General features: G+C 39.7%; 4 protein-coding genes and 1 pseudogene across 20 annotated transcripts; 3 read left to right on the top strand and 2 right to left on the bottom strand.

The window, feature by feature from the left end:
• The first annotated feature begins 3,756 nt into the window (after window positions 1–3,756).
• Window positions 3,757–4,196, top strand: LOC110540702 (large ribosomal subunit protein uL24-like; annotated as a pseudogene).
• Window positions 4,197–24,222: 20,026 nt separating this feature from the next.
• On the top strand, window positions 24,223–24,894 carry LOC110540700 (olfactory receptor 2T1-like). Its single transcript, XM_021627452.2, has one exon. It carries the CDS (start codon window positions 24,223–24,225, stop codon window positions 24,892–24,894), a length of 672 nt encoding a protein of 223 aa, XP_021483127.1.
• Window positions 24,895–49,453: 24,559 nt separating this feature from the next.
• Window positions 49,454–73,993, bottom strand: C2H4orf33 (chromosome 2 C4orf33 homolog). 8 transcript variants are annotated; one of them, XR_009590094.1, is made up of 9 exons: window positions 73,877–73,993; window positions 71,805–71,935; window positions 69,433–69,601; window positions 63,230–63,410; window positions 60,732–60,792; window positions 55,884–55,935; window positions 55,591–55,790; window positions 53,640–53,736; window positions 49,454–53,448 (listed from the first exon to the last, which is right to left on the bottom strand). XR_009590094.1 is itself a non-coding variant. In XM_060378273.1 (8 exons), exons 3-8 carry the CDS (start codon window positions 69,583–69,585, stop codon window positions 53,343–53,345), a joined length of 753 nt encoding a protein of 250 aa, XP_060234256.1. In that variant the 5' UTR covers window positions 69,586–69,601; window positions 71,805–71,935; window positions 73,877–73,993; the 3' UTR covers window positions 49,454–53,342. The 8 variants fall into 8 exon arrangements, 6 of the variants coding, with proteins under 6 accessions (XP_060234256.1, XP_060234258.1, XP_060234259.1 ...); XR_009590093.1 differs by lacking the exon at window positions 53,640–53,736 and having other exon boundaries at window positions 49,454–52,402; window positions 53,290–53,448; XM_060378273.1 differs by lacking the exon at window positions 53,640–53,736.
• Window positions 73,994–74,502: 509 nt separating this feature from the next.
• Sclt1 (sodium channel and clathrin linker 1) lies at window positions 74,503–199,898 on the top strand. 4 transcript variants are annotated; one of them, XM_060378269.1, is made up of 21 exons: window positions 74,503–74,622; window positions 90,616–90,683; window positions 97,273–97,331; window positions 97,796–97,865; window positions 105,471–105,526; window positions 111,140–111,275; window positions 119,130–119,252; window positions 120,212–120,277; window positions 125,650–125,720; window positions 138,671–138,761; window positions 145,798–145,889; window positions 151,935–152,112; window positions 157,027–157,125; window positions 159,683–159,754; window positions 164,937–165,011; window positions 169,581–169,726; window positions 174,375–174,567; window positions 181,049–181,245; window positions 193,738–193,816; window positions 197,403–197,498; window positions 199,500–199,898. In XM_060378269.1, the coding sequence occupies exons 1-21, from the start codon at window positions 74,589–74,591 to the stop codon at window positions 199,560–199,562; spliced, it is 2,064 nt and encodes a 687-aa protein (XP_060234252.1). In that variant the 5' UTR covers window positions 74,503–74,588; the 3' UTR covers window positions 199,563–199,898. The 4 variants fall into 4 exon arrangements, with proteins under 4 accessions (XP_060234252.1, XP_060234254.1, XP_060234255.1 ...); XM_060378272.1 differs by lacking the exon at window positions 74,503–74,622 and having other exon boundaries at window positions 90,628–90,683; window positions 97,278–97,331; XM_060378271.1 differs by lacking the exons at window positions 181,049–181,245; window positions 193,738–193,816; window positions 197,403–197,498; window positions 199,500–199,898 and adding an exon at window positions 171,746–171,801 and having other exon boundaries at window positions 174,375–174,541.
• Window positions 199,899–210,155: 10,257 nt separating this feature from the next.
• Window positions 210,156–265,862, bottom strand: Jade1 (jade family PHD finger 1). Of its 7 annotated transcripts, XM_060378268.1 has the most exons (13): window positions 265,678–265,853; window positions 265,227–265,289; window positions 248,037–248,114; window positions 238,285–238,370; window positions 237,926–237,988; window positions 235,478–235,635; window positions 233,457–233,644; window positions 230,360–230,571; window positions 226,894–227,061; window positions 225,745–225,861; window positions 222,286–222,807; window positions 217,156–217,273; window positions 210,156–213,866 (listed from the first exon to the last, which is right to left on the bottom strand). In XM_060378268.1, exons 3-13 carry the CDS (start codon window positions 248,086–248,088, stop codon window positions 212,986–212,988), a joined length of 2,565 nt encoding a protein of 854 aa, XP_060234251.1. In that variant the 5' UTR covers window positions 248,089–248,114; window positions 265,227–265,289; window positions 265,678–265,853; the 3' UTR covers window positions 210,156–212,985. The 7 variants fall into 7 exon arrangements, with proteins under 7 accessions (XP_060234251.1, XP_060234250.1, XP_060234249.1 ...); XM_060378267.1 differs by lacking the exon at window positions 265,227–265,289 and having other exon boundaries at window positions 265,678–265,852; XM_060378266.1 differs by lacking the exons at window positions 265,227–265,289; window positions 265,678–265,853 and adding an exon at window positions 265,328–265,651.
• Between the last annotated feature and the right edge of the window lie 22,496 nt (window positions 265,863–288,358).

Here is a 288,358-nt window from a genome sequence, read left to right as displayed (position 1 = left end):
ATCTTATGAAAGAAGGAGGAGACAGAAAGATCTGGAGGGGACAGGAACTCTACAAGAAGACCAACAGAACCAAAAAAATCTGGGCACAGGGGTCTTTTGTGAGACTGATACTCCAACCAAGGACCATGCATGGAGATAACCTGGACCCTTTGCTCAGATATAGCCTTTGGCAGCACAGTCTCCAAGTGGGTTCCCTAGTAAGGGGAACAGGGACTGACTCTGACATGTACTCAGTGGTTGCCTCTTTGATCACCTCCCCGTGGGCAGAGTGCAGCCTTACCAGAACACAGAGGAAGGCAATGCAGCCAGTCCTGATAAGACCTGACAGTATAGGGTCAGATGTAAGGGAAGGAGGACCTCCCCTATCATCCATGGACTGAGAGAGAAGCATGGGAGAAGAGGGAGGGAGTGTGGGATTGGGAGGAGATGAGAGAGGGGGCTACAATTGGGATACAAAGTGAATAAATTGTAATAATTTAAAAAATAAATTTAAAAAAGAAAAAATTGTAAAAACAAAACAGCACATCTCCCATCAAACTACTAGTCCTGTAGAAGTGTTCTTTCAACCCCAAAACACAGAATTTAAAAGAACAATCCTAAGCTTTATCAAAAAATTCAAGGAATTTAAAGAAGACATAAAAAAGCACGTATTTAACACCATAAGGATAATGATCAGTACTTGAATGATGTCCAAGAAAATACAAATATACAAAACAATAAACATAAATCAGGATTTGTAAAATGACTTGTAAAGAGTTAGAAAGGTTCAGAGGACTCAAGCTGAAAGGAAGATGGAATTGAAAAATCCAATAACCCAACTAGAAAACAAAAGTCTTACAAGTGGAATGAATCAAACAGAAGACAGACTGTCAGAAATCAAAGACATTAGAGAATCTAGAAAAAATAAGAAAAAGGAAAAGATCAAGGCTCTTTCCTACTTCTTCTAACAGATTTTAGTGTGTCTGGTTTCATGATGAGATCTTTAATCTGCTTGAACTTTACTTTTGTGCAGGGTGATGAATATGGACCTATTTGTATTTTCTACATGTAGATACCCATTTACTTGTTAAAGATGCTATCTTTTTTCCATTGAATGGTTGTGGCTTCTTTGTCAAAAATCAGGTGTCCAGTGGTGGGTGGGTTTATTTCTTGAACTCACTGGCACAGGATAAAACTTCTGGAACAGAATACCATCAGCTCAGGCTCAAAGACTAACAATGAATAAATGGGATCTCATGAAACAAAAAGCTTCTGAAAAGCAAAGGACACTGTCAACAGAACAAAAGAACAGCCTACAGACTGGGAAAATATCTTCACCATCCCTGCATCTGACAGAGAAATAATATCCAGAATATACAAAGAACTCAAGAAATTTAACACCAACAAACCAAATAATCTAATTTAAAAAACGGAGTACAGAACTAAATAGAGAATTCTCAACAGAGAAATATTGAATGGCAGAGAAATTCTTTAAAAAAAATGCTCAATATCCTTAGTCATCAGAGAAATACAAATTAAAATTATCTGAGATTCCGTCTTACACTCATCAGAATGGCTAATGGCTAAGATCAAAAACTCAAGTGACAACACATGCTGGAGAGGATGTAAAGAAAGGGGAACCCTCCCCCACTGCTGGTGGCAATGTAAACTTGTACAATCACTTTGGAAATAAATCTGGAGCTTTCTCAAAAATTGGGAATAGGTCTACCTCAAGACTGTACTATACCACTCCTGGCCTATATCTAGAAGATGTTCAACCACACAACAAGGACATTTGCTCAACTATGTTCATAGCAGCTTTATTTGTAATAGCCAGAATCTGGAAACAACCTAGATGTCTCTCAACTGAAAAATGGATACAGAAACTGTGGTACATTTACACAACAGAATACTACTCAGCTATTAAAAACAAAGAAACCATGAAAATTTCAGGCAAATGGATGAGATTATAAAAGATCATCCTGAAGAAGAAAGACACACATGGTATAAACTCACTTATAAGTGGATATTAGCCATATAATGTAGGATAAACATACTAAAATCTACAGACCTAAAGAAGCTAAACAACAAGGAAGACTCTAGGGAAGATGCTTAATTCTCATTCAGAAGAATAAACAAGGTAGATACCAGACGTGGTAAAAGAGAGGGAACAGGAGGACAGCCTACCACAGATGTACTCTGAAAGACTCCACCCAGCAGGATGTCAAAGCAGATGTTGAGACTCACACCCAAACTTTGGGCAGAGCACTTGGAGTTTTATGGGAAAAGTGGAGATAGAAACACCTGGAGGGGACAGGAGCTATACAAGGAAACCAACAAATCCAAAAAATCTGGGCCCAGGGGGACTGCAGAGACTGATGCATCAAGCAAGGACCATGCATGGAAAGGACCTAAACCCCCTTGGAAAATGTAGCCCATGGGCATCTCAGTCTCCATCTGGGTTCCCTAGTAAGGTAAATAGGAGCTATCTCTGTCATGAACTCAGTTGCCTGCTCTTTTATTACTTCCTCCAGGCCAGGCAACATGCCAGCCTACAGAGTAAGAGGATCTAGACAGTCCTGATGAGACCTGATAGGCTATAGTCAGATAGTAGGGGAAGAGGAATTCCCCTATCAGTGGACTATGGGAGGGGAAGAGGGGGAGAAAGAGAGATAGTGGGTGGGACCTGGAGGCTACAACTAGATACAAAGTGAATAAATTATATAATAATAATAATAATAATAATAATAGAAAAGAAAAAACTTAAATCATAGAAAAGGAACATACAGAAAATGTAAGACATCATCAGAAGACCAAATCTTTGAATTATGAGCATAAAAGAGAAGACTCCCATATCAATGGCATAGTACAAATTCTTAGCAAAATTATAGAGGAAAAATTTGCTAAATTATGGAAAGACATAGCCATACAAATATTGGAAGCACTTGGAACCCCAAATAGATAAGACCACAGAGACAAATACCCTATAACTTTTCATGGTCAAAATACTAAATATACAAAGCAAGGTCCTCAAAATCAACTGAATAAAACTCACATGAACTCATAGAGAATGGAGCAGCAAGCACAGGAGCTGAGCAGATCTGTATAGGCCCAACCCCTGTGCTTGCTGTTCCTCTGTGTATATATTACAGCTTCCAGTTTAGTGTTTTCAAGGGACTCCTGAGTGTGTGAACCAGTGAGTCTCTGATTCTGGCACCTGATATTGGGTCTCCTTCTGTTGGTTTGTCTTGTCAAACTTCAATGTGATGGGGTTTTGTTGTTGTTTTATCTTATCATTCTTTATTTTGTTTCTAAAAGGATTTTTAAAGGCTCCTACGAGGTGAGCGACACAGTATATTTTGTCAAGAAATTCCCAAATGAGTGCAGCACATTCAAGCTGGCTTAAGCTGTTACTCAAACATGGCCCTGGTCCAGCCTCTCATGAACTGGATTTGGAACTTTCTTCATTATATATTTATGGTAGCATAGCAAAGTAAGAAGAAAAAAATTATCATCATCCCTTCTCACTCAGGATATGGCAAAATCGCCTACCTCAGGGCAGCAAGATGGCTCAGTAGAAAAAGGCATCTACAACCAAACCTGATGACTTGAGTTTGATCTCCAGAATCCACATGATGGAAGAAGAGTTATCCTGTCACTTATACATACCCACAATGGCACACATGTGCACATGTAAATACTGTAAAATAAAAAAATATTGGAGTGTTTGGCCGCCTGTCGTGGATAATCTGCAGCCATCCATGCCTAGGCGCCAAGATGAGGTTCAATCCCTTCGTGACCTCTGACCGAAGCAAGAACCACAAGCGGCACTTCAGTCCACCTTCTCACATCCGGAGGAAGATCATGTCTTCCCTCTCTCCAAAGAGCTGAGACAAAAGTGTCATGTTCGCTCCATGCCCATTCGAAAGGATGATGAAGTTCAGGTCATCCGAGGACACTACAAAAGCCATCAGATTGGCAAAGTGGTCCAGTTGGACAGGAAAAAGTACGTCATCTACATTGAGCGAGTACAGCGGGAAAAGGCCAACGGCACAACAGTCCACGTGGGTATCCACCCCAGCAAGGTAGTTATCATCAGGCTAAAGCTGGACAAAGACCGCAAGAAGATCCTGGAGAGGAAAGCCATGTCTTGACACGTAAGAAAGGAAAAGGGCAAATATTATAGGGAAGAAGCCATGGAGAAGATGCAGGAGTAGAGGCCTCTCACACAACAGTCATTAAAGACTGTTCCAAAAAAAGCACTTTCCTGGGTACAAGAGAAAAATGTAAGGGACTATGGCCTAACTCACAACATTAAAATCTTTTATACCCATTTGGAAAGAAACGTATTGAAAACACAAAAGCATGTGTTGACACTTGTGTTATTCATCTTAGTCATTCTGATGGGTGTAAGGTGGAATCTCAGGGTTGTTTTGATTGCATTTCCCTGATGACTAAGGACGTTCAACATTTCTTTAAGTGTTTCTCTGCCATTCGATAGTCCTCTATTGAAAATTCTGTATTGGATTACTTGACTTGTTGCTGTTTAACCTCTTGGGTTCTTTATGTATCCCGGATATTAGCCCTCCATCAGATATAGAGTTGGTGAAGATTCTTTCCCAATCTGTAGGCAGTCGTTTTGTTTTGATGACAGTGTCTTTTGCTTTACAGAAGCTTTTCAGTTTCATGAGGTCCCATTTATTGATTGTTGCTCTTAGAGCCTGTGCTGTTGGTGTTCTGTTCAGGAAGTTTTCTCCTGTGCCAATGAGTTCAAGGCTCTTCCCCACTTTTTCTTCTAGCCAATTTAATGTGTCTGGTTTTATGTTGAGGTCTTTGATCCACTTGGACTTCAGTTTTGTGCAGGGTGATAAGTATGGATCTATTTTCATTTTTCTACATGTAGACATCCAGTTGGACCAGCACCATTTGTTGAAGATGCTATCTTTTTTCCATTGTATGGTTTTGGCGTCTTTGTCAAAAATCAGGTGTCCATAAGTGTGTGGGTTTATTTCTGGGTCTTGGGGAACCCTCCTCCACTGCTGGAGGGAATGTAAACTTGTACAACCACTTTGGAAATCAATCTGGAACTATCTCAGACAATTAGGAATAGTGCTACCTCAACATCCAGCTATACCACTGCTAGGCATATATCCAAAAGACACTCAAGTATACAACAAGGACATCTGCTCAACCATGTTTGTAGCAGCTTTATTTGTAATAGCCAGAAGCTGGAAACAGCCCAGATGCCCATCAACTGAAGAATGGATGCAGAAATTGTGGTACCTCTACACAATGGAATATTATTCAGTGATAAAAAAAAAAAGGAAATCGTGAAATTTGCAGGTAAATGGTGAATGGTGGGAACTGGAAAGGATCATCCTGAGTGAGGTAACCCAGAAGCAGAAGACACACAGGGTATATATTCACTCATAAGTGGATACTAGACATATAATATAAGACAAACATACTAAAATCTGTACACCTAAGGAAGCTAATCAGGAAGGAGGATTCTGGCTGAGATGCTCAATCCCCATTCAGAAAGGCAAAGAAGATGGACATCGGAGGAGGGAGAAAACAGGGAACAGAACAGGAGCCTACCACAGAGGGCCTCTGAAAGGCTCTACCCTGCAGGATATTGAGGCAGATGTTGAGACTCATAGCCAAACTTTGGGCTGAATACAGGGAATCTTATGAAAGAAATGGGAGATAGTAAGACCTGGAGAGGACAGGAGCTCCACAAGGACAGCAACAGATCCTAAAAGTCTGGGCACAAGGGTCTTTTCTGAAACTGATACTCCAGCCAAGGACCACTCATGGAGATGGCCTGGAACCCCTGCACAGAGGCAGCCTATGGCAGTTCAGTATCCAAGTGGCCTCCATAGGAATGGGGACAAGGATTGTCTCTGACATGAACTGATTGGTTTATTTGTTGATCACCTCCCCGCAAGGGGGAAGCAGCCTTACCAGGCCACAGAAGAAGTCAATGCAGCCACTCCTGATGAGACCTGATAGACTAGGTTCAGAGGGAAGGGGAGGAGAAGCTCCATTTTCAGTGGACTGGGAGAGGGACACGGGTGGGGAAGAGGGAGAGTGGGATTGGGAGGGGAGGAAAGAGGGAGGTACGGGGGGGATACAAAGTGAATAAACTGTAATTAATAGAAACATAAAAAAGAAAACACAAAAGCATTGCTTGTCACAGTTTACAAATGTATATAGTGTTATGTTTAGTCGAAATTCATAATTACTGTATATAGAGCACAGTAGGACCATCAGGCAGGTATTTTTTTTGAAACACAAGTCTCGGCTGTGTATTAAAAAATAACAACTATATAGAACATTCAGCTAGATGTCCCTAGGTTCTAAGTGAAACATATGCCTGAGCCATTCAGAATTTACAAATAAATAAAAATGAAAAGGTCAGCGTTGACCTTTCTTCCTCACTGTTTCTAAGTCTTTGAAATAAGCTCAGGAAATATATGCAGGTGGCTTTTTGATTAATTTGATGGGGGTGCATTCATGGAACCAATTTACAAGTGATTTGCAGGCAAGCTGGCATTACTGAAATAAACGGTGCTATTACTATGATTTATGCTAGTATTCCAAACACAAATGATAAAGTGAAATTTACAGTCCTTAATTACCCCTGTGAAGAATTGGGAGGGAAAAGAGGAGCAAAGATTGGCAATACGGAAACTTGTCAGTGAGGCAGGATACAAAAATCTATTTTTTTCTTTTAGAAAAAAGGTATTGTGTAAAATTAGCCTTACTATATTGTTATCAATTCATTGGTGGACAGAAGGGAGTTCAAAAACTAAAACAAATGATCATAACTTAACCTTGAAATGTCAGAAGCACAGCTTAAGAAAACACCTAACAAAGTGTATCCTGAACTTACAGAACAGCAAGGAGGTGATGAAATACAACACTGCTCATTATTTTGTGTCAGAAACTAAGACATACTTTGCTCTTTAAAGCCTTTCTAGAGTATTTCTTAAACGCACTATAACAGAGTGTGGGAAAGCAAAATTTTTTTTCTCTTGTCCCATCCGTATGTGATTAGCACCTACAGTCTGTTCTGCTCTTCAGTGACATTACAGAGATACTATTATCTATGTGATGCTAACAAAGCTGTACAGTGGGTAACTTATTCTGAGAGTAGCATCTCAATCATTGCTGTTTTCAAGAGGCTGAGGATAATGTGAATGACTCTGTTGGCTGGGCCCATGGACCTCTCTCTTCATCTTCCCTCAATGCCTGCTTCCCTCAATGCCTGCTTGCATGGTCTACTTTCGGTCACTACTGAAATACCTAAGATAATCCCCTCCCCTCCCCTCTCCTTCCCTCCTCTCTCCCAAGAAGAATAGGTTTATTCCAACTCTTTGTTCCATGTGTTCCAACCTTTGGGCAGTTCTCTGTGTTCTGGCACTTGTCCAATAGTAAGAGAGAATCCAATGGCAGAGAGTGAGTAGGGGAACAAAGCTGTTCATCTCATTGTGGCTGTAGGCAGGGACAGAGTACAAGCTTAGATTCCAAAATCTCCTTAAAATCATGCTCTCCAAAGGCCTAGATTCCTTCCAGTAGGGCCTCATCTCCTAAAAGTTCCACAGTATCCCAATATGGGAATGAAGTCTTTATCACATGGCTTTTTAGAAGATCTATCCAAACTACACAGCACAACCTTGACAATGCTGGTGGTTTATTCCTGACACACAGTCTCTTGGTTGACTGGCTACTATAAGGAAATGCCTAGGGTTCCAATGGATCTGGTACTCACTCTTGCAGGAAGTCAATCCCTCTGTTTCACAAGAGTAGTCATTCATATTATTTACTGACTGATTTATAGTAGAACTCCAAAAGGTGGTATAACACAACAACTGGTTTGGATATGGCAGTCAAGAGAGATGGAAGACTCAAATATAGCAGATGTTTCTTGTTTGTCCAATTTAGAAAATTATACTTCAACTTTAGGAATCAAGAAGTTACCACCAATGATAAATTTGAAGTCTTAGGTAGTCATCATATCCATCATGTCCTTTGGAAACAGGTTTGGAATATTAAAGCTTCTAATAACAATTATTTCTTCATGGAAATCTTTAGACTTTCTGATTTTATGAGCTCCATTCTACAACTTCAAGTTAGTTTTTAAATCCCTGAAGTCTTGAATGAGTTCATGATAACCTGATTGTGTATAACCACACAAAAAGTTTTAAATTAAAGTGCACTACACCAATCTTTAGTTTCCATAAACAAGAAACTAATATTGAAAATATCCTGTTTCCCTTTAGCCCTAAGTAAAAGAACATGACCTAAGAAGCATTTTTCACTTGTATAATTTATTTTAATAAGTGTAATGTCATTTCAGAATGATCATTGTAGTACAGGAGGCATACAATAAGATACCAGATAACAAGCAATTTTCCTGGAATAAGTCTGGAGAATGTGCCAGGAATGGATTTGTGTAACAGATAAAAGAAGTAGTGCATGTCTATAAGTCAATATTTTCTAAAAACAAAATAAACATTATTTCTCTGTGGTGGCACTGCTTTGATATGGTTTTCATACACGCTAAACATTAGGTCCTATATTCAGAGATATCTTGTACAAAGGTTTTTATGCTGCATAAAGATAAAGGAGATACAGAGAAATTTTCTAATAGTCTCCCACAAAGGAAGGTAAATATCTGACTTTTCTTTGAAGGAGTTTTAAAATGTGTTACCTCTTACAAAAACAATTCCACATGAAATGACAGATGATAGTACCACTAACAATTCTGTCAATTTTTTAACTGTTACACCAATTGATTAAAAGGCATGGTATGTGGACACATGATACTTATACACTAAAGACAATGGTTTGTCTAAAGAAATCAAATGTGGAAGTTCAGTGATCTACTTTGGCATAATTTTACACAATGGAATGTAGTCATCAAAACAGGACTATTCTATGGTGGCTATTTCTCCTGTAACTTATGTTTCATGTCAAGGTATAAGTAGTATTTGTGTTACAATAAAACCTCTTTTTGGATTAAAAAAAAAAAAGAAGTTACCACCAAAATCTAAAAACTGAATCATCTCAGAAATATTACGTTTTAAAGACTGATAAGAGACCTGCTCACAGGTCACCTAGACAATATCACTACATGTGTGGGATTGAATTTCTAGATATCTTGGATCCAGACAGATAAATTTAGGAAAAAAATAAATGTTGCATACATGGGTTAGAATAAGACAGGCATAGTTAAAATTCCAAGAACAATGATCAAAGTACAAAAACTCTTTAAATGTTGTATTTAATTGACAAAGAAAATGAAACCAAGTAGTAGATTAAATTATAATATTAAAAAAATTATAATCCCACAAGTGTATAAACTATCTTAGTAATCCATGATTCCTTTCCACTTAAAAATGTGTCTCCTAACCAGGTGTGGGGATCCAGCTTGATTTGGGTGTTTTTGCTTGGATTCACAACTACCACACCTGCCCTGGAGCACTCTGGATTTCTTTTCCACAGTTTCCCAGAGTACTATGAGTAGACAAAAGCATTATTACCCTATACGTGGAGCTTTATCAGTGGACCCTGATGCCATCAGCAGCCAGTATCTGTCGTGTCTTTAATAATATTATAGGTTGAGATTAGCAAGGAACATTCCGACTAGGATGTCATTGCTCAGCCTTCTTCTGGCCCAGCTTGTAGAGACTCCCTGGCTTGATGTTATTCATGACCATGCTTCCCCCATGCACTCCTAGATCTGTCTGGTTTTGTTTGTCTTGCAGAATCTCATGACCAGTCCCCATATGCTCTGGGATTGTGTTTTCCACACACTGGAATATTATAAGGTGAGAAAAAAGACATAAAGATAAGCCCCTTATCTTTATATACAAAGGAGTTTACACCTTTGTATATAAAACTTCCATAAACCCAGATAGATTTTTATTTTATCTTTGATTTGTTCTCAAAAAGTCTTAAGAGCATGTGGACATTCACAGCCAAGCAGGTTCTCTAAGCCTACTTCACATCAACTCAGACTGTTCCATACTCAAACTGTTCCATAAAAGATATTTTTAATAAACTTTTCTACATTTAAATAATTTCCTTCTAAGATTATATATGATCATTTAATTTCACATCTTCTTTAGTGATCTCCTTGTTTCTACTCTGGAAGTTTTACACTTTTACATTGAGCTTTTCCAAGCCTGAATGTTACCTGTATTGTGACAGCATCCCCTAAATACTTTTCCATTTTCCTCATTATATTTTCATCATCATTCTTACAACATACCACAAGAGGTTTGAAATTTTCTGTTTCTTGTCACTTATAAGTGTTTTCATCAATATTTAATATTAGCTACTTGAAGGCTAACTTGATGTATTAAAGATTATACTAAGTGCCTGACATTCATTATATCATTTCATAATCTTTGAAAAACTTTCAATTCAGTGGTTTTATTTTCTCTAATTCAGTTAAAGACACTAAATAAGGGAAGGTTAAGTCCTTATTTCAAAATCACACAGAAAGTAAGCAATAGAGTTTGCATTAAGTGGTGACTTTAATGTTCATCGTAATGCTTGTGGAAAATCTATTGAATTATAATAGATGTACTTTAAAAGTATATCTATTGTTAACTAATATATTTCCATTATTTAACCACTATACAAAATGAATTCTCATTAGAGACAGCAGGTGTCAATTTGTCAATGCCAGTTCTAATTTAAAAAGATAAAATTCAGACATATTTTGTTCCTTCTTCCGTCATTACTTCATACTTTTATCAATCACTATCCCATTCCCAAAAGGCCCAAGCATTGTTTTAATGAGTCTTTCTCTCTACCATCCCCTGTGTTATTTTTTTCTACCATAATTACTCTGAATTTACCTTTATTGACAGACAATGATAAATGTGCATAAGAGCACACATTTTGAAAATACTCATTAATTTTCATTAGTCACATATTGTAGAGTTGACTTTTGTACAAGTATTTTTTTAGCAAATGTAATGTATTATGACTTCAAAATACTAATATATAAATTCTAGCTATATTATATTCAGACTGTATTATTGTACATGTACATATATTAATCTATGCACTGGTAGTATTAAAGTCAGCATATATATGTATATATGTATACATATGTATATATGTATAAGCATATATACATATCAGATATTTTTATATATACATGAAAAATATGTTTACACTTATACATTATAATAATACAAAACAAGTAGTATATACGGAGCTCTAAGGTAATGCAATGTATATATTGATTCTCTACTACATTCCTTTCATCACTTTTCATAACTGAAACATTAGTTGCATTTATATCTTCTTGAACACTCTAGCAAATGAGCTCACAATTACATTTAAAAGAAAACTGAAGTTGTTACCACACCATGCATATGATGCCTTCTCTGGAAATTTCTGTCTAATGTGATAGCCACTAGCCTTAGTTGGCTATTTAAAATAAATTAATTATAAATAAAAAAGTTAGACCTTCAAAGAAGAGCTAGCTCCAATACTCTTCAAACTATTCCACAAAATAGAAACAGAAGGAACATTACCAAACTCATTTCATGAAGCCACAGTCACCTTGGTACCTAACCCACACAAAGACCCAACCAAAAAAGACAACTTCAGACCTATCTCTCTTATGAACATCGATGCAAAAATACTCAATAAAATACTTGCAAACCAAATCCAAGAACACATAAAAGATATCCACCATGACCAAGCAGGATTCATCCGAGGCATGCCAGGTGGTTCAACATATAGAAATCCATCAATGTAATCCACCATATAAACAAACTGAAAAAGGAAAGCCACATGATCATCTCCTTAGATGCCAAAAAAGCATTTGACAAAATCCAACACCCATTCATGTTTAAAGTCTTGGAGAGATCGGAAATATAAGGCACTTAGCTAAACATAGTAAAGACAATATACAGCAAGCCTATAGCCAACATCAAACTAAACGGACAGAGACTGAAATCAATTTCACTAAAATGAGGGACAAGGCAAGGCTGCCCACTCTCTCTGTATCTCTTCAACATAGTACTTGAAGTCCTAGCTAGAGCAATAAGACAATTAAAGGAGATCAAGGGCATACAAAAAGAAGTCAAAAGTATCACGATTTGCTGATTATATGATAGTATACATGAATGATCCCAAAAAATTCAACTAGAGAACTCCTTCAGCTGATAAACACCTTCAGCAAACTGGCTGGATACAAAATTAACTCAATAACAACAACAACAACAACAAGTCAGTACCATCCTTTATATGAAAGACATAAGGGCTGAGAAAAAAAATTAGAGAAACTATACTCTTCACAATAGCCACAAATAATATAAAGTACCTTGTTGTGACTCTAACAAAGCAAGTGAAAGACCTGTTTGAAAAAACTTCAAGTCTCTGAAGAAAGAAATCGAAGAGATATCAGAAGATAGAAAGATCTCCTATGCTCATGGATTAGTAGGATTAACATAGTGAAAATGGCCATCCTACCAAAAGCAATCTACATATTCAATGCAATTCCCATCAAAATACCAACACAATTCTCTACAGAACTTGAAAGAACAATTCTCAACTTCATATGGAAAACAAAAACAAAAACAAAACAAAACAAAAAACAGAATTGCCAAAACGATCCTGTACAACAACAGATCATCTGGAGGTATCTCCATCCCTGATCTCAAGCTCCACTACAGAGCAATAGTAGTAAAAACTTCATGGTACTGGCATAGAAACAGAATGGTGAATCAATGGAATCAAATAAAAGATCCAGAATTAAACCCACACACCTATAGATACTTGATTTTTTACAAAGAAGCCAAAACCATACAATGGAAAAAAGACAGCATCTTTAACAAATGGTGCTAGTCTAATTGGATATCTACATGTAGAAAAATGCAAATAAACCCATACTTATCACTTGCACAAAACTAAAGTCCAAGTGGATCAAAGACCTCAACATAAAACCAGACACATTAAATTGGCTAGAAGAAAAAGTGGGGAAGAGCCTTGAACTCATTGGCACAGGAGACAACTTCCTGAACAGAACACCAACAGCACAGGCTCTAAGAGCAACAATCAATAAATGAGACCTCATGAAACTGAAAAGCTTCTATAAAGCAAAAGACACTGTTATCAAAACAAAACGACTGCCTACAGATTGGGAAAGAATCTTTACCAACCCTATATCTGAGAGAGGGCTGATATCCAGGATATATAAAGAACTCAAAAAGTTAAACACCAACAAGTCAAGTAATCCAATTAAAAAATGGGGTACAGAGCTAAATAGAGAATTTTCATTGGAGGAATATTGAATGGCAGAGAAACACTTTAAAGCTATGTTCAATGTCCTTAGTCATCAGGAAAATGCAAAACAAAATGACCCTGAGATTTCACCTTACACCTACATCAGAATGGGTAAGATCAAAAACTCAAGTGACAACACATGCTGGAGAGGATGTGGAGAAAGGGGACACTGCTCCATTGCTGGTGGGAATGTAACCTTGTACAACCACTCTGGAAATCAATCTGGTGCTTTCTCAGACAACTAGGAATAGTGATTCCTCAAGACCCAGCCATACCACTCCTAGGCATATATCCAAAATATGGTCAAGTACACAACAAAGACCATGTTTGTAGCAGCTTTATTTGTAATAGCCAAAACCTGGAAACAACCCAGATGCCCCTCAACTGAGGAATAGATACATTAATTGTGGTATATTTACACAATGGAATACTACTCCACATAAAAACACAGAAATTATGAAATTTGTGAGCAAATGACCAGATCTAGAAAAGATAATCTTGAGTAAGGTATCCCGGAAGCAGAAAGACACACATGATATATATACTCACTTATAAGTGGATATTAGACATATAATATAGTATAAACATACTGAAATCTGTATACCTAAAGAAGCTAAGCAAGAAGGAGGACCCTGGATTAGATGATCAATTCTCACTCAGAAAGGCAAATGGGATGGACATTGGAAGAGGGAGAAATGAGGGAGCAGGACAAGAGATAACCAAAGATAGAGTCAAAGGCCTCTGACTCTATCCAGCAGGGTATTGAAGCAGATGCTGAGACTAATAGCCAAACTTTGGGCAGAGTGCAGGGAATCTTATGAAAGAAGGGGGAGACCAAAAGACTTGGAGGGGACAGGAGCTCCACAAAGAAAGCAACTGAACCAAGAAATCTGGGCCCAGGGGTCTTTTCTGAGACTGATACTCCAACCAAGGACCATGCATGAAGATAAACAAGAACCCCTGCACAGATGTAGCCCATAGCAGCTCAGTATCCAGGTGGGTATCCTAGTAAGGGGAACAGGGACTGTCTGTGACATGAACTCAGTGGCTGGCTTTTTTTTATCACCTCCCCCTGAGGAGGGAGAAGCCTTACCAGGCCACAGAGGAAGACAATGCAGCCAGTCCTGATGAAACCTGATAGACTAGGGTCAGATGGAAGGGGAGGAGGAATTCTGCTATCAGTGGATTTGGAGAGGGGAATGGGAGGAGATGAGGGAGGGATGGTAGGATTGGGAGGGAAAAGGGAGGGGACTTCAGCTGGGATACAAAGTGAATAAAATGTAATTAATGTAAAAAATAATAATTTAATTTAAAAAATAAAATAAAATAAAAATTAAATTTAAAAAATAAATTAAAAAGTTAAAATTCAGTTTGCCAGTTTTACTACTACATTTCAACTGTTAAAATTTATTTAGGACTAGTTATTACCATCTTATAGAAAGCATACAGAGAACATTTTTCATTGTTGTGGAAATTTCTACTGGGCAATACTGATTCAGGAAATCCAATATCCTAAAGACAATTCCTACGTCCATCTTTTGGATGTCTCTGAAGATTATTTTTTTCTTCTGACCCTTTTTCTTCTGTTATGCTAAATTTAGGTTTTATTAACTTTCTACAATCTACCTCTCTGCCATAATAGTACTGGGAATACTGTGTACTGTGGGATTTAAATATCAGTGCTCACAGATTGAAAGTTGCCTGTTACTTTCTGAAAACAATAAATGTTGAGTACCCTCCCTGTCATTTCTCCATCCTCCTAAAAATCTTAATGTAAAGACATCTCTTCAAAGAAGCTTTTCTAAGAGAGAGTACAACTACTATAAATTTCAGTGATAAAACTATTTGTTCCTTGTTGAGGATTTTGCTTCTGGAGTTGGAAAGGAACTTAGTAGTTTGGGTTTTCTTGTTGTTTTTGTTTGTTTGTTTGTTGTTTATTCGGATTTTTTTTTTGGTCCTTTTTTTGGACAAATTATTTTAGCTAAAAAAAAAATTGTTTTTCTGCCACTGTCAGCATTTTGTATCTGAGTTTGTTTCTTTTCTTGGATTTCTTATTTTTTAGCTATTCTGGAGCCATTGGGACACATGTGCAAAGAGCAAGCCAAGGGACCTATAATAAATAGTAGTACACAGATGAAAATTGGCCAAGTTGGATGAAGGCTCTATGTTGGGTGAATGTTTTCTCTGGACTGAAATGTCTCCACCTGGAGGGAGTGAGGAGGCTCTTGAAGTTCACATATAAGTCATCACCTTACTGAATTTCATGAGGTTTATGAAAATCACAAAAACTAAGAAGGCTCTCAATATCTATGAGTCCTCTCCTCAAGCTTAAATAGGCATTATATAGTACCTTGGGTGGAAGAGAGCTTCAGTGGTATAGCCAGGTTGTACAGGCAACAGCAGTGATATAGTTCTCATTGATTAGTCATTATCCAGATTGATGTGGGATCCTGGGTGATGCAGCTGAATGAGTCTGTAATTACCCATGTTTCTGTAAATAATCCCTCTAGCCCAACCTGAGAAGAACCATATGGGAGAGAGCCAATCCCTGACACTATTAATGATACTCAGCTATTTGAAGACAAGAGCCTAGCATAAGTGTCCTCTGAGATGCTCCACCCAGCAGCAGATCAAAACAGACACAGAGTCCCATAGCCAAACATTAGAAGGATTTGGGGAATCTTGGGGAAAAGTTGAGGGAAAGATAGAGGGATCCAAAGGGGACAAGAACTCCAAAAGAAGACCAACAGAGTCAACTAACCAAGGCTCATGGGGGCTCACAGGGACTGAACCACCAACTGAAGAGCGAGCATGAACTGAACCTAGGCCCTTTACACATATGTAGCAGATAGGCAGCTTAGTCTTCATGTGGGCTCACTAAGGCAGGGGCTGTCTCTGACATGGACTCCATTGCCTGCTTTCCAGTCTTGATCTCCTAGTGGGAATGCCTTGCCTGGCCTCAGTGGAAGAGGATGCAGTCAGTCCTGATGCGATCTGATGTGCTGAAGTCGGTTGGTGATGGGGGGACTCCTTTTTTTTTTTTTTTTTTGAGGAGTAGGAATCAAGGAGGAGAAAAAAGGAGGGAAAGAGTTTTGTAACAAAGGAGGGAGGTGGATATGATCAGGATGTAAAATTAATAAGTAATAATAATAATAAAATAAATGCTAATAAATGTACTGTTTTCCAACCCTGGTTTGGATGAAATTGTTTCTTTGATCTGTCTGGCTTTTTCAATTTGAGTTCAATAGAAACCAGTTCTCTGGGCTAGAGAGATGGCTCATAGGTTAAGCGCACTGGCTGCTCTTCCAGAGGTCATGAGTTCAATTCCCAGCAACCACATAGTGGCTCAAAAACATCTATAATGAGATCTAGTGCCTCTTCTAGCATGCAAGTCCTACATGCAGACAGGACATTGTCTATGTCATAAATAAATCATTTTTAAAAGAGAGAAAAAAAATTCCCCAGGAAAAGTCACATAACATAACACACTAATCTTGGCTTTATAGGCACAGACTCTAGAAAGAGATATCCATACTTAAAGACACTAAAACACAAAATTTCAGTCATATACATTTGTTCAAAATTCTATTCATTCAATTGTGTTGTGCTATTGAAAATGAATACCAACACACCAGCCTCATCCTTTTCATAAAACTAATTGACCTCCAGAGCAACCCTTCAAAAACAAATCAAATTTATCTAACAATATACATGTGGTAACTTATTGTGAGTACTATAATGTTATGAAGCTGTATGATGTTTTAGAAGTTTTAACATTAATTTTCATATGCCGAGGAAATGTTCAATCTGTCTCTGTGAGGAAAAAAAAAACATACGCATTTAAAACTATTTGAAAAACAAATTGTTCTAAACCCTTAATAAAATTATCCTAAGAAAATCTGATCGCCTCAGTTTTAGTTGAGGAATATACATGGTGAAATAAATTACAGCAACTAAAATGAGCAAATCATTTCAGAACATGACTTTGAAAAATACTTAACTGTTTCATATATAATACAAGTATTATAATATATAATTATATATTAGTATATAATAATTATATTGTTATGTTATATTATATTATGTGCTGTATATTATATTATGTACTATATATTATATATCATATAATACATGTAATAATATATATATATATATAATGTTTGTGGTCCACCTCATTTGCATTTTTCACTTTCTGATTCAGTTACCTGTAGCACCCAGGGTTACATATCATCCAAAATATTAAACAGAAAATCTCAGAAGTAAGCAATCCAGAAGCCTGAAATTTCATGGCAATCTGAGTAGTGAGAATAGCACAAGGCATTCTAATACTGTGTCTTTGTTTGGTGCAAGACTTGAGCTGTCCCTTTCTCTGGCATACCTGTGCTGTTTCAGTCACTTACTAACCATCCAGAATGTCAAATGACCTGCTTAGAATCACAAAGGTGTGCTCAGCTTTCCACTTCATCTCAAGCATCCCAAGAAGCGGGCAGGATAGTAAGGTATTTTCAGAGAGAGAAAGCCAATCTCACTTAATATTTAAGTGTATTAGAACTGTTCCATTTTATCATTAAACACTGTTAGTTACTTACTAATTTAGATATAAATTGTTATTTGACAAATATACTTTGTAACATGAATTATAAGCAAATTTGCTCATTTACAGACTTATTAATTTATAAATGCATTTACTAATTTATAAATTTATACCTTATAAATCAGTGGTTCATTCACTTACATTTTTATCCAGTAAACTATTTGAGACACTATGAAAGACCAAACCTAAGAATAATAGGAATAGAAGAAGAATCCCAGGTCAAAAACACAGAAAATATTTTTAACAGAATTATAGAAGAAAGTAACCTAAAGGCCATGCCTATAAAGGTATAAGATTTTTACAGCACACTAAATAGATAGGACCAGAAAAAAAAGTTCTAAACCATATAATAATCAAAACACTAATAACACAAAAAAGAAAAAATATTAAAAGAATTACACCCAACTTCTCAATGAAAAGTCTAAAAACCAGAAAGGCCTGGGCACATATCCACCTTCCCGATGGTGAGTGCTCTCTGTCACGAACAACTCCACATTTGGCTAAGGCCGAGGATCTGGCTTGCTTCCATGTATGTGGACCTATCTGCATTGCCCCCGTGGCACGCCTGGGTTGGCTACCCAGAGGCTATTTAAGCTGTGGGCTGGCTTTCCCCGGGGTCCGAGGATTGTTCAATGTTCCTGAATAAACTGCATTGAAAAAAAAAAAAAGAAACCACAGATGCCAGCCATACCCAGGAAATTTTTCAGTCACCATAGATATTTTTCAATCACAAGATATTTCATGACAAAGTTAAATTTAACAACATCTGTCTACAAATCCATGCATACCAAAGACAATATAAGAAAAACTCAAACCCAAAGAGTTTAACTACACCCAGGAAAATACAGGCAAGAACTAATTTCACATGAGCAAAAACTAAAAAAGGGAAACACACACAGAGAGTATCCAAAACAACAAACTAATGGAATTAACAATTATAGGTTATTGAAATCTCTCAAGATCTCTGGACTCAGTTCCTCAATAAAAAGACAATGACTGATAAATAAATGTGAAAACAAGATCCATCCTTCTGCTGCATACGGAGAACACACCTCAACATCAAAGATAGATATTACCTCAGAGTAAATGTTTGGAAAAAGATTTTCCAAGCAAATGGACACAAGATGCATTTGTGTAGCTATTCTAATATCTAACAAAATAGACTTCAATCCAAAATTAATGAAAAGAGAACAGGAAGAACACTTCATCCTCATCAAAGTAAAACTCCACTCATATGAGGACATTTCCATTCTTAACATCTATGCCCGAAATGCAAGGGCAGCCACATTTGTATAAAAAACATCAATGAAGCTTAAATCACACATCAAACCTCATACATTAATAGCAGGAAACTTCAATACCCACTCTCACCAATGTACAGATCATACAAACAGAAAATAAACAGAGAAATAGCAACATAAATAACAGACATTATGAACCAAATGAACCCAGCAGATATCTACGGAACCACAAACCATCCAACCACAAAATAACACACCTTCTTCTCAGCACCTCACAGAACTTTCTCCAAAACTGACTACATACTCAGTCACAAATCAAGTCTCAATAGACACAAGAAAATTGAAATAACTCCCTGTATCCTATCATACCACCACAGATTAAAGCTGGATATCAACAACAAAAGAAACAACAAAACCCTACACTCATGGAATCTAAACAACTCTGAATAGTACCAAGGCACATATAAAGAAATTAAAGACTTCCTAGAATTCAATGAAAATGAATGCACAACATACCCAAGCTTATGGGCCACAATGAAAGTAGTATTAAGAGGAAAGTCCATAGCACTAACTGCCTATATAAAGAAATTGGAAAAAGCATATGCTACCAACTTAAAATAATACTTGAGAGCTCCAGAACAAAAAGAAGCAAACACACCTAAAAAAAGGAAATGGCAGGAAATAATCAAATTGAGAGCTGAAATAAATAAAAAAACAAAGAGAACAATAAAAAGAATCAATGAAACAAAGAGTTAGTTCTTTGAGAAAATCAACACAATAAACAGATTCTTAGCCAATCTAACTAAAAGTTAAAGAGAGAATATCCAAATTAATATAAACGGAAAAAAAGTGAACGTAACAATGGACAACAAAGAAATGCAAAAACAAAAACAAAACCAAAAACTGTACTCTACCAATTTGGAAAATCTAAAAGAAATGGATAATTTTCTCAATACATACCTTTTACCAAAGTTAAATTGAGATCAGATAAACAGTATATACACATCTATAATGCTAAGGAAATAGAAGTAGTCATTAAAAGTCTCCCAGCCTCTTCCCCCCCCCCAAAAAAAAAAAGCCCAAGGCCAGATGGTTTTATTACAGAATTCTACAATGAGTTAATGATAGTACACTTCAAATTATTCCACAAAATAAAAACAGAAAGAACATTGACAAATTCATTCTATGAGGCCATACTCACCTTAATAATCAAACCACACAAAGATTCTACAAAGAAAAATAATTACAGACCAATTTCCCCCATGAACATTGATGCAAAATACTCAGTAAAACACTCACAAACAAAAGCTAAGAACAAGTCAAAAAGATCATCCACATGATCAAATAGACTTCATCCAAGAGATGCCATCTTCAACCATCGTTGGATGGTTCAACATATGAAAATCTGTCAACGTAATCCATCATATGTACAAACTGAAAGAAAAAAAATACATCTCACTAAAAAGCTTTTAATGAAATCCAACACTCTTCATTATAAAAGTCTTGGAGAAATCAGGGATACAAGTGATACACCTAAATATAATAAAGGCAATTTATAGCAAGCCAACATCAAATTAGATGAAGAGAAACTTAAGGCAATTCCACTAAAATCAGGAACAAGACAAGGCTATCCACTCTCTCCATAGCTATTTAATACAGTACTTAAGGTCCTAACTAGAACAATAAGACAACTAAAGGAGATGAATGGAATACATATTGAAAAGGAAGAAGTCAAATATCACTGTTTGCAGATTACATGATAGTATACATAAGTGACCCCAAAAATTCTACCAGAGAACTCCTACAGCTGACAAATACCTTCAGCAAAGTGGTTAGATCCAAGATTAACTAAAAAAAAAAAAAAAAAAAAAAAATTAGTAGCCCTCCTACATACAAAGAGAAAGAAACCAGGGAAACAGCACCTTCACAATCACCACAAATAATATAAAGTATCTTGGTATAACTCTGACCAACCAAGTGAAAGACTTGCATGACAAAAACTTCAAGTCTTTGAAGAAAGAAATTGAAAAAGATACCAGAAGATGGAACGATCTCCCACACTCATAGATTGGTAGGATTAATATAGAAAAAAAAATCCATCCTACCAAAAGCAATCTACAGATTTGACACAATCCCCATCAAAATTCCAACACAATTCTTTATAGACCTTTAAAGGACAATACTAAACTCCATATTGGGGAGGAAAAAAAACCTTTGGCTAGAAAAAAACTACCATGGAAAGACTAGATGGAAAAAAAATGTTCTGATAATATAAAAAGCAAAACTTGGTCAAATATACAGTAAGTGTACAGAAATAATCTTCAAGAACATGTAGGAAGTTGCTTTCTAGAAATGCACTTGTAAATGGTATTGGACTTGCACCATTAAACCTCCAAATGAAATATGAGTAATGTGCTTCTCCAATGAGACAGGAAGAGGAGTTTCTAACTGAATCAAAGTTTAAAATAGAGCCCTGAAAGTCTCTTCTATGTCTGATGTTTTTAATTGCATGTTGAATGTGTAAAAGAAAGTTGGGAGAGATAGTTGGAAGGCACACAAGAAATAAATTAATAAATAGAGAATTAAACACAAACGGGAAAAGGAAGGGAAACAGAAATGAAAGATAGATAACTTTTAGAACTAAGCCATTTATAATCAAGGAATAGAATACTAGAAAATAAGAATGTGTAGAAAATGCTATAAATTTTATAAAATTAAAAAAAAAATCTCTCTATGTTCTCTGCTCCTAGGAGTCTCTGCTTGAATTCCCCTCATATCCTCAGAGGAGCTGATCCTGACTTAGGTCTCCAGCTTGTCACAGACATGTCCCTACCCTCAGCTTCTCTTTTCCCTACAGGCCTCTTTCCTCTTGTCCTTGCTCTCCTCAGGTCTGATTGCCACTCTGTTAACTCTCTGTGGCCCCTCTCCTACCTTGTTCCCTCTCTTCAGCCCTTACCTTTGTCTGTTCTATCTTCTCTTCCAAGTGAGATTTATGCATCCGCACTTGGGTCCTCCTTATTACTTATCTTTTAGTCTGTTCCTCGTTCTGTGCTTATCTTGTACTGTATGGCTAAAATCCACTTATAAATGAGTACATACCATGTGTGTCTTTCTGGGTCTGGGATACCTCATTCAGATGTGCAAGGATAAAGATAGAGCAGATAGAACAGAGATTGAGGGAATATCCAACCAATGCCTGACCCAACCAAAGACCCACCCTATTGGAGAGTGCCAATCCCTGACACTGTGAATGATGCTCTGCTAGGATTGCAAACAGGAGCCTGTCAGAGTTGTCCTCAAAGGTTCTATCCAGCAGAGCCTCAAAACAGATGTTGAGACTCACAGCCAAACGCTGGGTGATGAGTAGGGAGTCTCATCCCTACTCATGAGAGAGCAATGGGAGAAAAGAGAAAAGAACCCGGAAGTGACAGGAGCTCCATAAGAAAAACAACAGAGGCAACTAACCAGGGCCCCGAGGGTTTTGCTGAGACTGAATCATCAATCAAGAGCCATGCCTGATCTGGACCTAGGCACCCTACAACGCTATAGCAGATGGGCATCTTAGGCTTCAAACACAGGACACAGACTCACTTCCTAGCTTTTATATCATGTTCCCCTGGTGGGACTGCCTTGACAGCCCACAGGGGAAGAAACATTCAGTCCTGACACAACTTGATGAGCTGGGATGGATGGGAAATAGAGCTCCCCTTTTTTGAGGAAAAGGGGAGGAGAAAGGGAGGAGAGAGAGAGAGAGGATGAGATTTGGAGGGGAGGAGGGAAGGGGCTACAAGAATGTAAAGTGAATAAAATAAATAAATGAAAAAATGTCAAATGGCTTGCTTCATCCTTTAAAAATAACAAACAAAATGTTTAAGGATGTAGAGATTAAGATTGATATTCAGAATACAGAGATTAAAATTATGTCTCATAACTTCAAGATTAATTTAATTAGAGTTGAAAATCCCTTTCATTCATCATTTACAACAGCAGTTTTAGACTTCTTGATTGATTCTTGTTATACTAATGAAGTAATTTTACTCTCCTAATTTAAAACAGGCTGTCTGTTGATTTTTGCCATGCTCATATTTATGGCCTCGATCCTGTCACTTTGCAAGCAAATTAGTTAATGGCTCTCTTCAGTTTATTAGTAAGTTTAATTAAAGCAAATAAGGTAAAGAACTATAACTCACCCATCTTTGTGGTATTTCTACTACCTAACACAAAGCCATTATTACAAAGTGAGTAGAGATACTTTTATTCAGTAATGATTTACTGAGCCTTTTTTCTGATGTCCCAATGTTCTGGGCATAGGAAGAACACAGTGATATGGTTTAAAATGTGGGCTTCTCAGTGAGAGAAAGAGTCTGTGTTCAAATCCCTGACCTGTTATTTACTATGCTCAGTTTTCTCAGCTATAAAAGAAGCAGAATAATCACACCTCCTTTCCAGTTGAAGATGAAGATAATGCATACAGATTCCTTAGATACCTTGCTACATGCTCAACAGTAATAAGCCAGTTGCATAGTCTCTATAACATATTCTAAACTGCTTTAGTGGCACATCAACTCTGTGATCCCAGGATTTGAAGCACTAAAAACCTCAAGGCTATGCATCAAGACCCTGCTTCAAAAGAGAAAAAAAGAAAAATTATTTTTAATACAACCATAACCCCCACAACATAAACACATTAAATAAAAGCTCTATGAGGGAAGAAGTCTTGCTATTTTATTTCATTATTGTATACCTGTTATCTAAAATAATGCCTGTAGCAGCTATTTTCAATTCCATTTCATTAATTTCTTCTTGATCTTAGTTTCTTTACGTCTACTGATTTGGGAGTTTGCTGGTCCCTGTTTTTACAAGGAAGGTACCTTGGTAAGCTATTTGAGATCTCTGATTTTTTACAAGAGACAAGTAGCTATAAACTTCCCTTTTGGAATACTCTCATTGTAGCCCAGAGATTTTATTTATTTTTTTTTTAATTTTGACTATTTTCTTTTATTGAGCCCATAGGTTGTAGTTTTAACTTTCTGGAAGCAACACCATTTTGTTTGGAAAGTTTTACATTATATCGGCAACATCATAGGATCAATGGAAGGGTACAACACATCATCCACTGACTTTACTTTTATGGGGCTCTTCAATACAGAGGAAACCTCAAGCCTTGTATTTGCCACCATCTCTGTCATCTTTCTTACTGCCCTGGTGACCAATGGAATCATGATCTTTCTGATCCATACGGACACTCACCTCCACACCACAATGTACTTCCTCCTCAGTCACCTGTCCTTCATCGACATGATGTACATCTCAACCATTGTGGCCAAGATGCTGATTGACTATCTGCTAGGCCAAAGGACCATTTCCTTTGTGGGATGCACAGCTCAACACTTTCTCTACCTCACCCTTGTGGGAGCTGAGTTCTTTCTTCTGGGCCTCATGGCTTATGATCACTATGTGGCCATCTGCAATCCACTGAGGTACCCTGTCCTCATGAGCCGCCGAATCTGTTGGATTATCATAGCAGGCTCCTGGTTTGGGGGATCTTTGGATGGCTTCCTCCTCACCCCAATCACCATGAGTTTTCTCTTCTGTGGTTCACAAGAGATTAATCATTTCTTCTGTGAGGCACCTGCTGTGCTCAAGTTGGCATGTGCAGACACAGCCCTCTATGAGACAGTGATGTACGTGTGCTGCGTGCTCATGCTGCTGATCCCCTTCTCTGTAGTTATCTCGTCCTATGCCTGGATTTTATTATGGTGAGTTTTTTTTAATGGTCATTTGATTTTTCTCAATGACACATTTATCATTCAGTAGCACATTGTCCAATTTTCATGCATTTGTGTATATTCTGTGGCTTCTCTAGCTGTTAAAATCTAGTTTTACCACATGGTGATCAGGTAAAATGCATGGACTTATTTTAATTTACATTAAATATTTGAACTAATTGAATTGTATATATAAGACTTCATTGTCTAAAAATAGAATGAAAAGAAAAAAATGCAAACAAATAACCTAAAAGACTCTCAAGACTCAGGAGGCAAAAACATGAAGATCCTGTAAATCAGATGAGCCTGTACTCTTTGAAGAGTCTATTAAATGGAAACTGACAAGGGGAAATAGAGAAAAACGAATAAAGGAAGAGGGAGAGAAGAAAAAAGAGAAGGAGGAGGGTGGAACAGAGCTGCTCTCCTAAATTGACATCGAGTGCTAAGTAAAATCTTGTTCTCATTTGGCATGCACCAAATGCTTAGGGAGTGCTAACCAATTGTTAAAGAAAGACTTTATTGTATACCCATATCTTTTCTATAGTAGATATTAGAACTACAAAAATATCTCCCTTGCCTTCCAGTGGCTCATAGTCTAATGGGAAATACAGCGCTGCGGAAAAAGAGTTTGATAACGCCTTCATAGAAGTCCTTAATAGATGTATCAGCATGTATCATGGGGAGAGTGCTTAGTGCCAGCAAAGACTTCACAGGACATTTAGGAACAGAACCAGAAATGTGTATGTTAGAATAAGAAGAAATTGCATAAGAAAAAGCCCAGAGCCATGTGAGAGCCAAGGGAGGTGGGATGTGAATGGAGCATAAGGAACAACAGGAGTTGAGGAATGCTGGGAAAAGAAATGCTCACAGGAGGCATGCTGATCAGGAGGGTGACACTCAAATGCATGCTGGGAACCATGAGCAACACTGGGAGCAATTAAGTAAGAAAGTTGCTGGTGAGATTGTTGTTGTAGAAAAACTGCTTTGAGGCATATAAGGAAGAACAAAATCCTAAGAAATTGAAATCTTATTTAAAGTGTCTTTTTCTATCCCAATTTTCCCTAACAACACTGGAAAGCTTTTATTTCCAAAGCTATAGTCTTCATTTCAAGTAGTTCTTATCTAATGTTGTAAAAGAAAGGGATCTGAAAGAACTAAATTGAAGTCAATTCAATAAAACTCTTTATTCCCTTTCTGTAACACAATACTCCTTGAATCTCCTAGTGCTAGATGTGTTCATGATGTCTAGATTATTCATTTCTTATTATGTAAAGAAAATTAACCAAAGTGATTCTGACAGAGGGAGAAGCAAAATTTAGAACCAAGAACAAGTTACTGTAAGCATTGAATGATATAGGTTTAAGCAGCCACTTAGAAAATGATCCCATCACAAAAATAAGAGAAATTTGCCTCCATAAAGGTTTGAAACGCCATCCATTCAGTAGGAAGACTGTTCTTTTGCTCCTAAACATTCTCAATTTGTGTCTCTCATTGAGCTAGCTTTCCTCAGAAAAGCCTTGCAATAATTTTAGTGTATTATGCTGATTTTCCCCTTCTTCATAAACAGATTATGCTCTTTTTAATATCCTAACATGATCAAAGGCATTCCTGTGGTAACTTGAAAATTTTCAGAAAACTGTCGCACCTTTAAAAATTCAAACCACCAAAGTAATAATAATTTAAAAGGTGAAAAATTCAAGATGCTTTTTCATATAGTTTAGAAATATCAAATGTCAACAAAATATATAGGCTAAAATAAACAAATGAGAACAGACACCTTTTCCTAAATTCTAGTATTCAAAATATGAAAATTCTTCAGAGCTTCATATCTTACAAAATACTTCTTACATGTAAAGTTTATGTTCAAAAAAAAAAAACCTAAAAATATCACACAACATACAGGTATTAAGCATACAGGTGTTAAATGACTGATGTCATGATGATGTCAACACTTTCTAAAATGGTTCAATGATTTATGATACCCTCAACTGCTTAAATCTTAATGAAACTTCCATGTGACGCCGGCAGTATGAAGTGCAGAGTTTGACCTGATGAGCTGATTTTTGTGAGGTATGTATTTAGCTGTCCCGTTTTTAAAGGGAGAAGAGTTTAGTGCTCTGGGTAGTAATGGGTTTTCCCATAGCTAGCCCTGCCACGGACATTCTAACATTCCACATCGCAATTTTAGAGGGAATATGTTGCTAGATTGCAGCCTTTTCAAACACATATTTTGTTGAAAAAACTTGTCTGTCTGTAGGACAATCCCCTATAATGTTCAAGTGAAAATAGGAACCCAAGCGATATTAGAGTCAGGGCTGGGCTGTACCAGAGAAGGAAAATTTATTTCTAGGTTGCACTACCTACATCTGCGAGAGTTAGAATGAGTTGGACAGTTACATTGCGTCAATAGAATCAAAGTAAATACGCAGTCTTCACACTTGACTGATCCTCCTTGCTATGTTATTTCTTTTAAGCACAGAATTTTGCTTTTTTTTTTCTCAGCCTTTTTTTCAAATGATCAACCCTATCTATTCCTTACTTTGGCTATATACAGAATCTGAAAAAGATTCATTAACTCACATAGATTTTTGTAGTCAACTCTTTGTCCTTGTAATGAACACATTTAAAGTTATGCTGGACATACACTATTACTATGGATTATGATTTTTAAAGTATTTTAATTATAGGTAGACAGAAAAACCTTAAAGTCAGACTACTAGTGTCATTGTCCTTGTAGAGAATACAATCATGTTTATCAATATGGAAGGAGGAAGTCGTGTCAAGAAAGGTGGAGTTGGCAGCAGGGGCAGGGTCTGACATGACCAACATATATTGCACACATGTGACATTTTCAAAGAATATAGAAATCATAAAAAGTATAAAAAGGGAAGCAAAATACAGTTACCAGCTCTATCTAATGAGATCCAAACATGACTAATACCACTTATAGATTTATTTTTAAAAATCACTAGAATTATTATTTGGAGTTCATGAAAATAGGCATCTATACTAATTTAAAAAAAAAAGTTGCTTTTTAAATTTTAAGTTTTACTTGTGTGTGAGTTTTGTTTGTATGCATGTGTCTGTCAAGATACACATGCAGAGGTCAGAGGACTTCTTGTGGGAGTCAGTTCTCTCCTACCACTATTGGAAGTAGATAACAAACTCAGGTCACCAGGCTTATGCAGCAAATGCTTTATCTGCTGACCTATCTCATAGGCCTTGAACACAAATTTGCTTTGAAAGAATATAAGGGAAATTTGAAGAACATATGGAATATAATAAAAAATATATTAAATAAAAATTGTGTATTGGGGTAGCCTAGTAATCCTTTATGATATCACACATATATGCAATTTAAATACAATTGAATGCATTATACTTTTACATAATAGGATGTAAAATAAATTTAACTTTAGTTTCATCATATTTATATGTATAGTAGTACACAGCAGGAAAATGAGACCTACAGTTACATAGCTTCAGAATCATATATTTCTAGCAATTAAAACAGAGATTAAATTATATATAATATCATAGAGATAACATAAATCTGAACTAAGAAAAGAAAAAAATACAAGATCTTCACTGAGTTATACAAAATTATAATTCTATAAAGCTTGTCCCACAGTAGAACAAGATGATCTCTGAAGTTACAAGGCAGTGAATTCAGAACTATAAAAAGGAAGTATTACTTCACAATCTTTAGTTAACCTGTAGCTACAGTTCCATGGGAGGCCATAAAATCAAATCTGTGGTTGGATTTAAAAGCTGGATAATTTTATAGCCACTCATAACATCAGAGTTCAGGACCATCACCTTCAGCATCTGGAACAGAATGATTATATGAATAGACTATAAGGTAAGAAGGTAGGTGGTGTGAGGTGTGGCCTTCAAAGTTAAATATCGTTTTCTTGTAGTTAAAGGATAGCTGCCACTTATGTCTCCTTGCATAAGACATACATAAAAGTAATAATGGAGAATAGATGCCCAGGAAGCATCTTTGCAAATATGAAGTTAATACTTTTCTATGAAATCTGCCCATCAGTTTCAAGACCCACATGCACAGAAAGCCTGCACCCTGACAGAACACTCTAATCATCAAGTGGATGCTAGAATTTGCATTTCCCAGTAGTTCATCCTCAGTAAGCTTCCATTTCCAAGTGGGAGTTTTATGGTCCCTTGTACCTTCCATTCTCTTCTGCTGGGTGCTTCAGCTTATTACATTTTTTTATATGCATTGCCTATTTAAAAAATGCCTTCTCTATGAAAATATCTAAATTACTTAAAAAATATTGCCCTTCCAGCTTTCAATATTTTTTAGTTGTCATTGTTTATATCTGTGAAGTTCTTTCTGCCTCTCCTACTAGAGTGTCGTTCCCTGATCCTCTTGCTTAGAGGATCAGCTTTAATTCAAGTTTCTTCGTTAAGAGATCTGTGTTGGTCTCAGATAAAAATAACAAGCCACACCACCATCCCCACCCAGCATGGAAATCCAAAAATTATTTCTTTTTCTAGTATTTATCCATTTCTGATTTTTTAAAATGTATTAATGTATTTGGCTTTTCTTTTGCTCAGCTCTCTTTTAGCATAAAATATCTCATAATGAAGAGCTATTCCCAAGTGATCCCTGGTGCGCTTTACATTATCTCTTTTGATATCCATGATGTGCAAATTGCTTAGTAAACACCTGAGACATAAAGGAATAATTGAGTGAGTGTGGATTAATATTTGTATGGGGGCATATTTCCTTGTGCTATTGCTAAAAATTTCCTTCTGGCTTCTATGTTACCAACATTTTAAATATACTTTTATATTTTAGACCTCTTCTATCTGACAATTGTTTTTTTTTTTTTCTAATCTTTGAGCTTTGTAATTCTTAAAAATTATAAAAGAAAGTTTACCTCTAAAATATACTGTTCGTAGGTCCAGTGTTCATATGAAAAATAAATACTGCAATAAACATAGATGCATGAAAGACTGCTCTTGTTTCAAATGTAATCTTATGCTTGATTCTGGGCAGGGTGGACTTAAGCACCAAAAATATTTTGTTAACCTGCTTCTTCCATCTAGTGGCAAAAGGCAGTAAGAAACAATGTCTTTCAAAATTACAATGAGCAAGTAGTTCTAGATATGATTTCAAGAAATACTGATAGTGAGTATTTAGCATCTAATGTTTAAAATTATAAATACACAACAATTTTCGCATATTGACAATATTCAGTTAGCAGCAACTGTGAAAGTTGCTGAAAATCATGTAACTACTTGCTGTTTAAACAAAGACTTAAGGTCAAGATGTAAAGTTTTATATAAATCCTTATTAAATTAGGATAGATTTGTTTATACATAAAATAAACATTTTGGAACAAGTTGTTGGCTAACTTTAGAATTCTATTATTTCCTTTGCTAAGTTCCTTGTTAAGATTTCCATGCTATTTAAAGGTTTCAAGAATGACAGCATGAACCCCCTAAAACTGAATAATCTCATTGTCTTTGCCTCTTAAGAAATTTTTGCATTAATAGGCAGCAAAATACTTCCTAGCCTAAGGCAAGGAGTCAATGGAAGAGGGGGCCAAAGGTGAAAGAAGAAAAAAAAAATCAGCTGCTATGCCCTCTTAGAAATAAAACCTTAATGAAACATAATTTACAATGTGACTAGCATAATTTTACACTCTCCTTGCCATCAGCTCATCCCTAACACAGGAGATTTGATTGCCCCTTCTAGTACATTCCATTTGCCCCAGTGCAAGAGTGATTAATGTGGTACAAGTTTAATGTAGAAACAGTAAGAACATTCTCCAAGATGGCAAACTTAGTCCTTTCCCTCATTTCAGTAAACCAGTGAAAAATGTGTAATGATATTATAAGTAAAGAGCTTTCATCATTTTAAGATATGCTAAATGATACAACAAAATATAAGTACTTGAGGATATAGTAATTAGTTCCAATTCAGTATTTTGTTGTTGTTTTTCAGGACAGGATTTCTCTGTGAAGCCATGGCTGTCCTGGAATTCACTCTGTAGACCTGGGTGGCCTCTAACTCACAGAGCTCCATCAGCCTGCCTCTGCTTCTGAGTACTGGGATTAAAGGTGTGCTCTACCACAGAACAGCTCCAACTCAGTTTTGTTAATTAAAAGAATAACAGTTTTTTTGTTTGTTTCTTAATTTTCAAGAAGAGAGTGATAAAGAATAGTTAACCCCAAAAGCAAATAAGAGTTTAATAGAATTGTGTTGGCTCCTCCAAATTCAAAAGGAAGAAAGCTAACATTTTCTGCCCTGTATATGGCAATGGAAGGCAAAGGGAAATGGAGTGGTGATTTAATGCAGAGGGTGAGGCAAGGAAAATGTGATCGTTGTCAACTTATCCTAGAATAGAGAGGCATCAATGGTTCCATTGTCCTGGTTTTCTTGTGGCCCGTTTCTCCAGATAGGACCAAGGAAAAATGAACAATGAACTAGAAGACAGTTGAAACCATCACCATTGCTCAGATGACCTAACACAAGGGTCACAAGGCTCAACATCTCACATATATAGTTATAAATTTTTCTGCTATTAACTAGAAAAATGCCTAAGGAAAGCAGATTTCTTTATTTTTACACACACACACACACACACACACACACACACACACACTACAACGATTAGTCTTATAATGGCATTTTCTTTCAAGTATATTATGTATGCTGATTATATAAATGTCCATATTATCCTCATCTCATACTGATACTCGTTCTTCCCCAAGATTTTGCTTTGCTTTTCATATCATGTATCTATATATACATATATCTGTATCTATGCATATATATGCTTCTGTATAAAAACTAGGATCCACAAATGAGAGAAAACATAAGACACTCATTTTTATGAGCATGGCTGTTCTAGTTAGGGTTAGTATTGCTGTGATAAAACATCATGGTCAAAGAAACTTGGGGAGAGAAGGGTTTGTTTCCTTACACTTTTTTTTAATTTTTAATTTTTATTATTAGTTACATTTTATTAACTCTGTATCCCAGCTATATCCTGCTCCCTCATTCCCTCCCAATGCCACCCTCCCTCCTTCATCTCCTCCCTGCCCTTTTCCAAGTCCACAGCTTGGGGAGGACCTTCTCCCCTTTCATCTGACCCTGTTTTATCAGGTCTCTTCAGGACTGGCTGCAATGTCCCCCTCTGTGGCCTAGCAGGACTGCTCCTCCCTTGGGGGGGGGGGGGAGTCAAAGAGCTTGCCATTGAGTTCCTGTCAGAAATAGTCCCTGTTCCCCTTACTATGGAAAACCAATTGGTTACTGAGCTACCATGGGCTACATCTGAGCAGAAGTTCTAGGTTATATCCATACATGGTCCTTGGTGGAGTGTCAGTCTCAGAAAAGACCCCTGTGCCCAGAAATATTTGGTCCTTGTGGAGCTCCTATCCTTTCCATGTCATACTACCTCCCCCTTCTTTCATATGATTCCCTGCACTCTGCCGAAGGTTTGGTTATGAATCTTAGTATCTGCTTTGATATACTGCTAGGTATAGTCTTTCTGGGGCTCTGCAGTAGGCTCTTATCCTATTACTTGTTTTCTCCTACGACCAATGCACATCCCATTTGTCTTTCTAAGTGAGGGTTGATCCTGTGTCCTCTTTCTTGTTTATCTTCTTTAGGTGTATAGATTTCATTGTTTATCATGTCTTATAGGTGTAGATAAGTGAGTATATACCATGTGTGTCTTTCTCCTTCTGGGATACTTCACTGAGAATGATCTTTTCTAGATCCCACCATTTGCCTGAAAATTTCATAATTTCCTCATTTTTGATTGCTGAGTAGTATTCCATTGTGTAAAAATACACTGTTGTCAGAACAAAATGACAGCCTACAGACGGGGAAAGGATCTTCACCAACCCTATATCTGACAGAGGGCTAATATCCAGTATATATAAAGAACTAAAAAAGTTGAAAAGCAACAAATCAAGGAATCCAATTAAAAAATGGGGAACAGAGGTAAACAGAGAATTCTCTCTAGAGAAATATTGAATGGCAGAAAAACACTTAAAGAAATGCTCAACATCATTAGTCATCAGGGAAATGCAAATCAAAATGACCCTGAGTTTTCACCTTACATCCATCAGAATGGCCAAGATCAAAAACTCAAGTGACAACACATGCTGGAGAGGTTGTGGAGAAAGGGGAACCCTCCTCCACTGCTGGGGGGAATGTAAACTTGTACAACCACTCCGGAAAGCAATCTGGCACTTTCTCAGACAACAAGAAATAGCGCTTCCTCAAGATCCAGCCATACTGCTCCTAGGCATATATCCAAAAGAGGCTCAAGCACACAATAAGGACATTTGCTCAACCATGTTTGTAGCAGCCTTATTTGTAATAGCCAGAAGCCGGAAACAGCCCAGATGCCCCTCAGTGGAGGAATGGATGCACAAATTGTGGTATATCTACACAATGGAATATTACTCAGCAATAAAAAACAAGGAAATCATGAAATTTGCAGGTAAATGGTGGGATCTGGAAAAGATCATCCTGAGTGAGCTATCCCAGAAGCAGAAAGATACACACGGTATATACTCACTCATATAGACATATAATACAGGCTAAACCTACTAAAATCTGTATACCTAAAGAAACTAATCAAGAGGGAGGACTCTTGCTAAAATACTCAATTCCTACCCAGAAAGGCAAAGAGGATGGACATCAGAAGAAGAAGAAAACAGGAAACAAGTTAGGAGCTTCCTACAGAGGGCCTCTGAAAGGCTCTGCCCTTCAGAGCCTATCAAAGCAGATGTTGAGACTTATGGCCAAACTTTAGGCAGAATGCAGGGAATCTTATGAAAGAAGTGGGAAATAGTAAGATTTGGAGAGGACAGGAGGTCCACAAGGAGAGCAACAGAACCAGAAAAGTTGAACACAGGGGTCTTTCCTGAGACTCATAGTCCAACCAAGTACCATGCATGGAGATAACCTAGAACCCTTGCACAGATGTAGCCCATGGCAGTTCAGTGTCCAAGTAGGTTACATAGTAATGGGAAGAGGGACTGCCTCTGACATAATCTGATTGGCCTGCTCTTTCATCACCTCCCCCTGAGGGAGGAGCAGCCTTACCAGGCCACAGAAGATGACAATGCAGCTACTCCTGATGAGATCTGATAGACTAAGACCAGAAGGAAGGAGAGGGGGACCTCCCCTATCAGTGGACTCGGGGAGGGGCATGCATGAAGAAGGGGGAGGGAAGGTGGGATTAGGAGCGGAGGAGAGAGGGGCTTATGGGGGGATACAAAGTGAATAAAGTGTAATTAATTAAAAAAAAGAAAATATTTTCTGGGCCTTGGAGACAGGGATCTTCTTTTTCCTCCATTCCTATTAGTCATAGGTTTGCTCTAGTCATGGTGTCCTTGATTTCTTGGATGTTTTGTGTCAGGAATTTTTTAGATTTAACATTTTCTTTGACTGATGCTTGAATTTGTTCCATTATATCGTCAACAACTGAGATTCTTTTTTCCATCTCTTGTATTCTGTTGGAGATGCTTACCTCTGTAGTTACTGTTTTCTTCCCTAAATTTTCCCTCTCCAGGATTTTTTCAGTTTGTGTTTTCTCTAATGTTTCCATTTCCATCTTCAGATCTTGAACCATTTTGTTGCTTTCCTTCACCTGTTTGTATTTTCCTGCCCTTCATTCAATTTATTCACCCGTTTGTTTGAACTTACCTCTATTTCTTTCATTTCTTTCAATGATTTAATTATTTCCTCTCTCAAGGCCACAATCTGTTTGACTGTATCTTCCTATATTTCTTTATGGATTTTATTCCTCTGTTATCATCTTCATAAGTATAAATTTAGGGTCAGTTTCTTATGTTACACTTATGTTAGGGTATCCAGAGCTGCTTGCCCTTTGGTTAAGTGTGTTCTGGTGATGCCAAATTGCTTTGGCTTTTGTTGAGTGTTTTCACTCTGGCCTTTTCCCATCTGGTTTTCTTATGTGTTAGCTGGTAGTTTTTGGTGCGTTCTGGAGTCTGGGAGATGGGGCAGGAGTGGTGAAGGAAATCCCTGGACCAGAAGCTGGATGTCCCCCATAGGAGCCCTCCTCAGATTGGTAGGTATGGTCTCTGACTGTCAGGTGGTTCTCAGAGAATTGCCAAAGCTCTCTTCTGGTGTATGATCTTATGGGCTAACAGGACTCCTCAGGAGCCCAGGAACTCTCCTCTCATCATGTGAAGTCACAGAGATAGGTGCCCTGTCTGTGGCTTTCTTGCTCTGAAGTCAATGAGCTGTGGCTGCCCAGAAACTTTGCTCAGACAATGTGTTTGCTGGACACAGCCATCTTGAAGAACCAGGTTGCCCAGAGGTTTGATCCATCTCCTTAGAGAGACAGGTTGAACTTTGGAGCAGCATCTGGGGCTGTTCCTATAGCTCTCATGTGTTTGGAGGCCTAAGATTGGAGCTCTGTTCCCAAGTACCCAAAAGGTATTCACTTGCCTGTGAGCACAGCACACTGGCATGTGGCTAAAGATAGAGACCCTGTCTCTGTGGGAACCCAGGAATTTTTCTGGGAATTAACTGGGTGCCCTGAGGTCAGACCCAATTGTTTCCATTACTGTGGGGTTTCCTCTTGACTGGGAGACCCAGTCTCTGGTGTTTTGAAGCCCACAGTTCAGTCTGGGATGGTGAGCACAGCATGCAGGTGTGTGGCTATGCACAGGAGACTGGGAGCCTGAAGGAACCCAGGAAGTTTTACAGGGATTAGCTGGGTGACCTGAGGTTGAACCCAATTTTTTCCTTCACTGTGGGGTTTCCTCTCACCTGGGGAACACAGTTGCCTGTATTTTGGGGTCCACAGTTTATTTTGTTCATCGCTGTACAGTCACTCTTGCACTGTGGTTCAGACAGAATGTTCTATCAGCACCGCCATCTTGGATCTCCTTTTGTAATGACTTGCTGCTTTTCTCTTCCAGCTTTCACATTTTAATTATATGTCCTGGGGAACTTATTTTTCAATCTTGACTACATCCCTATAATTCCTGAATCTTGTCATTTCTTTCTCTGGGTTTGGAGATTATTCTGGTATGATTTTATTAAGTGTATGTTCTGTGGGTTTACTTAATGTTTTTTCCTCTTCAGTATCCATGATTCATACATTTGGTCTTCTGATGATGTCTGGTGAATCTTTTATGTTCTGGACATGCTTTCTTATTATTTTGTCTGTTATTTTTTAAATATTCTAATTCATCTATACTGTCTTCAAGCTCTGACATTTTATGTACCAACTGATCCATTTTATTCCTAAAGTTTCCACTAAGGATTTTATTTATTTAAGGAGCTTTTCATTCCCAAACTTTCTATTTAAATTTTCTCCGGCATTTTCATCTCTGTTGAATTTATCTACCATATTCTAGATTGTTTATTTTATTCAAAATGTTTGTATTTTATTTGAAATCATTCTGGCATTTGTGTTTTCACTGAAGAATTCCATGTAATTTACTTTCACTACAATCTATTACTCCAGAATTCATAGTTGAAATATATGTTGCTTTGCTATTTCATCTATTTCATATTTCTGCCTTGGGACTTAGGCATTTAGAATGGGGTGTTGGGCTTTTTAACCAATAGCATTCTTTCAGTTTGTGGTCTTTGAAATATTAGTGTCAGGTAAGGTTGTAGCATGTTTGAAGGATTATTCCTTTCTCCTAATGTAGCTCTGTAAATAAGTCCTCAATATACAAGTTCAAGACATCTGGCTCTATTTCTAGCACTACTCCAAAAGCAGAATACTAACTGAAAAATAAATCACAACTGATGGATTCACCCATTATGAAAAGATAGTTGTAGTCAATTAAAAATTTCTCCTTCAACTCTAATAATTTTGAGTAATAAAGAGGGATAGTATAGGGTATAATAAACTATTAGTTACTTTGGTTATTAATGAAATAAAAATAGAAGGATAAGACTAGTGGTTAGTATTAAAAGCAATAGATAAAAATAGAAAAGAAAAATTAAATAGAAGGAAAGAACAATAAAGATAAAGGGTTATGTCACATGTAGGTAAAAATAGACTGAAAAAAGAGAGGTAGGGGCTAAAAAACTGCCTGTAGTCCTACTGCAGCTGGGGGCTGTGTAGATATCCATGGCCCCATTACCACTAATGGCCATGTGGATGTCTGTGCTCTATGCTGTTGCCTAAGTTTATGCTGATGTTCTGCCACCACTGAGGGCCACATTGGGTTCTGTGATCCTGCTGCGGCCAGGGATATGTTGATGTTTGCAGCCGTGTTACCACTGAAAGCCAAGGAGATATTGGTGGTCTGTGATGCTACCTGAATCCATGTTGATGTCCATGGACCATGAACTAACTGTGTATCAGTGGTCTCCTCTGCAGCAGAGGGCCATGCTGATTTCTGTGATCTGTACTGCCATCAGATATCATACTGAGGTCCATGACATGTGATGACACTTGGGGTCATGTGGATATCTTGGTCCATGCTTTCACCAGAAATCATGTGGAAGTCCATGATCTGTGCTTTCAGTGACTACAAAGAACAAGGAAGCTACTTTTTCAGTGGTGTGTATGACTACAGATGCATAGTTGAGAAAGAGTCATTGAAAGGATCTGTGACAACCTCCCTTCCATTGCCTCACCCAATAATAATAATAGTAATAATAATAATAATAACAGCCTACACAGAAAGCCATCGAAGAGAACACTTAAAAATTGTGATAAGAAAACTGAAGTGTAGCTTTCCACAAATGATGGTTTCTGGCTGGGATGCAAGTAGAGATGAACTCAATTTTCTTTTTTTTTTTTTATTAATTACAGTTTATGCACTTTGTATCCCAGCTATAGCCCCCTTCCCATCTCCTCCCAATCGCACCCTCTCTCCCTCTTCTTTTCCTATGCCCCTCCCCCAGTCCAATGATAGGGAGGTCCTCCTCCCCTTCCATCTGAACCTAGTCTATCAGGTCTCATCAGGACTGGCTTGATTGTCTTCCTCTGTGGACTCATAAGGCTGCTCCCACCTCAGGTGGAGGTGATCAAAGAGCCAGCCCATGGAACTCAAATTTCTTTAAGGAGCTGGACACTGGGAGTTTGACCATGCCCCAATGAGCATATGGGCAACACAAATTAGACATGTGTTCTTTTAATTTTTGTTTTTTCTTTTGTTTGTTTTGTTTGGTTTCCTTCCGTTCTTTCTTCTTTTTGGGAGGTGGGGGAGTGGGGAGGTCAACAAGGTTGGGGAGAGCAGACCTAGGAGGACTGAGAAGTGAGTGTGATCAGGGTGCGTTATGTGAAATTTCCAAATAATCAGTGAAAATATTGGCTTGGTGGGCATGGGGAGAATGCAGCCAGACAACCTAAAACAACTTCAGCATTCTAGAGGCTGAGGTAGTCAGAACCTTGCCCTCACCACCACCCCAGCCCAAGGCTAATCCGTGTTCTTTGGTAAAAGTCTTTAAAAGAAAAAGAGCAGGATGAGGAAGAGAAGAAGAAAGAAGAAAGAAGAGAGGATAATAATATCTCAGAACATAGCTGCTCTTGAACTACCCAGATTTATCCTCAGAAATTCTAGTAGTCAGTGCTTAAGAGCCATGTGCCACTTTCTTGCTACTCTTTTCTTGCCTTCTAAAGTGAAAATATTTTAGAGGTTTCCACAGGTAATCCTGGAAATTTTACCTCAATATAGCAATCATTTAAAAATAACTTCTAATACACCTATATTTATATAGAACTCCAACAATTAGAAATTCACTCTGATAGCTAGCATAGTCCATTTCTCTGTCTAATAGACATTTATTGCACCACTAAACATGGTATGAAAAAATTAAAAAGATCAGCAGAATCTTTATAAAAACAGAATTATAATTGTTTTTAATGAATAGTTGCTTCCATGCAGGATTAAAAAAGGACAAAAATGGGTCAGATACCTTTTGGAAAAAGTATAGCCTTCAGGGTATCTGCAGTATACTGTAATTAGAACTAGGGTCATGATTACTTTCATTTGAAAAGATCTTTGGTTTTATATCTCTTATTGATGTTATAGTACTGAGTACTATTTACTCAAAGTACTATTTACTTTATAGTACTATTAGTACTATAAAGTATAAAGTATATACTATAAAGTATATACTATAAAGTATATAAAGTATAAAGTATAAAGTATAAAGTATATAAAGTATAAAGTATAAAGTATATACTATAAAGTATAGTACTTATAGTACTATTTACTCAAAGTTTATGATTAGTAATATTTACTGCCCTTAGACGCAATCATTTATTGATAACATGGGAGGCACGTGTAGTAAATATATAGTTAGAACCACATAGTAAGGGCAATATCAGAAAGTCTAACTCAGAAGGCAATTTATAGTGAATATAAACAATTTTCTAAGATTCATTATGCTCTAAAAACAATGAAAGCATTATTAGAAAAGAGGAAAATACTTATCTGTATATTTGCATAAGTTAAAAAATATTTTCGGTAGTTTCTGGTCTTTACTATTTAATAGTTATGTAGTAAACATTAAAATTGTAGAAATATATTAATTAGATTACTTATCTTTATTCAAAATTATTTGCAAGACCTGATTACATAACATTCATCTTATACTCTATGGAAAAATTTAATTTGGGAATAATTCCTGTCTCTTGGGAGCTTATCATTAATTGGTATTAAGTCCTGTGGTTGAAAATAAGTTAAATTATTGTCTTTATAACGGATAATGGTTTATCTGACTCTTAACTCTATTTTAATTGGTTATAATGAGAAATTTTAGAATTTTATGTCATTGAGTAATATCAAACTCTAAGAGGGCAACAATAGATCATTGTTCTAGTTAAGGAAATGACACAGAGAGGTTTGTTTCCCACTAATTCTCCACGTAATCTAGGTAGCTACTGAAAATACACAACAAACTGCTAAGGACCAAATAAAGTGGTGTTCTCTGATTGCTTCAAGTATATGTAATATAATGAAGACTATAGAAAGTTAAAAGGGGAAAAAGGGCTTGATGCCTCCCTGCATAATGCCTTCTTTTCAACCTCCTTCTCGGAGTCCCAGTTCATGTATTTATGGTATAAAATCAGTGTAAACTCACTGTTACCACAATGATATGAACATTTTCTGGCATATTGCCATGGTCTAGTTAGTGAGTCGCTTGGCCTGAATAGCCCTCAAGAGCAATTTAATGCACAGTATTGACACTATCAAGCTAACTGCATTCTTAGGAGTCAAGAAGAGTTAAGGACTCAAATCATCTCAATATGAGAAATTCCTGAAACAACCTAAGCTATTCTTCAAACTTTGAGAAATGAGTCATTCCCTCCCTGAGACCTTCAGGCAAGCATGAAGCTCAGAGATAACAGGGCTATATGAGGTCTGGAAAAATCTTATTACTTCTAAAAGAACAGTGTTGTGCTTTATCATGAGGTCATTTTTAAATGTTATTTTAAGTCCTTGGCAGATAAAAGCACTGAAATATTTACAAGGATGTTGGTACAGAAACCTCCAACAGTAGAATACCTGTCCCTAGATGGTATGCAGATTGGAAGGCTGAGGGAGCAATCAAGTTAGACTTACCCTGGGAAAGCTCTCCTTGGTTTGGGGATTTGAAAACTAACTAAATACTAAAATATTGTTCTTCGCCGTCCATTGAAAGATAGCTGATAGCATGGTACAGAGAGTTGGTAAAAAAACAAAAACAATCCATGTTGATAATCCTGTGGCTAGTCCTTCTGCAGCCATGAATCATCTGAAGGAATGGGCGGGCATGGGAGTGTTAGCAGGCCTTCTGGTGTTGGTCTCCTTGGTTTGCCTGTGGTATATATGCAAGATTAGAGTCTCACAACAGTGTGATGCAGCCATGATCATTCAGGCCTTTACAGCCATTGAAGCAGGACATTCTCCCCAAGCATGGTTGGATACCATAAAAAGCTAAAATGATACGCTCAGGATGCGAGGCTAAGCACTGCACTCAGGGTCAGCCTCTTTGGACCCAGAGAAGAGCATGTCTGATTGCATGCGGGTTGATGCCCCAGGTCCCGCCTCTGAGAAAAAGGTATTGGACGGGTCTGATGCTCTTTGGGTGGATGACACCTAAATGAACATCTGTACAAAGTCCCAATTTATTTCTAATATCAGAGATCAGACCTCTACTCTTGCCTGATGCGTCTAAAACAAAAAGGGGGAACTGTAGAGAGCTGCGGAATGCTATGCCTTAAAGATGGAGCTGGTTTCCGCCTTCCACCTTCCCGATGGTGAGTGCTCTCTGTCATGAACAACTCCACATTTGGCTAAGGCCGAGGATCTGGCTTGCTTCCATGTATGTGGACCTATCTGCATTGCCCCCGTGGCACGCCTGGGTTGGCTACCCAGAGGCTATTTAAGCTGTGGGCTGGCTTTCCCCAGGGTCCGAGGATTGTTCAATGTTCCTGAATAAACTGCATTGGAAAAAAAAAAAAAAAAACTGTTCCTACCATCACATCAAATGATACTGAGAAATATATCAGTATTACCTTGAATAATGGCAGAGACATAGAGACATTAAGTACAGACAGGGCAGCTTAGAAAAGCCTCCTGACAAAGAGGAATGCTACATAAATCAGTGCAGAAATGTGCAGTATTGGGAAGAGAATATTGACTAAAAAAGTTGGTTATATCACAGCTCCTCCATCTAATGTCTCAGGGAGCATTTTGGAAGAAGGGGCAGAAAAATTGTAAAAGTCAAAATACTAGGAACACTGCTATGAAACAGTCTCACCTAGAAACAGCTTCATAAAAAAGACTAGAACAGTGTAATATCAATAGACATGCTAATGTGGAACAGGGAAAAATTCTCTAGGTACCACTCTAGATAAAAACTATGGCAACTCTTATATTTATGGTTGTGAGCCTAGACTTTAATGGCTGAGCCATGACATCCCAACCAAGGACAATGCATGGAGAGGACCTAAAACCCTGGCTCAGGTGTAGCCCATAGACTCAGTCTTCAAGCGGGGTTCCTAGTAAGGGGAGCAGGGCCTTTCTCTGGCATGAACTCAGTGGCAGGCACTCTGATCACCTCCCTCTGAGGGTGTAGCCTTGCCAGTCTATAGAAGAAGACAAAGAACCAGTCCTGATGAGGCCTGATAGGCTAGGATCAAATAGAAGGGGAGGAAGACCTCCCCTATCAGTGGACTAGGGGAGGAACATAGGGGGAGAAGAGGGAGGGAGAGTGGGTTTGGGAGGAAATGAGGGAGGGAGCCACAGCTGGTATACAAATTGAATAAATTGTAATAAATGATAAGAATAAAAAGAAAAAAAACCAACCATGGCAACTAATGACTGCTGGGAGGATGAGAATTAGCCTCTCCCAGGGATGACCCCTTTATTAATTATCCAATACTAAGTTAACTCTGAAGCCATATACATACAAACAACAAAATGGACCAGAACTCCAAGAGAGAAGGCATGACTGTTTCTCCTGATGATTCCTGATTCTGCTGCTCGGTCAAATGGTCAAGAGAAAAGAGACAAGAAGTTGGAGATATCTGGATGAGATGAAAATTGGACTTGTCTCAAGGACCTCAATGCCCCTAATCAGCAGGAAGTAATCTATAGAGGTCTTAATGCCCCCTCTCTCCACTAACCTTCTGATTCCCCTACCTGGTGTTGGGGTGTTGGAAGGGATTGGGGTGGAAAAGGGTGTTAGATATAAGAACCCAAATAAAACAGCTTAAAAATATGGCAAAAAAAAAAAGCTGTCCTTACTATGAGTGATCATCTGTCCTTACTATGTGGAATTACCTGTGCTTACTATGAGAGATCACCTGCAAAACACATTTAAAGACTTCATTTGTTACTCTGGACCAAAGGGGTGTCCAATATAAAAATTAAAGCAAATCAGCTCTCAAAAAAACATAAAAATAAAACTGGTTCATAATTCTAATAAGTTTATCTTTGTGACATCATAGTAAAAAAACAGTTAAAAACAGTAAAACAAACAAATAGCTAAAAAGTAATGAGAAATACCTAACAAGTCCAAGAGCAGGAGATAATAGCTGTGATCAGAAAGTGGACCAGAAAAAGTAACTACAGTTGCTGTCTTATGATATTTCTTCTGACTGGGAGACACAGGTAGCATGTAAGCATTCTAAATAACCTCTTTTGAGTGAAAATATTTGTTGTCAGGAGTGTCGTTATCTATGGAGTTCTTATTTTAGTAAGACTGTCCCTAGACTCCATTTACAAGATGTGTGTTACAGAAAAATGTCATAAAAATTCTAATCAATATGTAAAATTTTCAGAATTTAAAAAGCATTACTATGTGTGATCATCTGTGCTTACTATGTGGACTGATATGTGCTTACTAAGTGGGATATCTGTCTGTACTATATGGGATGACCTATTCTTACTATGTCAAATCACCTAAAAAACACATTTAAAGATTTCACTTATTACTCTGGACCAAAGGAAATGTCAAATATAAAAATAAAAGCAAATCAACTCTCAAAAGACATAAACCCATTTGGTTCAAAAACCAAGCTTTAGATTTTTATTGGTCATTTTTTTCAGAACATTAGAAAACAAATGACTTTTAAACCTGCTTAATAAAAAACAGGAAGCAGTGGTTTATCCTATGAAACATCATTTTGGTAAAAGCTAGCATGCATTTGTTTAAAGAAGTATTAATTGTTATTGTCGGTCTTTTAAAAACATCTGAATTTATCTAAGATACTTAACATTGCCACAGTGGTGTACAGTCATGAAGATACTCAAAGTTCTTTTGATAAATGCCAGGTTCACATTACTGCAGCAGTTTTGTTCAGATAGACAATATATTGAATAAATGAAGAGTCAAGACACCTTTCACTAACATTAGTGATTGTTCAATGGATAAAAGCCAACTAAATGCAACCTTAATATATGCAATTCTGGTTGTCTCTGGTTTATTTTGCTCAAAGTAAGTTTTTGAGCTTCATCTAGAATGTTACATATATCCTTTAATTTTTTAGCTTATTTTGCTAAGGCAAAAATTAATATATGCCTGTGGAATATTGACAAATACTTCAATTCATATAGTTTATCATCTGATCAAATTATAAAACACTGGGGCTAGAGAGATGGCTCTATGATTAGGAGTACTTGGTGTTCTTCCAGAGGTCAAAAATTTGGCTCCCAGCACCCATGGGTGACTTACAATCACCTGAAACTCCAAGCCCAGAAGCTCTCAGGCCTTCTTGTGACCTCAGAGGCACCTGCACACACACACACACACACACACACACACACACACACACACTTGAAAATAAAAAGAGAAACCTCAAAACACAACATTTTAACCATCCCAAATAAATCTTTCCTGACAAATGGACCCCCCTGCCTTCACTCAAAAGACCTATTAGTCTTTATCTCTGCCACTTCATCTCACATGTACACATATGTGGTATGCATATGTGGTATGTGCATGTAAATACAAGTGTGCATGCAAATATATGTACATGAGGTACATATGGTACATGTACATGAGGAAGTGTAGACAGGTACAAAGGCCAGAGGATGAGCCAGGGGTCCTGATTTATCACTCCCTTCTTTATTCTCCTGTGAACAGCTTGCTTGCTGAACTTGAGCTAGGCTTGTGACCAACAAGCCCCAGGGTTCCTCTTATGAGCCCACCAGTCTCAGAGCTGGAGTTAAAGGCATGGCCACAACTGGGCTTTTACATGTGTGTGGATACTGAATTTAGGTTCTCATTCTTGCCCAGAAAAAGCTTTTACCAGTGAGCCATCTCACCAGCCCCAATAACTGATTCTAATATGTTGGTATAATGTTCTTTTGAAATGTACGCACCTTACCTTTGTTCATTCAAATGCTGATTCCCTCCCCCAAACCCCACTCTCTGATTTTAATCTGGATATTGCATTGTGATACTTACTCTGAGCATCCTGTCTCAACTGTGTGTAAACAGGACAAAATAAAACAACTAGCCACAATGTTGTCCAAAGGGAGGAGCCAGAGGACAGGAAAGAGGGGAGCAGCCAGAGGGCAGGAAATGAGTGGGAGGAGAAGGGGTGAGAGAGAGATCTTGGAACGATGTGGAGAGATGGACTGGACCTAATATATTACTAAAAGCAAGTATAATGGGTGAAATCTAAATGTTAGGAAACTATGAGGGCTTGGAGCTTTAGGAGGGAGTAACTATTAATTAAATAAACCCATTCTCTGTGTAGTGATTTGGTTAAACAGCTGTTTAGGACTAACAGCAGCTTTACTAAAAGATAATCATTAGTAAATATTTTCACCTACAACAATAATATACAAACAGTCTTTGGACATGATAGTTTATACTTACAATCCTAACTATTGGAAGGATGAAGCACAAGGATTTGTTATGTGATTGAAGCCACCCTTTCCTATTGTCCTGGCTAGTTTTATGTCAACTTGACACAAGCTAGAGTTATCTGAAAGAAGAGCAACTGAGAAAATGCCTCAATAAGATCCAGCTGTAAGGCATTTTCTTAATTAGCGATTCATGGCTTAATTATCGATTGATGGGGGAGGGCTCAGCCCATTGTGGGTGGTGCCATCCCTGATCTGGTGGTCCTGGGTTCCATAATAAAGCAGGCTGAGCAAGCCATGAGGAACAAGCCAGTAAGCAGCACCCCTTCATGTCCTTTGCATCAGCTCCGGTTTTCAGGTTCCTTCCCTGTTTGAGTTCCTGTCCTTTCTTCAATGATGGACTACAGTGTGGAAATGTAAGCCAAATAAACTCTTTCCTCCCCAACCTGCTCTTGGTTATAGTGTTTTATCATAATAATCGTTACCCTGACTAGAACAGCTATGTAGTGAATTCTTGGCCAGGCTTGGCCACAAAGTAAGCCTGGATATTTCTGGCTTATTTTTTAAAGTAAGTTTTTTTTAGTTTCATGTAAGATGCTACATCTATTAGTAGTCTCTTATTTTTTTTTATTTTCCTTTTTAAAAAGAATTATGACACTAACACTTGGATCTTAATTTTTCCCCAAAGGCCTATGTGTTGAATGAAGGATTGTTACCAAATCTTTAGGAGGTGGGAACCAGTGAAAGAGAAGAAAGTCACTGGGAACACCCCCTTAAACTTTAAGGCCTTAAGGAATACTGAGAACCTGACTGCTCCTCTCTCTGCTTTCTGTGCTAAGAAACCTCCTTAATTACATACTCTGCCCATGATATTCTGACTCTTCACAAGCTCAAAGGCAATAGCATCAAATGATCTTGGACTGCATCCTCTGAAACTGAGCCAAAATAAATCTTTCCATTCTTAGGGTATCTTTCATTTTGCTACAGTAATGGAAAGTTGACACATCCATTACCCCAATCATATCACAGCTTTTGCATTCTCTTGTGGATGGAAAATTTTTTGTTTACAACTCTGTGATGTTATAAATAAAATTTCTACAAACATTAATTTCTCTTGGATATACAGCAAATAATGGCTCAACAAATTGCAAGATATGTATTTGTTGACAGCCTTACTAAACTTAATAACGTCTTTCCTTTCTTCACATATATTTCTCAAGCATAACTAGATTGTTCCTGAAATGCAACATATTGATAGGAAAGAATGGACAAAACAGCTCAGTCTCTAGTCAAGTCTCTGCCTATCCTAAAGCCAGAAACATTTCACTCCGGTGATTCACATGTCTCTGGAATATAATCCCAGAGCTGAAAGCACTAAAAGAGAAAGGCACGTGCCACATCTTCTTCAGGCAGCATTCCTGAACCTTGATCAGCACCCTGGGACTAACCTGCAATAAATCCTAGACTCCTGTTGCACCTTGTGACCTAAGTAATGAAACTGTTCCTGGTAAAATATGTTGTAAGCAGGTGTTTTGCCTCTCCAGACTTAAACTAATAACCAGTATTACACAGTGATTCTGCTTTGATTTTATCAGTAAGCAATGCTTTAAAAACTTTAACCACTGTTTTTACTTTTGTTTCATGGTATCTTGTGCTTTTAGGTCACATTCTTTGATAATGACTGTGGTGGTTTGAATAAGAATGCCTCATCCTCATGCAGCCATATATTTAAATGCTTAGGGAGTGGCACTGTTTGAAATGTTTAAAAGGTATAGCTGGCCCACATGGTTGTAGCCACTCCTTCTGTCTGTGCCTCCTACCTTACAGACAGAAATGTTAGGATTACAGATGTGTGCCACTGCATCCAGTTTTTATTGTTAAAATGTGTGTTTGTGTTTGTGTGGTGTGTATGCACAAGTGCTTGCAGAGGCAATTCTCAGATCCCCCAGAGCTAGAATCAAAAGCGCTTACTGTGTGTTCTGGTAATTACATTCAGGTCAGCAGGCTTGTGCAGCAAACACTTACCTGCTGAGAAACTTCCCTCATCCATCCATTTTTAATTTTGATTTAGTCCATTTTATATTGTTGTGATTTTTTTTTGTACTGTTTTGGAAAAAAAAAGTCAATTCTTGTCTATAAAGATTTTTATAAATTTTTATCTTAATAGTCACACTTCCATTAATTCTTGAATGTTTCAGCAAGAGTCAAAGTTTGTTTTCCCCATGTATTCACAATATGTTGTTTGTTGAAATAATATCCTTTCCCTCAGCTAGCTATCTCAGTGAATATGTATTTGTATAACCTTAAAACTAATGTCATTCTGTGTTCATGACTGAAGTTCAATGAAAGTGTTGAAATCAGGTAGTATAAATCCTCCCATTGTTTTTTTTTTTTTTTTCAGAATTATCTAAGTCAGTTTTAATCCTTTTGTGTTGCTATTACATTTTAAAATCCATTTGTCTGTTCCCCTTTCTTCCTCTGACATACGACACAAAAGTTTTAGAGATTTGAGATTCACAGAATCTATGAATCAATTAAAAGTATTTTAATAATGATTCTAATCAATATAGAGGTACTATACATTTTTATTCAACTTAGTCTGCATTTTTCATGTTTTTATTCTATAAGTAGTTTTAAACTTTGAACTGTTTATAATAGACAGAAATAGGCTATCTACACATTGACCATGTGTTACTACAACTTACCTAAATTTATTTTCATTTCTAAAAATCTGTTGTAAATACTTCTCAATTTTCTATAAACCATAATGACCTTTTTTCTTAATATTTTGTTTATGAATGCTTTGTCTACACATATATATATGCACTGTATGTGTACCTGGTACCCTCAGAGGCCAGAAAAAGCTATCGGATCTTCTGGAATTGAAGTTACTGATGGCTTGAGCCACTATGTGGGTGCTGGGAACTGAACCTGGGTCCCATGCAAGTGTCCTTAATTATAAGCCACCCCTCCAGCCACTCATTTTATTATCATTTATATGTTACTGTAGTGCTGGAGTTAAACTCAGAGCTTCTGAAATGATACATAAGTACTCCACCACTAAGCCACATCCCTAGCTCTTATATTAATTTTAAATGTATTAATACATTTGAAAATATTTTAACTCCAGGGGTCTTTCCTGAGACTGCTATTCCAACCAAGGACTATGCATGGAGATAACCTAAGACCCCTGCACAGATGTAGCCCATGGCAGTTCAGTATCCAAGTGGGTTCCATTGTAATAGGAACAGGGACTGTCTCTGACATGAACTGATTGGCCTGATCTTTAATTACCTCCCCCTGAGGGGGAAGCAGCATTACTAGGCCACAGAAGAGGACAAGGCAACCACTCCTGATGGGACCTAATTGACTAGGATCAGAAGCAAGGAAAAGAAGTCCTCCCCTCTCAGTGGACTTGGGAAGGAGCATGCATGCAGAGGGTGGAGGAAGGGAGGGATTGGGATGAGAGGAGGGAGGGAACCACGGGGGGATACAAAGTAAGTAAAGTGTAATTAATAAAGAAAAATAAAATAAAAAATATTTTAACTCATTTTATAACACTTGTCTTTTATTCCTATTTCAGCTCCTCATTGAATTGACTAAAACTTTTCTTATGTTAAATGAGATAGATATTAAGTGAGACTGTAATGTGACCTTAGGAAGAGAACCCAAATTATATGTTCTATCTAACTGGAAATTAGGAATTTCATTTGACTAAATAATTGGAAATATTTACTCATTTTAGTTTTGTGAACAAATCGGGCTGTTTGTCTCTCATAGCAAGTCTGATGGTAGACAGTCTAGCTATGATATATAACACTTCCTCTGTCTTCTGACTAAACTCTCCCTGGGTTGTCTCCATAATGTCACACATGCTGTGTAAATTCATAGGCAAGCAGTCAAAGTGCAAAGGATGAAAAGTACAGAGCTAGCTTTTATAGAAGCTTTTGTCTTTCAACATTTTTCTTTTCATTATGCTGATTGAAATGTGGGTCTTGCACATTATAGTATACACTCTACCACTGATATATATACCCTCAGACTGAAGTAACTTGCTTGAAGACTAACCTGGGATCAAATGCAGCCTCATGTCACTTAATAGCATGTGCATTTCCTCATAGACATGCCCATATTTGATTTTTGTCTCCGTGCAAGTTCATAGTTATACACTAATGGAAACCTAGATAATATCACTTGATGTGACCTACTGAAGCTATCACGAAATACCCTAAAAATGAGCTGCTTAAGACAAAGCACACTTTTTCACCTAAAAAATTTTTAATAAGGAATATATTCCAAAATGATAAATACACAAAAAAGTCAGTCATTTATCATCGTCAAGCATTTTGCTCTATACACAACCATACTGTTACACTTTCATACAACTGGCAGTACAGTATGTTTCTTTATAAAAACATCACAACAGATGTATAGCACACTGTCCCATAATAGTATAATGGCTATCCTATCACTAGAAAACATCACATTTCAGCTCATTAAAACTTTATGGTAGCAGCACAAGCAGTCTGCTACTGATCAAAATGTTGTTTTGACTATTTACATCTCATTGACACAAACCATTCCATGGTCATTTTTATTTCCAAAAGAAACTGAAGAAATACTGGGTTGTGTGTGTGTGTGTGTGTATAGAAATATAATTCCTAAGAGGACCCTCTAAAAATTCTTATGTTATTATTAAAGAAGAGGGGAAGGACTGGACAGATGGAAAAGTGATTAAGAGCACTTGATGTTCTTGAAGAAGTCCCAAGTTCAGTTCTCAAAACTCACATCATCAGGTAGCTCAAAACTTCCTATATCTCCAGCTCTGGGAAGTTATATAAGCCTCTTCTGGCTTTCTGGTCTTCTGTATGCATGTAAAGAATAACAACACACACACACCTTTTTTTTTTTTTTTTTAAGAGCAGAATAGACAGGGAAACTATAATGTTGAGAAAGCAGGAAAAAACTACCTTCTGAGAGTCTATTGGCTTCTGTGCTAATGATGTTGAGGATTAAGTATAATGCAGAAGTTCACAGATCTACTAGAAGGAAAGCATTGAAGCACAACACAAAATTTGAGAACTCTAGACCACAAACTTCTAATTTGTATATATTAATTATACAGAATAGTGCATTTTACTTTGGCAGATTCATACATGTACACATCTGTAAACATTTTTATTCTTCACTTTATCTCCCCCCCAAAAAAAACCCTCCTCAAATCTTCCACTTCTCTAATAGTCTCCTGATCTATACTCAAGTGTTTTATTTTCTTTAACCTTCATAAATGAAATAAAAAAACATGAGCTACTTATGTTTCAGAAACTGGCTTACTAATACAATCTCTAGTCCCATCCATTTTCATTATAATGACATAAGTTTGTTCTTCTTACGGCTGTATATACGGTGTGTTTTCTGTATCCACTTCTCAGTAGACAGACACCTAGACTGACTGATGTTATCACTTGAATATTGTGATGAACACAGCTATGCAGGTGTCTCTGTATTATGCTGATTCAGATTCTCTTGGGGATGTACTCAGAAGTGGTAGAGCTGGATCATATGGTAGCTCTAATTTCAGTATATCTCCATACTGATTTCCACAGTTGACAATAATATAAATCCCCATGAAAAGCAGATACAAACTTTTCTCCTCTTTTTCTCTTACCAACATTTGTTGCTTTCTTGAGGATAGCCATTTTTACTGAGTTAAAATGAAATCTCAATGAAGTTTTAACCTGCATTCTAATACCTAAAGACACTGAGGGTTTTTTTTTGTTTTGTTTTGTTTTTTTTTAATAATGACTATCTGTTTGTACAAGTCCTTTTGAGAACTATATAGATGATCTGCTCACTTATTCATTACATTTTCCCATCTTGCTTTGGTGTTAAGTTATTGTGAGTTCTTTGTATATGCTGGATATTAAGCCTCTGATGCAAAGATCTTTCTCCCCTACTACAGGCTGTCTCTTTACTTCATTAATTATCACCTTTCCTGTGAGGTTTGGTTCTTTTTTTTTTCCAAGACAAGGTTTCTCTGTGTAGCCCTGGCTGTCCTGGACTAACTTTATAGACCAGGCTGGCCTTGAACTCAGAGATCTGCCTGCCTCTGCTTCCTTTAGCGCTCCTCTGCTTCCTTTAGCGCTGGGATTACAGGTATGTGACACCACGCCTGGCTCTTGTGCCGCTTTTTAATCTGATGACATCCAATTTGTTGAGTCTTTTATTTTCAGAGGCAATGGAGTTAAATTACTGGAGTCACTGCCTGTACTGATATCTTCAAGTACTTTCTTTATGTTTTCTTCTACTGGCTTCAGTGTTTCAGTTCTTACATTAAGTATTAGGGCTCATGTATTCATAGGATGGGAAATGGGGATCTAGCTCTAGTCTTCCATGTGAATACACTATTTTCCCAGCATCACTTGTTGAGGAAACTTTTTCTCATGTTTTTTTTGTTTGTTTGTTTGTTTGTTTTTTGTTGTTGTTTTTGTTTTTGTTTCCTTGTCAAAACTTAGGTATCTATGGCTGTGTGGGTTAATTTTTTGATCTTCTGTCCTAGTGCATTCATTGGTCTACTGCTTGCTTTTGTGCTGGTCCCATTTATTACTACAGCGCTGTAGTATAACTTGAAATAAGATATTGGGATACTTCCAGTAATGTTTTTTTTTTTTTTGTAGTCAGGACATCTTTACCTATTATAGGTCTTTTGTGCTTCCATACGTATTTTAGGATATTGTTCTAGCTATTTGAAGAATGTCATTCAAATTTTGAAGGTGATCATATAAACTTCTAGATAGTTCATTTTCATATGGCTATTTTCCCAATACTAAATCTACTGACCCAAGAACATGGAATGTCTTATCATCTTCTATTGTCCTCTTCAATTTCTTTCTCCAATGTTCTATAACTTTCATTGTAAAAGCCTTTCATCACCTCAGCAAGATATGATGACTAATCTTCAATGTCAGCTTAACTGCAGTTAGAATCACCTAGGAGCTGCACTCCAGGTGTTTCCAAAAAGATTTGAGAATGGAAAACATACTCAGAATGAGGTCTGCATCATTTCATGGGACAGGGTCCAGGGCTGACTGAAAATAAGAAAGTGAGCTCAACACCACCGCTCATCTCTGTTTTTTGACTGTAGACACACTGTGACCAGCCACCTCAAATTCCTGTTGCCATGCTTTCCCCATTATGATGGACTCACACTGTGAACAAATATAAAACCTTCATTTACCAAGTTGCTTTTGCCAATTATTTTTTAACTACAGTGAAAAAAGTAACTAACACACAACGCTTATTCCTAAATGTTTTTTGATGTGAGTGAAACTGCTTTCCTGATTTCTCAACAGGTTGGTTATTGATGTGTAGAAAATCTATTATTTTTGTATGTATTCTGAATGTATTGTGTGTCACTTGGCTGAATTTGTTTATCAGATCTAAAAGTCTTCCGGTATAAATAAATCCAAGCAGCTAAAGCTATCTGCATTGCAACAAATGTGTTACTGGTCTTATTCTGGAACATGTTTGATGAGCCTGTGAGAATCAAGTTCATTCTGCAGCTGTTGGTGGAATACTCTGCAGCTGTGTCTATTTGATCTGTGGTGCAGTTTCACTCTGCAGCTCCTCTTTTTGAAATTTTTGCCTGCATGACTCACTAATGTAAGAGAGAGGTACTGACTTACTATATTGGGGTCTACCTTCAACCAGGAATGTTTGACACTTCAAAGATCAAATGAAGGTTTCTGACATCTTGCTTAACAGCATTATATCACTTATCTATAAGTAAAAGTAGCAACCTCATTTCCTTAATTCAAACCTATTTCATTTCTTCCTACACAGTAGAAGTATCTAGTTAAATAACTCTTCTACATTGATGCCTTAGCAGATTAGATAGTCTCATCAACTAGAATAGATCATTGTTTTATACTAATTTCAAGGACAGAGAGGATATTTGAATTAAAATTATTTCATGTTACACAGTGTTTCTATTTCTTTGTTCACCAAATATAATTTGCCAGAGATACTACATTTCAGTGACCTTTATTAAAATGTGTTTTTGTTGAAATGCATTTAATGTAACTTATTAGATTACCTTAAAAGGTACAAAGGAGGAATGATTGACATGGTTGGCTATCTACAATACTCCTATATATCAGGTCTCGCTAGCAGCCACAGGTCTGAGTCTGGCTGCTTCCATTCTTCTCCAAGAATTGTGTTGAAACTGAAAGGCTTGAAATATTCTAGACGATGGCTAAAAGAATAAAAAGGAAGAAACTGAAATGAACTATGCATCCATGAAACAGTAATCCTATAGAGCTCTCTGTTTTGTCACATTTGCGATAGTACAACATTCTATTTTAAGAAATAACAAATGTTAAATATATTCTCTATGTACACTTCTCTCATTGAACCTATCAAATATTCAGTTCTGAAAACATTTACCCATATTTCAGTGTGGTCTTCTTCAGTTCTGCACAGTTCCCTCACAGCTCAAGGGAAATATAAATATCAGCTCTCAAGGAGCTCAGCAAAGTGTCTGCTAAGGAAACAAAAGAAACCAAACTCAACCTTCACAACACACATAAAAATGAGAGGTTGTAGTGGTGTGCAATTTAATCTCAGTTCAGGGAAGGCAGAGCTAACTGGCCAGTCAGCGTACTCTTGTTTGTAAGCTCCAAGCCAATGAGAGACCCTGTTTCCAATGAGGTAGACAGTATTTCAGAAGAATGACACATGACTCTACCTGCCTGTGTCACACATACACACTTGAGATACATGCAAAAAAAAAAATCTATCTAACTTGTTCTAGCTGTTAATCAATCATAAGCTCTTGCATATGCTCTTATATTCAAACTTTGACAAGTTCCGGTTCAAATTAAAGGGCAACTTGTGTTATTTCTTCGCCAAAGTAAAGGAAATTAACACAAAAGAGTGATCTTGTTTTCTTTCCATAAAAACAAACACTACTATTCACTACTATTATAAAGTGTTCTCTTGTAATTTAGTGAGCAAAAAAAGAAAAAAGCTTTCATCTGTGATTCAGTAAAGCTCTGAGCTATAAGAAATTTCTCTGCCATGCTACCTTGGCCAATGTGTATTCACACTTCCCTGGAAAGATACTAGCAAGTGAGAAGCCAGAATGGCACATCATATGGTATGATGACTCTCAGTCAGTGGCACCTAGATTTCTAGTCCTTTCTGCCCACCTGTCCAGGATTAATCAGTCAGTTTAGAGTTATATAAACAAACCCCAGAGTAAGATGCTAAGAAGCAACAGTGATAAAAGATGCATGAAAAAAGAGAAGAAACTAGACAGAAAGAGTCAGGGCTGGGAAGAAAAACAAATGTAGATGTTTAAGTGTGTCAAGAATACAAGTATCTGCTAGAAGAGATGAAGGGGAAAGTGAGTCAAGTAAAAGCATGGAAAGTTAATCATGGAGAAGAGAGACAGTGTCACTTCCTAAGGGTGAAAATGCGGACTGTCTAGCAACCATTGTGTTGCCCACTAGGATTTCTCTACTAGGATCTGCTAAACATCCAGATTCACCAGTGCTGACCATTCAGATTCCCCACACAGTCCACTCAGAGACAGAGAGCAGGAACCAAAGTTTGTCCCAAGAGAGGACTGTGCTTTCCTTCTTAAGGGACTAGCCCTTGCAGCAATGCATGAAGCATTCAGAAGGCTCACCAAGAGCTATCTATATTTCTCCTAGATGACAGCTTAAGATGCCAGGAGATAGAGCTAAGATGGGACAAGTGTTTGGCTTAAATGTCTGCTGCTTCACAGAAGCCATGACCTCTGACAACTACTCATAGGGCATAAAGTCAAGAGTCCCACAGGTAACACAACTGTTAAAGAGAAATCCCTAAGTCATACTGTCTCCATCATATATTTATAGTTCATTCAGAATTATTTAATCCAGATGTCATTTACCAATTAAGTCATTTTATCACAAGCAAGGTTGCAGAGAAACATAGTTGATACTCTTATTTTAATGAAGCAAGAAGGGAACAGAGATGTAACTAAGTATAAGTTCTTTAGCTACAAAGAAAAGGGATTATAAGCCCTCTATCCACACCACAGAACACCGATTCTTCTGGCTATTTTATCTAGGAAAAGGGTAATAAATTAATTTCAAGCCACACAGTATTAGCTGATGTAGCACTTACAAATTAATATTTTCATATAACTATAAAAGATTAAGTGTTTTGCTGACAGTTATGTGATGGTCTATCCTGGGCAAAAGTTGGGGGTCATTGAGGAAATATAGGGGCCTTATTATGTGCTTACATGTATGTTATCATCAACTACCAAGTGTTACCACTGCTCTGCCAAGAACTAATTTCCCAAAACTCTGTAGTTAGAACATAACTCCACTTATTTTCTACTTACAAATCAGGTTTTTGTCCTTGCTGTAGTTCATGCTGCGGCACAGGGTAAAGGGATTCATACTCTCTTCTATCATTTGATCCATGAATTGCAAAGGAGTTAAATTGTGTCACATTTGGTGGGAAGTAACTCCAAGGAAGATAAGCTGTGCCTTCCCAGTTAGTCTCTCCTCTGGCCACTTTGAATGATAACGCAAGCTCTTTCTATTAGAAATACAAAAGAAAGTTCAAACTTATATTGTAGATGCACATGTTGCTTATTAAAAGATTTTCCATATGTTTGTTTATTTTACTCACTTTCCAAACATTTCTTCTTCCAGAGAGTAAAAGAACTAAATGCTGTCCATGGCTGTCAAAATTAAGATTCCTTATGAGTATTAGCAGAAAACATTATCTTCTTTCCTTTCTTTTCTATCTGGAATGTGTGTGCTTGTAGCTAAATTTTCAAATAACTAAAAAGTGCAATACAATATTGGATAACCATAGGGAAAGCTAGTAAGTTACATTACTTAGAAACAGCAACATTGAATTACCATTTCCGAAACAACTGCTACCAAATCACAACGTTTCACAGGCTAGCACTACTTTTCACATTCTTTACCCACTAGCAATCTCACTGGCCCCTGCTTTTCATACTCTTTAGATAGGAAATTATGTAAAATACTTCATTTGGTTAGAAAACACAATGCATGAAAGAAAGAACAGAATGATAATCATGATGCTTAGACTCTAAAGTAAAACCAGCTGCAAAACTAAAGCACCCCAAGGAGAGCTAGAGCTGATTTTCAAGTCTTAATCTAACAGCTTAACTAAAGGTTTTTTTCTGTAAGAAAATTTCCTTGAGGCTCATCAGCCAGGTAGAAAATGTAAACTATGGATTGACCAAAGCCAATCAACAAGGTGCAAACTTTAACCTGTAGCTAATAGTTCACCCTGCTGGCCTTGAACAGTCTGCCATCTGTTTTCTACCTTTCTAGCATTTGTTCAGCACCAACGTCACAGCTCCACAGACAAGCAATATATTCTCAGAAGGAAATTCTAATGGGAATGATTAAGGGGGATAATCTGAGTAAGTAGCACAGAACTGGGTGAATTTACATGAAGTAAATTTTTTTCCTCTATCAAACATTTCTTCCCAGATGGTCCTTTGTGAGTTTTTTTGAGGGAGGATTTTCTCCAATAAAATACTCTAACAGAAGACAAGTAATCCTTTCCATTTAACAGCCCTCTGATTAATTTTACTCTTTTTATGGAGCTTTAGTAAGACTGTAGGATGAATAAAACTTCTTGCAAATTAAAACAATGTTCTTCTTGCTTCTTTCCTAGCTGTTAATTAACCACTACAGGAATTCACTGCCAGAGGCAAAACAATTCATGATTATTAACTACCCTGATGTATATGAAATCAAACTACCCTGTGGATTCTAATTTTAAAGTTTATATCCAATAGCTACAATGTAGTTTCTTAATGGTAACATTGCTGTTTTTCTTTTTATCTTATGTTAGATTGTCACTTCATGAAAATAAACTGATACTACCTCATAAAAGAAAACTACAGAGGTCTGTGAAATAGTTTCACAGGTAAAGGAGCTTGCTGCCAAGCCTGATGTCCTAAGTTCAATTTCTTTCTTTTCTTCTTCTTTTTTTTTTTATTTTACAAAGCAAATTTAAATTGACAAGGTGAGGGAAATTGCCATTGTGCTATCGGTGATCTTTCTTTTTCTTCTTCTTTTTTTATTTAATTATTTTTATTAATTACAGTTTATTCATTTTGTATCTCCCATGTACCTCCCTCGCTCCTTCCCTCCCAATCCCACCCTCCCTCTTCCACACCCGTTCCCCTCTCCCAGTCCACTGAAAAGGGAGGTCCTCCTCCCCTTCCCTCTGACCCTAGTCTATCAGGTCTCATCAGGAGTGGCTGCATTGTCTTCTTCTGTGGCCTGGTAAGGCTGCTCCCCTGTCAGGGGGAGGTGATCAAAGAGCCAGCCATTGAGTTCATGTCAGAGACAGTCCTTGTTCCTATTACTATGAAACAACACCCTTCACAATAGCCACAAATGACATAAAGTACTTTGGTGTGACCCTAATCAAACAAGTCAAAGATTTGTGTGAAAAAATTTCAAGTCTCTGAAGAAAGAATTAGAAGAAGATATCAGAAGATGGAAAGATCTCCCATGCTCATGGCTTGGCAGGATTAACATAGTAAAAATGGCCATCTTACCAAAAGCAATCTACAGATTCAATGCAATTCCCATCAAATTACCAACACAATTCTTTACAGACCTCAAAAGAAAAAATTCTCAACTTCATATGGAATAACAAGAAACTCAGAATTGCTAAAACAATCCTCTGCAATAAAAGATCTTCTGGAGGTATCTCCATCCCTGATCTCAAGCTGTACTATAGAGCAACAGTAATAAAAGCTGCATGGTACCGGCAGAGAAACAGAATGGTGGATCAATGGAACCAAACAGAAGACCCAGAAATAAGTTCAATTTCTTGAACCCACACGGTAGAAAGAGAAAACCTACTCCTGCAATTGTCCTCTGACCTCCACAAGTGAGCCATGGTTTTGGCTTCTTTGTCAAAAACCAGGTGTCTGTAGGTGTGTGAGTTTATTTCTTGAACTCATTGGCACAGGAGACAATTTCCTGAACAGAATACCAGCAGCTCAGGCTCTAAGATCAACAATTAATAAGTGGAACCTCATGAAACTGAAAAGGTTCTGTAAAGCAAAAAGGACAGTATCAACAAAAAAAACCGACAGACTATAGACTGGGAAAAGATCTTCACCAACCCTACATCTGACAGGGGAATAATATCTAGAAAATATAGAGAACTCAAGAAATTAAACAACCAACAAACTAAATAATCTAATTAAAAAATGGGGTAAGGAGCTAAACAGAGAATTCTCAACAGAAGAATTTTGAATGGCGGAGAAACACTTAAAGAAATGCTCAACATCCTTAGTCATCAGGGAAATGCAGATCAAAACAACTCTGAGATTCCATCTTACACCTATCAGAATAGCTAAGATCAAAAACTGAAGTGACAACACATGCTAGAGATGATGTGGAAAGGGGAACCCTCCTCTATTGCTGGTGGAAGTGCAAACTTGTACAACCAGTTTGGAAATCAATCTGGAGCTTTCACAGAAAATTGGGTATACTACCTCAAGATCCAGCTATATCACTCCTGGCCATATATCTGAAAGATGGTCCACCATTCAATAAGGACATTTGCTCAACTATGTTCATAGCAGCTTTATTTGTAATAACCAGAATCTGGAAACAACCTAGATGTCCCTCAACTGAAGTATGGATACAGAAATTGTGGCACATTTACATAATGAAATACTACTCAGCTATTAAAAACAAGGAAATCATGAAATTTTCAGGCAAATGGATGAAACTAAAAAAGATCATCCTGAGTGTGGTAATCCAGAACCAGAAAGACACACATGATATATACTCATTTTTTGTTTGTTTGTTTTGTTTTCGAGACAGTGTTTCTCTGTATAGCCCTGGCTGTCCTAGAACTTGGCTCTGTAGACCAGGCTAGCCTTGAACTCATAGAGATTCGCCAGCCTCTGCCTCCAAAGTGCTGGGATTAAAGGCATGTACCACTACACACATCTATACTCACTTATAAGCGGATATAGCTGTATAATATAGGATAACCATACTATAATCTACAGACCTAAAGAAGCTAAACAACAAGGAGGATCCTAGAAATTAAGGAGGCTTAATTCTCATTCAGAATGGCAAACAGGATAGACACTGGAAGCAGTGGAAGAGAGGGAACAGGATGGGAGCCTATAATAGATATCTTCTAACCAACAGAGGATCAAAGCAGAAGCAGAGACTCACAGACAAATTTTGGGCAGAGCACAGGGAGTCTTATGAAAGAAGGGAGGGACAGAAGGACCAGGAAGGGTTAGGAGCTCCACAAAGGGACCAACAAAGGAAAAAAATCTGGGTACGGGGGTGCTGCAGAGACTGATGCACATATCTAAGGACCATGCATGGAGAGGGTCTACACCCACTGGTCACATGTAGCCCATAGGCAGCTGAGTCTCCATGTGTGAATAAGAGAAACAGGGCTTATCTCTGTCAGGAATTCAGTTCCCTGCTGTTTGATCACTTCCCCTGGAGGTGTAGCTTTGTCAGGCCCCAGAGGAAGAGGATCCAGGCAGTCCTGATGAGACTTGATAGGCTAGGGTCAGATGGCAAGGGAGGATTCCCCTTTTCAGTGGAGTAGGGGAGTAGGGAGGGAGAGAAGAGGGAGAGAGGATGGAACCAGGAAGAGATGAGGGAGAGGGCTACAATATAAAGGGAATAAAATGTAAAAAGTAAAAATTTAAAAATTTTTAAAAATTAAAAAAACAAACAAACCAGAATTAACACACACACACATACACAAAGAAAAAGCACAATAAACATATATACACACAAGCAAAAGCACATTCACACACACATATACATACACACAAACACACTCAGAGACACACATTCAAAGAAAAAGAGAAAAAAATTAGAAACCATAGCATACAAACAAAAGACCAGTAATATTTTTAAGAAGCTCAAAAGAGCAATAAATTAATAAAGACATAATACGTACATACATACATACATAATTTTAAAAGCTACCAAAATACCATTGAATTTGCTTTGTGTCAGTCACCTACTGCTGGGCATGAGGCCTGCCCTTATGTGTGGTTTGCAAACCCAATGGTATTCTATTGAAGAAAACTAATTTCTCCTTTGCAAGTGATTATGAATTGAAAATACCATCCTAGTTAGGAATGGGAGCTCTCTTTACCTCTAAATAGTTAACATATAATAGTGCAAATATATAAGGTAATGATTTGTTTATAGTGATTTTTTTCACTTTTCATTTATGTCAATAAATCAATAATCATATCAACATAATATACTCAAACATGTAGAATATATATTCAAAAAATAAGTTTAAAATATATGCATTATACAAGACAATAAACAGAGACTTAAATCTGCTTCCAGTTAATATGACCTCTATTTAGCTGAGCTGAGTGAGTTTTTCTACAAATATATAATTTATAACTTGAAAACAACTGTCTTCAAATCATGTAGTAATGGTTAAAAAAAAACAGTTTATACTTACGGACAAAGTTCAACTTCTAAATACTGCTCAGTTTTATCATTCAAGAAAAATGCTTCTACAACTTATGAAAACAAATAGGACATGGAAAATTTTATTTAGATTAAGCAGTAAATAATTTATTCCTTTAGAATAAAAAGTGAATTACTAAGCTTCTTAAATCATCATACTATACCCCAGTAAGAAACTGAGCAAAATAAATACACAGAATCTAGAAGAAAAGCATAAGAAAAAAGTTATTCTCAATTTCTCCCATAGAAGTCTGCCATAAATTAAAAGGGAATATAAAGCCTAGTGATGGTGAGGCCATAGGGAAATCAACAGATGGACTCTGGGCCAGTTACCTTCTTCTTGGAATTTATCCCAAGTAAACAAATTAGACAACTAGAAAAAAAAAAAGTAAAATTCTATCCATCAGAGTATGGCTCAAAAATACTATAAATAATGATGTAAACATCTGTCTCTTCTTATATAAAATTATCTCTTGGTACATAAAGAAATCACCTATTCAGCAAAATATACTAAGTTACAGAATACAAACAATTCATGCAATTCTATTCATGCAATAGAACACAATGGTGCTGTTAAAATCAAAGACAATAAAATATGTATTGGCATGACAAGACTGCCATGATATTTACGGGTTGTTTATAGAATTGTAACTAAATATATGAGCCACGAACCAAATGTACATGAAATTTAAATATGTGTATGTATGTGCATATGTGTGTGTTACTAGGCTACCTGTCTAAAGAGTGCAGGTAATCATATGAAAAAGTGGGAAACAGTAAGACCTAGAGAGGACAGGAGCTCTACAAGATGAGCAACAGAACCAAAAAATCTGGGCCCAGGGGTCTTTTCTGAGACTGATACTCCAACCAAGGACCATGCATGGAGATAACCTAGAACCCCTGCACAGATGTAATCCATGGCAGTTCAGTCTTCAAGTGGGTACCCTAATAAGGGGAACAGGGCTGTCTGTGACATGAACTGATTGGCCCGCTCTTTCATCACCTCCCCCTGAGGGAGGAGCAGCCTTACCAGGCCACAGAGGAAGACAGTGCAGCCCACTCCTGATGAGATCTGATAGACTATGATCAGAAGGAAGGAGAGGAAGACCTCCCCTATCAGTGGACTTGGGGAGGGGCATGCATAGCTAAGGGGAAAGGAGGGTGGGGTTGGGAGGGGAAGAGGGAGGGAACTATGGTAGGATACAAAGTGAATAATGTATAATTAATAAAAATTAAAATAAAAAATATTTTTAAAAAATGGGCACAAAATATATGAAGAGTGGTGGGGCTAGTGTGGTCAGAAGTGCTTGCTGCCAAGGCTGATTACCTGTGTTAGAGCCCCAGAATCTACACAGTGGGAAGAAAGAACCAACTCCCACAAGCTGTCCCCTTACCTCCACAAGCATGAAAATGTTTTTCAAACTAATTTTTAAAAATTAATTTTAAAAAATACCGGTTATCTGTAATTGGTGGTCTTTTTATTATAATTTCAGAAATTTTCTGAGCGTTAGTGGCTTTAAAAATTATTTAATTGTGAATGTAGTGCCTCTTTCTTATAAATTATTATAACACTTTATATATTTATAAAATATACAAGTAAAAACCCAAGTCCTTTTCTTCTTTGGTCTAAAACTTGCCAGACCTTTTCTATGCTTCTAAAAATGATTTTAACTATTAAGATTTTTTAAATAAATATGAAATCATATTTGAGTATAATTTGCTCTTTTGCATTAAAAACTTTTAGCTGAAGAGTAAATTAAATTTTAATTTAGAGAGGTAGATGATTCGGCTTCACAGTGAAAAATAGACTAAGGAAAAAGAGATTACTTGGAAGGAAAGCTCTGTGCTAATCAAGTAACTAAATCCAAATATACTGAGTAAGAAATCTTGGGGGAATTCTTAATTTCTATGTAATGTAAAGTTTTATATTTATAGGGATGGCAGCATGAACAGTATTTCAGAAGGAACCCTGCAGCTTGATGAGGATATACATAAGAAGCTCAGAGAACAAACTTGGAACCATTTTACTTCCTAGTATGTCTCTTGGCCTTAATTTGATAGTGGGATTATTTGACAGCAGAAAGTAAATATTAAATCTCACACTGACAGTCTTTCTCCAGTAAGTAGCACTCTAAAATTGCCAGATAGGAGGCTTTTAAGGTAGAAATGGCAATCTAAAGATTCTTAAAAGACAAAATGGGGAGTATGGAACTCTTTCTAGAGCAGATGACATAAGTAAAGGAAAGAAATGTGGCAGCAATGCAAACATCTGGATTTGGGCCTGCCATTTTTCTCTCTTCTGCTTGTATATTGGAGCCCCATAGGTAATGGGAAGAAAGTCAGAATGACGGATGGTTAGGCAGGATCAGAAACTGCACGTCAGTTGTTCAGAAGCATATTACTTCCTAACAGCAAGATAAAATAATAGTTCTCTGAGAGGTTATTAGAAAAAGATTTATGTCTGTAATAAAATACAATACTTCTACTTACCTTCATAATTCCACAGTTCACTGAAAGGCTTTCCTGGTTCTCCAAGAGGGGCTGGAGGATCATTGAAAAATGGAGCACTAACCTCCATCTTCACTCCCTTGTCACCTGGACTCAGCCTGACACATACTGGCTCATGCCTCACTGGAAAACCATCCCAAGTGGATTCAATTTTAAAATGCATCTAAGAAGAAAATTCAAACAAAATTGTTAGGAATATATAACAGTACCCTTTACTTAAAAATGAAATGAAAATTGAAACAGGAGACATCAACGCAACAGAATGACATGCACAAGATCCTAGGAGTCAAAAGGCCATCTGGGCTGTGGCAAATTATGGATTCTGAATTCTATCCCAAAATACATTTGGAGTCTAAAAGCTTCATAACTTTGTCTTGATATAGTTCTGTTTCTATGTGTATGCAAAAATCATTGCAAATGTTATGACTAAGTCCATTGCAGAAATTATAAATGTACTTAACTATACAAGTTTATGTATTTTCCATATTTAGCCAAGATTTAATTCTTTGTGTAAAAATAAATAAATATAACCATGTCATTAGTAGACAATCTGTTGGTAATGTGTGTATTAATTCATTATCAGATGTTTTTTCTTAGCATTAATTAATTCTACAAGATGATGGGTTTTATTATAATATTTCATACATTTATATACTATACTACTTTGATTACCTTTAATCCAGTTACTATACCATATTCCTCCTCTCTGTTCCCCTTCTTCTAAGCCCTCCTTCTACTTTGATGTATTGTCTTTATTATTTTCTTTAATAATTTATATATTAACACATATATAAAAATATACAGATACAGTATGCTGAGTGCATCTAGTGTTGTTTATATACTCATAAACATTTTTAGGGCTGACTACTTGGTATTGGCTAACCAATTAGGGGATTCATCCCTAGGGAAAATTGACTCTTGCTTTCTCAGCGGACTTTAATTACCTGTACCTCTTCTAGGGTGGAAGCTTATGAGATTTCCCCCATTCACATTGGAATGTCAACTGGTGTAACTGTCCAGGTTTTCTTTAGGATGCCATCATTGAGATTTGGTGTATGAAGCTTCTATACAGAAGACACAATCTCTCAGCAGATGTCCTGGTTCTCTGGCCCTTAACATTTCCCCATCCTCTCTTCCGTTATGTTCCCTGAAGCTTAGATATAGGCGTTGTGCTATAGATTTATCAACTAGGATTAGGGAGTTCATGGTCAGTTGTTCTCTACATCATGACCATTTGTGGTTTTATGTAATGGTTTTCATCAGCTATAGTCAGAAGCTTTTTTCATAGATATATACCCCAAAGGAGAAGACAAGATCAAACTCAGGGCTGAAATCAATAAAAACAAACAAAAATACAAATAATTGATGAAACAAAGAAATGGCATTTGACAAAATCATTAAGACTGACAAACTCTTATCAAAATTAACTACAAAGCAGAGGTAATATACAAATTAATAAAAATAAAATGAAAGGGGTACATATCAACAGACACTGAAGAAATCCAAAGAATCATTAGGGACATACATTAAAAACCTATACTTCATCAAGTTGGAAAATCTAAGAGAAATTATAATTTTTTGATACATACCACTTTTCAAAGTTAAATCAAGATCAGATAAACAATTTAAACAGATCTATAACACCTAGTGAAATAGAAGCAGTCATTAAAAATTTAACAACCAAAACAAAAAAGGGCCAGATGATTTTCATGTAGAATTCTACCACACCTCAAAGAAGAGTTGATGCCAATACTGAAATTATTCCACAAAATGAAAACAGAATGAACATTTAAGACAAAAAACTCAAGACACTAAAGAATGAAATTGAAGAAAATATCAAAAGAGGGCAAGATCTCATAGATCAGTAGGATTAACATAGTAAAGATGGTCATCCTACCAAAAGCAATCTACAGATTCAGTGCAGTTACCATCCAAATTACAGCACAATTCTTCACAGATCATGAAAGGGCACTTTTCAAGTTCATATAAACACACACACACACACACACACCAATATAGGTAAAACAAACCTGAATAATAAAAGAACTGTAGTATTACCATCCCTGATTTCAAGTTGTACTATAAAGCTATAGTGATAAAAACAACAAAACAGTAATTGCACAAAAACAGACACATTAATCAATGGAGTCAAACGTAAGTCCACACACCTGTGAACACCTCAATTTTTATAAAGAAGCCAGAAATACACACTGGAAAATACAATGTCTTCAATAAATACTGCTGGTCAAACCAAATACCTGCATGTAGAAGAATCCAAACAGATCCATATTTAATCACCGTGCACAAAACTCAAGTTTAGATAGATCAAAGACCTCAATATAAAACCAAATAAACTAAACTGGACAGACAAGAAAGTTGGGAATAACCTTGAACTCAATAACAAAGGAAAAATCATTGTACTTTCTGAAAAGGACACCAGTGACACAGGCACTAACACCATCAATTAATAAACAGAGCCAGGCATAGTGGTGCATGCCTTTAATCCCAGCACTCAGGAGGCAGAGGCAGGCAGATCTCTGTAATTTTGAGGCGGGCCTGGTCTACAGAGTGAGCTCCAGAGCAGCCAGGGCTGTTAACACAGAGAAATTATGTCTCAAAAAACAAACAGACAAAAAACAAACAAAAAACACCCAGACAACTAATAAATGAGTTCTCATAACATTGTCATTCTGACAAAGTGCCAGCCTATAGAATGGGAAACAAAATTTATAAGGAACTCAATCAAGAAAACAAATACCCCAATTTAAAAATGGGGTACAGGTCTAAACAGAGAATTCTCAAAAGAGGAAACTCAAATGGCTGAGAAAATTCTAAAGAAATGTTGGACATCTTTAGTCATCAGGGAATGCAAATCAAAACTGCTTTGAGATTTCATCTTTACACCTGTCAGAATGGCTAAGATTCAATAAAACAAGTGAGAGCTAATGCTGGCAAGGATGCGGAATAAAGGAAACACTCAGCCCTTGAGGGTGTAAATGCAAACCTTTATAGAAAATATAGAAATTAGTGAGGCAGTTCCTCAGGAAGATGAAAATCAACCTATCCCAAGATCCAGCTATATCACTTTTGGATATATACCCAAAAGATGCTTCATCTTACCACAAAAACACTTGCTCAACTATGTTCATGGCTCCTTTATACGTAATAGCCAGAAACTGAAAACAACCTAGATGTCCCTCAAAAGAAGAAAATGTGGTACATTTACACAATGGAGCATTACTCAGCTGTTAAAAAAAAAAAAAAAAAAGTAAAACTCAATGCCCCCTCTCCTACCTTGTTCCCTCTCTTCAGCCACTACCTCTTTCTATTCTATCTACTCTTCCAGTGAGACTTATGCATCCTACCTTGGATACTCCTTGTTATTCATCTTCTTTGGGTCTGTGCCTCATAGTGTGCTTATCCTGGACTATATGGCTAAAATCCCATTATAAGTGAATACATACCATGTGTGTCTGGGTTTCCTCACTCAAGATGATCTTTTCTAGTTCCATCCATTTGCCTGCAAATTTCATGATTTCTTTGTTTTTAATAGATGAGTTATATTGCATTGCATAAATGTGCCACAGTTTTGCAGAGTTAAGAGGGTGTAGAACAGACCTGGGAAGAGTGAGGGCAAGAGGACAGAAGGCCTGCAGAGAAAAGAGAAACTGAGGGTGGGGATATCTCTAGGACAAGCTGGAGACCTGGGAGCAAATGAGGAAGATTCAAGCAGTGACTCCTAGTAGTAGAGGCCATAGAGACTGGAGGACACCTAATAACTAGACCAGTCTCCTAGCAGAGAGAGGGAACATCAACCCACCCACAAAAACTTCAATCCCAAATTTACCCTGCCTACTAGATGTACAGGGATAAAGATAGACTAGATAGAGCAGAGATTGAAGGAATGCCCAACCAACTTCTGGCCCAACCTATGGGAGGACCTACCCTATGGGAGAGTGCCAACCCGACACTACAGACAATACTCTGCTAAGCCTGCAGACAGGAACCTGGCAGAGTTGTCTTCCGAGAGACTCTACCCAGCAGCACCTCAAGACAGATGTTGAGACTCACAGACAAACAGAGTGATGCTTAGAAAGTCTTGTGGAAAAGGGAGAGAAAAGAGAAAAGGACCAGGAGGTGGCAGGAGCTCTACAAGAAGACCAACAGGGCCAACTAACCAGAGTCCAGAGGGGCTTTATGAGACTGAAGCATCAGTCAAGGACCGTGCATGAACTGGATCTAGCCCCCTGCAAAGATGTAGCAGAAGGGCAGCTTAGGCTTCATGTAGGTCCTCTAGTAAGGGAAGTGAGGATGTGCACTGGATATGGACTCTCTTGCCAGCTTTTTGATCACTTCTCCCTGGTGGGACTGCCTTACCAGGCCACAGGGGAAGAGGACATGCTCAGTCCTGATGCAGCTTCATGAGCTGAGGTGGATGAGAAAGGGAACTCTCCTTTTCTGAGGAAGAGGGAAGGGGAGGAAGGGGAGAAAGGGAGGAGGGAAAAAAAAAGGGAGAGTGGGACTGGGACTGGAGGTGGGAATGGGGCTACAACCATGGTATAAAGTGAATAAAAAATTACAAATAAAAATGGAATCATAAAATTTGCAGGTAAATGGGTGAAATTAGGGGAAAAAAGTCATCTTGACTGAGGTATCTTAGACACAGAAAGACAAATATGCTATCTAGTCACTTACATGTAGACATTAATTGTTAAGCCTATGGTAACCAAGCTACAAGAAAAACAGAGATTAGGAACAATCTCTGTAAAGAACTGGGAAGTGCAGCAGAAAGGTCTCATTTAGAAAAGGAAGTATAATAGATGGTTATAAATGAGGGGAGTTCTGGAACAGGAGGATCAAAAGAGGTGGGGAAAGGAATAGAGAGACAAAGAAGGGAATTTGGAAACAGATTGCTAAAATTGAAAGAGACAGCTAAAATTAAGGGCCATCTGGGGCTTAGTTTAGTAACCTAACACAGTAGAAATTTCCTAAATTATATACATATATGAAGGCAATCTAAATAAATCACCAAGTAATGGGAGAGACAAATTTCTAACCAGCCATCTCTTGTCACCAAGTGAAACTTCTAGTACTGGAAATAAGTTACATCTAAGTGAGTTGTTGGTGAAAGGGGTCCCATGGGAATCGTCACACAACTCAGGCTGTTGCTCTCCATAACCTGACAGTAAGGTTGCTGAAGACTACACCTATACAACTCACTGAACATGTAAAAGTTGAACTAGTGCTTACATACAGCCTTCACCCCTGCATTCATGCTACTTGGATTCAGGAAAGTACTCTGCATGCTACTGAAAGAGAAATGTAAACCCCAACCCAACCACAAAGAACCTTTGATCTATAATGGTATCCTGCCTGCAAGATACACTGGGAAGAACCTTTGATCTACAATGGTGTCCTGCCTGCAAAATATACTAGGGCAATGGTGGCACAAAGCTTCTGGGAGTAACATATATGAGTTGGCTTAAGGTCCACTCCAGAGACGGAACCCAGACTTGACACTCCTTTGGCAGCCAAGAACCTGGTACCAGACAGGCCATGAAACCAAATACTCCTATTCTACAAAGAAATATAACAATATGATGACTCCTAACAAAATTCTGTATACCCATATATCAGGATCTCACTTAAACATCATCAGAGAAGCGTCCACCTACAGTAGATGGGAACAAAAACAGAGATTTACAACTGGATAATATTCAGAGAGTGAGAGACTTTGGAATACTCAGTCCAAAATGGGATGTTTCTGTCAAACCTTTCACCCCAGGGTTGAGACACTTTGGAAGATGAGGCAAAAAGATTATATGAGCCTCTGAGGGTGAAAGACAACATGGAAACAGGGCCTTCAAGACATAATAGAATCTGATGCATACACAAATGCGCAGAGAGTGGCAGCATGCACACTGTCAGTACAAATTCAATCCAGATGATGTTCCAGCATTGAGATGGGGAAGTGGACATGCTCTCCCACCCCTAATCAAGAAGCTATTTCCAACTGACAACCATTAACAAAGGAAAAAATAGTTTCCTGCATTGGAGTCTCAATGAGTATACAAAGCACTCTAAGGACAGACCCAGTAGCAGAGTAGAAGGCCAACTAAAAATGAAAGAATGTTTTTGTCTCATAATGCTTTGTCTGGGTTATTTTTTATTTTTATTTTTTTTACCTTACTGATCTTCTGCTTCTGTATCATGGTTTCCAATGTTGCGTTTTTTTGGGTTTTCTGTGTGCCTCTGCATTTATATGTGCTTCTGGTATTTCCTTTTTTGTTTGCTGTTTTCCTTTTTCCTTGTTTATTTGTTCTTTTTTTTTTTAACATTTTGCCTGCATGTTTTCTAAAGAGAGAGAAACAGAGGCCGTGGAGTTGGATGGGTAGGAATGTGGGAAGGATCTGGGAGGAGATGGAGTTGGGGAACAATGATTATAAAATATTGTATGTATGGGAAAAATCTATTTTCAATTTAAAAAATTAAACTAAAATGTATAATCTTGCTGGCTTGTTAACAATCTAAGTAAAAGCTTACATACAACAATCCCCTGTCAACTCCCTTAGTCATTTCCTGAGACTTGATCTCTATACTGTCTTTCAGTTTCTTTGCATATAGGCCAATGAAATAGAGACATCTTAATTGCCTATGGCTTTCCTCAGCTGGAGTAACCCTCCCTGCCATTCTCTATGCTGCACTGTTCCACTTTGATTCACATAACTTATACTAATGACATATATCTTTATCTCCTAGCCTAAGCTAGAATGATTGAACTGGAAGCTAGATGTCAAGTGAATTCTGTTCTAATGTCTACAACTAAAATTCTGAGTGTATGGCTCTAAGCAGAAGAAACCTACTGTGCCAGCAGTATGAATGTTTTGTTAAAAGCTATGTATTCATATAATCAGACGTCTAAATCACACCCTCTTCCCAAGTCTCAGGAAACATTAAGGAAGAACTGATTTTGTGAGAGCCATAGGTCATGGAGAACAGAAACAAAATAGTGTGTTCTGGACACAACAGGACTGCTGTACTCATGAATTCATCGTAGCTGTGGCTGTGCACACAAGAGTGTACAAGATCAAGGCAGTCAGCATTTCAGCACAAAGGAGAACAGGACTCAAATGCCCACAACCCTAGCTGAGGAGTAGTTAAGAGTTGATGGCTTCTGGGTAAAGGAGAGTTAGTTTTCTTTAAGAGTGGTGCCCCTGGTAAGTCGACTTAGATCCAAGGGATGGCCCCATATGCAGGAATATATTAACAGCACAAAGTGTATGCAGTGATTATTTGAAAACAAACAAACAAACAAAAAAAGGACACGAAGCTGGGAGGGGTCAAAGAGTCGGGAATGGGTCTGGAAGAGTTAGGGGGAAGAGTATGACCAAAATCATTGTATGAATATATAAAATTCTGAAGAAATAAAAATATATACATATGTATGTAAATGTTATATATTACATTATAGATATATATTACATATAATCTATATATGTAAATATAGTCTTTAATGCATATATTATATATGGAACTAGCTGCAAGTGTGGGTATAAATGAGGATATAAGCTAATTGCTTTTCTAGCTTCAACTTTGTCATAATTTTTTGTTTGTTTGTTTGTTTGTTTAATGGTGGAGAAGTGCATAGAAATGTAATTAATAGTGAAAGGGTAAAACCCTGAATGAAGATCCATGGCTTCGGGGTGGCCACTCTTGAGGGTACTGAAGTCACTGCACTACCATGCAGAGCTTGGGAGTGTGTGACCATTTGTCTGAAAGGTTGCTTTAATTTAGCTGTGTGATAATTTTATTTGTGAGCTCATTACAATAAAAATAATACATGAATAACTTGAAAATATTTTAGAGTCCAATTTAAGGCTAAATCTCTTACATAGATAGCACTATGATGAAGCATTACAGAGTCAGAATTAATGTGACCACGGTGATCACTATCCTACTCCACAATTTTATTGTCAGCTGTTTTGGCTTTCTTAAAACAATGTTAATCTGTGGTTTTCACTTTTAGCTTATCTTCTTCAACTTATACTTTAAAAAGAGTTAAGCCTTCAATTGTTTTAATTTCTATATAAGGAAATCAAGAGGGACAGACTCCAGCAGCATTCACTCAGGAGACAAAAAAAAAAATGTGTTAAAGAATGTTTTTTTCAATTAAACATTTTTAAGAAACATTTCCAAGTTCCTTCATTTACAAGGAAAAAAAAAGCCTTAACTTTTTCTACATATACTTCTTTTTAGTTTGCATGCTGCACTGCACCACACATTTCTAAGAGAAATGGAAGGAGGAAAGTCAGAGGCATCTGTGCCAGCTGGAGGTAGTAGGAAGGTAACATATTTCTGTAGCTTTGTTTGTTTTGTTTTTCCACACAGGCTTTCTCTCTGTAACAGCCCTGGCTGCCCTGGAGCTCCCTCTGTAGACCAGGCTGGCCTTGAACTCACAGAAATGGGCTTGCCACCATCTGGAATGAAAGGCATGCGCCGCCACCACCACCCAGTATGAGTTAAAGACAGACTTTAGAGAGAAGCTCAAAGGACAGACCTGTAGAACAGACCTGGAAGCTCCTCTTCGTTTGGCCCAGTCTGTGATCTTTTGGCCCGGGTCAGAGCAGAAGGCTCCCTCCTAGGTTCTGCCTAGCTAGTCACAGGTCCTACAGCGAGGGACTTGGAGTTCTGAAACAGACAAACCTGATTTTAGAGGGAAAATGTTGAGAGGACACACAAAGAAACATCTGAAGGCTTTTAATCACCACTGAAGTCTCTGCTTTCACTTCTGTCATTGTTTTAAGACGGAAGGATAATTCAGCAGTACAAACATAAAACCACTTGAAGATGAACTGTAAATCACAGAGATTATAATAAAATATGTTAAGTAACAATTTATTTATTGCAATTAAAGACTACAAACATTAAACACATTGACTATAAACATTAAAACATTAGACATAATTTACATTGCATGTTGGTTAAAGGTTGTCATATTGAAACCACACTTTCTGGGTTCACAACCTTGGTGTGACGAGCTAGCTTTGAATTCAGTTGGAATTTAAATTCCAACTGCATACAGTCTGCAGGTTTGTTTTGCAAAATACCAGGTGTTTAGTGTCAACAAATTAAAATTACTAGTGAAACCTATCATTAATTTTCAATGTATGAAATTTCAAGCGGTTTGTGTTTATTTTGATTATGATCATATAAAACAAAACACCTTAAGCACAAACATAAAAGTTCTATTTCACTATTTACTTTTGGGCAGAAACATTATTTCTATATAGAAGTCACACTTTGCCTTCTTCACACCGATATATCTTATTGTAAATATTAAATTTATAGCTACTTATTCAATGCCAACTTACATCACAATACAGGGTTCAAATGTAGGGAAGTCTCTTTGGGAAGAATCAGTGAGCAGTTCATCAGAAAGCAGCCTACACTGAACTTAAAAAAGAAGTGGAGCTTGCACAATCAGTGTAAGTTTTTCTGTTAAGTTTATGGCCATTAAAAACCTGAGCAGGTTGAATCTTTTCACTGAATCAAAGTTAATTTAAACCTTTGTATACTATTACCAACACATGTTTAACAGTGAGTCTTTTTAGAAGAAGCAGCTAACAGTTTGTGCTGTTTTATGAGTACTGGGTTACAAAACATCTTAAACGGTTAAACAAAAGTCCAACAGAACTTCATCCAGGACACCTGCCTTCTGTTTGTGTTTGCGTCCACATCGGGGAGGGTGTCTACACCTGTGTATGAACTGTGGTTGAAGTGAGTTGTTAGTGGGGTGTCATTCTCAAACACTATTGACTTTTTTTTTATTAACCTTAAGTTTATTTTCACCAGATATTTTCTCACAGAAAAAAAAAATCCTAATAACATACCTGACCTTAGTTTTTTCAGTCTCACTGACTCTAGAGCTTTCCAATTTGTCTAGGCTGCTGGCCAGAAAGCACTCCTTTTCCCTCATCCTCCTGTCTGTGCCTCTCCAGGGCAGGTATTAAAGAGGCACATGGGGCCCTGCCTGGCTTTTTACGTGGGTGCTGGGGATCTCAAATCAGGCAAGCACTTCGTAATCAAGCTATCTCAGGCTCAGGACGTAGCTAATGAAACTTTATTTCAAGGCATAAAAACATAACCAATTAAAAAGGCTCTAAAACCAGTGATAAACTTCAAGTGAGCATTTTTTTTTATCACTAATATTATTTCTCTAGTATGTTTGTGTATGTTTTAAGCTCTACTGCGCATACTGGCACAGCATCACTTCTTAAAACTGAACGGTAATTTTTGCACCAATACAAATTTTACATATATATTCTTTTTTTTTCTTTTGCAAAATTTCATTTTCTCTTAGATTTGAAGAAACACCTCCGAAGCTGGATTTGCAGGCTGCCCTGAATCCTGACCAAGCGCCTTCTTGCAGCCACAGGGTTAAATATTGGACAACAGCTCTCTCCTAGAGCAGATCCAGAAGCTCCAGCTGGGAAGCTGACCTGCGAGGACTCACCTCAGCCCGAGGACCCACAGCCCTCCCTGCACAGGCGGACAAACTAAGACTTGGGGGGACGGCAACGGAAATGCGTCTCTAGCGCCTGCTCCCGACACAGTTTTCTGTTTTCTTACCAAAAAAACAATTGCGCCACACTACCTCGAGTACCCGCCGCGCCACTGCGGAAGGCGCCAAGCAAGCGACTCAGCCCGGGGCACGGCCTCGGGGGCCCGCCCCCCGCCTGACACGCAGCCAATCACCTGCCGGGTCCCGGGGCGGCGCGATGACGCAGGCGCCGACGCGCGCGTGCTGACGGCCGCGGCGTCACTGTCTCCAAGGAACGGCCCGGGGCACCGCTTTCAAAGTCGCAGGGCGGGCCGAGTGGACTCCGCGGCGGCTCGCGCTTCCCCGCGGTGCTGGCGTCCCCTCTGCCCCGCCGTGACGCCGCCGCCGAGTCGGGCGCGTCCCACGGTGGCCCTCCCGCGCGCCGCGCCGGGAGCCCGGCGCCCACCGGCCGTGCGCCGCCCCGCGGCCCTTTCCGCCCGCCGGGGTCCGGCCGAGCGGAGTCGGACGCGCGTCGCCTGGCTTCGGCGGAGCGGCGGGCCGGGCTGCGCCGCCGTGTGAGTGCGATGCTGATGCCTCCGCGCCGGGGCTCGGCTGCCCCAGCCGCCCCGTAGCTTTTCGTTTTCCCTCCCAGCGGGAGGCTGCGTTTTTTGTTTGTTGGTTTAAAATATATATATATATATATATATATATATATATATATATATATATATATATATATCTTGTTTCCCCCCCTGCGAGGAATCGGTAAAGGTGATGAAAACTTCAGACTAAAATATCGAAATGGCCACAGAAATCGACTTTCTGAAAGACCAAAGTAAGCGCCCTATTTCCTGATGGAAAATCAGTCTGTAAGGTGCAGTGTCGATGTCGTTGACCTGTTAATATGTTTCTGGATGTCGGTTGGGTCCCAGCGTGAAAATATGTAAAAACTTAAAAGAGAAGCCCGCTGCACAGAAATGCTTGGAGATGTTCATGGGATTATGTATGTACTTAGCGAAGCAGAATCTCTGGTAAATACTTGTAGATTCCTTAAACGCGTGTAGGAGTTGGCTAGGCACGAAATAGGTTTGTTATGCTAATCTTGTGCTCCAAGAAACTGGAAGGCTGATGGCCAGGAAGAGTTTCCAAGTCTGCAGTTTAGGACCTGCAGGTACTGCTCTGGTCATTAGTTTAAAAGATGTTTGTTGAGCTGTTTTATAACGTGCCAGATGGAGGTATTCTTGTTCTCCAAGCAAGTAATTGGAGGAATAAATACACTGAAGCAGCAGCAAATGCTGACTCGTTGCATCAGTTACCGAGTAGTTGATAGAGTTATTTAGTGAACATAGAAATATAAAGGGGAATAGCATCTAACACATGGTGTTAAATAAATATTAACTATTAAACAGTTATTAAGGCCAGAAACTTGACATATCAATACGTGTTTACTGATAACGATTTAGGGGTCCCTAATATTTGCATCACTGAAGGGATTGGAAGGATGCTTTGTTTAAAAACGACACGGTTGCCTTGAACAGTATAAAGAGGTTGATAGAGGAGTACAGTTTGTAAGCTACTGTCATAATCATAGGTAAGAATTGACCTAAGGAGAAAGTAGAGATTGAAGGCTGAGAGATCTGAAAAAAAGAGGAAGAGAGAGGTTTGTTTTTGTTTCTGTAAGTATATTGCCTAGTTCTTACTCTTCCCAAGTTTGATCTTGGGCAAAATTCTTAGCTTCTCTGCCTCTGGTATTGATTTTATTGTTTTTCACTTGTGAGTATAAGAACACAGTAACTATTGAGTTGTGGGACTTAATAGGGATTAAGCTCAGTAACAAGTACATATTAAATGTCCCTCCCCACGATGTATATACACTATATACATACAGTTTATGTATATGTATCTTAATCGTGACTCTACAGCAATAGCATTATTTTAGGAAAATAAGAAGTGGGAAAAACTCATTCTATAAAAATGAGTAACTGCCCACAATCTGAGCATGTGGGTCAAGAATTTCATGAATGAGTTAGGTTAGGAGAGGGATATACCTGAATTTTAGAAGATGAGTTTTAGAAGAATAAAACAATTCGTAGATAAATATTGAGCCCCAAATATTAGCAAACCCAAGTAAGACAATTTGTTTTTAATTGAAAACTGAATGGTGAACTGTAAAAGAGGAAGAGTAGAAGAAGAGATTCCCAAACAGAAACAGTAAAACCTCAAGGGCTTGATATTGTGTGTTCAGGAAATGGGAGGATGGAATTGTAAGGTTTGTATGGAAAGATAAGAATGAGTTTTGGGAGTCTGTGACCTTTTTCTGTTAACTAGATCTTGTATGCCAGTTAAAGATGGGATTTGCGCTTAATAGCCACACCACTTAACTACCTGCTGAGATAAATGACTGTTGTGCATCCTCCCATCCGTCTCTCATATTCTCTACATTTGGTTGGTTGGTTGGTTGGTTGGTTGGTTGGTTGGTTTTTCAAGGCAGAGTTTCTCAGTGTAACAGTCCTGGTGGTTCTGAAACTTTGTAGATGAGTCTGGCCTTGAGCTCTGCCTGGCCCTACCTCCTGAGTGATGGGATTAAAGGTGTGTGCTACCCCACCCAACCTTGTACATTGACTTTTGTCAATCTTAATTGCTTCTCATTGGCTCCAATTGGTTTTGTTTGTTTGTTTGTTTTGTTTTGAGAAGACCTGGCCTTAGATTCTCTGTGTAGCCCAAGTTGGCTTCGAACTCATAACATATAAAATACAAGAATAAATCTTTAATTTTTTCAAAAATCCATAAGAATGCCTTTATGTAGTCAGGGTACAGGAGGATTTCCTTAGTAGATTTGATTTTTATTAAAAGAAAATGATTTGTTAGTAAATTTCGGCCCATGTCTCTGGCATTTACAGAAGCAGCTGGCTAATGCATTTGCATATTTATGTTTGTTTATAGCATATACATAAAAAACAAAAAAATAAGATAGGTGCATCATTGCAAAGTGAAAATTCTTGTAATAAAATTCAGGTTGAGAAATGGGAATGGAACCTCAAAAAATTTATAGCCCCTCTTTCTCAAAGATAGTGAAAGATAACTGCTGACTTTAATTTTATGCCTTAATTTAGTTTTTTTTCCTGTTTTAGTTTTAAAAAGATCATGAACTATGTATTCTTCTGTGCCTCATCATTCATGTATTTTAAAATATATCTTTATCATTGCATATAGATCACCAGTTCTCTGAGCTTGTTTGTGGAGGCCAGGGGATACCTCCTCAGATGTTGCCCTCTGGCTTTGGCCATTGTTCTCTTTTTTTATTTTTTTTTCTTTGCTTGCCTGCCTTCCTTCTCTCCTTCCCCCTTCCCTCCCTCCTTCCTTTTTTTTTTTAAGATTTATTGATTTATTATTTATACAGTATTCTGCCTGCATGTGTGCCTGTAGGCCAGAAGAGGGCACTAGATCACATTATGAGCCACCATGTGGTTGCTGGGAATTAAACTTAGGACCTTTGGAAGAATAGTCAGTGCTTTTAACCTCTGAGCCATCTCTCCAGCCCTTTCTTTTTCTTTTTTGAGACAGATTCTCTGACTGGACTAAAACTTGCCAAAAAGCCTAGGATGATTGGCTAGGAAGCCCCAGGGACCCTACCTGTCTTCACCTCCCCAACACTGAAATTACAAGACTGCTTCACAAAAGCCTGCTTTTTAAATATCGAATCTGGGAATGGAACTCCAGTCCTTGAGCCTGAAAAGCAAACTCTTTGCCAACTGACATCTCCCCAGCCAACCTCTATTTTCACCAGTCTTGAATTTTAATTTGTAATCATTTAAATCATTTAAATTTATATTTTCCCTACTGAGCTTGAGCTCCTTTTCTGTTAATCTCTTTGGAATATTTTTTGTATACTAAACCAATTTTTTTTTCTATTTCTCAACTAATTAGAAGTTCTTTGTTCTAGTACGCTATCTTTGACAATTATAGTTCTTGGAAATGTCCCTGTTTATGGTTTGTGGTTTTACTTTCTTAATGGTTTGGTTTGGTTTATTGGTTGGGTTTGTTTGTTTGTTTGTTTTTTGTTTTTTGTTTTGGTTTTAGATGAGCATAAGTTCCTAATGATAATGTAGTTCATTTTGTTGGTATTCTTTAAATGTTGTTTTAATTATTTTCATATTTGCTGTGATACAACACCGTGACAAAAGCAACTTAAAGAAGAAATGGTATATGGGGTTTATTGTTTCAGGTTAAATCCATCATGGCAGTAGGTTGATAGACAGGCATGGTGCTGGAGTAGTAGCTGAAAATGCACATCTTGATCCATAAACATGAGACACAGAGAGAGCTATCTGAGATTGACTCTGGCTTTTGAAACCTCAAAGTGCACCCCAGTGGCACACCTCCTCCAAAGAGGCTGCACCTTCTAATCCTTCGCAAACAGTGGGGTCCATTCTCATTCAAACCACCACAATTTTTTTTTTTCTTTTTGTGCTTTAATTTAAAAAGTCTTATTCTATCTAAGGTTATAGAAGTATTTCTTGGCTCTTTATACAAATTTATTACTTTATATTTACATCTACAGTTCACTTGGGATTCTTTTTTGTGAATGAATATTAAATTATTTTCCATCAATTGTCTGTTTGACCAGATCCACAAACAAAAAGATTACCCTTTCTCCATCTACCCCTGCCCCAGTTCTAGAGTACTCCTCTGATTATAGCTTAGTAACATGTAAGTATTTATCATTATATTTCTAAATTCTAAATACCATTTATTGGCAAGTTTTGTCTAATATTTGATATAGTTTGACTTTCTTTTAAAAAATTTATTCATGTATTTTATATATATGAGTGCTCTCTCTTCATGAGAGACAAAGGGGGAATCAGATCCCATTACACATGGTTGTGAGCCACCCTGTGGTTGCTGGAAATTGAAATCAGGATTTCTAAAAGAGCAGCCAGTGCTCTTAACCACTGAGCCATCTGTCCAGCCCCAATTTGCCTTTTTGTACTTACGCAGTCTTTAATGAAAGTTATATATGACAGGCTTCTACTCCTCTATCTTCTTGATCGTTTTCCTTGTATTTGCCCTTCTTCTTTCCTACTTGTCGAGACGTATCTTTCCTGTCCAGGATCTTCTTGAGGTCTTTGTGCAGCTTTAGCCTGGTGCTAACCACCTTGCTGGGGTGGGTGTCCGTGTGGACAGCTGTGCCGTTAGCCTTTTCCCACTCTACTCATTCTATGTAGATAACATGTTTCTTCCTGTAGAACTGGACCACTTTACCATTCTCCTGGCCTGTGTAGTGTTCTTGAACAACCTAAACTTCATCATCCTTTCAAATGGGCATGGACTGAACATTATACTTCTGTCTCAGTTCTTTGGAAAGAGAGGAAAGACATGGTCTTCCTCCTAATGTGAAAAGATGCATTGAAATGCCTTTTACAGTTCTTGCTTCAATCAGAAATCACTAAGGGCTTCATTTTGGCGGCTGCAATCCAAAAATGGCTGCAAAAGGGATGCCCGATTTGACTCCTAAAGGCTTCCTAAAGGCCATATAATAAAAGTTTATCATCATTTGATGATGCTGTTGAGAGGTGATGGAAATTCTAGGAGGTAGGGTCTAATGGGAGGAAGTAGAGGCCTGTGAATATCCTTGAGGAGGATATATTTTGTTCCCATCCCCTGGCTATTTCTCTCTGCTTCCTGACTACCAATGATCAGTTCTGCTGCAGCACAATCCCTGCTATGATATATGATATTCCCTTTTATCCCAGGCCTGTAATGATTGCACCAAGCAACCATGAGTCAAAATAAACTTTTCTCCTTCAAGTTATTTATCTGGGAACTTTATTACAGGGATGGAACATTAGTGTTTTCTTTTATCATTATCACGCTATGGAAATTATAACCTCATAGTGCATGCTGTTATCAAGTAGAACTAGTTTGATCCTCTTGTTCTTCTTTTTGAAAATTGTCTCAGTTCTCTTTTCATTTCCCTTGAGAATCATTCACTTCTATAACAATGTTTTTAATGTGGATTGGAATTACATTAGATATATAGGCCATCATGGAGAAAACTGACTTTAGGAGACTGACTTCTTTATACTGTGTTCTCTTTTTACTTCTTAAGGTATATCTACTGATTATCAAATACAGTTTTGTTTTGTTTTGTTTTGTTTCTCTTTGTAACCTTGGTTGTCCTGGATTTGCTTTGTAGACCAGGTGGTCCTGAACTCACTGAGATCCTCAGCCTCCCGGAGTGCTGGGATTAGCACATGTGCCACTGCACTCAGCAACAAAAATATTTTTGTATAGGAATTTTATACTCCTTTTGTGTGTGAGATTTATTGTGCTGTTACTAGAAATGACTGTCTTTTTTTTATTTAGAAAATTTGTGTTGTCAGTATATAAAGATTTGATTAAGTTTTGCATTTTGGACCTGTAATTAATAGCTGTTATTATTAAGAGTGTGTTCTTTGGAGGAGTTAACATGTATGTAGCTGAGTTTGTGCTTTCTTTGAAACTTCACACCTCTTGTTTATTAACTGTTCCAGTATCACATTAACTTGGACTTCCACTAGAATGTTGAATAAATGTCCTGAGAATTTGTTCTTATGTTAACACTAAGGAAAAGGTTTTCAACATTTTTTTCTTCATTAGGTGTGATTGTGTAGTGTTGTTTTGCTGTTGTTTTGTTTTTCATAAGCATCTATTTTATGAAATAAGGTCCTTCAGGTTGTATTTACCATAAATATATCTTGAATTTTCATCAAATGTAAAATGTGAAGTTTTATTTTTAATTTTTTTGCTTGTAAGTTTACTAGGTTCATTTCTATTATTTTCTTCACATGACTTTTTTGAGTTTATTTTGCTGTTTTTCAAACAAATCAGTAGATTTGTTTCTGCAAGTCCTTTTTTCTCATGCAAATTGAGCATACCTAATTTGAAAGTCCAAATTTCAAAATGCTCTAAAATCTAAAACCTTTGAGTGCTGACTTGTTAATAGATTTTTGTGGTAATTTGAATCTGGGATTTCCAGATTGAAAATACTCAGCTGATAAAGTCTAAATAATATGTAAAAAATATGAAAAATTCCTAAATCTGAAAGACAAAGTCTCTTCAATTTAATTCTAAATTAAAGCTTTAAGAACTTTGCTATAAAGAGCCTTGAACTCATTGGCACAAGAGACAACTTCTTGAAGAAGAACACCAACAGCACAGCCTCTAAGATCAACAATTAATACATGGGACCTCATGAAACTGAAAAGCTGTAAAGCAAAGGACACTATCATCAGAACAAAATGACAGCCTACAGACTGGGAAAGGATCTTCACCAACCCTATGTCCGACAGAGGGCTAATATCCAGAATATATAAATTCAAGAAGTTAAAAAGCAACAAATCAAGTAATCCATTTAAAAAATGGGGTAAAGAGCTAAACAGAATTCTCAATAGAGAAATATCGAATGGCAGAGAAACACTTAAAGAAATGCTCAGAGTCCTGAGTCATCAGGGAAATGCAAATCAAAACAACCCTAAGATTTCACCTCACACCCATCAGAATGGCTAAGATCAAAAACTCAAGGGATGATGCATGCTGGAGAGGATGTGGAGAAAGGGTAACCCTCCTCCATTGCTGGGAGGAATGTAAACTTGTACAACCACTTTGGAGACCAATCTGGCACTTTCTCAGACAATTAGGAATAGTGCTACCTCAAGATGGAGTTATACCAATTCTAGGCATATAACCAAAAGATGCTTAAGTATACAACAAGGGCATTTGCTCAACCATGTTTGTAGCAGCTTTATTTGTAGTAGCCAGAATCTGGAAATACCCCAGATGTCCCTCAACTGAAGAATGGGTACAAAAATTATGGTACATTTACACAATGGAATACTGCTCAGCAATTAAAAACAAGGAAATCATGAAATTTGCAGGCAAATGGTAGGATCTAGAACATCATTTGTGAGGTATCCCAGAAGCAGAAAGACATACATGGTATATATACTCACTTATGTGTGGATAGTAGACATATAATATAGGATAAACATACTAAAATCTGTACAGCTAAAGAAGGTAAGCAAGAAGGATGACCCTGGATAATATGAACAATCCTCAGAAAGACAAACAGGACGGAAATCGGGAGAGGGAGAAAACAGAAAACAGGACAGGAGCCTACCAAAGAGGGACTCTGAAAGACTCTACCCAGCAGTGTATCAAAACAAATGCTGAGGCTCATAACCACACTTTGGGCAGAGTGCAGGGAATCTTATGAAAGAAGGGAGACATAGAAAGACTTGGAGGGACAGGAGCTCTACAAGGAGAGCAACAGAACCAAGAAATCTGTGCCCAGGGGTCTTTTCTGAGACTGATACTCCAACCAAGGTCCATGCATTGAGATAACCTAGAATCCCTGCACAGATGTAGCCCATGGCAGCTCAGTCTTCAAGTGGGTATCCCAGTAAGGGGAACAGAGACATCTGATATGAACTCAGTGGCTGGCTCTTTGATCACCTCCCACTTCTGGGGGAGCAGCTTTGCCAGGCCACAGAGGAAGACAGTGCAGCCAGTACTGATGAGACCTGATAGACTGGGGTCAGATAGAAGGGGAAGAGGACCCTCCCCTATCAGTGGACCTGGAAAGGGGCATGGGACAAGATGAGGGAGTGAGGGTGGGATTGGGGGGGAATGAGGGAAGGTGCTATAGCTGGGATACAAAGTGAATAAACTGTAATTAACATAAAAAATTAAAAAAGAATTTTGCTACTATTAAGTTATGAGAAATCACATTTAAGCTGTTGTTCAATTCAAAATACTTAACATATTTTTCCAAGTCTTCCTGAGACCAAAAGGTTATATAAAAGCAAGTTTTTTTAATTTTTCTTTTTCTTTTTCCAATTTCATGTGTGGAGACTCTCCCTGTTGACTGCTTTCCTTTTTCTGTTAGTATTCTCATCAGATTCCATGGAGGTTTTTGAGTTTTGTTTTGTTTTTCCTTAATTTCTCTAAAAGTTGTTGGGCTTTGCTCTGTTGCCTTGAAAGACTGTATTTGTTGGGTAATGTCTTATGTATGTTTTTCTTTAATTTTTAAATTTTCTTTAATTAAAAAAATGTATATGAGTGCCTTTCTTGTATGATGGAGACCAAAAGAGTGTTGGATTCCCTGTGACTGGTGTTAGCAATTGTGAGCTACCATGTGAGTCCTGGGAATTGAACTTGGATCCTTTGGAAGAACAGTTAGTGCTGTAACTGCTGAGCCATTTCTCTAGCCTCTCTTTAAAAATTTCAGTTTTAGGGGTGTGGGTGTGTTTGCCTGAATACATTGAAATACATGCAGAAGCCAGAGTACAATATGAAGGTGTGGTTCTGTCCTTTTACAGTGTTAGTTTTAGAGATGGAACTCCTGCCTTTAGGCATAACAGCTATCTTTGTGGCTATCTTGCCTTCCTTGTTTCTTTTATAATGTTAATACCTATGTGGCATGTTAATGAGAACTCTGAGCTTTATTGTGGGGCATCCTTATGGTCTCAGGGCACTCCTGTTGAAATTAGAGTCTGTGTCCTACAGTTTCTTCTCAGCATAGAATGGGTAATCCTCAGCTGAATTTAAGAATTGAAAAGAATTTGTCTACCATTGGGTGTAGTGGTGTCTCATGTCTATGGTTCTAGTACCTAGAAGCCAAAGACAGGAAGATTCCATTGAGTCAGGCCAGCCTGGGTTATACATGAGATCTAGGTTAGGCTGAATGAAGCCCTATCTTCAAAAAAGAAAGGAAAGGGGTTCCAAGATGGTGGTGAACAGAGCCCAGTGTTTTGGAGAGGCAGAGGAGATGAATCTCTGAAATTGGTGAGTGGAGAGACAATCGAAAGTAGAATTTGGACTTTGGGGCTTTCAAAAGGAGAGGGGATACCACAGAAGCGTGAAGTGCTAGTAGACTTAGATAAGGTTCAGACTTCTCTGGGAATGAAGTGGGGTGCTTCCCTTGTCTGGGCCTCCTGTGCTGGGAAACCTTCACACAGCACCAGGTAGCTGAACGCAAAGCTCACAGCCTGGGGATTAAGACAGCAGAGACAGTGTTCCAGGCCCCTTACTATAGAGAATAGCTATAACCACCTGCTGAACAACACCCCTTGACACTCGTCCATGAAGCCCATACCCCGGCCCTGCCTAGGGCCCTCTTGCCAAGCTCTGGACCCATGGAGCACCCCTCCCCCCACCCCACCCCGCTGGACATGATCCCACCAGAAGAAGTGCAGCAGAGCTCATATCCCTCCAGAAATCTTGCATGGCCAGAGTGCACATTCCTCCGGAAAACGGCGCTGCTTGAGCACACCCACCATAGGAAATCCTGCCCTGCAGTAGCACACACACCTCCAGAAAACCCTACAAACCTGAGGAGCGTACCCACTCCCAGCGTCAGAGCACAGGCCCAACCACAGAGTGCCAACCACAGAGACTCAGTTCTGCAAAACAATCCTTCCTGTTTCCCAAATCTGCAAAGCTCAGTGCCTGGGACCCAAGACAACAAAGGCAGGGCTTCAGGCCCCTCAGCCGCAGCGAAGAGCCCTAATCGCCCACTGAACGCCACCCGTCAGAACACACGTCTGACTAGTCCATACCCCGCCTAGTGCCCTCTTGCCTAGCTCTGGACCTTCAGAGCGCATCCCCCACCAACACCACTGAGTCCCGCCGGAGTGTATGCACCGTCAGAAACTCCCACTATGCTAGAACACACACCCAAAGAGTGCCAGCCACAGAGACTCAGATCCGCAGTACAATCCTTCCCAGATCCCAAGTCTGCAAGTGGCAGTACTGACTACACAGGGCTGCCCAGCCAGTGATTGTATGGGCCATCCAACCCCTCAGTTCCAGATAACCAGCTGAATAGCCATCAAAGCCTGCAAAAACAATGTGTACCCAGCGCTTGTGATCCCGTAAGCACCTGCAACACCTTCAGTACCTGCAAGGCACCCCTCTCACAGACTGAAGGCCTCTTCATTCTCCAACACCCTGTCCCTTAGGACACACCTACAAGCACACGCTCAATCACATGCTACCTCGCATTTGCCCTTCTGTGCCTGCAAACTTTCCTTCTACAGGTATAGCTGTATCACCAGTGCACATACTGAAACCACTGGACCTCCCACATTTTCCTGAAGAATTCTCCAGACACCAGAGAAACACCAATGTGATCTGCAGAATCCAGGAACAAACAGTGAACACTACGGATAACCAAATGGCCAGGGGTCGGCGAAAGAACCCAATCAACGTAAATCAAATATCATGGCTTCACTGGCAACCCCCAAAATAAATGGATACTCCAACTCATCAGAAACACAAGAAAATTATTTTAAAGCTATGATTATCCAGTTATTTGAGGCACATAAAGAGGAAACCAACAGATCTCTCAGAGAAATAATCATACAGATTCAAACAAAGAGAAAACAAATAAATCTCTCAAAGATTTGGTCTCCCAAATGGAAACAAAAATGAAGTGAAGGAAGCTCTTAAAGAAACACAGGCAAATATAGCCAAACAAATGGAGGCAGAAGTAGTGGCATTAAAAGAGGAAGCAAACAAAAAAAAAAGAGACCATGTTGGAGACACAGGAATCTATATTCAAACAGATTAAGGAAATGTTGCAAGGCATGAAAACAGAATTAGAATCAATAAAGAAAACACAAACTGAGAAAACCCTGGAACTGGAGAACTTAAAGAAAAGAGAAGGAACCACAAAGGTAAGCATCACTAATAGAATACAAGAGATGGAAGAGAAAATCTCTGGAGCTGAAGATATACTCGCAGAAATTGATAATTCTTTCAAAGAAAAAGTAAAATCTGAAAAATCCCAAACACAGAACATCCAAGATATCAAGGACGCCATGAAAAGGCAAAATCTAAAAATAGGAATTGATGAAGAAGAGGATTCCAAGGTCCAGAAAATATTTTCAAGAAAATCATAGAAGAAAATTTCCCAACCTAAAGAAAGAGATGTCCACAAACATACAAGAGGCCTAGAAAACATCAAATAGACTAGACCAGAAAAGAAACTACTCATGCCACATCATAGTCAAAACATTTAATCTACAGAACAAAGAAAAGATACTAAAAGCAGCAAGGGAAAAAGGCCAAGTAACATATAAAGATAGACCTATCAGAATCACACCGGACTTCTCATCAGAAACTATGAAAGCCAGAAGGTCCTGGGGAGATATCATGCAGGCTCTAAGGGACCACAGATGCCAACCTAGACTACTATACCCAGCAAAGGTCTCAATCAACATAGATGGAGAAAACAAAATATTCCATGACAAAACTAAATTTAAGCAATATTTGAACAACAAATAAGCCCTACAGAAGATACTAGAAGAAAAACTCTAATCCAACAAAAACAACTACACCCAAGAAAACATAAGCTATAGATAATTTCCCAACAAAATGAAAAGAAAACAAGCAATGAATCACAGTAACACCACCAACTCCACAATTATAGGAAATAACATTCAATGATGATGATTATCTATCAACATCAATGGACGCAACTCTCCAATAAAAAGACACATACTAACAGAATAGGTGCGGAAACAGGATACAACATTCTGCTGCATCCAAGAAACATACCTACGCAACAAAGATAAATACTACCTCAGAGTAAAAGGCTAGAAAATAGTTTTTCAAGCAAATGGACCCCAAAAAACAAGCCGGAGTGGCTATCCTAACATCTAATAAAATAGACTTTCAACCAAAACTAATCAAAAAAGACTTAGAGGGGCACTACATTCTCATCAAAAGAAAAATCCACTAAGAAGACATCACAATTCTCAACATCTATGCCCCAAACACAAGAGCATCTACATTCGCAAATGAAACATTATTAAAGCTTAAATCACGCATTGACACCAAAACCTTAATAGTGGGAGACTTCAACACCCCACTATGACCAAGGGACAGATCATCTAGACAAAAGCCAAACAGGGAAATAAAGGCACTTAGAAATGCCCTAATTCAAATGGACCTAATAGATGTCTACAGGAATTTTCATCCAAACTCAAAAGACTGTACATTCTTTTCAGCACCTCATGGAACGATCTCCAAAATAGACCATATAGTTGGTCACAAAGGAAGCCTCAACAGATACAAGAAGACTGAAATAATCCCCTGTATACTATCTGACCACCATGGACTAAAGCTGGACCTCAACAACAGTGGAAATAGCAACAAGCGTACACGCACATGGAAACTTAACAACTTACTTCTCAATGACAGCTGGTTTAAGGATGAAATAAAGAAAAAAATTAAAGACTTCCTAGAATTCAATGAAAATGAAGGCATAACATACCCACATTTATGGGACGCAATGAAAGCAGTACTTAGAGGAAAACTCATAGTACTAAGTGCCTTTAAGAAGAAATTTGTAACATTTCATACAAACAACTTAATGGCACAACTGAAAGCCCTAGAAAAAAAAACAGAAACACCCAAGAGGAGTAGACGGCTGGAAATAATCAAACTCAGGGCTGAAATCAACCAATTAGAAACAAATAAAACAATTCAAAGAATCAATGAAACCAAGAGCTGGTTCTTTGAGAAAATTAACAAGATAGACAAACCCTTAGCCAAACTAACTAAAAGGCAGAAAGAAACTATCCAAATCAGCAAAATCAGAAATGAAAAGGTGGACATAATTACAGACAATGAGGAAATCCAAACAGTCTTAGGTCATACTACTAAAGCCTCTATGCCACAAATTTTGAAAATCTAAAAGAAATGGACAGTTTTCTGGATCGATTCCATCTACCAAGAACAGCCCTGTATGCCCCAAGGATATTGAAGCAGCCATGAACAGCCTGCCTTCCAAAAAAAGCCCAGGGCCAGATGTTTTCAGTGCAGAATTCTACCAGACCTTCAAAGAAGTGCTAACTCCAATTCTCTCCAAATTATTCCACAAAATAGAAAAAAGGAACATTACCAAACTCATTCTATGAAGCCACAGTCACCTTAACACCTAAACCACACAAAGATCCAACAAAAAAAAAGACAACCTCAGACCTATCTCTCTAATGAACATTGATGCAAATGTACTCAATAAAATACTTGCAAACTGAATCCAAGAACACATCAAAGATATCATCCACCATGTCCAAGTAGGCTTCATCCCAGGCATGCAAGGGTGGTTCAGTATATGGAAATCCATCAGTGTAATCCACCATATAAACAAACTGAAAGAGAAAAACCACATGGTCATCTCCCTAGATGCCGAAAAAGCATTTGACAAAATCCAATACCCATTCATGTTTAAAGTCTTGGAGAGGTCAGGGATTCAAGGAACATACCTAAACATAGTAAAGGCAATATACAGCAAGTCTATAGCCAACATCAAACTCAATGGAGAGAAACTTACATCAGTCCCTCTGAAATCAGGGACAAGGCAAGGCTTCCCATTGTCTCCGTATCTCTTCAACATACTCCTAGCTAGAGCAGTAAGACAAGTAAGGGAGATCAAAGGAATACAAATAGGAAAGGAAGAAGTCAAAGTTTCACTATTTGCAGATGATATGATAGTATACCTGAGTGACCCCAAAAACTCAAGCAGAGAACTCCTTCAGCTGATAAACACCTTCAGCAAAGTGGCAGGATACAAAATCAACTCAAAAAAATCAGAAGCCTTCCTGTATACCCAAGACAAAGGGGCTGAGAAAGAAATCGGAAAACAACACCCTTCACAATAGCCACTAATAACATAAAGTACCTTAGGGTGACTCTAACCAAGCAGGTGAAAGCCCTGAAGAAGGAAATCAAAGAAGACATCAGAAGATGGAAAGATCTCCCGTGCTCATGGATCAAAGACCTCAATATATAACCAGATACTCTAAATCGGTTAGAAGAAAAAAAGGGAATAGCCTAGAACTCAAATTGGCACAGGAGACAACTTCCTGAATAGAACACCATCAGCACAGGCCCTAAGAGCAACAATCAATAAATAGGACCTCATGAAACTGAAAAGCTTCTGTAAAGCAAAAGGCACTGTTGTTAGAACAAAAGGACAGCCTACATATTGGGAAAGGATCTTCACCAACCCAACATCTGACAGAGGGCTGATATCTGGAATATATAAAGAACTAAAGAAGTTAAAAGGCAGTAATTCAAGTAACCCAATTAAAAAACGGGGTATGGAGCTAAACAGAGAATTCTCTGTAGAATATAGAATGGCAGAGAAACACATAAGGAAATGTTCAACATTCCTAGCCATCAGAGAGATGCAAATCAAAACAACCTTGAGGTTTCACCTTACAGTCATCAGAATGGCCAAGATCAAAAACTCAAGAGAAAATGCATGTTGGAGAGGCTGTGGATCAAGGGGAACCCTCCTCCATTGCTGGTGGGAATGTCAACAACTATGGAAATCAATCTGGTGCTTTCTCAGACAATTAGGAGTAGTGCTACCTCAAGATCCAGCTATATCTCCTAGGCATATATCCAAAAGGTGTTCAAGTAAACAACAAGGACATTTGCTCAACCATGATTGTAGCAGCCTTATTCATAATAGCCAGAACCTGGAAACAACCCAAATGTCCATCAACGGAGGAATGGATACAGAAATTTTGGTACTTTTACACAATGGAATACTACTCAGCAATTAAAAACAAGGAAATCATGAAATTTGCAGGCAAATGGTGGGATCTAGAAAAAATCATCCTGAATGAGGTATCCCAAAAGCAGAAAGACACACATAGTATATACTCACTTATATAGACCTATAAGATAGGATAAACATACTAAAATATGTACACCTAAAGAAGATAAACAAGAAAGAGGTCCAGGGGTAAGATGATCAATTCTCATCTAGAAAGACAAAGGGGATGGACATTGGAAATAGGAGAAAACAAGTAACAGGACAGTAGCCTACCACAGAAGGCAACTGAAAGACTCTACCTAGCAGTGTATCAAAGTAGATACTGAGAGCCATAACCAAGCCTTCGGCAGAGTGTAGTGAATCATATGAAGGAAGGAGGAATTGGTATATCCTAGAGGGGACAGGGAGCCCCACAAGATCCAAATGTATCTGAGCACAGGGGTCTTCTATGAGACTGTTTATCCAACCAAGGACCATGCGTGGATATAACCTACAACCCCTGCTCAGACATAGCCCATGGTAGCTCAGTATCCAAGTGGGGTCCCTAGTAAGGGGGACAGGAATTGTTTCTGACATAAACTCATGAGCTTCCCCTCCCCCCTGAGGGAGGAGCAGCCTTGCTAGGCCACAGATAAGGACACTGCAACCATCCTGACCATCCTGAAGATACCTGATAAGCTAGGGCCAGACAGAAGGAGAGGAGGACACTCCCTCTCAGTGGACTTGGAAGAAGGCAGGGAGGAGATGACGGAGAGAGGGGAGGATTGGAAGGGAAAGAGGGATGGGCTACAGCTGGGATGCAAGTGAATGTATAAAATTATTTAAAAATAAAAAATATTAATAAAGAAAGGAAAAATGGAAGGAAGAAGGAAGTATATCTTCCTCTTTTTTTAAGTTGAAATGGAAAGAAAAAGACAGTGGAGAATGTGTTTCCACTTCTGACAGAAAAGACTGGGAATTCAAACTTAAGAAATTAAGAAAGGCTAGTTCTCTTGTAGCTATCCTGTGTTCCATTTGGGAGTCATTATTCAGCTTATGAATATAAAAAGACCTAATTTTATGTCCTAAAATAATGTGCTGAAGTTAGTGATGCATCTTATGAGGTGCAGTGTTAGAGACTAGGAATCTTTCATTAGAGTTATCAAATAGTAGCTGCTATTTTTCTAGTTTTATAAAATAGACTATTACTCAAATTGGTTTTCATCTTTGTTTCAGATGATAAACTGAATGATATTCTTAGGCAGGATCAAATTGAACATATTTTCAAAGACCCAACTATGCAGGTATGTGGAATAATTACATATAATAAAATAGATTGAAATTTGGTTTTAAATATATCTAAATCTGTATGAATTATTGATTATAGTCGATAATGAATTTTCATATAAAGTCTACTTAAGAATTATGCATATTTGAAGTTGCCATAACCTTAAAAGATTTGCTTATACCTTTGATTCTTATAAGGGAAGACTTGTTTTTACTCACGGAAAGTAAGTTCTTTGTGTACAGAAATTGCTTTACTTTCTCCCCCCCAGCTTTGGAGTTAATGTTGTACATATTAAAATAGCTGATATCTGAAGTGGGAATTCATGCAAACTTTGAAACATACCAAAATGATTTCTCTAGATGTCACTATCTGTATAACTGTTTCGATTCTTACAAATTATGACATTGTGACAAAAGCTGGGAATGTTGTTTAAGTGTCCTTCATTTGTAAGGCCCTGAGTTTGACTCCTATCTTCCTCAATTAAAAAAACCCAGAAATTATGACCAAAAAATAAACTAACACAAGTAATAGTATATACATTCGTTTCTAGTGTTTATTTCCTGAGGGTTTTTTTAACTTTAATTTTAGATTTTATCAACAATGTACATATCTGGTAAATATCTTATAGCATAGTCTGAGTGCTTGATTAAGCAGTAACAGCAACAAAAGACGATTTTTGTAGCTCCCGGGCACTCTGGACATGGTATTGCTTCTGTCTCCAACTCATGTATAGTCCTCCATATCTTCCAGACTTCCATTGCCACGTATCTCTTACTGTGTACTTTACTTACTGTGATGAGAGAAAAGGTGATGTGGTAGCATAAAACAGCTGTTGACTCCTTTCTAGCAGTGATACTTATATCCTAGAACATTTGTAGCTCATCCACTGGGGATTCTTTATCCTTGAAACAGCTAAAAAGCTTAGAAAAGTAGGATACAGTCTGTGGATCTGTCCCTGGAGCCAGAAGTGGAGTGGTGGGGATAGACAGCCTGAGGCTACACATAAAAAGTGTACCCGAAGTTCTAAGGACATACAGTCCTGTCCACAGGGAAAACACACACTTCTTGAGAGCCTTAAAATCAGTGTGAGATTTGGCTTGACAGTGGATCCTCCTGTGTGGTAGGATTAGCATTGGAGAAAAGAGCACTGTAGACAGCAACTGCCTTGAGAGGAGTCTATTTGAAACTGAGTTTTCCAGAGATGTGAAAATAAGGATCAATCAAAAGTTGTGAAGCTTGTGGATATAGTGCCTGGTAGAAGATGGGCAGGGAAGAGAGCAGGGGCTGGGGTTTGGAGAGCAAGCCAACAAAGATGTGCTAAAAAAATTTAAGGAGCACAGAGCTCGGGCTATGGAGGATATGGTAGATCATAACCCCCAGCCCCCATGGCAAGGAAGCTGTCTTGTTGCCTATGGATTACTAAAGTCATGAATCTTATTACTTGGCCTCTAGAGCTGCCTCATTGTTGCCTCTGGCTTGCTACTAGAAGTACTGAGAGCCTTGAATTCAGGTTCAACAGCTTACTCTGCTTCTTCAGCTTTTTTACCCACACTGTATTTGCTGGGTAGGTGTGAAAGCCAGAGAATGCTGCATTCCTTCTAGTCTTCTATGACAATGTGAAACTTAGTGCTCCTGTACTTTGCCAAATCTCTAAGAGCACCCCTCCTCCATTTGGACATTTGTCACCCTTTGGTACACAAACTTTAGTAGCTCTGGAGTTAAAAGAAATCTATCTAGTAGGTAATGAGCAAATCAATAGAATAGGAATTTTCTTTCTGTAATACATAGTTTTCTATAACCACCCACAGACAATATTAAGTCATCTTTTAAAATCCAAGAACCGAATAGAGAAGTGACAGCACATTGTAAGACAAAGTAAACACAAATTAATTGAAATGAAATTGGAGATTAGAGGCATCTATGCTTATAAAAACTGTTTTACCTTACCACATCAGCCCTCCCTCAAGATAGCCTATGATTCATCCTGTGGATGGAAGTATAGTGAAGGATCACAGTGAGCAACATGAACATACAGATAGGCACCTTGGTCATTTTAGAAAAAGAATCAGTGCAACAAAAAGTAACAATGTAAAAATACAAGGTGAAAGTTTTAGAGGTAAGAGCTATAATGTGTAAGATTTTTTTTAATGCAGTAAATCCTCAATATCAGATTTGAAACAGAAGACGTAATCTGTAGACTTGAGAACATCTGAAATTATCTTTTCAGAGGTATAAAAAGAGTGAGGAAAACATTTATGCGACACAAGCAAGAAAAATAATATGCAAATTTCTGAGAGTCTCAGGAGAAGGATTTAAAAAAAACTACACAACTTACTTAAAGAAATAATGAAAACTTACACAACTCTTGGGAGAAATCCAGCTTTCTCCAGGATCATAGGTTTTTAAAATAGTTTCAACCCCAAGAATGGTTTATTCAAGATGTATTGTAATCAAGTGTTGAGGAAATTTTGTGTTCAAAGAATTTTGAAAGCAGGAGCACTGAAAAATGACTCGCCATATACAAGCTAAACTTCACAACATTATCAGTGAATTTCTTACAAGGCAAATGAGAGTGGGATGGCTTATTTCAAGAACAGAACAAAACTCAACCAAAAAGTTTTACCTGTCAAAACTCTTTAGAAATCAGAGAGCGATACAGAAAAGCTGAGAAGGGCTAGAGAAATGTCTCAGCAGTTAAGAGCACTGTCCGTTCTTCCTGAGGTCCTGAGTTCAATTTCCAGCAACCACATGGTGGCTCACAACCATCTATACAATGTGATCTGATGCCTTCTTCTGGCATGCAGGTGTATATGCAGATAGAGCACTCATACAAATAAAATGAATTGAATTGAGTAGAATAGCTGAGAAACTTCATAATCCTCAAACTACAACAAATGCTAAAGATAGTTCATTAAGCTGAAGTAAAATAGTACTAGTTTTTACCGTCTTGAACTAAGATAATAAAGCTGACATATGAGAAGTCCATTATTGCCACTATTGTGTTTATTAGGTCACTTTTCTTATACAGAGCTTAAAATGCAGAAATGCTGAATTTAACTTTAACTATGATTACTTTATAAAGAATAGACACAAAAACAATACTTTGTATCAGGAGAGAATAACACTATAAAGTTTTTGTACATCATTACAGAAGTTGGGTTACAGTCAGCTTCCTCTGTTACAAGTTTGAGATGTTTTATCTATGCTGCATGCTCAGTAACAAAGCAAAAACACTTAGATACACATGATACAGAAAAGAATACAGACATACTATTTATAGAAATCATCAATCACAGTAAAAGATCAAAAGAAGGTAAAAACAAAGGAACTAAAACAGAAAACAGTAAGATTGCATTAGTAGTATTGACAATAATTACTTGTGAAGGAAATAAATTCTCTAGTCACATGACAGAAAGCAACTGAATGATGTTTTTAAGAGATCAGTGTGGCTTAAAAGAACACACATAGGTTAACATTAAAGGGAAGGCAAAAATATCCTATGTAGTTGGAAAGGAGAAAGGAGAGGAAACCATTGACTTTTCTTGTCTAGAGATATTTATAGAGCTTCAGCAGAAACTGAGCAGACACCAAGATAACTGCTATGAGATTCTTTAGTTTCTATTCTCTCTTTTCTCTCAGGCCAAGCCAGTGGAGGCTGTATTTTGCCATGTGCCACTGGTCCAGCACATGAAATAATCGTATGTTGTTCATATGCTGTCCACCCAGTTAGGATAGCCCTTGCCCCCAGATTTGCTAGCTTCTGGCCTTTGCTGCCTGTTAGATGTTGGCCCTGGCCAACATAGCCATCGTTGACCTTACAAGTATTTTGCTAGTTATTAGTTAGACTGTTCTCCCTTATTTCTCATATTTACATGACTGGCTTACACCTTTACCATGACATAAAGTTAACACTATCACAGTCACCAAGAGATAGCTCCAGTTTTTCATGGTTACCTCATATTTAGGTCTTTATCTATAGGGTCATCTAGGCTGGTCTCTTATGTAGAAGAGTCTCAGTAGAAGCCATCCTTACTTGTAGTTTAATCTGTCACAATTATCTGTGTTATACAAAAGGTAGACTATATAGCCTAGTGGTAAGAAAGTAAGAAGAACAAAATATTAGTCAGAACACAAACTCAATAACAAGACAGCAAATTCTGGAGATCTAATGTAAGCATGGTATCTCTGCCATTAATAATAATGTATTGTGATTTGGATATAAATATATGGTCATTATTCAGCTACCCACAGTCATTTAGTAAATTTTAAAAGCAGAGTGAAGTATCACTAAATATTTCACACAGTGGCTAAAAACAAAACAGTGGTAATGTCAAATGCTATTACATGGATTCTTTCCCCTAAAGGTTCATATAGTGGAGGCTTGGTCTTTGCTGTGACAGTGTTCTGAAGAGGTAGAACCAAGTGGGAAGTGCCTACAAAGAAGGGATTCATGCTAATCTCTAGGAGTGAGTTAGTTGGTCTCCTGAGAGTTGTTACAAAAGAGAGTTGTTAGAAAAGAGGAAGCCTAATCTCTGAATCCCTCTTTGGCTTCTTGTCTCACAGTGTTATCCTTCACTTTTGCATGTGATTCTGCATGATGCCATCAGCCATGTTGTAGTGAAGCCAGGAATGTACTTGCTGGAGCACAACAGAAACTGGCATCTTAAAACAGAAACTTGAACCTTAAAAACTGAGCTAATTGAACCCTTTCTTCAGACAGCATACAACCTCCGAAATTCTTTTGTAGTAATGGAAATGGACTAATGGAGCCATGCATTGTTGATGAGAATTTGTAAATGTTATAGCCATTTTGGTAAATCATTCAGTTACTTGAACAGAAAACATGTATTTACCATTAGATTTTGTGCTCCTGAGCCTCTATTGCAGATGACAGCTCATGTTCACACCCCCCCCACACAGGCATGCACACACACACACACACACAAACCTATGTACAGGTAAGAGAGTGGATCAGTAAGAAGCACTTACTTAAAAGACTCTGAGTGTATAGTATATACTTGTAATATTATATACACTGTTGTTGGGCAGTAGAAGGTGGTGAGTTAGCTGGATATGGAGACTTTAACCTGTAATCCAGCACTAAGAAAGTTAAGAGGATCTTGTGTGTTTGAGGCCAATGTAGGCTATGGAGTGAAATGTGTTCCCAGATAGCCAGGACATTGTACTGAGGGGAAAAAGCCAATCCTAAGAGATTATATTCATGTTAAAAGTCTTAAAATGAAAAAAAAAAACGTATACCTATAACAGAGTAGTGGTTGCCTGCTTTTGAAGATAAGGAAGGATAATTAGAAAGGTAGTGTGGCTAAAAGGAGCATTGAGGGATCCTTGGCTCATGGAAACTTTCTTATCACATATGTCTTATGTCTGTCTTGGCTAAGGCATTGTACTACTGAAGGTCTCCGCATCCCATAATGGTTTGACAAAGTATTTTTCAGCTTTTGATGACATGAAAGTGATGCACATTCATATCTTTTCTTGAATTAATATGTGTTAAAGTGCTCTCCCATGGTGATGGGCAGCAGCAGTGAGCCTAGCCTCTCAGTTAGTTATATCACGAGCGTGAACAAACTGTAGGTTCTGTGTTGTGAGCCACCTTGTTTTATAGGGTAGTGTGTTAAATGCATTTTCGGCTCAGTCTCAGTCTCAGCCTTGGATGAGACTTTCAGCCATCTTAAATTAAAAGAATAGCTGTATGTTATATTGTGACTTAACAAAATATTTTCTTTGGGAAAAGTTACCCCAAACTGCCTGTCATTATTTTCTACAATTTCGTGTGAATCTACAGTTTTCTAACAAAAAAGGTCAAAAAAGATTAATAAATACTTTTAAAACTCATACATTGGGAACTGAAGCAGCATTTAAAGGGAAATGTACTTCCTTGTTTGTACGCATTTAATGTAGAAACTGTAGAAAAAGAGCAAAATAAATTCAGTAAAAGAAAGGAATAACTGGAATAATGAAATTTCAATGTAAATCAGAAAAAATTACAAAAATGAAAAGATTGGCTATTCAGAAAGATAAAGTACCCAAGTCACTTTCAAGGAAGATAAAGGGAAAATGATTATTAGTGTTTGAGAAAATTACTGCACTTTTTTTTTTTTTTAGTATGCTCTTCTACCTAGGACTTAGTGTGTTCTCTAGTTTACCCTAGCATTTATTGTATTATGTGGTGATTTCTAGGTAAATGTTAAAATAATCGTGTCATATGCTGCTCTGTAGCCTTTACACCTTCCTTTACATCCTGTTGGCCATAACTTAAACAGTGATATTAAGCAGCCTTGTATTGTTACTGAACTTAATGTAAGTGTCCCTTGTCACCACAGGTAATAATTAGTGTTCATCACTGGTAGATATTTTCATAAAAGAGACAATTCTTCATAGTTTTAATTGGCCAATTTTTTATCATGTATGGTTAATTTTACCAAAAGCATTTCAGTAGCAAGTTTTCTTCCTTTTGAATTATATTGATAGATTTTATAGTTATAAACATTTTAATGATGTTTAATTTTAATCAAGTTTCAATTTCAGCTAGAATAATGTAAGAAAACATTTTTAAAAGCTTATTATTTTTGTTGTTGTTATAGAACAGCGTGTCCAAAGGAGGCAGAGGTGACACACTAGTAAACTCAGTAGATGACCAAAGGTAAAGTATTACCAGATACATATTATTTGTTTAATTACTTGATCATTTTTAAAGAGTTCCTTTAGTCTAGGAATGTTTACTTTATGGTCTTCTGTGTAAGTATAAATTACTTGCTATTGAGTTGATAAAAATATTCATAAAGACTGAATTATGCTGGAGGATGATCTTATTTGTCCCCCAAGATACTTGATAATATTTGGGAACATCTTTGATTTCTTACAAGTAAACCCTGTGGAAAGTGAGCTTTGCCAGGTGGAAACCAGAGAAGCTATTTGTCATCTTCTACTACTAAAGCCTTCTCAAGAAATTTTCGGTCTAAAATACTACTTGTGCCAAGGGTCTAAGGAAAAAAAAACCACAAAGTATTGGTTTCTATTAAACACAATTTTTTATTTTGAGATTTATTGTACTTGTTTCATGCTTTAACTTACTATGCTGTTTTTTAATTCTGTATTCACCTTTAGTTCTTTTCCTCTTATTGCTGAGTATGAGAAACATCTGGAAGAGCTAAACAGGCAGCTGACCTATTACCAGGTATGATGTCATAATCACTAAGCTTTTGTAAGGTTTTACTATGAGATGAAAATATGAAAGTCTCATTCATCTGTAAATGTGTATCTTTAAACATTATCTTCAGTTTTCTTTTTAATTTAGTAGTCCCTTGTTCTTGCTCTCTGGCAGAGGCAGAGTTTGGAATCTGACGGTTTGGAGCTGTCTCCTGATGGTATTATTATTTGCTGTATCTCCGTGCTCAGAGCTGTCTCAGAGCCTTTCACACCTTACCTTTATTCTAACCACATTTGTCATTATTTGCAGAATGGTATTCCTCATTTTCAGATGCTATTTCTGTTTTCTGTCTAAAGACATAGGTGTCTTTATCTATGTCTTTTAGATAAGGTATTATTAACCTACTTCCAACATAGGCTTAGGTTATAGCAGATTTTATTTTCTGTTACTACTGGAAGTTTAGTTTAAGAATAAATGAAGTACACTTAGGAAGATCTGTGTAGACAGATCTCAGCCTCAGGGCTTCTGAGATTAGGCTTATGGAAAACTAAAATAATATAGGGTTGTTATTTTCAGTTAGCAAATTTTTTAGAGCATAACTGATATTTATAATGTGTTTCTAGGGTTTGAAATAAATGTCTTTTACATTTCCTTCCAAATTTTCTGATACCAGGATAAAAATATATAAATATTTTATTTTTAAAAGACATTTTATTTTAAAAATTAGCTTACAATGTAATAGGTTTTCATATGGGGTTTTCCTGCATACTTTATTTTTCCTGATCCCTTTCACCTTCCCTTTCCATATGTACTATCACTTTTCCTTAACTCTCTTTTCCAGGCTGTACCCTTTGGCTACAGTGTTTCCTTTTGTGCTTCTGTTATTGTTGTCTTACCCACTGCCCTTTCTTAAAGCTGCTGTTGCTTCTTCCTTCTTCCAGAATATACAAAGAATTGTAAAAATTAAACACTAAAAAAACAAAGCTTCCAATAAATTAATGGACAGTTCACACAAAAAAAAGAAATACAAACCCACCACTGACAGTGACTACTCTTTGTTAGAGAATGAATATACTTGTAAAGAAATAGATTTAATCTGGTGCAAGTGTGAGACAGCATAATAATCCTGTATAAAAAGTCAGGACCCTGTCAGACTGATTTTCTCGGAGATGCTGTGGGAATGACAGATTCTAGTTTATTGTCTTTTTTTTTTTTTTTCTTTTTCTTTTATGGTTTTTCGAGACAGGGTTTCTCTTTGTAGCCCTGGCTGTCCTAGAACTCTGTAGACAAGGCTGGCCTCAAAGTCACAGAAATTGATGTGCCTCTGCCTCCAGAGTGCTGGGGTTAAGGGTATGCACCACCACCACCACCTGACTGTCTCTCTCTTAATGCATGGACAAGAAGAGATTCTGTGCTGTGCTTTAAGGTATACACATTGTAGGCTTAGATGGCTTTCCATCTCTCTGACAAAATACCTGAGAGAAATCACCTTAAAGGAAGGAAGTAGAGTTTGGCAAATGGTTTCAATCCAGGATATCTGCTTCTATTTCTTTGGTCCTGAGGAGAGACAGAATATCATGGTAGCTGGAGAACATGGTAACAGAAGCCACACACTTCATGGTTTCTGGGAAGCAAATAAGAAAAGGGGTGCTATGACAAAATAAATCTTTTGAAGGCATACCTCTGGTGACCTGTGTGTGCAAACTAGGATGTGTCTCTAAATTACTCATTAAGCTATGGATTAATTTGTTGATAAGTTAGAGCCCTTATAATACAATCTCCTCTCAAGTTCCCACCTCTGAACATAAGCTTTCAATATAACCATAGTATATGCCTTTGAATATCTAGTGAATCCTATGCTTTGTGGGAACAAGAGAGACAGTTAGCTTAACAACTTTTGTAGTATTAACTTTTTGATTAACAGTGCTATGTACCTTTACAAAGAGGAAAACAATGCTTACATCCTAAGAATGAAGTTAAATATTTTCTTTGCATAAAGAATTATGTTAACTTTCATTTTCAAGTTTATCCCTTTATAAAGTGAAGGTGTACAGCCAGATTCTGTATTATCATAAAATAAGTTTTAAGTTAATTTATTTCCCGTTCTTTATGATGTATTTTTTAGATTCTGTCCATTTAAGCTTAAGCCAATCACAACAATCCTGATGGGCAATTAAAGAACAACAAAATATTTTTTGTATAAATAGTGTTTTATTGTTAGTTTTATGACTACCAAAGCTAAAGTTCCTGCTAAATTCACTCTCTGAATTGTATGATGATATATTGTGTACTTTGATTGTTGTTCCAGAAATAGCTAGTTGCCTGGAAATTAAACTCTTTTTAAACCTCTTATAACCTATCTGAATCCTGTGTCTCTTTAATGAACTATTCTTACCAAAGTGCTTAGCTTCAATTTCTCATTTGATGTGATTACTGAATTAGTTACAGGAAGGAGCTATACTAGAAAGTCCAAGAGTCTTCAGTGATAGCAATATATGTTGCTTTTTTTTAGAGAGAGAGAAAAAAAAAGGGATGTTGATATCTACTTCTAAGAATAGCATATCTGTACTCACTTAGATATAATTAATAAGTACAGCTAATTTTTAGGAAGTACAGATGTACCTAAGCACAGTGGTATGTGCCTTTAACCCCAGCATTCAGAAATCACGGGTAGACTTCTGTGGGTTAGAGGCCAACCTGAGCTACATAGAAAGTTTTAGGAAAACCAGGGTTTTATAGAGAGACCGTCCCTCAGAAAAAAAATCAATGAGCAAACAGAATCTAACACATTGAAAGACAGGCATGAACAAGAAATAGTATTCTTTCAAATCAGTAAAAGCATGCTGTAATTCTGTGTATAAAATCGAGCCCCACAAGTGGTGAGGTCTGCCTCGTGCCTTCCACATGCAATTTCCTAGGCCCCAGTTCTACCTGCCATCCTGGAGGCCAGCAGCCATCAAGGACCACCAGGGGAGATCCCACTCCCAATTCCTTGCCTATGGGGTTCCTCTGAGCAAACCCAAAAGTGGTGAGGTCTGCCCCTTGCCCTCCATGTGTCATTTCCCACACACAAGCTCTGCCTGCAACCCAGAGGCAGCAACCATCAGGGAGTACCAACCAAGTCGTTCTGGGCAAACCCTGCAGCCATGTAGTCTACACCATGCCCTCTGTGGGCCAGTTTCCAGGCCACAGCCCTACCTGCAATCCCAGAGGCCATCAGCCAGCAGGCACTACCAGAAGCAGGCAGCCATCAGGGATTGCCAGAGGCCTATAGGCATCAGTGCCAACTTGCAATCCCAGAGGCCCACTGCCATCAGGAACCACCAGTTCTGCAAACACCAGGAAAAATGCATGGCTAAAAGACAGTATAAACACCCTCAACAAAATCCCAGTATGGCATCATCAGAACCCAGCTATCTTACCTACAACATGGCCTGGATATCCTAACACATCTGAAGTGCAAGAAAACGACCTTAAATCTAATCTTATGAAAATTATAGAGGCTTTTGAATAGGAAATGAATAAATGCCTTAAAGAAATTCACAAATACAATCAAACAGGTGAAGGAAATTAATAAATCCCTTAAAGAAATACAAGAAAATACAAACAAACAAGAGAAGGAAATGAATAAAACTGTTTAAGACCTGGAAATGGAAATAGAAGCAATAAAGAAAACACAAACTGAGGGAATGCTGAAGATGGAAAACCTAAGAAAAAGAGTAGGAACTGCAGACATAAGCATCACTAACAAAATAGAAGAGAGAATTTCAGACATACAAGATACAATAGAAAGATACATCAGCCAAGGAAAATGCTAAATCTAAAAAGTTTCTAACACAAAACATCCAGGAAATTTGGGACACTATGAAAAGACCAAACCTAAGAGTAATAAGACTAGAAGAAAATTTCCAGCTTAAAGACCCAGAAAATATCTTCAACAAAATTATAGAAGAAAGTCAGGCATACTGGCTCACGCCTGTAATCCTAGCACTCAAGGAGGCAGAGGCACGTGGATCTCTTGAGTTCAAGGCCAGCCTATTCTACAAAGAGAATCCAGAACAGCCAAGGCTACATGGAGAAGCCCTGTCTTGAAAAACCAAAAAAATTAAAATAAATTTTAAAAAATTATAGGTCAAAATTTCCCTAACCTAAAGAGTTACCTGTGAACATACAAGAAGCTTACAGGACACCAAATGGATTGTACCAAAAAAGAAAATTGTCCTGGCACGTAGTAATCAAAACACTAAATGTACAGAATATTAACAGCTACAAGGGATAAGGGCTAATATATAAAGGCAAATCTATGCACAGATGCCAGGCCAGACTACTATCTCCAGCAAAACTTACAGTTACCATAGATGGAGAAAACTAGATATTCCATGACAAAACCAAATTTAAACAATATCTTTCCACTAACCTAGCCCTACAGAGGGTATTAGAAGGAAAACTCCAATACAAGGAGGGTAACTACACCTAAGAAAACACAGGAAATAAATAATTTTACACAGGCAGAACCAAAGAAGGGAAACACACATTAAAACCACGAACATCAAAATTACAGAAACTAACCATCACTGGGCATTAATATCTCTTAACTTCAGTGGACTCAGTTCCCTTAGAAAAAGACACAGGCTAACAGAGTGGATGTGAAACAGGATCCATCATTCTGCTGTGTATAAGAAACACATCTCAACAACAAAGAGAGACATTACCTCAGAGGAAAGCACTAGGAAAACGTTTTCCAAGCTAACAGACCTAAGAAGTAAGAAGGAGTAGTCATTCTAATATATAGTAAAATAGACTTGGGACAGGACACTTCATACTCATCAAAGGAAAAATCCACCAAGATTCTCAAGTCCCAACATCTATGTCCCAAATGAAAGGGCACCCACATTCATAAAAGAAACATTACTAAAGCTTAAATCACACATCTAACCCCACACATTAATCATGGAAGACTTCAACACCCCTCTCTCAATGATGGCAAGGTCATCCAGATGGAAACTAAGCAGAGATATTGAAGCTAAGTAACATCAATAAAATGGACCTAACATATCTGCAAAACATTTCACCCAAACACAAAAGAACATACCTTCTCAGCACCACACAGAACCTTTTTCAAAACTGACCATATACTCAGTCACATAGTAGGCCTCAACAGATATAAAAAAATTGAAATAACCCCTTTATAACCCCTTATAGTTTATCAGACTACCATGGACTAAAGCTGTACCTCAACACCAACAGAAAGCCTAGAAATGTGTGGAAACTGAACAACTCTCTACTCAGTGACCACAGGGTCAGGGAAGAAATAAATTAAAGACTTTCTAGAATTCAATGAAAATGAAGGCACAACATAGTCAAACTTATGGGATACAAGGAAGGCCATGCTAAGAGGAAAGTTCATTGCACTAAGTGCCGTCATAAAGAAATTAAAGAAATCTCGTACTAGCAACTTAATAGCACATCTGAAAACCCTAGAACAAAAATAAGCAAATACACCAAAGAGGAATAGACAGCAGGAAATAATCAAACTCAGCAGGAAATAATCAAACTTTGTTTATAATTATTTATAAACAAAGAGAGCAATACAAAGAATTAATGAAACTAAAAGCTGGTTCTTTGAGAAAAGATAGAAAAACCCTGAGCTAAATTAACTGAAAGGCAGAGTGATTATATCCAAATCAACAAAATCAGAAATGAAAAGGGGTTGAGGAGTTATGGGGATGACTCAGCCTGAGACTCCTAGCAGCAGGGGATACGGAGACTGAAGTGGCCATCTGTAGCCAGGCAGGACTTCCAGTGGAGGGAGGGTAACACCAACCCACCCTTTGACCACAAGTTTACACTGCCATTAAGATGTGCAGTGATAAAAAATGGAGCAGAGATTGAGGGAATGGCCAGCTAATGACTGGGCCAACATGAGAGCTAAACCCTGTCATTATTAATGGTACTCTGCTATGCTTTCAGACAGGAGCCTAACATTAACTGCCCTTTTGAGAGACTCTACTGAGTAACAGATTAAAACAAATGTTGAAACATACAGATAAACATTAGGCAGATCTCAGGGAGTCTTCTGGAAGAATTAGGGGAAGGTTAGAGGGAACTATAGGGGACAAGAACTCCACAAGAAGATCAAAAGAGTCAACTAACGTCGACTCATTGATGTTCATAGACTGAACCATCAGCCAAAAGAGCGTGTGTGGACTAGACCTACTGCATAAATATAGCTGATGCCTGCTTGGTCTTCATGAGGGTCCCCTAGCAATTAGAGTGGGGTCTGTTTCTGACATAGATGTAGTTTGCCTGCTTTTGGATCACTGTCCTCCAGCTGGGATGCCTTGTCTGGCCTCAGTGGAAGGAGTGGCAAGTGCCAGGGCATGCTCTCTTTCCTGAGAAAAAGGGGAGATGGAAAAAGGAGAAGAGGATGGGACCAGGAGGAGAGGAGGGAGGGGGCTACAGTGGGGATGTAAAAATGAATAAATAAATTAATGAGAAAAAAATCCCTCCCTGCAAAAAAATGTATAGTAGGGCAATGTTGATGATAAAAGAAGTATTTTGTAGATATTTCCCTCCTAATATTAAATATTTTCAAGTATTTTATTGTAAACTCTTTAATATGTTATACACATATTCTATATTAATGATTTACAGTATTACTTTTCAAGTTAGACTGTTTTTGCAAATATGATCAATATTAGTTATCTGGTAGTATATTAATTCATTTTAGCTTGAAATTCTGCCTGGCAGGAGCCTGGGAAAAATTCAGCTTTGATTCCAACTTTATATTAAAAGGTGTTTAGTGATTTCTTAAGCTAAGCTGCTTTGAGCATCTCTGAGTAGGAGACTGTCAGACTTGGAGAGCTGCCTATTCACTCATCTCTTGCCAGGTCTGCTCCAGGCTTGGCTCTTCTTCTTTACCACAGAGTGCACAGTCAAGACTGATGGTTATATTTTGAGCTGAGTGGCACCTTTGTTTTAAACATGCTTTTCCATGACCACTTCTTGCTATTCGCTCACCATCTTATTGAAAACTGACTTGTTATATTGCCATTTTGCTTTTACTAACATTCCCTGTTTCTTTTCCTTTGAAAGAGTGATCTCTTTATTACCTCAGAAAATCAGTGAAACTTTCATCTCATTCTCTTTGCAATATAGATTATAGTCTTCATTGTATTTTAGTTTTGTTTTTCCAAAACAGGGTTTCTCTGTGTAGCCCTATCTGTCCTGGAACTTACTATGTAGACCAGAGTGGCCTTGAACTCACAGAGATCCACATGCCTCCGCTTCCCCAGTGCTGGGATTAAAGGTGTATACCACCAGCTCAGCTGGTATATTTATCATACTAAAGTGTATCTTCTTTTGTTTTCCTGGATGTATATTTTTAAATTTTTCTCAATTATTGTATAAAATTATTTTATTTATTTATAATCTATTCAAAATGAGTGTTTTACTCTAAAAGTTTGGTAGATTTTTAAACTATCCATATGTTATTCTGCTTGTTAAAAGTAATGAACAAATTTTATCTTTACATATCAAAAAGTCTTACTGCTTGCATATTAATTGAGTACTAAATGGAGATCTAGTTTTCTGAAGAACGAATTAGCACACCATGTTTTATTATTCCTGTAGAAACACATGGGTGAAATGAAACTTCAACTTGAAACAGTCATCACGGAAAATGAAAGGTAAATCAATTAGCTAGTGGGTTTTTTTGTTATGGGTAACTTTTAATTTTGTTCTTTGATGTGGAGAATATGACTGTTCAGAGTGTTTACTCCTGGGCTTGAGTTCTTGTTGGCTACTAGCTTCATTATCTGTGTCTTTAAACAAGTTATTTAACTTCATTCTGTTGTAACTTTTTTGCTTATAAATTGGAAATAATAAAAGAATCATTTTTTTCTTTACGTATTTTTGTTAAATGTTTATATATTTTATATATATAAATATATACACGTACATGTATATACACATCTGCGTTCATTTAGTGTTGCTCTTATAAGTATTTTTAGGGATGACCACATGGTATTGGATAGCCATTAATTTTGCCTCTCTCAGCAATCCTTACTTGCCATTAGCCCTTGCTCTAAGGGTGAAACCTTGTGGGAATTTTCCCATCCATATAGTCATGTCAACTGGTGTCATTCAATTCTTTATTTAGGCTACCATGTTGTTGAGACGTCAAGAGTGTAGCTTTCCTGATGTATCTAGAAGACACAGTCTCTTAGCAGACATCCTGAGCCTCTGGCTCTTAATCTTTCTGCTTCCTCTTTCCTTAGTTTCAGATATAAGGGTAATGTTATAGAATGTGGCTGGGCACCTCATAGTCAATTTTCTGCATTTTGACCAGTTGTAGTTTTCTGAAGTAGTCTTATCTGCTGCAAAGATGAGTTTATTTGATGAGAGCTGAGGCCTACATTTATCTGTGGGTATAAGGGTAAATATTTAGGATGCGTTAGAAATGATACTGGTTTGGGAAAGTGGTAGTAATGGGTTCTCCTCTAGGTTACATGGCCTTAACAGTCCTAGATAGTTATAAGGCCTGTATTTCTTCCTATTCAAGCCCTAAGTCCAATTAGACAGATGTTGGTTACTTACTCATAGAAGAGCCACTGTTTCACTTTTAGGGATATGTTATGCTGGTCTTTGTTATGTTTATAGGTACCACAGCTGGATAGGACTAATGTTCTCCCCCTCCCTTGGTAGCTTACACCTTCTAGTACTGTATGCACTAACTGTAAGCACTAAGTTCCAGGTTATTTCTAGCTCAGTTTCTTCATGTCTTGTATCCAAAATGTATATTGTTTTCAGCAGTAGAGGCTGAACTTCCAATTCTGTATTGTTGGGATGGGGTGCCCTGTGGACTCCCTGGCCCAAGGACTCAAAATGAGGATTCTTGTGCTTGATACTGAGGTTTTTGGTGGATAGACTAAGAAATGAGGATCATTTCATGGGGCTAACTGTAAGAAATAAAGTAATAGCTTCAAATAGGCACATAAGTACCTTATAAATATTACCAAGCAATAATATGTGTAGCAGGAAACATACTGATTAAATACAAACAGATTGAAACAACCAGCTTAAGTCTTAAAATGTAGCCAACCCTGATGCATTGATTTTTTTGTAGTTCCCATCTTCATTTTGTCTACTAAAAGTAAATACCGTGTTGATTCTACTTAGTAATATACTGTCTAGGTTGGCATTTTTAAAACTATAAAAATTGTATCATTCAGTATTCTGGAACTTAATTCATCATGCACAGGTATGAAAATTATAAGAGATGAAATTGTAAGGTTGTAGGTTTGTAATGTAACGTCAACTTCACTTATAACTTGGCTGTATCAGCAGGTTTACATTCTCACCAGTAGTATTTTTTAATTCATATTGAACTATACTTTTCCAACAATAATTCTAATCAAACTTTATAAATACTATAATTTTCAATGTTAAGTGATTTCTCATTGTTATCTTAATTTAAATTTTCTGAATACTGATATTTTTGGCCATTTTTCATACACTTTTTTTCATGAAACATTCTTCTCATTTCCCAATTTTTTATGTATTATTTATTTTTCTTAATAAGATATGTTTGTTTCTTAAGTGTTTCCTTCTGTTAAAATTTTAATCTTTTCTGTACCATCGTTGAGGACATCTTAGAAATATAGTTTTAGACTTTCAGGTACTGTAGAGATACAGAAATGTCAACTATAAACATGTGTGCTAGTTGCCCATTGCCCCATCCTAGATAACAGGTACTTCAAATGTCCATTCCCAGATTGACATGTGCTTAATGAAAGGATTTTCTGTTTCTTCCTTACAGTTTTAAAGTAGTGAAGTCTCAGTCTTTTCCTATGGTTATTTTATTTTGTCTGTCTACTAACATGTCTTCTCTCAGCATGTTAGAATTTTAAAACTTGATTGTCAAGAATATTATATTTTATTCTGTCCTAAATTCCAAAAAATTTGATGTTAAGAAACATAAAACTGTAGAAGTTTGATCTTTTGTTGTTGACTTGTAACTAAACCAAAAATAGAGGGAGGGCAGTTTCAGAGTCCTAAATTCATTCATTGCATGGACTCTGAACATTTTGTTTGTATTCCTCTATACTTTAAATGTACTTGTATTTACATGAGTACTGTGATAAACAAGAGAGGAAAGAGATTATTTGACTTAAGCTCACAGTTTATCATTAGGGGCCGCAGGACAGAAACTCAAGTGGTTCATGAATTAAAGTAGAGACCTTGGAGGAGTGCTGCTTACTGCCTTGTTTCCCAATGCTTGCTCAGTCTATTTTCTTACACAGCTCAGGACCACCAGCCAGAGGTAGCTCTGCTTAAAATGGGCTGCCTCCCAGGTTTGCTTATAGGCTAGTCTGATGGAGGCATTTTCTCATTTGAGGTTCTCTCTTCCCAGATGACCCTTGTGTCAAGTTAACTTAAAAAAAGAAAACAACAAACAAATAAAAAACTAGCCAGCACATGTTCTTTAGAATTTTATAGCATTCCTATGGAATTATATCTTCACTTTAACTCTATTATCATTTTATTTCTTTAAAAAGTTTTTATTCTCCTTTCTGATTTTAGAACCCTCTATAGTTATACTATGGATTCTTATTAAAGTGTACAATTGAGTACATTTTTAAATTATGTTTAACTTTTTTCATTCATTGTATTTTTTAAATTGGGATTTTTTTTAAAGGTTTAATGTTCTTTCTCAAAATAGTTACTGTTAAACAGACTTTTAATATCCTACTAAAGAATATTACAGTGATTTTTCAATCACCAATATGCGGTTGAGCCTGATTTTTTTTTTTTTTTTAATATACTGGGAAGACAAGGCATTTTAGGCTACAAAGATAATAACCATTTAGTTGTTTTGTATGTATGTTTACAATATTCTTCTTTTCGTGTAGTGATATCTTGAAACTAACCTTCAAAATCTCTACTTATTTCAAAATAATGTAAAGGTGTGAGTGTGGAGATTTTTTGCTATAAAAATTGTCTGATGCTGAATAATTCATAAGGAAAAAGATGTTTCTTTGACTATAACAGTTTTGGAGTTCCAGCAACGTGGCACTAACATCATTCAGCTTCTGGTCAGCATCTCATGCTGCTGTATCATGGTAGAGAAATGCATAGTAGAAGGGGGGGCATGTGGAGAATGGACATGTGTGCCGGCATACTTCATAACAGTCATTTTCATTCCTGTTCATCAGAAGACCTAGTTCATTCTCAAGGTATCTAACTTCCACACATTTTATCACTTCCTGTAGACTCTACCCCTTGAAATAATGTTACAAAAAAAAAAATCAGATTTCAACATACTTGATAGAAGCCATATCCAAACCATATCCAAGCCACAGCAGCAGTTGGAAAGTGGAAAAAAATGGACTCTCAGTTTATTTAAGGCATTTTTGAAAATCCTACCAGGTTTTAAAGTAAGCTCTGCTAATTATGTCTTTAGAGAAAATTTGTACTTTTAATTACACGTCATAGTTAGTGATTGCAAAATCAAAATAATTTATAAATTATGAGGGAAGTATTTTTGGAAAAATACACATGATCAGGTCTAAATAATGGAAATTAGCAGTGGCTTGGGGTATGCAGTTGTGTGTAGTGCCATAGTGCTGGATGATACATTTTAAGACATCGTGTAGGGATGCATAGTATCTAGTAACTTACTATAAATAATGAAAACATTTTATAAGAAAGAGACTGAACTTATTTACCAAACTTCATGCCCCTGTTCCCGATCAAGACCGATTTGTGCTGCCCAAAGACTGTGGATGTGTACAGTGGAGCTTGATTGATTTACCAGGGCATATACACTTAGAGACAATTGTTTAACTATGAGCTCAGATTCCAGAAACTCCGCAGGATTAAGGACATTATTGAGCTGCCTACAGAAATCTGGAACCATGTATCTTCTGAGTTAATACTAAGTGAAGCAGTAGTAGTCATTCATAATTTCTCTTCATTCTCAACTTGATTGGATTTAGAATCCATATGTCTTAAGGATTTGTATAGGAGGGCTTTTCCAGAGAGGTTACCGAGGAGGGAAGACACAGTGAGTGTGATGAGCAGTTCTGGACTGAATAAAGAGAGTCAGATGAGTGCTACCATGTTCATTTCTCTGCTTTCTCTGATCTACTCAGAGTCAAGCACAGAGCCCACCATGCACCCACCTGCTGCATGCATTCCCCCAGTGTGATATGTCCGAGCCAAAAGTGAACTGTTTCTCCCTTAGGTTCACTGTCAGATATTTGGTCACAGGAACAATGAAAGCAAATATTCACAAATATTTGAGTGCCTATTAAGTGTTAGGCATTTCCCATTGTTCTTTCTCACCCAGTAAAATTTCTTCCTCAGTAGTCTTTCCAATTTTTATGTCTCATATATTTCTTTAAAATCTAATTTTTTTTGTAAGAAATTTGGAAACCTGCAGTATTTGTCATGGTTAGCTTGGAGTCCATCCATTTTCTTTCTTGTAGCTGAGTAAAATTCACTGTAAACCTGTAATCTGCTGATACCTAGGTTGATTCCACAATTTTGATATTGTGAATATTCCTACAGTACACATGGATATGCAAGTATATCTACTGTACACTGACTTAGATCCCACAGTCAGATCCACAGTCAGATAGCCCCAGGTGTGGTAGGGCTAGGTCATATGATAGTTCTGCGGTCAGTTTCAATAGTGGCTGCACTAAGTCGCAGTCTTACCATCCTTGCCAATATTTTAAAATGGAACCAAATAGATTTTAAATTATAAAAAGATACACTGATAGAGGTGAGGAATAATGAATGAAAGAATTAGAAATGTTCAACTAGATTGAAAAGAGAATATAAATCCAATATTAAAAAAATAAGGAAAATAAATTCAAAGCTAAAATTCATCTATAATTGTTGACAAAATTAGTTTAAACTGTGTGAGACCAGTTGTTAAAAGTTTTTTTTTGGGGGGTTCCAGTAATTGTCCAGTAATTACATAGCATAGGAATATCAGAAAAATGAAGAAAATGTCAAAAATTCATATATATATATATATATATTAGATAACAAATATGTAAGTCTGTCTTTGAATTGATTTTATTATCTAGTATGATGAAACATCTGATTTTTGCTTTTCTGAATTTTTCAAATCTGTAAGATGAACTGAATTATCAGTTTGATGTGTTTGAAAATATTCATACTTGTATTCATATAAAGAATTATGTATGACTCGTATTGATTTAATGATCTCCCAAGTGGTAATTATACTGTTATTAAAATGAGTATAACGTTAACTGCTTATCGCAAAGGTTGCACAGTAAATTAAAAGATGCTGTTGAAAAGCAATTGGAAGCCCTTCCCTTTGCCACAGGGATAGGAAATGACATCTGTGCTGATGATGAGACCGTGAGGAACCTTCAAGAACAATTGCAACTAGCCAATCAAGTAAGTGATATATTTTTCTTTAATTACTAAATTTAAAGTCTTCAGAAATATGTAATCTTTTTTATTGTTTTAGTTTTGATATTACAGTTACATCATTTCTTTCTCTTCCCTTCTTCTCGTTCCTACTCCAAACCTTCCAATATACCCTTCCTTGCTTTCTTTGACGTTCATGACCTTTTCTTTATTTATTGATGTTATAGGCATTTATGTAAATATACATACACTCCTAAATATAACCTGTTCACTCAGTATAATATCACTTGTATATATAATTTCAAGGCTGACCTTTTGATATTGAACAGAATAACAAATTTTAAAGAACTTGGTTTTTCTGTGAGTAAAAACTTGTCATAAATATCCTCATTATTTCAAATATATTTTAAACATATGACATTTTTGAACATTTTTTGTTTCCTTTCCTTAAATTTACAATTTTTTTGTGTTTTATTCTATACCTTTTTTATTTTCAAAAATTAGTATATAATTTTCCTTCTAAAATTATATTTTTTTCTGGCTTTTTTTTTTCTTCCTTCATAGTTTTTGAAATTTTTGGTATTCTGTGTCCTGTGTATTTCATTTATAATATATATATATGCTATAATGTTATAATTTCTGTATATAAGGGAACTTTATTTCACTATATAATTTTGCATCCCTGTCTCTCAGACCTTGAATGAGTTTGAATCTCTCTTTTTCTATTTTGTAGCTCTGTAGGTAAAGAAACACCTTTGTGCCTCAGTTTCTTTGTTTAGAAATTATGAATTACAGATTTGATTTTATGATTATCTATGAAAAAGTCATAGCTTTATTCCCTAGAAGTCTGGTTTGAGAATATTTATGAAAATTATTTTAGGTAAATTAGAAAGGCAGCGTTTATGTTGTCCAGAATGTTTTTAACATTGAACGTTTTCAATGTATAAATGAAAGGAGCTTCAAAAATCCTGTGAAAAAATAATGTGGAAAGTTTTTCATTGTTCCAGGCTAGGGGGATTTATAGTGTGTACACAGACATAAGTGAAAATTATTAATTCCAAATGCTAGGTATTAAAGTGTCTTTTAGAAAGCCATGGCATAATATGCATTTCTTACTACTGAAATGTTAGAATGTCGATGGAACAGTCATTACTTTCTTTTATGTGTGAACAATTTGGAGGTTGGGTAGAGATTAGACTTAAGGCTATACACAAACTAGCCAGACACAGTGTAACTGAACACTTAGCTATTTTTTTGTTGTTGTTGTTTTTAATTTGCTTTTAAAAGTCTGATTAAAAAAAAAAGAAGAACCTTGAATGTATGGTTATCTGTTAATAGACTGCATGGTCTTGGGCTCACTCACTAGAAACATATGGAAATTGAACAAGGGAAAACTAAACTAAATACAATTTTTAAAGTTGAATATTAAGAGAAAAAAGAATTCTTTGTATATTATATTTTGTCAAAATACAATTAGCCATCTTATCAATTGGTTACACACCAGTGGATTAAGCCAGTTATAATCAAAAATACTCTAAAAAGTATTGCATTGGAGATACCCACAGGTAAACATCTGGGAATTCTGCAAAGATGCGTAAGAATTATAGGAGCCAGAGTGGTAAAGGACAGCTCAAGAAAACGGCCCACACAGTCAGCCCTAACCTGGGCTTATAGGGGCTCACAGAGGCTGAACCAATAGTCACTTAGCCTGTATGTATCTGACCTAAGTCCTCTGCATATATATTATGGTTGTGTAGTTTGGTGTTCTTATGGAACTCCTAACAGTGGGAGTAGGTAGGGGGTGTTTTGGTTAATGTAAAGGCATGGTCTAATAATGTTTATTATTAGCCCTATAATTATTATGGCAGTATTATCTTACTTGCTGTTGTAATCAAGAAAAGACACAGGCTTCTGATAGATCTTAGAAAAGCCTTATCTTACCTGGGTCAGGCAGATTTAACTACTGAGCAATCTTTATCTCCCAAGTCCTCATCTCATGTCATCTGTCTGGGCTACCTCCCATCCATAATTCCATAAATACTTGCTTATTTTCTCATCTGGACCATTTTCTTCCATCCACACCATCCAGCCATGTGCTCCTCTCCACGCTACCCCTTCCTGGCTTCCCCCTGCTTCCCTCATCTTCTGGTACCTGTCTTGCTTCTCCTTCCCATGATCATCCTGTCCTCCAAGCCTTTGACCTTTGGCCACACCTACCCCATTCTGCCCTGACAAGGTTTAGGTCTTTTAATCAGGCAATCAGGAATAATTTGGGAACTTTCTTCCTCATCAGAGGGGTATAGAAGATAGTTCAATATTAATAACAATGCCCTTGGCAGAGTGGTAACCAAATCAAGGTGCTGAAATCAGCATTTGAAAACACAGTTGGATCTTCCTCTGAGTGTGTCTTTGACTTTTTTGGCTGCTTTTGGGACCCTTTTTTTTCCTACTGGGTTGGCTCATCCAGTTTTAATATGAGAGGGTGTGCCTAGTCTTATTGCAACTTGATATGCCATGTTTGGTAGATATCCCTGGGAGACCTGCTCTTTTCTGAAGGGAAAGGAAAAGGAGTGGATCTGGAGGAGATTGGTTGGCGGGGGGTTTATAAAAGAATGAAAATCCCAACCATTCAATTTTTCCAATGAAGACTCAGGAGCCAGATGGTGGCTTAAAAACTGGCTAGCTCAGAGAGGCAGAGAAAGCACTCAGCTGACTTCCCTTCTCAGCTCATGTCCTGATGCAAAAAGCCCAAAAGGTTCACTAGCTCAGTTGACAGCCCAGGAGGAAAGGCCAAAAATACCCAAGGCCAAAGGCTTGCTAGCTCAAAGCTCAAAAAGCCAGAGAACTAAATCTCAAGAGCTGGAGAGCTAAAAGCTCCATCTACTTCTAGATATCCCTCATCTCCAAGTTCCTCCTACTCTTTAATCCCTTTCAGCTGGCTTCTTGACCTAGGATTAATTTTATTAAATCCTATGTACAGAAAGCATTTAAATTAAAGGTGTGTAGCTGAACCATACTATAATCACCTGTTTACAATAAACAAAAACTTCTTGGATTAAAGGTATGTATAGGGCTCAACCACACCAAACAAGGAACAGGGTTTTACAGTTCACAATTTTGGGGTTCACAATGGGCTCAACTATCTTGCAACTGGGTGGGGCTAGTAGGAGAAGAGGGAGGGGAAGAAGAGTCAGGATATAATATATGAGAGAAGAATAATAAAAAAATCAACACTCAAATATATATATAAAATATTGTGTCTGTACTGACCATATGTAGACATTATCTTATAACCTAAACAATGGAGAATGCAAAGTGTCTACATAGCATTGTGTTAGCTGTGTGTGAACTACAGAAAATTAACATTTGTAGGAGGATGCATGTAAGTTATATGTAAATACTTTTTATTTTTATATAAAATAAAAGTCCTGTTTATATAAAGGACTTGATCCTTTGCAGATTTTGGCATCCTGAAGGAGTGGGTCAAGTTTCTGCTCCGCTTACCAAGAGATGACTGCCATAGCCATTGTATTTGAATCTTCATTCCATAAATATTATTAGTCTGTCATCTATTATATGACAGACACTGTTCAAAATACTACTACGATAGTATAGAATTGGGTTCTTTCCTTCATAGACCTTTCGGGAAAAATATAATAACTGAAGTACTGGTAGTGCTGGTCAGAGTTCTTGTGTTTGATCTCCATTTCACTTTCAAACTGTATAATCTGGGGAGTTTTCTTTGCATCCCATGTTTCGCATTTATATTTATGGATTTTAACGTATTGTTAGATTTTTTTGGTAATAAAGTTTGAGCCTATAAAAGTTAATAAGTTATCCTTATTTTTATTCTTAGCCTTATTAGTAATCAACAAGATAAATAAAAATGAAAAGTGTATGTAAAAGTTTTTTGTAGATAAAATATATTGCTTTAGGATAGGCTATAGGGCTACAATATTAAGTCATTAAAACATTTAGTTTTGAATATTTTGTTCTCTTACACTAAAATGATTTGTAAAACTTCTGAAAAGTAGAAGAGTTTGACAGAGTTTTAAAATTTTCATATTCTTTGATGATCATACATCATGCCTCTGAGGAGGCAGAGGAAGGCGGAACTCTTTGACTCTGAGGCCACCATAGTCTAAGTAGCAGAGTTCCAGGCCAGCCAGGGCTGAAGGGATGGGATGAATTTGGGAAGAGTTAAAAGAGGAAGACGAATATGAACAAAATACATTGTATAAAATTCTCAAAGAACTAATGATTTTTCTTTTTTAAAGGATGATATGTTGGGCTGGAAAGATAGCTAAGTGGTTAAGAAAGGAACAGAATTTAGTTTCCAACACCTAAGCCAAGGGAGACAAAATTACCTGTAATCTAGCTCCCTGGAGAGCTGAGACCTCTGACCTTGCCAGGCACTTGCACATATGAGCACAGCCCTGAACACAAAATATACACATGCACATAATTAAAGCAGTAAGAATAAGTCTTTAAAAATATGAATTATGTTAAAATGTATACACATAAATAAATTGTGCTTATATAATGTTTCTTAAAGTGAAAAATAGGAAATAATTGTATAATCTAAAAATTGGGAATAAATTAAACTGGTGGGTTGAAATAATAAACTGGTGATGTTTCAAAGTTACATATTAACAGGATGGTTCTCAAATTCATCTATATCAGCATCACTTTGAGATTTGTAGAAATGCAAAATAACTTCATCTCAATAATTTGCATTTCTAATAGTTCTGAGATAATTTTGATAATGCCGGTCCTTTGAGAACCACTACTTTAAGAATCTGGGTTTTGTAGAGCACTTGTCCATCATGTACGTGACCTTAGGCTAAACATCTAGTGGTAGGGCCGGAGAGATATCTCCGCAGTTAAAAGCATGTGTTTATCTTACATAGGACCTAGGTTCAGTTCTCAGTACCCACTGGGTAGCTCATACACATCTGTAACTCCATTTTCAGGGAGTCCAATGCCTTTTCTGACTTTGTGGGCACTAGGCACATATGTGGTGCACCACAAAATACATACATATAATACATCTTGAGGGAAATAAAAAAAAAACAAAAACTTAGCATCAGAAAAGTGGGGAGGGGTGCTGTGCAAGTATTACTGCAGATAAGTCTTGTGATTCTTGTTCTGAAACTTTTTGAAATGAGACATTTTTATGACTGAAGTGATTGAGAAAATGACAAATAAGATTAAAGAAACAAAAATCTGAAGGAAATCAGTTGTGTATAATATTATCCATGCAGGACTTGAAGATCTAAACTATGTCTTCTAATTCCAAATTCTGTTTGTCAACAGATTTGATAACTAGCATACAGACAAAACTAATGTATGGTTTCAGAAGGAAAGATGACAGCTACTTGGGATGGGGACTTTATTAAGAAGAGGCTGTGTGTGTGGCCTCCTTCCTGGCGATAGTAGTAGTTTTGTTGTTGTTGTAGTTGTTTTGTTTTCTTGCTTGAACTGTGTTTTGATCACATAATGTGTTCACATTATAGAACTGACCATGAATTGTTATATACCATAATCTCAGCACTTAGGAAGCAGAGGCAGGATCTGAGGCCAACCCGGAATATATAGGAAGTTACAGAACAGCCAACGCTGTTAATAATAGGGTGTCAGGGGAGGCAGGTGGGGGGAGTCATCTGTGCATTTTCCAAGTTCCTGTTATACTTTAGAAATCATATTATAGAAAGTGAAATACTATATCCTAAAAGTATACTCAGCATGCCCAGTAATGCCATCTTTTAGCTCCATCTTCTCAGGGTGCACTTGGCTTACCCTGGTATTGCCAAGCATGCTGTGATAAAGTGCAATGGCCAAAAGCAACTTATAGAAGAAAGGATCTACTTGGCTTATGGTACTAGAGAATTAGATTCCATGACAGGAAATCTATGGAGGCCAGCAGCAGGAATAGGAAGCTGTGAGATCTCATTTCAACCACACATAGGAATCAGAGACACTACACTAAAAGTGGGACAAAGATACAGATCTTCAAACTCACCCCAGTGATTACTTCCTCTAACAAGGCCCTGTTCCCTTTAGTTTCTGTAACCTCCCTAAATAGCACCACAAACTGAGAACCCAGGGTCCAAATGCATATGCCCTCAGGTGACATTTATCATTCCAGTTACAACATAGAGAAAGTGTTTTGTTTTGTTTTGTTGTTTTTTATTCTTAGCTCAAACTCGGTGAGGAACCCTAGGCAATATGTGCTGTTTTCATGGTCTCAGTGAGTTCAATTAGCATTTCTTAGCCTTTTGGTTTCAAGAGTCTACTCAGAACACTTAATATTATTTCAGTATACTAAAGTGCTTTATTGTGAGTTGTATCTATCAATATTTAGTCTACTATATATTAGCAGGCTTTATTTTTTAATAGTAATATAAGCAAATCTTCCAGTCCTCAGAGCAGGAATGACATATATACTTTAGAAAATTCCACTGTGACAGGCAAGAACAATAAGCAAATGTCTTCCTATTGTTATGAACATAGTTTTGACCTCAAGCTCGTCTGGCTGTCTTAAACCCTGAGCCCCTTTACCATACTTTGGAGAATTGTATGTAAAAGTTATGGGATGAATTAGGAAAAATCTTACTATAAATGTCAAGTGAAAAAGTGTTAAAAAACAATACATTATGAGAGTATAGTCCAAAATCGCTGCATGGAAACCACCATTCACATATGAAATCAGCAAGAGTGTTTATTTCTTGAAAGCAAGAATCCTGCATGCAGGGGTCAGCCACTTTACAAAATGGTGACCTCAAGAGGAGCCCAAAAGCTCCTCTTTTGAAGCCAGCTTGGGGATTTCCAGATTCAGTTTGTTAATTCTTACCAGAATTGGATGGAGTCATGATAAGGGATACTTGTATGTTCCTGATTGGTCTGACCTTAGGGGAGGAAGAGTCATCTCATAGAGCCGTAGGCCAGATTTTGGGGCAGTTGCTGATTGGCTGCCCATCTCCTGTGGTTCTTTGTTTTTTTCTTTTTTTTCAGGAACTTGTCAAGCAGGTAAGGAAGAATGGTGTCAAGAACTTTGGCCCAGCTTTGGACTCAGTCTTAAAATGGAGTTAGTTCGGTCCTCTCAATTTTACTAAAAGAGATACTTAAAAAATTGTATTCCAGAAGTGCATTTATACAAATTTATAGACATGAACAGAATCAACATTTTTAAAGATGATTATATTCAAATATTAGTAATATTTATTAGGAGAACTAATACTAAAGTTCTGAGTAGTTCTTTATTGCTTCTGTTCTCCATATTTTTCTAATTTTCTATAATAAGCATGTAACTCTTTACAATCAGAAAATCATATCGTACTTTCTCAGAAAGGCTTTTCTACTATATTAATGCCAAGGCTTAACTTATGCTTTTTTGTAAAACAAGTAGAAAGGTTTTTAATATATATTGCTGATAACCTTAATTTTAGCTATTAAATCTAAGTAAAATTAAAGTTTCAAAATAAGAAAATTTTACCTTTTAGATTTGTTTTCTAAATTACTATTGAATTTTTAAAATTATAAATATTATTATATTACAGTCACATGCCATATAACAATCTGTCAATCATGGTCTATGTATACAATGTATCCCCTAACAGTGCATCTCCTAGTGATGATTGTGGTCATTGTAGTTTGTGTTAATACGTCTGTTGTGCTCACATTATGGTTAAATTCCCTATTAGTACATTTCTTTGAAAGTGTTCTTACAATTAAGCTATGCGTGACTATCATCTTTATATACATTCTAGTTTTACTTTGTAACTTTATAAAAATTCACTTGTAAAAGAATAGGATTCATTTATTATCAGTAAATAGCCTGCTGATACTTTAAGAAACTCAATTTTTGTTGTTGTTCAATAGGAGAAAACTTGGGCTCTGGAACTCTGGCAGACTGCTTCTCGGGAGTTGGAAAGTGTACGAAAGCTCTACCAGGAACATATGACAGAAGCCCAGATTCATGTATTTGAAAACCAAAAGCAAAAAGTAAAGCTATGTTTCATGATTTTCATGTATATTGGTCAGAACCAATCTCATGAAAAATGTTCCAAATGAAACTCTGAAATCTCTTGTGTTTCTTAATGTTAACAATAAATATATCTGAGAACCTTTTAAACAGATAATCCAAAAACTGCCTCAGTGCATGTTGTGTTTTGAATGTGATGACAAGTAAAAGGTGTAGTAGTTTGGGAAAGAAAAATGATTGTTTTTTATCAGTTGACCTCTGGAGTTTTAATTGCTTAATTTCCTACCTGTTTTGAAATGAAACAAAAATTGTTCATTAAGTTACAATGAATGGAGAAACTTGTTCCAGTACAAGTTTTAACACTGTCAAATAGCAATGTTCACACTATTAAATGTGACCTGTTGCTAAAATAGGTGTCTAGTGAACTATATTAATTATAATTTTATCATAGGAAGAAGTCTTATTATTTATTGAATACTTCTTTCTGTCTGAAGCAAGCGTTTTTACGTTGAGCATCTAGCTTTTGCTTTATGGGTGGTCTTTATGAGACAAATTTAGGTGTATGATTTTGGAATTGATTTTAGTTTTATTTAAAGTATAAGCAACCAAGACCATGCATAGAGAGGACTTAGACTCCCTCCTCAGATGTAGCCCATAAATATCTGTCTCCATGTGGGTTCCCTAGTAAGGGGAGAAGAGACAGTCTCTGACATGAATTAGTTCATGTCATTTCTTCTTCATTTCTTCTCCCTAGCCAGCCCACAGAGGAAGAGGATCAGGGTAGCCCTGATGGGAGTTGATAGGCTAGGGTCAGAGCGTAGGGGAGGAGGACCTCCCCTATCAGTGGACTAGAGAAGAGACAGTGGGGAGGCGACTACAACTGGGATACAAAGTGAATAAATTGTTAATAGTAATAACGAAAATAATAAAGTATGAGCTACAAACAAAACACTGTGGACTCACTGTACTTTCCTGTTAGGACCAGCTGAACAATTTTCAACAACTAACCAAGAAACTTCATGTTGCGAATGAGAATATAGAAATGGTGAGTAGAAATAACCATTTCCCATAGCTAATTTTTACAAATCAGAAACTGCAACAACATTTATTTATGTTTATTCTAATCAAAGCAACAAAGCATGTTGTATAAATTAAAGCATATGAACATTCTTTTTTTCTAATTTTCTTACATATTCAGTAATTAAACATACTTCAAATACCCTTTAAAGCTCTAGCCAATGTATATTTGTATTAAGTCCTACTCTGAGCGCTCCCTTGGGGTATTTGGCAAGGTCGTTTAAAAGTAAGTAATCTAGACCTTTGGCTCCTCAGAAGAAATGGACACACCTAATCTTTAGTGTTTCTTATCACACACAGCCAGAAATGTAAGAAATAATGTAACTCTGCTGAATCAATGAATTGCTTCTTTTTTAAAAATTAGGAACCATCGTAAATTAACTGTCAAGTAATGGGATTAATGTCTATAATGTGTGTATATATATATATATATATATATATATATATATGTAAATTTTCCTACCTTTTTAAAAAACAAATGTAATTCAGCCTCCCAGTTTTACTTATTCTCTTTTAATTCACTTATTTTCCTTTTGCTTTCCTTACCTCCTTGGAATTTTATTTTTACTCATTGTTGAGTAATAGAATTATAGCACTCTGGGTGATCCCTCCCTGTGCTTTTCATTCTTCCCTAGTTACTCTGCTAATTCTTGCTAATACTGAAAGAATGTCTGTGCTTAAGAATAGAGTTATGTCATCAAAAGTAAGTTATCCCATTATATTGCACTGTCTTATTATCCTTTAGTCAAATGTCTCCTACTTATGCTAACATATAGAATCTCCTTTTTTTTTTGTTTGTTTATGTTATGTTTGAGACATTCCTCTCATAGTGTATCCTAATCTAGCCTGGACTTACCCAGGCTAGCTTCAGACTCCAGACAATCCTCTCACCTCACTGACCCTTGTACTGGGAATGTAGGCATGAGCCTCCACACTGTCTAACATTTGGGATTTATAATCACAGGCTTTTTACAGTATGCTTCTGAGGAGTCTTAAAATTCAAGTAAATTGCTCCAAAACAATTGCTGAGTTCTGTAATTAAAGGCTTTTAATAACATATTTCTATATGGACACTAGTTCTTAGACCTGATGTCATAATTATTTATTGCTTCTCTCAATGTATCGCCCAGAACTCTAAGAATTATATAATCCTTTGGTATTTTTGCTATGGATACCCTATTGTAACAATAACCCCTAAATACTTTTAAGGAAAGTCATAGAAAAAGGATGTTTGAGTGTTCACAGGGGTATATTAAACTGTGGTGGTGCCTTTAATTCCAGCATTCATGAGACAGAGGCACCGGCAGGCAGATCTCTTTGAGTTTAGGACCATGTTTGTCTGTATAATGAGGCCCTGTCTCTTTAAAAAGAAAAATTCATAAAATTCATACTGTCATGCCAGAATTACAGTTATCTTAATCCATAGAGTGGATATCAAGCAACTACTAAGCAACAAAACTATTAAGAAACAATCTTGTACAAATCAAAGAGCATTCCGAGTTTAGTTGCAGGAGCATATGTGAGTCACAATCAAAACAAAAAAGGAACAGTCCCTATGAAAAGCAAGAAGTTACCATTAAAAAAGTCTTTTACTAGGCTTCTGCCTAGTAATGCGCAATAAAGTAATGAGTGTAGGATAAAGTGTATTTTAGTGAAGAATGAGGGGAGGGTGTAAGAGTAGACAGACCTGAACCCTGTTCCCCACAAACACACTGATTTAGCAGTCAGAACTTGTTAAAAAGTTTCTGCATCCCAGGACAAGATAAAGCCAGTGGTTGGTTTGGTTTGTACTAGAGGCATGGTTCCCAGTACAGCACCATAGGATTATATGATCAAAAATAAGATTCTAGCTCCTAGCGTCCTCCAGAGGAAGTAAAAAAATAGGTGTGCACATCTAGCCTCAACTTTTCTTAAGGGGTTCTCAAAAAATTGACTTCTATTTTGTTTGTCTAGGAGTTCTCACAGTTCCTAGATAGTTTAGCCATTGTGCAGAGAATGGTGGTATGTTGCTGCTTGGACTTATAGATGTCATTGACCCTGTTCATCATGTTAATCTTAGTAGCTAATGAATGAAAGATCAGCTCTTGGCTTCTTCCTTCAGGAAAGAATAGATCTGTGCATCTAACACCCTATCTTCTTAGGGTTTTCCAGAAATGTGTCAGTCTTATTAGTCTTCATTCTCTGTCCAACACAGTGTAGCTACCTGGGGCAACTGGGGGGAGAGGGGCTTCATAACATAGACTGATGCATGCCACAGTGCCTTGCCCCTCATTTATCACAGTGCAAGTACACAAAGCTATCGCTGTCACTATTACCAGGGGATTAAAATAATACAGGATACCTTCTAAACCTGTGACTAGCTAATTGATGGAGCCCTGTCTTATATCATTCTTTGAAGACCAGGAGGGTTCCAGTTTTCTTTCATGTCTAGAACCAAAACAGTCATCAAAAAAAAGTGAAAAACAAAGCTCTTTCAAAGGAACCATATAAATCCTCAGAAACCAGCCCTAAATAAAGGAGATGGGAGATGGACAGATAGATGGGATAGAGAATGTAAAAAGTAATTCTTAATAAGATGCACACTGAAGTCAGTGAAAACAATTCATGAAACATGTGGACTTTGAAAAAAGAACAAAATATTTTAATGCCACATAGAAATAATGGAAACAATAAAAACAAAAAAAAAATGCAGAATCAACTAACTTGGGTCCATCAGGACTCACAGAGACTGAACGTCCAGCCAGGGAGCATGCATGGTACAGATCTAGGTCCTCTGTTTATATGTAACAGTTGTGAAACTTGTCTTCGTGTAGTATTCCTAACAGAGGGAGCAGAGGCTTTCTTTGACTCTGTTGCCTGCCTTTGAGCCCATCTCCTCCTCCTGGGCTGCCTCAGCTAGCCTCAGTAGTAGAAGTACCTAGTCTTGCTGCAGCACAGCATGCCTGCGCTGGTTGATAGTCATGAGAGGCCTCCCCTTTTCTGAAGAAAAATGGAGAAGGAATGGATGGGGCGGGTATGAGAAATGGAAGAGAAGGACTGGAGAGGACAGAAGGGAAACTGCAGTCAGCATGTCAAGTAAATTAATTAAAAAAAAAAGAATGGAACTAAAGAGCACTGAACAGTCACATGATAAATTGACTAGGGGAGTTTAGGTCAAGTGAACAAATAAGAGAATTCCAAGAGAGGAATCGAGATCTTAGTAAATCAAATGAAAATGCAGAATTAGGAATTGAAGATGTTATGGAACTAATTCTTGATGGCAGTTAGAGATAATTTTTAAAATTTATTACCACACTTTTTAATAACTAACAACACTAACGAATTTTAAGGGCAAAAGAAGGAGCTGGAATTTAAAAAGCAAACAGATAAGTATAAAACATGTTCATTATAGCAAAAATTTTCTAAATATACAAAAAGATACGGCAATCCAAGAATAGGAAACATTAAGAATTCCAAACAGGACCAGAAAAGAATGTCTCTGTGTCACATTATAGTTAAATGCCAAGAGTACAGAACAAAAGCAAAACAGTGAAAGCTATGAGTGAAATCCCAAGTTGCTTCTAAAGACAAACTTGTTAGAATTATATCAGACCTCTCCTCTCAGGAGAAACTTTAAGAGCCAAGAAAGCACAGGAGGATATATTTCAGTCTCTTAGAGTAAATAACTGCCAACTAAGATTATCATATCCAGCAAAGCTATTTAAAATCAATGGAGAGATAAAGACGTTCCAAGATGAACACAACTGAAAGCAGCACATGCCATGAAGCCAGCACTGGGGAATATGTTTAAAAGATTCCAGCCCAGAAAGAAGGAAAAGAGAATCATCAGACCTAAGAATAATTTTCATGAGGAAAGATGAACAAATAAGAATTAGGAATGAATCCTGAATGTTCAATTCTAGGATTAACAATAGTAAAAACCCATATGTACAGAGCAGACTTCAAGCGAAAACTAATCTGGAGAGGTGAAGATTACTAAATGTAACTATCATTTTTATGTATGCAAAGAATGTTGTTGTGTCCAGTTTTACAAACAAGTATCACAAGATATAAAGGGGTGTAATAGTAATGAGAAATGTCAGTATGCCATTCAATATCAGTAGCTAGGTCATCCAGATGAAAAATTCACACAAACTTAAGTGTGAAATTATACTGGGGGCCAAATAGACTTAACAGATATCTCCTATATAAAGAACTACAAGTGATTGAAAGCTACCTAGAGAAGAATTTCTCTTCTCCAGAGATGAGCACCCTAAATGTTTATCCAATCACAAGTAGTCATCCCTAAAAGAATTCACATGTAAGCAACAGTAAATGCATTCAATAGGTTGCATTGATATATTCACACACGCGCACACACACACAACAGTAATAAAGAATAAGAGACCATGAGTTTGAAAGGGATATATGAAGTAGAACATGAGAAGTATGGAGAGAGGGAGGAAGTTGTGTCATATTTTAAAGGGGTTATAGAGATGTAAAAGAGTAAAGGAGAGAATGAACAAAGAAATGATAATATAAGGGGTAAATATTATCAAAGGCATTTTGTACATGTAGAAATTATAGTGAAACCCTCTTATATAATTAATGCATATAGTGAAGATAAAATTAAACACAAAATATAAATAAGCTGGGCATAGATGAATATGCCTGGAAGCAGAGTCAGAAACATGGAAGTTTTGAGGTTAGCCTGGACTGTATAATAAGACTCAATTTTTGAAATTGACTTTAAAATTAAATAAAGATGACTCAGTAGACAAAAATGGTGCTGCCAAGACCTGAATCTAATCCTTGAGTCCCATGTACTAGAAGGAGAGAATGATTTCCACTAGTTGGCTTTTAACCTTCACGTATTGTGACATGTGCCTTCCTCCAATAAATACTTGTAACTTTCAAATTTTTAAAAAATAAAGTAGATAAATTAGCAGTGTTTCTGGAGCTTAATCCCAGTGGTAGATATTGGTTTTGTCCCACTCATGAACATGGGGACTCTCATTATTTATAGCTCAGGCCCATTAACATTGTTAGACTACTCTACAAGTTACAACATGGATTCCATACTTATAGCATTTTTCCTATACATGGAGATGAGTAAAAGATCAGCTAGAGCAAGCCCTTGGACAGCAGTGCAGGCTCAGGTAATTGGAATCAGGATCCATGGGAGTAAAGGTAAGGAAGGAAGACTGAAGGTTACATTTTTGCCCTCATAAAATGTATAATTATGGAGAATCTAACTTTTTATTTTGTTTTTGCTTTTTGTTTCTATACCTTATGTCATCTTTAAAAATACAATTCCTAAATATTTTAATACTTAATGTTTTTGATTTGTTCTTGTGACAGACTAACCAACACTTCCTGAAAACAGTAACTGAACAAAACATGGAGATCGAGAAACTTCGAAAACATCTTAGGTATTTTCAGACATCAATTTTGTTTTTATTATCAATTATATTCATTCAGGGGAATTTCTTATAATGCCATACATTTTCCTATTATGTTTTCTTTCTCCGTTTTTATTAAACCTTAGCCAGAAACACTGTATGAGCACTGACCATGAGCTCAATCAGTCAGGAGGTAACTATAATGTGTATGTAGAGGGATATATCATAGAAAGCCAGAGCTACTACAGCAAACTCATTCCCCTAGAAAATTGTTCTATTGCTTATCTTTTGTTGGACTTCTACCTAAGAAAAGGGGCCTCCAAAACCTGTTGTTTCATAGCAGATAATTACTAAGAAGTACCAGTATGGAGTAAGAAACTGAAATTAGGAAGAAAAAGATGCACCTAGTACAGCTAGCCATTGACTCCTATCCTCCTTTATTTTCCGTTTTTTTTATATTTGATTATTTTTATTATTATCATTTATCACAATTTATTCAATTTGTATCCCGTCTGTGTCCTCCTCCCTCGTCTCCTCCCAATCCTGCCCTTCCTTCCTCTTTTCCCCCTATGCTCCTTATGAAAGAAGGGGGAGATAGAAAGAGCTGGAGGGGACAGGAGCTCCAAAAGGAGAACAACAGATCCAAGAAAACTGAGTCCTGGGGTCCCTGCAGAGACTGATACCCCAACCAAGGACAATGCATAGAAAGGACCTAAAACCCTGTCTCAAATGTAGCCCATAGACTCAGTCTCCAAGTGGGTTTCCTAAGTAAGGGGAGCAGGGACTTTCTCTGACATGAACTCAGCTCTCTGATCACCTCCCCTGGAGGGTGCAGCCTTGTCAGGCCACAGAAGAAGACAGTGCAGCCAGTCCTGATGGGACCTGATAGGCTAGGGTCAAATAGAAGGGGAGGAAGACCTTACTTTCTATTTTTATGATAAAATTTTTGATTAAAAGCAACTTGGGAAAGGGTTTATTTTAAATGCTCACTCTTCCATGTTGCTGTCCATCCTTGAGAATTCAGAGGAATGCTGCTTATTGGCTTGCTGTCTCTGACTTGCTCAGCTATCTTTCTTGTAAAACCAGGACCACCTTCCCAGAAGTAGAGCTTCCCACAGTGGGTTGGGCCCTCTTACATCAGTCATTAAACAAGAGATTCCTCACAGACTTGGCTAAGGCCAGTCTGATAGAAACAACTTCTGCATACACTTTCCTTCCCAGTATATTTGTCCTTCCCAAGTAACTCTGAAATTGTATCAAAGTTGTCTAAAACTAGTAAGCATATTAATCATCTATGAAACGTTATATACCTATTAAAAGGAATAAGGGAAGCAGAGCTACATACAACTTTGAGATAGGATTTGAGGTAGGACTGGGAATGGAAGAGTGGCATTGCTAGGGATCAAACCCACAGCCTTAGAAATGCTAGAAAAGTGTTCTGCCACTGAGCTACATATTCAGTCCTAGCAATATATAAAATAAAACAAATTTCAAGATGAGTAGTTTTGTAGCATCCAGATTTGTCTTATTTATTGTAATATAAATTCAGAATATTCACTGGTAACTATCTGAAACTCAGTTGAAAACTGCTGTATTATAATATCTCCCTTTCATCTCTAATTTTAGTGATTTGGGTCTTTTGACTAATTTTGCTAAGGATATATTTGTTCTTTTCATAGAACCCAATCTTTGTTTCACTAATCCTTTGTATTATTCCTTTAGTTTTCTGTTCTGGTCTTTCTTATTTCTTTCCTTGTGCTGATTTGGAGGTAAACTGTTCTAAGATCATCCGTCTTATTATTAGATTATTTATTTATTTGGTAAATCAGATTTTACTGGTTCGGTTTGGTTTTGTTTGGTTTTTCAAGACAGAGTTTCTCTCTTTGGTCTTGGCTGTCTTGGACTTCCTTTGTAGACCAGGCTGGCCTCAAACTCACAGAAATCAGCCTGCCTCTGACTCTTCAAGTGCTGGGGTTAAAGGCATGTACCACCGTGCTGGGCTTCTTCATCAATATGAATTGGCTATCCTGTTTTGTTTGTTTGTTTTGTCATTTTTGACAAATATTTTATACAAGCACAATAAAATGAATCAATGAGCCATTAGGAACAACTTCAAAAAATTTAAATCATAGGAACTGGGGAGATGACTCAGTGGATAACATCTACAAGCATGTTCAGATCCTTGCAGAGATATAAAAAACTAAAGCTGTGCATGACTGTAACCCCTGCACTATGGAGGAAAGAAGAGTATATCCAGGGCCTGTGGCCTTTACCCTAGCTGAGAAACTGGGGAGCCTTGTTTTCTGTGAGAGACCAGGAATAAGCAGAGAACAGTACACTGGATGCTCTCCTCTGACCTCTACACATGTGTTCGTGTGTACAAGGGCAGATACACATAAGTACACACGTGCTAACACATCTTACTTTAAATAAATTAGTAAAATTAAAATAGGAATTTGCAGTGACAGAATGAGAAATCTTAGCAAAGAAATAGGAAATCTAAGAACAAAACAGAAAATTGAGAACTACTACACCATATGAAACTTCAATTTTTTTAGTGAGAATATTTTCCCACATCTTAGTATTTTAAATTAATGTAATTTGGAATGAACTGTTGAGAGAAAAGATAGAGAAATAGAAAAATTAAGACTTATGGAATGTCAATTACAAAGAAAATTACATAGGGGAAAATTATTTATAATGGTGAGTTTGAGCAAAACAAAATGTATTCATGGAAGTGTAGTATATTAAAGTGAGCATTATAAGTCAGCAGGAACTATTATGTTGGGAATAGTTTCTAAGGATTTTGTTGGGAAATTTTTCTGTTTTTATTTTTATACTTAAATTTTATTAACTAGTTCATTAAAAACATAAATCTTGCAAGGTTGATAATTTAAAGCCAAAGACAATTGGACAGAGAATGTGAGCAAACATTTCAAATGTCACAGCATTCTGGAAAATGAAAGCTAAGCAATATGACGGAGGAGTTACATATTTCAGTGTTTAAAATGTTTATAGATCTTAAACTCAGAACTTAAACTAAAAGTAAGTTAATACAGTATTTTTACTTGCAAACATTTTCACTGCAAGTTAGCATATGAGGTCAGATGTAAAATTTCTTACATGTTGCATTGTCTTGATGCTAAAAATGTTTCTGATTTCTTAGTGTTCCAGATTTTATACCTTTGGATTGGGGATTCTTATCCTTTATTAGCTTATACTAAAAAATTGATGCCACAATTGTAAGATGGAAGCTTGGAATGAAGACACACACCTTTAATCCTAGCACTTAGTTGGTAGAGACAAAATTGTGAGCTTGAGGGTAGCCCATGTAAAACCCTGTCTCAAAAGTCTCTGCCCTGCCCCCATGTATGTGTGTGTGTGTATTTGTACACATGCATATATATAGATTCAAGTATAGTAATGTCTAAAAGAGGATGGTGTATACTAACATAGTTCAACAATTTTTAAATAATAGTCTTTATTCATTATAGACATTTTAGCTGTAGAGAGATATATTCATATTTAGTGTATATATTATAAGAACAAAGTACATATTACATATATTTATTTGTTTCTAAAATAAAAACATTTTAGGAAGTTGTCTCCTGTGCCAGTGAGTTCAAGGCTCTTACCCACTTTTTCTGATAATAGGTTTAGTATGTCTGGTTTCATATTGAGGTCTTTGATCAACTTGGACTTCAGTTTTGTGCAGGGTGATAAGTATGGATCTGTTTGCATTTTTCTACATGTAGATATCTAGTTAGACCAGCACCATTTGTTGAAGATGCTATCTTTTTTCCAATGTATGCTTTTGGCTTCTTTGTCAAAAATCAGGTGTCCATAAATATGTGGGTTTATTTCTAGGTCATCTATCCGATTCCATTGATCCACCATTCTGTTTCTATGCCAGTACCATGCAGTTTTTAATACTGTTGCTCTATAGTACAGCTTGAGATCAGGGATGGAGATACTTCCAGAAGATCTTTTATTGTAGAGGATTGTTTCAGCAATTCTGGGTTTCCTGTTACTCCATATGAAGTTGAGAATTTTTCTTTCAAGGTCTGTAAAGAATTGTGTTAGAATTTGATGGGAACTGAATTGAATCTGTAGATTGCTTTTGGTAAGATGGCCATTTTTACTATATTAATCCTGCCTAGCCATGAGCATCGGAGATCTTTCCATCTTCTGATATCTTCTAATTCATTCTTCAGAGACTTGAAATTTTTTCATACAAGTCTTTGACTTCCTTGGTTAGGGTCCCAACTTCCTGAACAGAACACCAACAGCACAGGCTCTAAGAGCAACAATCAATAAATGGGACCTCATGAAACTGAAAAGCTTCTGTAAAGCAAAGGACACTGTTGTCAAAACAAAACAACTGCCTACAGATTGGGAAAGAATCTTCATCAACCCTTTATCTGACAGAGGGCTAATATCCAGTATATATAAAGAATTCAGAAAGTTAAACAGCAACAAATCAAGTAATCCATTTAAAAAATGGGGTAAAGAGCTAAATAGAATTCTCAATAGAGAAATATTGAATGACAGAGAAACACTTAAAGAAATGTTCAACATTCTTTGTCATCAGGGAAATACAAATCAAAACAACCCTGAGATTTCACCTTACACCCATCAGAATGGCTAAGATCAAAAGTTCAAGTGACAACACATGCTGGACAGAATGTGGAGAAAGGGAAACCCACCTCCACTGCTGGTCGGAATATAAACTTCTACAGCCACTTTGGAAACCAATCTGGCGCTTTCTCAGACAGTTAGGAATAGCACTTTCTCAAGATCCAGCTGTAATATTCCTAGGCATATATCCAAAAGACAGTCAAGTATACAACAAGGACATTTGCTCAGATGTGTGTGTAGCACCCTTATTCATAGTAGCCAGAACCTGAAAACAGCCCAAATGCCCCTCATTTGAGGAATGGATACAGAAATTGTGTATTATTCTACACAATGTAGAATAATACAGAAATTGTGTAGTATTCTACACAATGGAATACTACTCAGTAATTAAAAACAGGAAATAATGAAATTTGCAGGCAAATGGTGGAAACTGGAAAAGATCATCCTGAGTGAGGTATCCCAGAAGCAGAAAGACACACAGGTTATATACTCACTCATAAGTGGATATTAAACATGTAATATAGGATAAACTTACTAAAATCTGTACACCTAAGGAAGCTAATCAAGAAAAAGGACTCTGGCTAAGATGCTCAATCCTCATTCAGAAAGGCTCAGAGGAGGGAGAAAACAGGGAACAGCACAGAAGCCTACCACAGAGGATCTCTGAAAGGCTCTACCCTGCAGGGTATCGAGTCAGATGCTGAGACTCATAGCCAGACTTTGGGCATAGTACAGGGAATCTTATGAAAGAAGTGGGAGATAGTAAGATCCAAAAAATCTGGGCACAGGGGTCTTTTCTGAGACTGATACTCCTGCCAAGGACAACTCATCGAGATGGCCTGGAACCCCTGCACAGATGTAGCCCATCCAGCTCAGTCTCCAAGTGGGTTCCATAGTAATGGGGACAGGGACTGTCTCTGACAGGAACTGATTGGCCTGTTCTTTGATCACCTCCCCCTGAGGGGGGAGCAACCTTACCAGGACACAGAGGAAGACAATGCAGCCACTCCTGATGAGACCTGATAGACTAGGATCAGAAAGAAGGGGAGGAGGACCTCCCCTATCAGTGGACTGTCGTAGGGTCGTGGGTAAGAGGGAAGGAGAATGGGATTGGGAGGGAACAAGAGAGGGAGCTACAGGTGAATACAAACTGAATAAACTGTAATTAATAAAAATAAAAATAAATTTTATAAAACCATTTCTAGCAATTATGTTCTCTAAGTTAGTCATTGTTTCTGTAAACTGTGGCTATTGTAAAATTTTGTAAAATATTACTGCAGGCAACCTACTTGTTTGTCACCAAGGGAACAGTAGGTAAAATGAGGTAATTACTCATGTGGAATATTAGGCACAACAACAAGCTTTGTGTATTTCATATAAATTAAATGCCAAACATAGACCTACAATATAATGTTTACATTAATCAGATATGGATCTTTAGCATAAAAACATGCAGTTACAACATATATCATGGTTTGACATGAACTTAGAAGAAAAGAGGAGAGGGATCACAAACAAAACTGAAAACTTTATGACAGTTATAAACAATGAGTCATCTAACACTGTACTTAACTCTAAACTGATGGCCTAAAAAAGATTGCAAGGAGAAGTAATATCTGTAGTATACTACAATGACGTAGAATACAGAGATAGATCCTGGAAGAAAGATGAGTAAAGGAAATTGGTTCATAAGGACCAGCAGTCATGTACTGAAAAATAAAGTGGATATGGAAGATTCCATGTAGAAAGGGAAAAAATGGGAGAACTTGGGGCTTGAGGTCAAGGTAAACTATTACAAAGCTGAATGGGCAGAGAACATCTTAATGATGATTTGATTTAACTTCTTAATGTTTTGAACCAAAGCTTGAACTGTCTCACCTAGGGTTTCCCAACAGACTCAGAAGAGCCAAATTGGAACTCACATCTTTTCATTGCTAGTCTTAGTGAGCTGCTAAGCCTGGCTCTCTGACAGTATTCACAGCCATAAAGAATCAAGAATGAGAGTTGATTGAAAAAGAAAGGATGAGTGCGTATGTTAATTTTTGACATCTGTGTGAAAAATTCATCTGATTTTTTTTGGACATTTGGTGTAAAAACTATGACAAGTTTTAATGAATTGAGAATGATAATGCTAGTTGTGATTTTCTGAAGCCTCAAGGGTATTGAGTGTTGCACTGCCCATAAGCAATTGTGCCATAATATTTACCAAAGGTATTCTATAGCTCAACATTAATCAGTTCAGAGTTGTATACATAAAACTTTGTCTGCTTTTCCTGCCACATACTTGAAGGAACATAAGGATAAGCAGATGCTTCTCTGAGGGAAAGGGTGTTGCTTTCAAGTTTGACAGATTATGAATGATGGGCATATTGACATTACCAAAATTCAGTTTTGAGATACTCTATATTACCACGCCAAGAAAATGTAAATTAGAAATTCTTTAAACACGTTTGTACTTACACTGAAACATAGTTTCATTTGTTGTCTGATAATATGATTCTAAAAACTAAAATTGTATGAATATATAATTTAAGCTTCTTTTGTTTTTCTTTTTGAGAGTTGTGATCCCTTGCCACAGCAGATGAAACTGTTCAGCTGTTTTGTAACAACCTTCATTCACCTGGTCCTCCTTAACCCTCATGTGTAAAGTGCTATAGGTGTCATTTTGCTGTTTCTCAAAACGTCTTGCTTCCCTCTCTTTGCCTTTGTTCATTATTCTATAGCTCAGAAAACATGTCTGGCTATACTTGCTTTCTCCATCAAGGTGTTTTCCTTTATTACACCAGGTTTTTACTCTTTTATCCTTGAACATATACTTAGCACTCAGTCATTTAATTGGCATTTTATGTTGCTTCTGTGTAGGTACTTTCTCATTTCATTATATTTGCTTATAATACATATCCAGCTCAGTGGGTTATGCGTCTTGGATAGAAAGAAAGGGAACCAAGCATAGTAGCACATAACTTTAATTACAGCACTGGGGAGGCAGAAGCAGCCAGATCTCTGTGAGTTTGAGACCAACATGAACTACATAATGAGTTCCAACAGTGAGAACTTATCTTAAAATATATATTGTCACTTATGTGTATATTTTAGGAGTAATGAGTTTTATCTGTGTGGAAGGATTTGCTCTAAAGATAGCCTGAAGCACTAGCATATGCATTCATATTAACTTCTCAAATTAAAAAAAAAAAAAAAATAGTTCACAAAGTTGCAGTGAGGAATGGCCTGGGATCAGGTCATGGAAGACTTGATATCATTTTGGGCATCCACTGACATGAAATAATATGGTTAAATTTTATTTTTGAAAAAAAAAAAACTTTAAAAGGATGAAAGGACAAAGGAGGTAAGAATAAAAATAATTTTTAAATAATTTTGTTAAAAAAATAATTTTAATGTCTCTGCCTTTGACTTGTTAAGAGATGTGCCTTCCTTACTTAATGCCGTACATTTAGTCTTTAATATATATTTTTTTTCCTAATTAACTTTAGCCACTCTTTAGGATGCATTGATACCATTTTTACATAAGAAATGTGTACCTTGCTAACAACGTTGACTGAGAAGTGGGATCTGGGTATGTAACTCAGTGGTAGGGTACTTATATGACACTTGCAAAACCTTAAGTTTAATTCTCTCTACCCACAACCAAAAATTATTGTAGATTTTACTATATAACATGGTCTCTGATGGGTGATATGACACAAATCCCCCCACCACCACCTTTTTTGACCACCTCATCCTTCACTTCTTTCGTAGTTCCTGTGAGTGGGATACCATAAGTTTTTCTTAACCCATAGTTATATAGGTTATCTCCATCCAAGTGGCTCAGAGATACTTAAAACACAATGGGCTCTGAGCTGAGCTTATTCTACTTTACAAACCTTTATTCTGTTTATAAATGATGTCGTCTAGTTCCTGATTCAGAAAAACAGAAGGGAAGCATCAAACTTTGTTCTGCTTCCCAACTCTACATTTAAAGTGGCTCACTTTCCTGTCACTGTATTTTCACTGCTCTTGCTGAGTCTCTCCCACTGCAGAAACCCTCTCTGGCTTTTCACTCCCCTCCCCTTTTGACCTTTTCTTAAAATATTTTTTCAGAATTAAAATTTGATTATTCTGCTTCATGTCAGTGACTAATTTGTATGAGTTTTCTATTCATGTTCTTGCTCATCAGTTTTACAGAGGTACAAATGATTTCTTAACCTCTCGTTATTTAGAAAATTTTAATATTATACTCTTATTTTTAACATTTCTTTTCTTTTCATTGTTAAGTAGTATTCCATTGTATGGATATACCACAATTTGTTTATGCCTTTCTCTTTTGATGATCTTTGAGTTCTTTCCAGTTTGGGAGTGTTACAAATAAAGATGCTTTGTACATGAACTAGCCTTTGTATGGCTATACATTTTAATTTCTTAATGTTAAAAAGATTTTTTATATTAATTACGGTTTATTCGCTTTGTATCCCAGCTGTAGTCCCCTCCCTCATTCCCTCCCAATCCCACTCTCCCTTCCTCTCTTCTTCCCATGCCCCTCTCCATGTCCACTGATAGGGAGGTCCTTCTCCCCTTCCATCTGACCCTAGTTTATCAGGTCTCATCAGTTATACTCTTATTCAGCTACTGAGGAATGAGTGACTACTTAGTAGTGTGATTTCCAAATGAGCACACCTGATCAATCATTTTGATATAATTAACAGAAGCGTTATGTCATTCATATCAGAAGACATTCTGTATTTTCTAGTACAGATCCAGCCTTTAAGCTATATTGACCTTTATATCTGTTTTAATACCAATAATCTCAAAACTTTAAGTAATAAAAGTAAATGTTTAGTGCTCTCAATTTAAATAAAATCCAAGGCATTTTAAAACTGTGATCATGAAATTATTTATAAGTAAATGGTTTGACTGAAGAACATAGAACTGATGTTATGCAAGTGCAGTTCTTGATCTCATGCTATCATATTGAAAGTAATAGATAAGTTATGTAAATTTAAATTTATGTATATTCATTGTGTTCATTTCTAGTCAGTTCTACAAATGCAGTTTCTCTCCAAAAGTATGTGTGCCAATAACTTTTATATACCACTTATTTTTAAAATGTGCTTTTGCCAGGTAATAGTTTTATTTAACTGAGATAACAGATTTTTCTCAGATGTTTCATGTTTCAATTTGAATAATATTGTGCCTTCTTTTATAAAAATGCTGTGGAAATCTGGAACTTGTGTACCACTAGTTTTGATTCATGGTGTCTTGGGATCTCTCCCATGTGAGAAGTGGCCTTGAGCAGATGTGCTTAGTCATAGGATTGCCAGACAGCTCCGTATGTGTGCACAGCTAGCTTTCCAAGCAGAGAAAACAAAAACAGGTTTTGAAATGAGAATAGGGCTTTCCTGTCATTCTTCGCTGTGTTTAACCCTCATGTTACTTAAGGGGTGATTGTAATTATACATTATTTTTAAATGTTTGTTTTTCTTTCTTTTTGGAAAACAAAGAATATCCCATTTTACTTGTATAGTACATGGGTCATGAATGAACCTTTGCAGCAACTATTTAATATTAAGATTTCTTGTTTCAAGAGTTAGTCAATGGTAAATATATATACAGCATTGTCTGGAAGTTTTGCATCTAATAATAGTTGACTATTTGTTTAAGAATATTTTATTGATATTTATAACTGGGTTTGGTAAATATTCTGTATTCATGTACCTCTTTAGGTTGTGCTTTGGTGTTTTATGCTGTGTGAGGATCATGGAGTGTGTACTCAGCCCTACTTTTACTTTCTGTCCCTAAATTGCCTTAATCTATTCCAGCCATTTAACAAAATACTGTAGAATGATATAGATTGGAAACACCATGAAGTTATTTCTTTATAGTGCTAGAGGATGGGAAGGCCAAGATCAAAACACAAGTACGTTCCATGTCTAGTGAGGGCTCTGGTTTATAAATTGTACCTTCTTGATGTGTTTTCGCGTAGTGTAAGGGCCAAGCAGTTTCCCTCATGCCTATTTTAAAAGGCTGCTGGTCCTGTTTTTGATGTCTCCACAAACATAATTTCATCACTTCCCAAATATTTCACCTCCTAAGACCATCACATGAGCTTTTGTAAGGGTTGTGCTTTAACAGGACTTTAGAAAAGGAGTTATAAGAACAGCTACATTCAGACTCACAGCTGTTTACTGATGGGTGGTTTCCACTGGTTGCTAAGTGCCTGAAGTTCATTTTCCTCATCTCTTTAGGAAAACTAAAATGTAACCGTACCCCACACCCCAGTGTGCAGTGGTTTATAACACTATCTTTAAGCACATCTTTTTTATTAGTATTATTTATTTACATAGTATTATTTATTCACATCCAGATCGAAGCTTCCCGTACTACCTCTCCTTCAAGTCCCTCCCTCCTCACCTCTTCGCTGTCCCTCCTCACCTTCCTTTCAGCAAAGGGAAAACCTCCCAACACTTGTTCTTCTTCAGCATCCAATCTGTCTAGGTAGGACAGTATCTTTTCATATCATATTTATAGCTATGCCTTGTATTTTTATGCTTTAGTTCCCTTTTGCAGGGTTCAGATCCTCCTATGTTAGACCTTGCTAACAGTTGCTCAGGTTATATTTTCATCTTCCATCCTCTGAAATTGCCTTGAAGAATCTATTTTGCTTACTGTGGAATTACCTCTTCTGAGTATTTTATATTTGTTCCTGATTTTCTTCTCTGACCTTTGGGACCATTTCTCAGCCTGCTAAGTTTTCAGTATTTTCTCATCCAACACACTGAAAATAGATATGTCTTAAATTTCTATTCCTTTTACTCAATTCCTCATCTTTCCTTAAATCTAAACTACCTGTTTCCCCAATACATATATTTACGTATGTTTACATATATTGATTGTATTTACATATATTTAGCATTGATCTGCTTTGTTGACCTCAGAACTTGAATTGCATTATCACTGGTTTATTTGGGGGTTTTGTTGTTGTTGTTATTTTGTTTTCCTAGGGTGTCTCTATAGCCTCAAGTTGACCTAGCGCTTATTACATAGTCCAAGCTGACCTCAAATTTGTTATCTTCCAGTCTCAGCCTCTTGTGTGTTGGAGTAATCTTTTGTACACTGTGTGAAGGGTGTTTTTGTAAATTCACTGTTGAACTGAGTAATTTCCAGACTTTAGTATTGTTATTCTTGTGGATCAGCATCTGCATCATATTTTGTAAACACTCTTCCTTCCTCATTTTTTGATTGGCTTAATAAAGAGCTGATGGCCAATGTCTAAGCAGGAAAGGAAAGTAGGACATGCAGCCCGAGAGAGGGTCTCTGTGGGTATAACCAGATGTGGGGGATTTGCCAGCATGAAACAGGAAGGAACAGGTACCAGAACTGAGTAAGAAAGAGGTAACGGGCCATGTGGTACAATGTACCAGGGCTTGTTGGGTTAAACTATGAGAATCTGCTCCGCTATAGTGCCTCAGCTTATCTAAGTGATAGTAAGTCTCCATAGGTCCAAGAAAACCCGACTATACTTGTGTGCGGGGATTATATGGAACATGGAGCTACCTCCTTACCTAGCTAAACTTTGTATTCTTCAAAAGCAGATGGTCCGCTTCTGAAGAAATTATCTTATTTTAGAGAGCTAAGGAGATTGTACAGTCCCTGAAGTCTTTCCATGCAAGCAAGAGAACAACCTGAGTTTGATTCCTGGAAACCTCATAAAGTAGCCAAGCATGGTGCTATACTTTCATGATCTCAGTGCTGGGAAGATAGACACAAGTGGATCCCAAGCCTCACTGGCTAGTTAGTCCAACCTAGTCAGAGAGATTAGCAGTAGATCTACTTTTAAGAAACAGGAGGTTGTGTGTGTGTGTGTGTGTGTGTGTGTGTGTGTGTGTGTGTGTGTGTGTGTTTCATCACTAGGAGTGACAGCACTAGGCTCATGATGCTCTACAAGCTGAGATACTCCCAACAAATGCTGTCAGTCTTACATTTCATTAGAGTTTATTGGACACTTTACTTTCACTTGTTCAACAACCCATGAAACAAATAGAAAAAACATTTTACTTAAATTCTTATTTATGATGATTACATTTTCCTTCTATAAAAACACAGGATTGTTTGTACATTAACTATAATTCATCTAAATAAATTATTCTTTGTACCCCTCTATATATAGTTAGCTATATTTTTCCTGTTTGCTTACATATATTTTATTAGCAATAAGGAAATCATTCAGAATTTACCTTTGGAATTCATTTTTAGTGACGTAAACAGTAATTATTTTACTAAATTTAAATTTTGAACTGTGCATTTTTTATGGTCTCTAACATAACACATGAATTTACTTTCTTCTTCAGGCAAGCCAAGTTAGATCTGAGAGTTGCAGTAACAAAAGTGGAAGAGTTAACTAAAGTGACTGAGGGTCTTCAAGAACAGATGCTGAAAAAGGTAAAGCATTGAGATCAAGTAGTGAAGACACTTTTCCATCCACTTTAGCATAGTGAATTAAATCATCGTAGTCACTGCAAACAGCTTATTAAAATGCAAATTACAGTCAAGTTTTACTTAACTTGTTCTTTGCAAGTGGGAAATAAATACCTAATACCAGATTTGTATTGTTTATTAAAGTTTTTACTGTCATAATAGCTATTTCTATAAGTAATAGGAGACGTTTAGAAAGGTATTGAGGAAATTTGAGGCCCAAGATTTAGATGGATATAATTATTAAAAATTTTTGTTCTGATAGTGATGATATGTATGTGTTTCTCAGCCTGATTTCCTAATTTTTTCAAAGTCGATTTTAGATTTCCAGTAGTGATAGGGTAGTATGGGGAGGTATGAGAGCTCCCCCTGCCTCCAAGTGATTGGGGTTTTTTGCAGACCTGGAACAAGAATTTTTAGATTATGGATTTCTGACCTGATGGTTCTTACAGTCCACTCCCCACACCTATGACTTAAAAAAAAAATAGCTTTATAATGGCTTAAGTACTCAAAACCAACATTTAAGCCTACAGAAGGCATTGGACATTTTTAAAGGACATAATGGCAACAAGAGGATCATGAAAGAAGAAAGAAACTATCTTCTCAGTTTAAATTTTTGCTAAACCTATGCCTAATAGCCAAGGTATGCAAAGTATGGGAAATCTGAGAACATACTGAAACCTGAGAGAGATCTAGCTGCATAAGATCAAAAGACAATGAACTAAATATTTGAGTTTGCTCATTTGTATGATAATTTCATGCTAGAAATATATGTAAATTTAGGTTCAGAAAATTACTTATTATTTGAAGTATAAGAAGACAAATTCCTTTAGATGCTAGTTTTTTAAACTCTGTTTTTATTAGGGCTTCCTAAATCTTCTACCTTCCTTCCAACTCCTAGTCCTACGTAGGGGAGAAAGAAGGTTCGAAGGGAAAGGGGATGTAGACCTCTCCTTCAGCTAGGTAGGGTTGTTGGGTTCTTTTGGGGGCAATGCCAATCTCAGTTATTATGATATCCAGCAAACACAGAAAGCCACTGCTCATTCTCGTATGTATTCGTGCTCTTTCTCTCTGTCTATCTGTCTGTCTTTCTCTCAATCTCTCTCTCTCTCTCTCTCTCTCTTTCTCTCTCTCTCTCTAGGTTCTCATTTTTATATACCCCTCAGAGTCCTCAGAATTCAACTAACTCCAGTTGAAAAAGACCACACCAGTGCACAAGGCAATTATGAGCTGTGGACAAACCAAAGAACAAACTAAAATCTCACATTTGGGATTAAAACAAAAACATGTTTACATAACATAACTGAGTTTTTATTTATTTTTGTCTCTTTTTTTCAGAATTTTTTCAATTAAATTTTTAATTTTTTATATTAGTTACAGTTTATTAACTTTGTATCCCAGCTGTAGCCCCCTCCCTCATCTCCTCCCTGCCCCTCTCTAAGTCCACTGATAAGGGAGGTCCTCCTCCCCTTCCATCTGACCCTAGCTTCTCGGGTCTCTTCAGGACAGGCTGCAGTGTCCTCCTCTGTGGCCTAGCAAGGCTGCTCCTCCCTTGGGCAGGGGGTCGGGGAAGGCAAAGAGTCAGCCATTGAGTTCATGTCAGAAACAGTCCCTGTTCCCCTTACTAGGAAACCCACTTGGAGTCTGAGCTGCCAGGGCTACATCTAAGCAGGGGTTCTAGGTTATATCTATACATGGTCGTTGGTTGGAGAAACAGTCTCAGAAAAGACCCCTGTGCCCAGATATATTTGGTGCTTCTGGAGCTCCTGTCCTCTCCAGGTCATACTAACTCCCCCTTCTTTCATATGATTCCCTGCACTCTGCCCAAAGTTTGGTTATGAGTCTCAGCATCTGCTTTGATACACTGCTAGGTAGAGTCTTTCACTGGCTTTCTCTTGGAGGCTCCTGTCCTGTTGCTTGTTTTCTCCTATGTTTAATGTCCATCCCATTTGTCTTTCTAAGTGAGGATTGATCATCTTACCCAGGATCCTCTTTCTTGTTTATCTTCTTTAGGTGTACAGATTTTAGTATGTTTATCCTATCTTATAGGTCTATTGCCCACCTATAAGTGAGTATATACTGTGTGTGTGTCATTCTGCTTTTGGGATACATCACTCAGGATGATCTTTTGTACAGGCCCACCATTTGCCTGCAAATTTCATGATTTCCTTGTTTTTAATTACTGAGTAGTATTCCATTGTGTAAAAGTACCACAATTTCTGTATCCATTCCCCAACTGAGGGATATCTGGGTTGTTTCCAGGTTCTGGCTATTACAAATAAAGCTGCTATGAACATGGTTGAGCAAATGTCCTTGTGTACTTGAGCATCTTTTGGATATATACCTAATAACTGAGTTTTTAAAGAAACCAAAACTTCAATACAAACTCCAAAGTTGGGAATTACAGGAATCAAATTTCTAGCAACAAGGACATCACAAAGAAAGTAAACCCTATAACTGCTCCATCTGGACTGACCCTCAGATTTTGCAGGTTGTGGACACTCCATAGGAATACCTATACAAAAACAAAAGTGGAAATCAGAAATAGTCACATAGTTCAGCTGCTGTACACTGTGAAACAGAGCTCAGAGATTACATATAAGCAAGATCATTTCCCTCTTGATTAATCCCTGTGCAAAACCAGAGTAACTACATTGTTGACAATAGCCAGTTTTCAACGAAAAGAAATGTATTATGTACTCTTGAAGGGCAAGGATTAGGTTGGAATGGTCAATAAAAGCTATCTCTCAGTGGACCTGGTTGTTTGTTGTAGAGGACAGAGCATTCAGAATTGACTGTTACATTTATATTTAAGATGGGTTGGAGTCACAGCTCAGCAGTCAGCGATCTGTTGCTTGCCTAGCTTGGGTATAATGGTTTGTTTTCTCAACATGATGGGACTTAGAATCACCATGTAAACACATTTTGGATGCTTGAGGCAATTTCTAGGTTAGATTAATAGAGGTGAAAAGACCCATTGTAAATGTGGGCAGCATTCTTCCACGGGCTAAATACCTGAATAATAAGGAGAAAGTAACCTGAGCACCAAAATTAATTTCTCTTTGCTTCCTGACTGAGGATGAAATATGACCAACTACTTCATGCCATTGCCTCAGTGGAGTAGTATGACCTACTCTAACATGACTGTAATTGGTATTGCAGAAAAGAGGGCAGAAAACTACCTAAAAAATCAGTAGAAAATGTTAGCACCCAAGAATCTTAGACCCTGAGGAGGAAAACAAACAAAGCCACCTCAGTGGAATCATGAGTACACTGAAAGCCAGTTTTAAAGAAAAGACATTGAAAGCAGAAACAATCAGCTGACCTGGATGGTAAGAGTGTTGGCATAATATATAGAAAGGGCTGAAAGAGAGAACAGCTCTCAACAGGTTCTATATCCAGTGAAGCTGCTCCATCTGGACTGACCCTCAGATTTTGCAGGTTGTGGACACTCCATAGGAATACCTATACAAAAACAAAAGTGGAAATCAGAAATAGTCACATAGTTCAGCTGCTGTACACTGTGAAAACAAAACATTCAAAAATGAAAACAAAACATTCCAAATAAACAAAAAAATGTATCCCTAAATGACTTCAAAATATCCTGAAGAAACTTTAGTTTTGTTTGTCTGGTTTGGTTCCTTGAGGTACCAAGGAACTCAGGACTCAGACTACTCACAATGTGTCTCACTGGTGTCTGAGCTCCTGATACTCTCCGATCTACAACTCCAGAGGCTGAGATTACAGGTGTGTACATGCCTGCTGCTTTTATTCCCCCTGAGAGAAGATTATTAGGCCAAAGACAATTGTACTATGTAGCATCTCAGACACAGGAAACAAACAAACCACAACAAATAGTAAATCCAAAATGGTATATTTAACTGCTGCTGGGAAAAAATAAATTTTAATTAAATTTTTATTTTTTATATTAATTACAATTATTTACTTTGTGTCCCAGCTGTAGCCCCCTCTCTCATTCTCTCCCAACCCCACCCTCCCTCCCTCCTCCCCTCCCTCCCTCCTCCCCTCCCATGTCCTGCTCCAAGTCCACTGATAGGGGAGGTCCTCCTCGCCTTCTATCTGACCCTAATTTATAAGGTCTTATCAGGACTGGTATTGTCCTCCTCTGTGGCCTGGCAAGGATGCTCCCTCTTTGGGGGGTGGGGAGGAACAGTGAAAGAGCCAGCCACTGAGTTCATGTTCCCCTTACAAAGGAACCCACTCAGATACTGAGTGGCCATGAGCTACATCTGAGCAGGGGTTCTAGTTTATATCCATATATGGTCCTTGGATGAGTGAGGTATTCCAGAAGCAGAAAGACACATACCAGTATATACTTACTTATAAGTGGATACTAGACATAATACAGAATAAACATACTAAAATCTGTACACATAAAGAAGCTAAGCAAAAAGAAGGACCCTGGGTAAGATGATCAGTCCTCACATAGAAAGACAAATGGGATGGGCATTGGAAGAAGGAAAAAACAGGAAACAGGACAGGAGCCTACCACAGAGGGCCTCTGAAAGACTCAGCCCAGCAGTGTATAAAAACAGATGCTGAGACTCATAACCAAACTCTGGGCAGTACGGGGAATCTTATGGAAGGAGGGGGAGATAGTAAGACCTGGAGGGGACAGGTGCTCTACAAGGAGAGGAACAGAACCAAAATATCTGACCACAGGGGTCTTTTCTGAGACTGAAAAAAAATTAATTTTAGTAGAATCTGTTAGGCTAGGGATGGTAGAGTGAACCAGTAATCCCAGCACTTGGAAAATGTGAAGATTACCCCAAGATGAAGGAAGGCCTGGCTTGTCAACACAGTGTGTTCTAGACCAGCCAGCCAGGGCTACATAGGAAGACCCTGTCAGAGCAAAACTGTTTTCAAAGATACTTTTAAGACCAATGGAGAAATTAAAATTATATCATTAAAAAATGTTTGGAGAAGAGACTTGAACTCATTGGCACAGGAGACAACTTCCTGAACAGAACACCAACAGCACAGGCTCTAAGAGCAATAATCAATAAATGGGACCTCATGAAAGTTAAAAGCTGTAAAGCAAAGGACACTATCATCAGAACAAAACGACAGCCTACAGACTGGGAAAGGATCTTCACCAACCCTATATCTGACAGAGGGCTAATATCCAAAATATGTAAAGAATTCAAGAAGTTAAAAAGCAACAAATCAAGTAATCCATTTAAAAACTGGGGCAAAGAGCTAAACAGAATTCTCAATAGAGAAATATCAAATGGCAGAAAAACACTTAAAGTAATGCTCAGAGTCCAAAGTCATCAGGGAAATGCAAATCAAAACAACCCTAAGATTTCACCTCACACCCATCAGAATGGCTAAGATCAAAAACTCAAGGGATGATGCATGCTGGAGAGGATGTGGAGAAAGGGTAACCCTCCTCCATTGCTGGGAGGAATGTAAACTTGTACAACCACTTTGGAGACCAATCTGGCACTTTCTCAGACAATTAGGAATAGTGCTACCTCAAGATGGAGTTATACCAATTCTAGGCATATAACCAAAAGATGCTTAAGTATACAACAAGGGCATTTGCTCAACCATGTTTGTAGCAGCTTTATTTGTAGTAGCCAGAATCTGGAAACACCCCAGATGTCCCTCAACTGAGGCATGGATAGAGAAATTGTGGTACATTACACAATGGAATACTACTCAGTAATTAAAAACAAGGAAATCATGAAATTTGCAGGCAAACGGTAGGATCTAGAAAAGATCATCCTGAATGAGATATCCCAGAAGCAGAAAGACACACATGGCATATACTCACTTAAAGGGGATATTAGAAATATAATATAGGATAAACATACTAAAATCTGTACACATAAAGATACTAAGCAAGAAGGAAGACCCTGGGTAAGATGATCAATCCTCACTCAGAAAGACAAACAGGATGGACATGAAAGAGGGAGAAAACAGGGAACAGGACAGGAGTCTACCACTGAGGGCTTCTGAAAGACTCTAACCAGCAGGGATCAAAGGAAATGCTGAGACTCATAGCCAAACTTTGGGCAGAATACAGGAAATCTTATGAAAGAAGGGGGAGATAGAAAGACCTGGAGGAGACAGGAGCTCCACAAGGAGAGCAACAGAACCAAAAAAATCTAGGCACAGGGGTCTTTTCTGAGACTGATACTCCAACCAAGGACCATGCATGGAGATATCCAAGAACCCCTGCACACATGTAGCCCATGGCAGCTCAGTCTCCAAGTGGGTTATCTAGTAATGAGAACAGGGACTATTTCTGACATGAACTCAGTGGCTGGCTCTTTGATCACCTCCCCCTGAGGGGTAGCAGCCTTAACCAGGCCACAGAGGAGGACAATACAACCAGTCCTGATGAGACCTGATAGGCTAGTTCAGATGGAAGGGGAAGAAGACATCCCCTATCAGTCGTCTTAGAGAGGGGCAAGGGAAGAAATGAGGGAGGTTGGGATTGGGAGGGCATGAGGGAAGGGGCTACAGCTGGGAAACAGTGAAGAAACTGTAATTAATAAAATAAATAAATTAAAAAAAAATAGAAGAGAAAAAATATTTAAAGGAAGGAAAGGCTACTAGCCTTTCTAGAAAGACTTAATAAAACCTGTCGATAATATTCAAAGCATCACTCTGTTAGGGCACCATGTTGCCCTGTCTTGATAGCTAATGGGAAATAGTTAAGAGAGCATATTATAATAGCAGAGTGGCTATAGAAACTTTTGCCTTGTTTTGCTAGATGTACAGTGGAAACATTGTGAACCATTGCTAGAAATGTACTTGTAGTAACTCTTTTGGTTGCCTAGTACGATGATGAAGTTTTCCCCCAAGCCCTTTGTATTATATGTGTTTACTTCCAAAGTGTGTCATCTTTAAACTTACATATTAGCATTCTAGTAACATAACTTTATAATCTGCTGTGGTTTTCATGCTATAGTGGTGTTTGTGTATTACATTCTCAGATGTTCAAGTAAGCTTTGGATTCTTTACTTTCTAGGAAGAAGATATTATGTCTGCTCAGGGGAAAGAAGAAGCATCGGATAGACGCGTACAGCATTTACAGTCTAGTATAAAACAGTTAGAGTCAAGGTATTGCTTCTAACTGTGTCTCTATTTTTCACATATGTGCCCCACAGTAGAGTTTTGATTATATTTATTGGAATAGGTATCATTTAAATGCTAAATCAAAACTGTAACCATGGGATTAAAATCTGAACATTAGCTTAAAATTTTATTATTGTTATACCTTGAACATATGTTCAAAGTCATTTACTTAGCAGGGTGTGGTAGCACATACCTTTAATCCTAGCACTCAGGAGATAAAAGTAAGAGGATCTCTTAGTTCTAGGGTAGTCTGGTATACATATTGAATGCAGGACAGCAAGGGCTATTTATAGACCCAGTGTTTACAAATATATATACAAATATATATATATAAAATTTATATAATGCATCTAGAGTCTAGACACTCATGCAAAATACATTGGTCCATGTCACAATTTTGAAAGAGAGCAGTTGCACAAAATTTATTCTAATACTTTTTTTTTTTTTTTTTAAATCAAGTCTTCATGTCCTGATGAGACCTGATATGCTAGGGTCAGAGGGAAGGGGAGGAGGACCTCCCCTGTCAGTGGACTGGGGGAGGGGTACAGGAGGAGATGAGGGAGGAGGGAGGCTGGGATTGGGAGAGGATCAGGGAGGGGGCTACAGCGGGGATACAAAGTAAATTGTAATTTATAAAAATTTATAAAAGAATGAAAACAATAAGAATAAATTTTAAAAAGACATACACACAAAAGAAATCAAGTCTTGGTTACAATGGCATTTGTGTTAGTATGGTCACTAGAGTCCCCCATCTATAAGCCCTGGCTTTGGAGCTGAACACTCATACACATTAAGAGAAAATAATATAATATATAAATGAAGGGATAAACACACACATACAGGGTTTTGGCCAAACATAGGAGAAATCCTTAATTTGTCTCTGCCTTACTTAACAGTACTACAACTTAAACCACTCATGAAATTAAATCCAGAAGATGTGCATATGTAGATTTAGCTGTGTGTGCCAGGAAGGAAGATAAGCTTTTCTCTTGGTACCATTGGCTTGGGTTTATAAGGAGAAATTCTTTGTCTCCCAGCCTGGTTTTCATTGTGGCTTCCCTCTATTACAATACTATAGCACAAAAGACACCTTCATTTTCAGTCCTCTTGATGTAAGCTTATAGATTTTGAAGTATTTCTAGTTATGTTTAGAAGCACCTTCTAAAAAATGTTTAAAAATTCTAAATCATAAGTATCTAAAGAAATATGATACTTCCCAAATCCTCTATAATACTGTATTTTAGTAATAATACAGTTAAAATCTAAATCACCATTGAAACAGAGGCAATGAAAATGTCAGCTTTTAACTATTAATGTTCTCGGCCACGAATTCTGCAAGAAGGATTGATTATCTTTAGAAGCTGAATGCTGTAGGTTATTCCTGCCCCTTGTTGAGTGTGCCAGAAAAGCCCTGCAGATTGATCCTTAACTTTTTTGATCCCCAGAAGTACAGTTGCCAGTCTTTCCTGTATTCTTGGGAGCTCTAATCTCCAGTTGCCCTTCTCATCCATTTTTCAGTCACTGATTTCCTTCATGGCCATTATAAAATGCTGACATAGCCTTTCTAGAAAGACTTAATAAAGCCTGTTGATAATATTCAAAGCATCACTCTATCAGGGCACCGAGTTGTTCTGTCTTATTTTGATAGCTAATGGGAAATAGTTAGGAGAGCATATGGTTGCATAGTAAGCGCTTCTACGAACAGCCATCTTCTTAGCCCCCAGGAGCTTATATTTCTGTCATAACACTCAGTTAAGGATTTTTATTGGTTCATGTTTAAAATGATGTGAGATTGAAATATATATACATATATATAATTATATTCTAAGTACCTTAATGATTTTATTTACTTATAAAATGAATAAATTATGTTTAATAAAATTTCATTGTTGACACATTCATGATAATAAAATTGACAATAATACCCATCCTAATTTTAATGTGCGGTTTTTATGCTAAGAATTTTTCCATTTAAATTCCATTTAGAATAGCTAAAATATTCAGAAGTAAATGGGTATGATCCCTAAAGGAATCAATAGTGATTATATATCTGAGAAGGGGAAAAACGGGAAGTGGTATATAGTTTTGTCTTTGATAATTTTGTTTTGGGTGACTTCAGGAGGTATATGTAAGGTGTGTTTGGAACTCATTACTATTCCTACTGAGCAGGGATAATGCTGAGAGATCCATGAAATAATTGAAATAAATCCTGGGGAAAGTAGATATAATTTTCCATGCATTATTTGAAAAATAACATTGCATGTATTGGTGTCATATTTGCATGTGTGTCTGTGCACTGCTCTCTGGCTTGGTGCCCACAGAGGCCAGAGAAAGGGTGGGATCCCCTGGGACTAGAGCTACAGTTTTGAGCCACTATCTGTGCTGGAAACTGAACTCCTGTCCTCTTGAAAAGCGGCCAGTGCTCATAGCCACTGAGCACTCTAGCACCTTAAAGAAAAAAATTAACACTCTCTTTAAAGCAACTTATATGTTCATTGGTAAAACCATTTGTTCAATGTGCATTGAATACTTACTGTATACACTTAGAAAAAGAAAATGTGTTGTCTTTAAGAGTGGTAGTGTAAAAGTGATCTGAACATACAATTTAGGTTTCTGTTTGTTTTGTTTTGTTGGTTTTTTTTGTTTTGTTTTTGTTTTTTGAAGCTGGAGAGATGACTAAGCAGTTAACAGTTCTTGTTTCTTTTTTGAAGGATCCAAATTTAGTCTGAGCCACATTAAACTGCTTAGAACTACCTGTAGCTTTAGTTCCAGGGAATTCAATGCCCTCTTCTAGCTGATGTGATCACCTGTATACACATGACATAACCATGCACAGATACCACACATAGTCATATAATATAAAAAATAAAAACAGAATCTTATTTTTTTTTCATTTAAGGTTTGATTGGATAGTTCAAGGACTCTCTAGCACTGTTAGTCAGGCTTTGGCAATAATGAGGATGTTCGTCATGGGGAGAGCCTTTTAAAAATTAGGAAGTGATTTTACCCAGGTAGATAAACAAGGAATGACTCTTAGGTGAGATATCAGAAAGGATCTTTGCCTATAAGTACAAGGTTTGTCTCTTTCTAGAAAAAAAAAATGGAGGAGTTTTTTAGAATAAGTATGGAGGCACTACTTAGGCATCTCTGTCCTCCTGGGACCATAGGGCTCAAATAAGGTCTAGCATCATCAACATGAGGAAAGAAGGAAGGCCACATAGAACAGGAGTAAACATACCACTAGCATACCAAAGGTTTGAAATGAACAAGACAGTAGTGATTGCTAATGGATAGACAGACTATTGAAATCACATAATAGCTGTCTCAAAATTCTCTAGAGAGTAGAGCCTTAAACATCTTACCAAGAAAACAACATTTTCTTACAAATAAAGCACTTTTTAACTGCTGAACTAAGTCACAGCTTTCGTATCAATAAGAATAAGAGGGAGTCTATTCTGGGAACACACTCAGTTTACTCTAGGTAACAACTTTCAAAATAGAAATGATTACACAAACTTCTGTAGTCACAAAACTAGAGAAAGTAGTAAGTAAAGGCATTTTATGAATGTAGTGATGAGAGCATCAGGCAGGTGGAGAAAAGTCCTAGGATTCAGGTGCTGTTTGATGACATCCTAGGATGTTTCACTGGTGGAGGGAAACGTAAATGCTGCTTCATCAAGGAGACGCAGATCCCCTTCAGGAAGAGGTGTACAGGAAACAGTACAAGCACTGGGAAACTAACACAAGCACTCATGAGTTCAAAGACCATGAGTTCAAATCTGCCTTGAATATATAGCAGACCCTGTCAAAAAAAGAACTTCACTAATAAAATCATAAGGTACAGAACATGAAGCACATATTGAATAGTTCGGGAAACAGGCATCTTTCTCATACAAGAGGAAGTTATTTACTGTCTTTATGTTTCCCCAGGGCAGCGTAGTGATTCTTGGTTTTAGAATCAAATTTTCTTTCCATTTTAAAGTAGAAAATAAAAGTATAATGAAGTTGAATAAAAGTTATATGTTAAAAAAAATCTAAGTAGTTACACAAGGGAAAAAAAAGTGCTTGAGAAAATATAGATAATTTCCCTTGAGTTTTTGTTTTTGTTTTTTTGGAGCAGTAACTTTTTAAATTATCTTTGAAAATCTCAGCTGCCTTTTAAAAGAGAGTCTATAGCTTTGTCTTAAAATTGCTATCTTACTACAAACATTTATTCTGGAACATTGTTGTTCTATCCAGATCTCTAATGTTCCATTGAGGTGCTTGAAAATTGTCATTAGTACCTATGAAGGATTAAATACTTAGCCTATGATTCACATTGTATTTATAGTTGAAAATCAAATCTATGATTATAATCTGTTATGCATAGAAATCCTCTACAACTCATAACATACCTACAGATTTGTGATGCTCTAAACCTCAGACAGAGAAGCTGCTTATTACAGAAGGTGGTAGTTACTACACAGACTCATAACTTTTCAAAGTCCTGAGAGTAAGCAACTGGGAATGCTCAGCAGTAGGTAGAACAAGTATATAATCATCCCTACCCCACCCCTACTCTGAAGCTCTGAGAACATCACAGAAAATAGGACAGAAAGGAAATAAGAGCCATAGGATGAGGAAGCATACCATGAAAGATTGGCTTCTGGATCTGACATGGCTGTTAGAATAACTCATAGCTGTGGCCACTTGTACAAGACTTACATAAGATCAAGCAAGTTAAAAACCTACCATGAGAGACCCATGCCAAGAGAGCGAGCTCACCCCTGACACTGCCAGGAGAACTAGAGGCCAGATAGCCCAGAGAGCTAGACTAGAACCACAATGTGGGGGGATATAAAGAAGGCAGTGAAATGATTTCTAATGATATGTTGCTATACTTATAGACAGGAGCCTAACATAATCGTCATCAGTGAGGCTTCATCCAGCAACTGGTGGAAACAGATCAGAGACCTACAGCCAGATAGTACAGTTCTAGGAATCCTGCTGAAGAGAGGGAGAAAGGATTGTAAGAGCCACAGGGTTCAAGGACACCACAAGAAAACCGAGAGAATCAACAAACCGGGACTCATAGGGCTCACAGAAAGTGGAACAGTCAAGGAGGCTGCATTGGTCTAACCTAGGCCCTCTGTATACATGTTATAGTTGTGTAGCTTGGTGTTTTGTGGGACTTCTAACAGAGGGAGCAGGAAGCTGATTCTGATGCTTTCGCTTTCTTTTGGAACCTTTGTCCTTCTACTAGGTTGCCTTGTCCAGCTTTAATATGAGGGGTAGTACTTAATCTTATTGCAATGCATTTTTGGTTGATATCCCTGGGAGACCTGTCCTTTTCTGAAGGGAAACAGAGAAGTAGATTGGAGTGAGAGGAGGTGCGGGGGATTAGGGGGAAACTCGGGTTAGGATGTAATGAGAAAATAAATTAATGAAAAAATCTAGCGTGGAACGTGGAGGGGCTCTTAGTGCCTCAATCCTTGCTGATTGCTTAATGGTACTTGATGGCTACTGAGAGAGGGAGATTTGCTTTTCTTTATGGGGAAGCCATTGGTAGATTTATCACATCCCAGTAAATGATTCACATACATTCCCATATGGGAATGAATTGTATTTAGTTACAGAGAAAAAACAGACATGAAGTCAGTGGGTAGATGGAAAACATGTTGAGGGAGAAGACATGGAGTCAGAGAAAGGCAATGGAGGATCCATATGGCCAAGATACATTTGATACATCTATGAAGTTTTTGCAAAATTAGTAAGACTAAAAAACCATAGGACTCATCACACAAATACAGTCAGAATACCTTGCCTCGGTCTCAGTTCTATTGCTAATCCAAAGCTGGAGCTCTCTGTATATATTTTTGGGATTTTTTGTTTTGTTTTATTTTACTGGAGATTATAAACGCTACTCTTACAGATCTCATTTAAACCTTTATTAAGGTTTAAATAATGTAAAAATAACAAGCATAATATTATTCTATAGTGAGGTTTAGTAACTCCATTTGTAACTTTCATATTATGGTTATTCATTTCTAGATTGTGTATAGCAATTCAAGAAGCCAACACACTAAGAACAGGGAAAACACATTTGGAAAAGCAGATCAACGATCTACAAGCAAAGTGCAATGAATCAGAAAATGAGAAATATGAGGCTATTTCAAGAGCCAGAGATAGCATGCAACTCTTAGAAGAAGCTAACCTTAAAAAGAATCAGGTAAGAAAACATGCAAACGTGTTTATAAAGAGTAAGATCCCCACAGGCCCTGACAGTAAAGGGATCAGCAGCTGCCAACCAAATGCATGGAATAGCTCAGTGACAGATTTGCCTGGCACACAGTAGACATACTATGCTTATAAATTGTTCAAAACACCCAAGATAGTAGAAAAATTAAGAACAAGACAAAGTTATTTGTCTTTCTCATCTGTATAATCACTTATATGTTGTGTGTCATATAATGGAGAGAAAGTAGTGGGCACAATTGCCTATCTCTCTCTTCAGTGCTAAGTCACCGAATCCTTCAGAAAGCAGCCTATGGCTATTATATTAATTTCCCTCTTGATTCATTTCTTAATTGCTAGAGTATTCAATCTTGTATTTGTCTGTACGTGGGTATTTTGCCTGCAGGTACCTCTGTGCAACGTGTGTATGGTGCACAGACCCCCTAGAACCTGAGTTCCAGGTGGTTGTTAGGCACCATGTGGGTGCTGGAAAGGAATCCCTGGTCTTCTGCTAGAGCATCAAGTACTCTTAACCTCTGAGCCATTCAAGGATGCTTGTAATCTGATAACAAGCAGGGTCAGCCCTCTTCCTCAATAGCCCATGTTCTTCAAAGTTATTAAGTCACAACAGCTGTTCCTTCTCACAGTCTTTTTTAAATTCTTTTATGATTCCATACACACCTGTGTTTATCATATCTATTCTCATCCAACACCCCTCTCCAAGCCCTTCCAACATCCCCCAAATTTCTCTTGCAACTTCATGTCCTACTTCAACTCTACACTATTGTCAGAGAAGCTTCTTTGACAGTGCACAATGATCAATACATTGACTCACATCTGGTGAGAATGCACACACACGCCAAGGCTCAGGAAATATTCCTGACAACGGAGGGAAAGTTTGTAAGAGATAGAGGTTGAGAAAGAATGCTGTGAAGTAGGTCTTTCTGGGCGTGGCAGGACATGGCACTCATAAACTCACAGCAGCTGTAGCTGTTTACACACAATCACTGCCTGCACAAGTCTAAATTCCAGTAGCAATGGGGGAGGGGCTTGTGAAGCCCCAACCCTAGTTAAGGAGCATTGTCAGTTGAATAATGTTGGGGTACAGATAGTTTTCTTTGAGGATATGGACCCTGACGGCTAACCCATGCTTCAGTGGATGATCCTAAATCCATGGACATATGTGTAGCACTGGTGGGACTCACTGGGTTATAATAATCTTATTTATTTAAACTTCAAAACAAAACAGATATGAATGTGTATTTTCTTTCGAAGATGAGTGGGTCAGCTATTTACTATGTGTCAGTAGCCAGGGTGGGTTGGGGGAGGTCAGTCTGAGCTAATCAGAGGGACTCCCCGCTCAGAAAGATGTTCAAATTACAGATATAAATTTGGGAATATTAGCATACAGATGGCATTTAAAATCAGATTTGATTAGCTCAGAAAGAGATGGACATTTAGACTGAGCCTTGAGCAGTCCAGTATTAAGAAGAGTTAACAACGAATATAAAAAGATGTGATAGAGGGGCATAGCAGAAGAAGAGGGAGGGAAGGTGGGAATGGGAGGGGACAAGGGAAGGAGCTGCTGCTAGGATACAAAGTGAATAAAGTAGAGTCGAATTCTCATCTTCTAAAACAAACCTGAATCAGTCCTGCACTCATGACGCTGTAATGGATGTCCTCCCACCCACAGGCCCCAGTGCTCTTTCCCTTGTCTGTGCCTTCAGCAATGTCCTCCCCTTGACACTCCCCTGTGCAAAACCACAGCCTTGATGATAATTCCAGTTGCTACTCGAAGGCACCGCACCTGTCACCCAATTTAAAAATAAAAATAAATAAATTTTTAAAAGAAAAAAAGAAAGATGTGATAGGTTAAAGTGGAGAAAGTTGGTACCATGATTACTAGTGGCCCAGTAAAAAATGTCAAACTTAGAAGACAAAGGGATCAGTTATCTCAAGGGTCCCTAATAAACCAAAGATGAGTACTGCAAATTGACTCAGTAGTGAATGGCTGTGGAGATCATGATAGGGAAAGCTTGATTAGAAATGTTATGATAGAAAAGACCTGGAGGGAAAAGGAGCTCCACAGGAGAGCAACTGAACCAAAAACCTGGGCACAGGGGTCTTTTCTGAGACTGACATTGCAACTAGGGACCATTCATGGAGATAACCTAGAACCCCTGCTCAGGTGTAGCCCATGGCAACTCAGTGTCCAAGTGGGTTTCCTAGTTTAAGGGGAACAGGGACTGTTTCTGACATGAATTCAGTGGTCGGTTCTTTGATCACCTCCCCCTGATGGGGGAGGAACCTTGCCAAGCCACAGAAGAAGACAGTGCAGCCAGTCCTGATGAGACCTGATAGGCTAGGATCAGATGGAAGGGGAAGAGGACTTTCCCTATCAGTGGACTTGGGGAGGGGCATGGGAGGAGATGGAGGAGGGAGAGTGGGATTGGGAGGGAGTTAGGGAGGGCCTACAGCTGGGATAGAAAGTAAAGAAACTGTAATTAATATAAAAATTAAAAAAAAAAAAGAAATGTAAGAGTCCCCACCCCTTGCCACTTATGGCTGACAGGAAAGCTGGCCCCAAAGTCATGAGAGCAGGACAGCTAACCCTGGCCCTCACTGGCTGCAGCACTCAGGAGAGAAGGCCTTGCAACTCCTCTGGGCAGGACAGTAGAGCAGGTACAGTCTCTCACCTGCTGCAGCACTCAGCAGAGCATTCTCTGCACCTGACCTGAGCAGTAGAGTATAGCTGGCCCTGTTGGCATGGGCATGGGTGCGCCTGACCTGAGGGCCTGAGAGCTGGAGAGCTGGCTCTGCTTCTTGCTGGCTTTGGCATTGGAGAGCTGGAGCGCTTGCCCTGGTGATATGGGTGTGGGAGAGCTGGTGGGCTCACCATCTCAGATAACTACCCAGGCCTAGATCCAGGGCTTTTAAGTTAGCCCACCTCAACATCTGCTCCATCTATGAACTGCTGGAGCACATGAAGGGGCTAGTCCTACAGTTTCAGAATCTCCATGACAATAGGGCAACAATAGGCTGTCCAAGAGGAGTCCTCATGAGGATATAATATTGATAGTGCCATAGAAGCCAGAGGTCTCGAATCAGCAATGACTCATTGCAGTAAACATTTGCAAGTAAAAAAATGTGAACAATAGGATATACTGTGGGACACACTAACACTACAACTTCCACACAGTATTTTTTTTCCTTTTGGTGGGGAGTTGCAACAGCAGAGGGTGGGTACAAAAGAGGCAGGGAGAGGGGAGATGAGTGGAATTGAGGTACATGACGTGAATGAAATTTACAAAGAATCAATAAAAAGTTAAATTTAAAAATGTAAGAGGGACTAGGAGGAAACAGGTTGTGTATAAATAAGTTTTGCAGTTTCACTCTGTAAAGTACCAAGATTTTGACTGTTAGTGAGAAATGAAGATGATTAGAGAGGAGAAGACATCAGAGAGCTGAAGTGGATGGTAACGTGGTAGCTGAGGTGTGAGGTAGTAAAGACCATGCTTAAATGTACCATATAATGTAGAGAGTCAACATATCTGTCCAAGATCGAATGCCTACATACAGTGGCTTTCTTTGCAGAGATTTGAAAAGAAGAAAAAGTTCAAAATGAGACTTTTAGTTGTAGAAATAAGAAAAGTGAAGGGAAACTGGCTGAAAGAAATAGCAAAGATTTATTTATTTTTTATTTTTTAATTCTTTATTAATTACACTTTATTCACTTTGTATCCCCCCTGTGGTTCCCTCCCTCCTTCCGTCCCAATCCCTCCCTTCCTCCACCCTCTGCATGCATGCCCCTCCCCAAGTCCACTGATAGGGGAGGTCTTCTTTTTTATCCTTCTGATCCTAGTCAATTAGGTCTCATCAGGAGTGGCTGCAGTGTCTTCTTCTGTGGCCTTGTAAGACTCCTTCCCCCTCAGGAGGAGGTAATTAAAGAGCAGGCCAATCAGTTCATGTCAGAGACAGTCTCTGTTCCTATTACAGTGGAACCCACTTGGATACTGAGCTGCCATGGGCTACATCTGTGCAGGGATCTTAGGTTATCTCCATGCATAGTCCTTGGTTGGAGTATCAGTCTTAGGAAAGACCCCTGTGCTCAGATTTTTTGGTTCTGTTGCTCTCCTTGTGGAGTTCCTGTCCTCTCCAGATCTTACTGTTTCCCACTTCTTTCATAAGATTCCCTGCACTCTGCCCAAAGATTGCCCTTAAGTCTCAGCATCTGCATTGTTAGTCTGCAGGGCAGAGCCTTTCAGAGGTCCTCTGTGGCAGGCTCCTGACTTGTTCCCTCTTTTCGCCTTCTTCTGATGTCCATCCTCTTTGCCTATCTGGATAGGAATTGAGCATTTTAGCAAGAGTCCTCCCTCTTTATTAGTTTCTTTAGGTGTATAGATTTTAGCAGGTTTACCTGTCCTAGGCATATACCCAAAAGAGTCTCAAGTACACAATAAGGACATTTGCTCAACCATGTTTGTAGCAGCCTTTTTTGTAATAGCCAGAAGCTAGAAACAGCCCAGATGCCCCTCAGTGGAGGAATGGATGCACAAATTGTGGTATATCTACACAATGGAATATTACTCAGCAATAAAAAACAAGGAAACCATGAAATTTGCAGGTAACTGGTGGGATCTGGAAAAGATCATCCTGAGTGAGCTATCCCAGAAGCAGAAAGATGCACATGGTATATACTCGCTCATAAAGACATATAATATAGGATAAACCTACTAAAAGCAAAGATTTAGTTTTAAAAAGATGGGCAATGCTGGGGAAATTCTATGCCATTGATGACTTAAGCAATGTCTTCCAATGGAGACATTTCAGAAATCTAGACACTGCTGTCAGAGTGTATTACCTCCCCAGTGCAATGTGATATGTAATGTGCTGTGATTATCTTCTCAAGATTCTGCTTGAAGAGAAGCAAAAAGAAGATGACAGAGAGAAAATGAAGAAAACAATATCTCAGCTTATACAAGATGCTGCCATAAAAGCAAGGAAAGAAGTAAGCAGTTTTAATTAAACTTAAAATACAGAACTCAAGTCCTAACTAAAAATAATGCTACTTAAATACTTTAAAATTAAAACTCTTACGTGTACACTCAGAAGAACTATATGTGAAGCTATCTTTGTAAGAGTTAAAATCTGATGTTTCTTCCCTTTAAATTGGACTGCTATAGTATAGTGTAACGTACTGCATAGTCTTTGCCTTCAAAAATAGTGTTTTTTCTTAGTTGTGTTTTCTGTGCTTAATATTATTTTTCTCTTTGGTGGACTACAATTTCAGGTGGTTTTTTGTTTACAACTTAACACAAAGTTAACATACTTGCTTCCTTTTAAAAACTAAGTGACTAAAACTTGTTTTCACTTTTATAAAGCCATTGTAAATATATCTTTTAGAAATAGGATTTGATCATGCCATATATGGTCCTTTTAGTCAAGAACAAGTTGTGTATGATGATAGTGAACTCATAAAACTAAATAGAGCTGAAACACCTATTGCCACATATTTGTATAGTACCTTTTCCAACTGAAATATATTTGGATAGACAAATAACACTGTGTGTACCTTACATTGCCATACTGTCCAGTCTTACAGCCTATGAACCCTGAACCTCTTAGGTTTGTGTACCTATACTCTAGATATTCATAGTGACCTAAACAACATTTCTCAAAGTAAGCCCTGTTGTTACAAGGTGAGTGACTGTGCTTTATTACGAAGTGATTGAAATGAGATAATTTCCCAAGGCAAGAGTTTAAATTTGAGGCAAGCCAAACTACTCCTTGCTGCAAGAACCTTCCCTCTATGTTAGGTTGAGATTGTTCCAGCTCTAGCTGGTCCCATTGTGAAGCTTTCAGAAAGATAACACATGACAGGAACACATGAGGAAGTCAACCACTCATCATTCAGTCAGGATAAAAGATAGGAGAGAAGGGGATGACATCCCAGTGAGCCCTTCAAGTGTGTGCATCAAATAAGCTGCAGATTTCCCACTAGACCTTACCTTTTAAAGGTCTACACCTCCCAATAGTGCTTGCTGGGCAGCAAGCCTTTACTAACAGGAAATCATAGCACTTAGTCTTCTCATCTGTAATGGAGCTAATAACTCATGAGAATTAATGAAATGATATACCTAAGTGTTCTGACTAGTACCTAATGCACATAATCCTCCACAAACGATGTTCATACTATTACTGACCCACAGGCAAAAATAGATTGATCCAGAATGTCCTAATCCCCCATTTATCTGAAATGTCAATATAAATTATAGCCCAAAGTAAAGGCCACTTATGGCAGTCCTTCAAAAAGATAACTCATTAACCAAATAAAGTACATAGCAAGCAATATTGAATGTATTCTAAAGAAAATTAGTCTATCACTAAAATAGTTTATTTCAGACACAAAAGTTTCCAATAGCTTTTAGAGCACAAAAGTTTCCTGTTGGTCTGTGTCTTCATCAATAATCCTCTTAGTCTTTTAAAAAAAAAAAAAAAAAGAGTGGCTATTAGGAAAAAATGATTGTCACAGACATCTGATGAAGTGTAACTAATTCTTCCAAATGTTCTGTGCACACGAGTTCTGTTTCTGAAGATCGCAGTTTATTCAAAGCTTTCTTTGAACACTCATTTATTTAGCACTAGTATCTAGTATACATTGTGAAAAGATCCTATATGTGGAATGCAAATGCTTTGAAAGTTATTAGTTGCTTATACAATGTGTGGTTCTCCTTTCCTCGTCCTTGTTTGCTGGCATCATTTTGCATCATTCAGGGAGTCTGCAGACATTACTTCTCATATGTCTCACAGGAGTAGTGCTACTTCTGGAGCCTGTGTGACAAGCAGCAGCAGGATAGGTGGAGTGCACCAGCACCTAGGAGAGCCTGGCTGGCTCCTGTTTAGCCAGATATTCAGTAAATATGCAGAAATTGAAAATGTGCTGTTCTCAAAAACTTTATAGGAGGATGTATTTACATTTTAAAATTTACTTATATGATCTAAAGTAATGATTAAATTATTTGGGGAAGATAATAATAAAATTTTATGGTATTCTGCTTTTGCTACTACTAACTATAAAATATTAGTTGAAGGAATCCAGTTTGTAAACAAAAGCTCTGTTTTTACACTGTAAAAGGATTCTGAGACTAAAATGCTTGACATCCACTGTCCTGTTGGATATATCATCCAGTTCTCTCCTCGATTCTTCTGACTGGTTCTTTATTTTTATAATGCTGAAGATTCTGGAGCCTTATATGTGTTAAGACAGTCCTTTTGGTGCAGTCCTCTGGTCTGGTCTGGGCCTATCCATATGATTGGCTGGATAACTTAGGGTAGCTTTGAACTCACCATATAGTCCAAACAAGATGAACAAAATCCCCCTGCGTCAGCCACCTATATGCCTGCTCAGTTAAATACAGCTCATAACATAGTCTTAGATATTTCATACATTGTATGCTTATTTATCTTTTATGACATGAAAGTTATGTTTCTTTTTTAATTAAATCATCCTATGTTTTTGTCAGTAATTTTTGTATTCTTTACCTAAATTATGTTTTAATTCACAGGTTGAAAGCACAAAAAAACAGTATGAAGTACTGATTTCACAATTAAAGGAAGAACTTTCAGCCCTTCAGATGGTATGTTAGAAGACCTTGTTAGTATTTTCCTCCAAATAGTACTTGTATGTTATTGGGAATTCATTTGTTCCATATACATTTGTTAAGCCATGACCTGTGGTAGATGTTAAGAAACACAGAGATGTTTTATGCTATCTTTGGCTTTGGGTAGGAAGAGTAGGACAGGTGGCACTTATCACATTTCATTTGTCATTGGCAGAAAAAATAGGGCCACTAAACCAACCAGCTGCAGTGAGACCAAGAAGGAAGAAAAACTGTCGGTGGGAAAGAAGAAGACAGTAAATTTCATATACATAGATTGTTAGATAGATAGATAGATAGATAGATAGATAGATAGATAGATGATGGATGGATGGATGGATGGATGGATGGATGGACTGACCAATAGACAAGGATGAGTAGGCAAGGGGGACCTGAGAAAAAAGTTTTTGTCTGACTAAAGATTGGAAATTTAAATTTAACTGAAAGAATTAATGAGATGAAATGTAATGACAGTTCCAAAAAGGTAAAAAACACAAGAATTTCCAGGTCGCGAATATATTTACAGCTTCACAAACACACCTTTTCTGAATCCTTCCATCACTTTTAATCTATTATGAAATTTAGCAATAGCCTGTATGTTCTAACAGTGGGCGTTAGTGTAAGTTGAACACATGACCATTTGTGCATTCCTGATCTTCTGAAGAAAATATCTCCAAATAGATTATAGCACCTCGAACTAAGCCTTCTGTCTTCCTTAATTTTCCCCATTGCTAGCACACAGTTTTTGCACAATATGTTTTAAAGTAAATATTCATCACAAAATAATGTTTAAATACCTCTGAAATGCTACAGCCTGTGCAGTGTGTATGACTAGACTTTATTCATTGTAGATGTCCTGGATATGGGCCAGGAATGGTTCCTCTGAGCTTACTTAGTTTCACTTGTAGTGATGATGTGGGAATAGTGTGTTAAACAAATTCAGTGTAGCATGGTCTATTGGCAGTATAAAATTGTGTCTTATTTTGCTTCCTTTCTTTCATAGATTATCAAGAAAGCTTGAATTTTTATGAAAGAAAAGATAAATGTCTCTTTGCCACCATCAAAGATTGCTTTAATTGGATATAACCTAGAACCCCTGCTCAGACATAGCCCATGGCAGCTCAGTATCCAAGTGGGTTCCCTAGTAGGGGAACAGGGACTATCTCTGACATGAACTCAGTGGCTGGCCTTTTGACCTCACCCCGCCCCCCGAGGGAGGAGCAACTTTGCTAGGCCACAGAGGAGGTCATTGTAGCCAGTCCTGATGAGACCTGATAAGCTAGGGTCAGATGGAAGGGGAGGAGGACCTCCCCTATCAGTGGACTTAGAGAAGGCCAGGGAGGAGATGAGGGAGGGTGGGATTGGGAGGGAATGAGAGAGGGGCCTACAGCTGGGATACAAAGTAAATAAACTAATTAATATAAAAAATAAAGAGAAAAAAGAAAAAATATTACTTTAATTTTAAATGGTATAAAAATATTTTTGTTCTTTTTTCCAAAACAAATGAGGACTGTCTAAAACTATGGATTCTTTAAAAAATTAATGTGTAACAACCAAATCTATACAAAACTCATTATATTATAAAAACTATTTTGACAGTTTCATTGTATAACAAAAGGTGTTTTATACTGTATATCAATCTGATTTTTCTAAAGTTTACGAAATGTTATCTGATAACACATTTATTCTATGGGAAAATTATGCTGTCTGATTAAAAAGTATTTTAAATATTAAAGCTGTCTTTAAAATATGCAGATTTTTAGGGGTAGATTAGAAATATCCTTGTAGAGGCTGGGGGTGTAGCTTAGGTGGTAGAGTGCATGCCTGATAAGGTACAAAACCCTGGTTTGATCCTGAGCACCACCTCAACTGTATACTGCTACACTTCACTAAACCCAACACTCGGGGCTGAAGCAGGAGGACAAGAAGTTCAAGAATATTCTAGGCTATGTAGAATTGATACCCTGAATGAGAAGACTTCTCATTAGGAGTACTGAAAGTCAGGAAAGCATGAAACAAGGTATTTCAGATACTGAAAGTGACTGCCAACTGCTTTACTGTATCTAGCAAATGTACATTTTAAAATTGATGGAGAAATAATAAAGACCTTCCATTGACAAGGATAAACTAAAGTGGTTCATAACCACCAAGACAGTATTGCAGAAGATGCTAAAAGGAGACCTGTGCACAGAGGAGGAAAACAGTCAGTCATGAGAACATAGCGAAGAATGACTCTCATAAGAGGAAAAAACAAATATGTAGAAAAGAATTAGCCATGCCCAACTCAGGAAACCAGCAAAGCTCATCATGTGAATCAGAGCAAAGAAAATAATAATGGTGAAGACAATTAGAAAACAACCAACAAAATTATAAGAATCAGTAAGTATACCTCTCAATAATAACCCTAAATGTAAATAGTTAATAATTCTCCAATTAAAAGTTGCAGACTAGCTAAGAATTTCTTTGAGAAATTCACATCATTGGCAAAGGCAGACCGAAAGTGAAAGAATTGAGTATGCCCATTGAGGAGAATCAAAAAATAAGCAGTATGCTCCATCATCAGATCTGACCCAAATATCCTTCAAGTGAGAGCTACACAGAAGGGATAAAGAAGGCTGCTTTATGTTAACAAAGGGAAGAAACTAGCAATAAAATAAATATAAAATAAGTAAAGAAACAGGACTCTTAGTTTTATAAACTGTCAGTAAAAGAACAGTTTGGTCCTGATAAAATAACAGTGGCAGACTTCAGTACTTCCTTCATGTCAGTGTTAAGTCTTCCAGACTAAAATTCAGTGAAGAATCTTGAGTATTGAACTATACCATAAATCAGGCAATACCCTTCAGTAGAACACAAAATTTTCTCAGTAGCCAATGAAGTTTTTTTTCTAAAATAGATCACAGTTTAGTACATAAAGTCTTTTTAAAAATACAGAATAATTGAAATAATTCTTATTATCAAGTCATAGGATAAAACTAGAAATCAGTAGCAAAGGAAACTTCAAAAACTGAAGACATGTAAGAAGCACGCCATTGAAGAGGCAATACGAGAAATTTAAAGCTTTCTAGAATCAGATGAAAGTCCATCCTGTAAGAAACTGTAGAATATAGCAAAGGCAGGTAGTTCTAAGAACTGTATAGCTGTTTTTGAGTCTCCAAGTGAACAAAGGTGTAGGCTGTCTTTCTGTAATGATTTCTGCTCTTGGGTTTTATATTTGTTAATAATCCTTTATAATGTTTGATTTTGGAAATATTTCAGATATGCTTGAAATTTTAATTTTTCTCTAAGAAGAAATTTTGCTCATAAGCAAAGCTTTTAATAAAAAGTTTAATGTTCATTTTAATACTATAGTGCATTTAGCACAACTAATTATAATTATTAAATTTCAACTTCATTTTACTCATTTTTAACTTAAGTTAACCAAGTATTTTTTGAACCATCATCACTTGATGTCAGTGAAATATAATGGTGTTAGTAGGATCATAGATATATGCATAGTTATTCTTTATAAACCATTTCCTGGATCTGGAAGTATGATCCAACTTTGCTATGAGCATATTTTCATAGTTTGCTTTCTGTTGCTGTAATAAAACAATGATGAAAAATCAACTTGAGAAGGGAGGGATTTACTTAACTTACAGGTTAAGCAAGAGCTCAAGGTACAAACCTTGAAGCAGAGATTATGCGGAAATGCTGCTTACTATCTTTTTATGAGTTATTCAGCCTGGCTTTGTATACAACCTAGGACCATGTGCCCCAGGTTGGCATCACCCACAGTTTGCTGGTCATTAATCAAGAAAATCCTCCCATAGATAGACCACAGGCCAGTCTGATGGGGGCAGTTTCTCTTTGTGTGTCTGTCTTTCCAGGTGACTCTAATTTTTATCAAATTGACAGACTAACCAGCACACATGTATTAAAGTTACATGAGTGGCATTATGAACAGAAAATCATAAATTTAGCATTATGAAACTACCACTCAACAAGCAAAGAAACAGGAGAATCTTGAATTAAAGTTTGAGGGCAGCCTGGACTATGTAATGAGACTCTGAACAACATTTCCCCCAAAAAACAAAGACCTTTTTATAGATAATATAGATAAGTACCTTATCATGTATGTGAATGTGTATAGAACATTAATACTGTGTTTTCTAAAAACTTGAGTTCTCTTTTAGCATAAGGGATCCCACCTGATTTGTAACAGTTCAAAATAATCAAGTCTAGGACATAATTTTAATAACTTACTTTAAAAGTTGGAGACACAGGCTAGAAAACTGGTTCAGAGGTTAAGAGCACTGGATGCCCTTCCAGAGGTCCTGAGTTCAATTCCCAGTGACCACATGGTGGCTCACAACCATCTGTAATGAAATCTGTTGCATTCTTCTGGTATACAAGTGTACATGCAGACAGAACATTGTATACATAATAAATAAATAAATCTTTTTTTAAAAAAAAAACTTGGGAACACCGAATTAGGCCTTTCATATAGTTATGAAAATTTAAATATTCCTGGTGGTATACTGTCAAAAAAGCAGGTTCACCAAAGCATGACCCACAATTAATAAAGCTATGCTTAGTCTCAAATAAATAGAAAAATAATTATGAAGAACTTACTGGTTGATTTTTGTTTTATTATCTTGGCAAAATAATTTTATTGATTAGTTGATATACTTGTTAAATTACATAAGTAAAATATTTGACACAAAAAGTCCTTTTTAAATGTAAATGTTGCAATGTTTTATGCTCATGCTAATAGATTTCCCTGGCTGTTGGCTATTTTTACAAAGTTAGAATTCATGCATTGTTATGTCAGATGTTTTCTTTGGGATATTGTGACACTGTCCAGTTCCTCTTGCAAAATAATTGGTAATAGTGTATGAAAAGAGAACCTATAACATCAAAAGAACTTCATTTTTTTTTCTTCCATGAATACTCCAGACTCTTACTTTGTTAATTCCTTGGTATCCTATAGCCAAAGGCAATTTCTGAAATGCTAAGATAGATCAATCACTTTTTTAAATTGACAATTACTGTGGCCTTACTTAATTGATTAGGTAACTGTAATATTATTGTTATGAACAAACCACTTTACTCTTCCTTTCTTTCCTCATCTTAATATTTCACCAGATACATTTATTTGCATTATAATTTGATTTTATAGGACTGTGATGAAAAACAAGGTCAAATCGATCGAGCCATTAGAGGGAAAAGAGCTGTGGAAGAAGAACTGGAGAAGGTAAGACATGGACTCAGTGGCCTGACTGGCTCTTTGATCTCACACACACACACACACATACACACACACACACACACCCCTGCTAGAGGTAAGACATGGACTCAGTGGCCTGACTGGCTCTTTGATCACACACACACACACACACACACACACACACACACACACCCCTGCTGGGGCAGCCTTACCAGGCCACAGAGAAAGGGTCAGATAGAGGTACTCCCCTATCCGTGGACTCTGGGGGAGGGGCATAGGGAAAGAGGAGGGAGCTAGAGTGGGACTGGTAGGAGGTGAAGGAGGACAGGGCTACAGCGGGATACAAAGTGAATACATTATAATAAATAAGTAAAAATTAAAAGAAGAAAAGATACTAGAGCTGCCTGAAGACAACTGCAGGGCTCTGTACTGCTGCCTGCTCTGCTGGCCTTATAATTACTCCCTGGGCAACATGTTTACTCAAATATAACTGAAGACATTAAAATAATCATATCAGCTACATCCATTTCTTTCTAGCAATACCCATTTTCTTTGAACTTTCTACTTCAAGAAACAACTTTTTGGAGGTTCATGTTTTCATTGCTTTAGCCTCATCCCAAACATGGTTTTTTATTTTGTCCTTTTCTTTTTTAACTTCATGCCAACTTGCTGAGGTTAGACTTGGGTATAATAGTTATACACAACTAAAAAACCATAATATTGCTGTGAATTTTACCTTTATGTATGTGTGCATTTGTATATATGGGTGTATGCAATTGTATTTGTGTGTAGAAGCCAGAGGTTGAAATTGGTTGGCTTCCTCAATCATTCCCCATCTTATTTTTTGAGATGGGGCTCTCACTAAAACTCTAATTGACCAACTCAGTAGTTGGCCAGCAAACCTAGAAATTCATAGTCTCTTTTACCCCAGAGCTGGGATTACAGGCACATGCTTCCACACCCAGCTTTTATGTGGTATTTATACAACAAGCAGTTTACTGAGTTACTTCTTTGGATTTTTACCTTTTGAGAATATAGTAATTCGAGATCTGGGGAGACGAGTGGTTAAGAACACTGACTTCTAGAATTTGGGGAGTCACTCATGTATACTATCATATCATCTGCAAATAGTGATACTTTGACTTCTTCCTTTCTGATTTGTATCCCCTTGATCTCCTTTAATTGTCTTATTGCCCTAGTTAGGACTTCAAGTTCTATGTTGAAGAGATTCAGAGAGAGTGGATAGCCTTGCCTTGTCCCTCATTTCGGTTGTATTGATTTAAGTTTCTCTCCATTTAGTTTGAAGTTGGCTACAAGGATATTTGCTCAACCATGTTTGTAGCAGCTTTATTTGTAATAGGCAGAATTTGGAAACAACCCAGATGTCCCTCAACAGAGAAATAGATACAGAAATTGTAGTACATTTATACAATGGAATACTACTCAGCAATTAAAAACAAGGAAATCATGAAATTTCCAGGCAAATGGTAGGATCTAGAAAAGATCGTCCTGAGTGAGGTATCCCAGAAGCAGAAAGACACACATGGTATATACTCACTTGTAAGTGGATATTAGACATATAATATAGGACAAACATACTAAAATCTGTACACCTAAAGAAGCTAAGCAAGGACGAGGACCCTGGGTAAGAATCCTCATTCAGAAAGGCAAACAGGATGGACATCAGAAGAGGGAGAAAACAGGGAACAGGACAGGAGCCTACCATAGAGGGCCTCTGAAAGACTACCCAGCAGGGTATTGAAGCAGATACTGAGATTCATAGCCAAACTTTGGGCAGAGTACAGGCAGTCTTATGAATGAAGGAGGAGATAGAAAGACCTGGAGGGGACAGGACCTCCACAAGGACAGCAACAGAACCAAGAAATCTGGGCACAGGGGTCTTTTCTGAGACTGATACTCCAACCAAGATCCATGTATGGAGATAACCTAGAACCCCTGCACAGCTGTAGCCCATGGCAGCTCAGTCTCCAAATGGGTTTCCTAGTAATGAAAACAGGGACTGTTTCTGACATGACCTCAGTAGCTGAATCTTTGATCACCTCCCTCCCTCCCCCCCCCCCAAGGGAGGAGCAGCCTTTGCAGGCCACCTAGGAAGACAATGTAGCCAATCGTGATAAGACCTGATAGGCTAGTTCAGATGGAAGGGGAGGAGGACTTCCCCTATCAGTGGACTTGAGGAGAGTCCTGGAAGGAGATGAGGGTGGGAGGAAATGGGGGGGGGGGGGCGGCTACAAATGGGATACAAAGTGAATAGACTGTAAATAATACAAAAAAAAACTTTTAAAGGATAAAAAAAAAAAAAAAAAAAAAAAAACAAACGCTGACTGCTCTTCCAGAGGTCTGGGTTCCGTTCCCAGCAGGGAGTGTGCAGTGCCCTATTCTGGCCTCTGTAAGCACAAGAGATACAGCATACAGCCCTACTTGAAGGCAGAACACTCATACATATAACATATTTTAAAAGAATATAATACTTGGGTAAAATACTTACCCCAATATAAGACCTTATGGGAACATATCACCCCATATTTAGCCAAAATATAACTATGTGGCACATGAGTATCAGCTGTACTGCTTATTAACTGTTTTCATGGTAAACCCAGATAAAGGCCAAGTTGTGATTCTCACCCTCTTCAAAGTTTTGTGTTCTAGTGTAAGATCTAGGGGAAAATAGTTATATATGTGTATATGTAGGTTGGATGGGTGGAGTCTTTAACTTACTTTTTAAAAATTATTCCCTAGTTTTGACCAATTGATAAAATAAACATATGCTGCTCATAAAAAAAAAAGTTTCTAGCATGCTTTTTCATTATCAGTAATGTCCCACTCTTTTAAAGTACCTTGGAAAAGAAAGTACAACCAAATATGAGCACTTACCTTGTTTAAGGTGCTATGTTTGTAATTTGCATAGAAAGACTAACTTCCTCAACATTAAAAATTCTAAACAAGAAGTCAGGTATAGTGGTGCATGCCTTCAATCCCAGCTCTCAGGAAGGCAGAGGCAGGCAAATATCTTTGAGTTCGAGGCCAGCCTGGTCTACAAAGCGAGTCCAGGATAGCCAAGGCTACTTAAAGAACAATGTCTCTCTCTCTCTATATATACATATACACACACACATATACATATGTATGTATGTATATGTATGTATGTATGTATATACACTAGCAGTAAAAGTCAGGATTTGACTTTGAAAGGTGAACTCCATGGCATTTGAAATATGTGATATGTCCATGTTGTCAAAAATAATGACATAATCAGGTAATAAAACAGTAATTTACAAACAGAGCGTAGAATATGGCTTCGTTTGGGAAATGGCTTCAGTTGAGGAAATAAGCATATTCACTTATGTTCCAAGATAGGCATTTTTGGCTGCCACCTCCTAAAGATAGATCCTTCCAGACTTCCTTCATGTCATGTTAGGTGAGTCTTCCTTAGAATGCTGTCAGTTATCATTAGGCTTTGGGATGAGTTTTTTAACATTATATGGCATAAGTTAAGGAAAAGGTTATATTTGAACATTGTAAAACTCAGAAGATACAGCAACTAGTTCTCCATTGTGCCAGCAAGGAGTGCTGATTCCCTGCTTTTCTATCTCTGTGGGCAGGGTGATGCAGTCTTACCAGGGCGGACAACACAGGTGACTTGGAAGGGCAATTAGATGAATGATTTGTCTGAAAATGTGACCTGGACTTCAGGATCTGCTAAGTAGTTAGCCCTGTGCTGTAAGGGGACTCCTCATCTCCATCTGATATATAGCACAAGTACCCTTGAGAAAGGGAGCTCCAATTCTAGTTATATTGTTGCTCAGGTAACCCAGAGCAAAGTTCTAGAACTTTCAGATCTAGTAGTTACACTACAACACACCTTTTTGAGTATTTCAGTAGAGAGTTATCTTGAAAAATATTCACTAAATAATTACTAAAAGTTTTTTCTTTCTTTCTTTGACATTTTGGGGTGAAACTCGTATATAGTTGGCTGCATATCCAACCCTACCACTAGTTCTCTCTCATTTTTTTTAAACTAAAGTCATTTTTTTAAATTTATTCCATTTACATCCCAATTGTAGCACTCTCCTCATCTCCTCCCGGTCCCATTCTCACTCTGTCTTCCCTTCATCCCTCTCCCCTAGTCCTCAGAAAGGGGGTGCCCTTGTCCCCTACTAACTGGCCCCAGCCTATCAAGTCTCTTAAGGACTGCTTGCATCCTCTTCCTCTGTGGCCTGGTAAGGCCACCCTACCAGGGGGAAGTGATCAAAGAGCAGTCAACAGAGGCCATGTCAGAGAGCCCCTATTTTCCCTAGACTATTTGTCTTTAAATTGACATTTAAAGCATTTTTTTTAAAGCTTCAGCATCTGTTTTACATTTCTATATTAGTTGAATAGTTTACAAGGAGGATCAATGATTTTTTAGCTGTCAGTTTAAAGTATTTTATGTTGTAAGTGAAGCAATCATAAGTGTCTTTAAAAATACTTTACAGTGGGGAGAGATGAATTTACAGTCATGACGATTTCTCAGCATTATTTATTTATTGAGATAATTTCTTCCTAGAAGGTAATGCTTATAAGCCTCTTTCTCAGATTTACCGTGAAGGCAAACAAGATGAAGGTGATTTCAGAAAATTGGAAGAAATGCACCAAAGATGTCTTGCTGCAGAGCGTTCAAAAGATGATCTTCAGCTAAGACTAAAGAGTGCAGAAAACAGGATAAAGCAACTTGAAATTAAGTAAGTTTTCTTTTGGATTTCCTGAGATAACATTTTAAGAATTCACATGAGTTCTGGTGAATTACTTACCTTTTTATAGAATTTATAAAAAACAACCAAATGTTTTTCATAATTTTATAATCATATTTTTATTAATTTTAAGTTGGCATACAAAGTAATGTATTTAGTGATAGCATTTTCATACTCATGAGTCATAATCCAATCTTATAATTTGTTTCCTTCCCACACTGCTTTCTTCCATGTCCCCTGCCTACTCCTCTAGTTGATTCCCTTTCCACCCACTCCCCCTGCCCTGTTTCTGCTTTCATATCTTAGGTATTCTTTTCCCCACTCTGATCCTCTCCCTCTCCTAACATATCCTCCTTGCACCCTAAGGATTCCATTTCACATTGTTTGTGTGCGCACATACACATACACCATATATATACCATATATATGCATATATATACATAGGAATAATTGTCTTTCTGGATCTTGCTTGCTTGGCATAATGATTTCCAGTTGAATCACGTTTCTTGCACTTGTCATGATTTCTTCTTTCTTTATTGCTAAATTAAATACTACTGTATTTATGTACTGCATTTTCATTATCCATTCATCTACTGATGAAGAATGAAGCTGATTCTATTTCCTTCCTGGCTATTGTGAACAGAGATGCAGAGAATGTGCTATTATCTCTGTGGCATGTTGATTTAGAATATGTGTTTTTTATGTACTTATACATGCTTCACGTTTATATGTCTCTAAGTGGTATTATATAATAGTTGAACATTATATAATGTTGAACTTTGTCAAAGGTCTTTCCTGCATATATTAAGATGATTACATTATTTCCATTCATAAATATATAATTGTAATGTAGATATACATATTTTGAACTGTGCTTTCATCCTACAATGTAACTCAACTTGGTCATGTTGAATGTTCTTTTTGATATGTAGTTGAATTCAGTTTGTTAGTATTTCATTGAGATTTCTTAGATCCTTATCCAGAAAAAAAAAAAAAAAGTTAGCCTACAGTTTTCACCTTGGGTTATGTCTTTAATCTGGTTTCTAATATCAATGTACTAATAACTTTGTAAATGAATTTAGTATAGTTCTTTACCTTTCCATATTTTGTAACAGTTTGAGGAATGTTGGTATTAGTTCTTTAAATTTCTATGGGATTGAAGCTGGGCTCAGTGGTGCATGCCTGTAATCCCAGTACTCTGGGAGGCTGGGGCAGGTAGATCTTTGTGAGTTCAAGGCCAGCCTGGTCTACAAAGTGAGTACAGGACAACCAAGGCTACAAAGAGAAACCCTATTTCAAATAAAACAAAAAATAATAATAAAATAAATTTGTATAGAATTCAATTTTGTTTTTTATTGGGAAAAATTTTATTACTGTTACAGTCTCATTGCTTCCTATAGATCTAGCTTAGTTATCTAACTTACAGTTTAATTTTAGTAAGTCATATCTAGAAGTTTTTCTAAATTTTTCCAATTCATTAGAATATAGATTTTTCAAAATGATGCTCTGAATTTCCTTGGTGTTTGTTGTTGTCTCTCTTTTAAACTCTAATTTTATTAATTAGGTCTTTTATGGATATACAAACTCACAGAAATTGAACAACACATTATTTCATGAGTCATCAAAGAAATCAGGACAGAAGTAAAACATTTTCTAGACTTGAATAACAAATCATAGATTTTTTCCCCCTTTGGTTTAATCTGGTTAAACATTTGTAAAAGTTGCATACCTTTTCCAAAAGCAAACTTTTTGTTTCATGGATTCTTTGTGTTGTTTTTTAATTTCTCTTTTTTTAAATTTCTGCTCTAATCTTTGTTTTCTTCTACTGATTTTAGGTTTGGTGTGTGTGTTTTTCTAAGACTGTAAGGTGAATCACAGCTATTTATTTCAGGTGTCTCTGGTGTTTTTATTTGTGTGGATATTAATAGCTATAAATTCTTCTTTTAGAGCTGTATTCCTCAGACACCACACTTTCTGTTATGTTGTGGTTTTGTTTTCATTCAATTCTAGGAATATTTTAACTGCATCAGTCTGTGCCTTTATATCCAGTACTTTTATGAAACTAGGTAAGCCAACATTCTGAGCATGTATCTAGAATTATCATCTCCTCCTGATGGATCATTGTTTAATCAATGTGCATTAATCAATGTGAGGTGATAATATTTATCTTTTCTGACTAATTTTAATTTGATTTGTACTTAGAAAGTATAATAATTGTACCCATGTGCTTGAAATGTCTTTTTCCATCCTTTTCACCCTCATGTTGGTTTGTCTTTGCTAATGAGGTATATATTACTTGTAGGTAACAAATAGATGAATTCTGTTTTTTAACCTAGTGTGCTAGTTTGTCTTCAAGTTTATTGGCATTTATTAAGATGCATTGTTGATATGAAAAGGCTTTCTAAATTCTTCACATGCATGGACTTTTTCCATGAGTATAAACAGAAGACAATATTTTAAGACATTTATTATGTTGTCTTAGTTACTATTCTATGGCTGTGAAGAGACACCATGACCAAGGCAACATCAAAGAAAGCATTCAATTGAAGACTATTTTACAGTTTCAGAGGATTAGTTAATGTTTGTCATCATGAGCAGTATGGCATCAGGCACACAGGCATGTCACTAGAGCTGAAAATTTACAACCCAGTTGACAGGCTAAGTTGGCCTGGTAGCACACCCCAATGACGCACCTTCTAATCCCTCCCAAACAATTCAACCAATTAAGAACTAAGGGTTCAAATATATGAGCCTATGGGGACCATTCTCATTCAATATGTAATGATGCTTCTTTTCTATGTGAGTTCTTAAAAATTATGGAATGAAAATCTAAAGGATTTCCCACTTTGCTTACTTCCATACTAATTCTCTTCAGTGTGAGCTCACTCTCATTTTGATTTTCACATGCTGCATATAGGTTATTAGAAATGCATGCAAAGCCTTTCCTGTTTCTAACATGTAAAAAGCATCTCTTTAGAATTTTAAATGTGCCATAAAGCACAAGGGGTAGCCTGTCTTTTTTTTCAGTAGACTTTTTCCTGCTGTCAGTTCTTTTGCTTTGTTGAGAAAATGGGAAATCTGAAGTTTCCAGATTTTCTCAACAGCCAAGTGCTTCTCTCCGGCATCATTTCTTATGTGCTCACCAGCACATGGGACAATAGTGGGAGCTTTCCATAACCTCCACCCTCACAGGTTTTGTTTTTTTTTTTTCTCCAGTTTGTCTTTTCATGTATCTTCAGGGTATACTTGATAAAATGTACATTCTCTTGCCCAGTTCTAGTTTCAAAAATACTAGTTTTGCTGTTTCTCAAGTCTCCATTAATCTCTAGTGGTCTCTCTTTACTCTCTTTTGTTGTTGGTGGTGGTACATTATGGACTTCTATTAGGAGGCGTAGACATGGTTGCTTCTTCTGTAGCATCTTTTGCACCTCATGTCCTTTTATGACCAGTGCCTTCATATACTGTTTCAGTGGGAAGTTAATGATTCAAACTTTACTATTTAAAAAGGAAACATAGCTATACATTATTGGAATAAATGATTTTATATAGAAGTTAAATTTAGAAGAATGTGGAAAGAAGTAGAAAAGCAAAAATCTAAAGAGGGCAGAGATCAAGTTCAGAACCAATTATAGGCTGTGGGGAAGTTGAGGTTGAAATAGTAACATTAAAGCTATAGTTTGTAGTAGTAAAACTACAATCAGGTAAAAACTATGTATATTAAGAATTTCTGTCCTAATAAGTTACTTTTAACAAGTAGTTGAGTTGTTTTTGGTATTTTGTTTTGAGACCAGGTGTTATGTTATAGCATATGCTAGCTTGGAACTTAATATGTAGCCCAGGATGGCTTCAAACTCAAAGCAGTCCTTCTGCTTCAGGTTCCCATGTGCTGGGATAACAAACATTAACCAACATGCCCAGTAATACTTAAATTAAGCCATCACAATATTAGTAGCATTTACATGTTCCCCATGACAACTAGAGACCAGAATGTGTTCAGAGTGATTAGTTATCTGGAATTGAAAGATGGAAATTTCAGAAAATAGGATTGAAAATTAGCAGTATATTCATTGAAATATAAATAGTTAAAGAATATCTGATCTAATAGCCCATGGCTGAGACAATAAAAGAAACAACCTATTAACCTGTGGTAAAACAAGCTTAGAGAATTGGAATTTAGCAAACTCATGAGTATAATAGGAAATATGCACTTTAATTTTACTTTTAAGTTTGAGGCAGTCAGCTGTTGTATATTCCTGTGGTTCTAGTTTTAAGTAAAAGTTTGATTATCAGCTACTTCATCTGTTTACTATTGGCTTCACATTGCTCTCTTGATATAGCAGTTCTGTTAGGAAAAAGCTGAAAGAAATTTCACATTAAGTTTCCAAATGAGCAATAGCAGATCAGCTTGTTCATCCTTCTTTTAAATTGTTAAATTGAATGCATTTACTTTGAATTACATACATTTTGAAAACACAGTAGTCTAAAGCAAAAAGAGGGCTTTGGTTATACTTAGCCCTCGTTCAATCCTCAACACCATGCTGAAGGAAGAAGAGAATAAAGAAAACAGAAGTCTAAATTGTAAAATGTATACATCCTGATCTTTTGTGTTTTATTTTATTTGTTTAAATAAACAAAACAGTTCCTCAGAAGAGATATCACGTTCCCATGAAATGATCCGAAAACTTCAAAATGCATTGGAGTCTGAAAGGGAGAGCTGTGGTTCTGTCAGTGAGCAAAGACTAAAGCTTCAGGAAGAAAATGAACAACTACAGAAACAGACTGAGGACTTGAGAAAAATTGCTCTGGAAGCCCAGAAAAAAGCAAAATTAAAGGTATTTTCAAAATGAGTTACATGTATTCTTGGAAAAAATTCCAGGTTTAGAGAATATTCATTGGAATCCTAGTAAAACATTTTCAGGTTGTGTGTGTGTATGTGTGTCCTCTTTATCCTAGCCATTCATCAGTACACAGACACCTAGACTAATGATATAGCTTTGATATTGTGATGAACACAGCTCCAGGACTTCAGACTCCCTCTTCTGGACTCTGAAGACACTTGAACTTAAATCCACATACATACATTCACACAAAATTAAAAGTAAAAAATAATCTTTTTTAAAAATGAAATATAATCTGTGGAGCTTCCAAGAGAAAGTCTTCATGCACCTGTGTAATATTTCTTAAAAACAGAAACCACTAATAGTAACAAATACTTAAGTAAATTGAATTTCAAAAAATCAAGATTTTCCTTTCCCTAATCAAAAATCATTGTTAACAACTAGAGTTGCAGCTCAGTGGTAGAAAACTTGCCTAGTTTCAGAAGACTCTGGGTTGCCATATCCCGTTGCCACAAAACTAACTAACTAATTAGCTAGAAGTATAAAAAAAAAATATTTGAAATACACACACAGCAAAGTAAATCCTCATGTGTATAACAGATGTTACCAAAGAATATCTAAATATATTAATAAGGACAAAACAGAAAATTAGGTGTTTTTCTTGACTTTAGTATTTTTTAGGAAAATGTAAATTAAAATCAGAATGAGCTAATACTACACAACTGCCACAATGACTGAAATTTAAGACTGTCCACATCAGGGACTGTAACTGCAGTTTTTGCTTAGTTTATTGGGTTCCTTTTCTACACCTGTCTCTTCCAACCCCCTTTCCCCCAACACTAGATAAGCAAGAAAGAAGACTAGAAGGGAAAAGTTGTGGAAATCTGTTTAGACTACTTCCTGCTGATTAGGGTGTTGCGCTCCTTGGAGCAAGATTGATCTTCACCAACAGGGTATCCAATTTCTTCTCCTGTCTTTGCACATGACCACTTGAGAAGCTGCAGGAGCAGGGGGAGCAGCAGCCAACTTCCTTCGGAGCACCTCCAACCTGTCTTGAGGCTCTGGCATTTAAGAGTCCCCACAATTTCAAGTGTAAACTATCTTCAGCTGTTAAAACCACATCCCTGCCAGAACACAAGACAAACTATAGTCAGCTGCTGTGGACAGTCTGAAGCAGCCCCATATCATACACCTGGGAGTAAAACAAAAACATATTCACATAAGATAACTGGGTTTTTAAAAAACAAAATTCTCATTACAGAGAACCTGTTAGTATATAAAGCAACTGGAATTTTCATACAATACTGGTAGAAATCTAAATTAAAAGTTACTATTTAGCAAAATCTTATAAAACTGAGAATACACACATCCTGTGTCAAATAACCCTACCTATATATCCCAAGAGAAGAGTTTCATGGTCAAAAAAGCATGTGTAGGAATGATTATAGAAGTTCTTAATCAAAATATTGATACCAACTTAAATGGTCGTCAACATCTGATAATATGTTAATATGATAATAAATAGTGATATGGTCATGTGGGATAAACACAGCAGTGCAAAACAGTGTGTGTTGTAAGCAGTGCTAGGTGCATCTCAAAGAGAATGTCAAAGAAGCAGACATGAAAGCCTTATATCTACTGTTTCTTTATTTGAAAGTGAAGAATAGGTATAGTTGCTCATAGGATATGATCAGAAGAGGTGAGTGCATGCTAAAGGCAAGTGCACATGAGGATTCTTCCTAGGTTACCTAAGTTTGGGCAATGAGTTTGTTATCTCTGTATACAGCAAAAAACTGAATTGTGAACTTAAACACACAGAAAAGCAGGAGGAACATAGTTTTGAGGCCAGCCTGGTTACGTTAACAAGTTGAAGATAGTCTGAGTGTTGGTCAGGGTTATTATATAGCAAAACCCTTTAAAAAAAAAAAAAGAAGGAAGGAAGAAAGAGAAAGGGAACCTAGATCAGTGGTTCTCAACTTGTGGGTCATGACCCCCAGAGGGGTCTTATATCAGGTATTTGCATTATAATTCGTAACAGTAGCAAAATTCCAATTATGAAGTAGCAATGAAATAATTTTGTGGTAACAGTATTAGGAAGGTTGAGAATCACTGTTCTAGGTGAAGATAACTCTTGATAGACAAGAAGTGAGTAAGATATAGACAAAGTTGCTCTAAAAACTGAGAGATGAAGACAGGAGTACATTATAAACATATGATTTAAGAAATTTCCTATACTACATATTTTTATATTTTTAAAAAATCTACTCTCAAAAAACTCATTCCATGTGGCAGATATGAGTAGGAAATATAGGTAAGTATTTAGCAGGTGAGATATAACTTGTTTTGTTTTTCGAGACAGGGTTTCTCTGTGCAGCCTTGGCTATCCTGGACTGGCTTGTAGACCAGGCTAGCCTTAAACTTGCAGTGATCAGCTTGCCTCTGCCTCCCTAGTGCTGGGATTTTAGGGATGTGCTACTTACTACACCCAGCTGAGATATAACTTTCTTCCAAAAAAAAGAAGAGAATTGACAATAGTGGTAGATTTAAGTACATAAAATATTTAAAACTACTTTTAAATTTAAAACAGTATATAAAGGGTTCACAAATTTAGGAAAAAAAAGAACTGATACTTTTAAACTTTTCTATTATCATTTATTGCAATTTATTCTATTTGTATCCCAGCTGTGTCCCCCTCCCTTGTCTACTCCCAATCCCACCTTCCCTTCACCTTCTCCCTCTATGCCCCTCCCCTAGTCCACTATGGGAAGTCTTTCTCCCCTTCTCTTTGACCCTAGCCAATCAGGTCTCATCAAGACTGGTTGCATTGCCTTTCTCTGTGGCCTGGGAAGGCTGCACGTCCCCATCCCCCCCACGGGCGGTGATCAGAGAGCCTCTTTGAGTTCATGCCAGAGAAAGGCCCTGCTCCCCTTGTTGAGGAATCCACTTGGAGACTGAGTGTATGGGCTACATCTGAGCTGGGATTTTATGCATGGTCCTTGGTTGGGGTATCATTCTCTTTAGGGCCCCTAGGGTTCAGTTGTTGGTGATGGTGGTGGTGGGTGTTTTGTTTTGTTTTGTTCTGTTTTGGCTCTGTTGGTCTCCTTTTGGAGCTCCTGTCCCCTGTCCCCTCCAGGTCTTTCTATCTCCCCTTCTTTCATAAGATTACTTGCAGTCTGCCCAAAGTTTGATCATGAGTCTCAGCCTCTGCTTTAATATGTCGATCAGTAGAGTCTTTTAGAGGCCCTCTCTGTTAGGCTCCTGTCCTGTGTGTGGAGAAAGGGGAACCCTCCTCCATTGCTGGTGGGAATGTAAACTTGTACAACACTTAGAAATCAATCTGGTGCTTTTTCAGAAAATTAAAAATAGTGCTACCTCAAGATCCAGCTATACCACTCCTAGGCATATATCCAAAATATGCTCAACCACACAACAAGGACATTTGCTCAGCCATGTTCGTAGCAGCTCTATTCATAATAGCCAGAATTGGGAAACAGCCTAGATGTCCATCAATGGAGGAATGGATACAGAAATTGTGGTACATTTACACAAGGGATTACTGTTCAGCTGATAGACACTTTTAACTGCTGAGTTGCAATGCCAGTAACCATGCAACTAATCTCATAAATGGCACAATTTTATAGTCTAAACTTGAGTCATAAATAAACAAAATATTTCATAATTAATAATTCTTTTCAACATCATTTTAATAACAAAGTAGAAACTGCCATGCATTTATATTTCTATACTAAGTTTAAGTAAACTGTCCATGCTGTAATTACTGCTTTAGAACTCATAAATCAAACAGTTATTACTTAGTTATTTCTGAGCTGTAGGGTTTCAGGGATCTGACACTGGTCTCTAACAATTTATTTTTAATAGTTTTACAATGTGTATATGTCTTTGGTTTTTATTGTTTGTACTAGGGAGGTGGTAGAATGAGTGAACTTATTAGCCTACCCTCGTACTTCATTTGATCATCTTTAACATTTCCAGATAGTAACAAATGTGTTTGGGAAAACAAAACAATGATTTTTTAAAGCATATTTATCTCAATATATCTCACTGAAACTGCATATAACGAGAGAAAAATCACTGGTGATGATGAGACCCTCTTAACTAATGAGTTGTAATTCTATCTTATAGAAATGGCAGGCTTTCAGAAATTGGCTGTTTTATTGCTGATTCTTTGACAGTATAGAAACCTTGGAAAAGAACATGATCTTCAGTGGATAAACTGAGCAGCCAAATATAAAGTCAGTGAAATATTGGATGATCATTTAACTTCATGTTAACAATTATTATGTGAAGTTGTTTAACCTTAAAACAGCTGCATTTCTTTCATTACCAGCTTTCTCCCTGTTGATAATTTCTTTATATCAAGGCTCTTCACTTGTGAATGCTTTCTAAGCATCTATTTTTTTCTTTTTTTTTTTAGTGAATTAGTTTCAGTAATCCTACTTCCTATTTATGTGGGTATTTATCTGTAGAGAAAGTTATGTAATAAAGGAGGGATGGCATTTATTCTCTTTTCTAGCCCATCATTCTGAACATTGCTATAAGTGGGAAATTTTCAGTAGGAGATCCAGTGTGTTCCCTTAGCCTTCCGACATTAGCACAGATGTCACAGTTTGTACCTGACATTGTATTACCTAAGTAATTCTGAGCATTATTTAAACACTGGGTTTTAATACCAAAAGGATATATTTTCAGAGTCAGCAAATATGTCCTGAAAGACTATGCTCTACAAACTAAAGATGCCGTGGTAAACAGGAGCTTCTGGTTCTTGTGGCAGTGGACAAGCTTGAACATAGAATTACAAATTAATAAGCTCCTCTTTAGGGAAAGCATGGAGCACTGAGCATGCTTATAAGAAATGACCTGACTCAGCCTAGGTTGTAGTAGCAAAATTTCCCAGGAAAAGCAATAATGGAATTGTGTCCTAAACATCAAATACAAATAGTTAAGTGGAGGAGAGTGATTATTCCAGGCAGTGGAACATGTGGCCAGCACCACGTGTGCTGGCAACAGAAAGGGAAGGGAATAGTGGCATGGCACTGTGGTGGGCAACTCAATTTTCTTACAAAAGTAAGGTGAATAGGAAGGCAATATTCTAAAACTGCATGGACACAATTCCTGTGTAGGGCAGTCACTTAGAGGTTGGGTGTTTTGTCTTCTAAATGAGATTTAGAACCCTGGCTTCTCTGAAGGTGGAGAAGACTGAGACACAGGAGAGGAGGACAAACTTCAAATGCAAGGCTACAGAATCTAGTAATTTTGAAACAACAGGGAAGGAACCAGAGTAGCGTCTGCTAGGAGTGGAACACAGAATTAAGTATATGATTGTTTTTTATTGGCCTGATTGATAAAATCTGAAATTGTATTGTTTACTGTTCAAGCAAGCATATTTAAAAGTTTAAAATGACAAGAGTCTTACCATAATAGTAAAGATAGGCTATTTTAGATATTTTTATTGTTAGAGTTGTTAAGTGGTTTTTTTTTTTTTAATGGTAAGATTACATTTCTTACTTATCCTGTTTTGAATACCAATTTGGCCAGATTTCACAAAATACAGATTTCACAAACTAGCTGTCTCTTTCTAAGACATTACTTTTAAATACCATAGAATAGGTAGTTCTTTACAATTATCTCTTTAGTACAGTAAGTCAGCTTTCCTTACAGCCTTTCTCCAAGTTTTTCCTCAAAACTATAGAAGAAGGGAAGGTATTCCAGTTCCAATTTGGCTCATTATGTTCCAGGATGCTTTATGTCATTAGAACTGAAATTCCTTCCTCAACTGCAATTAAGAAAGATGTTTAGGGAGTTCAAAGTGCATTTGCTTTTATGTTTATTCTGCATTAAATTGTTTTACTATAACATAGATTCCTAAAAATATATTGGTGGCAATTCTGTATAAGGCTTTAAAAGTAAATATTTCTGAAACATGACATTGCTTATAAATATACCCAAAGTGACAAATTCTGTATTTTATCTTACTTTATTTTACAAAGCACTATAGAAGATGAATTTAAAAGTTTCTCGGGTGTATATGTGTGTCTGTATCTGTGTTTCTGTGTGTCTGTGTGTCTCTGTGTGTACATAATTATTTTAGTAAAATTCTAGCAGTTACTAAAACCATGAATATTTTTTGTGGATTCTGGTAACAAAAGTAAAAATAGATAAAGAATAATAGCTTGATAAAATAATAGCTTGATTATCCCCCCTACTGATAATTTATGGTGATGGGAAAAGTGTTACAAAGCTTACAGTTCATGGTAGCTGTGTTTTCACTAAATTATACAAAGATTAAGTTTTCATTTTTGGTGGAGACAAATTGTAAGCTTAACTCCTTATATGGATGCCTCACCCAAAGGTTTCTAAATCTCGTAAGCACAGTGGATGACTCTTTGCCTATGACATTGGCTGACATATCTCCTAGAATCCTGAGAGAAAAGTGACTGTTTGTTTTACTTCTTAGGTCAGTACAATGGAGCATCAGTTCTCAATAAAGGAGCGTGGGTTTGAAGTTCAGTTGAGAGAGATGGAGGACAGTAATCGGAATTCCATTGTTGAACTGAGGCATCTGTTGGCAGCACAACAAAAGGCAGCCAATAGGTGGAAAGAAGAAACAAAGAAACTTACCGAAAGTGCGGAAATGAGGATCAGCAGTCTAAAGTAGGTTCACTGTTAATAGTTGCTTGACAATTTTTTTACAGACCAGCAATACAAAGTAAGTCCACAATTAGTAATTTTTTAACAGTTGATGTTTTACAGAAAAAATGGTTTAAACCTGTAATATGTTAAGCTCTATTTAGTTTTAATGTGGATAGGAGGAGTAGAGGATAGCTCACTCAGTAAAGTACCAGCAAGCATGATAAGGTGAATTTAAAAAAGATGACACCCTGATTGCCCTCTGCCTATACACACAAACACATGTAAACAAACACATACACACACCAAAAAAGCCTGATCAATAGAGCAGTGGTTCTCAACCTTCCTAGTGCTGTGACCCTTTAATACAGTTCCTCATGTCGTGACCCCAACCATAACTTCATATGTGAGATATGTGAGACTTAAAAACTTGGCCAAATGTAAATGGATAGTTGAGTATTGATCACTAGAGGCCAACAAGTGGAGAGAGAAAGGGGGTAAAAGTTGGATAACAGGTACCAAAATGGTTGTATCTAAGTTCCACTGTGTCACAGCACAATGAGGTCACTGTGCATGTTTGAATTGTCACACTTATTTATTTGTTTGTTTACTTATTTATTTATTTGTTTTGTGAGAGTAGGCATACTTTTATGCCTTAGCACAGCATGTGGGTTCTGGGATTGAACTCTTATTTTCAGACTTGGCAGCAAGCACCACTGATCACCACTGAGTCATCTCTCCAACCCAACAATAAACTTTTAAGGTTAGAATTTCTCAATTTTTACATGTGCTCAAAATAAATAGGGGATAGTTTCTTGGAAAGAATAAAGAAAAAAAGATTCCTTTTGGGTCTTGTTTTTAAATTATTAAGGATTCTGGTGGTTGAATAGAGGATAAGAATGAACACTGAGGAGTAAAAAGTGATTTGGGGCCATTTTACATACTGTTTTTTTCTGTGCCTATCCTTTCCCAACTCCCAACTGAAAACAAATTACTTTCCCTCCAGACCCAACTTAAATACCGCTTTTTCTGTATAAAAAAAGTGCCCACGTTGCCCTCCCCTCCTAGCGTACTCAATCTTTTTATGTCATTGAATCGTGGAAACAACTACCCACTTTTACAATTCTTACAGAACTATAGGCTAACATCTTACCTGACACAGTCAAAGAGATAGGAACAGGCCGTCCTTGTGTTCAAGTAATGAATGGACAAGTGGTAAAATGCACAGTGTAAGATTCTCTCACTTTGCTTCCTCCCTTATCCCCAGACTTAAACTTTACTATTTTTCAGACCGTAGGCATATTTATGTGTAATGTTAATACCTTAAAGGCTTTAGCTTTCAGCTTTTTCGGGTAGAGATGCTCAACTCAGTGTCTGTCTGTAAGTCTATTGTGTGTGTAGCTGATATAGCATCTGAGCATAAAGAGGTCTTTTTACTCTCTAAAACATAATTTTTTGGCTGTACATCTGTAATGTTTGGCTACTATAACTGCTTTTTAAAAGTTTTTTTTTTTTTTAATTAATGGGATGAGCAGCAGCTGCAGGTACTGGCAGATTACAAAATGCATAATTACTAAAAGTAGCTGAAGCATATTATAGTATACTTCAGTAGGATAAAAACATCTGGCAATGCTGTGTTAATTTGTCATGAGAGAATTTCAAAGAAAGCACTTACTGCAGCTGGCAAATCCATCATTTCCCTGAGATGAATAGTACACCTTTTGTTTTTAATTTTCTCATGCACTGTAGAATGGAGCTTCGGGTGATTGAATCCTCAGTCTTCAGGAAGGGTTTTCATGCATGCGGGACTTTTATATTGTAGTAACCACAGTCTATACAGCACCGCCTTGTCTTAAACTGGCCTCAGTAACAGTGATTGGAACAATTAGATTAACTGACCTGTAAAGGTTGAAATTATAAAGCTCTTTGTTTTCTCATGGATGTGTTTCTGTGTGTACATGTATGAAACTACATGTGTGGGAGCCTAAGGTTGACATCCTGAATCTTCCTTGATCACTTTCTGCCTTCACTGAAACAAATCTCTGAATTGAACTCAGCTTACCCACTAGTTTAGTTGTCCAACTTGCTCCTGGGATTCCTGTCTCTACCTTGGAAGTGAGTACTAGAATCACAGCCTGGTCAGCATACCCATCTAGCACTTCTGTGGGTTCTGTGGATCCAATTCCCAGGCCTTCAGTAAGCTGGCATTGCTCTTCACTCCTGAGCCATCGCTCCAGTTCCCTGTGTCAAGTGAAAACCTCGCACCTAATGTATTAGGGAACTGTAGCTTTTCTTCCTCTTTTTTATTATTTACAGTATTTGTGGTATTTTTTAAAGGGGCTGTCTCACTGGAGGGAAACCTTGCCTGGCTCCTCTCCAGTACTTCCACAGCCACATCACTCCAGTTACAGCACGCGGCAATGCAAGTCAGAATTGAAATTCACCTAGTATTAGAAAACCCTTAGCCTGCCATGGTGGCACATGCCTTTATCCCAGCACTCAGGAGGTAAATGCTGGTGGGTCTCTGTGAGTTCCAGGACAGCATGGTCTATATACCGAGTTCCAGGACAGCCAGACCTATATAAGAAGACCCTGCCTTGGGGAAAAGAAAAAAGAAAATACTATGATTATGGGTTGGAATATCTATTTCTAAGATAGAAACAAATAAAAAGAATCTAATTATTATTATAAAACATTTAATGCTGGCCTTTCAATTATGTGATTATTATTTCTTATTTTATGTATGTGAATGTTTTGCCTGTACGTAAGCCTGTACACCAAATATGTGCCTGTTCAGAGGTCTGAACAGGGCTATGGATCCCATAGAACTAATTTATAGATGATTGTCAACTACCATGTGACTTCTGGGAATTGAACTATCTGTCCAGCCCTAAATGCTGACCTTTCTTGAAATCCATCTATATTGCCAACTCTCCACCAAGAATTTCTATTGGTACATCCAGCTCAGTGCTTCATGTTCCATTTCAATGAATGGTAATTAATCTACCCCATTGTTCAACTTACGCTATTGAAATTATGAGTGTCACGACTGCATCCCTAAGTCCAGTCTACTAGCCCACTACCTCAGTGTGTCTGGAGCCTGGCTATTTCTCCTCAGCCACTATGGTGGGCGTCGCTGGGGCTGTTCACCTAGATTCCTACTACAACTGCCAGATCCGACTGCAGTCTTTTTCCTTGCTATTTCCCACCGTAATCAGCAAGATTTTCAGAAACTCAAATTTAATCATATCACTTCCCTTCTTAAAGAATGTCAGCACCTTCCCGATGTATGAAAAATAAATCTCAATTGTTCTGACACATAAAATCCTTTGTGGTCTGTATTTCCAGCTCTTGCCTCTGTTCCCTGCCTCCTGGTAACCACGCTGTGCCCCATTTGTATTGAACCTCCTTTAGTTTCCTGAACGTATTGCCTTCCTTACCACCTGGGCTGCACACATGGATTTAATTATATGACCTTTTCCTGCCCTTGTCCATCTGACTTCTATTGACCTTGCATATAACAGCTTACAAGCTTACGTCCTCTGGTCGGATAGCTCTAGTCCCCTGACCGTCCAGCCACATATATTCCTGTAGCACATGACCATTTCGGCAAACTTCCTACCTACAGCTTAAGCCTGGTGAGGACTGACTTGAGCTGGTCTTTGTTTCTCTAGCACTTCACAGAGAATAGAACATAAGTTTCTTAGGGATAATTTTATTAAAAAAAAAAACAAAAAAGCTTTAAAACATATTGGGTTTTCCTAGTTGTAGTATCACAAATGCCTTCTTTGAAAATGTAATTATTGGATTTTCATTAATTCTGATATAAAATCAAGGAACTAACAATTTTGGGAAATCACCTGAAAAAATCTGACATTTAAACTGAATCCTGAAAGATTACAAGAAATGAATTATACCAACAAAAGCAGGAATACACTGCAGATGACCACCAAATGAAAGGACCTGTGTGAGAGAAGGATGCAGTGAGCTCCAGGAGCAAAGGTGACCAGAGCATATGTCAGCCATTGTTAAAATGCATTTACTTACTTTCAGTAAAATACTGAAGATTAATTCAAATCCAAATCCAAAGTGCAATAGGTGGAAATCAGTGGAGGGTTTGGATATCCTTATGTTGATTTTAAGACTGTGTGTCTGTGTGTGTGTTGTGTGCACATGTGTGGAAGGCCCAAGGAGGATGTCAAATCCCCTGAAACTGAAGTTACCAAAGGTTGTGAGTTAACTTAAGGCTGATCTTCTACAGTTGAGGGGCCTCAGGCAGAAGATGACAAGTCTAAGGTTTGCCTGGACTATAGAGTGAATTCAGGGTCAGTCTAGGCTACTTACTGACTCAAATTCTAAAATAGAATAAGGATTAGAGATAGCACTCAGTGGGTAATTTGTGGAGGCATGCATGAAACCCTGAGTTTGATACCACAAAATAAATTAAAAAAAAAAAACTATTTTGCCGAAATACTCAGTTTGTTGATTTGTTTATATTTTTAGCAAACATATATTCCAAGTAAAAATCTTAAACAAAACTATCCTTCTTTAGAATTCCTATGATAACTCTGAACCTTTTTCATACATTTTGCATTGTCATACAGCTTCCGTCTTGATTATCAGAATGTTTCTGACTAATCCAGAATCCCCCTCCCTCATACACACTGCACCTTGAATTAGAGAGCCGACATAAAACCTGAGACTGTAGAAAAGGTGGATTGCAGACATGCAGAACATTGAACAATGAAAATCAGCATCTGTAATTCACTGGAAAATGCTGGCTTGCTGATTTTAGTGTTAGTCATAGTATTATGCTCAGCATACCATTGTATGTTTCCTTAGTTGATAATAAAAAATAACTTTTAATTTATGTTATGGTATACAGAAATTATATTTTGTAATATTTCTACATTATATTGTGTAAATCTGTCACTTAAATAAGAATTATGAAAATGATCTTAGTTCCTAGTGAGTAACCTAGAAATTATGATTTCTCATTTTTCTGTGTATTTTTGACATATGCTATCAGAAATTATAGAGAAATTGGATACACTTTCACTTAAGTTCTTTTTCTTTATTTTTTTTTCATAAAGTACATACCAGTCTCAGCCTCCTCTCCCTCCAGACACTCCTCCTAGTTCTCCCACCACCACCACCTCCCCTCTTCCCCAGATCCTCTGCTCCTCCATTTCAGTTCAAAAAAGAACAGACCTACCAGGGATATCACCTGAACACAGCATAACAAGATGCAATAACACCAGGCACAAACCTTCATATCAAGGCTGAACAAGGCAACCCAGTAGGAGGAAAAGGGTGCCAAGAGCAGGCAAAAGAGTCAGATACCCCCAGTCCCACTTTTAGGGGTTCCACAAAAAAAACCCAAGCTAAACAACTACAACATATATGCAGAAGACCTAGTGAACACCCATGATTGCCATTTCAGTCTGTGAGCCCTGCTTAGTTGATTTTGTGGGCTGTGTTTTCTTGTTCGCCTTGATCCCTCTGGCTTCTACAGTCCTTTCTCACCATCTTCCATGGGGTCTGCAAGCTCCAGCTACTGTTTGGTATGGTTCTCATCATCTCCTCCCATCAGTTGCTAGAGGAAGCCTCTCTGATGATAATTGGGCTAGGTTCCAATCTATGAGTATAGCAGAATATCATTGGTAATCATTTCATTAAGTTTTGTTTATTTGTTTGTTTTGTCTGTTTGGGGGTTTGTGTGAGATAAGGGAGGCTGTTTATTTGGTTGGTTGCTTGGTTTTTTTGCCACTCATGTTTGTCTCTTCAGTAGATCTCTTTTTCTTGGCCACCCAAACAGTGTTGAACGTGGTCTCCTTCTTGGTGTATAGGCCTCAAGATAAACCAGTAATTGGTTGACTATTGATGAGCTCTGAGCCACCATTGCCGCAGCACATCTTGCAGGCAAGACAAATTCTTTGGTACAAATCCTCTTTTAAGTAACATAATCTCACACAGAAACTGGAACTATCTATGTGCTTCTGCAGACTATATTTTAATATGTCCTAGTATTGCAGTCAAAAGACAATACTTTCAAATCTTTTACATAAAGGAGAACATAAATATTTCTAAATAAATTAAGTCTTTATCTGAAAGCCTTTTTCTGTTAGGTTTCTCAGTAAATGTTTGTTGAGAAATAACATTTCGTGATTTCAAAGTTTTCGATAAAAACTTAGCCATATGGCTGGAGAGATGTCTCAGCAGTTGAAAGCACTTGCTGCTCTTCCAGAGGACCTACATTGGGTAGCTCAAAACTGCTTATAACTCCAGTTCCATGAGATCAAATGCCCTTTTCTGGCCCCCTCCAACACCTGCACATCCACATAATAAATAAAAATAATTTTTTAAAAGCAGCCATAAATTAACAAGTTCATACTCATTCTCTATATAAGCATGTTAAATATTTTGAAAACTAATAATTCCCTTTTTTAAAGTTTCCATTTTACTTGAAGAAGGGATGTGTGTGTGTGTGTGTGTGTGTGTGTGTGTGTGTGTGTGAGCACCACTAATAAGCATTAGTAAATTCTTTCACCTATGTGTCCTGAAGAGGTGAAATAAGGGGAAAGTTATCTGGATTAAAATAAACTAAGAAACATAAAAGGAGAAGGGTAGAGTCTTAAAGAATCGGTAGTATCTTAATGAAAAAGAATCTTTTTTTTTATGTATTTCTTTTATTTATTTTTTCTTTTTTATTTTATTTTTTTTATCAGTTACATTTTATTAACTCTGTATCCCAGCCGTGTCCCGATCCCTCATTCCCTCCCAGTCCCTCCCTCCCTCCCTCCCTCATCTCCACCGTGCCCCTTTCCAAGTCCACTGATGGGGGGGACCTCCTCCCCATTCATCTGATCCTGTTTTATCAGGTATCTTCAGGACTGGCTGCAAAGCCCTCCTCTGTGGCCTAACAGGACTGCTCCTCCCTTCGGGGGTGGGGAGACCAAAGAGCCAGTCATCGAGTTCCTGTTAGAAATAGTCCCTGTTCCCCTCACTTTGGAGTCTACTGAGCGCATCTGAAAGACTCTAACTAGCAGTGTTTTCAAAGCAAAGACTCATGACCAAACCTTTGGCAGAGTACAGGGAATCATAAGAAAGAAGGGGAGTTAGTCTGATGGGGAAAGGATAGGAGCTCCACAAGGACCAAATATATCTGGGCACAGGGTCTTTTCTGAGACTGACATTCAACCAAGGACCATGTATGGACATAACCTAGAACCTCCACTCAGATGTAGCCTGTGGTAGCTCAGTAACCAATTGGTTTCCCAAAATGAAAAAGAATCTTAAAAAGACATAGAAAATAACATGCGTATGTGTTTTGTTTGTGAGACACTCAAAACCCAGGCTTCTGTTAAAGATAAATTTGTAAATATAACGTATACAAGATTTCAGAAAATTCTGAAAGCCAATCTCAAGAATGTATGCTGTTTTTATTTAGTTCAAAAGCGTACAGGTGCTGGAGGCTATTAACTCAAGCAAGAAAAATATTTAAGGTGGTGTTGAACAAGAAATATGCTAGGTATGCGTGGTAAGGGGGAAACAGTGGCACAGTGCTTGCATGTGCACTGTGCTGAGTGTGCATTTCTTCAGTTGAAATTGGTCATTAGAATGAATCTTAAGTTCCAAGGAGGGACGGTGTGTGGGACTAGGAGGAGACGAGGGAGGGGGCTGCAGTGGGGATACAAAGTAAACAAATTGTAATAAATAAATTTGTAAGTAAAATTAAATTTAAAAAAAAGTTAAGTTCCAAGAACTTGATTGTAATTGTAGCATGGTGGGAGAGAAGACCAGATACAAGGGATTAGGGGGGAAGAGGTATTTCATTTAAGACAAAGTAAGAAATGGGAGTTTGCTTTAAAATGCTTTGCCAGGCCCTCTACAAAGATGAAGCCGATGAGAAGGTCAGGCTTCATGTGGGTTCCCTAGAAAGGGGAACAAGGGCTGTCCCTGACATGGACTCTATTGCCTACTTTCTAATCATTTCCCCTCGTCAGGCCACATGGGGAGGGGATGCACTCAGTCCAGATGTACTGGGGTGGGTTGGGGGGGGCTCCCCTTCTCTGAGCAGCAGGGGAGGAGAGGGAATGGAGAGAAAGGGTGGGAATGGGAGGAGAGGAGGGAGGAGACTACCATTGGATTTTAAAGTGAATAAATTAATTTTAAAATGTAATCACAAAAAAAAACTTTGCCTGGATAATTACAGATACTAATGAAAAAAAAAATTGACTTCTCAAGATAAATTATAGGTCAGCGAGGCAATGTAAAAAGTCAGTAACACACATGCTTACTTCCGTGCCTTTAAGATGAGACTTTTAGGGAAGAAGTCAGAAATAAGGCTATAGCTTGTTACGTTTCCAAATAAGTTTGTAGAAATCCTGATACACCTGTTTATACTCATTCATACTCATGCACCCATTCCTCTTCCTCTTCTCTTCCCGTCATCATAGTCATCATTGTCTTCCTCCTCCCTCTTCTCCTCCTCCTCTTCTTTTGCTTCCTCCTCTTCTCTCTCTCTCTCTCTCTCTCTCTCTCTCTCTCTCTCTCCCCCTTTGTCTCTTCTTCCCCTCTCTCATATTTAACAAAAATTTAATAGTTGCCTGCCATGTTGTAGTGTGGGGAATGGATTGACAGCACTGATTTTAGAGGGGCTTAGTGGATAGAGATACACCCTAGTGGTAAAGCATATATTTAACATCTTGAGGCCTGGAGTCATTCTCCAGAAACAAAAGAAAGCCACTGATTTTGAACTAAAGGATTAAATTTTTTGAATCCTGACAATGAGCTCTGTGACTCTACACAATTTTTAAACTTTATTTTTAGTTTTCCCATATATAAAATTAGATCTTGCCAGGTTGTTTTGACAATTGAAACAAGTTCATTTCTGAATGTACCTGAACTGCCTGTCATGTGAGAAGCACTATACGTTTGCAAGTATTGTAACCACTATCATCATCTTTTGTTGAATGCTGGGCTATAAACATATGAAAATGACTATCTGTGTTGCTTGCAACCCAGTGGAGCAATGCAGAACTTGAAATGCTGAAATACTTATAAAGACAAATAATTTAGTATAGAAATTAATATTTTTATTTAATTGTATCTTTGTTATCCTAAGTTTGTGGAAATTATTACTGTCTATCATTCAGATAATTGTTTAAGTAAATGAATAGTTTAGTTGTCAAACCACATAATAGGTAGTTTTCTGGGTTTGTTTAAAATGAATATTGATTAACATAGATGCCATTATTGCATATTAACTTTGGTTGTGCTCAAGTTATTTGTCATTAATAATAATATGTATAATTTTCCCTTAAATTCTGTTTGGCTCCCTTGGCCATTTTGATTTTTCTCTGTTCTCTTTCGTTTTTGTGTTGGAAACAGTGATTTTAAGGTGCATGAGATGTTTTTAAGTACAATTTTCTCTACCTTGTCACCACCAAAGTGAAATTAAATATTCGAGTTTGTCTTTGATGAAATCAGTGGGGGTAGTTCAGACACCCCAATGTGAAGCTGAGCTATTCCATCCATTGAAGGAGTGTGAGCAGTGGTCTTTCAGAGTGTGCAGGTTTGGGAATGGCAGCAGTATACCTACCACTGCTTGTCCCACATCAACCTGTGATGAGTGGTCAGTAAGTATTAGTGGAACTGATTCTATCCTGAATTATATATTTATTTAACAGCTATTTCCTCAAATATGGTATACCAGGACTTATTGACTCAAGCTGTTTATATGGCTCATTTGAAAACATAAAAGCTGGAGCTATTTTGGGAGTATTATTTTGTTGACTAATTTTAGAAATGTAAATAAAGTCAAAGGACAAAAGCCAATATGGAATTAGCTATTTCAGTACTACAAAATTTATTTGAAATTCTATTCACTTCTTGTGTAGGCTCTGACATCCTTGTGCTCACTTGTATTTTGTCCTGTGACCCTTTACAACTATGTGTGTGACCACACACTGGGACCCTCTCCCAGACCCTTAACATAAGCTTGTTTTTCTCAGTCAGTCTATAGAACCTCCCTTTATGGAAGGTGTCACATGTACTTTACAAAGTGTTTCAAGTAGACATGCCCAATCTTTATTTAAATTGTTCTTCAAGAGGTGTGTATATGCTTTATTGTATACATGGGATTGAGTTATCACCAAAATTTTTACCCAATTGTGCTGTGCCTAAATATGTTTAAAAGAAACCACTCAGGGTCAGACTCGCAAAGTTTGAACCAACACCAGCTACTTAGTCATGTTAAATCAAACTGCCTTCTTACTTTCTGTGGACCATCACTCTGCTGGCTGTGGAGATCACAGAGATCCCTATATTATGACTGTGGTGTATCTGTTTTCAGCCTGAGACTTTTGAAATTAGCTTGGCCCAGAGCAATACAATGCCTATATGTTTAAATTAAAAAGATCATGCCAAACAGAGTGATATACACCTTTAATCTCAGCACTCAGGAGACAGAAGCAAGCAGATCTCTGCGAGTTTGAGCCTACCATGGCCTATATAATTGAGTTTCAGGCCAGCCAAGTTACATAGCGAGAGCATGCCCTTTAGAGGAGGAGCAGGAGGAAGAGAAGGGCAATTCTGGGCATCAGATAACTTCAGCTTATGCAGTATAAGAGATAGTGATGAAAAAAATATATATATACTGTATACAAACAGACACAAGTACTATTTACTATATCAAAATGTCATTGGAGTATTTCATATTTATAAGATTTGAACTCCCCTGTGAAACACTATACATGAACCTTGGTTGGTTGGTTGGTTGGTTGGTTGGTTGGTTGGTTGGTTTGTTGGTTGGTTGGTTGGTTGGTGTTGGTTGGTGTTGGTTGGCTTGTTTTTGAGTCAGACCTCTTTTTGAGTCAGACCTCTGTACCCCATGCTGATCTTGAATTCAAGATCTTTTGCCTTAGCCTTCTGAGTATTAGTATTATAAGTATGCCTGGCTCTGTGTGTAAATCTTAAGTATAAATTCTACAGAAGCACAATGGCTTATGATTTTATGGCAGATACTGTGTTTCACAAGACATATTTTTGTTTCAGTATCTAGTAACATCTCAAAATAAAATCAAGACTTTCACATCTTTTAAATTATTTTATTTGCCTTTTTTGATAAAACAACAAAATATTATACATATATATACACATAAATTTTCCATGTGGTAAATTGTATTTTTAAATTGTGACCTGTTTGTTTATTCCTTTGTCTGTTATTGAGCTCAGGTTTCATTTTGTAGCTCCAGGCTGGCTTCAGATCTGTTATCGTATGCCATAGCCTCTAATGTTCAGCATCATAAGCATCTATCACTACATCTAGAAAGATACAATTTTCTTTTAATTTTTATTTATGTGTATTTGTGTCTGCCTGTTTGTACATGCACCATGTGTGTGCAGTTGGAGCCCTTGGAACTGGAGTTATAAGCAGGTCTAAGAAGCCTTATGTGGATGCTGGGAACCTAACCCAGCTCTTATGCATGAACATCAAGTACTCTTAGCTATTGACCTATTTTCCAGCTCAAGATACACTTTGGTTTTTGGTTGGTTGGTTGGTTGGTTGGTTGGTTGGTTGGTTGGTTGGTTGGTTGGTTGGTTTGGGTTGGGTTTTTTGTTTTTCTTTGTTTTTTTGTTTTTGTTTTTGTTTTTGCTATTGCTTTTTAAGTCATGGTCTTACAGTGTAGCCACAGCTAGCTACACTGCAGATGTGTTGACCAGACTGGCCTGAAACTCAAAAAGGTCTGCTTGTCTCTGCCTCCTCTGCGTGCTGGGATTAAAGGTGTGTGCCACCAAACCTGGCTGTGATAAAATTTTTAATTCTAACAAAATACACTTCATTTAAGTTTACCTTCTGAACCATTTTTACTGGGTTCAATAGTGGGGGTACCCACAGTATAACTATTCTAGAATATGTATATATTTTATGTATTAGTTGCTTTTCTATTGCTGTGACAGAACACTATGACCAGTGCAATGTATAAAAGAAAGCATTTAATTTGGGCTTCTAGTTTCAGAAAGTTAGGGTTCGCAATGGCAGGGTACAAGCATGGCAGCAGTAATATTTTGGTGTTAAGAATAGAATTTGTACAGGAATAGCTGTGAGCTAACATCTTGGTCTGCAGGTAGAAAGCTGTGGGGGAGCACGTGGGGAATGGTATGAGTTTTTAAACCTCAGAGCCCACTGCCAGTGACTCACCTCCTCCAACAAGGACATGCCTACTAATGCTTTCTAAAGAGCTCCACCAACTGAGGACCAGTTATTCAAACATGAGCCTGTGGAGGCCATTCATTTTCATTTTATAAAGAAGTTACTAAGTTATTTGTTATTAAAAAATGTTTTTGTTCAAAATATAAACATGTCTCACTAATAAAGATTCAGCTTTACATTGCTTTATTTTTGTTTTAAGTATATATTATATATCTACATCTATTTCCAAACTCTCCCCTTTTCAGTTTTTGCTCTGGTCAGTTCTCATTGTGTTCTCCCTGTCTCTTCTTGGTTAATAGGAGTGAGCTGAGTCGACAGAAGCTTCAAACCCAAGAGCTACTTTCTCAGCTGGAAATGGCAAATGAAAAGGTAGCTGAGGTAAGACAATGACTCCCCATCTCTTCATTTTCATGGTCTTCATCCCCATGCCCCCACACACAAAGGGAAGGAAGAGTACTTTGTAGTACAGCTTGATACACACACTTGTAACGTTTTAACTGTACCAAATCCAAGTTAATTCTCTACTGGGAAATAACCACATGGGAATCATATCTAGCATTAAAAGTCCACACTTAATATAATGTTTCTAAAAGCTTTGAAAAATCAATAATTCATCTTTTGTATATAATAAAAAGTAGAATTCATATTTTGGTGTTAAGAATAGAATTTGTACAGTGTTTAGACACTGCATATTTTAGGGTCTTTTTTCATAAGAATCTCTAAGGTTGTTTTATTTATCTAGATCCTCTTAATTTGTTTTACTCTACAAAAGTCACATCAAAAATACTTTTGTCTAATAGAGTATACACAAATAGTATTAAGATAGATCTACATTAAAATTACATACAAAGAAAGAGTTACTCTTTTTTCTTATGGCTTTATAAAAGCAAACAGTTTTTAGTCTTGGGATTCCTAAAACTCTAGTTCATCATGTATGTTCTAGCTTCATATCTGTGTGGTAGAATTTCATTAGTAGGGTATATTGCCTGTCCTCCATTGTCATCCACAAGAGACATAGTGAAATCACCACTCTTAAATATCATGACATTGTTGATATGAGACACTTAGAAAATAGTTAAGGATTTAATATTGAAATGTTTCTTGGTACATTATCCACTTTAAGAAATGTGAAGAACATAATTTTCAATACAGTAGAGTTAGCAATGTTTGCTCAAAAGAAAACAAAAGATCAGATTTACCGAGTCTGTACTTTGTTTTAACCATTATGGTAACTATATAGAAAAGATATGTGTATATTATATAGTCTGATTATACATATTAAATGATTATTTTAGATAATATGATCTCTTCCCAAGTTTTCTCTAATATATGATGTGCCTCTTAAAATTTAAAACTTAAATTTAATACTTAAACAACTTGGTCAGTTAGTATAGTTGATAGAGTTTTCTTCATAGAATTAATTTTCCTTTTGGACACTATTAATTAAATAAGCTCATTTTAACCCAAAACTGCTATTTCAGTGTTATGTTACTAGGCATGGCATTCCTTCTAAACCCTTCTGAGGAAGAACATAAAGAGCTATTTAGTTCTTCATAGAAAAGAGGAGTTTTCAGCCATTATTGTTTGGCCTTATATTCTCTGGGTTCAATTAAATGCCAGAAAACTTACATAATAATTTTATTTATACGAAAATATCTCTTTTCAAATGCACTATGCCAAGCAGTTAAATGTGAAAAAAGAACACATTTTCAGTTGACAAATTGTTTTTAACTTGTTGAGGTGTCAGTATGTAATAATGGTTTGTTGTTGTCTGTCTTAGTTAGGGTTTTCATTGCTGTGAAGAGACACCATGCCCAAGGCAACCCTTTATAAAGGCTAACACTTAATTGAGTCTAGCTTATAGTTTCAGAGTTTTAGTCCACTATCATCATGGCAGGAAGCATGGCAGCTTTCAGATAGACATGGTGCTAGAGGAGCCGAGAGTTCTATGTCTTGATCCAAAGGCAGCCAAGAGGAGACTGTCTTCTGCAGGCAGCCAGGAGGAGACTATTCCATACTGGGTGGAGATTGAACACTAGGAGACCTCAAAGCCCATCCCCACACCCTCCTAATAGTGTTACTTCCCAAGGGCCAAGCATTCAAATACATGAGTCTGATGGGGGGAGGTGGGTAGTAAATACGACCACCACAGTGTTATATTATAGTTTATGGTATTACTAACTAGGCTGTATAAATAGCATAAAACCGTGCCCTCATGGTTCCAGAGGCAAGAACTCTTGTATTAGTGTTGGCTTCCTTGGGAAGCTTTTCTTACCACCTTTCTCCCAGCTCTGGTAGCCCCAAACATTCCTTGGCTTGTGGGTGGTACTTTCTGTGTCTGCATAGTATCTTTCATGTATATTTCTGTCTTTGTGTCCAAATCTCCCATTTTTATGAAGACATCAGCCATGCATCATGGCCCACTATACTCACCTTACCTTAATCATCTGCAAAGACTATTTGCAAGTAAATTCACATTTAAAAATACAAGGGGTTAGAACTGTAGCATCTTTAGGGGAATATAATTTAATACATGACAATGCCCATGTTGACTGTAATAGCTTGTACAGGATGTAAGCGTCTTGGGAAGGGCACAGAAACAGAGTTGCTGAAGCTGTTGTGAGGCCCAGTGCTTTCCTTCTGGTTCTTAAGTATACAAACCAGAAACCCTTAACAGCCATGTTTTCATTTGTGATTTAGTTTGCTTTTAGGTTTCTCAAACTGAGTCTTTGATGATATGGGGGGAAGAAATAGCTTAGGACAGTGGTTCTGAGTTTCCTACTGCTACACCCCTTTAATACAGTGCCTCATGTTGTAGTGGCCCCTAACCATGAAATTATTTTCATTGCTATTTCATAAGTAATTTTGCTATTGTTATAATTATAACGTAAATATCTGATATGCAGGATATCTGATATGCAACCTCTGTGAATGAGTCATTTGACTCCCCACCCCCCCAAAGGGGTCTTGATCCACAAGTTGAGAACCACTAACTTAGGAAGAAACAAAATCAACTGTAATATTGTGCTTGTTACTTGGAAAATGCAAATATGGATATAATGTTATCTTTATTTTACAAGGGGTAAATTACAGCCCAATTTTTCATTAGCTATTCTATAAAACATGTCCATATCTGAGTGAAGTATCCCAGAAGGAGAAAGACAAACATGGTATATACTCGCTTATATAGACCTACAAGATATGATAAACATAATGAAGTCTGTACACCTAAAGAAGATAAACAAGAAAGCAGACACGGGGTAAGATGATCAATCCTCACTTAGAAAGACAAATGAGATGTGCATTGGACGTATGACAGGAGTCTACCGCAGAAGGCATCTGAAAGACTCTACCAAGCAGCATTTCAAAACAGATACTAAGACTCATAACCAAACCTTCGGCAGAAGGGCAGTTAGTATGAAGTGGAAAGGATAGGAGCCCCACAAGGACCAAATATATCTGGGCACAGGGTTTTTTTCTGAAACTGTTTCTCCAACCAAGGACCATGTATGGATATAACCTAGAATCTTTGCTTGGATGAAGCTCATGGTAGCTCAGTAACCAATTGGTTTCCCATAGTAAGGGGAACAGGGACTATCTCTGACAGGAACTCAATGGCAGGCTCTTTGACCTCCCCACCCCCCAAGAGAGGAGCAGTCCTGCTAGGCCACAGAGGAGGACTTTGCAGCCAGTCCTGAAGATATCTGATAAAACAGGGCCAGACGAAAGGGGAGGAGGGCCTCCCCAATCAGTGGACTTGGAAAGGGACAGGGAGAAGCTGAGGGTGGGATTGGAAGGGAATAAGGGAGCAGGATACAGCTGGGATACAGAGTTAATAAAATGTAACTAATAATAATAAACAATAAAAAACTTTGAATATGAAAAAAATAAATAAAAACTCAGTTATGTTATTTAAAAAAATGTCCATATCACATTTGAATTTGTTTGTATTTCTCTTTAAAAGAATGAAAAGTTAATTCTGGAACATCAAGAAAAAGCCAACAGACTTCAGAGGCGTCTCAGTCAGGCAGAAGAGAGAGCTGCTTCAGCGTCCCAGCAGGTAGGGGGCATCCTCATTATCCAGAGCCAGTAAACATCCTTTATAGATAAAAATGAAGCAAAGTTCCTCAGAAGTTTTCAGAGGACTGTTAGTTTGATCTTTACTCAATTGACCTGCATGAAATTAATCTCTTTAGTGCTTGCAGTTAAAGAAGTAAAGTTGAAAAAAATAAATATCATAAAAAAAGTAAAGTTGAAACAAATAAATATCAGTATCCTCTGTGACACTTACATACAGAATTACCATGTCTAGCAAAGTATCTGGTACCCAGAGGTACCTTTTTGAAATTTAATTAAATAAAAACTTGAGGTCATATCAGACAAATTTGAAGTGTTTGGTAACTGCGTGGATAATGGGAAGGTTGGACAGAGCAGATAAAAAAACACCACTTTTTTTGTCTGCACAAAAGTTCCTGCTACATAACACTGCACTAGCTAGAACATTCTGTCCAAAGTCAGGTAGATACTCATGTCTATATTTGAAAGTATCTTTCTGACGTTTCAAACTGTACTTTAGTTTTATTTTAGGTTTTAAATAGAAACAAAATATTTCAGGTAGGTTCATTTAGTGTACATTTGCATATAACCAAATAAATAAATATATTGAGCTATTTCTTCTAAATTAGGAGCAGTGGCTCCTCTTTTTAGAAAAGAAAAAAGACTAGTTCAGTGATCACTTATGCAAATTGGATGGATGGTTGGATAGATAGAATGATAACAAAAAAGCAAATCAAGTCAAACATACTATTAATTAATATTGAGTGTAAATATATGTTACCATCAGAGTATTATTCTTAGCCACTGGTGTCATGGCATGTTGCCATTTAGTAGTTATGTGTTGTTGTCATTGTCCTGTCATTGTTGTTGGGTTTTGACTTTATTTTGAGACAGGGTTTTTACTCTATGTAGCCCAAGCTGCCCTGGAACTCACCATGTCAACCAGGCTGATCTGCAACGCTTAGAAATCTGCCTAGCCTGCCTCTCTATCCTAAGTGTTGGGATTAAAGGCATAGCCACCTGACTTTCACTCTGATTTTAAAACATTTTAAAAAAACCATACAAGTAACCAACAGTTAAAGATCAATAAAATTGTGTTTGGATATGAAAAATTTGCAGATATTTAAAAAGTAAAGTAAATCTAATATGCAATTATTTAAAGTATATCTAATATGCAAATATTTATGAGGTAGCTAATCTACGCAGTAAAAGAATGTGAATTCAAACTTTTTAACTGCTAAAGTAGGTAGGTATGTGTGTATGTGTGCACTCATTTAGAATATATTTGTATATATTTATGTGTACATATATATATATATACACACACACACACATATATATATACATATATACATACACATACACCTGCAAGTAGCTGAAGGTGGTAGCTTTTGCCAATAGTTTTGGAAGTTGGGGCTGGAGGATCACAAGGTTCAAGGCTCGTCTGGACTATATACTAACACCCTGTCTCAAAAGCAAATAAGCAAATAAACTGAAGACAGGTTGAATCTGAATAAAGGACTAGAATGAAGGACAGTTTTGTGAAGGAAACCTGTCTTCTATGTGTTGTTTTGCATCATTAGGTCTTTTTATCATAGTGCATACAATTAACCCCAGTTACTATTCAAAGATCACATTCCCATTAAGACTTGTCTTCCTTAAAATCTGCGATGACCTTGTTCCCAGCTTTGCTTTATGTTTATCCACACTGAATTTGTTTGAGACACTTTTACTGATTAACTTTTATCTAAATGTTTTTTCACCATCTGTAGAATATAGAAATTTTAAATGTATCACTCTGTACATAGACTGCCATATTTGGCATGCATTTCTCTAATGTGATGCACACACTCGAGTAAAATAATCGCATGAAAAAGACCTCGTTCAAAGCCCTTTCGCTCAGACTACTTAATAACTGTTGGTTGTGACATATCCCACTATGCCTTCTCTTATTCTTATACCCTCCACAGAGAAACTACTTACTGATTGTTTACTTTGTTTGCAGCTCAGTGTGATTACAGTGCAGAGAAGAAAAGCAGCCTCCATGGTGAATCTGGAAAATATTTAAACATATTCATAGTTCACTGACAGAATTGTAGAGTTGGGAAAGCTGTTGAACCAAAACGTATTGACATGGAGAAGCCTGCCGCGAATGGTGAAAGCTTGTGTCATTTTGCATAAGCATTTTCCATTCTGTTTGGAGGGTTATTGGAAAACAGAGCAGTGACAGCTTCCTGTAAGTAAAAAAACAAAAATTAATCTTATATTTGAGATTCAGTGGAGAATAAAGCCAGCTGAGAAGAACTCAACTGCCTTCATCAATGTGTCTATTCTTAATTTCTTTTTTTCCCCTTTGGAAGAATGCAATACTTTCAAGAGGTTTAATAAAAACCCTAGAATTTGATACTTCAAGTTCTAATATTTGGAGATTTAATATCTCATTGTTATTCCTAATTCATTTTTATAGCTCTTAAGATTCTATTTTATTATGAACTCATAAATGTAATAAATTATGTATTTTGTAAAATAATGTTGTCATCTATTTGAATGCATAATTGTAATGATTCATTTTTAACTACATAGTTTTAAGTATTTATAGACCTTGACAATATTTTGGCATTTGTGTGTTGTGTTTTTTCTTTTTCCTCAAAGTTTACTAATTAGATGGAGATCTTAAATATAAAGGCTCCATCGCTTTGCATTGTTGTAGTTCTGAAGTACTTCATAGACTCTTATACTTATTCACTTTCTGGTTTGAGCTTGCTGCGCACTGGTATGGCAGACAGGTTTATATCTGAATAACCAGGTAAAAGGTTTTAACAGTTTTCCAAATGAGTTGGAGGTCATGTGAAAATAACCCCTGTGTATGTATTCACCTGCAAAGGTTAGGAACGGTGCTATCAGACTGATATAATCACAGGAATCTTTGTCAAGGAGCTGAAAATTGCAGTAATGAGAATATAGGAGTTTGCCTTCCAGCCTTCCATGATACAGTTTTCCCTCTCTTCATGTGCTCTAAACTCGGTGGCCTTCTCTAATTCTGTTGGTATATCATCCTTTCTCCTATCAACAAAGTCTCCATATACTTTTTCATTTGAGACCTTTAGATTTCAAATAATTACTTTCTCAGAGAAGGGTTCTTTAGCAAGAAGCTAGGTGAATTCTCTTGTGTTTAATAGTGCACTTTTTTCTCTCATTGCACTGGACAATAATTGTAATTAACTTTTTGTTTTTTTACTTTTGGAAAGCCTTTGAGACAAGATAACATCTCTCATTTACCAGTATGTCCTTACCACACTGCTGGTGTTGACAGTGTGGAATAAATGCCCATAAACTAAGGATCGTAAAGAGTGGGCCCATTTGTTAAATGAACTGAGGGCTCCTTCGCATCCAATAATAATCTCCATAGTTAGCTCTCTTCCTAAATACTCCCAAGTATTCTCCGAGTGAAGGATAAGCTATAGAGAATGTCACTCTGGCCTCTGAATTTGTTAATAATTTCTAATGTGAAAATGCTAGTATGGCTTCAGCATTTCATGTAATGGTCAATCTTAACTTCATTTACGAAGACAGAATCATTTTTGTGAACTGTGTTTTAGGAGACAGAGAAAATGAATAGGAAAGAGAAAAGAAATTAACTAAATCTAAAATTGAAACCAACATGGCTAGTTCATTTTATTTATTCATGCATCTTTTATTATGTCTCCCTAAGAAAGAAAGAAGATATGATTACTACTTCTTTCCTTTGTGTACAAATATGCAAATTGGGGCAGTCAGTAGTCTCCTAATTCTCTGTATGAGAACTCTTAAGTACCCCACATACAGGAGAAAATTAGCAGCAATTCAGCCATTCATTTATTCAGCAGATACAATTTCCTAGCTGCACTATCTTGTTAGATCAACTCTCAAACAAATCATTATAAAAAGTATTTCAGTATTATATAAATCTGGTTTTTGGCCATAGCACATGTGAGCATTTTTTCAAAAATAACAAATTTTGGGGCTGAGAGATGGCTCAGCAATTATGAGCACTTGCTGCTCTTCTAAGGACCCAAGTAACAAAGAAACTGGTATTTGGGGAAGTAAAATAATAAATATGTAGTAAAACTTTTCCAAAATAATTAAACAAAATGGTTCCACAGTTAAGAGCACTGGCTGCTCCTCCAGAGGACCTAAGCTTCATACCTAGTACCCATAGAGCAGCTACCAACCTTACCTGTAACTCCAGTTCTAGAGGATTTGACACCCTCTTCTGGTTTCCATGGGCACTGCACACATGTGGTGCATAGACATACATGCAGGCAAAACATCCACACATAAACTAAATGTAAAAGAAATAAATATAACTGTTTAGTTCCCCTAGCCGTGTGCGTACACATGGTTTTATAGGCAAAAAGATGATAACTCACCTTTATTAATCATTAAGACATAAGAATGTATAGCATGTGTGATAATACTGTCATTTATATGAAGAAGAATTATGTATATACACAAGAAAAGGTATCTTGAAAGTATATTTTATAGCACTGTCTTAACACAACTTAACATAAAACTTGCCAGTGAACAGGGAGTATAGCTTAGTGGTAGAACACTTCCATGTATGCATAAGAACTTGGTTTCAATCTTCAGTATACCAAATGAAAAAAATCCCCCCAACTGCACATCCTTATAGGTCTGGTGTGCACTGTGCATTACCTCAGGCAGTCACTGTTCCCTTACTTGATAGCAGATCAGAGCCCTTCCATTATGGTTGCTCAGTATGCTTCCAATCTGGTCTGTGTTGCTTCTTGTACCTTATCCTAAGAACACCAAGAAAGACCCAGCCTTTTGCTTTTCAAATAAATGTTCACTTTTACCACACTAGTCATGTTTCCCATATCTAACCTAATAATCCCAACCAAGAAAAATGCTAGTCTTTTTGGTAACTCCATGCAGCATTCTAGTAATCATGATTTATTCCTTAAGTGTTTATTAAAACTATTTAATTCCTTTGATAAAGCATTATGGAAATTTTCATTCAGTATTTTCACTTGATGGTAGCGCAGTCCTTTCTTGAAGGGAAAAAGTGCCAAAAGAACACAGTATGATGTGTAAGGAAAACTTCACTTGGATCTGTGAAGATAGAAATGAGACTAGCATCTCTCTTAAGTAAACTAATATGGAGGGTAAAAAATATATATACTATTGAAGTAACAACCACAGTTTTACTTATATCTAAAATAATTCTTTGGGAAATTGTCCCTGATCTGTGATAATGTAGTGACACATATTACTGGTATATATTTATTGATAATCTATTGAGCACTAGGCATTTGCATTTATTATCACATATAATCCAACACGCTGCTTGGTGGAGATGGTTTCCTTCCCCATAATGGAAAGTGTGACAAAGGTTAAATATTTGTCAGTGTCATATCACAGGCAAAAGGCATGGCTGGGCTTAGAACCAGACTTCCTTGTACTCTGCAGCATGGCAGCTTTCAGTTTGTGATGTCAGTGCTGACACTGACTCAGCAGTAGTCTTTATAAATGTTCTCAGTGCCTGAGGTAGAACTCACATCAGCATCTGGGTACTCTCTTAGACTAGATGACATCCTGTTCTTTGTAGGTCGTAGGTCTGTGTTTTTCATTAAAAGTAAAGGTCTCTGGTCCAAAGTCCATCACATTTCTCAAAAAAACACCATGGTCTGATTCTTCAGAGCAAAAACCCTACTTTCCTGGTACCAACTTATTGTTAGTTTGCTTTTCTGTTGGTATGATAAAATGCCATGACCAGGAGCAACCTAAGGAAGAAGCTTACTTTGGCTTACAGTCCCAGAAGGCTAGAGTTTAAAATGTCAGGGACAGCATGGCATGGTTGATCACATCTTTATCCACACACAAGAAGCAGAGAGTGCAAATACAGAGTACAGGTAGGAAGTGACACAAGGCTATAAAGGTGCTATAAAGCTATAAAGGCTATAAAGCATGTCCCCAGTGATAGTCTTCCTCCAGTAAGGTTCCATAATCTCCCAGACTATGCCACCAGCTGGGCACAGTGTGGGAGACACTTCTTTAATCCACCATGCTCAGCTATGCCCATAATTTGTGTAGATTTTGTCTTTTAATGATTTTCAGTCTCCTGTTCATATTTTTACTTCTTCAATTTTCAGTATCTGAATATATGAATTAATACCTTTTCTTAAAGCCCTCAAGTGCTGTCTTCACTTGACCACTCTTTTGGTAAGATTTCCCACTGTTTTTATTTAATTTATTGAAGTTTTTGTTTCTGAAATTTCAATTTGATTTTTCCTTAATTTTTGTATCTCTTTACTAAATTTTTTAATTTAATTTTATTCATATATTTATTTGTTACAATTTATTCACTTTGTATCCCTTCTATAGCCCCCTCCCATGTCTCCTTCCAGTCTCCCATCCCCACCCTCCCTCTTCTCCCCTATGCCATTTCCCTTTTCCCCTGATAGGGGAGGACCTCCTCCCCTTCTATCTGACCCTAGCCTAACAGGTGTCGTCAAGGGTGTCTGCATCATCTTCCTCTGTGACCTGGCAAGGCTGCACCGCCCCCCCCCCAGAGGGGAGGTCATCAAAAAGCTAGCCACTGAGTTCATGTTAGAGACAGCCCCTGTACCCCTTACCAGTGAACCCACTTGGAAACTGAGCAGCCAATGGGCTTCCTTTGAACAGAGGGTCTAGGTCCTCTCCATGCCTGGTCATTAGTCTCTGCAGGCCACCCTAAGCCCAGGTATTTTGGCTCTGTTGTTCTTCTTATGGAGGTCTTGTCCCCTCCAGGTCTTTCTATCTCTTCCTTCTTCCATAAGGATCCTTGGCACTCTGCCCAAAGTTTGGCCACGAGGCTCAGTATCTCCTTCAATAACATGGTGGGTAGAGTCTTTTAGAGGTCCTCTATGGAAGGCTCCTGTCCTGTTCCCTGTCCTCTCCTACTTTTGGTGTCTATCCTGATTGGCCTTCTGAATGAGGTTTTAGTCTCTTCCCTAGGGTCCTCATTGTTGTTTAGCTTCTTTAGGGACATAGATTTTAGTATGTTTATCCTACATTATATGGCTAATATCCACTTATGAGTGAGTATATACCATGTGTGTCTTTCTGCTTCTGGGCTATACCTCACTCAGGATCTTTTCTGGTTCCCACCATTTGCCTGAAAATTTTATGACTTCCTTGTTTTTAATTACTGAGTAGTGTTCCATTGTGTAAATGTACCACACTTTCTGTATCTATTCCTCCGTTGAGGGACATCTAGGTTGTTTCCATATTCTGGCTATAGAGGGCTAATACCCAAAATATATAAAGAACTGAAGAAGTTAAACACCAACAAACCAGGTAATCCAATTTAAAAAATGGGATACAGAGCTAAACAGAGGAATATCGAATGGCTGAGAAACACTTAAAGAAATGCTTATCGCCCTTAGTCATTAGGTAAATAAAAATCAAAGGACCCTGAGATTTCACCTCACACCCATCAGAATGGCTAAGATCAAAAACTCAAGGGATGATGCATGCTGGAGAAGATGTGGAGAAAGGGGAACCCTCCTCCATTGCTGGTGGGAATGTAAACTTGTACAACCACTTTAGAAATCAGTGTGGCGCTTCCTCAGACAATTAGGAATAGCGCTACCTCAAGATCCAGCTGTACCACTCCTAGGCATATACCCAAAAGATACCTCACCATTCAGTAAGGACATTTGCTCAACCATGTTTGTAGCAGCTCTATTCATAATAGCCAGAATCTGGAAACAATCTAGATGTCCCTCAACTGAGGAATGAATATAGAAAGTGTGGTACATTTACACAATGAAATAAATTTTTTGTTTGTATCTTGTATTCACTTGTTTAATTCAACTAGTTTTGTTCTCTTTGAATTTATTCAAGAGTTTATTTTGTGTCCTCTTTGATTTTGTTGAACATTTTTGAAAATGACTCTTTTGAATTCTGTTTGAAATTTTATCTAACTTGCTCTCATTGGAATTCATTACTGTGGAATTTTGTTCAGAGGAATCATCCTGCCCTGGTTTTCCATGTTTGTTTTGTTTCTGCCTTAGCATTTGGCATATCTGGGTCATCAGTTGAATTTTTATTTGTTGTTTCAAGTCACCCATATTCTTTCATTTGGAGTATTTACAATGCTCAAATGAGACTAGGTTGTAGTGCTGCTGATAATAGCATTTTCTACATAGGACTGGGAGTGTAATTCAGTAAGTAAGCCCTCATCTATGCTCAGGGTACTATGCTTAGCAACTGTTCCCCAAGAGCAGAATACCAGTTGCAGAGCTTTCACAACCAATAGATGGAAATACAGCATAACCAATACAGTCACTGTTTGAATGCGAATAATTGGAGAACTCCAATAATTGAACTAGTACAGTGTCAACTACTAAAATATCTGTTTAACTCTGGGTGTGAATGGCAAGGAAATGAGCAGAACATGACTGGAGTACTAGAGCTCCAGAGAAAAAATAGAAAAGGGAAGCTACCCAGTGAAGGAGGAAGATAAGGCAGCTCCAGAGGGAATGGGAGAGTGAAGAAATCCAGCGGAATCGTTTAAAACAATCTGCACTGAGGTTGAGGCAGGCAGAACTCCAACTCTAACCTCCTGTGTCTGGAGCTGTGTTTTGGAAAAGTTTCCCAAAAACAGAGAGTAAACAAGAATAAGACACAACAAAGCTAGTCCACTGCCATAGGTAGATTGCTATTGCTGTAATGAAACACCATGACTAAAACCAACTTGATGAAGAAATGGTTTATTTAACTCACCTTTCCATGTAACATCATTATGGAAAGCAGTCAGGGCATAAACCTGGAAATATGAGCTGATGCAAGAGACCAATGAAGGGGTGCCGCTTACTGTCTTGCTCCTCATGGCTCAGCCTGCTTTCTTATATCACCCAAGACCACCAGCCCAGGGTGGCACTACCCACAGAGGGTTTGGCATTCCCTCATCAATCAATAATTAAGAAAATGCCTACGGGCTTGCCTGCCTACAGCCCAATCTTATTGAGACATTATCTCAATTAAGGTTTCCTTCTCTAATATGGCTTCAACTTGGGTCAAGTTGACATAAAACTAGCCACCACATCCTTTAAATTTATATTAGATACTAAGGGAAGGACAAAAGTGAGGGAACGAGTACTGGGTGCAAGTCCACCTAGATACAGGTGCCACACCTCCATACTGACCAGATTGTGAAGGCTGAGTCTCAGTAGCCCAGTGACACTTTCTCTGGACTCATAGAGGAGTGTCTGCCTTTGTGTCCACCTAGCTGCACACACAGCAGGAGTCTTTTTATGGCTTCTTGCCTCTGCTCAAGCAAAATGCAGGGAAGACAGACTTCCTTCCCTCCCTTCTGTTGTTGAAAGTGCAGTGTGGAATTCCTGAGGTGCCTAACTCGGTCATAAGCGGGAGTCTGAACCCTCTGTTTCCCTTTCTGAAGGAAAACCATCCTCCCTCAGATCTGAGCCCTGCCAAGTGTGCTTAGCTCTCCTGTTCTCGCTCTGCTACGTCACAGGGTGACTGCTGTCCTGGAGCTGTGCCATCTGTGCATGCATGTCATTCATGTGCCATCTTCAAGAGTCTTGTTATCATACCCTACCCTTTCTGCCTCAAACCCTAATACAAAAGCCCTTTGTTAGCACCCTGAGTGACTTTAATATCTAGTAGAACATTCTTGGTCACATTTCCAAACTTAGAAAACCAAGGCGTCTGTGTCCTAAATACCAGTTAAATAGTGGAAAATCCTACTTTTCTAAACAAAAGGAACTTACAATTAAAACACTGAAGCTGGAACAGAGCCACAGCTGGGGAGGAAGAGAAATTCTTCATGAAGAAATTGTTTTATACTACAAATAATCCTGAAGCTAGAAAAACAAGCCAGATAAGTAGACAAAATAACCACTCTGAAAGCTCAACCATATACAGGCTAAACCATGGAGAGACTGGCAGAGCAGAGAGCGGCGCATTAAGAATGACAGTGCCATTCATTTTGCTTTGCTTTCCTATTTGACTTGGCATTGCTTTTTGTTTATTTGATGCTGCCTCAAACTCAAATCTTCCTGCTTCAGTTCCTTGGTGCTGGGATTACAGGCAATTACCACCACACCCAGCAACCCTGCTCATCCATTTATAACAGTGACTACTTAGTAGGTTTGTTATGCTTACTATCACAAAAAAAAAAAAAATGTTGATTTGGAGATGTTTGCATTACTTTAAAGTATCTAAACAGTCCTAACACTGGGCATTCTTGACAACATTGTTGAACCTATAGTTCAATTCTTTGCGTTCCCAACAGCAGTATTATTTTTCTTAATCATATGTGCATTTGTTTTACTGTAGATATGTATGTTACATGAAGGTATATAGCTTAAGTGATTCCATTCTTCCTTGCAAAATGCAGAAATTAGTTCCTAACAGACTGGACTACTATCATTTCATGCTCATAGTCTCTTAACATAATGTGCTAAGCCAAAACTGTTGATTTTACTGTCTATGTAAGAGCTAATGAGTGAAGTTCACACCTGTATGTCCTCAAGAGCACTAGAATTGCTGTTTGTGAACTACTTTCATATTGAGAGCAGCAGAGGCTGAAAACTTCGCCTCAGACTAGCTGGGAATGGTTCCAGATCTCCCCACAGATGGTGAGCCTCAGTTTCCTCATTGGCAAAAAGAACAGTGCCTGCCTAAAGACTCAACAAATCGGTATACTTAACACAGACCAGTGCTTGCCACTTGGTAAGCCCAGTCTAATTACCAAGTCTGGAGGCTCCTCTAAAGGCTGTTCAGAATGACACAATCTGCCAATTGGAAGTTGTCACTGTGGAGACAGCATTGGCAAGGTTACAGCTAATTAGAGGAAGGAGGAGTTCATTTCAGCACAGCTTGAGTCAAGGAAACAAGACTAGGCTGCTGCAACAATCTAGCAAGAAATGAAGAACCCTGAAGTGGTGATGGAACCATAAAAAATGGAAATGTTTGGGTGGTGTGGTAGAGACCTTGACAAACAATGGGCCATTGAAGAGGCATTCACAAAGGACTACCTGCGTATCACTGCCTGAAGAGACAAAAACTGAATACCTAAACCTCAAGCATCCATATAACCTGAGAATTTTCCCTCTTGAGAATGCAGCCCACTCAGCAAAGAATGTGGCTGCATGGAGAGCAGCAGAAACCAAGGAGTGGACAAGGGAACAGATTAGATTGGCTTTTAATCTTTTTCAAAGACAGGGCTCTGAAAATTCTGGCACAGACTAGGCTGCAATGTCTAATGCAGTTCTGAGCATTAAACTGGAGGAAAGATTTCAGTGTTGCAGTTAATGGCAGTTTGTTGCAGATGGCTAATGTTTCAAAGGCAGAACCATTTTCTCCTTGATTTGGGTGGAAACATGAACTCAAATCCCTAGTGCCATATTTCCCATCACTGATTATAGACTTGCCAACACCAAGCCCTTCCTTTGGCTCCTGGGGACTTAATTTCCCTAGGGAGCTACTATGATTATTCAACTTGAAGACCTTACAGGAGGAATCACAGTTATTTCTCTCTGGAGCCTTATGAGAGCAAGCAACATGGAAGTAAATAGTCACTAAGGAGGACAAGAAGAAATAAAACAAGGGTTTAGACAACTATTGGTAATTCATGTTAGAAGACTCTTCTAGATTAAAAATTTGAAGTAGTACTAATATGCCACCACTGCCTCTAATCGTAATCTGAGTGGGATGTGTACACTATATCAGGCTTGCTGCTCCCAACATGAGGGTACATTTGACTGTGCTGATTGTGTGAGACTGTTCACCACAGCAAATACTCAAAACTACAAATTAGAACAAGGCCCAATTCTGCCAAGTCTCAATGCTGTCATCTTGGACATCTTTTTTATGGGATGTAGGTCAGTTCCTTTTATATGACCTACTGTTCCAGTGTTCTATGCTCAACAGGCATTTAATGAAACTGCTCTGAAAAAATGTTAAACACTTCATAAATACAACCTTCAGAATAACATCAGCCTCAATTCATAGTAGATTCCTGGCTCTTCCTAATAGTAAAACTCTTATGTATGGCTTACCACGCTTCGATGCCTAGCATATATATGCATTACACAAAGTCTGTGAAATGCTGTAAATGTTGCAATTTCAGTAAGATACAGTAGAAATGGAGACCAGGGTCTTGCACATGCTGGACAAAGTGTCCTTCCTTGGAGCTACACCCAGTTCTGTCTTTTAAAGATTTTTGAGACAGCCAGACAAGGTGGCATAGACGTGTAATCCTGTAACTTGGGAGGATGAGGTAGAAGACATGGGTCTCAAAAACTGGGAAAACAGGCTTATGAGGCCCGGTGACTTGGCTAAGGTCATGTGTCTAGTAAGCACAGCTCAGTCTTTCAGCCCTAAAGTCTGTGTTGCTTCAACAGTTAAGTTGAATTCAGACCCAAATTCCATCTTGGAAAGAGCTCAAGGTGTCAGGTGGGGAGGTGGAGGGAAATGGACGACGCACAAGGCAAGTATTTATTAGTACTAACATGTCCAGAAGCCAGCCTAGTTAGAGTCTGTACCCCCCAGTCCCACGCAGTCTCATTTCAATGTGACCTGGGGCAACAAGCCCACCACTTTAAGACCCTTAACTCATGCCTTAACCAAAAGACTTCAACACACTTAAAAATGTATTGCAAAATGTACAGCATTTATTCACATACAGACAAAAAGGCACAAATTCTACTAAATAGTTCAACAAAAAAATACAGCTGTCTTCAACTAGTTTTATAAATACTTTGAAAAAGGGGGTAGAAATAAATACAGGATTGGGCCATGTAATATAAAATAGTCATCTCTACATAGACTTTGTTTAACTTCTGATTTTAACTCTTCATGCACCTTTTTTTTTTTTCAATTTTAGCTGAATGGACACCAAGCTAGGCACATAGTGAAAAATCCTCTGTACAAGGTTACAAATGTAATGACAAGTTTGTCCATTTTAAAATAATTAAGATTTGTACACAACACATAAAACCCTTCATTTAAATTTTGTGTTTATAACCTAACAAATGACATTCCAGGCAACTTTACAAAAGTTTAACTAGCCTACATTTTGACATAATACATTGATCATAATCAAAGATATTTCTTGGTCAAGATGCACAAGGAAGATTCAAAAGAACAAACAAACAAAAAAGCTCAGTACTAATAGAATGCAAGTGAGTAGGTGGGCTGTTGCTGCTCATGGCCGCCTCATACAGAGTTCCCAGCATGACATGAAACTAACTTACAAAGCTATCATCAGAAACCGTGCTCTATACCATTTGCATTTCAAAGCAGTAATAAAAAGGATGGGCTTTTTATTTTTTTGTTTAGTTTTTGTGGGGGAAATTTTTTATTTTGTTTTTTTTTTTTTATGTTTTTGTTTTTTGTTTTGTTTTTGGTTTAGCATAACTTGGAACATTTGAAAGCTTTTCAACCTAAATGTGGGGGGAAAACAGGTAAGGCATTATTTTTGCACAAAACTAGCATTTCTAATAGTGCAAATGAATCTGGTGCCTCCTAAAATGGTGAGAGGCCATATACTCACTAGATTAATTTAGGTTTTCTTTCTATGGCTTCACAAATTATTCCTCTATAAATTCTATTCTCACCCAGAGCTGTTGCTGTAATCAAAAGATAACTAGATAAAAGTCCAGCCTTTTCCTGTATCCAGCAAAAGGTTCTTGCTCATATGCAAAACATTTAATTTTTAAATTAGGCTACAAGCAAAGTACAACTTGGACTCCTAAGAACCTTCTAATACTGGTAGCAACAAGCTGATCTGGACAGCAGTCTCAAAGGAGCTCCGCAGCTCAAAAATAGTCCATCTAAAACCTGGGTCATCCTTTCCCTCCCCTGAATCAGCTACTACAATGTACTTGAGAAGTTAAGACTTGGTTTGAAAATGTCGTACATACAATGGGATGCATCAGATCTGTCATTTGATCATCTGATAAAACTTGCATAGCAAGATGGAATTCAATAAGCCTTTGCTGCTGTTGACGATCATCTGGAAGACTTAAAAGCTTCTACAAACTCAAAGCATTGCTCATTAAATATCAGAATGTCCCTGCCACATGGAAACAGATGTATAAATGAATCAGGAATCTGAACATTGATATTAACAAACTACGGGTAATTTAGGGGAAATTGGGCTTATTCCAAATGCCCTTAATTCTAAGTATCATTGCTACTCAAAACTTTCTCTTAAATTTGATTCACAACTACATTGAATTCCAAAGAAAATAACAGGACTTTAACACTATCCACTTGTCTGAATACATATGCACTATATGAGGAGTGCAAAAACAGAACATTGTACTCAAATTTAATGCTAAATTTATTATTGCTGATAACTTACTAGTTATTGCCATTTGCAATTTGAAAGTCCAAGTTACAAATCAGAGTTTAGAACTCCAACTCCAGAAAACCTATTCAAGGATACTTTGACTTCTTTCCTGTATAAGCCTTGGTCAATGTAAGACACAACTTATTGCCTTTCTATAGTTTTAAAATATAACCTGTTTTGCTTCTTCCTTAAGGAATCCACTCATGGTGGAAGCTTGGATTCCCCAGATATTCACGAATGGTTAACTCTGGGAAATAAGAGTCACCAGAGTCTGAAGTTCATCACTTGAACTTGAATAACCATTGTATTATTGGAAGCCAGATGGCCAAGTACTGGCAGTAGCCAGGGAAATCCCAATTGGGTCCACAGGCCATCAGTTAGGAAAGAGAAGGTCAAGCGGACTAGTAACTCTTGGGCCTCATCTGCCCTTTCCCACAGAACTTTGACAACTTCCTCTCCACCAATCCTATGTCCTCCACCCACTCAGGGCTTCTGAACCTTACTACCCAAGCCCTAAATCTCACTTGAGCAGCTCTGCTCTGTCCCTTCACCCTTCCAGAAATGCCTGTTGTGTAAACTCTTCCCCTGGATGCCACATGTGCAAGATCCCAGTGTTGCTGAAGCTTATGAGCCTCAGCTACTCATATCACACAGCCTAGAAGCCAAATGCTGCCAGCATTTACCATTCCTAGAAATTAAGATTTGTGGGTTATAAATGGTGAGGGCTTCTATAAGTAGGCTTTATTCATTAACAGAATTCTATCTGATCCTGTAAGAGTATTTAAGAGTTTGTGCTTTGGGAGAAACATAGAGGACAATAATACACAGTGCTATTCAAGCCTGGCCCTCTAAAGGTTACTTCATTCGGTTTTTTAGTGTTTAGTTCGGGTTCTAATCTTAGTGTCTTATGGTTACAGTCTACTCTTCTGTTTCCTCAACAAGCTGCAAATAACACAAACTTCTCACAACAATGATTTATAAATGACTCTGGAAAAAAATTCAATCTGAATTGCAAGGAAATATGTTTGTGTAGCTCAGCAACAATGGGTTTTTGCTGGCCCCAATATCAGAGCTCTCCTCAGCATGGCCAGCAACAAGCCATGTGCTTCCACACCAGCTGTTTTCATCAAGAGGCCAAGATGCTTCTCCTGATGATGTCTGTCCTCCTGCTGATGGTGCTGCTGGCATGGAGACATTTCTTCTCTGATGCCTCACTCTCTGAGTCACTCATTTCCACATCAGGGGCATACCCATCGTTCTCACTGTCGGATCTTAACCTGTTCTTTGCCCTTTCCTTGGCTGGAACTCTGCCTAAGCCCAGATGGGGGCAGTCTGAGTGCTGGTGGCAAGCCCCCTCATGGGCTTCTCCTTGCTGCTGCCGTTCCCCCTTCTTTGGAATCCGGAATCCTCCCCAGCTTTTCACTGGGCTGGCAGGTGTTGTAGGCACTTTGACTAGGGAGCCATTGCACTTGGACACAATCTCCTTCCTAGTGCCAGGTGCTGACTGCCCTACTCCAGGGGAGGTGGCAGCTCTTGTGTTGTCCAGATGCCTCTGGGATGTGTCTGTGGACCTGAGAGGCTTGTGATTCTGTTTAAAAGATTTGTCCTTTAAGTCTCCTTTAATGAGATCACAATGAAAACGATTGTCTCTTCTTTTCCCATGGTCTGGTGTCACCACACCATTTCTTTGTTGTGCTGATGATATAAGACGTGCTTCTGCAAAAGTCTTTTCAAAGCTCAGAAAGCTTTCTGGGACCCCTAGCCCACCCCTTCTACCACACAGACCTGGCTGCTTTAGCGGGGTCTTGCTCTCACTCCCAGGACTATGCTGCAATGGATCTCGCTTATGGGACTTCTTCATCGAATGAACCAAGGAAGTACCCATTTGTTTCCTGAAGAATGCAGAATGCCACTTCAAGTCCTCTATCTTGGGAGCATTGGGGCCCACAGAAGGACTGTTGAACAAAAGCATGTTTTCCAGTGAGGAGGAGCAGGAAGAAGGCACACCTAGAAACAGAAAACCACAGAAAAATTACATGAGCAAATCCAAAAGAATAAAGTTCTAGATCTGAAACATCATTACACACCCTCCCAAATCACCAGCACTTTGTGAAGGAAAAGACAGAAGGGGGGTGTTAAACACATGACCTGCTTTAAGAACCTGCTTTCAATCTACAGTCAATATACTACATTTTTTTCCCCAAAACCACTAAAACATTTTTTTCTGAAACTATCTGTTCAAGGACAAACAAAATTCAAAAATAATTTTTTCAAAGGGGAATCTCTTCAGAATCCATCCAATGGCTGCAATTTCCTCTATCTAGCTATGTGGCAACAACTGTACCATCTATCGGTCACCATCTATCACTTTCCTCTCAGAGACTGACCAGAGCTTCCAAGTTTCTTTCTTCAAAGGGACATTGAGGACAAATGCATGTAAATGTGTAAATCAGATAAAGGTAAGTATTTGCAATAATTCTGTACATGAAATATGAAAAAAGTTTATTACAAGCAAAATGTGTGAAGTTCAACTTGTCATCAAAGTTAAGGATAAGTTAGTCTTTCATGCAAATCACAAAACTTAAGTTCCATAGCTTAACCTAGTAAAAGCTTACATTTTATGAAACAATATCAATTCTCATCTCATTAGAAACTTTGACACTTCCCATTCTTTATTTTTTATTTAATGGGTGTGAGTGTTTTACCTGATGTGTATCTGTGTACTAAATGAGTATGGTGCCTGGGGAAGACAGAAGAGGGTGTGTGATCCTCTGGAACTAGAGCTTATTATTAATAGACAGCTGTAAGCTGCTATGTGGATATTGAGAATCAAACAAATCCTGATTCTCTGGAATACTTGAGTAGCCAAATACTCTTAAGCACTGAGCCATCTCTCCAGCCTAACACTTTTCTAGTCTATTACATACTTGTTTTGTGTGTTAGTCATGACCCACCAAATTAATTTCATACCCACTGATGAACTTTATAACCCTGGTCTGAAAACTGCTGGAGAATTCATAAGGACCATATTTCTGTAAGTCTCAAGGCCAGCTACAAAAAAGCAATTCTCACGTTTGTCTCCTGTTAAGGTATGAACCACAACAAGGTTCTGTTCCAATGTGCCATTCAGGAGCCCTCATAAGACCTTACTAAACAAAGGCTACACAGTTGAGGTCCTTTTTACAAGCTGTTTACCTGGAAATGCCTGCTTTCTCAAAAAAGAGTCACTGGAGTCCATCTTTACGCCACATGTGAGGTGGATTTTTTGTTTGTTTTAATTAAAATACCCAAACAAAGGTGAAATAGGCCCAGTGTTGTCTGAATTGTAATCTCTCTCTACTTGACTTGGAGCCCAAGTCTCTCAGAGAATCTAACAATAGACCTCCTGGAAGTACCATTTTCACTTAAGATGCTCTCATTCCACACAATGCCCCTACTCATTCCCAGAAACTGAACAGTTTGAAGCCTGAACTCTGAAGGACAAATGTAAAGTCATGATCAGTCTCTCGAGAAGGTCTTAGAAGGCATGAGACTTTAAGCATCACAATTTAGAAATGAGAAAGAAAAGCCATCCTAGAGAGCTTCCCGCTGCATTTGCTGAAACATCCCACAAGAAGAGTAAGGTCATTTAAGCTAATCGTAATTGCTGCTTGATTCAAAATGAAGGGAAGATTTCTGTTTTTGTTGTTTTCTGGAAACAAGGTTTCTTGCTGTAGCCCGGGCTGACCTAGAACACAATAGTACAGGCTGCCTTCACAATGTTGGCATTCTTCCTACTTCAGCCCCTAGAATGCTTTTTAGATTACAGGCATGAACCACCATCTTCAGCAGCAATAAGACTTCCAGATGATCTACATTAATGACAGTTCTAGAACCCAAAATACATCCTAACCTTCAAGAGAATCTCATTCACTCACCTAAGTACAAACATCAGCTATGATGCAAGCGACTGCCTGAGATAACCATAAAAAATAACTCCATTCCAGCCACACCAAAGTCATCCTTCATGTGGAATCAATCACTAATTCCATAGCCAGTACCAAAAGTTTCAACTGGCAGAACTCTGCCGGTATACTACACATTAGCCATATACCAGCTTCCAATGGAATATTGAAGAGATAAAGGGTGACCTTAAAGAATCTAAACTGCACTGTTGATAACCTATGACACTACTTGGAAAACTTTCAAAGTTGTTCAAGTTCCAGATAATGAAACACGCTTGGTCCCTCTGGAAAATACTTAATCTTAGTGAGAACACAAGTTAATGCTACTAAAAAAGTATGTGACGTGAAGAATATTATTGAAAATTCCCGTCTTTTTTTATGTGCTCAGCTAACCAGGTTATCTCCAGTCACATGTTATCTAATTCTAAGCCAGAGTTTGGATTTCAGCAGTTTCTAACAGCATCTGTGCTGTCTGTATGTATGTCATAATTATCTAGAGAAAAGACCACAAAGTCAGAAGAACAAATCAACTATGACTCTCCACACATCCAAGTGCCAAGAATGTTGCTGCTGTAACTTCACAGGCCAACCCAAGGTGGAGTCACTCGTCCATTCCACTGAAGGCCAGCTCCAAACACACCTGCTCCCTTACTCAGGACTTTGCCTTGAACAAATTCCCTGGATGGACAGACTTTCTGCATGAAATTCTTACTACCTACTTCCTGGGGTTTGTCATCACAGAACATGATTCTACAGCAGACTACTTGAAGAGCACATGAATCCCAGAGTGAAACACTTGCCCAAAATTCGTAACTGACACTCGAGAGTAAGGAAGGAAATAGCCATACTTATCTTCCATTTTGGCTGGCCAGAACAGTGTGAATAAAAGGCACTAAATAAGTGCTCAGCACACTCAGAATTCCATCTATACCTTCAGAAGTCCACCGTGTAATGTATGTATGTATGTGGTGAAGTATTCCCAGTATTCGGTTGATCCAAAGGCTACAGAATGCACACCTTTGTAGCCATCTCCATGTTCATCAAGAGCACTGCAATGCACCCTTGTTTTCCCCACTTTACATGAAATTGGAGAGAAACATTAAGGTTTGTAACTTCCTTCTAACTTGGTCATCAGAGAGATGCCGCAGGTCTCAAACCCTATATAACGCCAGATTCAGCTCTTTCCCTCTAACATAACGACTTTAATGTTTAAAAATGTTCTGTGGCTATAAACAGCTATGCTACTTATTTCTACAAGTACAGATTGGAAGAGCAACTGTTTTCCCTCAACAGCAGTGTTAAGGCTACAATCCCCTGCCTTACATTTTGCCCTGCTAGGGTTTAATGCATACCTGAAACTCTTTCTTGCTCCAAGAGCTTAGTGTAAAGACTGAAAATCTGTTCCTGGACTTTGCACACAGATCGTTTAATCTTTTCCCTGCGGGTCACCATGTAAGTGAGGTTCCGAACCTAGAATGTAGAGAATAAAGATTCTAAGTGAGCAATACGATAATGATACTTCAGTGCTTAATCTTCCTTTACCTGAGACATACTGACCCTACTAGGGCCTTGCCAGACATCTGAAATCAAAACATGCTTTTAGCATTTTACCCTACCACTAGAAGGACTGCTTCTTTATTCCCTCATGTCTGCAGCAGCCATGAAGGGACACTGGAGGAACAGCAGAGCATACGCGGAGTCCCACTCCTCCCCACCAGGCTATAGCGTAGAGACCTCCACTATCTAATCAGGACTTGCCCTATGCCAGAGAGCTCCACTTACCAACCAACAGTATCTTGCCAGCGATCTTATTGTCACTGGTTTTCGTGTAGTTCGGAAACAACCTCCCTACACACTGTATCAAGTGTCTTCTAGGCCAACAGCCTAAGAGGAAACCCTTCACAAAGTCCTCTGGAAGATCAGATGAGCTGTTTGGTCCACTGGGTAAAACTTTGCAAAGCCAGACCAACAATGGCAGTATATTCCAGTGAGATGTGCAAATGCCTGGGAACTGTCCCAGTATTCCCAGCCAATCTATGATCATCACTTTAAAACTGCTACTAAACTCATTCTAGTTCATAGTTCTTTCTAGTAACTGAAAGACCAAGTACTGAGATGCTTCACTCGTATGTTTTTAAGACTGCTTCAAATCATATACACATCCTACCAGTTTGTGGCCAGTAATGTTTGCTTCCAGAATTAACATTCCCTACTCTAAAGCCATCTGTCATCACTAAGTATCACTAAAGAAAGAAGGTACTAAACCCCATTTATCCCTTGGTCCTAAAAGTGACTAGATTGCATGTTACAGCCCACCACTAAACAGTTAAACCTTTCTTCAGGAAGATGCACAGATCAACAACCTCAGTGGCAGTAGCAGAAATGGAAAATGACCACATGTTCCTCACGGGCTATCACCAGTGGCACGCTAAAAATATGTCTTCTCTTGAGCAGTCTTTCTTGTATCAAACTTTAAATGAAAGTTCAAAGGTCAACAGCTGCTTCTCTGGCACAAGCCATACAGTTTTACACACTGACTTATGCAGATATTCCTCTTCAAGTCAGACCTTTCTCCACCCTCACAATCCCAGCTATGCTCAAGGCAGTCCAGTTTACATGAGGATGGGAAACATTACCAGGCTCTGCTGACCGTGATGACTCACTATCAGGGCCTTCCCGTCTCTGTTTCTACATTAACCCCTTATATTATTAATACTGTTAAAAATAGGTTTTGATTTAAAAATTAAAAAGGAAATCACTCTCCTTGTCTGAGTTAAATATAATGTCACTGGGCCTGCCTAACTGATAGCCACAATTCCAGGCAAGGAAGTAGGTGTTCTCTAAACAAATCCTAACCAACCTGGGGCTGAAAGTGACTAACAGAATATTATTCTCTTTGATAAGTAGTATTCCACCCTGGTAAGATTATGGAAACTCAAAAACAAAGGACCAAATCTAACTCTTCATCACAAATTCAAAATTTTGGAGAGCACACACATAAGCCAACTTTGCATAAAGATGATCTGATTTTGGGAACCATGAAATGGGCATTCCAATTTATGCTCACATTCAACTCATATATATATATAGCAGATACATCTCAAACTTGATTCATGAAAATAAAGGTAGGGAAGCCAGGGAATCTCAACTTTGGTGGTTTCTATGCCATGAAAGGCTTTACCATGGACTCTGAAGACAAAAACCTTTCTTTACACTGACCTTGGATGAGTAGTGTCTAAATAAACACAATGCAAAAAGACCATGATTTCTTGAGATCTCATCATGATCTCACCAGTTATGAGATCTTTAAAACTTAACTGACCCAGCTCTGGCTGACCACTGCAGAGCTGATCACCCCAAAGTAAACATCAATAAAAATAAAAAAGGAATTCTTGGCAGAAATCCAGTCCTGGTCTCTGCCCGGAGAGCTGAGCTGACACCACTCAACCAAACTTCCCCAATTAGCCCTCCCTCAGAGGCCAGCAGCATGCACCCAGACCCACCATGTCCCCTGACACCAGGCTAAATCCAAGTCATACTTTCTCCTTAAAGAAAGTTCACAAACATAAACGATGATGATGTCTTCACCAGTTTGCACTTTTAAAGTTTCCAGAGTGTTATTGTTGCATTAGGGACTGCATCCTGAGAACCACCAGCAAAACAGCCAGGAAGTGCTGCAGTGGATCTTCTTAACCCTAAGCAACGCTTGCCACACTAAAGTCTCACGTGCATTTTGTTTAGAGGACAACTGCTGTCTCAATTGAGTTTTCAAAAAGTTCTGTTCCACTGAGTGACAGACAAATGCATAGGCCTGTCCCCTAGGACTTGAAGCCTTTCTATACAAATTGTGTGCAGGAGTATGTCTTCATCCAAGCTAGTACTCAATTTCTGAGCTAAGATTTATTGCACCTTCGTAGAAGATTCAACAAGTCTCCTGATGAGGTGGTCAGGAATCCCAGAGTGAAGTGACAGCCTCCAGAACTTGAAGTGCCACTCACATCACCATCTCTTTAGAGCCTCCTGATATCCATTCCTGTCATTCAGCTTTCTGGTCCAGAACTGGTAAGCAGGTTATAAAGCCCCTGGGGTGTTTATTTTCCAGCAAGAGCAATTACTCAAATCACCAAGTCACCTGCATTTCTAATGAGTGCTACTCACTTGTTCAGGAATGACCACATGCCTCGATTCCAGTCACCTGTACTAACTGGTTCTCCAGTGCCTGTCATGAGCTGATAGTGCATTAAATAGACAGATCACTACCTTCCTGAGAAAACAAGTTAATTGTAACTCTGGATTTTTTTTTCTTTTGTCATGCCTGCCCTGATCAGCCTTTGGCCTAATACACTTGTTGTTTATAATTGCAAAGCACAACAGAACTCTCCAGGGCCTGGCACAGACTTCAGCGTTTTCAGACAGGCCTCATGGCAAATGGAGAAAACATAACTTTTCATTATAAATAAACCCATTTAAACTGACACTGAATTCATTAAAACTTTACTTTTTAATAATAAATGTTAAGTTATGCCACCCACACACATACACAAGACACTCGCGCGCACAAATCCTGATTTATTCCCTTATGCATCATAGGCATTATTCTACTTAAAAGCAAAATGACAACTCCAAAAAACTTCAGAATTTAATTATAAGTGTGTGTTAATCTCAGTAATTTAAATACAGAAAAAGTTAGTACACCACAAGCATTTTCTACACTTTTATTCTGTGGTGATTGTAAAACAAACACAGTCAAAACATGAGACTTCTCATCCTTCCCTCCCAAGGCCTATCTGACTCCATGCACCCCAATTACAACAGTTGTTGTGCTGGATGTAGCTTTTAACCATTAACACCCATTTACCCTGAATCCCTTTCTCCTTAGTAACATACCACAAATGCATGCGGCTCTTGGCACTGACCACCAGGGGGCGTGTGGGAGCCTCACCAACCTGTTCCAGCCTCCCCTCAGCCTGACACCAACCACTTTACCCAGAATCCTAACAAGGTCTAGAAAACGGACATCACAAGAAGCCAGCATTAGATGATGTACTAAAAGGGCCTCTAATGAGCACTTAAAAATGCTTGCACGACTACCCCATCTCTAAGAAGGCGGTGCAGGCCTCTGTGAGAACTGGTCCTTTTGGCTAAGTACATTTGCAGTCTCTCCCTGCCCTGCCTACACTCTCATTTCAGATCATCTATGAGTCAGATTCTCTTGCCGAGCAGGTGATGAATCACTGCACTCTTAGTAAGTGAGGGGCTTGAGGGAGATACGCATTAACTGTTTCAGGCCGCTTGGGTGCCTTTCAGCACAGGCCGCTTCAGGCCAGGAAACTTGCATCCCATCTATGCCACACTAATGAATTTAATAGGTAGCCAGCAGTCGGGGGAGTAGGTGCGGAAGGTGCTGAACACATATCCCCAATTAGTAAGCTGCAGTCGAAAACTACCTAAGGGAGCTGGAAACCCTGGGGAGGACAGTCCACCCCTGATTACTCCTGAAGCAGGAAGAGAGGTCCAGACAGGGACGCCAGAAGTAATGGAGAGTGGGGGAGGCACCAAGCAGCGAAGAGCTGAGGGAAGTGCCAGCAGCTGAGGCCTCAGGCAGCCAGCAGCCACTTAACCGGCAACCTACAAGTGTGATAAACGTGTCTGCGCATATGTATGTAGTGTGCTGAGACTGCAAAGGGCTCCACAGACAGACCCAATGCCTTGTGCACCAGGAATCTCTCTCACACACACAGAACCTGGATAGGGATACACACACACACACACACACACACACACAAGCACGCACGCACGCACACATATGTACACAATATGTGTACCATATGTACACAACCACTGTGACTTAGCACCTGACTGCCAAGAGGGTCTTCTGTAACAGGCGTGTGTAAGTCGAGGCACACACATCAGCACCCATTGCCTGCTCTGCTCCACACAGAGCTGGGAATGCCAATGTGAATTAGCCTAGAAGCAAAGATGGGCCAATGGGAGGCAGTGCTTAGCTCTCAGATGAGTCCTTCATCAGCACCTAGGAAACGTCTCCCCAGGTTGAATAAGAAATTTCTCTACTGCTGGCCCCTCCCCCATAATTCAGATACATCCCAGTTGTCAAAATCAGGCTCTAAACAATGCTGAGTCAACCCCTAGGTCATGTTCCTGGTGCACCATTCCCTCCAGCTCTACAATGACAGGGGAGCGGGGGATGGAAACACGCCCCATCTGGTCTTGCAGAACAGTAAAGATTAATGGAAATGTGTGTAAAAAATAAAATAATCACAAAGCAGCTCCCACACTGGCAGTCCTGCACACTGCAGTGAGTTTACCAGCCCATAAATATGTTTAACCAACACGACCTCATGCTGTAGCGTGTACAAGAATCTGAGAGTAACGACTGGCTATCATCTCTTGCTCTGGGCAAGTGCTCGCCTCTTTACATCTTCTTCTCTAAGTCATTATAAGGTGTCAGTGTCAATCATTACCCTCTCCAGGTCCTGCCGCAGGTGCGTGAACAGCTGCAGCCTCCTAAACAAGACATCCTGCTCCCGCTTGGCTAGATTGTCCTCTTCGTCTTTCTTTGGGGTGATGAGGGGCTTATTGAAGTTGACCTTCCTCTTCAACTTCCAGTACTGGTACAGGAAATCCACCACTTCCTCAGGCAGTCGCAGGGCCCTGGCCACATCCAGCAGGTTGACGAAGGTGTAGAACTCGTCCTCCAGCTGCTGTAGCTTCTGCTTGCGAACACTCACCCGGTGGGCCTCCTCTCGATTCTGCTCCAGACTAGCGAAGGGCTCCAGAGGGCTCTGGGGAGAACACTCGGGGGCCCCATTCTCCTGTGCTGCCCCCTCACCCAGGCTCTCCTCAGGTTTCCTGTGTGAGCTGTGCTTTGGGCAGTAAGACTTAAATTTGACTTCATCATTCTCTGCCAAGATGGTCTTCATCTCCAGGCCACGGTCAAAAGCACAAGTCACATGGAAGGCTGTCCGGCAGTTTTTCACTGAGCACTGAAAAGAATGCATGGAAACAGTTACGGAGCAGCGGCAACAACAGCCCCCAGGGCTGGCCATCCCATATGATAATAAAGGCACGCTCACTGAGACAGAAAACCTTGACAAAGATAAACAGGTTTGAAGGGAAGGAAGGCCAGGGATGTCAGGGAAAAAAGCAGGTAAAGTTTTCATAGCCCAAACCATAGCTTCCTTGAAACAGTCATAGCATTGTAATCTCAGAGCAGGGGAGGGGAGGATGTAAAACTGGCTCCTATAGGTGAGGGTGGCACAACCTCAAAAGAGCATGTGCTCTATAGACCTTGAAGACTTGAACTCACATAGTTTTATTTTAAAAAATTTGAACAGGAGTCTCCTCAGCACAGACATTCCTGGTCAGTTTTAAAAGACTGTGACTCCTCAGTGAAACCCCAACTGAAAAAAGTCCCAACTCAGGTACATAAATACAAGCAGACTTCTAGGAAGCAGCATCCAGAGATCACACCAGAGGAAGGCCCAATGACAGGCAAGAACCCAGTTCAGGAAGGATGGAGAAAGGTCTCCCTGCTGGTACAGAATCACCACTGCACCACAGTGAGCCCCAGGGGAAGTCAGCACAGAGGCCAGGCCTCATCAGGATGCACTGAACACCCCGCTCCCTCCCCGCCTGCACAGGGCTACAATTTAGTGCCTTTGATCCAGACACAAGCCTCTGGCCAGCAGGAGCAAAGTGATTAACTTCTCCCGTCTGATCTCACTGAGCAAATCCCTAGAAAGAGGTACCTCTTGAAGGCAGAAGCCAGTCCCTTAAAAGCAACTGTTATTGTGTGAGGCCAAAGGATCCCCGGGGCATGCCAGGGATACACAGACAACCAAGGATCTTGTGCTCCAGGCCAGCTGAAAAGCTTAATTAAACTCATTCAACAGAACCTGCATCACATGACCACAGAGGGTAGAGACTGGAGCTGGGTTTCCCCCCTCATCACTTCAGTATTTGAGCTGCAACTGCATGCCAGCCACAACTGAATCTCTCACTATAAAAATCCAGCCTCTTCATCATACCCCATTCCAATCGCTGAAATCATATGCACTATGATTAATCTGTACCTTTATAAATAACCTCAATTACGAGAAACGTGTGAAATCAGTTTTGGTGGCAGAACACACACACACACCTGGCCACTATCATGAATAGACAGTACCTCTCCCCCAGCAGCCTGAAACCAAGTGGGAAGTCAAAGTGAGAGCAGATGACTGAGACAGTCTGTGTTTGGCTTAAACTACACTTAACCCAGGCATTCTAACCTTAAAGAGAAATGAGCTGCAGCCGAGCATTTATAGAGGACTTTGAAAGGACGCCAAATGGCCTTCCTCTGGGTTTTCCTTTTCAGGTTGACTCAGCAAACAGATGTTACAGAAACATAAACCAGAGTCTACCCAGCTGCAGACATTTCGGAAAGGAATTCTTTTAATGAAAATCAATCTATTTTGTGTAGATATGAGAAGTCATCAGCCTTCCTTGGCCCCTTCTTCAAATTAATGCTCTGGGGAAAAGTCAATGGCAACAGAAAAGTCCTTATATTGTCTCCTTGAAGGATAAACAAGGCTCCCTTTTGCCTCCCATGAACCACCAATTAAAGAACAGGGTTGGTGTGCTCAGAGCCTCAGAGCAGCTAACAGCAACACAGGAAGTGTCATTTTCCCTGGTATGGCACAAGCAAACAAAATGTGCAGGCACAAGACTGTGTGTTTGTGCGTGTTGCATACATGCCACTGAAATCCTTTTTGACCAATCCTCTATTCTTTTGCCCAACACAATCCTCAACCAGAAGCATTCATCATTTTAGTTTTTAACAGATTCTACTGACATACCAAAGGGGGAAAAAAATCATCAAAACTTTAAGGTCCCCAAAACTTCAGCTGCCCCGTGCCTGTCCTGCTTTTGGATGCCTGAACAGAAGTGGAAACAGTAATAGTGAAAAGTAAAACAACTTTGGACTTATTAACAAAATGAAAAGAGCTGGGCAGCGGTGGCACATGCTTTGAATCCCAGCACTCAAAGGCAGGTGAATCTAGTTCCAGGACAGAGATAATACCACCAATCAGTGGACGATACTCCATCACTTATCAGACAAACTATAACATACTCTGCCAAATGAAGGAATGTTGTTTAAAGCCGGAACCACACTTATCAAAAAATCATGTCGATGCCTGTTGTATTCTCTACATTTAAAGAAGCTGCCCAAATAGTGTTTCTGCCCCGCAAATCTCAACAACAAAAACAAACCTGAGAAAGAATCTGAGCCCCACACTGATCCATCCCAAAGGAAGAGCCTGAATTAGAACCCCAGCCACACACAGCATTCCAGGCTTCAAATCATAACTGACTAGATATCTATGTGAGTTCCAGAAATTAATTACTCAAGAGTTTTCTACAACATGAAGACACAACACCCAGACACCATTTCCCCTTAATTCTGCAGACCTTGTGATTTTTTCCACTTACCTGTACAACAAGCAAATGCAATCAGCGTTTTTGCATGCAAGCTGGCTCTCCATAATCCTGACAGTATTCAGATCGGGTAACACTTCACACAAGGCATGCTAGGGAGGCAGTGTGCATGGGCCCTCAACCCAGCCAGAGCTTCAGTATGAAAGCATCAGTCTGCCCTACACCTCAGCATCCCCAGGAGGCAGCCCAGAGGACTTCTGGGCCATACGATGTAATGTGACTACAGTGGGAAGCTAGTGCCAGAGTCAAGGAGTGCCTAAGACTGGGGTTCTTAGCAGGAAGGTGGAAAGAAGTGGACAATTGGCTTCAGGCAGACACATCAAAACTGCCTCACACCCAGATAACCTCTCCTCTCCTAACCAATGTGAAGCCCACCCAGACCCCCAATCCTGCTCCCTACCACGAAGTGGAGGGAAACGAAGCCTCTCTTACTGAGCAATTACCTGTATGGAAGCCCCAAACTTCTCATTGCAGAGGCTGCACACAAGCGCCCACCGGCTGCTGGGGATATGAGACACCTTCGTGATGGGTTCCATCTTCTCAGGGCTGCCAATGCTTACCTAGAGATCCAAAACAGCCAGAGGGGCATGACACAGCTTATCAGAATCGGAACCCAGACCTGAGGGCAGCCCCAGGGCCCGGCTCAGGACTAGCAGCAGGAGAGCCCAGCGATCATCCCTCATCTGACACCAGCATGCCAGTCTATAAAATCCCATCAGGAGTTTCACTTCTCTCAAGTGTCTGATGGCAAAGACATCTGTCTCACTGTAACACTGTATATCAACACTCTAGATTGACAAGAATTTGTGAGAGAAAAAAAAGCAAATGTATACATATATATTTAAATAATGGAATGAGCAAAGAGATAAATTATATTTAACAGTATTACCTCAGAACATGTAACTACATTAAAAGTCTACCAGGATAAATATGGTATTGTCCCAGTTCAGCCTGGAACACTGAACTGCAAACCGATTAATAATCAACCAAAAGATCCAGTGAAACCTCAGTGTAAATCATACTCACGTAGCTTTCCTCTGGAGAAAAAAAAAAAATGCACCAAATCACCCACCAAAAATTCTGGAATTTGAATCACAAATGATATTCTCATCACAAGCCATGAAATTAAATTAGTTAAGGTCTGGGGCTGGAAATAAATTAGACCAGACCTAAAATTAACAAGGTTGAAGCTGAGTAAGAATTTAAATAAAACTCACAGAAGTGTGACCCGGAACACAGTGATACTGCACATGCAGTGTGCCAAACACAGACTGGCAGGGACAGTAGCATGGCTACCCTCAGGGCACAACCATGAAGGTGCCGAGCCTGGCTAGCTAGAGCAGTGTCAACCACACTGAGTGTTCGCAGAAAGAGAATGATGGGGTGATTTGTGGACACCATCACCTGTAGCCTCCAGGTAGCCCCTCCTCTCATACTATGATGAGGTGACACTGCTCAGGATCAGTTTGGGAACAGAAGTATGTAAGATCCAACAGCTCTATTGCTACCCATGAGTCGCTCCTGCCCACCTGCCCAACTGCAGCTGAAAACCAGGACTGTCTCAACAAGATGCTGTTAGGTACCAGCCTTACCTCAGGGATCCACAGAGCACAGCTGACGTGGACCCACTTGGTTCCGCTGCGGGTAGGCTTCATAGCTCCACCTTTCTTGGGACACAGCAAACATTTTGGCTGAACTCCCAGGGCACATGTCCTGCATAGCCAACTGCCCTCTGGCACCTTGAGGATTCCATAGCAAGCCTGAAGACCACAGCACATCGCCAGGAAAGGGAAAGAGAAAAGACTTATGTTTCCTATTTCATTTTTGACCATTTACTTATTTATTTATTTATGTATATGGGTGTTTCATCTGTTTCATATGTATATAAGCCTGAGCACCACATTTGTGCAGTGCCCAGAGATGCCAGAAGAGTGTGTTGGATTCCCTGGGACTGGAGTTATGACAGGTTGTAAGCTGCCAATGTGGATTCTAGGAATCAAGCCTTAGTTCTCTGAAAAGCAGTCAGTGCTCTTAGTGGCTAAGCCATCTCCCCAGCCCCTACTTATTAGTTGAAAAATCATCTAGAAATATGTTTCACAGAATCTCACCTAAGTAAACATGCCTGTATCCCCTGTACGATTCTAACCCCTAAGGAAATAAGCCAGTCCTCCCCGGAACACCCATGTGCCTGAGCTCCAAAGACAAACTACAGGTTTATTGAGCACAGGTAGTCCTAAAACCCTGAGTTAGAGGAAATTCTAAAACAACCAGTGTAGCTGTGGTGCAGAAGAGAGCCATTCATATACAGTTTCCAACCACTGAGCAGCAAACACTGCAACCTGGCTTCAGCAGTTCAAGAGGGCATGGTAGACCTCTTCTTCCCTCCCTCCCTCTCTCGTTCTCACAGAGTAAGGGGAAAAACAAATCACAGAAGACTCCCACGGACTGCTAAGGGGACAGTGGTTAGGCAGCCAATTGAGGCACTCTGCCACTCAAGCTAAACACATTCCGCCAACTGTGGTCCAACACAGTCCACGTGAGCAAACAGCCACAGAAAAACAAGACACTTCAAAATGAGAAGCTAGTTTCTTTAGCTGATGTCTAAAACAAAGCCTGTTTTGCACAAGTTGGCAAAATTACACAAGACAGCACAAACTACAGAAATCAAGGCTTTTACAACTGAAGTCATTGCACTGGTTTGAAGAAAAAGCAAATGTTTCAATAAGCAGATTGAAGAAACAAAGCCACAATGGTACCAGGAGTGCATTCAGAGAGCCCTTTAAAACCCAAACTACTCACAACATTATCCTTAAATGAACTGGAAGAGTCACAAGAACATGGCTCTATTTCTCCAGACAGAAAAAACACAACTGCCATGAAAGCTGAATGCCTAGGACACAAGGAAGGAAACCACAAAGATGAGAGCTGAGCGCAGCAAAGAAACACGAATACCGGAGCCCTGAGAGCTCCGCCAAGGCCATGAATAAGCCACTGTCAACAGGGTACTGGCAAAAGCAACTCTGTTAACAGATCTAAACAGTACCAAGAAGGCTTCAAACACTAAGGTTCTGCAGCAGGCATTCTAGAGTTGCCTTTGAAGAGGACTTCATTTACTGGAGAGGCATAGCTCCACCAGTAAACTATGCCTTAAAGACAAACCATGAAGAATTTCACCAAAAGAAAAATGAACATGAAGTGTGTCAAGAGAAGAGGCTGAAGCCGGAGCATCAGGGCCAACTCTGCCACCTACATGCTAAGGCGCTGGCAGGCAGCCCTGATGACAGCTTACACATTTCTAAAGCACAGAACACACTAGATTTCAAGCAGAATCTTGTAACAGAGCAAATGTCAGAGTCACTCAGGTAAAAATGAGAAGCAGCAGCAACAATGGCAGCCCCGCGGCCTCTCATCAAAACACACCACCACCACAGGGACTCCAAAGGCAATGCCCTTTGGACCATTTTTCAAAGTCCAGAAATACAAAATGGACTACAGCAAGACATCACGGTCTCCAGACTCCCTGGGAAGATAAGCTGAGACAAGGCCACAGCTGGTGAAGTCTTCAGACAGAGCTTTATAAAGCCCCAGAGGCAAATTACAGAGAAAAGGATAATCAGGGTCTCTCCAGAGTGTGGCAAGTGAGCATGCATGACCTCAACACTCATGAGGCAGAGGCAGGAAGATTATCTCAGCTGGAGGCTATGCTGCTCTATACAGTGAGTTCCAGAGCAGCCAGAGTTTTTCAAAGAACAAATAAAAATAAAGAAATAAAGTTCAGAGCTCATCCAAGCCACTCTTTTACTTTTTTAAGTTTCCTTAAAACTCAGTGTCATTGATGAGCTCAACAAAAAGCACTTCCGGTCACCTCTCTAAATAACAAAAGCACATGATACACAAGGCTCCACACAAATTCACATCACATCATTAACTGTATTAAAGGTTAAATAAGGAACTCAAGAGACAGCTTGGTGATTTAAAGCACTTGGTGCTTTTCCAGAGTTTGGCTCACTGCACGTACCTCAGGCAGCTTACAACCTGTAACCCCAGCTCCAGGGGATCTGACCTCAGGCATTCACTCATACAATCATACACAAACACAAAAATAAATAATTAATTAATAATACATCTCTTAAGTTAATGGGAGGTAAGAGGCCCCTACATCTGTGATTAAGCTTTCTAAATTACCCAGAAATACAAAATGGACTTTTCACGGAAGAAGAGAAGGACAGTAACAAGCAAGCATCCAGTTCTACTGCCACCTTGAAGTGATGCTTACCAAGATGGCTCAGCAGTTAAGGGCACTGGCCACTCTTGTACTGGACGCTGGTTCAGTTCCCAGCACCCACACAGCATCTCACAACCATGTATTAACTCCAGTTCCAGGCATAAAACTAAACCAAATCTAAAGTGACAAACAAAAGGGGTGGCTGACTCTCCTTCAATAACTCCATTTATATGTAAACACATATTAATGCTACAGATTATCTCTATACCCCCCCCAAAGATTCGCTGAGGTCTTCACCACCACCTGAAAAATGGGACCTTTAGAAAGAGTCACTGGACATGGCATTACTTGTAGTGAGACCACACTGTGGAGGCAGGCACCTAATCCAACAGAAGCAGGGACTGTCTAAGACAATTCCTGTGAAGACACAGACACAGGGAAGACAGCATGAGCACTACAGGCAGCCACAAGCCAAGAACATCCAGACTGACAAGAAGCCACCGTAAGCTAGGAAAAGACAAAGAGCAAAACTTCATGTTCCAGAGACAGCTTCCACGGTTTTTATCACTCCGCTGAGGGTACTTCTAAAACTAATGCACAGTCTAAACACCTTCTCAAGGATTTGGTTTTCAGTGTTCCCAGCTGGATCACGGTGTCTTCAGATTGTAAAGCAGAGACCCGACCCCTGGGATTGGGGGAGACTTTCCTGAACCACAGCTGTGGGGATGTGGCCCCATTTGGAAGCATCCTAGGCTCCAGGCAGCACAGGCTGGCTGACAGGCTCAGCCCTGAAGCCCAGGCAGCTTCTTTCAGGGCTCTGCTGCTCCGCTTACCTGGTGCACACAGATGTTACATTTGTCACAGAATACCATCTCGTTGCCATCCTCGCCATCAGGTGACTGGCAGACATCACAGACAACATCTTCATCGTATTCAATCCCCAAGCCCTCTTCCGTCTCTATGGCATGATTCATATTATCATAGCATCGCTGTTCAAATTCCTCCAAGACCCTTTCCATGGTGTACTCATCTAGTTCAGGCATCCCTGAAGGAAAATGCCACAGAACTCCCTTGAGTAAGTGCACATTATTATAATTATAACGAGACAACACTGATGTATTTAAAATCCTAAATAAAACGTAAGTAAAAGTAACTCTGAGCACCAGAGAAACTACCATTGAGTGACTGAGGCCAATTTACAGATAAACACCTCCAGTCCTTATGAGAGACACAATAAAAAAAGAAGCAAAACTCAAAACAATGTCAGTGACATCCTAGGATATTAAATACATGCTCTGTTAAATGCACCGTTCCACTGTTGCTACAGTAATCTGACTTAGAAAGCCAGACCATATATTATGGTGTTTGGGTTTTCCTATTTTGGTTTTTGGGTTTCTGTTTTGTTTTGTTTTGTTTTTAACTATTCTTTCTTGCTGCTTAAAACGGTGCCCTGAAGCAGATTTCACAGCAAATATCCAAATGTTTTTAACTGGCTTATCTGTCCCCACTTTGAATTCACCAAGCTGAAATACATAGTTAATTAGATCCATGAAAGGCATACACAAGGAAATGTCTGAAGCAAAGAAGTGAGTTCACTGTGAGTTAAAGAAAATAGAACACACTTCTTGAACCATCAAAATTAACATGAGGGAGCAAGGGCATGGCTCAATAGTCAAAAGCAGGTACAGCAAAGGACCTGACCTGGATTCCCAGCAGCCACCAAGAGGCTCACAACTGGCTGTCTGTGACTCCAGATCCAAGAGGTCTAAAACCCTCTTGTGACCCACCCCTGTACATACCCACACAGATACATACATGTAATTAAAATAAAGCCTTTAAAAAAAAGAAAAAAAATGCATGAAAGTAGTTATTGGTCTTAGCAGTGGTGGGAAAAAGAGCTATTTTCTCCTATTCGCAGGTGTTTTCCAAATTGCCTATAATGAAAACACTTATACTCAAAGAAATCCTAAAGAAATACTCATGGTGGGCATGGTGCTCATGCCTGGGACTAGGATACAAAACCCCATAATGATGAGTTTCAGGCCAGCGTGAGCTGTACTATGAGACCTGGAAGAAGGCGGAGACAAACCTAAAGGGGAGATATAATTTGAGCCTGTAACTGATATGCACTATTATAAAACCACCATATTTTCAAAGTTTTTAAAAGTTGGGAGATAAGCTGGGAAGGTGGTTCAGCGGTTAAAACACTGGCTGCTTGTTCTAAGGACCAGAATTCAGTTCCTAGCACCAATGTAGCGCAGCTCACACCCACTCCAGGGGATCCAATACCTTCTTCTGAACTCCTTAAACACTGACCTGCACTCACATCTGTTTACCCACATGGACACAAACACAAACACACACACACACACACACACACACACACACGTCAATCTTTTCTTTAAAAGAGACCGTATTGGCATCGTATAATGGTAAGCATTACACACATTTGGGAAGCCACTAATTATGAAATGTTTGCAAAAGGTACTTTTCTTCCCAGTGCCTCCTAACTAGTTGTGGATATGCCTAATTTTGCTTTGTCTTCTAATTAACTTTTACCAGTATAACAGTCACCAGTAGTTGGGACAAACATCTTTAAACTTGTGCTTGATTTGTGTCACCGGACATGAATTATTCTGCCACATGAGTGTATCTTAAGTAAAGCCCCAGCCAAGCTAGGTCTTAACTATGTAAACTGCTGCAAAGCCAGTCTTGTGACTGGTTCTTTGGACAAGACCCTGAACTGGACACCTGCAGCTGGCCAAATGCTTAACGCTATCTTCTGAGCAGTTTAATAAAGACAGCGTAAAGCATATGTCCAGCACAAAAGAGAACTGCATCTTGTACAATGGCAGAATACATCATCCAGTTATAGGAGATCCCCAAAGCCTTTTAAACAGCAGATTCTAAAACGACCCCTGGCTTGCTCCTGTTCTGACCACTAGTACTTAAAGCAGGGAACAGGAGCAAAAAAAAAAAAAAGAAAGTACTTTGTCAATACATCTAAATAACTAACAGGTAGAAAATACCAGCATTCCCAGCTCAATAACAGGCAGTCCTATTCAACTGGCTGGCAAGCTCCACAGCAGGACAAGCTGCTATCGGAGTCCAGGCTGAGGCAGGCCCCATGGGAATGAAAATTTAGTCTTTGCCCTCCCAACCTTTGAAGGCAAACACATGAATGCGCTCTTCACTGTGTGCCCCTGCCATCACTTCCTGACCCTGCTTCCACAGCACAAATGGAATCTTCCAGAGTCCACAGACACTCAAGACACACCTTCTGACAACCCTGCAGAAGGAAGGCTGAATATAAGGAGACCTAGGTACCATCCCAGCCTCCACACCGTAAAATGCAGGTAACTGAGGGCTAAAGCTCCAGCCAAGAGGAACCACCGAGGTTTAGGCTCTCAGCGAGGGTCACACCTTACTCAAAGAAAGCCAGGAAAAAGTTAAAGAGGTTAAACCAAGAGGGTTTGGAAGATTTTGTAAGGCTCACTCTGAGAAACAGCAGGCTGCAAGGTGGAGAAAAAGAGGAATGGCCTCACAACAATATAAAGCATGAGCAGGGTACTGGGGCAGACCTTCTGCCAAATTATATCCCTCGACTGTGGTTCCTGTATGGTTAGTAAAAGGCGGAAACAGAGTGGGGACAAGAATCCAAGTCACTGCAGCCAAAACAAGCCAGGCTTAGGCTTCCAGCACATGGAACCATTCCTCCTCATCAGCCCACCACTGTTCTAAGAGCCCCAAGCGGACTTTGTGTCTCATCACATGTGCCGAAGCCACAGAGTCTGGTCTCCAAAGAACTGGGACTCTTAGATGACGAAAGCAGCCGTGACTGTGTGAGCGTCAACCTCCCACAGAACCTGTACGAGTCACTATGGACTACACAGCTCCTTCCTCAATGTGAGTTAGTGAAATAAGTCTCACCCATCTCCTTAAATTCTTCATTGGTCAGTTCCAGCCACGCGGCATCCATATCATTGAGGTCGTATCGGCAAACGCTGTCTGCCAGCGTCCGGATATCAACGTAGCCCAACTCCGGCGGCTCGGGGCCTGAAGATGCAATGTACTTCTTAGGCCTGATGAACATCAGAGATTTCTCTTCTGACACAACCCTGGTTAATAAGAAAACAAGTAGCCAGATTACCCTTCTGCCCTATACAAGAGAGTGTCAGAGGCCAGGGACAACTTGCCTTCCAATCCTCAAGCCCAGACCATGCCTATGCTCATAGTGTCTACAGGTCTAAAACCCAAACATCAACAACACCGCCAGATAGAAATCTTTACAGCACTGAGAATGGAAGCAGACCCTATGGTCTTCCAAAGCCATTTGCTCTTTAGCATGACACTTTCCCAGGCCACTACCCATGTCTCCAACAGTCTGCTCCCACACTCAAAACACACACACATTATTTCCAGAGTTGGTTGTTAAATCCCTTTCCATTATTCAGGCTTGCTCATTCCTCCTGTAAGTTGCTAGAACAGGAAAGACCTTGCTAAGCACGGAGTTCTCAGAAACAGAGACGGCTAGAACAGCCACCAGCGGGGTGTGCACAGCACATGCTGAAGACCACAGCAGACCTCGGAACTCTCACCTTCCAAGAAGACAGAGTGAAAACACCGGGTTGTTGCCATTACTAAGAATTCTAAGCGCAAGAACCCATACTCCATAAACATGTGACCCCAGAACAATTCTCCTACCACCCTCTCACAGCCTGCTAACACCTGGAGAAGAGCTTTCCACCTCACCCTAGCCAAACAAGGGTCATCATAAAAAAGGAACAAATCAGTTCCAGCTAGAGGCCAAGGGCTCTCAGCCCAGAGGTCCTGCCGTCACACTCCCTCCACAAGTTTTTCTCCATGAGCATTCACACTAACAGGATGCCCAGAGTTTATGGGTTTTACCACCCTGGAATTGACGGGATGAACTTATCTGTGTGACAGAAATGGGTAAACTGAGCAAGAATGGGTGTAAAGTGAAAAGCTTCATCTATCTATCAAGGCATTTTCAAGCTGACTCCACACTACAGAGAACCATCCAACACAGGCTTCCTAGACTGAGAGCCTGCTGATGCTGGTCAAAAGGGACTATGTGCACCAAGCCCACCATGAGCTCCACTTAACAGGACCCACATCGGAAGAAGTAGGTGATGCCTGGTAGTCGCCTTTGTCTGCCCAGCCACAGTGGACTATAATATAATTTGAACAGTGATCCCAAAATGATGGTAATCAAACCAATCAACAACTGTCTAAAGAGACATGGAGGAAGGGCCAAGAGGTGAATTTAGTCTATACCTGTCCATGGTAAAAAAGGCTATTTCACACAGCAAGGGGCTGATAGATCCTGTGGCAGCAAAGCCAGATGCTGGTAGAGTATCGGGGCACTCCATCCTCTCAAAGGACATAATATGCCAAAGTGGAAAAAAAATGTACCAACTCGCCACAGCCTGTCTCAGAGGAATGACAAGGAGGCATGCTGGGAGAGGTGACTGATGTGGCAGGAAATGAAGAGAAAGCGCCAGCATCAGGAAAGAGCCTGTCCAAAAGATCTCCTCATCCCTGTCATCTCCTAAAACACAATCAGCCACTGCAGGCCTGGGAGACACCAAAGGCTCCCACAAAGCCACTCTGCTCAGTCACACAGAATGCACAGAGAAAGACAGGACCATCAGACCTCCCCCAGGCAGCCATTCCCAAAAATGCTCAGACCGTCTATTCTCCAGTAAGAGACAGTACCTCCGGTGATAATGGCTAAGTTCAGAGGCCCACTGCCCTCTGACTCACCACCCTCAGGGCCTGAGCTGTTTCTACCACATTTCTACTTCCTGTGAGGCCTCATGTGATGACACTACTAACTCAAGAGCGGTCTCCTCTCAGCCTCCATGCTTGCAGGGGAAGAAAAAGCAGTGGTGAGCGGAGAAGCATGTGTCTTTCCTGAGGGCATCTACCTGGCCACAGGCTGCGGGATGGTCCCTGGGCTCACGGGCACCTGGACTCCTTTCTCCCATTCCTGTCTCCAGGGGTCTGCCAGCACATAGTACTCATCAGGGTTCAGCTGGTAGGAGTCATGCAACTTCATGGCAGTGATCAGGTCAGTCCGAAACACCTGGAAGGAAAAGGAAGGGACACGGATTATTTGATATTTGCATTCATTTCAGAGCAGTGGCAGCTGCAAAGTAACTACAGAGCCGCCCATGACAAGGTCACTGTATCACACACAGAACAGGTCTGCCCTACAGAAACCCTTCACCTTCCACTCCTTTGCTCTCACCCAGGCCTGGGGTGGCTCCAGCTCCCTCAGTCAACACAAGCAGAGGCTGCAGTGACCATATCAACATAGCTGTTGTACAAAGCACAAATGTTCCCCTCTCCAAGACCTCTCAACTCACCAAGGGCTGCTGAACTCAGGCTCTTAGAAACACTTCAGGGAACGACAAGCCACTCAGGAGTGCTCTCTTTGGAGCCCATGTTTAAAAAACAAAACGTCATTAGCCAATTAACCTCAAGGCAAAATCTAGAGCCACCCTGTAGAGGTCACTATCTTCCAAAGCAACTGCTGACAGCCAGCCCAATTCCTGAGGTGCTAGCATGTGGGGCAGGCAGCCGGTGGGAGCAAGGTCCATGTTTGCTAACACCAGGCAGAAATGCAGGCCTTGCAAAACCTAGGAGTGAAACACCAGGCCACTGCGGCACATCAGGAGGCTGTAACTTCTACCCCGGAAGTAGTGTCTATTGGAGAGACAGAACCCTGTCTTCACTGCCATCAAGACTCTTCTCTTGTCCACCTACCAGGAAAGCACCCCAACTCATCACAAAGAAACAGCAAAGAAAAGGAAAACTGGGCAGGGAGGGAGGTCAGTAGCCACGCTTGCCCTTCTGTGGACTCATGCATGGCCAGTGGCGTCCACATCAACAAGGCTGACCGAACGTCCAGCACACTGTGTCTGGCAGCCAGGCCCACACAGCTGCCTCCCGATCCAGCCTTACCCTCAGCCTACTCCATCTGAGGGTGTGTGAACAGGGAAGCCCTGCGTGTGCACGCACAGCACGAGGCTGGGCGTGTGTGCTGTCCTCTGTGTACAAAAAGCTGCACTCCCTCGTCCAGGACAGGAAGCTCTTTCTTGTGCTGCTAAGCACAGGTCACACTGTCCACCTGCTGGCTTTCCGTGCTGCTGTTCTCTTTAATAAACCTTGTCTTTTGAAAGGCAGGGTTTGAATAAAAAGGCCACTTGTCTGGCTGTCATCTTCAATACTGGACTTCCTCCAGGATGTCACTCTTAACTTCTACAGCCCCACTGAGCAATGGGCTGATTGTGCACCCTCTCCAAAAATCACAAAGGACACGAGGTCCCAGAAGTCAAACACCCTGGACCTGTCATAAGCCAGGAACCAACCCACCCCACCCCCAACAAAAGGGCCTTTAAGGTCAAAGCCGTGAGTCCACACCCTCACCAAGCAAATCAGGCAAAACAGAGCCCCGCTAAGCTGACAACGAAAAAACGAGCATATTTGCCAAAGAAATGTTATCAGACTAAGGAAGGAGATGAGAAACACAGCTCCATTTCTACAGAGCTGGGAGAGGCTCTGGCCCAAAGAGTAGGTGCTGGGGTACATCAAGGGCAGGGTTGCTCATAATCCGAGCGGCTTTACACACAACGCAGTTGGCACACAAACCAGGCCAGGGTGTGTAGCCTGCTGCTCGGAGACTCCAATGCCTACTCCTAGTGAAGTCACAGCGGTGCGGTGTGGACACTGGCAAGGTGCAGCAGCAGCTAGTTACAGGCAACCTAGCTTTACCGAGAATTAATTACAGCAGCAGAGATGCTCCAGCGCCATAAAAAAATGAAGTGAGCAGTGTAGATCAAAATGGACACAGGGCCAGTGGCATTTACCACACCCGCCTCCTGTGGATGCTTCCTAGGACGAGTCTCCACTACCTTCTAGCAGGGGGTGTTATTCCACTACCAAAAAACTCCTCGCTCTGGACAAAGCATTCTCCAGGATCCTAAGGCCACCTAAGAAGGGCCTCAGAGATACACCTGTCACCGTGTGACCGTCAGTCACACCATAAGCCAGCTGAGGTTACCCCACAAAACACTGCACTGCCAGAAGAATTTTCCCACGGCTCTCCCTGAAAACCGGACAGGCTGATACACCCAGGTCTGAATCCTCAGCCTAGGAAAGGCTGCAGAGACAGATCCCAGGACAACAAGGCCCCAACCAACCAAAGCCAGCAGGAAAATGAACAACAAAATGCAAGGCACCAGGGAAACATAAAAATGTGAAACAAATTGGGAAAGGGAGGGGAAAGCCTTAAGCATAATCCCTAAAACAAAACTCCCAGAATTACATTAGGTTGTTGCCAAATAAGCCACAAATTCATGGCTAAAACTAACTTGAGGCTGGCAGTGACTTGGCAGCAGCTGAACCCGCTCATGTCCTGGCCAGAGGGAAACTTGCTGGGAGCCAGCGAAGATGGAACAAGAAAGGAAAAAAAGAATACAATTAATAGTAATAGCTAACATTGACTGCGCACTATATGCGAACCACGCCTATTAGCCCACTTATCCCTCCAGATCCTGATGAGGCACACACCTGCTTCTCACCACCTTCCCGGGGTAGAGAGTGGGAGTGCAGAGGTTAGGTAACTTGCCCAGACTTGCACAGCACGAGGCAGGCATGTGGACAGCAGGTTCGCATGCACACGTTATGTACAGCACACATGATCAAGGCAAACAAGAGCATTCAGAAGTACCTCAGAAGGCTTTCGATCTTCAGGTCTAGAGCAGGCACTCCTCCCATGCTGGGATCGAGAATGCTGGGACCATGTCGTGGACAAGCCTGAGGAAACAAAAACCCGAACAGGAACCATTGAAAACACAGGATCAATGTTTCAGTGGTGATGTGCTGGTTGCACGAGCATGAAGACCTAAGTTCAGATCCCCAGCACCCAAGTAAAAAGCTGGTATGGTGGGGTATGCAAGCAGATCCAGCCAACTGGTCTACCAGCCAGCTGGTCTAGCTGCTATTCTAAGCTTCAAATTTAGTAAAAGGCCTTGTCTGGAAAACAAAGAGGAAGACATGCATCATCAACCTCTGCTCTCCATTCCTGTCCACACAGGTCAGCACACCATCACATAGCACACATACAAGGAAAAGAACTGTCCAGGCCACTGAGCTGTTAGGAGCTTCTTCCCCCACAATAAACCCCCAGTGACAACCTGCAATGCCATCTGTCCCCCAGCCCTCACAGGGTTCCTTCCTTCCTGTCATTTTCCAAGAAGACCTAAAGCAATCACCACAGGCTCTGGTATGGGTGCTCTGGCTCATGCACGACGCTCAGACAGAGAGCACTGCAGCATACCCCAGAGATGGAGGCTGTGCTCAAGATACTCAAAGCCCCACACTGGTACAACAAACTAGGAAACATTCCCTAAGTGTTCAGCAAAGTGTCTAACGCCAGAACCACTGGGCTCAACCCAAGGCCATGCCCAAAACATTAAAGGAAAAAAAAAAAAAAATCTACTGAGGTGCAGAGGCACATGCCTCTAATCCCAGCACTCCAGGGGGCAGAGGCAGGCAGAGCACTGAGTTTGAGTCCAGCCCAGTCTACAAAGTGAGTCCAAGACAGCCAAGGCTACACAGAAAACCACCCTGTCTCAAAAAAACAACACACACACACACAAAAAAAACCCTGCCTCCAGGAAGACAGAAAAAACAGAGGCCTCCACACACAGCTTTACATTACCTATTGCATCCCTCTTCAGAGATGTGCCAATCCTTTCAGCAGTTTCTCACCAGGAAACCCAGGGTTCCATGTGCAACCAGGATTGAGCACACTGAGCAGACTGCACACTCCAGGGCCTGAAACTTCTCTGTAGCACTGAGAGCTCCCGCGACTGTAATAGCCGCCAAATTGCCTTCCTTCCCGGGGTCCTTACTGTCTGGGTTTCTCCTTTTCCAAGCAGTTCCTAAGCAGCTGAGTCTCTACCCAGAACCCACGAGAACTGTACTTTTACACTACGCTCCCTTAGTTCACTGAAGACCCAATATCACCTTGGTGGTCGCCATCAACTTCTGAGTCACTCTAAGATCTGTCAACTCTGCAACATAAAAACCAAGCTCCATGCTTTGCTTGAACCACTTCTACCTCTTCCATCCCTCCTGAGAAGAGTCCTACCGCCTTTCTTTTCTACTACAGGTCAGAAGTCCACAAGTCGTATAGACTCTCCTCCTCCCTGCTCAGGACACAGCCAGTCAATGACTTATGGTCATAAGCCAACCTCCCACCTACCCCGACCCTGCCACTGCCTCCTCCTATTCATGTCAGGAGGACAACTACAGTGAGTGGCCTCCCCTATGGGTATACAGCTGCAGCCAGCAGAAACAGCAGTCCCTCTATCTTCAGTTTCTGCCCAACTTGCTGATAACTTATTTCAGCCTGTCTGTAACTACAGCACCTGGGCACTGAACCTTATCACTTCTCAAAAACTGACAAAACCCCAAAATAATAAAAAGCAGAAGCCAAAGAAAGCCACCATTTTAGCAGTGAAATTGCCAGTCATTCAAGCCCTTACTGCCACAGAATCAGTGGGCACATAAGCAAACTTAAGATGTAGATCCTGCACATAAACTCTCGCCCGATTCTTAATGACAACTACCAGGGACTGTGGGCTCTGAGAAAGAAGGTCTGAGCTCTTTTTGAATACCTGTTCTGAGGCCAACTGCTACATCATCTAGCCGCTGTCACTTCTGTGAAATAAGACTCCTTACAGGTGACTGGTGACATTCCTGTGACTACTTCAAAAGATCCTTTGGATTCAGCAGGGAGCAGGGCTGGGGTGCAGCCTAGTGCACAGCGCATGCCTAGCATTCTCCAGGCCCTAGAGTCCAGTCCCAACTCCACAGCAAGAATGGTACTTACACTCAAAATGCACAGAACACCTCACACACGCACACTGGAAAAAGTGTGAGCACACTGGGAATGAGCTGGTCATCACTGAGAAAGAAGTGGCTGGGTGGTCCCTGAAGTCCGCAGAGGTTCTCTACCAGCCAGAGGCCTTCCTCTACCATGGGGCTTCTTACACCTTCCCACCCACAACCCTGAGTATATACAGATATATAAAAGAGGCATAAAAAAACCAAACAAACATGTACTGACTATAAACCAAAGAAATTCATCTTAAAACCATCCTTTAATACACATGCAATTTTTCTGTATTTATTGACAAAAGCAAATTTGTATACTAACAAAATAAATGTGCTACCATTTATGTAAAGGATTAAATTTTGGTTTAATATTTGATGTCAAAACACAGAGAATCTACACTTTTCAGTTTGATCAATATTTAGATTTTTTCCCTTTCTTTTGTCTGTCATTGCGCATTTAGAAACTTTTTACTGTTGCCGAATGTTTCACAACCCTCAGTTACTTGTGAGGTTTTAATTCACTGTTTAAGGGCTGGAGAGATGGCTCAGGGAATAAGAAAACTTGCTGTTTTTGCAAAGGACCCAGGTTCAATTCCCAGTACCCACATGATAGCTCACAACCATTTATAACTGCAGTTCCAATGGCTCTGACACATTCTTCTAGTAGGCATACATATGGTACACAGACAAAATACCCATACAAAAGAGCATTCGAAAAACATCAAGAAGAACAAGCAACAAACCCACAATTCACTGTTCAGGAGCCCCTATTCTAGGGGCCACAAAGAGGGGAGCATGTGTCTGTATGTGATTCCCAGAAAGCCGTGGGAATGAGAAAGAGCTGGAGCGGAACTAGGAGCACACCTTTAATCTGGGCACTCCAGGAAGCAGAGGCAGGTGGATCAATGTGAGTTCAAGGACAGCCTGGTCTACAAAGCCAGTCCAGGACAGCCAAGGCTACACTGAGAAACTCTGTCTCGAAAAATCAGGACAGAAAGGGATGGCCTGCCTCTTCTGTTGTTCTCGGAGGTGCTGGAGATGCAGCCCAGGCCCTGGGAGAGTGCCTGATCCCAGCCTAAACCTTTAAATCACTCTGGAAAGAGCTATTCATCGGGAAGAAAACAAAAGCAACAAAAATCTTTTAAAAAGAATCAGTCCTTCATCCTCATCTTTTAAACATGGCCACAAGACAGGAGTGAAGAGTCCTTAGAGTTGAAGCCACAAGTAATGAGCCATTTGCTCATTCCTGGGCCTTAGGCTCTCCTGAGATCCATCAGGATCCCTCCGAGGAGCCTATGCTCCCACTCAAGTTTGTCTTTTGAGCTCAGAATGCAACTCAAGAAAACTAGAAGAAAATTCTCAAACCTTGACAATCTGTTTGTACCACATTTGCTTTTAAAACAGACACCCAGGGCTTCTACAGGCCTGGTACCCCATATTAACCAAGAGTAACTCTGCCCTTCCCCAAAACAGTTGGTTCCTCCTACTTTAGCTAGTGTCAATATAATACAAGTATGAGAACAGGAAACATCTGCAGAAAGAAGACTGGAAAAGAACTTAAACTCAAATTACCACTAATATAATCAGTATTTTCAAGTAGCTCACTTATTAGAACTAAGAAACAGTAGTCGCCACGCCCCATCAAGGAAACTTCTCTGCAACACACAAAGACCACTACAGAAAACCACACAACACAGAGACCACTACAGAAAACCACACAACACAGAGACCACTACAGCACACTATAACCAATTAAAATGCACTTGTGACGCCTAGGCCCAATTGATAAATCTACCACTCAAATCCAGCACCGAAGGCTCTGGGACCATTGCAGAAGAGGGGCAGAAAGACTGTAAGAGCCAGAGGACCAGGAATAGCTGTGAGACTGTCTCCTGGCTATGCGAGAAGCTGCACCCACGTGTGACTTGACTGCCTAAACTTGAGCTAACAAGGACAACAACAGGCATGCCAAAGCTGATGGGGAAAGACCACAAGGTCCCAACCATAGACAAGATTTACAGGTCAGGAAGGCATTCACAGAGCAGCAGAAAGTCTTCCCTGGTGAAGAGCACACTGGTTATCCTATACCAAATGGTCAGCCCTGAAACCACATATACAAGTTACTATACAGACTGAGCAGGTTATATTTATACACTTAGAAGTGTGTGTGTGTGTGTGTGTGTGTGTGTGTACATACAACAATAAAGGAGTCCATGAATTTGAAAGTCAGCAGGGAGCAGGGGCACATGGGAAGATTTGGAGGAAGAAATGGGACAGTGTAAATAATATAAATATTATTAGGACCCAAAAAATAATAATAAACCAGAAACAACCTAAAAATCCATAATCAGACTGTAAAGGGATAAATAATGACACATCCCTTCAATGAAACACTAGCCAGCAATAAAAAGGAACACATTACAAACAGATGGGTAAGAAACACTTGCTTCGTGTAACATGGATAAATACTGAAATAATTACACTGAGTGAATTGGTGAAAGAAACCAGAGCGGGGAAAAGGGGCACTGCGCTGATGCACAGTTCAGGAAAATGGAGACTCATCTATACTAACAGCAGATATAGTGACTACCTGGGGCAGAGGTGAAGGGACAGGTTATTTTGATTTTGATGACACAATACGTGCAAACATGGCTAACCCTCTCTAAGTAGTCTAAAATATGTACAGCTTGCTGTACATAAATTATCCATCAGGAAACCATGAGAAAGCTTTCACCACGAAGAAGCACCGTTCAGTCAGAAAACCTCCAGCCACTTCCACTGGTGAGATGCTGAGATCCTACACGTGGACCCAGGTGGTCTAGTGGAGCAGGGAGCCATGAGAGCGCCCTGCCTCAGCAGCACTACCCGAGGCCTCTTCTTCCTGAGCTTCCGTTCAACGCAAGTCGCTACTCCACACAAAATGCAAGCACAAGGTTCAAAATGGATAGTGTGAGTTCAGCCCGGTCAGCACACACTCAGAGGAGATTCTCAGTAAACAGATCATTGAAAAGCAGATACAACCTACTTAAAGTGATGCTCGGGAGGGTCACTGGGTGCTGCTCTGAGGAAACATCCAGTACGCCTAGACACACTCCTGGAAGATGTTTCTGAGCTCCCAGAAAATGGGGCACCACTGAGGAGCAGAGTCTGGGTGCGTGTCCATCCACAGCACATTCGGAAGGTCAAAAGGACTCAAGCCACTACCTGGCTAGTATTCCAGCAGCACCCTCCTGCTTGGCCACTCTCTCCAGGCCTGGGGTGGATTTGGAAGCTAAGGGTATCATCCCAGCACTCCCACAATATTCCCAGCTGGTATGATGGTGTTCCTCCACTATCCAGGCAACCAGGGAGACTAGAAGGTCAAGGCCAGCTTGTGTAATGTAGCAAGATCCAGTCGCAAAAAAACTAGGAACTGTAATGGTAATTATTTCATTCCTCGTTAAGTTATAGCATAAAACACTTTTTCAGAAGGGAGCATGTCAAATGGGAAATGAGAGGCCTCAAATCTGTAAGTAACTCGTGTAACAAAGACCGGCATCTGCCAAAAAGTGTATGGTGACTACGCCGGCTCAGTGTTTGGCTTGGCCTTTGTGTCCAAACTGCTGATAGCTGAAGGCAAACTACAGGAATGCTGCCAGCCGTCACAGCTCATCATCACAGCACTTGGGAAGGCATCAGAGAGCCAAGAGTTCAAGGTCATCCTCCACAAGACAAGAGGTTAGCCTGGGCAACAGGAGACCCTGTGTCAAAACAAAGATACAGTAAAGTAAACTAACTTTTGTTTCCCTCTCTTCTGGCCTTCAGCAGAGAAGTAAGGATCTTGGCAATAATAACCCCTAAGATCATGGCCAGTCACAGGTAAGACTGTGCCCTCTATCGACAAAGCCTGTGTACACTACTCAAAGTAAGAACAGTTTTGTCAAACTATCTCAAACACTGAAAAAAATGGGGGAGGGGAGAGTGTTTGTCTTTTTTTTTTTTTTTTTTTTTTAACCTACCATGCCCAGCTTCCATTAGGAGAGAACATCTGGGGCCAGCACAGTTCCTACAAGCTCCGAGACCACAGCAGGCAGCCCTCCTGCTCCTCCAGACACCACCAGCACACCCCTTTGAAATAGTAAAAATAGCCATGCTGGCTTACCCTAGAGCTAAAATAAGGGGAAACCCTCAAGAGTAAACCTAATACACACTGCACGCACCTCCCAGTTTGGGATCAGTTGTGTGTAACAGGCGGCTCAGACTCCACGTCAGGCACCACCATCACCAAAAATAAAAGGTAACAGAAGATTACACTATGCAAGAACAGTCTGTAACCGCTGAATTAACACAGAGCATGTTCACACCGCCACAAAACACAGACTACCAAAGCTCTCCCACTACCCCAGCAATCTCCAAGTCTGAGGCACACTTCTGCCTTAAGAATGAAGACAAATTGCCATTTAACACAGGGCCAGCAATCCTGGTGCCATGGACCCGAGGCCCAGCATCGGGATGCAGACCTAGCACATTGCCCTGGGCAAACACAGCAATGTCACATGAATTCCTGACTGAAGTTACACAAACAGCAGCAGATCAACCTGTTGTGTACGCTTGGAGGGACGCCACACACCTGCCACAGCTCCCGAAGCCTTGCTCAGCCAGCCTCTATCATCCAACTCATTCCCACCTTCTGAAAAGCAGACGGTTTGACAGTATTCCTTAAATAGTGTTTAGTTTTTCTTACTTTTATAGGGAGAGTATGTAAGAATATAGATCAGAGCTATAACTAGCCTCTCAGACAACCAATAATATTCCTGTCCCAAAAGGAACGTTTTATTCCAATTAGTTTCTGCAAATAAAATGAAATCTTTGGAAATAATGACGCTAACTGGTGGACCCCATTCCCACCTTTGCCAGTCTCCCAACGACCAAGGACCCTGGGTGGAAGCAGGAATTTAAAGGCTGGCTTCCCAACCACCACACCCAGCCAAAGGGTATAACTTCAAAGTTTGGCTGAGCTACCCAGTCCCAAGAGCCTAGCAATTACAGACACTGCCTACAAACGCCCCACACCATCGTTCCATCCAACTGCAGGGATGGGCCTCCAGGGCAGCTGGAGGGAGACCAACAACCACGACTACAGCGAGGAGGGCTTGCACCTGGCACAGAAAAGGTCCATCCATCCCCAACTGTAAATACCACACTGTTGTTCCCCTGGGCCGGATCAGAAAACAAAGCAATGGGTTCCAGACTCAGAAGCCAGCAGGCCCCAGCTACGCCTGTGGCTGGTGCTGCGGCCCCATGCTGACGTCTGCAGCTGCCTCTCCTCCACTTGGACACGCTGCCAAAATCCTGTCAGGCCTGGGGGCTGAAGAGGCTGGGAGGTAGCCACTCCACAGTCCTAGCCCTTGTAAGCAAGACCCAGGACAGGGAAAGCTATCACAGGTGGACCTCACTGCAAGAGTGAAAGATGCCACTACCACCCCCAGGCCCCTAAGTCTATACAGGACGAGGCCTCAGTGCAGTTAGTGCCTTGGTGGCAGAAGCCTGTACCATGAACCAGCTACCAGGGAAGGAGGGTTTCGGAAAGTGTCCATAGCCCACAGGGCAGACACTGACATGAGGCCTGGCATTTAGGAAGAGGTACTTACTCACCACTGTCATCATTCACCAGTAACTGTCATGTCGCCACACCTGACCAGGTAGCCATAAAGCACCATTGCCACCGTATGTTCTATACTGAACCAACTCTATGGCAAAACCACAGATGACCTTCCTATCCCGTGAAACTACCATCAGAGACCTTCGTGCAGTCAAGAGCTGGGCGTGGTGACACGCCAGCTTAATCTTTCAGATGAACAGAGAGGAACATAGTAAGAGAAGACAATGGACCATCACTGCAAAGGTTATTTTATATGAACACTTTTTAGCGTGTGTTTATGTGTGTGTATGTGTGTCTGTACAAGCTCATACTCACACCTACCACAGCACATGTGGGGAGAGCAAAGGATAACTTGCAGGAAGAGGTTCTCCATGCGGTCTAAATAATGGAAATTGGGCGGCCAAAACTTGGCAACAAGCCCCATGACCCTCTCTGCCATCCCTGGACACACTTACAATGGGAGCTTTCTGAACTTAAAAAGCCCAACTTAAAAAACTTCACAGAAAAATGTATACAAAAGTAGACAGGAACAGTTTAGGACACTTTGACAGGTGTCACCAACATTCAAAGAAAAAAAAAATCACAAACTCTTGCCAGGGAAGTGAAAAGCAAGAGCTGTGAAGCTCAAGTTAAAGGCCTCATATCCAACTTGGTGTTCCCAAGCTCCGACAGGTGGCTTTACCCGCCTGCATGTATAGTGGGAACTCAACAGCATTTTAGGAAGAGAAAAGCCTTCCTTTGGAGACACTTCCTGCCTCCCCTGATTCCTGCTTCCCCTTGATAGTAGCTCCTTGCCTTGGCCCAGACATTAACTCTTCAGTTTCTCATCCAGCTGTCAGATCTGGCCAAATGCTGGCCTCCGAATTCCCCCTCCATCACTCTCCCCACTGTCCCACACCTTCCCACAGCTCCAGCCACAGTTCAGACAGGCAGCCAAACCTGCACAGCTGTTTCAGGTTTACAAACCTTCCACCTTCTCTGTGGCTGTCCACGTGGTCCCACAGCAGGCACAACCCCACCTGCCCAAAGCTTTTCATCCCTGGGACCTGCACAAACATTGCCTCCTCCCTTTCCACAGCACATCAGAGCTGTGTGTGCAACCGCCCTGATAATTTCACATCAGAGCCGTTCGTAATGTCTAAAGCAAAGTGCCTAGAAAGCAGGCTAGGTTTCCTTCCCACCTCACAGCACAGCAAGCTCTCCTTCCAGGCTTCCCGAGTTTATGTGTAATGTCAAACCTAAGCTAGTGGGCTGGAGCTCAGGCACTGAGCTAGGTACAGAACTCCCTTCTGCAGTCTGAAGGGAGCGCTTCTCTCAGCACTCTGCTAGCTACTCAACACAGACTCTGTGTGACATTTATTTTGACTGCCTAGAAGCCAACTAGCTCCTGGTTCTCAGCTACACTGTGAAAATCGGAGGTTGCCAGTGAGCCGAGATGCAGACAGTGACAGTATTAAACACCATCCTGTTAAACCAGGAAAGGGCAAGGGACTCACTCAGTGAAGAGCCTGGACTTGGTAGCCTCCCGTCACACTAGGCAGTCCGGCAGTCCTCCATCTGCCCTCGGAGCCCCGGGCAGGTTGAGCTAGTTAATAATTACCCGGCTTTGATTAAGGTCCCTCTTCACAGAGAGCGATGTGAGGTACCATAGATGACGGTTAATGAAAACAGGCACACCAGTGGCTCTTGGAACTCAATTCTTCTCCCAGTATAACACAGGAAGCCTGCAGAAGGCCTGCCTGCAGTCAGCCTTACCGGGAAAGATCTGGTTACAGCCCTGCAGTATCACACTCAGATGTGTTTCTCCAGGCCTCGCCTTTCTCTGACCTGCTTGATATGCAAAAGGGCCTTGGCTATTTAAAGCACTATATTAAAAACCATGTTTTTACACTGACCCAAACCCTAGTAGGCTCCAAGAACAACAAAGCAGGACTTACTGCCATTGTCGTCAGAATCCTCACTGCTGCTGGGAAGGCGACCTCGTTTCATGATCTCCCCGGGAGACAGCAGGCAGCCTGCAAAGCAATGAGACAGCACTTAACCCAAGATGGTAACACATGATCATCAAGTCGAGCTTCAGATGGCAGCCAGGACGCTGCAAACAAAAGCAAACAGAGGGCCTCAAGGAGCATTTGAATTGCAAACAGTGAAAAGACCAAAGACACACAATTAGCTGAAATCATTAACAGACCAGGTTAAGGGGGGGGGGGGAGTCACATGTGGGCAGGTCAGCCAGAGGAGCCACCCTTCCCTCCACAGTTCCCAGACACCACCACTACTCCAGGAATCTCTTCAGCCCTGACAGCCAACCTGCAGAAAGCCAGCCACTGCAGTGAGCCCTGCTCCCCTCAGCAGACAGATCCACCCACTGTGATGTTGGGGACAGGGTCAGGGTTGTCCCTGCTCCTGTGTTTATAATACCACACTGGCATGATTAGGCTTCCTCAGCAAATCCTGCTAAAATGAGCCCCAATTTTTGCCAAAATGAACTCAGTAACAACAACCTGTGGCTCTGTAAAGAATCATATCTTCAAGCCCTCACAGGGCCATAGCTGGAACTGGAAGGGCCTGTGGGCCTCACGAACTCTGATCCAGACCCTTCCTCTGCTCCTTTACAGTAACTTCCCCAAGGTCACAATGAATAGGGAACCCCCACACCTTATTTCCCAAATCCTCTCAGGACAAGTATGAACTAATTAAACTTAAAAAAAAAAAAAAAGCGGCACAAAAACCCCAGCCTACCTAGCCAGCCCTCCGGCACATCTCAGTTAAGAAAACACTGCCTTTATGAACAGGGAAGTGGGCTGAGACTATACAGGCAGTTACTGAACTTGCACAGATATGTGGACAGTGTTTCACGCCATCTAAAAAGCTTTTCCAAGATAAAATTACTGATAGCCTTCACTACCACACTCTCTGCCAGATCAATAACCCCCAAAGAAAACAAAGAGCTTTCAAGCCAGCAGAACGGCAGCCCTTGGCCCACCCATCCAACCAACCCTTCTTGCTGGGACTCAATGACCACAAGCGTAACGAGGTACGTTTCCAGTGAAGGCGCAGCACAGAGGGGCAGTGCGGAGAGCAACCGCATCAGAGCAAGGTAGTAATTCTAAACCCAAAGCACTGCTTCCAGCAGACCTGTACAAAAGAGGCAGAAAAACACCAGAGTACAGGGGGCCAAAGTATGCCACTGTGGTCTAAGGGTTATTTTGAGATGCCTTCTCCTTGCCTGACCAACAGCTGCACATAAGTTCCCCTTTTGTAAAGGCAATTTCCAGTTATCAAGGTGCCCCCACAGAACAACTCTTATTCACACACAATCCTCAATCACCACTAATTTCCCCTTCACACTTCAAGGTCATCTTCCTACAACTTGCCTCCCTCAAAACCCAAAGTTGGCTTTCCTTTACTCACTTCACAGCGTATTGCCCTTCTAAGGAACAGCATGTGAAGGGCTGAAGAGAAGCTGTGGGGCTTAAAGCCACACAGCTCCTGCTTGGGGCCGGAACTCACTTACTGAACCCACCAGGGACCGCTCACGGTCATCTCTAACTCTGGCTCCAGCCTTTGTAGGCACCTGTACTCATGTGCTAAGACCCACACACAGACACATAATTAAAAACAAATATTTTACAAAGTACAATACTGTGTATATCATCTCACTATCTAATGCTTTTTCTGTGGTCTTCACTCTTTTAATGATACAAACCACACACACACACACACACACACACGCACACACAATAAAGTTTATATGCCTCTGTCCTATAACTGCTGTGAACAATTTGAAGACTAGCATGAAGGGACCCTGAAGCGGCTAAGTTTCTCAGAGACACAGTACTCAGCAGTGTGCTCCCCTTTTGGAATGGACCCACATGATTCATTCAGATACTCAGACTTCCAAACTTTAGTGCACTATTTTGTACATTCCTCCAAAGAAACTCACCCAATTCAAAAGTCTGTGGGCTTTTGTTTACCAACCCATTCTCTGGAGCCAGTTAAAGGGGACTGGAGAGATGGCTTGGTTGGTAAAGTCCTTATAGCAGAAGTGTGAGGATCATTTCAACACCCACAACCCACATGAAAAGGCAGCGGAGACTGGAGAACCCACCAGCTCCCTGGAGAGCCAGCCAGTCTACCCTAATCAGTAAACCCCGGACCAGTCAGTGAGAGACCCTGTCACAAAACACAGCACCAACAACTCCTTAGGCACAAATGCACAGTCTCACACACACACACACACACACACACACACACACACACACACACCAGGGAAGGAATCTACTGTAATTACCAGGAGTCCAAACAGGGCAGAAAGCCACCTCCAGAGAGACACAAACTCTGGGGACTACAGTTTCATTCAGAGCAGGCAGCCACAATCCGAAGTTCCACCAACCCATTGTTCCCAGAAAGGCAGCTCACCACCTGTAACTATGGACACTCAGCAATCTACAACCTGACCACTTGTGTGCATACTGTCCATGGCCGACTCACACCCATGACCCTCTCCCCACTTGAAATAACTGTCTTCGCTGCCATCAGAGCGCTAAAAGCACAAACTGCTGAAAAGCTACACTCTCCTTCCACCTTCCAAAGACACCCCTGCTCCCCAGGGGCAGAGAGAGGAAACACCTCTCATTCTTCACAACAGCTTCAGCTTCAGGTAGAAGTTTTGTTTTTTTGTTGTTGTTGCTGTTTTGTTGTTGTTGTTTTTAATCTGAAAATCACCACCTAAAGAGTAATTCCTTAAAAGTAGCGGTGTGATGCAGCTCGGCCACAGTGAGGTAGCACCTCTGTGGCTGGCGAACTGTGAGCGCTGAGAGTCGGGGAAGGCCCAGAGAACCTGCCTGCAAAACAAGGTGGCAGAAGGTACTCCATCTTCCCTGTCAACTTAGGTTCATGCAAACATGGCTTGAAAGACAAAGAACCACTGCCCATCAAAATAACGTCCTCCCAGATTTCAGGTAAAAGCACCAAGCTAGGCTGATGTTCCAAAATTCAAGCAGAAGTACAAGTAAAATTAGTACTTTCTTTCTCATGAATTCATTCGTCTTCACCTTGAAGATCCTGGGTAATGCAGCAGAGAACAGTGTGCTCTGTCTGTGCTGGGGGTTAACGTTCAGCAAAGTTCCCTCCTCTACAGCTCTAAGGTACTTTAAACCTTGACATCAGGATGACTTATCTCACCCAGGGTTACTTACTGCCTCAAAAAATCAAAGTCTACGTTACTATCTTTGACTCACACAATAGAGGCTCTACGATGCAAGCCTCTGTCCACTAAAAGCCATCGCAGGAAGAGCCTCTGCATCCCCACCCCTGACCTCTGGAGCACTGGCTGATTGCTACCTACACAGATGGTAGGGAGCTAAGTGACAATCGATTGAAAGGGCTACTCACAACACTCCAGAGAACGCCTAACAACACTCCAGAGACAGGCGCCTAACGGCATGAGCAGCAAACACCTGAACAGGCGGAGCCTTCGTTTGCAGAGCATCTGCCCACGGAATGAAGACGGGCAAACAATGGAAATCCCACATCCCCGGTGCTCAACAGTGGTGAACCCAAGAGTCTGGATGAAGCAATCAAGGAAAGACACCATGGTGAGGTGGGCAAAAAGCAAGCTCATCTCTACACGACTCCACCACCATCTCCATACTCCACAGGCTTCAGTACTTTCCTTTACAGTGGAAATCCTTTTTCTTTTTTTTTTCACTTAGTGTGTATGCGTGTTTTGTTTGCATGTGTGACTTTGCACCACATGCATGCCTGGTACCTGAGGAGATCATGGGAGAGCTTGGGAACTTCTGGGACTGGAGTTACAGATGGTTGTAAGGCAGCATGTGTGTGCTGCAATCCTGGCCTGGGTCCCTGGAAGTGCTCCTAACCACAGAGCTGTATCAACACCTCAACCATCCTAGGCACCCCTCCCTTCTTACATGTGATTGCCAAGCTTACTGACAAATATTGTGTAACTCTTGTCAGTTCCCCCTATTTCCCTATGCACTTGGTCTTCAACCACTCTCCTGGTATGAATTCATACTTGAAACAGGAAAACATTCCTGGGCAGAAGTACAGATGGGGTGGAGAGTCATGAGTCGCGCAGAGGCACAGCACAACCCTCATGACTGGAGGAATGCTTCTCTCTCCAGGGTGCGCACCACAGAACTTGGCCAGTTTAAATTTGGCTAGTTTGGCTCACACACCATGGAATACCTTCTACCTTGTTAGGGAGGCCCTCACCAGACGCGGCGGCCCCTCATTCTTGGACTTCCCAGCCTCCAAAACCAAGAGAAGCCAGATAAACCTTTATTGCCCTGAACTTATCCTGCCTCCAGTATTCTACTGCAGCAACAGAAAACAGACTAGAACATCCACTTCCACCTAGATTTCCTTCCCACAACCGACTACAGGAAATGAACCACCCCGAGATATCCTCAAGGACGACCACAAATTTTCCTCTTCAGTCCACACTGAAGGTCAAAGTGCAAACTGCCCAGGAAATAACCTGGGTTTTCTTTGGACCCTTCCCAGCTTTTCCCAAGCATCCATCCTAGGAAACCCCAAGACAGCACCTTGGATGGGCCAGGCCTCTTCCATAAAGCCACTGTATGGATCTCAGGTCTCAGCCTGGGCAAGGGTGCTCTGCTGCTGTTCTTCCCAAGGGCCAAGGTCAAAGACGCCAAACATCACTCTTCACCCTTAACTCCATGCAGCTGGCTCACTCTGCAACACTTAGTTCAGCAATTTTCCTCTCTTGGAACTTGCTAGGCTGCTGTTCAAGATCACTAATTACTTTAAGAGTTGATCGGACATGGTGGTACATGCATGCAACCCCACCTCTCAGGTGCAGAGTGCCAAGCTAAAGGCCAGTCTGGGTTCAGTAACATCTTTCAAAACACACACTGGACCATCGAAATGGTTCAGCAGGTGAAGGCGCTTACCACCAAGTCTTAAGACCTGAGTTCAATGCCCAGAACCTACACAGTGAAAAGAAGGAACTGCACGCAGATGCAGGCACTGTACGTATGCACATGCACTCACAGACACACGCACACACATGCACACAGACACTTGTGATACAAAAATTTAAAGCAGTAATAATAATTGGAAAAGAAAAAAACACTACAGCAGATTTCTTCAAAGACCTCTGGCCTTCTGTAAGTGACCACAGCAACAGTGTTGCATAAGGGAAGATGAGGAAGTCAAGGCAAGATCAGCACACAGTACAACTGAAGATCAGGAAGAATCAGGGTAAAGGTCCTATGAGGGACTTCAGAAAAAGGCTTCTAGCTAAACCTACTTAGTAAGATTAGTGCAAAGGCCCAGCTCTGCATGTCAGAGGTCACGGACAAGCGACTTTTACTGATCTGATGGAACAGCACTCTCCATTTCTACTTTATATGTGTGGTGTTTTGCTTGCACGTATGTCTGTGCAAGAGGGGGTGAGATCCCCTCGGAGGTGGAGTTACAGACACTTGTGGGCAGCGTGTGTGTCTGGGAACTAAAACTGGGTCCTCTGGAGGAACAGCCGGTGCTCTCAAGCACTGAGTTATCCCTCCACCAATCTTTTGGTTGGTTGATTGGTTGATTGTTTTCTTAACTACTTTTTAAGTTGCACACAGAGCAATGGGCTGCAGTATGGCCTTTCATACTTAGGTCATCATACTTTGTTTTTATGTGTCCCCCTCCCCCACTTCTCTCCAACCAGCCCTCCTCTAGCTGGTCCCCTTCCGCCCTTCAAACAGTCTCCCGTTCTGCTTTCATGTCACATGTATCCCATTAGCCTTTTGCTCCCCTACTCCCTCAAGATCTCTTCCTTTCACAGGACTGACAAGGACAGAGAGGAAGGCCCAAAGCACACTGAGGTCAAAGAGCAGCCTGAGTAACCCCTGCCTGCCAAGCAAATAGTGTTCCTCTGTGTTCCCTGCAGTGTGCTCCTGAAGAGCATTATTTCTGAAGAACAGTGACTTTTCTGACTTAAATGGACCCAATGTAGAGGAGCCCAAAGAGTCCATTAGCTGTGAGCTCACAACAGCTAGATAAAATAGTAGGTAGCGGGCACTGGAGACTGCATTTCAAGCAGAGCACCACTAGCAAGTCGGGTTTCAAAGAGAACACTGTTGGTCCTTCCTAGACAGCTAAGGGGAGGTAACTGGTCAAAGACCCCAGCTGGACCATTAAGGAGCCATCTGGCATCTCTGTTCACCACAAGGTGAGATCTACCAAGACAGCTGGACAGCTGTGGCGGGAGCTCAGGGCACCACCTCCTGGTGGGGGGTGGTGACAAACACATTCGATCTGTCACATGGGCTAAAACACAGTCCTTTGTTACCTGCACATCAACTCCGAGGAAACCATGCCAAGTAAGAGGCTACACTGTGAACGACTACAGGGTACTGCCTTCCTGGATGGGGCGACCATTACTATGTGGTTAGAGGGAGACCTTCAAACTTTAGCTTCCCTTGACTGAAACTGAGGAAGTTGCAGAGCAGTGAAGTGAAGGAGCAGATGACGGGTCTGCCCCAAAATAGCTCCTTCTTAGAACTGCAGTCACTGAGTTTAGTGGCCCCGCTGTGGCCCTGGGGAAAAAGGAGAAGAAATTAAAGGGGGAGTGGGTATTTATTCAACACTATTCCTGGGAAAGGACTCACAGGAAGAGACAAACCAGCCAGGACTGGAGCGAGCAGGGACCATTTATCAGGCCATAAACTCTACGGCTCTAATAAGGATCACACCCCAGTGATTTTACTATCTTATGGCTCATATGCAAAAAGGCTGCCTTTTTCCTCAAAGTGTCAATTTTATGCACTGTGTCTCCATTGTTATTTATGTCACTGGCAAGAAGTTCAAAAAGGTACTCAATTAAACCCTCCGCACACTTCATTACTGCGTCACCCACTTCAGTATGATGTACACTGAAATCCAGCCTCCTGGATAAATGGCCGAGTCTCTGCGCGTGACCGTGGCCTGTGCTCACAAGGCTTGCTCCTTTACTCACCGCTCAGGTATCTAAGCGACCTTTAACCGGGGCACCATCTGTTACGATAGTGTGAAAATTATTGGCCATTCTCCTAAGGAATGTGCTTTCCAACACCAGGTGACCTTACACAAAGCTGAAATCCCATCAGCTACCCTGCCCTGTTTGTCTGCCACGTTCACCCACTTCAGCATTACTTGATGACTGACTCCGCAAGTTTCAATAGTGAGCCCCTAAAAGCTTACTTCATGGTTCCCCCCTGAGCCACCTTCTTCTGTTCTGAGGAGTGTTCGGCTCTCCAAGCACCAGATGTACAACAAAACCTGTCTACCTGTCCCTAATTAATGTGAAAGAAACCAAATGTTCTCTTATCTCAGTTTTTAAGGCTTTAAAGGGACATAAAATATCCAAATTACCCACACTAATTAATCCATATGCTCAGTCTAATACAGCGACAACACTCTACACCCATTTCCCATTTTAACCCGAATGAGAAGCCATAGCATATCCAACCAAATCTAACGCAAAAAACCATCAGGAAGTTAACTGGACCCCAGTTAAACTTACAGGCACTGCAGTCTAAATATTTTAACCAAATAAACGAGCTTTTTTAAATGCATATGTTAAATAGCAAACTTTAAAGAAAATGGGGCCCAAGCTACTACAGATTCTTGTAGAGCTGATGACAGCAGTAAGCATGTCCTTCAACAGAGAACTCTGCCAACTAAGAGGTACCTGCTCTCGTTTCTAGTGGTGCAAACAGTAATGCTGCCCTGTAGCTGTAGCTGCCCAACTCATGTAGATTCTTTACCAACTAGTCTGCACTCCGACTTTAAAAGCCAAGAAAAGCAGCCGGGAGAATCTTAAGGAATTTATAAATGAATGCTCCTGAACAAATCACAAGCTGCTCTCACTTTACAATTTATAAATGCTTCAATTGATCCCTGCTTACACCTACAACAATCCTTTAAACCCCCAAGGTCTATGACTGAGCACTCAAAGTAAGAGTCAGAACTGAAGCAGGCCAAGAGAGGATACTGAAACAAGATGGGAGTTTAAGGCCAGCCTGGGCTACACAAGGAGTTCTTTGTCAGACTCGTCGGCTATAGAGCAAAACCCTATATTAAGGGGGGAGGGGAATGGGTTACACCTGAACAGGAGCAGCTGTGACAGGAGCACTGTGGGTCATTGACACTCTGGTGCCATGATGCACTTTAACTCTATTTTGGTGCCATGATGCACTTTAACTCTATTTAACATGAAAGTAAATGAATTAACACCCAAACAGTAACACAGTAGGCACCTGGCCTCAACCTTGATCTCCCTGCTGTACTTCCATCCACGGGGAATCCCCTCCTGAGAGACAGGCTCACATATGGAAGGAGAGTCAACACAGACTTAAAGCAAAGCAGGAAAGCTACAGGTGTAAAAACTCCAACAGGAACAGAAACCCTTCAGGGGAGGAGGGCAAGAGATATACACACAATTCCTTATACTCACAGGGAAAAGAACAGAAAAGGGCCAAGGTGGGTCTGAGGAAGAGGAGCAGTGGCCCGTCACATTCTAGACATCTCCTGATGAATGTCTGCCATGATCCTATCCTCCACTTTTAACAGTAACAACTGGAAATTAGAAGTTTCTTCTCCCCAAAACTGAGTGAGCAAACTCACCAGAAGCTAAGCACCCATAGGATAAGCAGCATCAACAAGCAGCAAGTACACACACACACTCCTACTCGAGAGCACTCGAGCATGCACACACATAAACACAAGCATACAAACACACACAAGTGCATGTGCGCATACAAACACACACACATGCACAAGCACACACACCCTTCCTCAGACGTGGCACTACACAGACTTATCTCAAAGGAGTCAGGAGTTACCATGCCCTCTGCCTTAAGGTCTCCGGGCAAGGCTCTAACACACAGGTCGCACTAGATCATCAAAGAATGACATTTTAGGGAAAGAAGGAAATGAACCAAGGTAAGGGTGGGGGAGGGCCAAACCCACCACTGCTCCCTCAGTGGGATAAGCCAAGAGATACAGTATCTTTGGCGTATGTTAAGGATTTTCCTTACTGGGGATGCACAAAACCACCTTGGTAGAAGCCAGGCTCAAACAGCTAATGACAATTACCTTGTGCAATTACCTGCTTCTGAGCAACTTCGATCCTTGATCAGAGCCAACTGCCAGAAGCGATCAGTTCCCACTAACGCAAGTCACCAAAAAACTTTACAGCACTGTCCCTAAAGAAAGTAAGAGAAACACACACGCCCAGTGTGTGCTCAGAGACCTAGACAGCACGCTTCGCGAGCAATGCACTTCACGCTGCAGGTGAGAACAAACATTTCACCACAACTGCAAGCCGAGCTGAGATGGCTGTAGAAACATCAGATGGTCTGAAAACCTAGCAGAAGAGTCTGCAAAGCATGAGGCTGAAGCAGACGGCTCTCACAACTTTACACGGCTACAGGGGCATTTCCCAAGAGCAACTTCAAAGCCTAACAGCAGTGCTGAGTCGGACCCCAGACATAAAGTCTCCCAAATCCTGGCGAGGACCATCAGCATAAGGAAAACTCACAGGAAGAGGACAAAGTCACCCAGCTGAGCCACAGGCACCTTGCCAGGTGGTGGGCACACCTCCTCCTCCTCGGCCCGGGACCATGAGCTTCCCAGATTCCTGGAGAACTACTGGAGTAAGACCTGCCTCGCACACTGTGCTATCAGGGAGCAGACAAGTAGCATGAAATCCAAACAGCAATCTGTCAAATGAAGCATGGCTCCTGGCAAGCTAAGGTGAAGGTGGCTGCCACTGCCATCTACCCAGCAGAGCCCAAGAAGCCTGGGCTGGAAGAGCACATTAGAAGTTCCACAGCCCAAGCCACCACAGGAAGCCAGCACTCAGAGCAGCAGGCACGAACTGACTGGCAGGACACATGCACTCTTCTTGCCATCACCTCCCACCGCAGACAAATCCAATCAGAGCACTTGCTGCTCACTCAGGACCCCTTATCCACACAGGCGACTCTGTGGGCACACAGTATCCCTCAAAAGGAACATAGCCTAAAACCGTAACTCTGAGAGCACTGATTCCATGTTGTGGAACGGAGTGTTACTCCAGTCTGAAACAACACAATAAAGTCAATTAAGGTTAAATAGATGTCTGATTGACAAATGACAGATAAAGGAAGAAACAACCACCATCAGACTAATCAACTCCCTCCATATTTATCAAACTTTTGAGTGTGTGAGAGAGATGGTCTCAAGTATCCCAGCATGGCCTCCAACTCCCTAGACAACCTCAAATGACCTTGAACTTTGGTTTTGTTTTTTCAAGACAAGATTTCTTCATGTAGCCCTGGCTGTCCTAGACTGGCTTTGTAGACCAGGATGGCCTCAAACTCACAGAGATCCAACTGCCTCTGCCTCACACAAGCCTGGATTAAAGGCGTGCACAACCTCAACCAGCTGACATTGAACTTCTAAAGCCTGTCTCCAACTCCTGAGTGTTGAGACTACAGGTCCTTATCGTCATGCCTAGTTGTATGTGGGACTGGGAACAAAACTCTGGGCTCTGTAAGTGTTAGGTAAAGATAACACTGTCCTGAGGTAAGGCAAGAGGTCAACAGGCAAATGTTTTGTGGCACTTAAATTATGGACAGTTTTCAGATATCTGAAACACTGAAGGAGAAATGATACAGAATTCGGATTGCTGCTCTCCTACAGCTGAGCTCTTACTGGCCCTTCCTACCCATCCGCAGGCTGACAGTGCAGTGTCTATAAACATGAGGGGTGTGGCTAAAGGAACCAATTACTTAAAGCTCACAGGATCAGGGATCAGAGGTGCTCACTCCTGGAGAAGCCCTGGACTACATACAACTGTGGAAAAACAAACTGGAGGATATGGTGACCAGCTGAAACCAGGGCGACATCCAGAACACTGGGAATCTCCCTTCAAGGCAACCCTGCAGGTCCTGCTTGGAACCAGTGGGCCTCTGTAATGAAAACCTCCAACAAACTGCTTATCTGATTTTCCAGCCAATGACAACACTCCAGACAGCAAGTTAACAGCAGAAGGCAAAGGATGGGAGAGAAACCGACAGTCCCCAGAATGCAAATACCTGAAGGGACCCTGACTTCCTGAGAGAGTGCAGCAAAAAGTCCATACTTCCTACTATTTGGGAGACTCCAGGGGTCCCAAGCCCCCAAGCCCAGGCCTGGAAAGAGACTTACATAACGGAGAATAATCTAAAGTTTAGGTGTACTACATGCTGAACAGATAGAAATCAGGAGCTTCAGCCTCAAGAAGCTAAGTTGGCTAGACTTCTTGCTCTTTTATGGCGGAGTAGAAAGGAAATGAAAGCTGCCCAATGTACTCCTCCGCTTGAACCCTCACCACCAAAACCTTCACTATAAATAACTGTCCAGAAACTGTCTTGAGTTCAAGAACTTCCAGTGCAGGAGATAACTGATGCTTGGTATTGTTTTAGCTTATTCTAAGTAAGTGTACTCAACAAACGGTGGTTTTAATTCCTCAGCATATAGCCAGAAAGATCCTAAAGTTTTAAAACAAACTTAAAGGACAGGGAGGAGGCGGGGCTCAGTGGGGGGAATGAGCGTTTAGTGTCTGTGAAGTAATTTAAGAATGAACTGACTTCTGCAATCCAAGTCACCTCACTGTGGCTTTACCTGAAGAGACCAAAGCAAAAAGGCAAATACTGCTCTAGATTTAGAGTAACAGGAAGTGTGGTGTTGGGGCTGTGGTTAGAGCTCAGAGGTAGATTGCCTACTTAGAATACAAGATGCCCAGGGATGTTCCCCAACATGCAGAAAAACCAAAACTGGTCTCTGCACACTTGTTGAATGTACAGCACCTACCACTGGTCTATTATTAATAAAAGATAAAATGTGCAGACCCTCCCCTAGAATCAAGTGGCCCGTTCCAAGGCTAGTATTTTTATTTCTGTTGCTTGGCTGAGTAAAAACTCCCCGAGGAATCACTCAAGTCTTGGGCCAGAAAAGGCCTTTTGCTAATGTCTAGAATAAACTCTGCTAAACTTGACTGTCACATTCAGGTGCAGGTCAAAGGCCTTCTAGGGCTAAGCTTGCATTTAGAAGGCCGATAACTCACCAACTGATCCCACCCCTGCCAAAAAAATCTAAAAATCAAACAATACACCTTCCTCACACCCCTATGTTTGTACAGAAAAGTGTCAGAGAAATGACAAGAAACTTTCAATTGAATCTCAGTCTAAGATAACATTCCAAAAATGTAGAAGTATCAGGGGCTGGGAACGTTTCAGAGAAAGACTGCTTACTTCAAACAGCCTTGGGTCATTAACCCAGCAGTGGGGCAATATATATAAAATAACCACACAGCAGTTACCAAGCAAAGTCATCCTAGTACTGTCCTTCTTTGCTGAGCCTAGAGCCTGGCCAAGAGAGCTAGAGCTAGGCTGAGCTGTTCGCCCAGCCCTAAACTTTTCAGTGCGCAGTCAGACTGCTGCAGGATCATGAAAGGGGAGAAAATTAACTTAAACATAAAATTTTCAGGGAAACGATTACAATTAAACTGCTTCGCTAATTAATGCTGTGCGAGGTTAATGCATTTTACGAATAAGTGAAGGACTTCACGCAATCTGAAGTGTCATGGAGGAGAAGCGGGGAGTAAGAAAAGAATACAGTGCACAGTGCCAACCTCCTAAGGTGAGAACCCGACGAGGAAAGCCAGGTAAGACGCTCGATCTTTCCACCAAGCCAAACCTCTCAATGCCACTTCAAACCAGAACCAAGACACTGCAGGCAATGTCCCAATAACCTTCAGAGCCTACCCAATCTGTAAACCTGTGGGAAACTAGCTTAAGTGCCAACTATGACAGCCCACTGACTAATGATGTAACAGGTGCTCTTAATACTAAACCAAAGGAAGAGCAAGAGAAGGGGGGTTGGGAGGAGACAGTTGTGGACAGTCATCAGCCATCTACCTCCTCCTCACTCCCAGCCCTGACAAGAATACAATCCCCATCCAAGACTTTTGCACAGGCAATCCCAGCCACTTCACAATTCAAAGTTATGGCAATCCTTTCCCTGGGCAATCTGAACATACAAACAGCAGATAACCACACTTCCTTGAAGTACTTTTCAAACAAATGATTTCCAAATCTAAGAGTCCCAAATCACAATGAACAAGTCTGACCCAACAAGTGCAAAACAATTAAGTTCATGGTCAAAGGCTCGCCTGCTCAGTATCAAGACACTTTTGTCAGAATGTTAAGTCCACATGCAATGAATGGTCGCCAGCAGACGGGTGAAACCCCTCACAGGCATGCACTTAGACCTAATTTTGACTCAAGCACACACAGTACACTCGCATAAAACATCACCTGTACAGCAATCTGTGGTGAGTTTGGGTGGGGGTGACAGCCGTGAGTCCCATTCCTCAGTATTTTTCAATATGTAACACCACTGTTTAGAGTTAACCCAAGGGCTCCTACCACCTTGTGGGGCACAGACAGCTCTTGCTTCTATTTGCATATCCATACCCTTCCCCAAGCCTCTGGGCTAGGCACCCTTTCCTTTTAAGTGACAACTCCATAAATTTCCTCTTGTCTGTAACCTCTTGGGATGCCTTTGCTGTGTCTACTTACTCTTGCAACCTTGGTGACTACAGAGTAGATGACTTTTTCAGACTAAAAAGCTTCAAGTGATAGAAGAAGAAAGGCTACCCATCCCCACCTCCTTTGACAGTGTTGGGGACTTGGTCTAGGACTTTTTGCAGTCTAGGCAGGCAGCTCAACTACTTTCTTAGCTGCAGTCCTGGCCCTGCTTTCTCTCACAATTAAAATCCCTGCATGAGGAAGCGGCAGAGGACTTCAAAGGAGAACAAAATTCAGGCCAACTGCACATTCTGGGTATGGCCATTCTCTGCAAGCATGGGCATAAACTTAAACACTTGGGAAAACTTGGCACATTAGCGGGAAGCTTTGTTCTAGAAGATAAAATTCTAGGGCAAATACATTTACAAAAATATGCAAACTTTATAAAAGGCCATAAAACACCAAACATTCAAAAAAAAAGTTTTTGAACTGACCATACTTGATAATAACGACCCTGGACTCTCAGGGGCAGAGCTATATGCAGGCGACCTAGTGAAAACTAAGTGTGGCTCAATCTTCTGAAGAGGCCACTTACATCATGTAAGACAGGTCCAAATCGAAGTTATCAACCTCTACTTGCTCCTAGCCAGAGAGCATGGCTGCCAATCTTCATCTGTCAGTTTTCTGTGACAGTAGCCTTGGTCAACCATACTACAATATTAAATGTAATAAAGACTTTTAAACGTAAAGGGAAAAAAAAAGTTATAATAACTAGGACTAAAACCTGTGGGGTTAAAAAAAGAATGAAGACTGAGTTGTTCAGAGCATGTCACCTAGCCTGCAACCTGCTGCTTCCCTTCTCCGGGCATAAGTCATTCTATCTTAACTAGTGTGGTCTAACCACGGATGAATCACTCTCAGAGATATTATTCTGTCTTGAAACTAGTTCATTAGCTTTGTAAAGGCAATAGCCTTAAGCAACAAGCAGAGAGAGAGGTAACCTCCTCCACCACAGGTATTCTAGAAAGGAAAAGAACTCCACCTGAGAGCCCTCTGAGAAAGAACCCCACAAACTTCACCGGCAATGGGGACATCAGGTCCTCTCCTACTTTCCTAAAACCTAAAAACTTCGTGACCAAGCCAAAACTAACATTTCACGAGAGGAAATTTTCAATCCCCTACAGTCCTGGGTCAACAAAAGGGTGTAAGACCTTCACCACCAAGTTCCTAGAAAGCCGCCTTTAAACGAGTCTCCCAGAGATGACGAGCTCTGACCGGTTTGGAAGGCACATTTAAATCGCCCGCTTTTTTGTTGTTGTTTGCTCACTGCAATTCACCGGCGCCGGGAGTGCGGCCGCCCCCGCGCGCCCAGAAGGGGGAGCCCGGGTGTGAAGCCCGAGCGGGAAACAGGGATGCGGAGCCCGGAAAACCCGGGGCCGCGGAGGCGGTCAGTGGGGGTCTCGGATGTGGGGGAGCCCCGGGGCGGGGGAGCGAGAGCTCGGATTGAGAGGCCCCGGCCGCGCGGCTGGGAGTCGGAAGTGGGAAGCCCGCAGAGGGGAAGCTCTAGGGTTAGAAAGTGGGGAACGTGGAGGGGAGGGGAGGGAGTAAAAGAGCCTCGGAAACAAGGGGTGCAGGGCCCCGACCCCCGGGCGGGGGGAAGGCCCGGGTAGGGCGGGGAAGCCGGCTGGAGACCCGGGGCGGAGCCGCGAACCGCCGGCATCCCGCCCTCCCGCCCGGCGCAGGGCCCGGCTCCGCGCGGCGCCGCCCCCTCGCGCTCCCGCTCCTCCCGAGGCGACAGGAACAACAGCGCGGGAGGAGGGGAAAGTAACTCCGGCCCCGGTGCGGGGATGACACCGCCTCCCCGCGGCGCCGCCGGCCCCGCGCCCGCGCCGCCGCCCCCGGCGTTCGAGAGTGGCCACCCCCCGCCGCCGCCGCCGCTCCCGCCCGCCGCCGCCAGCTGCACCAATCCGCTCGGCCCCAGCCGCAAATCAAACGCTCCCTCGCGGCCGCACGCCACTTGCGCCGCTGCAAACGGCTCCGCCGTCCTCAGCCCGGCCTCCCCCGCGGGCCCCGGGGAGAAGCGGCCGCGCGGCGGCGGGGCGGCGCGGCGGGCTCGGCTCGCGCTCCCGCCCCCCAGACAGTTCTGGAAACTGTGGATCACCTCTGTCACAGGAAGCCATCCGGCGCGCAGGGCGGCGCGCAAGCAACAAACAAACGCCTGCGGCGGCCGCCGCCGCCGCCGCGGCGCGGGAACAGGGACGGTGACGGGCGGCGGCCACCCCGCGCCGCGGGCTTTGTGCGGGACCCCGGCGGGGAGGACGGCGCCGGGCCGCCCCCCGCGCGGGCCCGGAGCACCTGGGACCGTTAGGCGACGCTCGGGCGGCGACGGGGAACCGCCTCGGGAGCCGCCGCCCGGCCCCGTCTCTGCGCCCGCCCGCCTCTCGCCTGCACGGGAGGGCGGGCTGCAAAAGTTGGCCCCGGGGCCAACCAGCACCTGCCCACGTGCCGCGTAGGCTCGTGCCCCGGCGCCCCCGCTCCCCGCCCCCGCCGCCCGCGAGCGCCAGGTCACCTATTCCCGGTGGGAGGGGAGCCCGGCCGCTATCTAAACGCCCGCGGAAGTTGAGGCACCCCCACCGGCGGTGCTGTGCACCTGCCTCCCGCCGCCGCGCTCCGCCACTTTGAGCCGCGGCGGCGTCCTCGGCCCCGCCTCCTGCCCGAAGGCGGGCGTCGGGGAGGGGGGGCGGGTAGGAGGTGGAAGGTATCGGATTTCTCCAGCAAATGGGACCGTTCCGAAAGGATTCGGTTCTCCGGTCAACATTCCACATTCCATCTCTCTCCCGCATTCGCCAGCCGACGCCGAGCTGACCCGGAAAGCCTCGCTGGCTACTGAACAACAGCACCCAACTCGCAAACACACTCACAGGCACCAGACACGTGCACCGGGGAAGGTTTTGCAACTTGCGGTGCCGGGGCTTACACCGCACGGGCATGTGCACGTCAGGCGGCCGAGGAGACCCACAGACCCCACCCCCACAATTCGCAGACAGTGCCAAAGGTTGCAGCCTGCAATCCGTTTTAAGTTCACGGTTAGTGGGGACTTTGCTCAACCGAGGAAGTCCTTTACACTTTACGAGCAGTCTCGCTGGAAGTAGAAGGTCTCGTGGTTGGAAACCCATTCTGGAAAAATCTTAATTGCCAAGCCGTCCCTTCACCCCTTTCTCACTGCCCTTGAATTGATGCAATGAGTATTTCGGACATGTGACGCGGTGACAAGAACCAGGGCTGCGGCCACTTCACACAGATGTATGCCCCTCACACCTATGTTTGGAAAAACATCCCCTCCCACCCTCCTTCCCCCCCACACACTGTCACACACTCTGGAATCATATATGTACGCGAACCTGCGCTATGCCACAGCCATCTGTCTACCAAGTTGCTACTATGCTTCCCACTTTCATGCAGCCTAAAGCACTTTGGCTTTTTTTTTTTTTTTTTTATGTATAAACTAAACTGGGTTTCCGCTGCTGCTGAAAACGCTGGATGAATCACCTGAAACCCTCACGTTCTTCGTACGTTGAAAAGGAAAAGCTCTGAGCCTTCTCCCTCCTCCGCCTGAAAAAAATCACAATAATAACCGGAATAGAACTTACTGATGCGACACCGATCAATTCTCGGGCTCCGCGGCCATCCCGGCCTCGTCGCCGGCCCCCGCCCGGCGATGCCCAAGTTGCTGGTGGGATAGTGCCGCGGCGCGGGCGGCCGCCTCCTCCCTCCGCGCTACAGATCCACAGCCCAATCTTTTGGCGCCATATTAATGACGTACTATATTATTTCCACTAGGCAGCGACCTTCGGCATTACATTACTCCCGAGAACTCCCGAGCAAAGCAACAAAACCATCAAATATGGCTGAGCCTCCCGGCTCGTCCTGCAGCCGCCGCGGCCGCGGCCTGAGACGCGCACCCCGACCCGCGCGCCCCCGCGCCTCCGCCCCCGCGTACCTGCTGCGCACGGGCTGGGCCTCCGCGGGCTGCGCGCCGCGCCGCATGGGTCCGGGCCACCGAGGCCGCGCGGGGAGCCGGGCGGGCCCCTACTGTCGCCCGCGCGCTCGGCCAGCCCGGCGCGCCCAGGCCCTCCCGGTCGGGCGTGCGGCTGGCGGCGGAGGAAGCGCGGGGACGCAGGCTCATTTCTGGGTCACTGCTGCCACAGGGGGGAGCACTTTAATCCCCAGCCAAAAGGAGAGGGTGGGGACGGTGGGGCGGGGAGCCGCTAGTGGGGGCTCGCTCCCGTTAACTCTTGGGGTCCTGACTGCAGCCAGCGGGGCTCGCCACCTGCGCCCACCTAGGGAGGCCCCCAAGCACTCCAGGTGTCCCCTAGGAGGGAGAGGGTTCTTAAATCACCCCTACAAACTGCTGTCCCAGTTCCAACTCCCGGCAACATGCAGAAATGCATTTCTTGCAAATTGGTTTTAAATCAGGTCGATTAAAAATGTGGCTGTTAAAGCATATAGTTTGGGTGACATGTTTTTGCTTTTAGGCTGAATCAGAAAACAGTTGTTTTTGTTAACAGGTTTGAAGGAGTTTCGAATTCCAATGACAGTTTTAAGCACAGTGTTCTGGAAGGGGGAACACCAGCTTTGCCTAAATTTGTATTGAACTCATTGCAAATTAACGTTAATCTACTAAAAGACAGGCATCCTTTGTAAAAACTGTCACTACCTTTATGTTACAGACATTCTGGTCAGAACTGGACATTTTTTCTCCTTCCAAATAGAACTGGCGCTTAATGCTAAAACTCGAACTTTACTCTAAAAGTAGTCGCCAGAGATTCGTGTTGATATATGTATATAAATGAGCTGTTGGTTTTTCACATGCTAGAAACTAACTTTTATATGGAGAATAATTATTTTCATGGAGTCCCTGAGGAATTACCATACTCAACATCCCAAGTGGGAAAATACGTATTAAAACTTGCATTTAGTAAATAACAATAACTGAGCATTAATTACAAAATCAGATATTGAACCCAAAAGATATGTTTATGCATGGGGAACATAATTCTGAATAAAACAGGTTTGATTCACACAGTCATATATCCGGAACATCATAATCTGTTAAATTGGAAAATAAACCTAACTTTTCCTTTTTCAATTATTTTTCAGGAAACAAAGTAAAGCAACGGAAGTCCTAAATGTATGTGCTCTTTCTTCCTCTCTCCCATCTCCTTAATAAGGAGCATAAAGATTCCCTGGCTGTGCTTACTCAGTCCTGCTCAGAACAGGTGAGGAGCTATGCGAATGATGGCTGGAACCCTTGCTAGTTCTGTGTGGCCTACAGTAACTGTTGTTTCATTGCTTCAACACACACACACACACACACACACACACACACAGAGACAGACAGACAGACAGACAGACAGGAGGCAAAAGTATAAAGGCAGAGCCTAGATTGGATCTGGTTCTAGTCCGTAACCTGCTTGTTTTATGTGGCCATGGAGCATGGATTTAGAACTATGCCTGTCCCCCCAACCCCCTTTCTGGGTAACAGAATGATGTTAAACCTTGGCCCTTAAACTGGAGAGTTCTATGAAGAATGAGATAAGCTGGGCCTGTCAGCACAGCTACTTTGGATGGCAGAGGCAGAAGGTCATCAAGTTCAAGAACTGTCCAGCCTACAAAGTGAGATCAAGACCAGACCTGGCAACTTAGTGAGACCCTGCCTCAAAATAAAACGTAGAGAGCTGGGGGAGTGGTTCATTGAGAGCATACTGAGAAGAGACCGAGGAGCCCATCTCTCCAATTGGGACAACGAAAGTAGGCATTCAAAGGAGAGCTGTCCCCTTCCCTGCTATGCCTTTATCTTGTCCATCTTCTCTACATGACAAGCTAATTGCAACCATTTTAACTTCCAGACAAACTTTACTCATTCTATCTTAAGTCAGTAATTACTTTTTTTAAAATTTCTGTTTGGGGGCCTGGAGAGATGGTTCAACAGTAAGAGCACCTGCTCATGCAGAGGGCTAGAATTGTTCCCATCAGCCACAGCGTGGCTCACAACTTTCTAACTCCAGGGAATCCAACACCCTCTTCTGACCCACAGTGGTAGCAGGCACCTGCATACAGGTAAAACACTCATACCATACCATACACATAAAATAAATAAATCAGTAAAATAAAACTACTGTTTTTGCTTGCTTGTTTGTTTTCCTGAGTGGTCTCACACCTAAAACATCAGGCAATAAAATCAAAAGCATGTTATGGTTGTAGAGGTTGGTGTTCTTGTGGGCTTCCTGGCAGTAGGAGCAGGGGCTGTCTCTGGACTCTGTGGCTGATTGTGGGACCCTTCTCCTCCTACTGGGTTGCCTCATCCAGCCTTCATATGACTGAGGTATGTGCCTGGTCTTGCAACTTGTTATACAATATGTGGTTGATGTCACTGAAAGTCCTGCTCTTTTCTGAAGCAAAACAGAGGAGGAGTGGATCTGGGAGGGAGAGGAGGTGGCGGGGGAGGGGGGGCTGCTGAAGAATAAATTAATTAATTTTAAAAAGTACTGGTCAGCTGGTAGAGTGTTGGCCTAGTAAGCAGGAAGCCCAGGATTCGATTCCCAGACCACATAGACTACCAGTCAGTATCGATAAATAAATGCTACCAAACACCTTCAGTCTTAAAATTTGGGAGAGAGGGAGGCAGAAGATTCAGGAGTTTGAGACTAGCCTGCAATAATCAACTGAGGTTGTTACGCTATAAATAGCCCTGGCATGAAAGCAGGAAGACCCAACCAATAACAACTCCTCTAGAACTAAGGACTTAATTCTCTGAACCCTGTTTTCTCTCCTGAGATGATAGGAAAGATGATATCTAAGCTTTCTTTTCTCATTAACATTTCACAATTTGACTGTTCTCTTTATTTTGAGACAGGGTCTCTGGCTGACCTGAAACTCATAGAGATCCACCTGCCTCTTCTTCCCCAGTGCTGGGATTAGAGCTATGCATCCGGATCACCATTTCCTAGTCTCTAGAACATTCTGTTAATTCCCACTGTATTATCAAAGATGGAAGGGTGTTCAAGAAAACTGCTACAGAGTAATGTGGTAGAAATCCCAAGATGCTACTCTTTCTCAGCAGATGTTTTCATGTGGTAATCACAGTGTCATATAACCCTTGCCTTCAGCCCTAGTCATACATAGTTCAGCCATGTCCTTCCATATTAATGGATTTTTAACCACCTAAAACCTTGGATATTTGTATTCATGTTCCTGACGTAGAAAGCACACATAATTAATCATCTGAACACTCACTGGGTCATTTTATTTGTGTACTTCTCTTCAGGTAAAGAATTGAAAAGTGGGAGGGAGGGACTGGGAGGGAATGAGGGATCGGGACACGGCTGGGATACAGAGTTAATAAAATGTAACTGATAAAAAAAAATAAAAAATAAATAATAAAATTTAAAAAAAAAAAAGAATTGAAAGGCCTTGGCAAGAGATGAACTGTTCCTATTTCAGGGTGATGCAGCTTGGTGGCAGAGCACGTGCCTGGCACTCATGAGGCCCTGGGTTCAATTCCTAGTACTACCAAGAAAAAAAAGCACTGCTTGTATTGGAAATGAAAGGAAGTTCCGTACATCCTCATTCCTTCCGGGAGATGAACGACAGTGTTACTGGCAAACCCTGTTGCCAATTAGTATGTCTGATGACAGAATTTTTTTTTTCACAAGGCCAGTCTTGGAATGGGTTGCAGCCTAAGAGTTATTTAAGGGTTGTTGTTGTTTTTTTTTAATTTAAATTTTATTTGTATCCTAAATAAACTGTGTTATCAAAGGGATTTTTAAGAATAATCTTGGCCACTAGATTATTGACAAGGATAACTTTGTTAAACTGTTTGGATTATGTCACATGGTGGAGGGTTCACAGCAGGATGGGTGTGCAGAATTCTTAGTCAAGAACCTGCTTACGTCCTGTCTAATACCTAGGAAGAGAAACAGGAGATGGTAAGGTAAGAGATTGGAGAGTTCCCTGGCTAACCTAGGAAATACAGTCACTATTCCTGAACAGCCTATGGCCCCTCCACATAGGTCGAGAAAGTTTTCAATCCATGGAATGACTGATAACCGCAGTACCCACCCAGGGCGCTTTTGTTGGTATTGGTACCAACTACTGTTTCGTTTTCCCAAGATTCTTCCTTTTCTCTGTTGTCTTTTGCCAACTCTGTTGTTGTTTTGGTTGCTTTGTTTCTGCTGTGTTTAATAGTTCTAATACAACATGTCAAAAAGGAAAAAGTCTGAAATGGGAGAAGATGTGAATAACTTAATCCAGGCAGGTAGAAATGTCCAAAGCTGAGGAGGTTCAGAATAAGAAAAGCATCTATTATCTATAAATATCATAGAAACTTGAAGCCTCAGAAAAATGAACGAAATAAGAATTCAATCATAGACATAACATTTGTAAACACTGCCATATTTTTATGCTTTCCCTGCCATTTTCCTGAAATTGGAATGATGCCAGACATTACATTTTATAGCCGTCCTTTTCACCTACAGTATTCGTTTTTGTTCACCGCTTTTCTGTGTGGTGCTTGTTAGCTTCCGGTCTTTGACCACCTCTCTTTATACCTTTCTCTGCTGGACACCCACTCCCTTGGCCCTCAGCCTGTGGAAATGTCTGCTGTTTTTATCAGGCTCAACTATCTGCCTACTTGATAACTACCTTTAAGACGTCCAGAACCTTTGTGTCCCACTCCACCTTTCTTCTTATCTGAGAAAGGACTCTGGCCCTCCATCCAGCCTTATCTGCACTAGAAAAGCCAGTCACTGAAAAGGCAATCTCTAACCAACCCCAGCAACAGCGCACTGAGGACAAGTCAGAACCGCATTCCTGTTGGCGCCACTCAGCCCTGAGGATTTAGAAAGGAAAATCCAGCCATTTACATGGTCACAAGCCTTTCGGTAATTCTAACTCACTGGGGCTTCAGAAATCACTTTGTGAAACCAGCCCATGGTGGTGCACACCATTCTAGCCCTTGGAAGGCTGGGGCGGGAGAATCTTGAGTTGGCAGCCAGACTGGGCCACACCACACCAGAAGAACCACTTGTGTAGTTCCTGCCCCCTCCCCTCACACTCTGACCAGGTGCTTTCTCAACTGGCTGGTCTACTTTTCATTCCTTCAAGGAAGATGGAGGTCCAGTATTCGTTCGGCAACACCAGCCTTACTGGTGCTAGAACCTGGGGCCTTGCCTACGTTAGACAAGCACTCTGCCTCTGACCTACATCTCCAGCCCTCTTTTCTTACTTTTGATTTTGAAACAGGGGTCTCATTAAGTTGCCCATGCGGGTCTGGGGTTCACTGTGTAGTTCAAGCCTTGAGTTTACAGTCCAGCCTCAGCCTCTACAGAAGCTGAGAACGACAACATGACAACACCGAGATAAACATTAATTCTTCCCGGACCTGGGGACTTGAGGGTAGAAAATGGAAGGGCTGACGGAGCAGTCTGAAGGCAGGGAAGGAGTCTGGATGTCCCTGCAGTTAGCAGTTCCTCCTGGAGGAGATAGGAGGCCTCTGACACAGAGAATCCTGCGTCACTGCAGGGGTGCGCACAGGGAGAAGCCGAGAGAAGGTGGGGCTGAATCCACCCAGAACAGGGCCCAGGCAGAGAGGCCTCCGGGGAAATGAGCCCCTCCACCCACAGGCTCAGGTCCCACGGGGCCTCCTGGGGTCATTTTGAAAAGCCACCCTCAGGGTCTCCATGCCATCACTGGAAAGCTACATTCTCTCCTTTTCTTCCACAATACACCTTAACCGGCTGAGCCCACTTAATTAACAAATGAAAAAATAACTCCGTGTTGGTGGTGGTGTTTTTCTTTCTGAAAAAGAAGTAGCTGGGAGATGAAGAAAAGCTGTAAATCTTGATGTGACAAGTGCCCGGTGGTCTGGCAAATTCATTCATTTTTCTGGGATGGTGTGTGTGTTTGTGTGTGTAGAGAGAGAGAAAGAGAGAGAGAAATCTAAGATCTAGGTTGGGCAATATCAGCATTGAAAAGAAGTTGAAGACTCCTAGGACTTTGGGAGCTAATTAAATCCCTTCCTGTGTTTGACAAATACTCATTGACTTCTGAGCTAAGGGCCTACAGTGGCAATGAGACGGCTAAGCCAGGTTCTGGTAAGCTTTCGCTCTTCAGCACAAAGGTCAGTCTGATGCTCCCACATGATCCCACCCTAGACATCTAGACATCCAAGGTACACAGAAAAACAGACAAGGCGAGGAGAATGGTACTGGAGGGGACAGCTGGGTTGCAGATCCTGGGGCACAAAGATTAACAGGCTGTGGTAGTAGACGAACGAGATGATCGAAATAATTGGGAACACTGGGACGAGGCTGGACACCGCAGAATAAGCCGCAAAGCTTTATGGTTTTCTGGATAACTCTTCTGGAATAATAGTTTCTTCTGGATGATAGTTTCTTATGGCTGAGTTTGGACGGGAAGCAGCTTTGGAGAGAATTAAGGGGCTGGGGCTGGGGCTGGGGCTGTAGCTCATCTGGTACAGTGCTTGCCTAACAGGCACAGACCTCTGTGTTATATCCATTGGACAGCACAGATCGGTACTGGAAGTTCATGCCTTCAAGCCCAGAGCCCAGGGGCAGGGAGACAGGAGCATCAAAAGTTCCAATTCAGCTCAGCTTTAATGCCTTTTCTTCCTGCTTGGGCTACCAGAGACCTTGTCTTAAAAACTTGGTGGGAGCGAAGGGGAGGGAAGAGAAAGGGAAGGAAGAAAATCACAGACCATTGCTGACTGATAGAGATCTACGGCCACTGGTTCCGGGATACAACCATTACCTCCTACCTCAACAATCCCGGAAGCCTCTCACATTGCCATAACCAATCTCCCCTTCTCCCCAGGACCCGTCTCAAAGGCATGCCACCTACCTCAGGACTTTGAGAAGAGCTTCTAGCTTCCTCAGAGGTAACAAGCCACTGGACAAGAGTATCTTCTGCCTTCTAGTACCCAAGATGCAGGTGATCCTCCCTGCAGGATCTTTCTTCTGGTCTTTCCAGTCACAGTGGGAGGAGTTGACCTTTCCACAGACCACAGCACCCACCAGCCAACCCCCATGCACTGAAGCCCCTCCCAGCCTGCCTGCTTGGCCTCTGACTCTACCTTCTACTGGTCTGATGACAGACTCCCTCTGGATGCATTTGAATACACTATGGAACAGAACAGCTGCAAAGCTCTCCCCTCCCCTTGCTCCTTACACCCACAGTTTTTTTCGGAAAGAACAGTAGAGAGAAAGACACAAAAAGAGACTCACCTACAGACAGACATATAAGACTGAGCTAACATTGACATTTGCCTTAGGGTTATTACTGCTGAGACGAAACACCATGACCAAAAAGCAAGTTGGGGAGCAAAGGGTTTATTTGGCTAACACTTCCATGTTAGCCATCATGGCAAGTCAGGATGGGAACGCAAACAAGGCAGGAACCTGGAGGCAGGGGCAGATGCAGGCCCAAGGAGGGGTCTTGCTTACTGACTTGCTTCCCCGGGCTTGCTCAGCCTTTCTTATAAAACCAAGAACCACCAGCCCAGGGATGGCCTCACCCACAATAGCCCTTCCACACTGATCACTAATTGAGAAAATGCCTTGAGGCTGGATCTCAGGGAGGCATTTCCTCAACTGAGGCTCCTTGCTCTCTGACGTCTTCCTCTCTGATGACTCTCACTGAAGCTGACACACAAGCAGCCAGTACAACATTCTTCTAGGTAAATCTCAGGATAGGCTCTTATTGTTGTTTGACACTGTTCTTCATTCATGATGTTTACTCCTTTTTTTTATTTGATTTTGCTGCCTAGATAGTTCTTAGAAATTAATTTCATTATTATTTTTGAGAGAGAGAATGCATGTGCCCCAGCAGGAGAGCAGAGGTCAGAGGACAATGTGCTAGAGTTGTTTTCTCTCCTCCTCTACGTGGGGCCTGACTTGGTGGAGAGTGCTGTTATCTGCTGAACCATCTCACCGGTTCATTCCCTGTCTCTTGAAATGTCACCTGGCTTCCATAGCACCAACATTCTTCTGTTTCCTCTCCTACCGCGCTGCTGATTCTCTGTCCAAGCCTCATACATGAGAAAGGGCCTTTTGGAAAATCTAAGAGAAGGAGTAATTTTAGTTGAGATATTTTATAAGAAAAAAAAATGGCTTGACAGTGTTTATAATGGATACAAGAAAGATAGGGAAAGAACACATCTGGCTAAAGATTATTAAGCTAGTCAATCAGCTGGGCAGGTAACCTAGCTTCCCAGAAGGAGTTCTCAGTCTTATTAAACTCTGGCAGAAAACTGTTCACACACTTTATCAAGAATGCTAATTGCTTCCCAGAAGGAGTTGTAAATTACATCACACAAAAAAAGCTCTGTCCCAGACCAAGTTTCAGCCCATTTTCTTTCTCACCCTCTTAAATGTCAGTTTCCTTTAGGATTCTACCCTAAGTCATTTTCCATTCTTAGTGAGATCTCCTAGGATCCTTCATACACCAGTCTCGTCCTTCAAGTCATACCTCTTTTTAAAAATCTTTTTAATTTTTTTATTTTAAGCTTAAAAAAAAATGGTCTCACTATGTAGCTCTGGGCTGTCCTGGAATTCACCAGGCTGGCCTTGAACACACAGACAACACCTATCCTGCTTCCTGAGTGCCCAGATTAAAGAGTGAGACACTACAAGGATTTCACATCTTCAGCAGCCTCTTAAACACCACTTGCAGGCTCAGCCTCCCCTAAACAGAAATCAATCTTCCTCCCACGTCATGACTCTTCATCTCTTCTCCCTTTCAGTTGGCGATACTACCACGCGAAGATCTGAAGCAGGATAAAAGGACATGGGAACATAGGGAACTGAAAAGGAAAAGAACTCTTTATCTCAGAATCTAGTTGAAGACTCTCGTTAGAGAAACTCCTGGCCAAGGAAATATAGAATGTCCAGCCAGGTTACCAACATGATACTGCCTTGGGCTGGTTCAATTAGTTCCTGGGATCACCCCTACAAGACAGCTCACCTTAAGCCCTGCAGAGAGAGGTAAGCGGCCTATAATTTCTCCTTTAATGAGATACTTATACTTTCCTTCCCGGGATTCCCTACCTTAGTGCAGAAGGTAAGGGTCATGCCTGACCACTCTTCTGAGTTACTCAGAAAAGCATAACTTTAATCCTGTCTCATAGCATACTTTCTTTAACACTGTGGACTTGCCCTACAACCTTTGGACTTCCTGACTCCTCTAAAACTTGCCTTCCCATCATGGGGCTGCCCATCAGCCCATGTGTCTGGCCTCCATGATGGCTCCAACAGCATAGTTTTTTTTTTTTTCCTTTCTTTCTCCCATCTTTCTCCTGGCAGCTGCTGGCATTTATAGCTTGCCTGTCTTGGGGGTCTTTCATTTAAACTCTAATAAAATCATTTTTGAGCTTCTGTTGAGTCCATTCTTAAACTCTTTTATCAATGGCTAAGAACTACAAAAGACCTGGGTTTCCTTGTACCACTATCACCAGCTGAGAACTGAGAATTCCTACAGAATTAGCAGCCGTCGCTGAAGGCCCTCCTCCCTTCCAGGCTATAAATCTGCAGTTTCCAGGACTCTCACCAGAAACTCCACCTACAGCAGAAACGGCACGTCTTCAAGCCCTTGTGCAACCCTGATGGCTTCTGGTTTTCTCTTATCTGACTGTAATCCGACCCCAGGCCCCACTGGAACCACTGTATAATCTCAAGTATCGATAAAGGAAGCAAAGACAGAAGCTGCCTTCGAAACCTGCTGAACAGTGAAATCCAAAAATCCCAAACCGATCTGTAATCACCACTGACACTCCGCCAGGATGTCAACCACTCAAAGAAATCCACACACTCAGCTCTCATGTGTTCCTTACTCTCTATTTTTTCATAAATCCCAACTCTGCTTTATGTTAGTTTGACCAAAAATTCTATCCGTGGCTTGACTAAGGATCAAGTTTCCTTTAAGTGGAGGTCTCTCAAAAAGAACTCCATCCTAGCCAGCTTTGGTGGCACACTCCTTTAATACCAGCATTTAGGAGGCAGAGGTAAGTGAGTCTCTGTAACTTTGGGGGCAGCCAGATCTACATACTGAGTTTCAGGCTGGACAGGGCTACATAGTGGACCCTGTCCCTCCCCCACCCAAGCACACACACACACAGCAAACAAACAAAAGAAAGCTCCATCTCTTTGGCTGGCCAGAGAGCTCAGTGGTTAAGAACATTTGATGCTCCTGCAGAGGACCGGGTTCTGTTTCCAGTACCCCCGTGGTGGCTCAGAACCATCCATAACCCCAGTTCTAAGGGTTCAATGTCCTCTTCTACCCTCCATGAGCACTGCATGCATATGGTGCATGTGCGTACATGCAGGCAAAAACTCACACATAAAACACAAATATATCTTATATATTTAAAAAAATTTTTTTTTTATTAAAAAGCCTTCATCTCTGCGAGTGATAAACATAAGAGCCAACCTGGCAACACAAATGCCTGTTTTTCCAACACCGCTTTCTCTATTCCAGAGCCCGACCTACCATTAAGTCATTCAAGCAGAGCCTCCCAGCTCTGTCCCTAAAGCTGCTATCATCTCGGTGGCCTTAGCTGCCTAGATGCCCTACTCAGGGGTCAGTATGATCCTTCTAGAGCAAAATCCATGCAGTTTTATCATCATCATAAGTCCTCATTACATTGAAACCAATTGACACTTTTGCCAGAAATACTTTTAGGTTTCTGTTGGTGGTGGTGGTTTGTTTTTTGAGCCAGGATCTTACTACATAGCCAGGGTTGGTCTGCAAATGGCAACCAGCCTCCAAAGAGCAGGGTCAACACCGCAGGTGGTCCGGCCACCACACCCGCTCCCCTTACAAGGGTGCCCTTAAGTCCCTAGAGTCCGAAGTTCCCGACAAAGTCTGTGGGGCTTTACATTTCAGTTCTTGCTTGTCTTGCCCAGATCCTTTCCCTGCATAAGGCCTTCTCACTTTTCTTCCTCCCATTCCTTCAGAGCCTTTGCAAATTCTCTTACCTGAGCCTGGACATTCTTTCCTCTTTACAGCCCTTCTCAGTTGGTGTAATTCACCCCAGCATGATTTAACGACAAAACACCCGGTCGCACTTCCCGGCCCCACCCTTCTCTAGGCGTCCTTGGGTACTCAGATTTATTTCTGTTTTTTCAGTTTCCTCTATGTTCTGTGATGTTTGTGATGCCTGCCCCCCCACCAGACTTTATTCAAGGACTTTGTCACTTGTGTCATTAGGCCTGTTGGTGGTGAAATGGATGAATGACAACTGTATTCGCGTAATTAGTCTCTGAAATCATATATGTATACATATAAAATATATGTATATATGTGTGCCTGTGTGTGTATGTGCACTTTTAAAAGGAAACACTTTTTAAAGTCTCTAATCTGATAAAAGTAAAATGTTATTGTGAAAATCACACTACAAACAGAAAAGCCCCTACAGCCTTGTTTGTACTTGTCATTTTGATGCAGATCATAAAAGTGACACCTGAAGAAGTAATTATAGTAAGACATAAAGTAATATTTAAAGCATATATGCATACATCTATAAGGTATATAGGCATGCATACATATACTTTATAAATATACATACACTTTACAGATATGTATATATGTATATATATATATATACACTTTATAGGTAAAGATATGTATATATTTTTAAATGTATATTTAAAGTACTAATTCATTCATTGTGACTGTGTGAGTTTATGTGCAACACATGAGTACAACACATGAATGCCTGAGGGGGCCAGAGAGGGTATAGATCCTCTAGGAATGGAGTTATAGGCAGTTGTGATCAACCATGTAGGTTCTAGGAACTAAACCTAGGTCTTCTTGCATTTTTAACTGCAGAATCATCGGTCCAGCCCCATAAAGCTTCTATTAAAATATCTTCATGAAAGCCCACACCTTTGATCCCAGCAGTCTAGAAGCAGAGGCAGGTAGATCTCTGAGTTCAAGGCCTACCTGATCTACAGAGTGAGTTCCAGGACAGCCAGGGCAACACAGAGAAACCCTATCTCAAAAAAAGAAAAGAAATTAAAAAAAAAGAGAACAGAAAAGCTCTGAGGTCTATATACACACAAAAGAGTGTTATTCAGCACAAAGAATAAACCCATGTTGTTTGTGGGAAAATGATTAGAACTAGAGGCCCCGTGCATTCTGGGACATACAGCAGGAGGTTGTTGAGAACTGCCCCCGGCAGCCTGCAGGGTCCCTCCACTAAGGTAAAACTGATGCTTTGTCTTTACTGGCGAAAAAGGATTCTAGGAGGAGCCATCAAGAAGCAGTTGGAGATTAAAAACATTTTCAACACAGGTCTGAGCACAGAGGTTAGTAGAAAGGCACTTGGGAAGAAATGTGTGAGCTTCCCAAAGGAGAGTCAGACGTGTGTCATCGTGATGACCTCTGTAGGTTTTGGAAACCTTTGACATTTGTTTGTTCAGTGGGTTTCTAAGGGACCGTCCCTCCTCTGTCTGCACGGATGGCTGGGTTTGCTGAGTGACTCCTAAGGTGCCTTGGGTGGAATTACAATCTGGGAAGATAAAATCAGGAGCCACCAGCGTTGCACAAGCAAGCTAGGACATGTCCCTTGACTATAAGGGGGTTTCTGTTGAGATGCCTAGAAAATTGCAGGTTTTCAGGGAGAAACGCCTGAAACAAATGCTATTTGTGTTAGAATCCTTATTCTCAGCTGGCTGCAGACTTCAAGTAGATTCGGGGCTGAGAGACTCCCTTCCCTTCTCGTCGTGTCTCCGTAGATTCCCCATCTTTCTGTCCTGCCTTAGTTTTAATCAAAATAAGCCAGACCCTGAAATACAAATACTTCATGCTTTCTCTTATTATGCAAAAAATATAGATTTTTTTTTTTAAAGGCATGAAAGTAGAAAGTGAATGATTTGAGAACCCGAGGAAGGTGGGTTCTGGGACAAAAGAGGGTGATGGGTGAATATGACCAAAATATGTTATTTACATGAAAGAAAATATCATGAGACACCCATTAATTTGGTATGACAAATGTGTGCTTTTGAAAGGAAACATTTCTTAAAGTCTCTAACCTGATGGAAGTAAAGCGTTGTTGTGAAAAGGCCACTACGGCCTTGTCTCTGCTTGTTGTTTTGATGCAGATCGTAAAAGTGACCCATGAAGAAGTCAAGTAATCATAGTAAGAAAAAGTTTATGGCTCCCTTCCACAGTGCAGTTCTGTAACCCCGACACTCGGGAGGCTGAGGCAGGAGGATTGAGTTTGAGGCCAGCCTGGCAAACATGCAAGAACCTGTTTTAAATTTAGACAAGGGAAACCAACAGAGAATACAAACTCACAGTTAATTATAGCTTTCACTTTTGTTTCCCTTTAAATTTTTTTTCTCTTGACATTTATTTTTCTTTTGTCTTGTGTGTGGGAGAGGGGCGGTGAGGGTGGCAGGCTTGCCTGGGAAGGTCAGAGGGGTGGATTCTCTCCTAGCACCGTGTGAGTTCCAGGAATCGAACCCAGCTAGACTTATCGGCATGCGCTCACCCAGTTAGCATGCGCTCACCGGCTGAACCACCCTGCCAGCCCTCCTTCTTGTTTTCTCATGTCAAAATAATAAATGCTGTGTCCTCAAGAAGCTACGACCGGAATGAAAGTCACCAAAAACATATTACCAAAAGACCATTGCCAACCGGAAGACTATTACTAAAATTACGTCCCTAGCAGATACTTTTCCGGTCCTGTGTTTGTGTGGCTAGCTACATGCACAGACGTGTTTTTTTGTTTTTTTTTTTTGTTTTTTTTTTTTTTTTTTAAAACAAATGAAGTCATGTTGTTATTCTATGTTTTAACAACGTAATTTATTCACTGGTTGGGCTTCAAGATTTTTTTTTTTTGCATTTATAGAGAAATGTCTTTATAGCCATATAATCCATGAAACAATATTGTTTAAAATTGTATTCACAGTTTAGCATTTTACCATAAACATGAAATTTGTCTTATTTTTACAAATGAGAAATATTTCTACCACACATTTTTTTTCCTTTCAAATATCTCACCAGTTTTAAATGTCCTGAAAAAAATAAAATAAAATAAAACACTGGGAGTTAGGGGGGTTTTGGATGTTTGGGGTTTTTTTTTTGTTTCGTTTCTTTGTTTGTTTGGCTTTGCTTTTCGTTGTTTGTTTGTTTGATGGTTCTAGGTTCTGACCCAGGAAGAACTTCCCAAATGCTAGGCAGACCTTGAACCACTGAGCTACAACCCCAGCCCAGTGTTTAAGGTTTTGCAAGATTTATTTTACCAAATTGCTTTTTACAAAACACGCTGAAGAAATGAAAATAGGTGAGTTGGTAAAGATGTCTGCTAGCCAACCCTGGTGACCCGAGTTTAATCCCTAAGAAGTGGAAATAGAACTCCCAGCTTTCTTCTGACCTCCACACACACGATGCAACAGATGCATGCCTTCACACACACAATAAATAACCAACCAGAAAAATGTATAAAAATATAAGAATAACTTTAGTTGTTCAGTTAGGCCCCTGGTATGAGTGCATTAGAAACTGGTTGAGTTTTCAGAGCATAGAGCCACACCTGAGGAGGGCTGGGCACAGCATGCTCACAGGAGACTTGTGGTCATGTAGAGATCATAGCAGATAGGAGTGATGAAAGCTGCAACACAAATGTGAGACAAGGACCGATCAAATGCTGAAGTTGACTGGGAAGGTTTCAGAGAAGAACTAGACTAATTCGCACCAAGCAGTAAGGAATTAAAACAGGGGGCTGGAGAGTTGGTTCAGTGGTTAAGGGCACTTGTTGTTGTAAAGGATCCTCATGGTGGCTTACCTCTCCTTGGGCACTAGGCACTCATGTGGTGCACAGTTGTGCATGCAAAACACTCATCTACATAAAATAACAAAAATAAATTGAAAAAATATTTGAAGAAGAGGGAAAGGACTTTCTGGGGAAGGAGAGTATCATGGGCACATGGGCACAATGGTCATTATTGCTTTCTATGCATTTGCCAGACAGTGTGCTACGAATTTCACACACTGTTCCATTTACCTCTCACAACAAACTTGTGAAGTATTATTATTTCTATAAACATATGTATGATGTGAAGATTCGTGGCTCAGAGGGATTTAGTGACGTGCTAAAGATCACAAAGCTATTTTGAGGTGACACCAGGTTTGATCCAAGACAGTCTGACTCAAGAGGCCATGTTCTTGAGGACATCACTCGCCTGACTCACCACACAGTCAGAGTCACGCACTAATCAGGAACTGTGTGCACAATTTGATATCAGTGACTTGAGTCACAGCAGCTCAGTGGCTCTCTGAGAAAGAATGTCAGGACAGAAAGAACTCCACAGGCTATGACTTATTTTAGATGACAGAGATGTGAAGCAGGACTTAATGGCTAACTAAAAATATATGGTAGTGAACTTATGTGTAAAATGTGAAGATGTATTTTCTTGGGGGAGAAAATAGAATATCTTCAGGCTTTGGAGTTAGACAAAAATGTTCCTAAAGTCCACAGCAAAAACACAAACCTTTGTTTGCTTTTTGTTTTTTGTTTTTTTTTTTTTTTGGTTTGTTTTTTTGAGACAGGATTTCTCTGTGTAGCTCTGGCTGTTCTAAAACTCACTCGGTACACAAGACTGGCCTTCAATTCAGAGATCCACCTGCCTCTGCCCACCAAGTGCTGGGCTTAAAGGTGTCCGCCACCAATCACAATCCTTGAAAGAAAATTAGTAATGTAATGAATCTCTCAAGATTGAAATTCTTCCAAAAAACTGGAGAATAAAAATATAAACTACATATTGGGTAAAATACTTCTGAACCATGAATCCAACAAAGAACTTCCCGGTAGAGCACGCAGGGAACACGGCTGGTGATGGGGTCAGTTAGTTCCATGCTTGCGGAGCATGCATGAGGCCCTGCTTTCATCCCAGCACTATTCGGTGCCTGTATGTGTGCCTGTATCCCAGCACTTGGAGGTTGTGGCAGGAAGATCAGAAGTTCAAGGTGAACCTCAACTACATAGTGAGCCCTATAGGAGACCACTTATGAAATAATAAACAAATAAATATGTATACACAGTGTTCACACACACATATACACACCTGAACAATTAAAGCTATTTAATTAGAGAATAAAGAATAAGCACATCCCATGAAGAATGTGTATCTGGCAAGCAAGTGCATGGAAAGATGCTCAGCATCTTTAGCCATCAAGGAACAACCAAACTACAGTGAGATGTCACCACAGTTTGGCAAAGATTTAAAGGTGACAACATCAAAGACCGGCAAGGCCTTCTCAGACTGGAGATTGTAACTCTATGGTCAGGGTCAGGGTTTGTTTGCGGAAAGGCCTTCCATTGCAGATGACCATATTACGTAGCAGTTTCTGCCAAGATGGAAACAGTCCATCCTACAGGGAAATTTACTAAGACAAGTAAACAACTCAAGACTCCTTTAAAAAGTCCTTGAAATTCTCTATATGTCTCCCTTCTAATTGTGGTGAGAATGGAAAAAATGGCCGTCTTCTGAAAACTGTGCGGTTTCATACAGAGCTAAAGCAGGCCAGCAAGAGGACGTGCAGGGAAAAGCACTTGCTACCAAGCTTGATGATCAGAGTTCAGTCCCTGAGCCCTACATGGTGGAAGGTGAGAACCCTGCTCTTGCTATGTGCTATTACACATGCATTTCCCACCCCATGCTAAATAATAAAATAATAATTTTTTAGATTAAAATAAAGCCAAACAAACAGAGCCTAGGATATGCCCCAGTAGGAGGATAAAGGATTACTGGATTTCAAGGACTTCCTGAACGTATTTTGAGTTGTTTACTTCCTGCCTAGCATTCTCAAGGCCTTGGTTTTAACCTCCAGCACCACAAACAAACAAACAGATACAATACATAAATAAACACAAACATAGGAGTACCATATGGCCCACCAATTACACTTTCACATGAAAACTAACATCCCTATAAAAGCCAATGGCAAATGTTTTAAGCAGCTTTCTTTGTAATAGACCCAAACTAGAGGCAACCCAGATGTCCTTCAATGAATGAATACTGAAAACAAACTAGTACACCACAGCACAGAGATCACTCAGCAGTAAGCAGAAACAACCTGCTCCTGTGTATGGATGAGTCTCCTGGGATGTGTGCTGATGGGAAAGGGTACCAAAAGGTTCCATAGCACATGACTGCATTTACTCAGCACTGTTGAAATGACAAAATTACAGACAGGGAAAATAGATCAAGTGGCTGCCAGGAGATACGAAAGGAGTCTAGGCTGGAGAGAAAGGCGTGTAGCTATGAAAGAGCAATGCAAGAGCCTTGTAATGACCAGGTTTCCACCAGTCTCAGCTGGATCCACGGCCGTATCCCACCCGTCATGTTGTGCTAGAGTTTCGAAAGATGGTACCATGGGGGAAACCAGATGGAGAGTGTACAGAATCTCCCTGTTCAAGCTGCATGTGAATCTGCAATTCCATCAAAATTAGAAGTACGATCAAAGACATTTACACTAAAATATCCCTAGAAAAGTAGCTTAACCGGTAAAGGAATGACCCTATGTTGATCAACAGAGCCAGGCACGGGAAGGATTCATAGGTGGTATTGGTGCATGCTGCTGGGGCCTCTGCTCTATGGGAGGAGAGCAGAAAGTTCAGCACCAACAGAAGGGGTGCAGAGTTGCACAGGTAGAGAGAAGAGAGGAGCTGAAAATGAGGGGAAACACAGAGCCCTTTACAAATATTCTCTCTCTCTCTCTCTCTCTCTCTCTCGTCTGGTCTCTACACAGATGACCAAAGGAGAAGGACAATGAACTTTCTGTGGGTAGAAATCACCAGGGACTTTCTGAGGCCAACAGGAAACTCAGCTAATTTTTACTTAATGGGATTTCTTCAGCCGGGCCCTGGAGACTCCACCCTGCAACCCTACATGCTCTCCCGGGTTCCCAGAATCCCATTCCCCTGCAGGCCTGCAGAGGCAGAGCAAAGCACTCCTGTAAATACCCAGTATGTTCCTGCCCGGCTTCCCATTGTGGGGCAAACCTTCTAGGTCTCACTGCAACATTCATCGTAGTTTTAAAAACATGAGAGGGACACTGCTGGCAAGGATCCAGGGGTAATGAATTCTATGTTCTAGAAAAACACAGAAAAAGAACTATTTTCAACTTGAAAGTAAAAGCTGGCAGAGGACCAAGAGAAAGAAGCCCTCTGGGGGCCAGGGGGAGGGGAAGCAAGCTGGTTAGTTAACTTTTAGATCTCTAAAGTGGGCAGATTCCACTAAAGCAAACAAGGCCCTTTTAAATTTAAAGAGACTTAGTTGCCATCCAAGGCCAAGAAAACCAAGAATGTTACATAAAGGCCTTACTCAAGTGAGGATTCTGCAACCCAAAGGTTGGGACTTCCACAGCTAAAGCCTAAAGGAAGAGAAAGCAGGAAGGGTGTGTATTTATCTAGCCACATATTATAATACCAACTGTTTACTGCGTCAGGATCTGCATTTTCTTTTGCACCATGAGAAGAAAGGGGTGATGCTTTTTGATTGTCTATGTCTAAGAAAGCGCAGAGCCAAGAAGCTTCAGTAGGTAACCAAGTAAGTACCTTGTATTTTCCTCTATAAAATTTGAAACTTTATTTAGGCGTTAACAATAGGGAATTCATAACAGCTTAATAACAATCTAGATCATGTTAGTAACAAAGCACAAGGAATCGCATATACAAATAACATTCAAAGATGGTAATAATAATAATCTCTGTTTTATTTGATCCTCTCTTACATTCCTCTTGTTTCCCTAAATTATTAGCTGGGAATCAGCAGAAATGCACCCAGGAGGAAAATCAGGGGAGTGGGGACGCACAGTTATGTGCATTGCTAATAACAGCACCGGGAGAATGGATAAAGGTGGACCAAATCCAGTGGCTGGCATCTTTACAAGAAAGGTGGTGCTGGTGGGGTGGCAGAGATGGAACATGGGAAATCACAGAGAGACACCAAGAGGAAAAGTCAGAAATGCAGTAATTCAACTACAGGGAATGCCAAGGTCAGCCCACAGCTGCCCAAAGTTAGGGGGGTTCTGTCCTTCAGAGGGATTAGGGCTGTGTTGACACCTTACTCTTGGACTGAAATAATTAATTTAAAGTGGTTCTGTTGTTTGTTTTCGAGAGTCAGGTCTTTTGAAGGCCAGACTGGCCTTGAAATCACTGTGTGCCGAACACTTGGCTAAATTTATATTGTTTTAAGATACCAAGTGTATGGTAAAATTTACATTATAGTTGGTCAAGAGGCACTTTGTCCCCTATCTGTCCCCTGTCTGTCCCCTGTCTGTCCCCTGTCTGTCTATTGCCTTTGCCTTCCCTCTGCACTGGTACTTGAACCCAGGGCTTCCTGCTTGTTAGGCAAGCACTCACCTCACAGCTGAACTGTATCCACAGTCTTTTTTTTTTTCTTTTATTCCTGTAAGTTTTCATTTTGAAACATATCTCACTAAGTTGTCAGAACTCTCTCTGTAGCCCAGGTAGACCTAGAATTTGTGATCCTTCTGTCTTAGCCTTCTAAGTAGCTGCGGTTATAGATTTGGGCCATTGGGCCTAGCTCAGAAAGCACATTTTTTAATGGTAAAAACAAAACAAAACCACTTCAATTTTGCTTAAGGAAAAAGAGAAATTATGATAAAGCTCTTACCTTATTTTAGGGGCCCAAAGGCAGAAATGCCTCTGAGCCTCTTGAGGGCCCAGAATCAGTGACCAGGACTTGCTCTCCCCTTTGATTCTGTTTCATTAACCCCCTTCTCCTTTTTCTTCCCCTCCTCCTCCTCTCTCTCCCTCTATTTCTCAAGATCAAAGCCATCAAGAAATCTGGAATTTACCTTTGACATCCAAGGAAAGACTGACTGCCTTTTCTCACTTGTGCTTCCAAAAAGCACCAAGGACAAAGCTGTGGGCTTCTTCGGTGAAAATTCTACTAGCATTCACTCACTGGTCAGCAGGGGTGATCATGTGGTCCTTCTGATATTCTCACAGAAACCATTCACTCCCTTAAAAAGCCAACTCAACCTGGGCATGGTGGCACACACCTGTAATCCCAGTACTCAGGGAGGCAGAGGCAGGCGGATCTCTGTGAGTTCAAGACCAACCAGCCTGGTCGACAAAGTGAGTCCAGGACAGATATGCACCACCTCAAACCAAAATCACTCCCTGTTCCAGCCATCACGGACTTCTGAGACACTCTATCTGCATCAGGAAAAATGGCATGGTCAGAAGCTAGCCTTTGAAGGAAGACAGGTCGCAGGGGTTCAAGAGTGCTCCTGCCCACAGCGCAGCTGGGTGTGGGCCTCATAGCAAACTACAAAACTCAGTGTGAGGCTCTGCACCCACTATCAGCCAGTGACTGGGTGTACGTTTGTCTGACGTGACTGGAGGTGTTACTGCAGCGTAAGGAACTAGCAGCACCTTTTCCGCAAAGGACTCTACAATTTTGACTGTGCTCTTCTGAATGAAGCTACAGCCAGTCCCATAGGTGAGTTAGGACTCCCCTGGACAATCAGATGACAATAAAGAAGGATGGTTAGGCCATATGCTCGGCTGTTTGGGGAGAGCAAGCACCAGGCTATAAGCTGGTATTGAGGCAAGTGTCTCACTTAATACCCACTGCTGAAGGGGTGGGACACGGACAGCCAGGCCGGGGAGTGACTCCCTGCTTCCCTGCCCCACTCCCTTAGCCTTGGCGTTCAGGAGAAACTCAGGCCAAGCTCACTCGGTCCAGGGATAGACCATGAGTGAAAATCTCTCCCCTGTCTCTCCCTTCCTATGTAGCCAAGGATGACTCCTGATCTTTCTGCCTTCACCTCCCGGGTGAGCACTCGGACTGCAGTGCTAGGCATTAAACTGAGGGCTGCATGCATGCATAAAAGTGAGGAGTCTCAGCGGGTAAAGGCACTTGCTGCAAAGTCTGACGGCTTGAGTTTGAGCTGCAGGACCACAAGGAGAGAAGCACCTCCTGAAAGTTGTCCTCAGACCTCCACCAGAACACTGTGGTATGCACCCTCTCCCCATATAAATACATGCAATTAAAAAGAAATAAGCACTATGCAAAAGTTACCTGGGCTTTTTATTTTTCAATGGTTAGTGTTTTTCTAAAACATTTATTAAATATTTCTTTTTACATTTATTTTTATCTATGTGGATGTGTGTGAATGAATGCCACAAGTGCTCTGGGTGCCCACAGAAGCCAGGAGAGGCTCTTGTAGCCCCTGGAGTTAGGTTTACATGTGGTTTTGAGCTTTAGGTGTGTGCTGGGAACCAACCTCCAAAACTCTGCAAAGGCAACAGGTGCTCTTACCCACCAAATGTCTCTCCAGCCTGTGACTGAGTTTTGAAAAGTGCTCCTTAATTTTGCAAAATCAAAACCCTGCGGCACTTTTTTCTGTTGGTTTATAAATTAAACATACATTTTTATAGATGTGGTTAAATTTAAACAATCATTTTAAGAGGGCATTTGATTGATGTTTGGTCACATTTACAAATTCCCTTAATTAGCCTTCTTTAAATATTTTAGCTGCATTTATAAATTTAATATATTCAATTTATTTTGTTGAGTACTTCAGTTGCGTGACTAACAAAACTCTGGGTACTTAAGTGATTCATATATAGCCAATAAATTAATCTTATAAATATGTTAATCTTACATTCTTATACATGTCTAATATTGCATTTACATTTTGAAATAGTTCCACTTGAAATCACAAATGTAAATCAATTACTTACATTATACATTTTAAATAAGGGCTGCATGTCTAACATATTTCAAGGGGCCACGTTCTTTGAAATATTACAAATACTTAAATCACTAAATATACAGATTTCTTTACACAAAAAATCCTAATACAATGTATGTGATTTACTTAAATATTTATATATTCATCATAAACCTTCCCAGTGTTAAAAAAAATGTATTGCTGTTTTAAAGTTTATTTTTCAAGTTATTTTCCAAACTACTTGAATTGTTCATTAAACCTGGGGCCGCAGACATATGGAGGTACTTTGCTCCTGACACTGTTGCCAGCCTAGCTCTTTTTCTCCTGGTCTCTTTCTTCTCTTCCCTATTCCCCTCCCTTCCTCTCCCTTCTACCCTCTCCTCCTCTCCTGTTTTGAGACAAGATTTCACTATGTCGAGGCTGACCTCAAACTTGTAACCTTCCTATCCCAGCTTCCCAGGTACTGAGATTACAGGCATGTAAGAGCATGCCTGACCCACTTGTTCTCTCTCTCTCCTTCTTCCCTTTCTTCCCTCCCTCCCTCTCTTCCTCCCCTCTTCCCTTTCTCTTTAACAGGATCTTGTGTATCCCAGTTGACCTTGAACTTAGTAAGTCTCAAAGGGTAATTCTGAATTTCTCATTCTCCTGCGTCACCTCCTGAGCATTGGAGTTGCAGGTGTGTGCCACCAAACCCAGCTCATCCAGTGCTGTGGGTAGAAACCAGGGCTTCATGCATGCTAGGCAAGTAATCTACCAACTGAGTTATACACCAGCATGCTCATTTTCTCTCTCTCTCTCTCATCACCAGAGATGAAAATGCCTGGGCTTTTATTCTGTCATGATTCTGATTCAAGACTGAGCTCATTAAATGCAAACAAAAGAGGAAGAAG

The sequence above is a fragment of the Meriones unguiculatus genome, chromosome 2, assembly GCF_030254825.1.
Source record: "Meriones unguiculatus strain TT.TT164.6M chromosome 2, Bangor_MerUng_6.1, whole genome shotgun sequence".
Taxonomy (NCBI): Eukaryota; Metazoa; Chordata; class Mammalia; order Rodentia; family Muridae; genus Meriones; species Meriones unguiculatus.
The sequence above is the reverse complement of the archived record's forward strand: the minus strand, read 5'-3'. Positions and strand labels throughout refer to the sequence as shown.

Excerpts from the sequence above, each read along its gene's own strand:
- LOC110540700 (XM_021627452.2), top strand. The coding sequence starts at position 24,223 with ATGGAAGGGTACAACACATCATCCACTGACTTTACTTTTATGGGGCTC.
- C2H4orf33 (XM_060378273.1), bottom strand. The coding sequence starts at position 69,585 with ATGTTAAAAAAAAAAAGAACAAATAAACAAGGAAAAAGGAAAACAGCA. Across the intron at positions 55,936-60,731 it reads TTAGAAGTTGAACTTTGTCC|CCATGGACAGCATTTAGTTC; the intron begins GTAAGTATAAAC and ends TAATTTTGACAG. Across the intron at positions 55,791-55,883 it reads GAAGAAGAAATGTTTGGAAA|AAAGAGCTTGCGTTATCATT; the intron begins GTGAGTAAAATA and ends TATTTCTAATAG.
- Sclt1 (XM_060378269.1), top strand. The coding sequence starts at position 74,589 with ATGGCCACAGAAATCGACTTTCTGAAAGACCAAA. Across the intron at positions 74,623-90,615 it reads CGACTTTCTGAAAGACCAAA|ATGATAAACTGAATGATATT; the intron begins GTAAGCGCCCTA and ends TCTTTGTTTCAG. Across the intron at positions 125,721-138,670 it reads AAACTTCGAAAACATCTTAG|GCAAGCCAAGTTAGATCTGA; the intron begins GTATTTTCAGAC and ends TTTCTTCTTCAG.
- Jade1 (XM_060378265.1), bottom strand. Across the intron at positions 230,572-233,456 it reads TGAAGAATTTAAGGAGATGG|GGATGCCTGAACTAGATGAG; the intron begins GTGAGACTTATT and ends ATTTTCCTTCAG. Across the intron at positions 225,862-226,893 it reads GTGCTCTGTGGATCCCTGAG|GTAAGCATTGGCAGCCCTGA; the intron begins GTAAGGCTGGTA and ends TTGGATCTCTAG.